This window comes from Scyliorhinus torazame, chromosome 12, assembly GCF_047496885.1.
Source record: "Scyliorhinus torazame isolate Kashiwa2021f chromosome 12, sScyTor2.1, whole genome shotgun sequence".
NCBI classification, from domain to species: domain Eukaryota; kingdom Metazoa; phylum Chordata; class Chondrichthyes; order Carcharhiniformes; family Scyliorhinidae; genus Scyliorhinus; species Scyliorhinus torazame.
Window position 1 is genome coordinate 64,960,864 of NC_092718.1, and position 228,576 is coordinate 65,189,439.

Sequence of the window (228,576 nt, forward strand, 5' to 3'; positions counted from 1 at the left end):
GGGCAGCACGGTAGCCTTGTGGATAGCACAATTGCTTCACAGCTCCAGGGTCCCAGGTTCGATTCTGGCTTGGGTCACTGTCTGTGCGGAGTCTGCACATCCTCCCAGTGTGTGCGTGGGTTTCCTCCGGGTGCTCCGGTTTCCTCCCACAGTCCAAAGATGTGCGGGTTAGGTGGATTGGCCATGATAAATTGCCCTTAGTGTCCAAAATTGCCCTTAGTGTTGGGTGGGGTTACTGGGTTATGGGGATAGGGTGGCGGTGTTGACCTTGGGTCGGGTGCTCTTTCCAAGAGCCGGTGCAGACTCGATGGGCTGAATGGCCTCCTTCGGCTCTGTAAATTCTATGATAATTCTATGATAGAGGCTCATACAATCGCAGCCTATGATCAGAAACATGGACATGAAGTGACAATGTGTGTTTTTCAGTACCTGGTACATTGAACTTTGAGGCTGCGATATCCATGATGATTGTTTAAGTTAACTTAAGGTTTCTTACAATGTTGTCACTACCACGACATCCATTAGCGTTGAGTACTGTGGATTAGATCCATGTGGTTTCAGTCAGAGTTAATGCTCACATATGGTCACCAATAGTCCTTTAATGAATCATGGCCATTCAGCCCATCATGTCTGTGCAAGCTCTTGAAAGAGCTATCCAATTCATTGGGCAGCTCGGTAGCACAGATGCTTCACAGCTCCAGGGTCCCAGGTTCGATTCCCTGCTTGGGTCACTGTCTGTGCGGAGTTTGCACGTTCTCAACGTTCCTGTGTGGGTTTCCTCCGGGTGCCCCGGTTTCCTCCCACAGTCCAAAGATGTGCAGGTTATGTGGATTGGCCATGCTAAATTGCCCTTAGTGTCCAAAAAAAAGGTTAGGTGGGCTTAGATAGGGTTCTCTTTCCAAGGGCCGGTGCAGACTCGATGGGCCGAATGGCCTCCTTCTGCATTGTAAATTCTATGATTCCTTCTCCTCTCTCTGCCAAGACTTTCAGATTCAAATAAGTGATCAACACTACTTAACTCTGCAGCACATAGCTGGAAATATACACATCAGCAACGGGACATGTTCAACACAATCAACTGCTTTTTCCAATTTAAAACAAGTCAAACAGCGAAATGCAACCATCATGCACCACACTGATTACGTGATCTTTCAGCAAATACCAACTTTATTTCACAAAATTTTCATTCTGTGGAACATGATAACTTGACATTACAAAAGTGTTTTACGAATATAAATGAACCCCTTTGAGTCATGGGGCCCCAGGTATCTTTTGGATTGTGTCTCCTAAAATATCTCCATGTTGAAGAAAGGACAATTAAGTCTCCAAAAATAATGCAGCATAAAAGCAATTTGCAGGCTCGATTAATGGTGAACAATGTATTTGTATGCCATTCCTCTGTTCTGTCCTTCTATTCAGGTAGGACCTAGTTTGGGTTTAGTGGCTGCCAGCATGACCCAGTTGCTGTTCACAACAGATGCACAGACCATACCCAGCCAGCCCCTGCATGTAAAACTTAATAAAGTATCTAGCATTAGATGTGATGCTGTGATTGGACATTTGTTAAATAACCCTCAGAATGCTGAGAATTACATTGACAACTAGTTTAATAATTTCTTGATTAATAAAGGGATCAGGGATTATGGCTAGAAGGCAGGAGAATGGGGATGAGAAAAATATCTGCCGTGATTGAATGGCAGAGCAGACTCAATAGGCCAAGTGGCCTTATTCTGCTCCTATGTCTTATGGTCTTGTGGTCTATGGTCAGTCGGTCTCCGTGTAGTGCATTTGTACATACTGGAAACTACCTACATTAATGCATAGGGCTCTGTTCTTTGTAGACAGGAAGACCATGTACACACATTGAGCTAAACAAAACGAGTGACAGCCATTGGCTGTATTATTCCTCAGGACAATGCCTTGACCAACCAAGGTCAAAATGCCTGGTTTAAATTTCAAACAATGCTTGACATTTAACCATCAGTCATCTGGTGCATTCTCCTTGGCAATGCCTCTACCAGAGTCTACTTGCCACCCAACCAGCGCTTTCTTCTCAAAATATAAATGATTGTTTCTCCTGGTATTTTGCAAAGTGTCCTGATGATTGCATAAAAGATTTTGAGGCTTCTTTTTTCAGCAATACTTAGCTATGAAATAACTAGAAAGAACTTTCATATTTTATGTTTTCGATGCACAGTATCTCTAAAAACCCATGCGCTTAAAAAGAGAAATTCTACTTAGATTTCAGCCCAGGACCTCAAACACATGTCTAAAGGGGAAGAGAGAAATCAAATCACAACAGCTGGAGTCAGTCGATATAGGGATCAGTCAACAAACACCTAGGAACTGGGTTAGGTCACTCAGTTGCTCGAACGTCAGATAGATTCTGACTGATCAGTACCTCAACTCCATCCATGGCACTGGGAAAAGATGGCTTCTCATTTTTGGACACCAATTTGCCATCATCAGGTGGTGAATCTGTAAACTGTTTCAAACATTCCAACGCAGAATCAAAGACAAGATTAAAAGCAAAACAGAGGATACTGGATTCTGAAGTAAAAAACAAATTGCTGGAAGAAGTGAGCAGGTCTGGGCTCATCCAGAGAGAGAAACAGAGTCAAAGTAGAGTTCAAAATGGAACTGGAAACTTGGGAAGCACACGACTGCTTGCTGTGCAAATGCAGCCAATTATATATTTTTTAAATGTTTTTTATTGGTGTGTCATTTTTTTCATACATAGCAAGGTCTGAGATAATAGGGGCGATTCTCCGATATGGCGTCCAAGTGTTCGCGCCATCGTGAACGCCGTCGCGTTTCACGATGGCGCGAAAAGGGCCCGGGCCCGACCTATTCTGGCCCCCATAGACTGACTGCCTTTTGACACCAAAGCTGTATTTGACCAAGCGCAGCATCAAGGAGCCCGAACAAAGTGAAATTGATGAAAATAAGGAAACTCTCCAGTGGTTGGAGTCACATCTCGTGCAAAGATGGCTTTGGGAGGCTAATCATCTACGCCTCACATCGTTGCTGCTGGAGTTCATGTCAGTGTCCCATGTCCAACCATCTTCAGCCGTTTCATCAATGACCTTCCCCAGAGCAACAAGGTCAGAAGTTGGGATGTTCGTTGATGTCTGGACAATATCCAGTACCATTCACAACTCTCAGATACTGAAGCAATGTGTCTCTATGCAACAAAACCTGGACAACATCCAGGACTGAGCTGACAAGTGGCAAGTAACATTCACGTCACACAAGTGCGAGGCAATAGCCATTTCCAACAAGAGAGAATCCAACCATCTCCCGTGACATTCAATGGCATTTCATTGCTGAATCCCCCACTGTCAACATCATTTGGGTTAACATTAAGCAGAATCTGAACTGTGGCGACAAGAGCAGGTCAAAGGCTGGGAATCCGGAGGCGAGTAACTTACCTCCTGACTCCCCAAAGCCTGTCCATCATATACAAGTCACAAAGGAGGACATGTATTTAAGGTAACTGATAAATGAACCAGAAGGAGAAGAGAATTTTTATTATGCAGTGAGTTGTTCTGATTTGGAAGGCACTGCCTGAAAAGGCAGTGGAAGCAGATTCAAAAGTCATGTTAAAAAGAAAATTATAAATATATGAAGGGGATAAATTTTTAGGACTATGGGTAAAGAGCAAGGGGTTATTGGAGCTAATTGTGTTGCTCCTTCAAAGAGCAGATTGGTACAAGAAGCTGAATAGCCATCAACACTCGAGAAGCTCAAAGCCATCCAGGACAAAAAGCTCACTTGATTTGCACCCCAACCACCAATCTAAACATTCACTCTTCTCCACCACCGCCACATTGTGGCAGCCATGGGTACCATCTACAAGATGCACTGTAGCAACTCATTGAGAAGATGAAGTACGAGTGCAAGCTAGCTAGTAATATAAAGGAAGATAGGAAGAGATTTTTTCAATATATAAAATGTAAGAGAGAGGCAAAAATAGACATTGGACCACTAGAAAATGTGGCTGGAGAAGTAATAATAGGAAACAAAGAAATAGCAGACAAACTGAATAGATACTTTGCATCAGTCTTCACGGTGGAAGACACCAGTGGGATGCCAGAGCTCCAGGAGACAGGGGTGAGTGCAGTGACCATTACTAAGGAGAAGGTTCTGGGGAAACTGAAAGGCCTGAAGGTGGATAAGTCACCTGGACCAGATGGACTACACCCCAGGGTCCTAAAAGAGATAGCTGAGGAAATTGTGGAGGCATTGGTGATGTTCTTTCAGGAATCACTGGAGGCACGAAGGGTTCCAGAGGACTGGAAGGTGGCTAATGTAACACCACTGTTTCAGAAGGGAGGGAGGCAGACGATGGGAAATTATAGGCTGGTTAGCCGGACTTCGGTCATTGGTAAGATTTTAGAGTCTGTTATTAAAGATGAGATCGCAAAGCACTTGGAAATGCATGGTAAAATAGGACTGAGTCAGCACCGCTTTGTCAAAGGGAAGTCGTGTCTGACAAATCTGTTAGAGTTCTTTGAGGAGGTAACAAGCAAGTTAGACAAAGGAGAATCAGTGGATGTGATTTATTTAGATTTCCAGAAGGCCTTTGACAAGGTGCCGCATAGGAGACTGTTAAATAAATTAAGGGTGTTAAGGGTAAGAGTGGGGATAAAGAAGTCTTTTTCAGGATGGCAGCCGGTGACTAGTGGTGTGCCTCAGGGGTCTGTGCTGGGACCACAACCTTTTACAATATACATTAATGATTTGGAAGAAGGTATTGAAGGCACTGTTGCTAAGTATGCAGGTGATACAAAGATCTGTAGAGGGACAGGTAGTATTGAGGAAGCAAGGGGGCTGCAGAAGGACTTGGACAAGTTAGGAGAGTGGGAAATGAAGTGGCAAATGAAATACAATGTGGAAACGTGTGAGGTTATGCACTTTGGATGGAGGAGTCGAGGCATAGACTATTTTCTAAATGGGAAAATGCTTCGGAAAGCAGAAGCACAAAGGGACTTGGGAGTCCTTGTTCATGATTCTCTTAAGGTTAACGTGCAGGTTCAGTCAGCAGTTAAGAAGGCAAATGCAATGTTCGCAAGAATGATACCTGGAATGAAGAACTTGTCATATGAGGAACGTTTGAGGACTCTGGGTCTGTACTCGTTGGAGTTTAGAAGGATGAGCGGGGATCTTATTGAAACGTACAAGATACTGCGAGGCCTGGATAGAGTGGACGTCGAGAGAATGTTTCCACTTGTAGGAAAAATTAGAACCAGAGGACACCATCTCAAATTAAAGGGACGATCCTTTAAAACAGAGATGAGGAGGATTTTTTTCAGCCAGAGGGTGATGAATCTGTGGACCTGTTTGCCGCAGAAGGCTGTGCAGGCCAATTCACTGAGCATCTTTAAGACAGTGATAGATAGGTTCTTGATTAATAAGGAAATCAGGGGTTATTGGAAGAAGGCAGGAGATTGGGGATGAGAAACTATCAGCCATAATTGAATGGCAGAGCAGACTCGATGGGCCAAGTGACCTAATTCTGCTCCTATATCTGGTCTTATGAAGCCTCCTTTGAGTGCACCTTCCAAATCCGCGACCTTTACCACTTGAAAGGACAAGAGCAGCAGATACATGGGAACACCACTGCCTGCAAATTCCCCTCTGACTTGGAAATATATTGCCATTCCTTCACTGCCGCGGAGTCAAATACCTGGAGCTCCCTCCTTAATGGCATTGCATGTTCCTACACCACATGGACTGCAGTGGTTCAAGAAGATGGCCCAGCATCACCTTCGCAAGAGCCATTAGGGATTGGCAATCAATACTGGCCTCGCCAGCGACACCCACATCCCTCAAATAATAAAAGAAACACACAGTATTAAACCCTTTAAATACCATGAAATATTATTCCTCAACCTTCCCTTTTCTATTCTAAACAAGAAGTCTTAACGCCAGGTTAAAGTCCAACAGGTTTGTTTTGAATCACTAGCTTTCAGAGCGCAGCTCTTTCCTCAGGTGAATGAAGAGGTGTGTTCCAGAAACACATATATAGACCTCATAAGCTGCAGAAAAGGATGTCCCGAGGCATGGTACATTGGCGAGACCATGCAGACGCTGCGACAACGAATGAACGGACATCGTGCAACAATCGCCAGGCAGGAATGTTCTCTTCCAGTCGTGGAACACTTCAGCAGCCAAGAGCATTCAGCATCTGATCTTCGGGTAAGCGTTCTCCAAGCCGGCCATCAGGACGCATGACAACGCAGAATCACCAAGCAGAAACTGATAGCCAAGTTCCGTACATATGAGTACGGCCTCAACCGCGACCTTGGATTCATGTCTCATTACATTCACCCCCTACCATCTGGCCTGCGCTTGCGAAATCCTACCAACTGTCCTGGCTTGAGACAATTCACACCTCTTTAGCCTGCGATTATCCTTCTCTCTGTCTGGACCTGTAATGACTTAATTACCTGCAAATACCCGCATTCAAAGTATCGTCCTGCATCATTGACTTTGTCTATATATATGTTTCTGTAACCCACCTCTTCATTCACCTGAGGAAGGAGCTGCGCTCTGAAAGCTAGTGATTCGAAACAAACCTGTTGGACTTTAACCTGTTGTAAGACTTCTTACTGTGCCCACCCTAGTCCAACGGCAGCATTTCCACATCATTTCTATTCTAAAGAAGCCTATTCGTCTTCCTCGAGTTGTAGAAGCTCAATTCAGTTATCATCCTTGCATGTCTTTTTCACATTTTCCCCAATGCCTCTATATCCATTTTATAATAATGGAGACCCAAACTGGGCACAGTCCTCCTAAATGTGATCCATGTAATTGTTCTACACAAGCTTAAATATGACTTCCCTGCTTTTCAATTGTATCATTCCAGAAATGAATTCTAGTGGTTTGCTTTCTTCGAAAAATAGCCTGATGGACCTGCCCTTGATATTTTCAGCCATTTGTGCACCTGAATCTCTTGATTCTTTGCTCATCGACTCCCATTTAAATTTATTAGCCAAGCGGCAAATGGCATTCTTTATTCTTCCTTCTAAAATGCACCTGCTCACACTGACATCCATTCGCAAATTACATCATCCATTTGCATTTTAACTCAAATTAGACTGATGAGCTGAAATTCCCCCTTAGTCCTTAAGTTCACAAACTTTGTTCATTCACCTTGCATTGATGGTCAACTGCCCCACGGCAGTCCCAATCGATTGGATATGTGAATCTAGTTATGTGGGAGTCAAGCAAGAAAGTGAGGTTGGTTGAAGATCAACAATGATCCTAATGAATAGTTGAAGGCTCAAGGGGCCAAATAGTCTCCACCTGATGATAAGTTCTTCTCACACATGCATCACTCGTGATATGTGAAGGGACAGGTCTCTGGTCGGGGGTTTTAATTTAGAGGCTGAGACTTAGCAGCATGTTGTTAAGATGAAGGGCGCGCTGAGGAACACCTGGATTGGGAATGGGACCCATCACTGGACACAAAAGTAGATAGAATGCACCACTTCACACAGCTACCACCCTTGGCTTCATGAAAGCAAAGACAGACAGGTACAGAAATTAAAAATAATGTGAACTCAGAAGAGTATCCACACTAAGTGAAGCCAATGAGCCATTGGAACACCAAATTCATACTTGGGTCAAGTTGGAACTCCAAAAACTTAACCTTGAATTATAATAATATTAATCTTTTATTGTCACAAGTAAGTTACATTCATATTGCAATGAAGTTACTGTGAAAAGCCCCTAGTCGCCACATTCCGGCGCCTGTTCAGGTACACAGCGGTAGGATTCAGAACGTCCAAATTACCTAACAGCACGTCTTTCGGGACTTGTGGGAGGAAACCGGAGCACCCGGAGGAAACGCACGCAGACACAGTGAGAACGTGCAGACTCCGCACAGACAGTGACCCAAGCTGGGAATTGAACCTGGGACCCTGGTGCTGTGAAGCAACAGTGCGAACCACTGTGCTACCACGTATGGGAATACGGTGTAGAAAGAACTGCAACAAACACTGCACTCCGTGAGTTAAGCATTTGTTTTATGTGAGGCACTAATGTTTTTTTCAAATGAAGGTCCAAACTATTTGAGTTTTTGGTCAAAACTTTTCATTTTCTGGCAAAAAAAAAAAAAAAGTGCCCACCTCAGTGAGTTTAGCATTTTTTTGTCCGTACTATTGCTTTTATTTTTAACGGTCCAACACTCGAACCTGGAAATCAGCAGATCTGATGTAAATTAGCACCCAATAAAGAATGGGAGACCAGAAAGAACATGCTGGAAAATCTCAATAGGTCTGGCAGCATCTGTAGGGAGAAAAGAGCTAACGTTTCGAGTCCAGGTGACACTTTATCAAAGCTAAAGATAGAGAAAGTGGAAAATATTGAAGAATGGGAGATAGTGAAGCAGCAGATTGGCCTTGAATTCCTGATGCACAAAGCCCCCATGTTAACATTCTGCCAATGGTACAACACACAAAGAACGTGCACCAACCGCAGATTGAACAATGTTAATCATCACTGTGGAAGATTTCATGCAGCAAACACCTCACCCTTCAGATGGACAAAAATGGCACATGGTGGGTAAATGCAAATAAACAACCTCCACTGGCTGTGAGCTATTAATAAGGAGGCACAAATTTGAGATACGACAAAAATTGTCACTGTAAAGGGTCGTCGCCAAGCTAACATGTTCAATGGCACGGCTTAAAAAACAATAGCAGTGTTACTAAGCTGAGGGAGCTCACAGCACTCTCCCGAAAAGCAGAGTGTGTAACCTTCCCTTACACCAGAATTCGGAGATTTAGAGTGCAGTTCCAGAAATGCAGAGACCTAACATGCGGTCACTTCCACAAGCAATTATGGTCTAAAATCAGTCATGGTATCGTGGCAGGATTACAGCACAGGAGGCCATCATTTGAACTCTGTGTGCTGGCTCTTTGCAAGAACCCATATAGTCCCCAATCTTTTCCCATCTCGTTCAGCTCTTTCCCACATTACTTGGGGTCACCCACAATGTTGATTGCTCACCCATCATATCAACTGCCTTTTTGGGGCAGATTTGACAGGTCGGTTTACAAGCCGATGCTTTCTCTGCTGCCAACCTTGCTATTTATCGAGGCTGGGGTCTGGCACTAACACATGCTGGCTTGCCTGAACCAGTTGCTGGGTTCTCACAGCACGGTGGCATAGTGGTTAGGACTGCTGCCTTACAGCGCCAGGGACCCGGCTTCAATTCCGGCCTTGGGTCACTGTCTGTGTGGAATTTATACATTCTCCCTGTGTCTGCGTGGGTTTCCTCCGGGTGCTCCGTTTTCCCAACACAGTCCAAAGATGTACGAGTTAGGTGGATTGGCCATGCTAAATTGCCCCTAGTGTCCAGAATTGCACAGGTTAGGTTATGGGGTTAGGGTGGTAGGGAGGGGTGAATGGGTGAGTGGATATGGGAAGAGTGCTCGTTCGAAGGGTCGGTGCAGACTTGATGGGCTGTGTGGCCTCCTTCTGTACTGTAGGGATGCTACGATTCTCCTGCGGAGAACAAGTCCTGAAGTGGAACACCAACCCCGGGTTTCCTAACTCAGAGGCGGGTGCTCCTGCCCGAGGTACTCTCAGACTTCCTTTTTACCATAGCCTGCAAATCCTCTCTTCAGCTGATTATCCAATTCACTTTTGAAAGTCACGACTGAATCTGCCTCTACCACATTCTAGATCTAAACAATTGCTGCAAAAAAGCTTCATCTTGTGTCTCCTACAGTCTTTTGCCAATCATCATATTTCAATGCCTTTAGGTTCTCAATCCTTCCGCCAACAGGAACAATTTCTTCCTTTCTATTCAGTCCGGACCCCTCATGATTTTGAGCACCTTTATCAAATCTCCTCTCATCCTTCTCTGAAGAGCAGCCCTAGTTCCTCCAATCTATCCACGAACTGAAGTCCCTCATGCCTGAAACCATTCTCAAACCTTTACTGAACCCTCTCCAATGTCTTGACATCCTTCCTAAATTGTAGTGTTACACAGTGCCCAGAATTTGACACAATACTCTTATGGAAGCCAAAACAGTGTTTATAAAATGTTCACCATAGCTTCCTTGCTTTTGTACTCTATGCCTCTACTTCCATAGTAAGAAGTCTTACAACACCAGGTTAAAGTCCAACAGGTTTGTTTGGAATCACTAGCTTTCGGAGCACAGCTCCTTCATCAGATAACTCACCTGATGAAGGAGCTGTGCTCCAAAAGCTAGTGATTCCAAACAAACCTGTTGGACTTTAACCTGGTGTTGTAAGACTTCTTACTGTGCCCACTCCAGTCCAACGCCAGCATCTCCACATCATGGCTACCGTCTATTTCTATAGCCCAGGAGCCTGAATGCCTCATTAACCATTTTCTCAACTGCCCTCACAACTTGTGCACCTACAACTCAGGTCCCCCTGCTCAAAACTGTATCATGTCACCCAACATAAACTTCCAGTAAGCGACTGTAAAGGCATTTCTCCATATCTCATGGCCTTGTGCTTTCCTCTTCACTGTTCATAGCAGCCTCCCATTTCCAATTTCAATGAACGACATGACTAGAGAAAAGAATACAAGAGGTAGTTTCGCTTTTCCTTCCTCATGTGTGCTTAGAAGAAACACAGGTCCTCTTCCCAAAGTATCCTCTGGCTGTAAACAGCCACTTTCCCTCGGGGTTCCATCTCTTCCACCATCACTACTGAACATTTGATGGCTTGCATTCCTGATCATGAGACTCAAAAGGTTAGGTTCAGCAACCGCTACGCCCCATCCCCAACCCAAAGGTAAAAAAATATCCTTTACAGCAAGCAGGAAATCTACATTTTGCCTCAATCATCCTAAACAGATCATAGGAACATAGGATCAGGAAATAATCTAGATATAGGAATCCATTTTGCTTCTATCACAAGCAAATAGAATATCAAACAGCGTTATTTGTATTCAAGAAAAACGATAAAAAAGCAGTAGAAAAATAAGGGCTTATTTCTTCCTTTTAGATAAAGTGGAATTTCCGCTACAGAATTCCCAGGGCTCGTGGCAAACAACATCAGAAAATTGCAATACTTCAGCCCACCAGTAAATGTGCATACCAGGGCTACTGATGTGGAAAATTCCAATCCATGTCTTCACCTCAACTCTGAAGAGTCATTCGTCCCCCACCGAGTATGTCCCAGGATTTTCTCATGTAAAGTGAATTGGTGCTAGTGTCATGTGAGAGTACCTTTAAGAGATGAGTGTTTAAGAAATGTACCTTTAGGAAATGGAGCTGCTCACGTTACTGGAGTGATGTCAGAGTGTGGGTGGAGCTGAGCTCTACTTCTGCTTTTTAGTTTCAGTTTGAGCTGCATCTGAAGTCTGCCATCCAAAGACTATCTATGGATCATTTGGTGAACCCAGAATTGTAAAAGTGTTGAATATAAACCCTGATGTGCTTCTGTTTAGAGGTTTGTTAAGTCTTTTGGATGTTAAAAGAACAACATACAGATTACTTAGTGTTGTATTCTTTGGGGGTGTATTTGAATTAATGGTTGCTAAGATATTCACTGTTTGTTTTAAAAAGGTTAACTTGAGTTCATAGAATAAACATTGTTTTGTTTTTAAAAATACTCCTCCATTTCTGCTGTACCACACCTGTAGAATGAGCCATGTGCTCCCCATACCACAATCTATTAAAAGTTGTGGGTCAGGTGAACTCCATGATACACTTTGGGATTCTCTAAACCCTGACCCATAACAGCTAGGAACACAGGAAAAGTAATCAGCACTCCTCACACCTGTTTCGTCGCCATTCAATGAGACTATGACTGAACTGTAACCTTCCTCCTTTCACCTAGCTTTGTCCCATATCCCTTAACACCTTGGATTACCACAAATCTATCAATCTCTGATTTAAAATGGACAATTAATCTAACATTGAGGACTCTGGGTCTGTACTCATTGGAGTTTAGAAGGATTTGGGTGTATCTTATTAAAACTTACAGGATACTGAGAGGCCTGGATAAAGTGGACGTGGAGAGGATGTTTCCACTTGTAGGAAAAACTAGAACCCGACACACAGCCTCAGACTGAAGGGACAATCCCTAAAAACTGAGATGAGGAGGAATTTCTTCAGCCAGATGGTGGTGAATCTGTGGAACTCTTTGTTGCACAAGGATGTGGAGGTCAAATCACTGAGTGTCTTTAAGACAGAGATAGATAGGTTCTTGATTAATAAGAGGATCAGGGCTTATAGGGAGAAGGCAGGAGAATGGTGTTGTGAAACATATCAGCCATGATTGAATGACAGAGCAGACTTGATGGGCCAAATGGTCTAATTCTGCTTCTACGTCTAACATCAATTTCTATCCAAGGAAGAGAGTTGCAAATCTTTACTATTTAATTGTGCCTAATTTCACTCTTGAAAAGCCTGTTCTAGTTTTTAAGACTATGACGCCTAGCACATACCTCCCAAACAGTACAAATAATTTCCCTGAATCAAATGTCCTTAAAATCATGAAAACTTTGATCAAATAAATGGCTGGGATTACAATCATTATTTGCGTAATCTCACCTCATGATTTAACCCTTTGGAGTCCAGGTATCATTCTGGTAAAGCTAAACTGCACTTCCTCCAAAGCCAATGTATTCTGCCTCAGAACTTCAGTGCTACAGGTATGGTTGCACCAGTTCTACTCTCTTGTATCCTCTAGATATAATGCCCAGCATTCCAGTACCCTTTGATTATTTGCTGTATCTTACTCTACATTCTAATGATCATATATATGGACCCTGACTCTCCCCCGTTAATTTGGACCTCTGCTGTTTCTGGCTTTCCGTCATTTAGAAAGTGTCCTGTTTTATACTTCTTTAGTTTCAAAGTGAACAACTTCACATTTGCCCTACATTGAAGTATTTTTTCCACATTTTATGCATTCACTTAATTGATCAGCATCTTTTTGTAATGCTGAGATTCAAACAACACTTATATTAAAAGTAAAAAATGGTTGCTGGAATCTGAAACAAAAACAGATTGCTGGAAAAACTCAGTGCGTCTGGCAGCATCTGTAGGGAGAGAAAACAGTTAACACTGAGTCCATTTGACTCTCCTTCAGAGCTGAAGAGTGGGAGAAATGTGTTGAATTATATACTGTATAAGATGGGGTGGAGCAGCTGGAACAGAGTAGGAGGTCAGTGATTAGTGACAGCTGGGAGAGATTGAAATAAAGATGTAGCAAAGCTTAAGAACAAATGACAGATGGGAGGGAGGTTTTGCATTGGGACAAAAAATGTTTGGGATGCACTACAATAAAAGGGGTCAAAATGGAGGAGAGCGGTCACAATGTAAAGTTGTTGAACTCAATGTTGAGTCCTGAGGGCTGTAATGTGCTTAACCGGAAGATGAGATGCTGCTCCTCCAGTTTGCGATGGGCTTCGCTGGAGCATTGAAGTGGGCCAAGGATGGGCATGTGGGCATGAGAGCAGGATGCGGAGTTAAAATAGGAAGCAACAGGAAGTTTGGGGTCATGCGTACGTCCTGAGTGAAGGTATTCCGCAAAGCGGTCACCCAGTCTGGGTTCAGTCTCCCCAATGTAGAGAAGACCTCAATACCACTTACAATGTTGCCCGTCACACAGATGCTCATAGGACATGATCACATCCTGCCAATTAATATACCCACCCATTATACCCAATCGGTTTCCTGTCGCCCAGCGTATTTCCTAGACAAACCAATAAGACACCATCAATTCCATGAGCTACAACTTCAGCTAACAATCTCTTCAGAAGGCACTAAGTCCATATAAATAACATCCAGCAGGGTGGCAAGGTGGTGCAGTGGTTAGCACTGCTGTCTCAGTGTCGAGGACCGGTGTTCGATTCTGCTCCGGGTCACTGTCTCTCTGGAGTTTGCACATTCTACCCATGACTGCGTGGGTCTCACCCCCACAACCCAAAGATGTGCAGGGTAGGTGAATTGACCACTCTAAATTACCCCTTAATTGGAAAGAAAGAATTGGGTACTCTAAATTTATTTTTAAAAATAAATAACATCCCTCGACATTTTCCTCACCTCTTCAGAACATTCAGATTAATCAGGTGTGACCTACCCTACAAATCCACGCTGACCACAGTTCCTCAAACTGCTCGCAATGTGGAAAATTTAGGTTCATGGTCCAGTTTTCCCACACACCCACCATCTTTTGACCCAAAGTAGATTACCTTTGATCACGTTGCTGAAGTCATGGGGGAAGTGTTTTGTCTCCGGTAAGAGGGACCGTTTGTGCCTGTAGATCTGGTGAACCTCTCCACTGAATGATGAATTCAATTTATTCACAGGTTCTATTGACAGCAGATCATCTCCAATCTGGATATAGCCAAACTGGAAAAAAAAATGAAAGCTGTTTTAATTTACTAGGTAAGGTGGCTTATATTTACCCATCTTATATTTTAACCAATCCTTTCCAATTATCAAGCCAATCCCACAGATATGAGCTAGAAGTTCAAAGCATAGATATAATGGAGTGGAGGATCTTGATATTGAGTGAAATGTATCCATGCACTATTTGGTGTAATCTTTTATCAAACATTTCCCCAATGAAGGATGTGCCACTATTTTAATAAGTGCCAGCTATACAAATTCCTCCTCTGACTAAAAGCACATGACATGGTACCACAGTGGTTAGCACTGCTGTCTCACTGCTCCAGGGACCCAGGTTCGATACCGGCCTCAGGTGACTGACTGAATGGAGTTTGTACATTCTCCCAGTGTCTGCTTGGGTTTCCTTGCACAGTCAAAAGATGTGCAGGTTAGGTGGATTTGCCATGGTAAAAATTGCCCCTTAGTGTCCAACGGGTAGGTTAGGTGGGCTTACAGGGATCAGGCCTAGGTAGGGTGCTCTTTCGGAGGATCGGCGCAGACTCAATGGGCTGAATAGCCTCCTTCTGCACTGTAGGGATTCTTATGATTCTATGACACAGAGGTGAGGCTGACTGAACCTCTGGGGTACATTGCAAATTGCAGTGCGTGATTGATGATGTGCAAAGACAAAATTTGACTCCTTGCTCCCATAAGGCTTTGACCTCGAGCATTTCTTTAGTGAGATCCAGTAAAATCAAACCCTAACTTTTTCATTAACTGATCACGTTCAGGGAGTCCTTTAAAGCCTCTTAAAGCACCCATGTATTTGGAAAGCACGGATGTGCTCAGTTTTCAGCTGCTGTGGCTCTGCACATGAAAAAAATATATATTTTTAATGTATTCTGGAGAAATCTCAACTGTACAGAATTTTTGTAAGTGTTGCAGAATTGTTAGCCATCAATAATAAATTGCAATCTCACCAAAGCGCATTTTTTTTCCTTGTAAAGTTAATGTCTCTTCTGACAAAGAGCGTTTGTCTTACTAAAACACTGGACATTTAACAGTTAAATTCTGCAGCAACACTGCCCAAATTCTAGGGACCCAAAGCAAACAATTCCTTGCCGTGCTTTTCGCTTAACCCATAAATTGAAGCCACAATCTGGAATGAAAGACTTCCAACGGGAGGAGGAGAGCTGTAACCTCAATTACCCTTCTCGGAAACAGCTGGTCCATCTGCACACAAAGCATCTGTTTATCAATTGGACTTAAGAAACAAAAGTAGATATTCCTATATGGTGTGGTCTGGTAATACTTGGAATTTAGTGAACCCATTTTCCTGACACCACTTTTATGTAACAAATTCTGGATCATTTTTTTTTTTTAAATAATATTTTATTGAAAATTTTTGGTCAACCAACACAGTACATTGTGCATCCTTTACACAACATTGTAACAATACAGATAATAATGACCCTTCTGGATCATTTTTTAATAGAAGATTGCACCTTTGACCATCGTCAAATTGTTTCACAGCCAATGAAGTGCATCTTTGAAGCATATTTATTGCTGCAATGTAGGAGACGTGACAGCCAATTTGTACACAGCAAGCTCCCATACACAATTGTGATGATGACATAATCTGATTCTGCTGATGGATAAATTGATTGTGGGGTAAATAATGGCCTGGACAGCAGGGATAACTTCCCTCTTATTCGAGATAATGCCATGGGACATTTTATACCTAAAGGTCAGATGACGGGGACATATCATCAGAACGACAGCACCATAGAATTCATAGTGTGGGAAGAGGCCATTTGGCCCATTGAGTCTGCATCGACCCTCTGAAAAAGCATCCGACCATGCCCACATTTTGGAACCTGTGTTTATAGCCAATTACCCCAGTAATCATTCCTACAAACTTCTCAAAATCCATTGTCCTCCTTCGATTAGAATTTTAAAAACTCAAAGTAGGAAAAACAAAATGTAACTTAGCAAACCGCATGCAATCGATCAATATTACAATATTTTATAACTTCCATTGTTAGACAGTTCGAATAAGAAAGCTGCTCCGGAACTTCGGTTAGAAGGAAATTAATTATGCAGCCCAAGTTAAATCAATTACAGAGTTAATGGGCACAGGGTTCAGTTCAAACTGACTGCCAGTAGCTATGCTTCTATAATAAACATCCAATTAATCCTTACTCTGGAGTCAATCGAAGTCACTTCTGGCTCTGATCTTATTTCCTTTGGATTTTCAACTATTTTTTTTTAATGATTGGATTTGAAGACTTCTCGGGAGGTCTTACGGGGAACTTCATGGCGTCACTCCCGTCATATTGCCCCTTGTTTAGCTTCTAAAGGAAAGAGGTGTCAGGGGAATACCGCTCACGTCCTGCTCATCTGGCTTGAATCCAACCTACTTACAGCGTTCCATCTCAACTGATATAGAGCCAAGCTCCCGCTGCCAATCCACAACTCAGTCTCTAGTCTACACCTGACCCAGCTACAGCAAGAGATCCAGTCCAACTCTCCTCCTCAGTCCAAGCCATCTGCCAGGGTTTCCTGCTTGTAAATTGTTACCAGCTCTCTAATTTGCTCCCAGTCACTTCTCCTTACTGCAGCAGAGTTGGTCTGGGTTTAGACACAGGAATATTAACTGCAAATTCAAACCATTAAGAAAAATGACAGTGATGAGAAGTGTCCTGCCGGTGTGGACATGACATTTGGATTCGCACCACTCCCACTTCTCCATGAAAAAAACACACAACTATTAATTCCTGAGCAGAGTGACAGCCCATTGCAGAGTTTAGCCCCCAGCTCAGATCCAAACTCTGACTTCTCTCCAGTAAATGTCACTGAATCTGCTTCTCATTCCCTCTCCCTCCGGCTCCACTCGGATTTAATGAAAGTTCAAACTAAGCAAAGGTTCATTTTGGTGCAAACTAATTTGAGATAGGGGCTTAAAGCCAAAGGTTTGCTGAAAGGCTTAACCTCTTGTTTACCTGAGGGTTCATTGGCCATTCAGCCCATAGAGCTAGAACAAGCGCTGATGGGCTGAGTGGCCTCCCTCCCCTGTGTTGTCTGATGTTTATGTAGTGGCTTATTGATGAATGATTCATTATTGATTACCAGTCCATTACAGGTACTGAGAGAGGCGGCTGAGCGCTGCTGTTTGAGGACGTGGCCGGTGTAGAAGCAGAGCCGCGGGGCTGGAAGCGGCCGGACGCTCCGTCCTCCATCGCCCCGCTCCTCGGCGGTGAATGCCGGCGACAGGAAGCCCCGCTCCCTCCTCAGGTGTAAGAGCAGCTCGGTCCCGAACGCCGGCAGCTGGATGTAGAGATGCTGCTCCCCGCCGGCAGCTCCATCCTCCCCCGGGAGGAGCCCGCGCCGGGCCCGGCCTCCCGCTCCTTCCCCGCTCAGGCGGATCCTCCTGGGGACAGTCAGCTCGGCGGCGGCTGGAGTGAGAGGAAAGCGGCAGGTTAGCGGGGGCCAGAAGAGACCGGACTCACGGGGGCTACCCCCCCCCCCCCAATCAGCCAACCATCCCCTCCTGACATCGGACCATTACTGTCCCCTCCCCTCCGGACCCCCACTGCCCCCCCCCCCTCCGGACCCCCGACCCCCGCTGCCCGCCCCTCCGGACACCCGACCCCCACCCACCCAACCTCGGGACAAGCGATCCCCACTGCCACTTCCCCCAGATCACACAACCACCCCCTCCGGACACCGGACCATTACTGTCCCCTCCAGACACCCGACCCCTACTGTCCCCCTCTCTCTGGACCCTCGACTGCCCCTCCTCTCCAGACACCCGACCCCCCCCCCCGTCCGTCCGGACACCCGACCCCCCACTGCCCCCCCCCCACTCCGGCCACCCGACCCCCACTGCCCCCCCCTCTCCGGACACTCGACCCCTACCGCCTCCCCCTCCGCTCCGGACACCCGACTCCTACTGCCCCCCTGCTCCGGACACCCGACCCCCACTGCCCCCCCCCCCCAGACACCCGACCCCCACTGCCCCCCCCCAGACACCCGACCCCCACTGCCCCCCCCCCCCGACACCCGACCCCCACAGCCCCCACCCAGACACCCGACCCCCACAGCCCCCACCCAGACACCCAACCCCCACAAAGACACCCAACCCCCACTGCCCCCACCCAGACACCCAACCCCCACTGCCCCTTCCCCCAGACATCCGACCCCTATTGCCCCCCCCCCTCTAAACAGCCGACCCACACCGCCCCCCTCCCAGACACCCGACCGCCACAGATTCCCATACCCCGACTGCCCCCCTCTCCAGACAGCCGACCCCCAGTGCCCCCCTCACCGGACAGCCGTTCCCCACTGCCCCCCCCTCTCCAGACACCCGAACCCCATTGCACCCCCTCTGGACACCCGACCCCGACTGCCCCTCCCAGGCACCCATCCCCCACTGCCCCCCCCAGACACCCAACCCCCACTGCCCCCCCAAAACACCCAACCCCACAGCCCCCCCCCCCAAACACCCAACCCCCACCCCCAAACACCCAACCCCCACTGCCCCCTTCCTCCAGACACCCGACCCCCACTGCCCCCCCCCTCTGGACAGCCGACCCTCACTGCCCCCGCCCCCCAGACACCCGACCGCCACAGATTCCATACCCCGACTGCTCTCCTCCCCAGACAGCCGACCCCCACTGCCCCCCTCTCCGGACAGCCGACCCCCACTGCCCCCCTCTCTGGACAGCCGTCCCCCACTGCCCCCCCTCTCTGGACAGCCGTCCCCCACTGCCCCCCCTCTCTGGACAGCCGTCCCCCACTGCCCCCCTCTCCGGACACCCGACCCCGCTGCCCCCCCCTGTCCAGACATAGTCTCTCCCCCACTCCTCCTAACACCCGACTCCCCCTCCGGACACTGGACCCCCGGGAGTGACACCTCCTCCGGATACGCGATCCCTCCCCCGACAACTCCCGGGTGCCGGTTCCAGCGGCTGGGCAGTGGGTACCTGGGTCAGAATTACAGTCGGACAGCAGGAGGAGGCAGGCGGCCAGCGCCAGGCAGGGCAGTGAGCGGCCACACATGGTCCGCACTCCGGGCGGGAGGAGCAGCTTCACCGGCTGCGCTGTGAGAGACACAGAGAGCCGGCGGCAGGGAGGAGGGGGGAGGTGCTGTCTAGCCCGACCCCGCCCACTGCCCCGCCCTCTGCCACCTGACCCCGCCCACTGCCCCGCCCTCTGCCACCTGACCCCGCCCACTGTCACCTGACCCCGCCCACTGCCCCGCCCTCCGCCACCTGACCCCCGCCGCCCATTGCCACGCCTCTAGATTCTGGCCCCACCCACCGCACACCGAGTGCCGGGATCCTCACCAGGTGCCGGGATCCTGCTACCTTGGGAAAGCAGAGAGCATATTCAAAGACCCCTCCCACCCAGGTTATTCTCCCTTCTAACTTCTTCCCCATTATCAGACTCCTATATGACTCTCTTATGGACTGAACTGATCTCTTCACACATATTCTCAACTGATGTCGGTCTACACTCTGTATGTTCACCCGATGCTGTGCCTATGTATTTACATTGTGTATTTACGTATATCCTATGTTTTTTCATGCATGGAATGATCAGTCTGGACGGTACGCAGAACAATACTTTTCCCTGTACCTCAGTAAATGTGATGATAAATCAAAATCAAACTCGCCCTGCCCCGCCCTCAGCAGTCAACGACAACCAACTCTCCAAAATGCAAAATGAACAATTATTGTAGAACCCATCACTCATCCTGTTTAGAGCAAATTTCACTTTCTCCAGGTCCAAAATCTCCAGCAGGTACCCCCGCCACACCGAGGTACAGGGTGGAGCAGCTGACCCCCACATCAACAAGGGCTGCCTGCTAACAATCACCGAGGCGAAGGCTAAGACATATGCAGGCAATTCCGGCCGGTCCGACACCCTGAATATGGCTTCCAGGGGACCGGCCTCACATCAACATGCAGAACCCCTGAAATAGTGCTGAAAACTGCGACCCCCCCAAAACCTTTCCAGCTTCGGGCAGGGCCAAACATATGCACATTGTTCGCAGGGTCCCTCCAACATCGCTCACAGACCTCCTGCACCCCCTTGAACAGCCGGCTCATCATAGACATTGTCAGGTGAGCCCTGAACACCACCTTCAGCTTGATCATCTCTAGCCTCGCACATGAAGTCGAGGCATTCACCCTCCACCGGATCTCACACTAATATCCCAACTCCAGCACTGCCCCCAGCTCTTCCTCCCACTTTACCTTAACCCCCTCCATGGACACCTTATCCTCCTCCAAACTCCTCCCGTAAAACGCTAGTTGTTCCCCATCTCCAACTCCCTCGCTGACAGCACCGTCTTCAACAATGAGGAGGCGGGCGCTATCAGGAAAGTTGGGAAGACCTTCCTCGCAAAGTCCCGCACCTGCATATGCCGGAAGCTTTCACCTTGCACCAACCCAAGCTTCTCATTCAGCTCCACCAAGCTCGCAAACCGCCCTCCCAGAAACAGATCCTTCATCTCCCTTATCCACTTCTCTTCCCATCCTTGCATCCATCTTCCCCGGCTCAAACCTGTAATTTCCCCTGATCGATAACAACCCCCCCACCCCACCCCCACCCCCATCCCGGACCCCACAACCAACCTAAAATGCTGCCGAAACTGCCTCCAAATCTTCAGTGTGGCCACCACCAGCAGACTCACCGAATACTTCCCCGGGCTGTTGGGAGTGGTGCTGTTGCCAGCTCCCGCAACCCTGACCCCGACATGAACTCGCCTCCATCCTCAGGCACAACCGCCCCCATTTCCCTATTCCATCCATGAACTTTATCTGCATTCGCTGCCCAATAATAATACATCAAATTTGGGAGGCCTAGCCCCCCCCCCCCCCCCCCCCCCCCGCCCGCTGTCCGCTCTGCAGTATTACCTTCCTTATCCCTGCCACCTTCCCCATCCAGACAAACGAGATCAGACTATCCACCCACCTGAAAAATGTCTTATTTAAATTTTCTGCACACTCAAAAATGTTGTTTCCACAGAGCGCCCAAGGCCGTTGCAACATTTCCACACAAGTCTTAAAGTCACACAAGTTGGGTTGTGGCACTGATAAAAATCCCTTCTACTTGGAGTCAGCTTCACTTTTATATGTCCCGATTGATTAGTAAAACCTGCATCAATGTGTGAAAACCTTCCGGTTCCCCTCCTCCCCCATTAACACATGCTTTGATCATTGTGTACAGGCGTGAACACGTTGCACCTTCTGCCCTGCAAAGCGCTGGGCCCCTTTAAACACTTACACACATGTTTCATAGGCTTTCTGTGAGCAGGCTTCAGAACAGGCCTGAAGACCCCTTCATTCTTCCATTTCAGCCTAAATTAACAATACAGTCCCCAAACATATAAAAGTTTGCTTTTGCAAAATCAATGGCATTACATCAGAACTGGAAAAATTTAAAACCCAATGCACACACTGAATTCACTCCCACATTGCCAATACAGATACAGATATGTACTCACTCCCACATCGCGAATACAGACACAGACTCACTCCCACATTCCCAGTAAAGATACATACTCACTCCCACATCACTGATACAGACACGGTCACGCTCCCACATCCGTAATAAAGACACAGATTCACTCCCACATCCCTAATAAAGACACAGATTCACTCCAACATTCCCAATACAGATACAGACTCACACCCACATTCCCAATACAGATACAGACTCACTCCCATATTCCCAATACAGATACTGACCCACTCCCACATTCCCAATACAGATACAGACTGACTCCCATATTCCCAATACAGATACAGACTCATCTCCCACATTCCCAATACAGACACAGACTCACACCCACATTCCCAATGCAGATGCAGACTCACTCCCACATGGGGGCATGCCCCGGGGCCAGATCCCCCCACGCCCCCTCGAGGACTCTGGAGGCCGCCTGCAGAGCCAGGTCCCGCCGGTAAGTAGCAGGTCTAATTTATGCCGACGGGACCGGCCTAAAACGGGCGGCTGTTCGGCCGATTGAGGGCCGGAGAATCGCCGCGGCGGGCGTGGGGGGGGCGGTGGGGGGGCACTGCCAGCGGCCGCCAACCTGCACGCCGTGATTCCCACCTTCGCCAAAACCCCGGCATCGGAGAATTTGGCAGCCGGCGAGGGCAGGATTCACACCGCCCCCAGCGATTCTCCGGCCCGGCGGGGGGATCGGAGAATCCCGTCCATAGACTCACTCCCACATTCCCAATATAGATACTGACTCCCTCCCACAATCCCAAAACAGACACAGACTCACTCCAACATTCCCAATACAGATACAGACTCACTCCCACATATCCAATACAGACACAGATTCACTCCCACATTCCCAATACAGACACAGACTCACTCCCACATTCCCAATGCAGATACAGACTCACTCCCACATTCCCAATACAGACACAGACTCATTCCCACATTCCCAATACAGACACAGACTCACTGCCAGATTCCCAATACGGACACAGACTCACTACCATATTCCCAATACAGACACAGATGAAGACTCACTCCCATATTCCCAATACAGATACAGACTCACTCCCACATTCCCAATACAGACACAGACTCACTCCCACATTCCCAATACAGACACAGACTCACTCCCACATTCCCAATACAGATGCAGACTCACTCCCATGTTCCCAATACGGATACAAACTCGCTCCCACATTCCCAATACAGATACAGACTACTCCCACATTCCCAATACAGATACAGACTCACTTCCGCATTCCCAATATAGATGGAGACTCATCCCACATTCCCAATACAGATGCAGACTCACTCCCACATTCCCAATGCGGATGCAGACTCACTCCCATATTCCCAATACAGATACAGACTTACTCCCACATTCCCAATACAGGTACAGACTCACTCCCACATTCCCAATACAGACACAGATGCAGACTCGCTCCCACATTCCCAATAAATATAAAGACTCATTCCCACATTCCCAATGCAGAAACAGACTCACTCCCACATTCACAATACAGACACAGACTCACTCCCACATTCCCAATACAGATACAGATTCACTCCCGCATTCCCAATACAGACACAGGCTCACTCCCACATTCCCAATACAGATACAAATACAAACTCATTCCCAATGCAGACACAGACTCACTCCCACATTCCCAATACAGACACAGGCTCACTCCCACATTCCCAAAACAGATACAGACTCATTCCCACATTCCCCATACAGATACAGACTCACTACCACATTCCCAATACAGACACAGATGCACTCTCACGTTCCTAATACAGACACAGACTCACTCCCACATTCCCAATACAGATACAAATACAAACTCACTCCCACATTCTCAATACAGATACACACTCACTCCCACATTCCCAATACAGATACAGACTCACTCCCACTTTCCCAATACAGATACAGACTCACTCCCACATTCCCAATACAGATACAGACTGACTCCCATATTCCCAATACAGATACAGACTCATCTCCCACATTCCCAATACAGACACAGACTCACACCCACATTCCCAATGCAGATACAGGCTCACTCCCACATTCCCAATGCAGACACAGACTCACTTCCACATTCCGAATACAGACAGAAACTCACTCCCACATTCCCAAGACAGATGCAGACTCACTCCAACATTCCCAATACAGACACAGATTCACTCCCACATTCCCAATACAGACAGAAACTCATTTCCACATTCCCAATACAGATACAGACTCACTCCCACATTCCCAATACAGACACAGGCTCACTCCCAAATTCCCAATCCAGATACAAATAAAAACTCATACCCACATTCCCAATGCAGATACAGACTCACTCCCACATTCCCAATACAGATACAGACTCACTCCCACGTTCCCAATACAGATACAGACTCACTCCCACATTCTCAATGCAGATACAGACACGCTCCCACATTCCCAATACAGATACAGACTCACTCCCACATTCCCAACACAGATACAGACTCACTCCCACATTCCCAACACAGATACAGACTCACTACCACATTCCCAATGCAGATACAGAATCATTCCCAATACAGTTACAGACTCACTCCCACATTCCCAATACAGACACAGGCTCACTCCCACATTCCCAATACAGATACAAATACAAACTCATTCCCAATGCAAACACAGACTCACTCCCACATTCCCAATACAGACACAAGCTCACTCCCACATTCCCAAAACAGATACAGACTCACTCCCACATTCCCAATACAGATACAGACTCACTACCACATTCCCAATACAGACACAGATGCACTCTCACGTTCCTAATACAGACACAGACTCACTCCCACATTCCCAATACAGATACAAATACAAACTCACTCCCACATTCTCAATACAGATACACACTCACTCCCACATTCCCAATACAGATACAGACTCACTCCCACTTTCCCAATACAGATACAGACTCACTCCCACATTCCCAATACAGATACAGACTGACTCCCATATTCCCAATACAGATACAGACTCATCTCCCACATTCCCAATACAGACACAGACTCACACCCACATTCCCAATGCAGATACAGGCTCACTCCCACATTCCCAATGCAGACACAGACTCACTTCCACATTCCGAATACAGACAGAAACTCATTCCCACATTCCCAAGACAGATGCCGACTCACTCCAACATTCCCAATACAGACACAGATTCACTCCCACATTCCCAATACAGACAGAAACTCATTTCCATATTCCCAATACAGATACAGACTCACTCCCACATTCCCAATACAGACACAGGCTCACTCCCAAATTCCCAATCCAGATACAAATAAAAACTCATACCCACATTCCCAATGCAGATACAGACTCACTCCCACATTCCCAATACAGATACAGACTCACTCCCACGTTCCCAATACAGATACAGACTCACTCCCACATTCTCAATGCAGATAAAGACACGCTCCCACATTCCCAATACAGATACAGACTCACTCCCACATTCCCAACACAGATACAGACTCACTCCCACATTCCCAACACAGATACAGACTCACTACCACATTCCCAATGCAGATACAGAATCATTCCCAATACAGTTACAGACTCACTCCCACATTCCCAATACAGACACAGGCTCACTCCCACATTCCCAATACAGATACAAATACAAACTCATTCCCAATGCAGACACAGACTCACTCCCACATTCCCAATACAGACACAAACTCACTCCCACATTCCCAAAACAGATACAGACTCACTCCCACATTCCCAATACAGATACAGACTCACTACCACATTCCCAATACAGACACAGATGCACTCTCACGTTCCTAATACAGACACAGACTCACTCCCACATTCCCAATACGGATACAAATACAAACTCACTCCCACATTCTCAATACAGATACACACTCACTCCCACATTCCCAATACAGATACAGACTCACTCCCACTTTCCCAATACAGATACAGACTCACTCCCACATTCCCAATACAGATACAGACTGACTCCCATATTCCCAATACAGATACAGACTCATCTCCCACATTCCCAATACAGACACAGACTCACACCCATATTCCCAATACAGATACAGACTTACTCCCACATTCCCAATACAGGTACAGACTCACTCCCACTTTCCCAATACAGATACAGACTCACTCCCACATTCCCAATACAGATGCAGACTCACTCCCACATTCCCAATACAGATAGACTCACTCCTACATTCCCAATACAGATATAGACTCACTCCCACATTCCCACGCCAGACACAGACTCACTCACATATTCCCAATACAGATTCAGACTCGCTCCCACATTCCCAATACAGACACATACAGACTCACTCCCACATTCCCAATACAGATACAGACTCACTCCCACATTCCCAATACAGATACAGACTCACTCCCACATTCCCAATACAGGCACAGACTCACTCCCACATTCCCAATACAGATACAGACTCACTCCTACATTCCCAATACAGACACAGACTCACTCCCACATTCCCAATACAGATACAGACTCACTCCCACATTCCCAATACAGACTCAGACTCACTCCCACATTCCCAATACAGGCACAGACTCACTCCCACATTCCCAATACAGTTACAGACTCACTCCCACATTCCCAATACAGATACAGACTCACTCCCACATTCCCAATACAGATACAGACTCACTCCCACATCACCAATACAGATTCAGATTCACTCCTCCATTCCCAGTACAGATGCAGATTCACTCCCACATTCCCAATACAGATAGAGACTCACTCCCACATTCCCAATACAGTCACAGACTCACTCACACATTCCCAATGCAGATACAGACACAGACTCACTCCAACATTCCCAATACAGAAACAGACTCACTCCCACATTCACAGTATAGACAGGGACTCACTCCCACATTCCCAATACGGATACAGACTCACTCCCACATTCCCAATACAGATACAGATAGACTCACTCCCACATTCCCAATACAGATACAGACTCACTCCCACATTCCCAGTACAGATAGAGACTCACTCACACATTCCCAATACAGGCACAGACTCACTCCCACATTCCCAATACAGATACAGACTCACTCCCACATTCCCACACCAGACACAGACTCACTCCCATATTCCCAATACAGATACAGACTCACTCCCACATTCCCAATGCAGACACAGATACAGACTCACTCCCACATTCCCAATACAGATACAGATTCACTCCCACATTCCCAATACAGACACAGGCTCACTCCCACATTCCCAATACAGATACAGACTCACTCCCACATTCCCAATACAGACACATACTCACTCCCACATTCCCAATAGAGATACATACTCACTCCACATTCCCAATACTGATACAGATACAGGCTCACTCCCACAGCACCAATACGGATACAGATACAGATTCGCTCCCACATTCCCAATACAGATACAGACTCACTCCCACATTCCCACACCAGACACAGACTCACTCCCATATTCCCAATACAGATACAGACTCACTCCCACATTCCCAATACAGACACAGACTCACTCCCACATTCCCAATACAGATCCAGACTCACTCCCACATTCCCAATGCAGACACAGATACAGACTCACTCCCACATTCCCAATACAGATACAGATTCACTCCCACATTCCCAACAGAGATACATACTCACTCCACATTCCCAATACTGATACAGATAAAGGCTCACTCCCACAGCACCAATACGGATACAGATACAGATTCGCTCCCACATCACCAATACAGATACAGATTCACCCCTCCATTCCCAGTACAGATGCAGATTCACTCCCACATTCCCAATACAGACACAGACTCACTCCCACATTCCCAATACAGATACAGACACAGACTCAATCCAACATTCCCAATACAGAAACAGACTCACTCCCACATTCACAATATAGACAGGGACTCACTCCCACGTTCCCAATACAGATACAGACTCACTCCCACATTCCCAATACAGACAGAGACTCACTCCCACATTCCCAATACAGAAACAGACTCACTCCCACATTCACAATACAGACAGAGACTCACTCCCACTTTCCCAATACAGATACAGACTCACTCCCACATTCCCAATACAGACAGAGACTCACTCCCACATTCCCAATACAGATACAGATGCAAAATCACTCCCATATTCCCAATACAGATGCAGATGCAGACACACTCCCACATTCCCAATACATACACCGACTCAATCCCACATTCCTAATACAGATACAGACTCATTCCCAATACAGACTCAGACTCACTCCCACATTCCCAATACAGACACAGACTCACTCCCACATTCCCAATACAGATACAGACTCCCTCTCACATTCCCAATACAGACACAGACTCACTCCCACATTCGCAATACAGACACTGACTCACTCTCACATTGCCAATACGTAGATAGATTCACTCCCACATTCCCGAATACAGAGATAGATTCACATTTGCCCTCGCACGGGCAAAATGCCTGCCTGGCACATTGACAGTTCCCTTGCGAGCCTCGCAGTGCACCTCGCCATCCTGGAAGTACGGTCTAGGTGGCACAGCCAGGGTGCCAATGCTAGAGTTTGAGGTTCGCAGTGTCAAGGTGGCTGGATGGTGCCGACAGTGCCTGGGTGCCACCCTACATAGAACATAGAACATACAGTGCAGAAGGAGGCCATTCAGCCCATCGTGTCTGCACCGACCAACTCAAGCCCTGACTTCCACCCTATCCCCGTAACCCAATAACCATCCTAACTTTTTTTGGACACTAAGGGCAATTTAGCATGTCCAATCCTCCTAACCTGCACGTTTTTGGACTGTGGGAGGAAACCCACGCAGACACGGGGAGAACATGCAGACTCCGCACAGTGAACCCTACCTGGAGGCCGAGTACCCAGGGGCCTCCAAGTGCCGTTCCACCGCATAAATGGGGACCAATGCTTAACATTGCCCTGCTCTCCTCGCAGGGCCGATGGATGCCAGGTGGCCAATAGATCCAGCGTCAGCACAGCTAAGTGAGTTTCTAATGGACAGGGCCCCAGATCGGCAAGGCTCGCGAGATCCGGTTAGCTCTGGCAAGATGTCAGGAATCCCAGGGAGAGGCCCCTCCCAGGATCTACAGGCGGCGGCCCGCTCTGATTCCAGCTATATGCGGCCTTTAGATCGCATCTAAATGTTTTTGACTAGCAGCGTGGCTATCAACCAAAAAGCCGCCGAGAAACACCTCCCCAAACTCAGCCAAAATAACACTTCAAAATGTTTTGGTTGAATTGTGTCCATAGTCTCCTAAACGGAGAATCCTGCCCAGAGACTCTACCCCCGAAACCCAATACAGACGCAGACCGTTTGCTATCTAACCAGCCCACTCCCACCTGTGAGGCCTTCAAGCCATCGAAATATTGTTGATACCCATATCAGGGGAAATTAGAGCTGTTGCCTGTCTGTCCTTTTTCGGCGGGAATTTAACTGTTGGAGTGGGCGGAGCTACAGAGTCGAGCGGTGAGTATTTAAACTAGCTGCTTCGCGGATTCAAGTCTTTTCGGCGGGAATTCAGCAGTTGGAGTGGGCGGAGCTACAGAGTCGAGCGGTGAGTATTTAAACTAGCTGCTTCGCGGATTCGAATCTTTTCGGCGGGAATTCAGCAGTTGGAGTGGGCGGAGCTACAGAGTCGAGCGGTGAGTATTTAAACGAGCTGCTTCGCGGATTCGAGTCTTTTCGGCGGGAATTCAGCAGTTGGAGTGGGCGGAGCTCCAGAGTCGAGCGGTGAGTATTTAAACTAGCTGCTTCGCGGATTCGAGTCTTTTCGGCGGGAATTCAGCAGTTGGAGTGGGCGGAGCTCCAGAGTCGAGCGGTGAGTATTTAAACTAGCTGCTTCGCGGATTCGAGTCTTTTCGGCGGGAATTCAGCAGTTGGAGTGGGCGGAGCTACAGAGTCGAGCGGTGAGTATTTAAACTAGCTGATTTGCGGATTCAAATCTTTTCGGCGGGAATTCAGCAGTTGGAGTGGGCGGAGCTACAGAGTCGAGCAGTGAGTATTTAAACTAGCTGCTTCGCGGATTTGAATCTTTTCGGCGGGAATTCAGCTGTTGGAGTGGGCGGAGCTACAGGGTCGAGCGGTGAGTATTTAAACTAGCTGCATTAGGATTGGTGAGGGAGACAGGGAATGGGTGACCAAAAGGCAGAGAAAGAGCAGGGAGGCAGTGCAGGTGTCCCCTGCGGTCATCTCCCTCCAAAACAGGTATACCATTTTGGATACTGTTGGGGCGATGACTCACCAGGGGAAGGCAGTAGTAGCCACATTCATGGCACCGTGGCTGACTCTGCTGCACAGAAGGGCGGGAAAAAGACTGGCAGGGCTATAGTCATAGGGGATTCAATCGTAGGGGGAGTAGACAGGCATTTCTGTGGTCGAAAACGAGACTCCTGAATGATATGTTGCCTCCCGGGTTCACGGGTCAGGGATGTCTCAGATCGGCTGCAGGACATACTGAAGGGGGAGGGTGAACAGCCAGTTGCCGTGGTGCATATAGGCACCAACAATATAGGTTAAAAAATGGGATGAGGTCCTACAATCAGAATTTAGGGAGTTAGGAGATAAGTTTAAAAGTAGGACCTCAAAGATAGTAATCTCAGGATTGCTACGAGTGCCACGAGACAGTCAGAGTAGAAATTCAAGAATAGTCAGAATGAATAGGTGGCTTGAGAGATGATGCAGGAGGGAGGGGTTCAGATTTTTGGGACATTGGAACCGGTTCTGGGGGCGGTGGGACCATTACAAATCAGATGGTCTACACCTGGGCTGGACTGGAACCAATGTCCTAGGGAGTGCTTTTGCTAACAATGTTGGGGAGGTTTTAAACTACTGTGGCAGGGGGATAGAAACCAGATTAGGAAGTTAGAGGTCAGTAAAGAGGCAGCAACTAAAGCCAGTAAGGTACTAGACAATAAACTCATTGCGACTAAGGGGAAGAGTAGACAGGGAAGAGATGATGAACGTAAAGGGATAGGTGGTCTGAGGTGCATTTGTTTTAATGCGAGTAGTGTAGCAGGTAAGGCAGAAGGACTTAGGGCTTGGGTTAGTACCTGGGAATATGATGTTATTGGTATTACTGAGACTTGGCTGAGGGAAGGGCAAGATTGGCAACTAAATATCCCAGGGTATAGATGCTTCAGGAGGGATAGAGAGGGAGGTAAAAGGGGTGGAGGAGTTTCATTACTGGTCAGAGATGATATCACAGCTGTGATTAAGGAGGGCACTATGGAGGATTCAAGCACTGAGGCAATATGTGTAGAGCTAAGAAATAGGAAGGGTGCAGTAACATTGTTGGTAATTTATTACAGGCCTCCCAAAAGCGAGTGTGAAGTAGAGGTACAAATATGTAGACAGATTATAGAAAAATGTAGGAGCAATAAGGTGGTCGTGATGGGAGATTTTAACTTCCCCAACATTGAGTGGGACTCATGTAGTGTTGGAGGCGTAGATGGAGCAGAATTTGTAAAGAGCGTCCAGGAGAGTTTTTTAGAGCAGTCTGTAAATAATCCAACTCGGGAAGGGGCCATACTGGACCTGGTATTGGGGAATGATCCCGGCCAGGTGGTTGAAGTTTCAGTGGGTGATTACTTTGGGAATAGCGATCACAATTCCGTAAGTTTTAGAATACTCATGGACAAAGACGAGAATGGTCCTAAAGGAAGAGTGCTAAATTGCGGAAAGGCCAAGTATAACAAAATTCGGCAGGAGCTAGGGAATGTGAATTGGGAGCAACTGTTTAAGGGTAAATCCACATTTGAAATGTGGGAGTCTTTTAAGGAAAGGTTGATTAGAGTGCAGGACAGACATGTCCCTGTGAAAATGAGGGATAGAAATGGCAAGATTAGGGAACCATGGATGACGTGTGGAATTGTGAGACTAGCTAAGATGAAAAAGGAAGCATACATAAGATCTAGGCGACTTAAAACTGATAAAGCTTTGGAGGAATATCGGGAAAGTAGGACAAATCTCAAATGCGCAATAAAGAGGGCTAAAAGGGATCATGAAATATCTTTGGCGAACAGGGTTAAGGAAAATCCCAAAGCCTTTTATTCATATATAAGGAGCAAGAGGGTAACTAGAGAAAGGATTGGCCCACTCAAAGACAAAAGAGGGAATTTATGCGTAGAGTCAGAGGAAATGGGTGAGATTCTTAGTGAGTACTTTGCATCGGTATTCACCAAGGAGAGGGACTTGATGGATGTTGAGATTAGGGATGGATGTTTAAATACTCTAGGTCAAGTCGGCATAAGGAAGGGGGAAGTTTTGGGTATTCTAAAAGGCATTAAGGTGGACAAGTCCCCAGGTCCGGATGGGATCTATCCCAGGCTACTGAGGGAAGCGAGGGACGAAATAGCTGGGGCCTTAACAGATATCTTTGCAGCATCCTTGAGCACGGGTGAGGTCCCCGGAGGACGGAAGAATTGCTAATGTTGTCCCTTTGTTTAAGAAGGGTAGCAAGGATAACCCAGGGAATTATAGACCTGTGAGCTTGACATCAGTGGTAGGCAAACTGTTGGAGAAGATACTGAGAGATAGGATCTATTCACATTTGGAAGAAAATAGACTTATCAGTGATAGGCAGCATGGTTTTGTGCAGGGAGGTTCCTGTCTTACAAACCTAATAGAATTCTTTGAGGAAGTGACAAAGATAATTGATGAGGGAAGGGCTGTAGATGTCATATACATGGACTTCAGTAAGGCATTTGATAAAGTTTCCCATGGCAGGTTGATGGAAAAAGTGAAGTCGCATGGGGTTCAGGGTGTACTAGCTAGATAGATAAAGAACTGGCTGGGCAACAGGAGATGGAGAGTAGTGCTGGAAGGGAGTGCCTCAAAATGGAGAACCGTGACTAGTGGTGTTCCACAGGGATCCGTCCTCGGACCACTGTTGTTTGTGATATACATAAATGATCTGGACGAAGGTATAGGTGGTCTGATTAGCAAGTTTGCAGATGATACTACGATTGGTGGAGTTGCAGATAGCGAGGGGTACTGTCAGAGAATACAGCAAAATGTACATAGATTGGAGATTTGGGCGGAGAAATGCAGATGAAGTTCAATCCAAGCAAATGCGAGATGATGCATTTTGGAAGATCCAATTCAAGAGCGGACTATATGGTCAATGGAAGAGTACTGGGGAAAATTGATGTACAGAGAGATCTGGGAGTTCAGGTCCATTGTACCCTGAAGGTGGCAACGCAGGTCGATAGAGTGGTCAAGAATGCTGATTCGGGGGAACCATAGATTTGTGCCGGGGAAGTGGGATGGAAATTTTGGGAGATGGGAGGAGAAAGGAATTAGGACACGAAAAGATTTGTTTCTTGGGGGTCGGTTTGCAGGATTGAAGGAGCTGGGAGCGAAGTATGGGCTGGAGCAGGGGGAGATATTTAGACACCTGCAGGTTCGAGACTTTGCCAGAAAGGAGATACAGAGCTTCCTGGTGGAGCCGGCTTCCACATTGCTGGAGGAGGTGCTGACGACAGGGGACTGGAGAAGGGGGTAGTATCGGCGGTTTACGGGGCTATTTTGGAAGAGAAGAAGGCACCGCTGGATGGGATCAAGGCAAAATGGGAGGAAGAGTTGGGAGAGGGTATGGAGGAGGGGTTCTGGTGTGAGGTGCTCCGGAGAGTGAATGCCTCCACCTCCTGCGAGAGGTTGGGGCTGACACAGCTGAAGGTGGTATATAGAGCGCACCTCACAAGGGCGAGGATGAGCCGGCTCTTTGAGGGGGTAGAAGCTGTGTGTGAATATTGCGGGGGGGGGGGCGCAAACCACGTTCATATGTTTTGGTCCTGTCCAAAGCTGGAGGATTACTGGAAGGAGGTTTTTAGGGTAATGCCTAAAGTGGTGCACGTGAAACTGGGATCCAGGCCCTCGGGAGGTCATATTCAGGGTGTCGGACTAGCCAGGGAAACGATGCGGAGGCAGATGTTGTAGCCTTCACCTCGTTGATCGCCCGAAGGCGGATCCTGTTGGGATGAAGATCAACCTCTCCATCCTGTGCCCTGGCGTGACGGGGGGACCTGCTGGAATTCCTGACTCTTGAGAAGGTTAAATTTGAACTAAGGGGAAGGATGGAGGGGTTCTACAATTCATGGGCGTTATTCATTATGCACCTTTGAGAATTGGATTACATTGAACATGGGGGGGGTGTTGGGAGAGGTGGGGGAGGGGGACTGTATGTGTTAATGGTGACTATGGGTGATTCCCGATTCCTTTTTGTCATTTGTTTATGTTAACGTGCGGGCTAATGTTTGGGGGTTTGGTGGGAGGATGGGATCGTTGTTATTGATATGGGGATTGACATTACATTCATTACTGGTTATTGTTCATTGTTGGGTGTAAATTTGGGAGAAAATGTGAAAAAGGAGAATAAAATATTTTAAAAAAAAAGAAATGTTTCCGTTAAATCGCACCCATAGACTCAATCCCAGAATCCCACTACAGATACAGACTCATTCCCAGGAACACAATACAGATACAGACTCACTTCCACATTCCCAATGCAGATTCACTCCCAGAATCCCAATATAGATCTGGACTCACTCCCAGGAACATAATACAGATACAGAGTCACTTCCACATTCCCAATGCAGATACTGACTCACACCCAGAAACTCAATACACATAGCCAATTTCAATGCTCCTGCACCTCATGGAGAGCATCAGATTACTTTGCAAGCATTTTCCTTCCCCTCCCCTGGAATGTTGGCCATTGCGGAAGACAGTTTTTGGCAACCGGGAGACATTACCCAATCCATAAAAGTTGATGTGGGCATTGCTCGCGAACATTTATCGCCTACGCCTAATTTCCCTTGAAGAAGTGGTGGTGAGCTGCCTTCTTGAACTGCTACAACCCTGTGTTGTCGGAACACCCACAGTGCTGTTAAAGAGTTCCAGGATTTTGAGCCAGCACAGCAAAGATGGTCACCCAAGGCCGGAATTGAACCCTGGTCCCTGGCACTGTGAGGCAGCAGTGCTGACCACTGTGCCACCGTAATAAATGCTGGCTCCAATAAAATGAATTGTTTTAAAGTTCCAAGTCAGAATGAGGTATGACTTGAAGGGGAACTTGCAGATGATATTTTACAGGGGTTTAGCCTGAATACTTTTGGACCTGGCTTCAGGAAGAGCATCAAGTATTTATCTGCCATTGAATCCAATGAATCAGCCAAACATTCCACCTCCTATATAGGTTCAAGGAGAGACTCTGGAATATGTTGAATATTTCCCACACCTTGGCAGTCACCTCTTTCGAAGGGCTGCCATTGACGAGAATATCCAACTTCAAATCAGCTGCGTCAACTCAGCCCTCTATAAACTATGACAGTGAATGTTTGACAACAAAGATCTCTGCAAGTCAGTGCAAGTCCTAGTGTACGGACCGGTTGTCATCACTTCATTCCTGTACAGCATTGAGACATGAACTGTGTACCAGCGACACATCAGAAATTCCATCCACAATGTGATTATGAGCACATTGTTGTTTGTGAACCTTGCTATGCCCATTGCCTGCAACATTTCCATACATTACAACAGTGACTAGTCTTCAAAGGTATTTTGCTACAGGGTCACCCTAAGACACTATGTTAACGCAAGTCTCTTTTTCTTTCTTGGATGTCCCTTTGGGGTTGGTCCAATGTTAAATAGCAATGGACCTTTCACTCACCAGCAGCTGTCAATTGTTTGCATATTATGTTAAACTATATATTCACATTCAAACCCCCTGTGGGACATCCTGCGCTGATTGAATTGCAGCTTATTCAATTTGTCTTGACTGGGCTGGCAGTGGATCCTGAAGCTTGGAGCATTGTCAACTGTGCGTGCTGTGTGCCAATCATGTCATCACGTCTGCGACACAGCAAACCTGACAAGTTGCCACTTCTGTTTTATTTCAGTGAAAAGTTTGTTTCTCTGAACACTTTACCAACTCACATGGTGGGCCATCAGTTTTCAATGTGGAGTCAAGGTGGCTGTAAGTTGTGAATGTATTGATTGTATTTGTGTTTCCGACATATGGGACAACAGCACACGGTTCTCAGAAATGGGATATTTTTCCCTTTAAACATGACAGCATCAAATGTACGTCCAGAAATGGATATAACCGGTTTCCTAAAATAACTTGCAGAAGAACATAAGAAAGTTTTGTAAAGAAACCTGTATGTGTGCCAAACTCTCAACTTTCTAGGTTAACTTTCAATACATACACCAAATGTTTTACCTTTGTGGCTCTCAGTGATGTGTACAATGGAACGACAACAGGCCATGTAAAATGGAACCAAGAAACAACTTGCATTTATATAGCGCCTTTCATTCTCTCAGGACTTCTCTTCACTCCCTCAGCCCAAAATACGTCACATCCATCATTACCATTGCTAATTCTTTGCCATCAACATCTGGAGGGGATGGCCTGAAACTGAATTGGACCAGCTATATAAATACTGTAGCTACAAGATCAGGTCAGGGGCTGGGAATCCTGCAGCGAGTAACTCAGCTTCTGACTCCCGAAAGTCTTTCCACCATCTACATGGTGAACGCTCTCCACTTGTCTGGATGAGCGCAGCTCCAACAACACTCAAGAAGCTCAACACCATCCAAGACAAAGCTACCTGCTTGATTGGCATCCCATCCACTCCATTAAGTATTCACTCCCTACTGTATCGGTACACAGTGACCAATTACAAGATACACTGCAGCAACTTACCAAGGCCCTTTCAACGGAACCCCCCAAACCCAGGACCTCTACCACCTAGAATAATAATAATAATCTTTATTATCACAAGTATTCTTACATTAACACTGCAATGAAGTTACTGTGAAAAGCACCGAGTTGCCACACTCCGGTGCCTGTTCGGGTACACTGAGGGAGAATTCAGAATGTCCAATTCACCTAACTGCACGTCTTTCGAGACTTGTGGGGGGAAACCGGAGCACCCGGAGGAAACCCACACAGACACGGGGAGAACGTGCAGACTCCGCACAGACAGTGACCCAAGCCAGTAATCAAACCTGGGACTCTGGTGCTGCAAAGCAACAGTGTGAACCATTGTGCTACCATGCTGCCCAGAATGACAAGGGCAGCCGATAAATGGGAACACCACAACTTAAAGGTTCTCCTCCATGGCACGGTAGCACAGTCATTAGCACTGTTGCTTCACAGTGCCAGGGACTTGGGTTCGTATTAACCGTCTCACCAGTGCGAAATCACACGGGCATCGTTTAGTACTCCTTTTAAAACGTGAAGCTGGCACAATGGCTGAGGAGGTGTGTAGCCATTTTCATTTTCGAGCATGTAGTTCAAGGGCACTGGAACTGCTGCCCCAGTGTTCGAGACAGCGAGAGGAGGGAGACCCCTCAGGGGGGTTGTACTTGATGGGGGGCTGAACCGTTCCAGATCAGGGGTCGCCCCTGGCCAGGGGGTTAGGGGTCAAGGAGCTTCTCGTCTGTGAGGCCATGAAGCCATCTTTACATAGTATAGATACCCATTACAGGGGAACTACAGCTGCTGTTTGTCTGTCCTACCAAAAACTTCCAGGATAGATCCCTGTTCTTGGTTATATGCTGACGGTCACTTTAACTCTCTTTGACTGTGAGCAGCCTCCAGCTTCACAGCTGAAGATTATTGCTCATAAGGAATTGGCCTTGTCTGTTGTAGGAGCAATTCACAGCTTTCAAGTGGATGCTGCAGTTTGTGTTTGCTGCTGGTGGCTGCTGATGCGTGGATGCTGTGTGTTTTTTTGCTGCTACTTCATCTTCTGTGGCCTGCAGTCAGGCAAGGGGAGGATTGGCTAGCCTACTACCAGTCTGGCGAAGTGGAAGAAGTGCTCCCTCACTCCTCTGCTATGCTCTGTGTTAGTGTGGATTTCAGGTAATGATTGTTCCTGCCTTGAGAGTCTGCTGCTGGGAGCTGCCAGAGGGGGAGAGAGAGGAGGAGTGACCTGACTGCTCTTGCTGTCACTTAGAAACATTCGGCTGAATCTACCGCCCGCATTGTGCCTGAAAAGCAGCACAGGGTGGCGCAACGTGACCAGTATATGCCGGGAGATCCCACTTCTGGAATATATCTGCCTCGCCATGCTACGCGAGATCTAACGTGATCTCACAACACATCGCAATGTGAATTCTGCCCATCGTGGGCGGGATCACTTTCTGGCAAATCTGCATATTAGAGTCTCACAGCGAGTCTCATTCTAATATGCATTCCTGATATCTAAGCAGGGTGTAGGATCTAACTCACTCGCCTTGGAGACCTCAGCACTAGTGGGTGACTCCCAGGGTTTCAGCACTCGTGGGTGGCTCCCAGGGTTTGAAGGCCCCCAAGTGCATGCCCTCTAGGTAGGGTGGCACCCTGGCAGTGCCATCTAGCAGGGGCTCTGCCAGGGTGCCAGGCTGGCACTGCCATGGTGCCAAGCTGGCATTTTATGTATGGTGCTAATTTGGCCGGGGTGTGCCCTGGAGGGGTGGGAGGGCCCCCAGGGACCTCCTTGGGTGGGAGGGCCCCCAGGGACCTCCTTATAGTGAGTTGGGGCTTGGGGAATGTTTGGGGGCTGTGTTGGGGGCTCGGGAGATTGGGATGCCATTTAAAAATGGCATCCCAATCTCTCCCTGCATTGAGGGGTTCTGGTGAGCAACGCTCCTCAGTGCAGAAAACAGGCTGGATAAGTGCGACTGCGTTGGGGAGACCCCGCTGAGGCCTGATCTACCCTGATGGGCTTTAGATAGTGCTGGGGAACACCCTGCGTGCTATGGGACTCTAGACCCCATTCAGGTAGATCACGCCCAGTGTGTCTGCTTGCTGCTGTTGCCTGGAGTGAGGAAGGAGAGAGAGTAAGATGCAACTACTGCTAGTGCTGACGAAGGGAAAGGGTGGTGGCTGATTCAGCTTGCTGGTGTTTTTGTTGCACTGTTGACTATGCAACGTTTCATGTCTAGAGGCCACGTGTTTGCTTGATATCACCTCTTTTACTTCTATGGCCAGCACCAGGGACTGGGTGGAGTTCATGACCAGAAGCAGGTACTGCAGGAGTGGAGGGATGACAGCCCGATTTGTCTGAGCCACTTGCTGAAGGTATGCTCTTGCATCTTGCTGGTGCATTTGTTGTACTGCTGACTGTTCAATGTTTCATGCTTGGAAGTTGTTTGTATTGCCTCCTTTTCTTCTGTGGGCTGGACTAAGGACTGTGTGGAATTGGTGACCAGATGCCGGTACCACAGGAGGGGAAGGATGGTGGTTCATGCCCGTACCAGCCTCCCCGAACAGGCGCTGGAATGTGGCGACTAGGGGCTTTTCACAGTAACTTTATTGAAGCCTACTTGTGACAATAAGCGATTTTCATTTTTCATTCATTTCATTTCATTGCAGGTGAGCAACTTGAAGGACATGAAGAAATGCCTTTGAAGTTTGCTGCTGCCTTTATTGTTCTGGTGACTGTTTAGTGTTTCAGCTTTGGAAGCCCTGAAGATTGCTAGTGTCTTTTCATACTATTTGTTTATGTTTAATGTTCAGAAGCTTTGTACTGTTGCTGTTTACTGTTTCATGCCTGGAGGCTTTGTGCTTGTTTCCTGCAGCCATGTTTGCTTCTGTAGCCTGGAGTCCGGATCAACTGCCAGTACTGGAGAGCGGATCAGGTGCTCCCTCGCTCTTCAGCCATGCTCAGTGTTGGTGGGACTTTTCTGGTGTACTGTTCTGCTCATCCCTGAGTGACTTTCCACTGATACAGGTCTACTGCTGGAACTGATGGGGGTGGGGGGGAAGATCTTGTACTTTTGACTGTTTGCTGTTTGATGTTAGGAGGCTGTGTGTTTGACTACTGCAGCTCCTTTTGCCTGAGGCCTGGAGTCCTGAAAGGGGTTCTCTCTTGCTCTTCCGCCATGCTCTGTATCAGTGTGACTTTCCACTGTATTGTTGCGTTATCCCCAGGCGACTTTGCACTGACGTGAGTCTGCTGCTGAGAGCTGCGGGAAGGTGAAAGAGCGGTGGGTTGACTCAGATATTGGTAACTTCCTTCTATTGTTGACTGTTTAATGTTTAACGTGTATTTGGTTGTCTTTGTATAAATCCACTGTTGTGGCTTTGTGTTTTTACCGATATTCAGTCATGAACAGGTGCTTGTGTGTATGGCACGGTGCCTCTTCCTTGTTGGTTAACGGGTAATTTGATATGTGCGTTAAGTAATGGGTTAAGAGACATTCCAATTAGTTGTCTCATTTATGTTAAGTATCCAATAATTGACACTGATTATGTAAAGAGGCTTCAGGTGGCCTTTGTGTCAGGTGATGCAAAGATATAGTTTTGTGCAGAGTCTGTTGAAGGGAAATAAAAGTATTTGTAAAAGGAGCAGTACCTTTGACTCTTTATACAACAGCAGCTAAACGTCTAACAAATGGTAGCAGAGGATGGTTGCTGTGCAAATGTGAAAGGTTAAAAGATACAACTTTTCCTGACCAGACCAAGGAGTGAGTGAGAAGAAAAAAAAAGAAGATATATGGCTGAACCTTGGATAAAGATGGCCGGATATGACTACCGCTCCTTATTTTCTGAAAGGGGATCATATGACCAATGGAGAAGTGCAGTAGTTATGTGGACTAAGGTAACTGCCTTGGGAAAGAGAAAACAAGGTATGGCATTGGCTCTTTCTCTACCTTATGACAGTAAAATCCAAAGCAAAGTGTTTTCTGAGCTGGAATTGGAAGAGTTAGACTCAGAAGAAGGTCTGGAGACTCTATTACGTTATATGGATAAGATTTATAAAAAGGATGACTTGTTAAGTGCATATGAAGCATGGTCGGATTTTGATAGATTCCGGAAAATAGAGGATTTCTCCATGGAAGACTATATAATGGAATTTGGCAGACTATATAAAAGGCTGCAGAAACACAACCTGGAATTTCCATAGTCTGTGTTGGCCTTTAAATTATTTGACTGTGCTAGAGTGAGCAACATGGATAGGCTCCTAGTTTTGACAGGAGTTCAGTTTGCGGATAAGGATACCTTATTCGATCAGATGACAGAAGCTTTAAAAAAGTTTCTGGGGAAACATTCGATTCCGATGGCTCTGATGACCCAAATAGGTCAGTCTGCAATAAAGCAGAATATGGAAGATACACTACTAACAGGATGGCGAAATCGCACGGCTACAAACAGGTTCCAAGACTATAGAAGGAGATCGGGACCCATAAATTATGAAGACAGAAACCCAGTTAGAACCTACAATAGGAAGATAAACCCCAGAAATGCCCGGGGTTTGATAAATCGTGTTTTTGATGTGACACTCAATACCATTATGCTTTCAATTGTCCAACACATTATAGTAGAGTGGTTAAAGCGACACATGACACAGAAGAGTCAGAAGAGGAAAAGGATGGGCAGCACGGTGGCACAGTGGTAGCACTGCAGCCTCACGGCACTGAGGTCCCCGGTTCGATCCCGGCTCTGGGTCACTGTCCGTGTGGAGTTTGCACATTCTCCCCATGTTTGCGTGGGTTTCGCCCCCACAATCCAAAGATGTGCAGGGTAGGTGGATTGGCCACACTAAATTGCCCCTTAATTGGAAAAATGAATTGGGTACTCTAAATGTTTTTTTTTTTTTTTAAATTTAAAAAGAAGAGGAAAGGATAGTGACCAGAAAGAAGGCATTGTCCTATTAACAAGCAGTTTTACGCCGGTAATGAGGGTGTTGGTTGCAGAATCCTTCAATTGTGCTCTATTGGACAATGGCTGCACATCTACTGTGTGTGGAATTGGTTGGTTAAAATGTTACCTGGACTCCTTGAATGCTGAAAATCGTAACAAGGTTAAGGAATTTGAAACTTCCACAAGTTTCAGGTTTGGGGATGATAATATTCTGAAGTCGCTGAAAAGAGTGGTGATCCCTTGCACTTTTGCTGGAGTGAATCATTTCATTAGTACGGATGTTGTATCAAGTGAGATACCTTTGCTTCTGAGCAGACCGTCGATGAAGAAAGCACACATGAAACTGGATATGGAACAGGATAAGGCAACAGTTTTTGGAAAGACAGTGGACGTACAATTTACACAGTCGGGACACTATTGTATTCCATTACTGACAAATAATATTTCAAGTAGAATTGTTAAGGATGTGTGAATGAATGAAAATCGCTTATTGTCACGAGTAGGCTTCAATGAAGTTACTGTGAAAAGCCCCTAGTCACCACATTCCGGCGCCTGTTCGGGGAGGCTGGTACGGGAATTGAACCATGCTGCTGGCCTGCCTTGTTCTGCTTTAAAAGCCAGCGATTTAGCCCAGTGTGCTAAACCAGCCCCTGGCAGTTGAAAATGGGACTTTAGCCAATAAAAAGTTTGTTGTATTAAAACTGCATAGGCAATTTGCGCATCCATCTCCTCGGAGGCTGAAAAATTATCAAAGGATGCAGGGGTAAGGGATGAAGACTATACTAAACTGATAGAACAGGTTAGTGATCGCTGTGAAGTTTGTAGGAAGTACAGAAGGATGACCGATAGTAACCCTACCTTTGGCCAGAGATTTTAACGACATTGTGGCCATGGACCTTAAGATCTGGGATAAAGCCAATAATATATTTATTTTGCATTTTCTAGATTTAGCAACCAGATTTAGTCAATCAACGATTGTACGAAGTAAAGAAAAGGGAGTAATTCTGGATCAAATCGTGGAAAAATGGATAGGGACAGGAATGGGGCCACCGGCAAAATTCCTCACGGACAATGGGGGAGAATTTGCTAATGATGAGTTTAGGGATGTGTGTGAAAACGTGAATATCACAGTTATGAATACGGCTGTGGAAAGCCCATTTAGTAATGGTGTGAAAGAAACCATGCGGTAATAGATGACATGCTCCGGAAAATTTTGGCAGATAAACCAAGCTGCAAGCTAAATTCAGCTTTAGCATGGGCGGTACATGCAAAGAATTCATTGCAGATGGTTGGGGGCTGTAGTCCCTATCAATTAGTGTTTCGTAGAATTCCTAAAATTCCGTCCATTTTAGATGAGCAGCCTCCAGCTTAAGAAGGGACTTTGCTGAGCATTTAAATGCATTGCACAGCAATAGAAAAGCTTTTTTTGGAAGCAGAAGTCTCTGAAAGAATTCGCAGAGCTTTAAGACATAATGTACAACCATCAAATACCGTTTTTCAGCAAGGAGACATAGTATACTATAAGAGAGACAATTTTAATGAATGGAAAGGCCCAGGGAAGATCATAGGCATAGATGGCAAAACAATTATTTTGCAACATGGCAATCAAACTGTTAGGGTACATTCAACAAGGATAATGGGTACAGATTACAAATTTTCAAATTTAGACAGAGTAAACAGACATGACGAGGAACCAGAATCATCTGGTATGCACGTGTTACAGAACTATGAGGACCAGTTAACTGATACAGACAGGGTTTCATTAGAACAGGCCATTTTTCCAAAAGGACAACTGCCAAAAGTTGGTACAAAAGTGACATACTTGCCTGAAGGGTCTAGTCAATGGAAGGATGCAACTGTTATTAGTAGAGCAGGAAAGGCCACTGGAAAGTATAAACATTGGTTGAATGTACAGCATTCAGGGGAAGGAGTCAAGACAATGGATTGGGAACACAAAGTTCAATAATGGAGGGGACAGAAACGCAGTGCCAGTTTAGATATTACATCGGAGAGTGAACAGGTCTGCAGGAAAAGGTCAAGAACTATTGAAAGGACATCCCACAGCAGAAGGGAAAGATCAAGCAGTCGCAGTACAGAACGAGATACCAGATGGGAGAGGGGATGTAGTTTATCAAGATCTCGGAACATGAGTAAGACTACAAATACTGATAGGAGTAGAAGCCCACATGCACGTGAGATTTTGGTGGCTTCCAATAAATTAGATGAGAAAGTTATCAAAGATGCCAAACAGCAAGAACTGCATAGTTGGAGTGAATTTGGGGTATACACGGAGGTACCGGATAGGGGACAAAGAGCTCTATCCCACAGATGGATTTACATGGAAAAAGTTCTTCCGGATGGAACTTAGAAGGCAAAGGCCAGGCTTGTGGCAAGGGGATTTGAAGAAAACTTAGCAAATAAGGATTTAAGGGTAGATTCACCTACGGCAGGAAAGATTATTTAATGATCTTCTTGGCTCTATTAGCCACAAAGGCATGGGAATGTAAATCTATAGATATAAAAGTTGCCTTTTTGCAGGGGCATCAGCTCTAGAGAGATATTTTACTCCGTCCTCCTAAAGAGGCAGCTAACACAGACGGGGTACTTTGGAAGTTGAACAAATGTGTATATGGATTGAACGATGCGTCTAGAGTCTGGTACTTTTCAGTAAGGTCAGTTTTGTTAAAGTTAGGCTGTTGCCAGTTGAAAGCAGATCCGGCAATGTTTTACTGGCACTATAAAGGAAATCTTTCTGGCATTTTATGATGCATGTCGATGATTTTCTGTGGGGTGGGACTAGTGATTTCGAAGCTATTTTAATCTCTGGTTTGAAGAAAGAATTCAGGGTTAGAAGTCAGGCTTCCGGGGCATTTAAATATATTGGACTGGAAATCGGACAGACTAAGTTAGGGGCAACTTTACGTCAGCAATCTTATTTGGAAAGCACCAGCCCAATAGCAACTAGTCGTGGCCAGGTTTCACAAAAAGACGCAAATTTCAAAGATGGAAAAAGAGCAACTGCAAAGTTTAATTGGGCAACTGAATTGGTTAGGTAGACAGACTAGACCGGACATGAGTTTTGATGTCTTAGAGTTGAGTACAAAAATGAGTGATCCCAAAGTGGAAGACATAATAAGAGCAAATAAAGCGTTAGTCAAACTAAAAATGCAGGAGTGTGTTTTGAGGTTCCCGGTTTTAGGTGACATTAGGCACTTGAAACTCATAGTTTATAGTGATGCGTCTTATTCAAATTTATGTGATGGGGTTTCAAGCTCAGGAGGTTTTATAATTTTCCTTTTGGGGAACAATGGTAAATGTTGCCCTCTTGTGTGGGAAACAAAGAAAATATGGAGAGTGGTCAAAAGTACTTTGGCTGCTGAGACGTTAAGCCTTGTAGAGGCGGTGGATATGGCCTTTTATATATCTCAGATATTGACAGAAATTTGGGGATTAGTGGATTTGGGTAATATACCTATTGAATGTCACATTGACAATAAATCCTTGTGGTAAAATGTGCACTCTCCAAAAAATGTCAATGGAAAAAGGTTAAAGACAGACATCGCAAGTTTGAAGCAGATGTTGGACAGAGGGGAAGTAGCAAAAATTAAATGGGTCAAGAGTAGCTATCAATTGTCAGACTGTTTTACAAAAAGAGGGCTAGCTCACAGAAACTTTTGGATATTGTTAATGAAGGACGCCTGTTTCTGTGACTGTGTTTCTTTTTCTTCCAAAAGAAAAAAAAAGGGAAATTGCGTGTGTGTTTTTGAGTTTCTTGTAATTGTGTTTTCACCTAATTATTTGTTTTTCTCCAAGGAAGGGAGACTGTTAAGTAATGGGTTGAGAGACATTCCAATTAGTTGTCTCATTTATGTTAAGTATCCAATAATTGACACTGATATGTAAAGAGGCTTCAGGTGGCCTTTGTGTCAGGTGATGCAAAGATATAGTTTTGTGCAGAGTCTGTTGAAGGGAAATAAAGGTGTTTATAAAAGGAGCAGTACCTTTGACTCTTCATACAACAGCAGCTAAATGTCTAACAATGTGGACTGTTAAGTAGTTTGTTTTTATCTTTTTGGTATAAAGATATTGTTGACTTAATAAACAAAATATTTTTAAGTCGATGCTGTAGGTTGTGTTTGCTGCTTGCTCGTGCTGGTGGCTGCTTATGCCTGGAGGCTGTGTATTTGTTTGCTCCTACGTTTTCAGCTTCTGTGGCCTGGAGTAAGGGGAGGAAGGATGTAGGATGACCTGCTAACAGTACTGGAAAGGGATAAGGGGTGCTCTTTCACTCCTCTATTATACTCTACATAGCTGTGACTTTCCAACATGATAAGTCCCACCTTTGATTGGATTGGATTTGTTTATTGTCACGTGTACCGAGGTACAGTGAAAAGTACTTTTCTGCGAGCAGCTCAAACACACCATTTAGTACATGAAAAGAAAAGAAAAGAAAAAGAAAATACATAATAGGGCAACACAAGGTCCACAATGTAAATACACAGACAACGGCATTGGGTGAAGCATACAGGAGTATAGTATTAATCAGGTCAGTCCATAAATGAGTCATTTAGGAGCCTGGTAATAGTGGGGAGAAGCTGTTTTTGATTACTGCTGCCTTGTTTGCTTCTGTGACCTGAGAGCGGGCAGGGGTGGCCTTTCTCTCTCCCAGCGTGTCTTGCATTGGTGTGACGTTCCAGTGTGATTATCCCCACCTTTGAGGGTCTACAGCTGGAGGGGAAGAGAGTGGTGGGCTACTCTGAATGTGCCAATTGGTAAGGGGGTTGATGAAATGTTTTTGCAGATTGCTGGTGATTTTATTGTACTGTTGACTGTTTAATGTTTCATGTCTAAAGGCTGTGCAGTTGTATGCTGCCATATCTTTTGCTTCCCAGGCCTGGGGCGAGATAGTTCCTTGTGTTGTTAACTGTTTGATGTTCCAAGCCTGTTTAGTTTTCCTTGTATAAATATACAAGCAGGTGTGGGAGGGTAGGCTGAGTGGAAGGGAGGAGTGAAAGCTGGACAGGGGAACCAGGTTTATAAGAAAACGAACTGCAGAACAGCAGTGTCCAGGGATGGGGGCAATATCAGGTGAATTGGGGGCAAGAAAATTCATGTGGTGGTGGTTAAATATTACCTAATTGCCACTTTAACTTGACCCCACCCTCTACACACATGCACAAGACACCCACAACCACAGAGGGATGGAAATCGGTAAAAATCATAAGTAAAAGGAAAAAAGAGTCTTTGTTTCAGACGTGGTTTCCAATACCGTGCTCCTCTTCAAACCTTACTTTTAGTTTGTGCTTTTATTGCAGGCTCATCCATGTCTCTGTAGTTTCAGAAATACAGCACCTGCAGCCTTTCTGGAGGGAGAGAGAGAGAGAAGGTTCTTGTCTGTAATTTGTAGCCTGTAATAGCTGTCCTGTGGATTCATTCACTCTGGTGCTCTACAGTTTCAGGAATATAGCATCCACAGCCTTTCTAGAGGGAGATCACGGAAGAGAGAGAGAAATAGCTCTTCTTCCTGTACTTTCTGGAAACAAACTGCAGCTCCTTGGGTCTCTGAAAGTCATTCTACTGGATAGGATCCAATCACCACTTGTTACCAGGAAGAGTACGTCCTTTTGTCCAATTCATTGTCCACAAGCTAATCAATCCATCCAAGTTCCACTCCATCTCACTCTCTCTGGTGCAGCTCCTGTTTAAACCAGCAGAGACCAGCCGAATGTTCCCTCCTGCAACTTTGAATTCTGGACGCATCAAAATACTAAGAGCAAAATAAAAGCAAGGGGAATAAGGGAATAAATGGAAAGGACCCTTACAATTGCCCCTTAGTATGTAGGGATGTGCAGGTTCGATGGGGTTACAGGGATAGGGCTGGGGAGTGGGCCTAATTGGGGTGCCCTTTTGGAGGGTTGGTGCAGACTCAATTGTTCAAATTGCCTCCTTCTGCACTGTCAGCGTCTATGGTTCTTATCTCTCTTCCACTATCATAGGTTTCCTTTTTAACTTGAGGCAAACCCGCCTTGATATCACCATCTAGACCTCTGCCTTGACTACCCGCGAATTTATCTTTTCCCCAGTTTCTATCCTTCACAGATTGAAATTGATATTGAAAACCCAAACTTAAATTATGAATACTCTGCCATTTCTGCTGCTAGTCTAGCAGTTTTAACCCTTCGCTCTTCCACAGGAGTTTTCAGTACTGCGGGAAGTGAATCTTTAAATTCTTCCAAAATCATAATTGCCCTAAGAGCGTCGTACATTTGGTCACGCAAGCACTTCACACTCTCTACCTGCTAACCTTGTTTGAACCAACAATGCCCACATGTTCTTTAGCCACTTCTATGTCTAAGCCACTTACTCAAATGTGATTAATATTACTGAAGCAGATATATATGATACAAACTAGAGACAAATTATCAAATTTCATCAGAAGCAGCTTGTCCCAGGCTCCCTGCTGGGTGACTGATGCCTCACTAAAACCTTCCCTCCACGTCATGCTGCTGCGATGTGCATGAGCCCTGGTGCATGGGCCAAGGGCCTGTTACGTGAATGTATCCAGCTCAGGAAAACTTTGAGTTTGAGGAAGGAGACAGGGAAGTGGAAAATTGACATTTCTTCAGCCTGAGGATTAGTTTTGAAATGTAACCAGTCTGATTAATACATCTGAGTTTCTGTAGTCATGTGACTATGCCATGAGGCTGCCTCTGGAGGCAGACATCTTAAAGAGTTCAATAAAGTATCTCACTGAGAAGCACTGATGAGCACTGTTGTCCTTACATGTGAAACATGGGGTGAAATGTTTGCTTATTTTTGCAGAATACGGCAGCAGGCGTAAAAATCAGGGTGGAGGCTGTTGGCCCCAACGGTAGCTTCTTTCACCATATTGTTAGGCACATAGAAAAATAAATGCCAAGCCTGGGTCCCAGGATGCCCCGCCAGCCTAAGAAACTGGGTGCACTTCATAAGGGTATCCCAAGAGCACCGCAATGCAAAATATTGAAGACCCTTCCCTTAACACCACCCTTGAACAACCCATGTACAACACCCCCCACTTACTCGACCCACACAACAGGTGCGCCATGCACTGGCCCCTGCAGTGGCCATGGGTAGTGCTGGGGGACATGCCAGGTGGTAGTGTCAGGAGGCCGTGCCCAAGAATTTCCGTCTTCCCAAGCCAAGCTCTTACCCGAACTCCGCTGGCGGGTTCTGCTTGCTAGATGCATGCCATGGGAGATCTGTCGTGCTCCTGGACGTGAATGGGCAATCTGACTGGGGGGGGGGGGGGGGGGGGGGCGGGGGGGGGGGTGCAATTAGGTATAAAGGTCTGATAATTACAAACTGATGTTATGCCCGTTATGTCATTGGCGACATATGGTGATAATCAGAACAGAAAATCCAGCAGACGCAAATTGTGTTTTGGGACTCCCCTGGGATTTCCCATTCCTGCTGATCCCAAACCCCGAAAATGGGAAGCTAAGAAAAATTGGTTTTTTTAAATCCTGAAAATGATGGAGAGAAGACACTGAGAACTCAGAAACACATGAAGGTTCAATCCTGCAGAAAAGCTGCTGCAAACGACATAGGAAAATAGGGAAGGGCTGCATGTAAATTGCTGCATCAGTAAAATGGCTACAGCAAGTTTTACACTCCCATTGCCAGCCGACAGGAAGTTCTGCATAGCAAGACTGGCAGTTGTTTGACTTACAATGAAAAAACTATGAGATTGCAACAAACTTAATAAACAAGCCTGAACTGATGAGAGTAGCCATACTTTTACACTGCTGGGGAGAACATAGAACATACAGTGCAGAAGGAGGCCATTCGGCCCATCGGGTTTGCACGGACCCACTTAAGCCCTCACTTCCACCCTATCCCCTTAACCCAAAGGGAGGGACTGCTACGAAGTGTATACCACCCTAAACCTAAGCAGATAAAACTGATAACAGAGATTTTGAATGCCTTGAACGCACCTTTTGTGCCCCAAATGAATGTTACATATGAATGTTATGGATGAACACTAGAATTCAGATTGCAAATGAGACCATTGATTGGTATGTGATAGCAGTAACTCAGCTGGCAGAATCATGTGAATTTGGACACTTAAAAGATGGTCTGATTAAAGATAGATTTATCTTCGACCCCTCAGTGAGCCGAAGTCTACTGAAAGATGAGAAATCTATGTTAAAGGAAGTGATAGATGTGTGTCAATGTGCAAAAGTTGTCAAACGCCAGTTGGAGCATATGTAGAACGGAGCAGACCAGGAGATACATTATACTGAGAGACAGTCGAAGCTGAAAGAGCGGAGCAATTGCAGACAAAGGGCAGAATACAAATACTGTAGAGGACTGTATGCACAAGAGAAGAATTGTCCAGCACGGGGACAGCAGTGTTTTAACTGCAAGAAACAGGATTATTCCCCACACAAGGGTGACACAGTGGTACAGTGGTTAGCACTGCTGCCTCACAGCGCCAGGGACCCGGATTTTATTCTGGTCTTGGGTAACTGTCTGCGTGGGTTTACTTTGCTGCCCTGGTTTTCTCCTCCAATCCAAAAATGTGCAGGTTAGGTGGATAGGTCATGCTAAATTTCCCCTTAGTGTCCAAAGATGTGCAGGTTAGGTAGGGTTACAGGGATAGGGTGGGGAGACGGCCTCGGTAGGTACTCTTTTAGAAAGTTGATGCAGACTTAATGAGCCGAATGACCTCCTTCTGCACTGTAAGAATTCTATGGTTCTATGGACTGTTCATGTGTTAAAAAGATAAATATAGGGCAGCACGGTGGCACAGTGGTTTGCACTGCTTCCTCATGGAACTGAGGTCCCAGGTTCCATCCCGACTCTATCCATTTGAAGTTTGCACATTCTCCCCGTGTTTGCGTGGATTTCGCCTCCACAAACCAAAGATGGGCAGGGTAGGTGGATTGGTCACGCAAAATTGCTCCTTAATTCGAAAAAGTGAATTGGGTACTCTAAATTTATTAATAGAGTATAAATATGTATCGGGGACGATTCTCCAATATTGAGGCCAAGTGTTCGCGCCGTCGTGAACGCCGTCGCATTTCACGACGGCTCAAACAGGACCCGGGCACGACCTATTCTGGCCCCCACAGGGGGCCAGCACGGCGCTGGAGCGGTTCACACTGCTCCAGCGTCCTTACGCGGCGCCAAATGGGCGCCGCGCCAACCCGCGCATGCGCAGTTGGGCCGCGCCATCCTGCACATGCATGGGGAACATCTTACGCATGCCTGTCCCTCACCAACATGGATCCGGTGTTCTGGGACCGTGCGCGGAAGGAGGTAGGCCTGGGGGGGGGGGGGGGGGGGGGAAAGAGGCCGGCCCGCCGATTGGTGGGCCCCAATCGCGGGCCAGACCCCATCGGAGGCCACCCAGTGAAGGAGCCCCCCTCCCCCCCCCCCTCACAGGCCGCTCCCCCAGCATTCCCGCAGAGTTCCCGCCAGCAGCGACCAGGGGTGGACGGCGCCGGCGGGAATCTTTTGTGTCGTAGCGGCCGCTCGGCCCATCCGGCCGGAGAATCGCTGCTCGCCGGTTCTCCGAGCGGCCTGGTGCGAATCGCGCGGCACTGGTTTCCGGGGGGTGGGAGAATCGCGTGCGGGGGTAGGGGCGGCGTGGCGCGATTCGCGCCGCGCCCTGGCAATTCTCCAACCCGGCCGGGGCGGGGGGGGGGGGGGGGGGTAGAATAACGCCCATCACTTTTTGTAAACAATAGATTTGGCTCAGTGACCTTGCTTGTTTGTTTTTTAACAAACAATTTTATTGAGGTATTTTTTGGCATTGTAAACAGTTACAGCTAACAGAAATGTGCAAACATAAATATAAAACCACTACTTCAATCAAACCATACTGCACATGCCCGCTCCTCTCCCCTAGACACCACCCGCCTATTTATCCCTCCTACTCTACTCTAATCTCCCCCCTCCCCTCCCTTCCTCCTCCCCCCCCCTCCCCCCGCCCTCCCTGCTGATGTTCACTCTCCCGCGAAGAAGTCGATGAATGGTTGCCACCTTCGGGCGAACCCCAGTACAGATCCCCTCGAGGCGAACTTAATTTTTTTCCATACCCAGAAAACTTGACATGTCCAAAAGCCATTGTTGGGTCTTCGGGGGTTTTGAGTCCCTCCATGCCAGCAGTATTTGCCGCCGGGCTATTAGGGAAGGAAAGGCCAGAACATCAGCCTCTTTCTCCCCCTAGACTCCCGGGTCTTCCGAAACCCCAAACATTGCCACCCCTGGACTCATCACCACCCTTGTTTTCAGCCTCCGGGACATGACTCCTGCAAATCCCTCCCAGTACCTCCTAAGCTTAGGACATGCCCAAAATATGTGAACATGGTTCGCTGGACCTCCCGTGCATCTAGCGCACTTGTCCTCTACCCCAAAGAACTTGCTCATCCGAGCTACTGTCATGTGGGCCCGGTGAACGGCCTTAAATTGAATCAGGCCGAGCCTGGCACATGTTGCGGTTGAATTTACCCTACTCAGAGCTTCGCCCACAGCCCGTCCTCCATCTCCCCGCTGAGCTCCTCCTCCCATTTGAGTTTCAGTTCCTCCGTCTGGGACTCTTCCCCCTTCATGAGCACCTTGTAGATATCCGAGACTCTACGCTCTCCTCCTTCTCCTCTAGAGACTATTCTGTCCTGGATCCCTATTGGCGGGGGCGTGGGAAGGATGGGACCTGTCTGCGTACAAAGTCCCGCATCTGTAAGTACCTGAAGTCATTTCCCCTTACCAGCCCAAATTTCTCCTCCAAGCCCCTCAAACTCGCAAAGCTCCCCCCCAGGAACATATCGCCCACCCTCCCCACCCCCGCCCGCCGCCATGTTCGAAACCCTCCATCCATGTTCCCGGGGGTGAATTGATGGTTATCACATTTTGGAACCCAGACAGACGCACCACCCCCCCCCCCGCCCCACATGCCTCCTTCACTGGCCCCATATCCGTAGATCCGCAGGGCCACCCCCACTACCGGGCTGGTGGAGTACCTGGCCGGCGACAGCGGTAGGGGAGCCGTGACCAGGGCTGCCAAACTGGTGCCCCTGCACGAAGCCGCCTCCACTCGCTCCCAGATAGACCCGTACCCACCATCCACTTCCTTATCATGGCTCTGTTAGGCACCCAGTAGTAGTTGATCAGACTCGGCAATGCCAGCCCCCCTCGCTGTGGCTCCTTTCAAGCATCGCCTTCTTCACCCGCGGGGATTTCCCCGCCCAGACAAAGCTCATGATGATTTTGCCAGTTCTTTTGAAGAAGGACCGTGGGATAAAGATCGGGAGGCACTGGAAGATGAACAGAAATCTAGGGAGGATTGTCATCTTTACAGTCTGCACCCTCCCCGCCAGTGACAGCAGGAGTGCATCCCATCTCCGAAACTCCCTCTTCATTTGTTCCACCACCCTAGTCAAATTTAACTTATGTAACCTGCCCCAGTCTCGTGCCACCTGTATCCCCAAGTACCGGAAACTTTCCTGCACCAGCCTAAATGGCAGCTCCTTCAGTCTATTCTCCAGGCCCCTTGCCTGCACCACAAACATCTCACTCTTGGCCATATTTAATTTGTACCCTGAAAATAGGCCGAACTTCCTCAATGTTTCCAGTATATTTTCCATCCCGGCCAGTGGGTCCGACACGTCCAGGAGCAGGTCGTCCGCATAGAGCGAGACCCTATGTTCCACACCCCCCTAATCATTCCCTTCCACCCCTTTGCAGCTCTCAACGCCATCGCCAACGGCTCTATGGCCAGCGCGAACAGCAACGGGGAGAGTGGGCACCTCTGTCTGGTCCTGCGGTGTAATCTGAAATAATCTGACATTATCCTATTCGTCCTAACACTGGCTTTTGGAGCCTGGTACAATAGTCTGACCCAATTAACCAGTCCCTCCCTGAACCCAAACCGTCCAAGCACCTCCCACAAATAGCCCCACTCCACCCGGTCGAAGGCCTTCTCAGCGTCCATTGCCACCACTACCTCCACCTCCTTGCCCATCGGGGGCATCATGATCACATTAAGCATTCTTCTCAAGTTAGCTGTCAGCTGCCTGCCTTTCACAAACCCTGTCTGATCGTCCCCAATCACCTCCGGTACGCAGTCCTCAATTCTAATCACCAGGACCTTGGCCAGGAGCTTGGCATCTACACTGATCAGGGAGATTGGCCTGTATGACCCGCAGGATTCCGGGTCCTTGTCCTGCCTCAGTATCAGCGAGATGGTGGCTTGCGACATCGTCGGTGGCAGGGTCCCTCTGTCCCTTGCCTCATTAAAAACCCTTGTCAGGACCGGTCCCACTATCTCCGAGCACTTCTTGTAAAACTCTACTGGGTATCCATCCGGTCCCGGGGCTTTCCCCGACTGCACGGCCTTTAGGCTCCCCAATATCTCCTCCGCTCTAATCGGGGCCCCCAGCCCGTCCACTAGTCCCCGGCCTACTTTTGGGAAGGTTAGTCCATCCAGGAACCTTTTCATCTCCTCCGGCTCTTCCGGGGGTTCTGAAGTGTACAGCTTACTATAGAAGTCCCGAGATACCTTATTCAGTCCTGCCGGGTCCTCCACTCTGCTCCCCTCCCCATTAACCACTCTACTTATTTCCCTGGCCGTCTCCCTCTTCCTGAGTTGCTGAGCTAGCAATCTACTGGCTTTCTCCCCATGCTCATACACCACTCCCCTCGCCTTCCTAAGTTGTTCCACGACCCTACTCGTGGATAGCACACCCAGTTCCGCCTGCAATCTCCGTCTCTCCCTGAGTAGGTCCTCCCCGGGGACCCCGCATGCTCCTCGTCTATCCGGTGAATTTCCCTCACCAATCTGTCCATTTCTGCTCTGTCCGCCCCGACCCTGTGAGCCCGAATTGAGATCAGCTCCCCCCCTCACTACAGCCTTCAGCGCCTTCCACAGGTTCGCTGCTGAAACCTCCCCCGTATCGTTCACCTGCAAGTAATTTTGCATACACTTCCGAAGTCTCTCATATATCCCCTCCTCCGACAACAGTCCTACGTCTAACCTCCATTGCGGGCGTTGGTAATTCGCCCCCCCCCCGACCTGCAGGTCCACCCAGTGCGGGGTATGGTCCGAGATAGTGATTGCCGAGTATACCGTATTCTTTACCTCCCCTACACGGTCCCTGCTCACGATAAAAAAATCCTCCCCTACACGGTCCCTGCTCGCGATAAAAAAATCAATCCTAGAATATACTTTATGAACATGCGAATAAAACGAGTAGCCCCTTCCCATCGGCTGACTGGCTCTCCATGGGTCCACAGCCCCCATTTGCTCCATGAACCCTTTCAACTCCCTTGCCATTGCTGGGAGTCTGCCCGTTCAGGGACATGACCGGTTCAGCCCCGGGTCAAGGACCGTATTAAAGTCCCCCCCGCATTATCAACTTACGTGCGTCTAGGTCCGGGATCTTCCCCGGCACTCTTTTGATAAAGTCAACGTCGTCCCAGTTCGGCGCACATATGTTCACCAGCACCACTCTTCTCCCCTCCAGCTTGCCCCTTACCATAAGGAATCTGCCCCCGCCGTCTGCGACTACGCCCTCCGCCTCAAATTGAACCCGCTTATTGATCTTGATCATAATTGCTACCCCCCTGGACTTCGAATCCAAGTCCGAGTGGAAGACCTGGCTGATCCAGCCCTTCCTTAGCCTAGTCTGGTCAGACACTTTCAGATGTGTCTCCTGCAACATAATTACGTCCGCCTTTAGAGCCCACAAATGCGCGAACACACGTGCCCTTTTAACTGGCCCATTTAGTCCCCTGACATTCCAGGTGATCAACCTGGTAGGGGGGCACAACCCCCCCCCCCCCCCCCCCCCCCTGCCGGTCAGCCATAACCTTTCTTGGGCCCGCCCCTGGCCCATGCACCGTGCCATTCCTGGCTCGCCTCTTGGCTGCCTCCACACCCAACCTCCTTTCCATTACTTACTTCAGATCCCCCCCACGTCAGCAAAATAACTCCCACCCCCCCTAGCAACATCCCCCAATAACCCCACCCCTGCCATTCACTGGCTGTATTCTTCTCCCCCCCCCCCCCCACCTGACTCCCTTGACTAGCCAATCTGCTAGCCCGGTGACTCATCGCTCCGGCGCCCCCTTGTCTCACTTCCATTGTTTCCCCAACCTCATCTCCCCACTCCCCAGCACACCAGCCCCCACTCCGATCCACTGGAGCAGTCTCACTAAGATGGGAAAAATCAAACAAGAAACATCAAACAGCAACGCGAGGCTGCTCCAGGTACAATACCGTTCCAGCTGTGTACACAGAAAAGCGTTAACCCACGTCCCTTTCTGAGCACCAAAAAATATATATATAACACCGCAATAACCCAGTACCCGTACATCCCCCATCCGAAACAAACATAAAAACCATAGACATAAATGAAATAAAAGCCCCCAACCAACACCTTTAATCCCCATCGCTGACCGGCCATCCTTTTGTTACAATACAGGCTCCAGCACACTCAGAGAGCCCAACAAAAGGTACCCACCACAACAGAAGAAAAAAAAAGGAGAGAATAAAAAACAACAGAAAAAAGGAAAAAGACCATTCGAAAGGGAGGGGGGGGGGGAATACCCTCCCCCCACAGGTAAAAACTGCCCACAAAAAATACACCACAAGGCACCTTTAAAGCAGAGACTGGACCTGCAGTCCAGGCACAGTAGGCGTCCCTTCAACCAGTAATTCGCAGACCCTAGCTTGCATCCGTGGGTCCTTTTTTCGAGACCAGCCCCTGATCCCTCACAAAGTCCATCGCTTCTTCGGGCTCGGAGAGTTAGTGGTGTTTGCCCTGATGCGTAACTCAAAGACGGGCCGGGAAGAGCAGACCAAACTTCCCGTGCTTTTTGAACAACACCTCCTTAACTTGTTTAAAGGCTGCTCGCCGCCTGGCCACCTCCTGGCTTAGGTCCTGGTAAATGCGAAGGTCACTGTTATTCCACGTGCTGCTCTTAGCACTCTTTGCCCACTGCAGCACCCACTCCTCCACAAACCTGTGGAACCTAATCACCATCGGATGGCCCCCCCCCCCGGATGCACCTGTCTCGCCTGTACTCTGTGTGCCCCCTCCAGCTCCGGCGGTCGCGGACAGGCTTCAGCCCCCATCAGCTGCATCAACAGGTCCGCCACGAGCGCTGTGGCATCAGCTCCCTCCGCCCCCTCTGGGAGGCCGATGATCCTCAGATTTTGTCTACGGGCTCTATTTTCCAGCTCCTCTACTCTGTCCAGCAGTCTTCTCTGTCTCTCCTTCAACCCGTCGACTTCTAGCGCAGCAATCGGCTGCGCGTCCGCCTGCTCCTCCACTGCCTCCCCAGCTCCTTAACTTTTTCGTCCTGGGCATCCAGTCTCTGGTTCAGCTGATCCACTGCCTTCTGAAGGTGGGTCCAAGTTATCCAGCTTCAACGACTCAAAACTGCTCTTTATCACCTGCAGCATGTTTTCCAGCGCCTGCTGGATCGCCGGGTCCGAGGTCCGCCATCTTTGCTCCCGGGTCAGCTTCCCCTGCACCTTGCCTTTGTCCCTTCCTCTCCCGTTTGTGCTGCTTTCTGCTCTCCCGCAGTTCCATGCAGCTCTGCTCGCTCCTTAGCCCCCCATGGCCGTCCTTTCAGCGCTCCACAGCCCCGCAAAACCGGGGAACCAGGTCCTCAAATCCCGCCCGAGTGAGAGCCCCCGAATGTGCGGCTCACTCACTCATTGCCGCCACCAGAAGTCCAGCCAGTGGCCTTGCTTGTTGAGCTAGCCCTGCACATGCCTGAATAAATGGTCGTAAACCTGCTCTAAGAGTCCTGTGAATCGTTTGTTTGTAGAAGGTAGCGATAACAGCGTCATGCAGCCTTGTCAACGCTGTTGTCAACTGTCGTCAAGCCAGTTCACACCCTTACAACCTACACTTGAAAATGGTTAGTCATTCAACATGGCAGATCTTAAGAGGTCATTGAGCCTTTTACAGCACTGCTGCCAGGTTCTCGGAGTGATCCCACAGCCATTGACCTCTTCTACGAATGCCAACCAGGCTGCTTCTGTCTGGCTGTGAGGAGGGTTTTCAGGGAGTCATTGTCAAACCACGGAACCATCCTGAGTCTGGACCTCTGGTCACTTGTTATCTCTGTTCTGTCCTCCATCTGTGGAGAGACGAGGAGAGTTAAAGTCCTGAAGTCTCCTCATAAACAGTTGCTATTGTTCATGGGAATTGGTCAGCTGTGTTCAAATGTCCTTTCCTGTCTGACAAGGCTCCTGAATGATTCACGACTAGCACAAAATTCATCAACATTTAAAACCAAGATCTTACCTGCTCCAATACTTCAAGCGATTTAAAAGACTTTGTGGGCAAAAGCTTCAGGTTACTGATTGTTGGTGCAGCTGCCACAATCCAAGGGGGCGGGGCAGAGGGGCGGGGGGGGGAATGACTGTGACTGAATTTGGTCCATGGCCTGTCCCTTCTTTCCCCATCCCCAATTGGGCAACCTGCCTACAATTCCACTGGGCTATTAGCCAGTGATCGATCTTTACTTGGTTAAGATATCTTATGTGTCGCCGCACATTATATCACTCGACAGAACATAAAACTGAGCTTCATGCGTGAAGTAAATTGTAGCTTTAATCAGTCAGTTTTAAATTGCCTCGTGATCAGGTCAGTTTGCTTGCAAATACAGAGTTTTTCTAAAGTTTGTTTTGTCCAAGCAAATACAGGTGACTGAGTTGAATTCAATACAAATTATAGTTCTTGATGATTTCTTCAAATCATAATATGCAATACAGAGAAGTTGAAAAAAATGGCTGCTTTCAAAGCAAAAGCATAGGAAATAGTTAAAGAAATGAAGTATGATGATTCCGGAATAAATTGTTCAAAACCGGCACTTAGCTTTAAGGTAATTGCTATCGTTAATGTTCTATCCCTTTCTGTTTGTGATTGGGTCATAATAATTATAGTTCATTTAATTCGATTGAAATGTCTGTCCATTAAATTTTGATATGGTGTGACTGAGATATTTCGTTCCCACCAAACTTTATCCGTTGTCATGAAAACTGGACTAGGAACGTTGCCCAGATTTGCATACTTACAAATGTGTCCTTGCTTCTGTCTGGCCTGTTTTAATCTGATCTATTCTCATGTTATTCAGCAGTTCTCACTGTCATGTTTGAACTGCGAGATCTTTTAATAAACCATTTTAATAAACCATTTTAATAAACCATTTTAATTCTGAACCATATCTTCCTTTAAACTTACTTTATATTAAAAGTTAGATTTCTATCAGCCAGCTTCCTGCAGAGTAATGGTTAATTGGATGAAAGATGCATCATCTGGTGTCTTTCAAAAGCGGGGGCAGGAATTGGTCTTCCGCCGCTTCAGGGTCAGATACGCATCCACCACCGAGCAACACAAAATTCACACACTGACCCCATACTGACCGGCGGGTGGGACCCTGTACTCAGATGCATTTTGGTTCTGTTAACCTGAGATAATACCTTAGGCTTATTTACTGATTAAGACACAAGGCAATAATCACTCATGAGGCATTGGGTAAACATGTTGTGAGTTCATTTATTAAGACGAGGCACATGACAATAGCTACACATTGGTATAAAGCTTGAAGACATCAGAGCTGTGTGCGTGCTCTGCTCAAAACAAAAATGGAACCAAGACTGAATCACATGACATGTCATACTGATATCCCTGAAAGGCATATTCCAACATTACAATATTCCTGAGCACCCGTGAACATTGCTAACAGTGAAGTTCCTTTTCATATCACCCATGTTTCTTTGGCGTCAACGTCCTATAAATGAATCACACTAGACCATTTCCTAAACTGTAACGGGCAACCATGGACTATTGTGTTTGAAACTTTAAAAAACCAGTAATGAGTAAATATTATTCCCCCAAATTATTCTAAATATGTATTACAAATAATATTTTCAGAAATATTGGGAAATATAAAATCGGGGTTAAGCAGGTACTGTAAACATAGCCAAACAATCCAAGACAGCTTTCCCTTTAAGAATTTAATTGCACATACTAAAATAGCCTTTGAGGGGGGAAATTGTATAATCTTGGCACAACAACAGGGAAATTAATTCAAAGCTTAATTTTGATATTTTTCTTTCCATTCGAGGTCTTTAATGAGCTTTCAGCACGAAGGAGTATGTTTCTATCTTTACTGATCACAATGCAGTCTCACACACCACAAGTGTGCGTTGCAGAAATTGCCAGTGAAATCCAACATTCTTGTTCCACATCTGGTAGGTTAGAATGTGCAATCATCAGCAAATAGCCCCATTTCTGACCTTATGCAAACGGAACACCTGTTCCTTCATTTCAGTGTCATTTTTCACTCTAATCTTCATGTCCAATCTCTTTAAAGGATCCATGTCAATGTTTAATAACTTAGAGAAGGTAATAAACTGGCTGTAACATTTCCGAGCCACATATTTGCGATGGACTGCAGAATGGGCAGCACAGTAGCACAGTGGTTAGCACTGTTTCTTCACCACGCCAGGGTCCCAGGTTCGATTCCTAGCTTGGTCACTGTCAGTGCGGAGCCTGCATATTTTCCCTATGTCTGCGTGGGTTTCCTCAGGGTGCTCCAGTTTCCTCCCAAAAGATCCGAAAGATGTGTTGTTAGGTGAATTGGACATTCTGAATTCACCCTCAGTGTACTAAAACAGGCACCGTAGTGTGGCAACTAGGGAATATTCACAGTAACTTCATTGCAGTGTTAAAGTGAACCTACTTGTGACAATAATAAAGATTGTTATTAAAACACACACCATCTTTCATATTTTTTCATGTAAGGGGTGCTTGACAGGGCCCTTAGGGTGGGCTGCTGGTCTTGTCTGTATTCAGGGGGGTAAGGGGCCATTGGGAAGGCTAAAGAGGGACGGGTGAGGATGGGGCAGACGGGTGTGCAAGGGAGAGCCTTCGGTCGGGAGCAGCCACGCGAGCAAGCAATGCTAGTGAACGGAAATGAGGTGGGGGAGGAGGTCGCAAGGGAGTGGCCAGATTAAGGGGGGGAGGGGAAGGGGGGAGTGGGTGGGGGAGGGAGGAAAGCAACGTTGCAAGGTGGGAGGTTGAGCGTGGTCGTGGGCGGAGGGGGGGGGGGGCATCTTGGATGGGCCCAGTTCAGGGCAGGATTAAGCGCAGCAGAACTGCAAGACGGCAGTGGGGACTGGAGGCGAAAACCTCCGGTAAGAGTCGTGACGTGGAACGTCCAGGGGCTAAATGGGCCAGTCAAAAGGTCCCGGGTTTTTGCGCACCTGAGGAATTTGCGAGCGGAGGTGATTTTTCTACAGGAGTCTCATCCGGGTGAAGGATTAGGTTAGGCTGAGGAAGGGATGGCTAGGGCCAGTATTTCACTCGGGGTTTGGTTCAGAGTCAAAGGGAGGGTGGTCAGTGTCATGATATACACCAGTATATCATGGTGCAGACACACACTGATAGACACACAGTGGGACCAATCAACACACACAACACCGCAGCCAATCACCAGTGAGAGCACACGCACTATAAAGACAGGGGGCATCAGAGTTCCCGCTCATTCAATTAGCAGCTAGCTAGGAGCAGAGAGCTCACAGCCTGCAACACAGACATTCACCATGTGCTGAGTACGTCAACTGGTTAGGACAAGGCAAGGGTATTTAGTTAAAGCTGGTAGCGTATTTACCCACAGTTCAAGTATGTTTAAATAGTTAACCTTTTAATAAAATAGTGTTGCACTACTTCAAGTGTTGGTGACCTGTATGTGATCCAGAACACCCAACACATCATGATACCAGGAGTGGTTGCATACTAGCACCTCTTAGACCTACCTGCAAGTGATCTGCCTTCCGCCAGCATTCCGTCATTCTGCAACATGGACAACATCAGCCCGCCGCCGCCGCTCCGCATCGCCGGCAACCTCGGGGCAAACTGGAAGATTTTCAAACAGCGCTTCCAGCTCTTCCTCGAAGCCACGGACAGCGAGGGCACCTCGGACACCAGAAAGATTGCTCTTCTCCTCTCCATGGCCGGGGACCATGCCATCCATATTTTCAACTCTCTCACCTTTGCAGATGACGAAGACAAGACGAAGTTCAAGACGGTTCTCCTCAAATTTGACACTCACTGCAGCTAAGTTTTGAACGCTACGTGTTCCAGCAGCGTTTGCAGGGTAAGGACGAACCTTTCCAATCCTTTTTAACGCATCTCTGCATCCTTGCGCAATCATGCAGCTACGGGCCCACCTCCGACTCCATGATACGCGACCAGACTGTTTACGATGTTCAGTCGGACCCCCTACTTCAGCAGCTCCTCAAAGTAAAGCAACTCATCCTAGCGACCGTCATCGAGACCTGTGTCCTACATGAAAGTGCCACCAGTCGGTACTCCCATATACAAGTGGCTGAAATGGCGCGGCAAAGTCCCCACGAGGCGGAACGGGTCCAACTGATTGAACACCTCCAGGGCCTCAGCCTGGATGAGGGCGGCCATTTTGCGTGCTTTTCACGGACTCCCACGCTTGTACGCACCAAACGAGGGGACGTGGAGGAACGTAATGCACAGGCGCGCAGCATGCAGGACCGCACCGCGCATGAGCTGTGGTGCAGCGAACGTGCTGACGTCACGACGTGCGGCAACTGTGGCTCCGCCCATTTAAGGCGGCAATGCCCTGCAAAATCTCGACAATGCCTACGATGTGGAAGACTTGGCCACTATGCTGCCTGCTGTCGAGCAGCTCAGACTTCCAATTCAAATCGCTTCAGCCAGCCTCGCAGGAATGTTCGGGCAATTCAACCCACGGTCATCGAGTCCGATTCCGACCTCCCACACAGCAGTGACACCGAGGACACGAAGGCGCCTTTTCGGGTCGGTGTCGTAACGAAAAACAGGCTGTCCCCGAAGCAAAGACACCAGCCGCTGTCGGTATACAGCATCGCTCCAGACGATGAGGGGTGTGCCACCCTGACGGTCAACCGGTCCCAAATACGATTCCGCCTGGACTCTGGTGCCTCCGCCAACCTCATTGCGCGGTCTGACTTCCAAAGCCTTTGTGTCAAACCAACCATTCTCCCATCGGCCTGCCAGCTATTGGACGACAATGGCAACATCATTCATGCTACCGGCTCATGCCAACTCAAAGTGACGCACAAGTCAGGAAAAGCCATCCTTCCTTTCGAGATCGTGGGCTCCTCGAAGGACTCTCTGCTTGGCGCACAGGCGTGCAAATTGCTAAACCTCGTTCAAAGAGTTCACTCTCTCTCTCCTGATGACACGTCTGCCTTCCAGGATGCTGACTTCAGGGCGCAACTCAATGCCATCATCGAACAGCATCGCAACATCTTCGAAGGCATGGGCACGCTCCCATATACTTACAAGATCATACTCAAACAGAACGCCACGCCTGTGGTGCATGCACCTCGCAGAGTCCCAGCACCCCTCAAGGACCGCCTCAAGCAGCAGCTGCAGGACCTCCAAGATCAAGGAGTGATCTCCAGAGTTACGGAACCAACCGACTGGGTCAGTTCCATGGTGTGCGTAAAGAAGCGTTCCGGTGAGCTCAGAATCTGCATTGATCCAAAGGATCTGAATCGCAACATAATGAGGGAGCATTACCCAATCCCCAAGCGCGAAGAGATCACATGCGAGATGGCTCGGGCCAAGCTCTTCACCAAACTTGACGCCTCAAAAGGATTCTGGCAAATTCAACTAGACAGATCCAGCAGGAAACTGTGGGCCTGTAACACCCCTTTTGGCAGATATTGTTACAACAGGATGCCGTTTGGGATCATATCGGCATTAGAAGTATTCCACAGGATCATGGAACAAATGATGGAAGGCATTGAAGGTGTTCGTGTCTATGTTGACGACATAATCATTTGGTCCACCACCCATATGCAGGAGCATATCAGTCGCCTCCAGCGCGTGTTCAAATGCATCCGGGAGCAGGGCCTACGCCTCAACAGAGCCAAATGCTCCTTCGGCCAGACGGAACTCAAGTTCCTAGGGGACCACATCTCCCAGTTGGGTGTGCGGCCGGATGCGGACAAGGTGGCTGCCATCACAGCCATGAAAAAGCCAGAGGACAAGAAGGCGGTCCTCCGATTTCTGGGCATGGTCAACTTCCTAGGGAAGTTCATCCCTAACCTCGCCTCTCATACCACAGCTCTCAGGAACCTGGTCAGGAAGACGCCAGACTTCCAATGGCTTCCTGCCCACGAGCGCAAATGGAGAGAACTTAAAACCAAACTTACCACGGCCCCGGTATTGGCCTTTTTTGATCCAGTGAAAGAGACAAAAATTTCAACCGATGCCAGCCAATCTGGCATTGGGGCAGTGCTCCTGCAACGCGATGAGGCCTCATCATGGGCCCCCATTGCATATGCGTCACGCGCCATGACCCCCACGGAACAGCGCTACGCGCAGATAGAAAAGGAGTGCCTGGGCCTGTTGACCGGTGTCGTCAAATTTCATGATTATGTGTACGGCCTTCCCCAATTCACCGCCGAGACTGACCATCACCCGCTGGTCAATATAATACAAAAAGACTTGGACGACATGACGCCTCACCTCCAGCGCATTCTGCTCAAACTCCGGCGATACGACTTTCAGCTCGTATACACCCCGGGCAAAGACCTGATCATAGCCGACGATCTGTCCAGGGCAGTCAACACCCCGTGTGACCCAGCGGAATTCGTCTGCCAGGTTGACGCCCATGTGGACTTCGTGGCCTCCAATCTACCGGCCACGGATGAACGCCTCGTCCAAATTTGCCGCGAGACTGCGGCTGACCCTCTGCTACAGCGTGTCATGCGCCACCTAACAGACGGGTGGCTCAAGGGCCAATGCCCACAGTTATACAATATCAGAGACGATCTGGCAGTAGTCGATGGTGTCCTCCTGAAGCTGGACCGCATTGTTATCCTGCACAGCATGCGCCAGCTCGTCTTGGAACAGCTACACGAGGGCCATCTTGGAGTGGAGAAGTGCCGATGGAGGGCCCGAGAGGCAGTGTACTGGCCCGGCATCAATGACGACATCGCCAACACAGTGCTCAACTGCCCCACCTGTCAGCGGTTCCAGCCGGCCCAACCACGTGAGACCCTACAGCCCCATGAGTTGGTCACGTCCCCTTGGTCCAAGGTCAGCATCGACCTGTTCCACGCGCTGGGTAGAGACTATGTCCTGATCGTGGACTACTTTTCGAATTACCCGGAGGTGATACCGGTGCACGACATCACATCGTCTGCAGTCATCCGTGCCTGTAAGGACACTTTGCTCGTCACGGTGTCCCACTCACTGTGATGTCGGACAATGGTCCCTGCTTCGCAAGCCAGGAATGGTCCAACTTTGCCAGGAGGTACACCGTTGTGCATGTGACATCGAGTCCCCTGTACCCCCAATCCAATGGCAAAGCGGAGAAGGACATCTACATAGTCAAACAGTTCCTCTGCAAGGCTGCCAATGCGGGATCCGACTTCACCTCGCCCTGCTGGCCTATCGCTTGGCCCCACTGTCCACTGGCCTGTCGCCAGCCCAGCTGCTCATGGGTCGCACCCTGAGGACGATGGTGCCGTCCATTCACGTCCCACACCTCGACCATGTTCCGGTCCTTCAACGAATGCAACTGTCTCGTGTACAGCACAAGGCGGCTCATGACGCCCATTCAGCTGATCTCCCTGCTCTGGCTCCAGATGACAATGGCCACATCCATCTTCCGGATGGTGGCTGGTCTGCAACTGCTGTGGTTCTTTGGCAGGTGGCTCCCCGCTCGTTCCTGGTTCGTCTACCGGATGGTTCCATTCTGCACCGTAATCGGCGTGCCCTTCGTCTTGTTCCGCGCTCGCTACGTGATCCTCCGCCAGTGCCACACCCTCCTGTTGTCCCTGACCTGGGCTATGCAGAGATTCCGGTTACTCTGCATCCTCCTCACTCTGACGCAGTCCAGCTCGCTCCTCAGCTGGTGGCTCCTGACCCACCCTTGAGGCGGTCAACCAGAATTTGTCACCTACCTCAGAGACTTAACTTGTGAACTTTGCACTAATGGACTCTCTGGTCTGTTCTGATCTTCCGTTTAATGGTTCAAGTGGTTTGTATATAGTGTTCATCTCGTTATTTGTGTGACACACTGTTTTTTTCTGCACCAGGCATCTTCCCATGTAAATCGCTTAGTTTTATGTACATAGTCCTGTAAATATTTCGCACACACGTAGTCAGGAACATTCACCACACACTATTTATTGTCACGGAGGCACATTTTCTTATCTAAAAGGGGGGATGTCATAATATACACCAGTATATCATGGTGCAGACACACACTGATGGACACACAGTGGGACCAATCAACACACACAACACTGCAGCCAATCACCAGTGAGAGCGCACACACTATAAAGACAGGGGACATCAGAGTTCCCGCTCATTCGAGTAGCAGCTAGCTAGGAGCACAGAGCTCACAGCCTGCAACACAGACATTCACCATGTGCTGAGTGCATCAACTGGTTAGGACAAGGCAAAGGTCTTTAGTTAAAGCTGGTATCGTATTTACCCACAGTTCAAGTATGTTTAAATAGTTAACCTTTTAATAAAATAGTGTTGCACTACTTCAAGTGTTGGTGACCTGTATGTGATCCAGAACACCCAACACATCAATCAGTTTGTTGAACAAGAGGATGGGGTTAGTGGAGACCAAAGAAGTGTGGGACCCTGGGGAAGCTGTTTGATAGTGAGTGGGTGTTGGAGGGGACACTGATGGTGCTAGTCAATGTACATGCGCCTAACTGGGACGATGCGGGGTTTTTGAAGGGATTACTGGGGGCGATCCCGGACCTGGATATGCCCATAACTGATGATGGGTGGGAATTTTAACTGTGTAATGGAACCAAAGATGGACAGGTCAAACCCAAGTAGGTGGGAAAGTCGAGGATGGCGAAGGAACTGGGAGGGTTTATTGGAGTGTATTGGGATGGTGGATTTGTAGAGGTTCAGGATTTGTAGAGGGAAGGGGGGTACATTATGAATACAGAGAGAAGGCGACTGACATGTTGGCCCACCAGTTGCGGCAGCAGGGGGCGTCTCGGGCTATTTTAAGGGTGCAGCTGGAGAATGGGGAGATGATGTTGGTGCGGGGGAGGATAAATGAGGTGTTCAGGGGATAGTACGAGAAGTTGTATAAGGCCGAGCCGGGCGGAAAACAGGGGGATATGGGATGATTCTTGGATGGGCTGGAGTTCCCAGAGTTGGAGGAAGAGAATAGGGAGGTGTCAGGAGAATGCAGTCGGGGAGGTCCCCGGGGCCAGACCGCTTTCCGGCAGATTTTTATAAGCTGTTTGCAACAGAGTTGCCCATCACCTGCTGGGGATATTTGGTGAAGCAGTGGAGAAGGGGGAGTTGCCAGAGACGCTGACACAGGTGACGATTCCACTGATTCCGAAGAAGGGGAAGGACCCGCTAGGGTGTGGGTCATACAGGCCATCTCGTTGTTGAATACGGACATGAAGTATTGGCTCAGGTGTAGGAGGGTAGGATGGAGGGGTGTGTGCCAGGGGTGGTCTCTGAGAATCAAACTGGTTTTGTGATGGTAGGCAGCTCGCAGTAACATCAGGAGGCTGTTAAATGTAGTTATGACTCCGTCAGAGGGCAGGCACCAGAGGTTGTTGCTTCTATGGATACGGAGAAGGCCTTTGACCAGGTGGAGTGGAGGTACTTGTTTGAAATTCTGGGAAGGTTTGGGTTTGGACTGTAATTCATGGCGTGGATGCATCTTTTGTATGCCAGTGGTAAGCATGCGTACGAAGAAGGTGAGTTCACTAGGCTTTGGGTTGCACAGGGGAACGAGGCAGGGGTGCCCGCTGTCGCCACTGTTATTCGCATTGGAGATGCCCCTTCGGGGGTTGGCTTGGTGGCGAAGGATTGTGAGGGGGGCAGGGAGCAACAGGTATCTTTGTATGCAGATAACCTGTTGTTGTTTGTGTCGGACCCACTGGAGAGTATGAACAGGCTCATGGGCCTGTTGGAGAGGTTTAGGACCTTCTCCAGGTATAAGCTGAATGTTGGGAAGAGCGGGGAGTTTCCGGTGAATGTGGCAGAACAGGAAGCCACTTTAGGGGCACTGACATTTAAAGTAGTTGGAGAGAATTTGAAGTATTTGGGGATTCAGGTGACCCGTGAGTGGGCCACACTGCACAGGTAGAATTTGACAGCCTCAGTAGAGGAGGTTAAGGGGATTTTAAAAGGTGGGAAACTTTGCACTTGACATTGGCAAGTGGTGAAGATAAATGTGCTGCCAGGCTGCTGATTATCTTTCAGACCCTTCCGATCTTTCTCGCTAAGGCCTTCTTCCGGAGGGTCGAGGCACTGATCTCAGAGTTTATCTGGGCGGGGAAGGTGCTGTTGCAGTGGCAGAGACAGAAAGGTGGGGGGGGGGGGGGTGCGGTCAGGTTGGAAGAGGATTCCTGCAGGGGATCCAGTCTGAGGGCCATGGTGACGGACCCGTTGCCGTTAGCTCTGGGGAAGTATATCTGCATTGGTGGTGTGACCGATGGTCAGGTTTAGGAATTGAGGAGGCATTTTAACTTGGAAATAATGTCGGTGCTAACACCATTGTGTGGGAACCACAGGTTCAAGCCGTGGCAGATGGATGGGAAATGGAGGGGGGCAGGGCTGGAGCAGGTTAGGGACATGTTCTTGGAGGGAAAGCTGTGGGACTGGACGAGCTGCGGGAGAGGTTTGAGTTACTGAGGGGCGGTGAGTTTAGGTAGATGCGGGGCGGGACTTTGCGTGAAAGGAGAGGAGGGCATTTCCCAAGTACTTGCGGTTGGAGCAATTGCTGCTCCCTGATGACCTGGGGGAGGGCAGGATTGGAGATATATCCAGTTTGTCAGGATCCAAGAGTAAATGGGAGGAGTTGGGGAGGGAAATAGGTTGAGGCAAGGCAGCAGGTGAACTCAAACTCTTCCTGTTTGAGGATGAGCTTGATTCAGTTCGCGGTGGTGCATAGGGTACACATGACCCGGGCGAGGACGAGTGGATGCTTCCAGGGGTGGCAGACGGGTGCGAGAAGTGTGGGCGCACCATGCACATATGTTCTGGGGTTGCGAGAAGCTGGAGCGATACTGGGAGGTGGTGTTTGGGATGCTTTCTAAGATTGTGGTGATTTGAGGGGTCTCGGAAGTGCCGGAAATCCTGGAGCTAAAAGGGACCGATGTTGTGGCCTTCTAATTGCCCAGCGATGGATCCTGTTAAATTGGAGGTTGGATACGCTGTTGGGGGTGGCGGCTTAGCTGGGGGACTTGTACGACTTTCTCCTTTTGGAGAATATTAAGTTTGAGTTGAGGGGGGTCAGAGGTGGGCTTTGAGGTGCGGGAGGGGCTGTTCACGATGCTATTTGAGGAGTTGTTCGTTGCGGGGGAGGGTGTAGAAGCCAGGTATTTCTAATACAACTAGTATAGGTAAAAGATAGCTGTTTAAGCATAAATATTAAGCCCCAGTTTTAAATACCCATTTAAAATGAGGATTTCAGCACCCATAACCTCAGGCCATGACAAAACACATAGCTTCAACAGAGGCACAAAAAGCCTGACACATGCATAAACTAATTGGAGATAAAAACAACATTTTCACTAAGATATTTTCAAAGACAGTTTGACATTAAGAAATGAGCTGTACCAGTAATCAGATCAAGGGCGAAGCAGGCACCATAACAACATGAAGGCACCATTGTTCACAATGCAGATGACAGCTAAGTCAGCAGAAGACCAGTTTTTGCTGGTAAAAGATTAAGCAGAATATCGCATTCCATAACATGCACAAGTATTCAGACATGAAACAATTAAAACTAATGTTGCACATTGAAGATGGACGGCTTGCCGTCAAATCAAATGTGTTTGAGTCTAACCCAAACCAATTAGGATTATATTGGGGTGTGATTAGATGACTTAAGACGGATATGAAAGGGTATAACTGAAGAAGTTTCCCCCATCATTTTTTAGTGTGTTTTTTGTGTGTTTTCTGTGTGTGTTGAGTGTGTGTGGAATCTGGGACTATGGCAACTTTACTTTCATTTTTCATGGAAATAAGAATTAAACATGCAATTAGGATGTACAGAGCAAGGAGCTTTGCAGCATCTCACAAATTGGAGAACATGTTTCGTTTTCACTGATAGCAGATGCCACACCAATGTCTCGATGATTGATGGAGATCGCTGGTCCAGGTAATGCTCTGCAGAGGGATAAGGTTCAGAGCTGAAAATAACAAAGACCGCATCAAAGGATGGCCACAGTGTGTTATGAGCTGTAGCCATTACTGCCATGAGCTGTTCCCTCCTTTCATAACTGAAATGGGAAGAGGATCACAAAAGGCGGTCAATTCACTCCCACTTGTTTTATGCAACTCACAAAGCCAGGGTCAATCCGCACGTACTTGAATTTCCATCGATTGACCAGGAACTGAAGGCGTTGTGTGTGAAAAACAAATGGTGAGACAGGCCCATGCGATTGTTGGCTCTGAATAAATGACCAACTCTGCACATTGAACAGTCATCTTCCACTAATGAAAAAAAAAACATTCCCTCAGCAGGAATGTTCCATTTCTGGAGATGAAAGCAGTTATGGCACTTAGCAAGCCGAAGAAATGAAAGGCTTTGCGAGTGAAAGAATGGTTAGCCACGGTGAAGGGAACAGATGAAAGGGGGACCATGGCCATCACTGCTGCATTATTTCCCAGAGTTTGCAGAATCAGAAAAATCGGAAAACCCTGCACCTTCTTCAGGTTGATAAACTTCTGGCAGGATTTCACATTCCCGTGAAATCATTTGCCGCCTTGAATTCACAATTTGTTCCCTTAAACACCCATTTAACGGAAAATAATTCACCATCTCGGGGAGCCACGCTTTGGGTGGGCAGCAGCACGGGAGAGCGATTAGAAATTTCCTAAAAGTGTTCCTCGCTGCAAGTTTCACAAACTTGTTTATGGTGCCATTCCGCACTGTCCCTGGAGTGACTCCCGCCCACGTTGGGGAATAATGAGAGTAACAGGTGTGAAGCTAGAGGTTTGTTCATTTCTATTGTGTGTTTTCGGACCAATTTCATGTAATTTCTCCAGCAGTTCAGCCCTCACTGGTGCTGGGGATCATTTGTGAAATCTGACATCCTGTTTTATGTGCCCAATTTCTAACTTCAGAGTTTGCTCAGCTCGATCTTTGGTGGGTAAAAGGAGGCGATTACAACCCAGAGTTAAATCATGTGATATAAAGTTGAATTTCAGAACTGTGACTCAGGTCCTAACCCTAGTATTCAAATGAGGCACTTTGCACCTCCCACAAGCTCAAAATGCTTCCTTTCACCATAGCTGTGGGGGCTTTTTTTATTTGTTCATGGGATGTGGACGTCGCAGGCTGTGCCAGCATTTATTGTCTATCCCTAATTTTCCTCGAGGGGGCATATAAGAGTCAACAACATGGCTGTAGGCCTGGAGTCACATGTAGGCCAGGCCAGGTAAGGACAGCAGATTTCCTGCCTGAAAGAACATTAGTGAACCAGATGGGTTTTTATCACAATAGTCAATAGTTTCATGGGGCGGGATTCTCCGACCCCCTGCCCGGTCGGAGAATCGCCGGGGGTCGGTTGGAATCCAGCCCTCGCCGACCTCCGAATTCTCCCGCCCCCCAAAAAGCACCCTGGCATGAATCGCACCGCCCGCCTCGGAGAATGGCGGGGACCAGCGCAACTTAATGGGCCTCTGGGCCGCCCGAATTCTCCGGCCAGCGATGGGCTGAATTCCCACCCGTTTTTTGCCAGTCCCGCCGGCGTAAATTGGAGTAGGTCCTTACCACCGGGACCTGGCGGCGCGGGTGGCCTCCGGGGTTCTTGGGGGAGCGCGGGGGGATCTGGCCTGACCCGCGATCCGGGCCCACCGATCCGCGGGCGGGCCTGTGCCGTGGAGGCATCTATTCTTCTGCACCGGCGGCTGTACCGGTCCGACATGGCCGGTGCAGAAATGAAGCCCTGTGCGCATGCGCGGGGATGACGCCAGCACACGCTGGCGCTCCCGCGCATGCACCAACTCGGGCAGGTCGGCGGAGGCCCTTCGGCGCCGGTTGGCGTGGCGCCAAGCCCCTTCCCCGCCAGCCGGCGGGGCGCAAACCACTCCAGGGCGGGCCTAGCCCCTGAAGGTGCGGAGGATTCCACTCCCCGGCACCGGGACCCTCCCGCCCCCGGCGCCGGGACCCTCCCGCCCCGCCGGGTAGGGGAGAATCCCACCCATGGTCTTCATTAGACTTTTAATTCATGATATTTTATTGAGTCTAAATTCCATCACCTGCCGTGGTGGGATTCAAACCCAGATCCCCAGATCATTATCCTGGGTCTCTGGGTTACTAATCCAGCAACAATACCACTATACCACCACTTCCCCATAGCAGCTGATTAGCTAACTGGTTGAGTTAATGTTGCCCCAGTTCAGTTTACCATAAATTCAGGTTCTTTAATGCAGCCAAGGCAAATCAGTGCAGCTAATGAAACTGAGTTTGGTGAGTGGGCACTTTGGGAAAGTGGGTGTTCATTTCCTTTTTCTAACTTTCTCACTCTTTAAGAAATTACAGTTACGAACAGGGAAAGAAGCTTAGCTGTTTGGTAAATAACTGGAAAGTGAGTAAGTCCTATTCTATCCGTCAAGTTTAAAATAATACCCACATTAGTGGTAAAGTTAATAAAATATACAAAAGAGCGACATAAATAAATAAATAACAGAATGAAGTCATTGTTTAAAACACATTAAGGATGGCAGGACAGGTAGAGTGTCAATGCTACAGCATGTGGGAGCTCCTGGATCAGATTGTGATCCAGCTCAAACACAGTGAGTGTTTGCGGGTTGAGGATCTTCAGCTCAGAGTCATTGAGCTGGAGGCTGAACTGCAGATACCGCGCCACATCAGGGAGGGGGAAAGTTACCTGGACATTTTGTACCAGGAAGCGGTCACACCCCTAAAGATAGGCAGCTGGATTCTCCGTTCCTGAGACTAAGTGTTGTCGCCGGGGCAGGATTCGTGAACTTCCCCGACAGCAAAACTGGTGCCGCACCTGGACATATTCAGTGACCGTTCATGGGCTAGCACCGACGCCACGTGGAACACAATCGATTCCGAAGTGAAACAGTGCTGGATTCACCGGGTTCGCGATCGAGACTCGGGAGGCTGACAAGCTGCACCCGCATTTACATAATTCATTCCCAACACACAGATCATCCCAGCCAACAAGATGGTAGCAAGACGCATGGCCCCATGCTTTACGGACCCCGAGCTTGAGAACCTCCTGGACGCTGTGGAGGAGAGACCCTGCACCGTGGCCCAGGAAGGAGGTTTCCAGCTGCTGCCGTTCGCTGTACCTGGGTGCAGGTGGCAGAGGCGATGAGCGCAATGGGCAACGCCATCCGGACCGGTCAGCAGTACCGGAAGAAACTCCTCGGGGCGGCCAGGACGAGTGGGGCAGCACGGTGACCCCGGCACCAACCCCTGTCCCACACACCCCTAACATCCCCCCGCACCCAACCGGGAGGGGGCGGCCAAACTCCCACACTGCACCACATGCCGGCACCCATTCAGGACGCCATGACCGGTGCCCAGGCCGCTGATGCCACCATTTAGCCACCCACCGGGCTGCCTAACATTGTCTAACATTGTGCATTTTCTGTTTCCACACCCCTCCTATCCCCCCGCAGGAGAAGGCTGCCCATAACCGCCGGGGGTGGGGAAAACACTGGAGGGACCACTGGATCTGTGGCTTCTCACCTCAGACCCTAGACACGGTTGGCAGGCCCGAGGAAAGGGAAGTTATATTATATCCCCCAAGCCACGCATCATCCTGACTTGGAAATATATCAGCCGTTCCTTCACTGTCGCAGGATCAAAATCCTGGTACTCCCTCCCTAACAGCACTGTGGGTGTACCTACACCTCATGGACTGCAGTGGATCCAGGAGGTGGTTCACCACAACTCCTTTTAAAAATATTTTTATTCAAGGCTTTTCAACAAAATATAAATATACAAAATACCCAAAGAACCAGAGCATCAAAAGACCTTCACATCAACCCAACTAGAAACCCCAACGCTCCAGCCCCTCTGACACTGACCCAGAATCACATCCCCTTCTTAACTCCCTTACCCCGCCCCCCCGAAATCCTCCCCTCGCTGACCCCTCAATCCTCCTTGAAGAAATCTATGAACGGTTTCCACCACCGAGCGAACCCCGCAGAGCAAACTTGATCTTCTCTACCCGCAGGAATTCGGCCAGGTCACTCACCCACACCCTGCCTCCGGCAGCTCCGAGTCCCGCCAACCTAGCAAAATCCGTCTCCGGGCGCTGAGGGAGACAAAGGTCAATACATCGGCCTCTCTGCCACCCCCACCCTCCCTCCCAGGTATTCCAACACACCAAATATCACCACCTCCGGACTCGGGGCCACCCCCACACCCAGAACATCGGATGTAACATCCGAGAATCCCTGCCAGAACTCCCTCAGTCTTGGACACACTCAGAACATGTTGTTGCTCTATTTATTTATCTCGGTGAACCACAAGCCTTTCCCTTATATCGATCAAATCTCCCCACATTCCGGCGCCTGTTCGGGGAGGCTGGAACGGGAATTGAACCATGCTGCTGGCCTGCCTTGGTCTGCTTTAAAAGCCAGCTATTTAGCCCAGTGTGCTAAACTTCCCGTACCAGCCTCCCCGAACAGGCGCCGAAATGTAGCGACTAGGGGCTTTTCACAGTAACTTCATTTGAAGCCTACTTGTGACAATAAGCAATTTTCATTCATTCACAACCAGTTAGTTAGTTCAAAAGATGGTTTATTTACATACACAAGAGTTACCTCGACATGCAAACACAATATCTACTACGAATTAAACTACACCTATCAGCTACAATAACCTATACTTAACTTCAGGGCGACCAGCACTGTGCAAATGGATAAAGGCCTTTATCTGGATTTCACTTGGCTGGTTCGAAGAAAGTGGTTCTGCCTCTGCTGGGCTCATCCGTCAGGTAGCGATCGTTGGTCTTGAACTTAATTGGCTATTCCTGCTACAATTGGGTGGCACAGGCCGGATCCAAGAGAGACAGAACACATGGATGCGCTCTCTTTTATCCCTCTGTGATTTCACGCTCTTTGGGGCGGTCCTTAACCTTGGACCCAATAGTTCGACAGGGCTCTGATCACTCTCTTCGATTTGGGGCAAAAAAGGGGCGGGTGCCTTGGTAGCTGGGCGGGTCCTTAGCGGTCATTGACCTTGGCAGTTGTGCTTTCTGAGCAAGGGAGTGGCGCCGATCAGTCTGTGGCTGTACCGGTTGCTTGATTGGAGTTCTATTGTCCTGGGAAAATGGGCCATTGAAATGTAAACGAGCGGGGGTTTCGGTCAGGTCTTGTTACCGGTGTTTTAGATACACATATGTATCTGTCTGAGTCCTGAGTTGGCCATAATTCCCATGGTTCTTTGCAGGTGGCCATCTTAAATGGCTACAATGCGGATGTGATTTGCGGCCCTCCCCCTCCCCCCCCCCACCACCCATGCACCACCCACACCTATCATCCACCCCCTCAAAAAATGTACTCATCCTCACCACCGTCATGTGGACCCTATGCAATTTAAACTGAATAAGACACATGACGAGAATGTATTCACCCTCCGCAAAGCCTCAGCCCCTACCGACTCTCCCAACACCTCCTCCCATTTACGTTTAACATCCTCCATCAGTGCGCCCTCCCACTCCATCCGTTCCTTGTAAATATCCAACACCTTCCTCTCTGCTATTTCGTCCTCCGACAGAAGCTTATCTTGCAATGCCGGAAGCGGCAACTCCAGGAAATACAGCACCTCTCTCCTCACAAAATCCCGAACCTGCCGGTAACTAAACTCTTTCCCCTTAGACAACTCAAACAATTGCTCCAACTCCTCCAGCCCCACAAATTTGCCCCCTATAAACAAATCCCTAAAGTACTCAATCCCTGCCTGTTGCCACTCCGGAACCTCGCATCCAGTCTCACCAGCACAGACCTATGGTTATCACAAATAGGCACCCACAACAACAAAGCCCTCAAACTCGTACCCCCACACAATGCCCCCTCTAACCATCCCCAGGCTGACCTCTCCTCCACGGCCCATTTCCTCACCATCGTAATGTTTGCTGCCCAATAATAATTCATCCAATTTAGTTACGTAAGCATCCCGCCCCTCTTGCCCCCACTCCAGAAAAGCCCGTCGCACCCGTAGGGCCTTCCCCACCCACACAAACCCCGCGATCAACCCATTAACTTTCCTGAAAAATGACTTTGGGACAAAGATACGAAGGTCCTGAAAAACAAACAGAAGCCTAGACAGCACCGTCATTTTTACGGGATGCACCCCTCCTGCCAACGCCAGTGACTCTATCGCCAAGGTGAAAAGAAATGTGTAGCGTGGGCATCCCTGTCTCATCCCATGGTGTACCCCAAATGCACTCGGTTCGTCTGCAAACTTGCCACCGGCGCCGAATACAGCAACCAGACCCAATCCACAAACGCCTCGAACAAATACGCCCACTCCACCCAATCAATAGCCTTCTCTGCATCCCTCACCACCACTACCTCAACCTTCTGCCCCCCCCCCCCCAAGGGCATCATAATCGCATTAAGTAACCTCTGGACATTTGCCAACAACTGCCCTCTTTTCACAAAACCCATATGATCGTTCCCAATCAACCCCGGCACACAATCCTCAATCCGCAATGCAAGCACCTTCGCCAATAGCTTGACATCGACATTCAACAACGATATCGGGCGGTATGACGCATACTGTTCCGGGTCCTTATCGTTTTTAAGAATCAGGGATATAGATGCCTGCGACAAAGTAGGGGGGGTCCCCCCTCTTCCTTGCCTCATTATACGTCCTCACCAGCAGCGGCCGCAGCTCCTGCTCCAAACTTCTTTAAAAACTCCACTGGGAATCCACCCAGACTTGGGGCCTTCCCCACCTGCATCGCCCCATGCCATCCATCATCTCCTGCAGCCCAATCGGAGCCTCCAAGCCCTGCACCCGCCTCTCCTCCACCTTGGGAAACTCCAACCAATCCAGAAAACGCCTCATCCCCTCTTCCCCCCTCGGGAGCTCCGATTCATAAAGCCTCCTATTGAAGGCCTCAAATACCCATTCACCCCCACTGGATCCATCACCACCTTACCCCCTTCATCCATCACTCTACCATCTCCCTAGCCACTGTTTGCTTTCTCAACTGATGAGCCAGCATCCTTCTTGCCTTCTCCCCATATTCATACACTGTCCCTCTGGCCCTCCGTAACTGCCCCACCGTCATCCCCGTCGATACTAACCCAAACTCCATCTGGAGCCTCTATCTCTCCTTCAACAACACCACCTGTGGCACCACCAAGTACCTCCTATCCACCCTCAAGATCTCATCAACCAACCTTGCGCTCTCCTCCTGCTCCACCATCTCCCTGTGCGTCGGAATTAAAATAAGCTCCCCTCTAAGTTTGCCTCCCACAAGGTGGCAGCTGTGACCTCCCCCATATCATTCACCTCACGTAACCCCGAATGGCAACCCACATCCGCTCACACACCCTCATCCGCCAACGGCCCGATATCCAGCCTCCACTGCCATTGTGCCTCCCTCCGAACCATCCACAAAGAGTTAATGGATGGGAGGCTGGTTTGCGTGATGGACTGGGCTACATACACGACCGTTTGTAGTTTCCTGCGGTCTTGGGCAGAGCAGGCTCCATACCAAGCTGTGATACAACCAGAAAGAATGCTTTCTATGGTGCATCTGTAGAAGTTGGTGAGGGTCGTAGCTGACATGCCAAATTTCCTTAGTCTTCTGAGAAAGTAGAGTCGTTGGTGGGCTTTCTTAACTAGTGTCGGCATGGGGGGACCAGGACAAGCTGTTGGTGATCTGTACACCTAAAAACTTGAAGCTCTTGAAACTTGAATGGAGATAAAAGATAGCAGTCAGGAGTTAGTGTTTCATTTTTTTGTTAGACACTGTTTAACTGGTAATTGAAAGATATATTCTGTACGACATTAAAGTGAGTACACTGTGCTAGTAATAACATTTGTTTTAATATACCATATCTCCATGTGTGGGTCGAGTTACTCCTGGAGTGAATTATCTTTTTGGAATCACTAGCTTTTGGAGCATAACTCCTTCATTAGGTGAAAGCTAGTAATTCCAAATAAAGCTGTTGTTGTAAGACTTCTTACTGTGCCCACCCCAGTCCAACGCCGGCACCTCCACATCATGGTTGCCTCTTGTAGAGAGAGAGATAGAGGAGAAAATCCGTAGGAAAATTACCGATGTACAAGATCTATAGAGTGGTTATATTAGGAATTTCTTAAATGTCAATTGGGATAATACTCTAAATCATTCATTCTCAAACCCTTGCACACATACACACTCACAAACATGCACTCACATCCACTGCCAAAATGTACACGCTCATATAAGCTGAATTGATTTGAAGAAAATCTGTCACTTCATCTGCCAGCCACAGGTATTGGAATGTCAGTGACACACTCTGAAACACAGAATGGACCAGGCTCCTGACCAGCCCGGAACAAGTAGAAATGTGAAGAGGAAAATGTTGCGAACACTCAGCAGATGGGGCTTCATTCTCCGACCCCCCGCCGGGTCGGAGAATGGCCGTTGGCCGCCATGAATCCCGCCCCCGCCGAAGTCTCCGGTACCGGAGATTGGGCGGGGGCGGGAATCGGGCCGCGCCGGTTGGCGGGACCCCCCCGCTGGATTCTCCGGCCCGGATTGGCCAAAGTCCCGCCCAGGAATTGCCTGTCCCGCCGACGTAAATCAAACCTGGTATTTACCGGCGGGACCAGGCGGCGTGGGCGGGCTCCGGGGTCCTGGGGGGGGGCACGGGGCGATCTGACCCCGGGGGGTGCCTCCACGGTGGCCTGGCCCGCGATCGGGGCCCACTGATCCGCGGGCGGGCCTGTGCCGTGGGGGCACTCTTTCCCTTCCGCCTCCGCTACGGCCTCCACCATGGCGGAGGCGGAAGAGACTCTCCCCACTGCGCATGCGCGGGAAACTGACAGCGGCCGCTGATGCTCCCACGCATGCGCCGCATTTCCGCGCCAGCTGGCGGGTCAACAAACGCCATTTCCGCCAGCTGCCAGGGCGTAAATCCCTCCGGCGTCGGCCTAGCCCCTCAATGTTGGGGCTAGGCCGCCAAAGATGCGGAGCATTCCGCACCTTTGGGCCGGCGCAATGCCCGTCTGATTGGCGCCGTCTTTGGCGGCAGTCGGCGGACATCCCGCCGTTGGGGGAGAATTTCGCCCCAGATGTTTGTGTGTGGAAACGTGGGTAGTTAACGTTTCAGAAACAATCCTTTGTAGGATCGGTTGAATCCTCAAATGACTCACTGCCACTATATTAAGTCTATGATAAATATCACAATAATAATCAGATAACAAATGTTTTATTGTAAACAAAATTGAAAATTACCATCATCTTAACATTCACATTTTCATAAGTAGAATACGCACTCAAATATTTCGAGTTCTTAGTTACCTAAATATAAACATGATGAGAATGTAAGCAGTAAAACCACACTTACTCAGTAAAATATAAAAATATTAGAGATTTCTGGTTCCATTACATTGTTACATTACTGGGTGATGCCAGGTAACAGAGGGGGCTCATTTCTGGATTCCTGCTGCTAATAAGAGGGCTTCACTCACTGAGGGGACATGTCACAGAATTGGGCAATGGGAGACGCGCAACCTACCGGTCAGAACTTCACCCCTCGTCCAGCCACTAGCTGTTAGCTGGTGATGGCCAAGGTTCAGATCACAACCAGTCCATGTGGCCATCGTTCAATGAATGAACTCATTGGCTCACAATGGCAACTATATCCTGACATAGCTCAGGCCCTCCATCCCGGTACTACTTCGGAGAAATGCAAAATTAGACCTTAGTGTGAATACAGAACTATGTGGGTTACCACTGCGCACAGTCAGTGATTGAAGGACACAACTTCAGGGTGACTCCTCCAATCAAATCAGAGCCCCTCAGTTATTATTTCTGAATACAATTGTAACACCCAAAATAAACTTCAAAATAAATATTATGATGCTCTGCTCTATTTGTGTTTGCTCTCACAGCTTCCCACACATTGACTGCCGTCGTTCATTTTTCAACATTACAGCTTCTAACTTGGTGGTCAGTATAGTGGTTGTAAACAGTCATTATGTTTTGAGATTACAGCACCAATCTCTCTTAACCCAGCTGAATCAGATACTGATCCTCATCATCAAGTTCTGTGGACACAGTATCTTCACACTCAGAGACCTCCCCGAATTAAAGCGATCCCTAGACAATCACAGAGCACGATTGTTCACTGGTCCAGCCAAACACAGTGTGGAGGAACGTTTGTGCAAAGGCTCACAGCAGCCAGATTGTAACGATTCCTGCATTACCCCTCATTAAATTGTTGCTGAGGATTTCCCTGGATTAACCGTCTAGGATTTGAATAACAACACAAGTACAGAACTTGTTGGTGTGAGGTTTTCTGGCTTTGGGCTGTGCTGGAACATTCCATGCCAGAGTGGGCGGAGGGTGGGGTTTACAGCGAGACAAGTGTGTCTGTTTACTCCACAAGTTTCATTTCCTGTTGGCGGATGAGCAGGGAGCTTCGGCCGGGAGCCATCCCACCTTCCAGGCTGAGTAAAAAGAATGATTGTGACAGGAGAACACGAAGGAATAAAATACGAGGGGATTATTCAAAATTAGTGTCCAGCATGAGAATCAAGGTGGTGCCTATGCAGCACTGTAATCCATCAGCATTCCCATCAAACCCACCAACACCGAAAAGGAAACTTGTCCAAAATAAAGCACAAGTGGTGACCATTGCCAGTTAAATACTGGGGATGGGAAGGAAAGAATCGGGAATGACAAGAGTATCGGTTGCCATACTACAATGTAATACAACATTGATGCGCCTAACAGTTGGGCAATAGTGAGGTTAATTTCAATGTCGCAGGCTAGATTTCTGTTATCGTAAAATTAAATAATACAAGGAAAGCTGGTGATAGTTTCCATGTTTGTGTGTTACCCTGTTACACATGGTCCACACTGTTCCTGCAAATGGATTCAGTTTAATACATTTGGGTCTGAACACTGAATCACAATATTTTTGTGTTCCCTTTTTGAGTAGGAGTTCAGGATGAATAACAAATCCACATAATATTGGCAGCACTTTGAATGTTTCACCAGGCCAAGTGAAAATCTTTCATCAACGTACTAACAAAACAGTTCACTGCAGTGGAAGAAGAACTCGTTTCATATTAAAGGAGAAAAGACCTGCATTTATACAGCACCTCTCATAACCTCACGTCATACCAAACTGCTTTACAGCCTATTGAGGCATTTTGAACTATAATCACGGTTGTAATGTGGGAAACACAGCAGCCAATGTGTGCACAGCAAGATCCCCCACACAGCAATATGATAAATGAACAGACCATTCATTTTGGTGGCTGTTGACTGAGGGATAAATATTTACCGCAAATGAATCATTGCTGGGAATTTAATGGAAAGTTGAACTTAAAGTTTTAAAAATACAAGAAATTGAATAATTGATCATTGAAAGAGCTGCACATTGGGTTAAATTTGGCTCAGTGTATTTTCAGTGCTCAGCCTGGTTTAACCGTGGCGCTTCTCACAGATAGCTCCCTCCAGATTGTCCAGGACCCCATGAACCATGCTCCTGTTGAGCGAGAGCCCAAAGTGGGAGTGCATCATTGCACTGTGCACTAAAAGTGAATTGAACTGGAGTCCCCGGTAAATATCGCAGGATAAGTATTTGATTCTTTTGAGTTAGTGAGGATGATTTTTCATCGAATCGTCATCACAAAGCAGAGAGTAGGGGCCAAGAAACAAGGAGACTGAACAAGGGCTCATCTCCCACCAATCCGGACACTGAGATTTCCTCTACCAATGTCGATTGCCCACAATATGTAAACATGTAAACACATGGAAATCAGGGGTGTCACCGTGGCACAGTGCTAGCATTGCTACCTCACAGCTCCAGGGACCCGGGTTCAATTCCAGCCTTGAGTGCCTGTCTGTGTGGAGTTTGCACTTTCTCCCCTTGTCTGTGTGCACCGGTTTCCTTCCACAGTCCAAAGATGTGCAGGTTATTGGCCATGCTAAATTGCCCTTACTGTCCAACGGTTAGGTAGGGTTACTGGGATAGGGGTGAGGCCTGGACTTAGGTAGGGTGCTCTTACCATCGGTATAGATTTGATGGACCATAGAGCCTCTTTCTGCACTGTAAATGCTATTATTCTAAGATGGGGGGTGGTGGGGTGCAGCTGAATTACTCCTCTTTCCATTGCAAGTGAAATTGGAAGACGATAAGGAGAGAGGCTGGGGACTGTCAGGATCAGGAAGGTGCAAGGTTCAGTTTGGTGATCTAGCTAATTCCCTCTCTACTGCCAACGCCTGCCCACTGTACCCCAGTACCCCTGACCCACCAAACTCTCCATTGCAAAGTTCGTTAGAACTGAGCTCACTCAGAACAGCCTAACAATTTGCCCCGGCACATTTGGAGTCCCCCCCCCTAGTTCCAGCTATTGCACTGATGTGTCCTTTTGTCTCGGACCTCAACACTCTGCCCTTCCATCCTTGCATCGGCAAACTCCAGCCTGAAGAAGACAGAGGCCTCTGTGAGTCTGTCTTGACGAATCCTGAGGCAGGAACATGGACCAGGATCATTGTGGGATTGGATGAACTGTTGGATGTGTTGCTCCAGCCCACTGACAAACCTCCTCTGGGAAAGCCTTCTTCCCGAGCCTCTCTGCCTGGTTCAAATATTTGCGGGTGAGAATTGGCTACTTGCAGAATACGGCAAATGGGCATCTGATCGCCGATTGACATCTGACAGACGATTAAAATGATGTATTCATTCACCTAATAACTCAAATCATGTTATTCCCTCGGAGTCAATTCACTTTAGTTGTTTAACAATTATCCACTCGAATTATGAATTTGATTACCCGACCGTTAATATATCACTGTTCATTGAAGTTTGCATTCTGTACATTCATGTCTGTATTTCCTACAGTACCACAGTTACTACAATTCAAAAGCAATTCATTTGGGATGTCTGGAGGGTGTGAAAGATGCAATATATATTGGAAGTTCTTACTTAAAACAGAAATGTTAGCTCATATCTTTAGGAATATTTATGTATTTTCATACTTGAGGCTGGATTTTCACCAGGGAAGCAGGAAACAGGCTTGTTTTTGGGTCACACACCCGCATCAGAGAGGACAACATTAAAATTCAGATTGTTACACAGCCTTTAATCGGTTTCCTCCCAGAAGTCCCTGACTTCCAGGTGTGCCACTGGGTGCCCATCACCAGACAACTGATCACACACATGCCCTATCGCACCAGGAAACTAGAGGTCAACTGGATAATCCCATCAACTCACTTTTAACAAGACTCACCTTTAATGAGCCTGCCTCGTGGGTGTGGGCAGCCTACTTGGGCCTCGAGTTCATCTCCCCTAAAATGGGAAGTGCCGGACATGGCTTCCGACAGCTAACCGCTGGGCACCAATGTTTCCAGGGTACATGTCCCCAGCCTCCGTTCTTGCCTTCAGGGGCCCTAAAAATTCAGCTCTTTGTGTTCCCTCTCTAACTGGAGAATTAGAATTTGGCACTGGGTCATTATGTTTGAAATGTCAGTCCGAATATTGCACAACAGAGACAATTCCAATGTTAAAGCGAATGGTCGGAAATTCACAGGCTGCAAGGTGCAAGATGCTTGGAGCATCACTCACTGAACAACCTGCACAATGGGAGCAGCTACGGGTATCAGCAAAATAAAAGTTTGAACAAGTTCACATTCAGGACAGTAAAAAAAAAGACCAGTGACGGTTTAAAAATTTTTTTCTACAAAGATTTACTGTGAATCGTGGGGTGGTTTCAAGAACATGAGGCCGTGGATTCGTAGTGACTCCATGCTCCGTGAGTGTGATGGGAACCAAAAGTGTTGGACAAGAATTAGACTGGAACACGGAGAGATGCCTGCTGAAGCAGACCAACGATGTCAGTCGGTCAATGGGAAACTGGCCTGGATATACTGTTACTGACACGCTGCCAGCAGTGTGAGTTGGTAATTGTTGGCCAGATAATGTTTAAACTTCAGCAGTCTGCACACCGAGATCAATGCTGAACACTTGGTGGGGGGGGGGGGGGGGGGGGGGGGGGTGTTCCCCGCACTATAAAGAGGGGGGAGTTCCACAAATATGGCTGATTGAAGTCAACGCTCGCTTTACTCTCGTGGGTGTGGGCAGCATACTCCCAATAACAGCACATTACTCATTTATTATCAACACTTGTTTCACAGGCATTGCCACACCCACTTTCTTTCTGTGTCACGGGAGCTATCGTGGCCTTGGTCTCAGTGACCGTGGTGACTGTTCATGGCCCGAATGTTTTTGGAGCCAGCACCATTCTTCATGCCCTCATCTTCTTCATCACTCCCATCGCACTCCTCCTGATCACTCCGATCGTCACCGTCCAGCTGAAAAACAGACAGCGTTGCTCTGATTTAAATGGACCAATATGTATTTAGAATACAATATGTCTTTACTTTTAGTTAAGATGAGAAGATGGATCCTGAAACTCTCCAAGGGCAGAATGTTGAAGCTCAGCTGAATATAGCCAAGAACTTGGTTAAATGCTATGGCGGAGATCCAATTCTTGCGTTACTGATGCAGCCCCAAGCCCAGTGTTATCATGATATTATTGACACATGGCATATTGTAAATTGCAGCAATAATCCTTCGACAGGCATCCCCAATAAAAAACGATCCAGTCTCCACCTCAATTTCTTCCACATGTTGTGCCAGCGGGTTCAAATAAAGTCCCGAAAGACATGCTGTTAGGTAATTTGGATATTCTGAATTCTCCCTCTGTGTACCTGAATAGGCACCGTAATGTGGCGACTAGGGGATTTTCACTGTAACTTCATTGCAGTGTTAAAGTAAGCCTACTTGTGACAATAAACATTATTATTACTAGACGCTGCCTGGGGACACATTCCTCAGACCCCCCCCTCAGTCCAGCATCAATCCGGCTCTTTTTTGCAATAATGGCGCTGAGAAAACAGCAATGGACCATTTGGCCATATCCCTGGGGTCAACATTGGGTCTCCAACCCTCCACGAATGGCCTGGAGATTCCAGTAATAGGAGATTAAGCTCCAGGATACGTTGGTGAGGAGTCCAGGATAAAACCCATTGGATGTTAAAATAAAGTTCCTCTTCATTCTTTGAACCCTTTTGTTGATTGGTTATAAATTGGTTTATCATAGAATTTACCACAGAATTTACAGTGCAGAAGGAGGCCATTCAGCCCATCGAGTCTGCACCGGCTCTTGGAAAGAGCACCCTACCCAAGGTCAGCACCTCCACCCTATCCCCAGAACCCAGTAACCCCACCCAACACTAAGGGCAATTTTGGACACTAAGGGCAATTTATCATGGCCAATCCACCAAACCTGCACATCTTTGGACTATAGGGAATTCTATAGGGAAAGAAAAGGAAAGTTGTTTGGCTAGGACTCCAGGGAGTGAGGAAATAAATTAAAAGGAGGGACCTGAAATCTCTGAAGCAAGGGGCGCACGGCGGGTACTCTACTCAAAATTTTTAAGACAAAAAAATGAAATCTCTGGAGTATCCTTGGTGCAGGTGGGAATGAACCACAGTACTGTGGGTCACAGGTAGGCCAGACCCGGTAAGAACAACAGATTTCCTTCACGAAAGGACATTAGTGAATCAGAAGGGTTTTTAACGACAATTCACAATGGTTTCATGGTCACCATTAGACTATTCACTCCAGATTTTTATGGTGGGATTCAAACCCAGGTCCCAATTAGCCAGGGTCTCTGGATTTCTCATCCAGTGACAATATCACTGTAACCCTGCCTCCCCAGAACGTGAGGGTTGATTTGGAGGAGAGAGGAGCAAAGCTAGACATGAAAGGCAGAAAGGGGAGGCAGTGGTGTAGTGGTATTGTCGCTGCAGTAATAATCCAGAGACCCAGAGTCATGTTCTCAGGATGTGGGTTCGAATCCTGCCATGGCAGATGGTCAAATTTGAATTCAATAAAAATCTGGAATTAGAACTCTAATGATGACCATGACACCATTTTTGATTGTCGTAAAAACCGAGCTCGTTCATTAATGTTCTTTAGGGAAAGAAATCGGTCGTCCTTACCCGGTCTGGTCTACATGTGACTCCAAACGCACAGCAATGTGGTTGACTCTTAATTGCCCTCAGGGATGGGCATTAAAAGCTGGCACAGCCAGTGGCGCCCACATCCCATGGACAAATACAAAATATTAGTGAGCAAGTATGGAAAGCAGAGAAAACACGGCCCATAAATAAACAACAACAGGGTTGCTGCATTCATTTCAATGCAATGAGCCTGGTGAATAAGGCAGACGGGCAAAGAGAGGCACTTGGTAATATATCACAGCTGTTACTGAAATGTGGGTAAAGGAAGCTCAGGAATAGCAGCTCAACATTCCTGGTTACAGGGTGTTCAGATAGGACAGAGAAAGGGAAAAAGAGGAAGGGATAGAGAGGGGGGAGTAGAGAGGGGGGATAGAGAGGGGGGATAGAGAGGGGGGAGTAGAGAGGGTATAGAGAGGGGGGATGAAAGGCACGAAGCATCAAGGGTGGAAAACGAGAGGAGGGAAGGAAGCGAACGGGAGCAGCGAATTGGGGCAGTGAGGGGGTGCGACAAAGGGATCCTGAGGGGGGCAGCAAGGGGATGAAGAAGAAGGTGTCACAATATTAAAGAAACAATAAACTTGGGACGATATACTTGAAGGAGCATCAAAAGAAACCAAATTGGTTGAACTAAGGAATAAAATGCAAATCTAGCACAACGATAGTCCGGCACGACGAGCGTCTAGCATTACAAGAGTCTAGCACTACGAGAGTCTAACACTACGAGTCTAGCACAATGAGATCCTAGCACAACAAGAGTCTAGCACTACGAGTCTCGCACAATGAGAGCCTAGCACAAGAGTCTAGCACAACGAGAGTCTAGCACGAGAGTCTAGCACAACCAGAGTCTAGCACAATGAGAGTCTAGCACTACCAGAGTCTAGCAGAACGAGAGTCTAGCACTACGAGAGTCTAGCACTACGATAGTCTAGCACAACCAGAGTCTAGCACAATGAGAGTCTAGCACAACCAGAGTCTAGCACAATGAGAGTCTAGCACTACGAGAGTCTAGCACTACACAGTCCAGCGCTGAGAGTGAAATTTGGAAGTGACATCAGGAATCTAAGAAAATGTGACATTATCACCACTCTGGCCTTCAAACACACACTAATTATAACAAATTCTCATTATATTATGCTTGGCAGATCATTGACTGCTGCCCAAAATCTATATTAGCTTATTGAAGCAGCTACAGTCTCCAACGCCATTAATCCCACTCTTGTGTGCAAGGCTAATGGTTCTCGGTGTCAAACTGTCTTCTCCATTTCAAACATAATTTCTACCAAAACCAACAGTTTATGATTGAAGAGTTTCTGTAACAATGGCCTTTCAATGTTGTTCTAGATTTATCATCCAAAGGACACAGGTAGATATAAACAGACTCAGATAAGCCAACATCCTGTGCCGACTCCAGCCTCGTGGCTTTGGTGGAGGGGGGGGGGGTGTAACAGTACGAGAATGAATGTTTGGATCAAACACCAGTCTTGGAGCTCCACCTTGTGGTTACATTCACCAGCTGCGTTTGGAAATACTGACCCGAAAAGCCCAAGTTTGATCCCCAGTCTGTGCTGACTGAACTGAACTGGTCCACAGTGGACAGCAGCTGTTACAATGTGTCACACTGCCTTTGGAGAAAATCTCCTGCTCCTAATAGGTGTGTTTATTTATCATTCTGGAAGGATCAGATGAACTGGGCTTTTGTCATCCGTAATTATTTTGCCAAGAGGGTAGAAACCGTGACTGAAGTTGTGTTTTATTTTGTTGCGTATAAAAGTTTACTGTGAGCAGGTTTTATGTGATGAAATTACCAGGACAAGGGAGCCTAATGGGCTCATAGAGTAACAGTAACTGTTTTACACTGCACAGAATTCTCAAGTGTCTTTCCATTGACATCAATCGTATCCTGCTAAGTGTTATAAACAACAAATGGGAGATTTTCCTGTCAAATTAATAATGTTGCACAACACTAATAGAATAGAAGTTGTACACTCTGGTTTGTTTACTAGTCACAGTGGGATGTCTAGGGCACACACAAACTAACAGTGCATTATATCGTTCGCGGTAGCAGTGTTTGCATAGTAGCTTCACAGCTCCAGGGTCCCAGGTTCAATTCCCGGCTTGGCTCACTGTCTGTGACTTTTCAAAGTAACGCAGGCCGTGCGCAAACCTCATCCGATCTGCTAATTACAATCGTGACGGGTTGCCCACTGTTGGGCAGCCTGCTGCATGGCTGCATTCCTCAGTGGGGGGCCTCCATGTTCATGCAAGCCGAGCACCACTTGACGCTAACCTGCGCCACTTAAAGATGAGCTGTGTTCTAGCTGCAAGAAGAACCAACAACAATGGTGGACTAGACCAGAGAACACCCCCCCCCCCCCCCCCCTCCTCAAGATTCTCAGATGTTGTACTGAAGGCCTGGAGGAGAGAGGTCCTCTTCCCTCAGGGTATAGGATAATCTTTGAGATGAACACCGAGAAGGGAGTGGGAACAGACAGCCATTGCATTTAATACCCGTAGTGCAGCCCCAATGACCAGGGTGTAGTGCATAAAGGAGTTCAAGACCCCACACTGAGTCATTGGGTCAGTGAATGCATCATCAAATGTCATATCATTCCCACAGCAGAACTAGCCTCTCACACTGCACCAGTCACAATCTCTCTCCCCTTCACTTGTCCACTCACAGTTTATATCAACCATGGCACATACCTCACATTTGTGATCTTACCTCCCCCTCACACACTTAGCACTGTTTCGAGACACACACTCAGGACTGTTGGGGGTGATGGAGGAGTGGACCAGGCTGTCACGGAGGGAGCAATCCCTGTGGAATGTTGACAGGGGCGTGACGGGAAGATGTGTTTGGTGGTAAGAAGTTTCCTCCGGGTACTCTGGTTTCCTCCCACAGTCCAAAGGTGTGCAGGTCAAGTGGATTGGTCATACTAAATTGCCCTTAGTGTCCAAAAAATGGTTGGGTGGGGTTACTGGGATAGGGTGGAGGTGTGGACCTGGGTGGGGTGCTCTTTCCAAGGGCTGGTGCAGACTCGATGGGCTGAATGGCCTCCTTCTGCGCTGTAAATTCCATGATTCTATGACACAGCTGGTATACATTGGCAGCTAGCCACTGTGCCAGGTGCATCTCCCTCTTATGCTGCAGTCTAAGTCTATCATAGCATAAATAAAAACAGAAATTGCTGTAAAAACGCAGCAGGTTTGGCAGCATCTGCGGGGAGAGAAACAGAGTCCATGTGGCTCTTCTTCAGAGTTGAAGAGAGAGAGGGTCAATGATAGGTGTGAGCAAGGAGAGATTGCACAAAGATGTGCAGGTCACGGGACAGAGGAAGTGTTAATGGCAGTGTGATGGGAAGGTGCTGATGGTGGCATTAAGGTAAGATAGCAGAATGAGCAGAATGTGTTAATCGGAGAACAAAGGTCAGTGCTCAGTGAAAATAAAACTAAAGAACAAGTGACTCGATGGGCTGAATGGCCCAATGGGGGAGGGGATTTGCATTGGGACAAAAACATTTAGATTAAAAAGGGGTCAAGGCGGAGGAGAAAGGTCACAGTCCAAAGTTGTTGAACTCAATGTTGAGTCCTGAGGTCTGTAACGTGCCTAAGCGGAAGATGAGATGCTACTCTTCCAGCTTGCGTTGGGCTTCACTGGAACATTGCAGCAGGCCAAGGACAGACATGAGAGCAAGATGCTGAGTGAAAAGGGCAAGTGATGGGAAGGTTGGGACTGAGCAAAGTGTCCCGCAAAACGGTCACCCAGTCTGAGTTTAGTCTCCCCAATGTTGAGGAGACTATTTTGGGAGCAGCGAATACAATAGACCAAATTGCTGAAGATGCAAATGAAATGCTGCTTCGTTTGAAAGGAGTGTTTGGGCTCTTGGAAAGTGAGGAGGGAGGTGGTAAAGGGCAGGTGTTACACCTTCTGCACTTGCATGAGAAGGTGTCACGGGAAGGAGTTGTGGAGTTGGGGGTGATGGAGGAGTGGACCAGGCTGTAACGGAGGCAGCAATTCCTGTGGAATGTTGACAGGGGAGTGAAGGGAAGATGTGTTTGGCGGTAAGAAGTCTGCCCTCACCCCTTCCAGTCCCTCCCAGAACATGGATAGGTCACTTTTCACCCCATTAGCCTCCGCATTCAAAGGATCGTCCTTCGCCATTTCTACCAATTCCAACATGATGTCACCACCAAATACGATGTGGAGATGCCGGCATTGGACTGGAGTGAGCACAGCAAAAGTCTTACAACACCAGGTTAAAGTCCAACAGGTTTATTTGGAATCACTAGCTTTTGGAGCGCAGTTCCTTCATCAGGTGAGTGAAGAGGTAGGTTACACAAACACCGTATATAAAGACAAAGCCAATGATGCAAGATGATTCAACGTGGGGAGTACGTGGGATGAGAACACGTAGGGTGCTCTGAAGGTCGGTATTAAAGGTCTTGATCAGTCTGTTGAGTTGGCGGGTGTGTTCTTTGGTCGAATCTGCGGGTAACTGTCTGTAGTGTTCCTGGTTGTTGAGTTGTCGGTACATTTCTTTGCAGTAGTCCGTTCTGTTCAGTATGACAGTGGCCCCTCCTTTGCTGCTTTGATGATAAGGTTGCGGTTGGTCTTGAGAGTGCGGATGGCGTTGCGTTGTGCCTGGGTGACGTTTGGGGCTATCTTGTGAATGCGACTGGTGAATCTGGCATTGATGCGACTCCTGACGGCTTGAGCATACATGTCGGGTCTAGGGCAACGGCCTTCCGGAGGGGCTCAATTCGACTCTTTCCTCTTTGGTTGCTGCAATGCAGATCTCTTGGTCTGCTGTTCCAGTTCATTGGTTGTCTCATTGGGTTCGCTGTAGGCCTCTTGGGGTCTGTGAAAGAACTCCCGGAGCCTCATTTGCCTGATGAATTCCTCTTGTCTGCCGCGAGACTGATGGGATCCATTTTGGTGGTGGTGCAGAAATTGAGTCCTCTGCAGAGGACTTCAATTTTGTCTGGTTGAAGGGTGTAGTCTGACAAGTTTACAATGGATTTCCCTGTATTGTTTTCTACTGTGGTACCAGGGGGAGCTTGGTTGCTGCTGGTGGTGATGCCAAGTTTCTCAAGCTTCCTGTTGTTGGTGTGCAGATAGGTGGCATAATACCATTGTCTCGTCTGCTTGGCGGTGTTCCTCAGCTGGTCTGCTGCGTCCTGAGCGCAAGTTGAGAGTGAACCTCTCTCCAGTCGCACCCTCTGGACTTGTAAAGACTTAATTACCTTCTAAGACTCGCATTCAAAGTATCATCCTGCATCATTGGATTTATCTTTACATGCTGTGTTTATGTAACCTACCTCTACACTCACTTGATGAAGGGCTGCGTTCCGAAAGCTAGTGATTCCAAATAAACCTGTTGGACTTTAACCTGGTGTTGTAAGACTTCTTACTGTGCTCACCCCAGTCCAACGCCGGTATCTCCACATTATGTTTGGTGGTGACATCATGCTGGAATTGGAGGAAATGGTGAAGTATGATCCTTTGAATGCGGAGGCTAATGGGGTGAAAAGTGAGGAAAAATGACCTCTCCTTGTTCTGGGAGGGAGTGGAAGGGGTGAGGGCAGAGGTGCGGGAGATGGGTCAGATAGGGTTGAGTGCCCGGTCAACCACAGTTGGGGGGGAAACCTCGGTTAAGGAAAAAGTCAGACATGTCAGATGCGCTTGTTTCAAAGGTGGCATCATCGGAACAGAAGCAACGGAAGTGGAGTAACTGGAGAACTGGATGGAGTCCTTACAGGAAGCGTGGATTGAGGAACGGTAGTCAAGGTAGCTGTGGGAATCGGTGGGTTTGTAATGAATATTGGTGGCCAGTTTATCACCAAAAATAGAGACAGAGAAGTCAAGGAAAGGAAGAGAAATGCCGGAGATGGACACTGTGAAAGTGAAAGAAGGAAGGAAACTGAAAGAAAAATTGATACATTTTTCCAGGCCCAGATGAGAGCCAGAAGCCGCATCAATACAGTGGTCGATGTAACGGAAAAAGTTACGGAAAAGAGCCTGAGTAGGACTGGAACAAATAACGTTCCACATAACCCACAAAAAAAGACAGGCATAACTGGGGTCCATGCCGGTACACATGGCCTCACCTTTTATTTGCAGGAAGTGAGACATGTTAAAGGAGAAATTACTTAGTGACTGAACAAGTTCAGGCAAGCGGAGGAGAGGGCAGCACGGTAGCATAGTGGTTAGCACCATTGCTTCACAGCTCCAGGATCCTAGGTTCAATTCCCGGTTGGGTCACTGTCTGAGCGGAGTCTGCACGTTCCCCCCGTGTCTGTGTGGGTTTCCTCCGGGTGCTCCGGTTTCCTCCCACAGTCCAAAGGTGTGCGGGTTAGGTGGATTGGCCATGATAAAATTGCCCTTAGTGTCCAAAAAGGTTAAGTGGGGATTACAGTTATAAGGTAGTTAGGGTAGATACGTGGGCTTGAGTAGGGTGCTCTCTTTAAGAGCCGGTGCAGACTCGATGGGTCGGGTGGCCTCCTTCCGCACTGCAAATTCTATGATTCTATAATTCTATGAGAATGGTGCTGGGGATTGGTCAGGCCTCTGCTCAAGGAAGAAGTGGAGAGCCCTCAGACTGTCCTGGTGGGGGAATTGGACATGCATAGTGAAGAGGAGGCGTGTTATAACCTGCCTACTTACGATTGGCTGGGGACTAATGACTATCCCACAATCCTGTGGGAGTATGAACTTCCCCAATGAGGGGGGGGCGGAGAAACTCCTAGTATAAATAAGCTGGCCAGTTCAGGAACCAGCAGGAAGGAGAAGGTAGCAAGGGAAGTTACTGCTACTGTTATGTATATATTGTTATAGTAAATAAATGTTATTACTTTGTATCCTTAAAACTCGTGCTGGATTCTTCGTGGCCCTTACAAAACTGGCGACGAAGGTAAAAGTGAATAGCTGTCTACACTGCTGAAGCCACCTCCCTGGATTTTTGTTGGATACAGGTTGGAAGTTGTTTTCTATTATACCATGCCTCTGTACGGACGTTTGGATATTTTTGATGCTGCGCTGGAAAGCTGGAACCAGTACACACAACGGATGCGTTACTATTTCCGGGCAAACAATATCACTGAAAACGAGCGCCAGGTGGTCATATTGCTCACCGCCTGCGGGCCGCATACGTTTGGGGTGATTAGGAGCCTTACGTACCCAGCTGCGCCGGACACCAAAACGTTTTACGAACTTGTGAATATAGTGGGGCAACACTTTAACCCAACCCCGTCCACGATAGTCCAGCGTTACCGGTTTAATACCACTGAGAGGACCCCTGGAGAATCCCTTGCCGATTTTTTTTTTTTTATCCAGGCTACGCGGGATTGCGGAATACTGTGACTATGGTGAGACCTTGTCAGAAATGTTACGCGACCGTTTGGTTTGCGGTATTAACAATGTAGCAACCCAGAGAAAGATGTTAGCGGAGCCAACATTGACTTTTCAACAGGCAATACAAATAGTCTTGTCCCGAGAGAGCGCAGAGCGAGGGGTACAGGAGCTACAGGGAATGGAAGTGCATGCCTTGGGGCGCAACCCTTTCCGCCCAAAAACGTCCCCCCGCACTCCTGCAGTACCGAGGGCGAGGCAACGTCCGGACCGACGCCAGTGGCCATCGGACATTCCTCCCCGAAGGGAGCCTTCTCCAGAGCCAATGGATGAGGAGCCATGTCCGTGTCAGACTTGTAGGCGCCGACCCCGTCGCGGACGGCGGTCCTGGGGATGCCAGAGGCACCGTCGTTCTGACCGAAACTGGGACCAGCCCAGGGGCCGTAACTGGGGCCAGCCCAGAGGCCGTACCTTCCATGTGGATGAACCTGCGGAGACCACTCCTGAGGACGTGGAGACGGAGGACGACTGCCTGCAGCTGCATTGTGTGGCAGCTCCCCGTGTGGCCCCCATTAAGGTGACAGTATGGGTCAATGGCCACCCGCTGGAGATGGCGTTGGATACTGGTGCAGCGGTCTCCGTGATCGCCCAGAGGACATTCGACCGCATCAAGCAGGGTATACAGACCCTTACCTTAACTGACTCACAGGCCAGGTTGGCCACCTACACGGGGGAACCACTGGACATTGCAGGAACTACAATGACCCCTGTTGTCTATGGACGCCAGGAGGGGCGTTTCCCACTTATCGTAGTGCGTGGCCATGGGCCCAGCCTGTTGGGTCGGGACTGGTTGCGCCATTTGCGGTTGCAATGGCAGCACATCCTCCCAACAGTTTCTGGAGGGTTGACTGAGGTGCTAGGACGATACCCAGAGGTATTCCAGCCTGGTTTGGGGAAAATAAAAGGGGCCGTAGCCCGTATCCAAGTTGAACCAGGAGCCACGCCGCGCTATTTCCGGGCGCGCCCAGTGCCTTACGCCTTGCTCGAGAAGGTAGAAGGGGAGCTCACTCGTTTGGAGAGTTTGGGTATTATCAGGCCTGTCCGTTTTGCTGACTGGGCAGCACCAATTGTACCAGTAATGAAGCCAGATGCCACAGTTCGCTTGTGTGGCGACTATAAACTTACAGTGAATACAGTTTTCCGACTCGACCGATATCCAATGCCTCGCATAGAGGATCTATACGCGAAACTTGCAGGTGGACTCTCATTCACAAAATTAGATATGAGTCACGCCTACCTGCAGTTGGAGCTGGACCCTGCCTCCCGAGCATATGTAACAATTAACACACACCGGGGCCTGTATGAATATACACGGTTGCCCTTTGGAGTATCCTCTGCCTGCGCAATTTTTCAACGTGTTATGGAGGGCATTTTGAGAGGTTTACCACATGTGGCTGTCTACCTAGATGACGTGTTGATTACAGGGACGTCGGAGCAAGAGCATTTGGAAAATCTGGAGGCTGTCCTTAGACGCCTTTCGGAGGCTGGAGTCCGTTTACGTCGCACAAAGTGCGTATTTCAGGCAAAAGAAGTAGTCTACCTAGGTTATCGGGTGGACCGCGAGGGTCTGCACCCCGTCGCAGAGAAGGTGCGTGCAATTCAACATGCCCCCACCCCGACTGACACTTCGCATCTTCGTTCTTTTCTCGGTCTCGTAAACTATTACGGGGAGTTCCTCCCCAATCTGGCAACTACGCTGGCCCCTTTGCACCTGCTGCGAAAGAAAAATCACACCTGGGTTTGGGGTCAGCCGCAAGAAACCACTTTCCGGCGGGTAAATCAACAATTGTCGTCGTCTGGGTTACTAACCCACTATGATCCGGGAAAGCCTTTGCTCGTCACATGTGATGCATCCCCGTATGGTATTGGGGCCGTCCTGTTCCACAAGATGGAGAACGGGGCCGAGCGACCGATAGCTTTCGCCTCCCGCACATTGACTGCGGCGGAGAAAAAATACGCGCAGATCGAGAAGGAGGGCCTGGCAGTGGTTTTCGCGGTGAAACGCTTCCACCAGTATGTGTACGGCCGCCATTTCACTATCGTGACTGATCATAAGCCCCTGCTGGGACTCTTCAGAGAGGATAAGCCAATACCGCCCATTGCTTCTGCACGGATCCAGCGCTGGGCTTTGTTGCTTGCTGCATATGAGTATTCTCTGGAGCACAAACCAGGCACGCAGATAGCAAATGCCGACGCACTGAGCCGATTGCCTTTATCGACCGGCCCCATGTCGACCCCCACGACCGGTGAGGTGGTTGCAACCCTAAATTTTATGGACACCTTGCCTGTCACGGCATCACAGATCTGTGAGTGGACCCAGACGGAGCCAGTCCTGTCAAAGGTTCGGCACATAGTCCTGTATGGTGGGCAGCATAGACAGCTCCCAGGCGAGTTGCGGGCATTTTCCTCCAAGCTGTCAGAGTTCAGCGTGGAAGACGGCATCCTCTTGTGGGGGACGCGTGTGATTGTCCCGGAAAAGGCCAGGAGCTGATATTATCAGACTTGCACAATGGGCATCCGGGCGTGACCAAGATGAAAATGTTGGCCCGGAGTTATGTCTGGTGGCCAGGCCTCGACACCGACATTGAGAAGGTGGCCCAAAACTGCTCCATTTGCCAGGAGCATCAGAAGCTTCCGCCGGCCGCGCCCCTACATCACTGGGAATGGCCAGGGCGGCCTTGGGCACGCTTGCATGCAGATTTCGCAGGCCCTTTTCAGGGATCCATGTTCCTTCTACTAATTGACGCCCAGTCCAAATGGCTGGAGGTGCATAAGATGCAGGGGACAACGTCCTGCGCAACAATTGAAAAGATGCGTTTATCATTTAGTACGCATGGCCTCCCCGAGGTGCTGGTCACGGATAATGGCACTCCATTCACGAGTGAGGAGTTTGCTAGGTTTACAAAGATGAACGGCATCCGCCATATCCGCACTGCCCCTTACCACCGGGCTTCAAATGGGTTGGCAGAGCGTGCAGTGCAGACATTCAAAAGAGGCGTAAAGAAGCAGTCTTCCGGATCAATGGACACGAGACTGGCTCGGTTTTTGTTTACGTACAGGACCACCCCCCATGCAGTGACTGGGGTAGCTCCCGCAGAACTCCTAATGGGCCGGAGACTCTGCACCCGCCTTAGTATGGTTTTCCCGGACATTGGCGCAAAAGTACGCCGCACACAAGAACGGCAGGGACAGGGATTGTCTCGGCATCGTCCGATGCGGCAGTTTGCACCCGGTGACCCAGTATTCGTGCGGAATTTTGCTGGTGGTGCCCAATGGGTTCCTGGTGTAATCTTTCGCCAAACGGGCCCTATATCTTACCAAGTGCAAGCCCAGGGTCGTCTCCAGCGAAAACATGTAGACCACGTCCGGTCCAGAAGATCATCCCCTCAAAAGTTTCCCCGCCCCCGGAGCTCATTTCAACAGCCGCAAAGACCAGAGACAAGGGAAGGTAGTCCTCAAAATCTTCCACTGGTGCCTCACTCGAAGCCTGCGCAGGTCGTTACGGGACCAAATGGAGGTAGAGACGCTGACATGTAGGAGGCAGCAGACTCTGACTCCGAGATGGAGACACAGGATGCATCAGAGGAGGAATCCTCGGGTCCACGGGCCGTGGATGTACAACCGCGTCATTCATCACGGAAGCGCGGTCTCCGTCTCGTTACACGCCGCCTGATCCAGCGCCGCGTGCAAATGGCGTCCGGCCTGCGGCCAAACGAGTCCGACGCCTTCCTTCGCCAGGGTCTTCGGTGGATTCCTTGGACTTTGGGGGGGGAGGGATGTTATAACCTGCCTACTTACGATTGGCTGGGGACTAATGACTATCCCACAATCCTGTGGGAGTATGAACTTCCCCAATGAGGGGGGCGGAGAAACTCCTAGTATAAATAAGCTGGCCAGTTCAGGAACCAGCAGGAAGGAGAAGGTAGCAAGGGAAGTTACCGCTACTGTTATGTATATATTGTTATAGTAAATAAATGTTATTACTTTGTATCCTTAAAACTCGTGCTGGATTCTTCGTGGCCCTTACAAAAAGGCGGTTGGAGGTTAGATTTGCCAAAGCGGAGGAGTTTGGGAAAGACCCAACCGGCAGTTGTTGAGGGAGATAAACGTGGCTCTGGAGGTGCTTGATTCCTTGCTGAGCCAGCGGGCCGAGAGGAGTTTAATGGTTGTGAAACAAAAATTGTATGAATTCAGGAACATGCTGAGTAAATATTTGGTTTTCTGGCCTAAGAAGAGGGCTGATTCCAGGGCTAATAGGCTAATTGAAACTATGGTCATTAATAAAGCAATTAGGGATTTTTATATGCAGTTATATAAGGCGGGCCATTCTGGGGATATTCTGACATGTACATAGAAGATAAGAGTGCAGAAGGAGGCCATTCGGCCCCTCGAGTCTGCACCAACCCACTTAAGCCCTCACTTCCACCCTATCCCCGTAACCCAATAACTCCTCCGAACCTTTTTGGACACTAAGGGCAATTTAGCATGGCCAATCCACCAAACCTGCACGTCTTTGGACTGTGGGAGGAAACCGGAGCACCCGGAGGAAATCCATGCAGACACGGGGAAAACGTGCAGACACCGCACAGACAGTGACCCAGCGGGGAATCGAACCTGGGACCCTGGCGCTGTGAAGCCACAGTGCTATCCACTTGTGCTACCGTGCTGCCCTGTATGGAGCACTTATTTCCTTCCATCGAGTATCCCATAGTATCGGAGGATCAACGGCTGGTCCTAAATGCTCCCATCTCTGAAAGGGAGGAGGCTGTGGCCATTAGGGAGTTCCAACCGTGTAAGGTCCCGGGGCAGAATGATTTTCGGTGCGAGTTTTCCAGGGAATTTGAGGACTTGCTGATATATTTGTTCATTGTCATTCGTTTGGGACAGGTCTGCTATCACCGACACTCTGAGGAGCAAATCTTTCCCTGATTTTGAAGGCAGGCAAGAACCCAGAGGAGTGTGCATCCTATCGACCAACTCACTTCTGAATGTTGATTTGAAATTGTTGGTTTAAAGTGTTGGTGTAGTGGGGGAATTCTCCCATTCATCGCCTGGGGTGATCAGACTGGGTTCATAAAGGGTCGGAATTCTTGCAATAACGTCAGAAGGTGACAATGTTATCCAAGTCTTTCCAAAGCGGGCGTCGGATGGGTTCCTGATTTCCCTGCACACGGAGAAAGATATTGACCTTGTGGAATGGGGTGACTTGGTTTATACGGTGCGTAGATTTGAGTTGGGAGAGGAATATTCTACGTGGATACATGCGCTGTATCAGAGGCCCTTGGCAACAGTGCTTACGAATGGTTATAGATCTGAGAATTTTGGCCTTCAGAGAGCGACTAGGCAGGGCTAACCCTTATACCCCTTGCTGTTTGCTTTGGCCATAGAGCCTCTGACAGAGGCTTTTAGACAGCAGCCTCTGGATTTTGGGTTGTGCAGCTGGGTGGGGGGGAAGCAGCATAAGATTATGCTTCATGCTGATGATGTGCTGCTGTTTATATCGAAACCAGACGTCTCGATACCTCTTATTATTGATGTGATAGTTACAAGATTAATTTTACCAAGTCTGAGACTATGCCAGTGGGAGGGCTGAGAGGTGGACAAGCCCCTTCGCTAACTTCCATTTCAGGTTCTCCCCTTCGGGATTTACTTACCAAGCTGTTGTAATTACCCCTTTCTTTAAGCAACTGTATGGGGGCACATTTTCCTCAGATAATTGCGTCCTTTAGGTGGGACCTGGCTCATTGGTCGCCCTGCCGGCTTTGTGGCTGGGTAGATTGCATTGATTAAGATTAATGTGTTGGCTAGATTGCTGTATCCTTTACAGATGTTGCCAATCTTATTGTCTGCTGAGGTCTTAAAGGCGATCAATGGAGTGATCCAGCTCATTCATATGGAATAAAAAGAAGCCTTGTTTGAAGTTGGCCAGGTTGCAGCTCCCAGGATCTAAGGGGGGGATTGGAGGGTACCAAACCAATTAGCCTCTCATCTTGGGTTCTTAAAGGGCTGGGTGTGAGAATCCTATAATTATTAATACTCATGGAGGATGGTTTATCAACTAGAAGAGAGATCTAAACTGACTTCCACTCTCTCTCCCATTCAGGGCAGCGCGGACTTCTGCAGAGGCTAAACAGTTAATTAGAAAGTTTCATGATACCTTGTATTTTAGATCCTGTGTGAGTATATTGGGTACCCTGCAGTCTTGGGAAAGAGACTTGGCAGTCAACATTGATGGGGAGACATGGGGTAGTATACAGGACTATGCCAATAAAATTTTCGGTATGTAATTGAATGAAGGAGACACGGTTCCAAAATACTGCACTGTTTGCTTTGGCATTGGAGTGGAGGCATAGTGGAAGTGAAGGTGCTTTGTTCATTGGAATCCTTGAGAGATCCTGAGGAGTGTTCATAGACCCTATCTTCCCCTCAGCCTTCTCGAGCAACATAGATGATATTATAATCCTGGACGTTACTCCCTTATAATGTTGTCGGTGATTTACTGGTGTCTTTTCTACTGAAAAGGCCATTCGAGGTATGAGCACCAGGACGAATGTCGTCTGTTTTCCTGTTCTAGCAAAAATGAAATTGAATCGATGTGAAATGTGGTCTTTGCAGTTTTACTCCTTTTTATCGTAATGTGTTATCATCCTTGTGGTTATGGGAGGGAGTGCTTTATCGACACCCCTTATCTCGTTTATAATGAAGATGAGTGGAGCCATGGCAGGGTGATGGGTGGATGGTCGGGGTGGAGCTGGATGATAGGGTTGGTTCAGCCCTCGCTAAAATTGAGGATAGTCCCCCAGTTAGAGGTAACCAGATCAGGTTTTTATTTTTGTTTGTTTTTTTCTGTTATTTTGAAGTTAAGAATCCCTGCCTTTCTCCTTTAATAGCCTGGGCAGACTACGTATCTAGAGACAACAGGGTTCCTTCTGACACTTCCTTGAGGTTGTAGTTTTTCCTTTGGGCCTCTCTTTTTTTCTCTTTGAGCTATTGGTATGAGAAAATTCGGGGATCACGTGATGTGAGCATGGGAGCGGCTGCATTTCCACAAGCTCTGCATCTGCTAATCTTTCAATCTTTATTGTTATCTTTGTGCACACCTCCTTTATGGCTCTTCCCAATTCACAGGGCTTTACCACGTACCGAGATTGGTTGGTCAATGTTTCAGCATCTTTCAGTCAAGGCAATATGCCTTAACCTTCATGGTGGTTGGAGGGAGTTGGGGTGGGGCCTAGTTTTTGGTAGCACAGCTGCCTTTGAGAGGTTTTCCACCCTGACGATGCGGTGCACACTGACATTTGCTTCCATCTGATAATCTTGGCTCTGAGGTGCAGGATGTTAAAGCCCAATTGTAAGAGTTGTGAGGTGTCCTTATGAAGGTGGTGGCAGCACCCAAGGAGGTTCTTGTGCAGGCCCGCTTCTGCATGGTTGAGTCCCTGTTGCATGGCCTTTTGCCAGCCTGGAAAGATCAGGTGAGGATCAAGGGGAGCCAGTGGGGAGCCTGGTCATGCCTGGAGTCTCCGGTGAGGTGGTGGAGGGGTTCCTAGCTGAGTTTGGGAACAGGCTGCCATGTTGTGTGGATTTTAATCTGCAGGTTGGAAAGCTCAAATTCGATGGAGCACATTTAATCCTATCTCCAAGGCCTGGGGCTGGGTTGGTCATCCAACCTCTTGGTCTGTATGATGCTGATTCTGTTGTCAGTCAAGATGGGTTGGGGTCACCCGTGCTGGCCGCATCATTCCCCCGTTCCCCCTCCCCCCTCAACTGGAGCATAGGTAGTTGACGGTATCTAGCTATGTCTAATGATTGTATCAAGCCAGTTATAATGTCCCGTTCCCCTCTGAATTCATGCATATGGAGCCATTTTTTCTTTGCCTATGGCGAAAAATAATTTTTGTAATTTTGTTGCATTGTTTGCCAAAAAAATAAAACATTAACAAACATACTTTTTAAAAAATGTCAGAAAATGTCCTGTCAGACTCTGTTGCCATGTTTTGTACTGTGATTTAAATCAACTTACAGCTCTTGCTTCTTTAAAAATAAACTTTTGAAAATCGAAAAGCTTTTTGCACCTACTCCGCTCCACTGATTAACATGCACTTCATGCTGTTCTGTCAGTTGCTATAGCCATTGTATATGCTTGGATGGGTTGCAAACGCTTATGGTGGCTTCTACTCAGCAGCTGGTCCCTTGATTGAAGAATGGTTGACAGTTTTAGCAGGCCATGTAACGGTATGTCTTTGATGCAAAACATGAACCATTCTATACCAATGTGGTGTGATTGTATCTCGGCCTGCTCACTTCACAAACCAAACGGGTCACACTTCCAGAAATGTCTCTATCTTTGGGGAGCTCAGCCTTGGATGAGGTTTCTTGTTTCTTTACAAACCTAATAGGCAATTAAAGGATAACAATTTATTTTACATTGGAGTAGGTTTTTTTCTTTCCATTAGCAATGATAGTGTTTGATTTGACGGTTTTATTAGATTGTTAGAGGTTTAAATGTTTCCAATTAGTTTGCAATAATTCCCATTGTTATTGCATGGTTCCGGAGGGCTGTACATACTGGATACGGAGTGAGTGGCTATGCAAGTGTGGCCATCTGGGATGGCCACTTCCCAATTACAAAATGGACACGTTGCAAAGATTGCAGGGAAAATGGACAATACTGAGAAAACAAGCAGGTTCAGGGTTTGTCTGTTGATTGGAGTCGCAGTTCCCAGGCAAGAACAAGACTGCAGGCCCATTAGTATACTAATGGCCCATGTCCGGGAACAAAAGAGTAACATTTGAGTCACCGATACTAAGGCAGACACCCCGGTGCCAGAGGAGACCGGAACAAAGCAGGCCAACGACCACCTAGGACATGCCCAGCCATCAGGGCACCCACCCCTTTATTGGACGAGATCAATATGAATGATCAAGAAACTGCCCAATTGATTGGGGCCAAGTTCAAGGCCCGCCCAAAAGAGCGTGAAGCCCCTTTGGGTATAAGAAGGAGCCCCCAAGAGAGAATCGTTCTCTTGGACCCGGCTCTAACCTGTCCACCAGCTGCACCAGAAGCAAGTAAGTCCAAGGTCAACGCACGATACCAGACAGACGACCTTAGCTGTTATCCCGTACCAGTTCCACCCCAGCAGCCTCAGAACAACGGCCATTGTTCCTCTGACTGAGTGGGCGCCCGAAGCTAAGTATAGGCTTTAGCAGTAGTGATAGTTTAGTCTGTAGTATTTGTGCATGAGTATATTTAACTGTGTGTGTAAATAAACAAGCATTTGACTTTGAACTAACTAACTGGTGTATCGAGTCTTCGATCAGTATTCAGTTTGAACCTTGTGACGGCATCGAAAGATACCTGGCGACTCTAGAGAAAACGTAATTAGAATGAAGGAAGGCGACCATATTGACCGCCATATTCAGAGCCAAATAAATATAGCAAAATTTAGCAACACAGGTTACATGAAGGACAGGGATGTTTGACGGGGTGGTATGGTTGTTCCAAGGGGGCATGCTTGATCTGATGGGTTAGGAGAGTAGATGGGGAGTGAATTTAGGATTAGCGGGTCTTTAAACAATTTTGGGAGCTGGGCTTCTCTGTTGGATACCGAGACGGGCCTTCTAACTAGTCCACCTCTACACCCACAATTTTCCCGTATTTCACTCTGGCTCAAAAAACGCACGTGAACCTCTGTGAAATGGCAAGAATCCCGAGCCAAAGTCACATCTGGGTCGGGTGTGCATTTCAGAAGGTGCAAATGTGAGGGTGTTGGTTTTCCTGAGCCCAAGCAAAACTCTGGGCCACAGGAACACATCAGTCCTGGTACGTTGAATAAAGATTTATTTGTGCTCCTCATTTGTGAACTTATGTCACAACATGTACGATAAATGCCCTCAAACGTTGTCAACATGATCCTTTAGTTAAACAAACCCCTGCGAGGATTTGTCCTGCAGACTACCACCACATCATGTTCATAACTTTATTGGCCCATTGTATACTTTCCACTTCACTGGGAGCTGTTTGTACGTGTTATCTTATATCTTAAAAGCTCACAGCTTAACATGGCTTTGAAAAGAACACAAGCACTCCTGAATAAATCAATGAAACATGAACCATTCTATACAATTGTGGTGTGATTATACCTCCACCTGCTCACTTCACAAACCAGATGGGTCACACTTCCAGAACCCTCTCTTCCTTTGGGTAGCTCAGCCTCTTCCATCGCTTCCACCTCACTTAAAATACTTGTCGCGCATAACCTCAATACCCAACACCAATTTGCTCAAAGTCTCAGCCATCCTCCCTTCCCTAGCTGAGCAACTGCATGTCCTCTTCAATCTAAACTCCGCAGATCTTTCTCCTCCCACCGTCTGCTTTTCTATTCCTGCTTTAATGTATAAACTCCACATCCAGAGCTGTATTCACAACCTCGCCATCTCCTCAAAACATTTCAGAAGTAATTGAATGCTGCATTGTGGGGACTTGACAGTTGTCCTAGACAGATGAGCTAAAACAGGCTGGAGTAGCCCTCCTCATCTGAAACTCTCCTCTGAACTCTCGTGTCCTGGATATTTTATGACCATCCGACTATTTCCTCATCTCCTTCTCCCTGCTCCCAGGCTAACTACCCTCACTGATTCCCTCCGTGGAAAACTGCCACACCACCTCTCCAACCACCCTCCACCACTACCAATTAATGCCCCCTTTAACTCCTGCTCCGTCCTTCCTGATGGAGTCTATATGGATTTTAGCAAAGCTTCTGAAGAATTCCCACGCATAATCTGACCGGGGCCATCGATGGAGATGGGCACGAATTCTTAAATTCAAAATAACAAAAAAATAAAAATAAAAACCCCATAGGGTAACCTCAAATCGGGGGTGGGGGGTGGGGGGGCAATACTCAATCAAAGTGAGGACTGAGCTAACCCTATAATCCAACTCTCCCCCACCATCCACCCTTCACCCCACCCTGACTACACTCATCTTCCTTATAAATGAGATAAGGAGTGGCAAAAAGCACTCCCCTTCCATCACTCAAGGATTTTAACATGACAAAAACGAGTAAAACTGCACACGCCAGATTTCACATAATCGACTCGATATGATTTTTGCTGGAACAGGACACCCGCCCTCGTGCTCACATCTCGCACGGTCTTGCAGGAGAAAAGACAACACTAAATAATCAACATCATAATCACAGGGGAGTAACGTCCAGGATTGCAGAAGAATGGCAGGGTAATTATGCCATTTATGTTGCTCGAGAAGACCAACGCAAAACATGATCTGTCCCTGTCCTCCTCAGGATCTTTCAAGGATTGCAATGAATGAAGCACCTTCACTTCCACCATGCCGCCGTCCAACCCGTTGTGGGGTGGCTCGATCCTCTCAGCCACCTCCAACCCGTTGTGATGAGCATCAAGGATACGATGATATATGGTCAGTGGTTGGGGGGCTAACGTTCGGATACGTTGTGCTCCTTTGACTCTAATGCACCCAGCCTCCAAATCAAGATTATTAAAGCATGGTAGCCAATCGGGAACTTGCCTCCCACCTCACGCCAGCAGCCAGGCTTGCCATTGCCCGGCCCCTACCTCCCGAGCCCGTCAGGATAAACGACGTGCCAAGCAGCAGAATCTCAATGTCGCGAAGGTGGTCCTTACCAGGGAAAGTGCTCTTCTGAGCACAAGGACTCTCTCATGCGCTTCCACCATTGTCCCAAGGATACCTCAAATCTTCAAAGTGAGTTCTAAGGACGTACACCACAAAGCCAAGATCTTCATCCAGAACAATATTCTTAATGGCGGCCATCATCCGGATGGACACAGCACTGCCGTGGCGAAGGCCTGCTCACCAGCAACAACGCCATCGCAAGCTGGGCCCCACCCCAGCCCACCCCATCGCCAGGGGATTCTCTGCAATTTATCTCAGCTCCTCTTTGTAAAAGACCAATCAGGATTCTCCAGGGACATAGCAGAAGATATATATCCCAAGAAAAGACAAATATGAAACATGCACCAGGATAAAATAAAGGATTACAAGATAAGCAGAGCCAGGGCTCGTGAAAAACACAGCCATTCCTGTGCTCACATGACGTGACCCCCCCCCCCCCAGATCTCAAGTCTGTTACCTAATTAGCGCCACCATTCCGCTTACAAAGCTTTTACTGATAATCCGCCTTTAAAAGACGTTTGAATTCCCTTTTCTGTCTGCCAATAATCTATTCCAGTATTGACTCTTTACATGCCTTTTCCCTTTCTCATTGCTCCTCTGTACAGATTATGGCGAGTCTGATCCTCCCTCGTCATATACCACCTTCTTTTGCTTTGGCCTACTTGGAACAATAATCATAGTGTTTACAGTGCAGAAGGAGGCCATTCAGCCCATCAAGTCTGCACCGGCCCTTGGAAAGAGCACCCCACTTAAGCCCACACCTCCACCCTATCCCCGTAACCCAGTAACCCCACCAAACCTTTTTGGGCAGAGGTGGATTGGCTCTGCTAAATTGCCCTTAGTGGCCAAAAAGGTTAGGTGGGGTTACTGGGTAACGGGGATAGGTTCGGCTTAAGTGGCCAGTGGTGACTCGATGGGCCGAATGGCCTTCTTCTGCACAGCAAATTCGATGATTCCATGATCATGGCCAATCCATGTAACCTGCACATCTTTGGACTGTGGGAGGAAACCGGAACATCCGGAGGAAACCCACGCAGACACGAGGAGAATGTGCAGACTCCGCACAGACAGTGACCCAAGCCGGGAATCAAACCTGGAACCCTGGAGCTGTGGAGCAACTGTGTTAACTGCTGTGCTACCGTGCTGCCTTTGACATCCAGGGAGCTCTGACTATGGTTTCTCTCCTTGCCCCCCATGTGGAAATTTAAGTAGACTGCACCTGAATCATCCACTCTGATTGAATGGAGAGGGGAGAGCTTTATTGTCCATGCTAAAGTGGAAATTTGTCTTTGGCTTCACCTCCAGTATAATTATAATCATACACTCATTAGTTAAAAACAGGGAATACTTCATGTATACCTACATTCATACATTTGTGCAAATGTTACACACATCCATACCATACAAACACATAACACTCTACCATGAAAGCACTTACTACAGTTAAAATAAATGAAAACAACAGGCTAAATTCACATTGTTATTTAGTCAGCTTATGGCACTGGGAATAAAATTCCTCTTGAACAGATTTTTCCTGGCAATAAAAGCCACTTTCTTATTTGCCACCTGCTCAAACTCCCCAAAAAACTTCAACAAAGCAAATAGTTCAACAATTTAATTGAAACCAAACAACCAACACACAGTGGTGAAGTGAAGCACAGGGTCAGCAGCACAGCCTCACCCCGAGAGTTATGTTTATCCTAGGTTTCCCCTGGTCCTTCACTGTAACGTATCTACTACTTGTGATACTACGATCACTATTACTGGAACACTCTCCCACTGTAGCTTATTCCATTCGACTCACATTGGAGTGGTTAATGTCTCCCATTATCACTTCCTCTATAACTCTGTCATTGTCGCTGGGTCAAAACCTGGAACTCACTGTACCTGCACCGCACGGGCCGCTGCAATTCGAGAAGGTGGCTCACCATCACCGTCTCAAGGGCAACTAGGGGTGGGCAACAAATGCTGACCTAGCCCCAGTGACACAAACTTCCCATCAAAGAATAAACTGCTCCTCTCAGTAATTTCCCTGAAAATGTCCCTCTTGCACCTTCCCATTATTTGGTGGCCTGGTGGACTTTAACCTGGTGTTGTAAGACTTCTTTCTGTAAACATCGAGTCGAGTAATAGCTGCCTAATTGTCTCTTAATGGGTTTCATATGCAGGACATTCACATGGAGCAATGAGGTGATAACCTGTTAAGACAAAGCACCAGCACTAGAGGGGAGCACTAATTCTATAATAAAAATCATTAATTATCATGTAGACAGCAGAAGGGGTGAATAAACAGTTTGCTCTCTAACTGAACACCAGTCAGAGTGCCTCTCTTTGCATGCTGCCAGTGGCTGTAATATTACAAAGTGTGGCTCAGGTGGTAGCAATCTCAGCTCGGAGTTTGAAGGTTATGGGTTCAAGGATCACGCCAGAGATTTGAGCACATAAACTAGGCTGACACTTGAGTGCAGTACTGAGAGAGTGCTGTACTGTCAGAGGGTCAGTATTGAGGGAGTGCGGCACTGTCAGAGGGTCAGTATTGAGGGAGTGCGGCACTGTCAGAGGGTCAGTACTGTGGGAGCGCTGCACTGTCACAGGGTTAATACTGAGGGAGTGCTGCACTGTCAGAGGGACAGGAATGAGGGAGTGCTGCACTGTCACAGGGTCAGTCCTGAGGGAGTGCGGCACTGTCACAGGGTCACTCCTGAGGGAGTGCTGCACTGTCAGAGGGTCATAGAATTTACAGTGCAGAAGGAGGCCATTCGGCCCATCGAGTCCGCACCGGCTCCCGGAAAGAGCACCCCATCCAAGGTCAACACCTCCACCCTATTCCCATAACCCAGTAACCCCACCCAACACTAAGGGCAATTTTGGACACTAAGGACAATTTTTCATGTCCAATCCACCTAGCCTGCACATCTTTGGACTGTGGGAGGAAACCGGAGCACCCGGAGGAAACCCACGGACACACGGGGAGGATATGCAGACACTGCACAGACAGTGACCCAAGCTGGAATCGAACCTGGGACCCTGGAGCTGTGAAGCAATTGTGCTAACCACAATGCTACCGTGCTGCCCTTGAAAGTGAACTGGTTGGTGGTGATTTAGCCCGAGAGTCACCACTCCTCAGGCGAGCGGCGAGGTTAAGAAGGTGGGGCCTTCATGAATAACCTCAGCCGGTATGGTCAGTACTGAGGGAGTGCTGCACTGTCAGAGGGTCAGTACTGAGGGAGTGCTGCACTGTCACAGGGTCAGTCCTGAGGGAGTGCTGCACTGTCACAGGGTCAGTCCTGAGGGAGTGCTACACTGTCACAGGGTCAGTCCTGAGGGAGTGCTGCACTGTCACAGGGTCAGTCCTGAGGGAGTGCTGCATTGTCACAGGGTCAGTACTGAGGGAGTGCTGTACTGTCAGAGGGTCAGTACTGAGGGAGTGCTGTACTGTCAGAGGGTCAGTACTGAGGGAGTGCTGAACTGCCTTATCTGTTCAGATTGAGATGAAAGATTACATAGCCGTATTGGAAGCTGTCCTGGTCAACATTTCTCTCTTAACTAATCCTTAACGTTAACTAAGGTTAACATGCAGGTTCAGTCAGCAGTTAGGAAGGCAAATGCAATGTTAACATTCATGTCAGAGGGCTAGAATACAAGGCCAGGCTGTACTTCTGAGGCTGCATAAGGCTCTGGTCAGACCCCATTTGGAGTATTGGGAGCAGTTTTGGGCCCCGTATCTAAGGAAGGATGGGCTGTCCTTGGAAAGGGTCCAGAGGAAGTTCACAAGAATGATCCCTGGAATGAAGAGCTTGTCGTATGAGGAACAGTTGAGGACTCTGGGTCTGTACTCGTTGGAGTTTAGAAGAATGAGGGGGGATCTTATTGAAACTTGCAGGATATTGTGAGGCCTGGATAGAGTGGACTTGGAGAGGATGTTTCCACTTGTAGGAAAAGCTAGAAGTAGAGGACACAATCTCAGACTAAAGGGACGATCCTTGAAAACAGAGAGGTGGAGGAATTTCTCCAGTCAAAGGGTGGTGAGTCTGTGGAACTCTTTGCTGCAGAAGGCTGTGGAGGCCAAATCACTGAGTGTCTTTAAGACAGAGATAGATAGGTTCTTGATCAATAAGGGAATCAGGGGTTATGGGGAGAAGGCAGAGAATGGGGATGAGAAAAATATCAGGCACGATTGAATGGCACAGCAGACGCGATGGGCCGAGTGACCTGATTCTTCTCCTATGTCTTATGGTCTTATAACCCCAAATACAAAATACTTTTATTTGCTGTTAGTTTTATACAATGCGTATAAATACATTTACTGTATTTTTTAACGTGATAGAATTATTTAAAAAGCTTATTGAAACTCCACTGGACACCAGTTAGTTCTCCCCTTCTCAGTGCACCGAGCCAGTGAAAGGAAGCGTCAATCTCAGAATTAGTGCCAACTCGGATACCAAAGTGATAGATTCCTACTCTGCTGAGGAGCAGAGTAAACCAGTGATGGAATTGAACAGGGAATAAACAAATGCTCCCCACAGTGAACAGGAGAAAATTGTTTAAACCATTCATATAAACCCAATCTCTATGCAGGGTAAATAGAATTACCCAGTGTCAGTGCCTGCCCCTGTGTGTGCTGCATGGTTTGGAGGCAATTCTACTACCCGTCACACTGGACATTTCTCCGCTGACAGGGAACAACTTACTTTACTGGAGAAGAATTTTGCGACCATTTGGAAGATGAGGTACGCCCAGAAAATATGGAGCAGCTGAAGGACAACGAGCATGGCATTGAAGAAATAATATCCAAAGAATGGAGGGTAGTGATGTATTGGATAGACCCAGGTACAGTGGATGATCCTGTCAACAAGAATATAGGTTACAACATTGAAGGCAGATGTACTCGGTGGCCATTGAAACAAATAATTATAATCACCACTTGACACTGAACTTTTGGGATATTCGAAAGACCATTTATGTTAAAAGTTGGAGGGAAAACTCCCCTAGAGAAGAGGCATATTTATAAGCAGCAGTGAAATGGCAAATATTCTGAGTTGTAGGAGTTTCCAGCAAATTATTGAAATGAGGCCCTGTCTGAAAGATCAGCAAGGCCTCCACGTGCTTGGACTAGGCCTATGCTCACCCTTTTCTCCTGGCCTCGGCCTATGCTCACCCTGCTCCCCTGGCCTCGTCTAGGCCTATGCTCACCATGCTCCCTGCTGCCCTGGCCTCAGCCTATGCTCACTCTGCTTCCCTGTTCTTGGGCGAGGCCTATACTCACCCTGCTCCCCTGGCCTCGGGCTATGCCTATACTCACCCTGCACCCATAGCCTCAAGCTAGGCTCATATTCACGCTGTTCCCCTGGCCTCGGGCTTGGCCTATGCTCACCCTGCTCCCCTGGCCTCGGCCTATGCTCACTTTGCTCCCCTGTTCTTGGGCAAGGCCTATACTCGCCCTGCTCCACTGGCCTCGGGTTAGGCCTATGCTCACTCTACTCCCCTGTCCTCGGGCTAGGCCTATGCTCACCCTACTCCCCTGTCCTCGGTCTAGGCCTATGTTCATCTTACTCCCCTGTCCTTGGGCTAGGCCTATGTTCATCCTGCGACCCTGGCCTCGGTTTAGGCCTATGTTCACCCTGCTCCCATATCCTTGGGATAGCCTACGTTCACCCTGCTCCCTATCCTCGGGCTAGGCCTATGTTCACCCTGCTCCCCTGGCCTCGGGCTAGGCCCATGTACACCCTGCTCCACTGGCCTCGGGCCAGGCCTATGTTCACCCTGCTCCCCTGGCCTCAGGCTAGGCCTATGTTCACACTGCTCCCCTGGCCTCAGGCGTGACCTATGTTCACCCTGCACCCCTGGCCTTGGAACTCGGCGTATGTTCACCCTGCTCCCCTGGCCTCGGGTTAGGCCTATGCTTACTCTACTCCCTTGTCCTCGGGCTAGGCCTATGCTAACCCTACTCCCCTGTTCTCGGTCTAGGCCTATGTTCATCCTGCTCCCCTGTCCTTGGGCGAGGCCTACGATCATCCTGCTCCCCTGGCCTTGGTTTAGGCCAATGTTCAGCCTGATCCCCTGTCCTTGGGCTGGGCCTATGTTCACCCTGCTCTCCTGGCCTCAGGCTAGGCCTATGTTGACACTGCGCCCCTGGCCTCAGGCTTGGCCTATGTTCACACTGCTCCCCTGGCCTTGGAACTCAGCCTATGTTCACCCTGCTCCCCTGTCCTCGGTGAGGCCTCTACTCACCCTCTTCTCCTGGCCTGGGTTAGGCCTATTCTCACTCTGCTCCCCTGTCCTCAAGCTAGGCCTATGCTGACCCTGCTCCCCTGTCCTCAGGCTAGGCCTATGCTCACCCTGCTCCCCTAGCCTCGGGTTGGGCCTATGCTCCCCCTGCTCCCGTATCCTTGGGCTAGGCCTATGTTCACCCTGCTCCTCTGACCTCAGGCTAGGCCTATGTTCATCCAGCTCCCCTGTCCTCGGTCTAGGCCTACGTTCACCCTGCTAACCTAGCGTCAGACTAGGCCTATGTTCACCCAGCTCCCCTGTCCTCGGGCTAGGCCTATGTTCACACTGCTCCCCTGGCCTCAGACTAGGCCTATGTTCACCCTGCTCCCCTATCCTCGGGATAGGCCAATATTCATCCTGCTCCCCTGGCCTCAGGTTAGGTCTCTGTTCACCCTGCTCTCCTGTCCTTGGGATAGGCCTATGTTTGCCTTGCTCCCTGTCCTTGGGCTAGGCCTATGTTCACCCTGTTCCCCTGGCCTAGGGCTAGGCCTATGATCACCCTGCTCCCCTGGCCTCGGGCTAGGCCTATGTTCAACCCGATTCCCTGTCCTCGGGCTGGGCCTACGTTCATCCTGCTCCCCTGGCCTCGGGCTAGGCCTATGTTCACCCTGCTCCCCTGTCCTCGGGATAGGCCTATGTTCACCCTGCTCTCCTGGCCTTGGACTCGGCCTATTTTCACCCTGCTCCCTTGTCCTCGGGCTAGGCCTATGGTCACCCTGCTTCCCTGACCTCTGTCTACAGGCGCACGTAAAGGTTTCTGTGGCCCTGAAATTTGGCTGAAATTGGGTAGGATGAGGTGGAGGTTAAGTCATGGCAGTCACTCAGGCCCTGCTCCCATTCTGCCTTTTCCACCGATTAGGCTGCTCAAACTGGGCCAGTTTTAAATACACACATCAAATCTGATATCATCAAACCTCAATCAGACACCCGAAAGGGGAGGTTCCAGGGGTGGTTTCTCCACCCGATCAGAACCATTACAAAGGCCCGCTTGGCAAAAACACCCAGTGGGTGAATTATAACAATCACTTTAATTCTCCTGACACCGTGAGGAGCAGTGCTGATAAGACAATCAGACGTAGGGGAAGAAGTAAGTCATTCTGCCCATCGAGTTTGCTCCGTCATTCAATGTGATCATGAGAGATCTGGAAGGATATTCCTCAACACCACTTTCCCACTTTATCCCCATAATCCTTGATTCTCTTACTGATTAATAATCTGTTTATCTCAGCCTTGAACATACTTAACGACCCAGCCTCCACAGCTCTCGACAGTCTCCGTCCCTTTAACTTGAAGCTGACTCGATTGGTTTCAAGTGAATTTCTGTTCAGCTGTGTCCAGTGACTTATTGGACAGAGAGCAGGGAGACAGCGCCACCCAGATACTCGAAACTAGCTCCTTACTGATGGTGCAAAGGAGGAAGGGTTTTGCAGTGATACTGACCAGAAAGGGAAGATGACGAGCCTGGTGATTATAAATACTGCAGCAAAGACGATGAACAGCGAGTTACAGATGGATTTCCACCCAGCGTAATTAAGCATCTTGGCAAACTGTCAGGGAACGAGAGGGTTGAGTGTAAATGACTTTACAGCCAAACAAAATGAAATGGCCAGAGTTTCATGCTTCATTCATCATGTCAGATAATTAAATCAATAATAGTCAACTCATAGTAAGAATTTATTCCAGTGTGCAAGTGCAACTTCACTGGCTAATCTGAGGGCGGCAGCAATCTTTTAACCTGCTCTTTAAACTGTACACAGTTTGAACCTTCACCCAGCCTGTAGAACCACTAACTGGCATGCTCAGAGGTCATGAAACTGAAACCTGACTTCCCATAGTTACAGGGTGGCAGGGGCTCCTACGAAGGGCATCGGTTTGGACTGTTGCTCTTCCCTCTTTCACTGCCAGTTATCCTACCCCTGGGAAAGCCCGTGTAACAGGATTTCACTTCAAATCAGGCTCTCAACTGCACTGACAGAGTCCAATTTAAGCAGGTAAAGAAACACCTTGCCACTCTATTGCAGGACAATCTGACATTCAGCGTTATTTTGATAACCATGGGCTTCTGCGCCGCCAGTTGCCTCCTCAACATGTCATTTTTTAAACTCCCCTCCCCCGATGCTCTCCATCAATCGCAGTGAGAGGTGGGATATTATATTGAGACCATTACCTGTCTCCCACCCACCGTGGCGTGTGTGTGGGGGAGGAGGTTACATTGAGGCCATTACTTCCACAGTTGCACTCGAACCTGCTCAATGATGGCAGCTTTCATTTGTGATTTCCGGTTCATTCTGCTGGTTGTTGTTATTCTAACTGCACTGCCTGCTTAACTGAGGAAATTACAGGCCTCAATCTTTCTATCTACTATAAATACAACCAGTAAAATTTCAGCCATAAGTCCTGCACATCTGATTCATATCAACACCATAAATATTCAGCCACAAAACAGAAAATTTCAATCTGACCTCAATGAGGATAAGTTAAAAATCCCCATAAAACACAAGAAGCAATTTTGCTAACCTGAAATTCTGGGGTCTTTTTGCACCCAATTTGAGGAAGTGCATGTGATTTGCGGGATTGGCTCTTGGCCTCAGGATTATAATGAACCAGGCTGGGTGCAGGGTCTGGCAGGCAGGCGTGGAAAGTTTGTGTTATAACCTGCCTGCTTACCATTGGCTGGGGACTAATGACTATCCCACAATCCTGTGGGAGTATGAGCTTCCCCAATGAGGGGGGCGGAGAAACCACTAGTAAACTCTTAGTATAAATAAAGCTGGCCAGTTCAGGAACCAGCAGGAAGGAGTTTGTAGCAAGGGAAGTTACTGCTACTGTTATGTATATACTGTTATAGTAAATAAATGTTATTACTTTGTATCCTTATAACTCGTGCTGGATTCTTCGTGGCCCTTACAAAAGTTTGAATACGGTATAGTTATGTGTGGAAGACATCTGGGGTCCCTGCATCCTTTACCTGGGTGTTTGCTATGGGCTCCAATTGTGTGTGTCTCTGGGCTCAAATAAATGGGAAATTCTACACCCAGCATTTCAATTGTAAATCCGCTATACCCCACATTCCGACAGTCCACAACCCTGTTAATGTCAACAATGTGACTGCTCCTGGCTAACGGCTACAACTTTCTTCAGTTCACTATCCCCAGTCAGCCATCTAACAGACGGTGGCCCCTCATCGAGTGAGGGCACAGGGTGGGCTGTAACTGGACACCAATTGAGGGCACAGGGAGTGTTAGTTCAAGGCTGCTGTTGAGTAAAGAGTCAAGAGATCTGCTTCTTCCCCAAACACCTTTATTTTTCATTGAACACAATCCATACAAAACTCTATCACCACACCAAGTGCCACCTGCAATCCCTTTACAGATCAGTGTCAATTATTGGATACTTAACATCAATTCGATATGTAATTGGAATGTCTCTTAACCCATTCCTAACGGGTGGGCTGTAACCAGACACCGATTGAGGGCAGAGGGTGGGCTGTAACCGGACACCGAGTGAGGGCACAGAGTGGGCTGTAACAGACAGGGAGTGAGGGCACGGGATTTGAGGAGGAATGTCCGTTGCAATCATTCCACTTCTCACAAATGCGCGACAAATGCAGTTCTCTGGGGTTGACTTCACCGAGATCTATTCGGTGCGTCCAATTACATGTAATTCATTTAAAACGCTCCTCCTGTAAGGTGCTCAATAGGCTGTGTGATGCCAACTAACAAAGCTCTGTGAATGTGGTTACAGAACTAACAGTGATATGGCGTGACAAACACCAATTTAAAAGTTTACAATGAACTAGACACAGAATAATATACAGCCCACAGGCATTCCTGATGTTAATGGTTCTGTGTGTACTGGTAGGAATCAAACAAGCACACTAACCCGAGCCATTATTCATTCCAAAATGAGTGCCGAAGAAGAATCATATTGGACCCAAAGTGTAAACTCTCTTTTTACACAGATACTGCCAGGCTTGTTGAGCTTTTCCAGTATTTTCTGTTTTCATTTCAGGTTTCCAGCATCTGCAGTATTTTGCTTTTCTTATTAATTTAGTCTTGGATGATGGTGAGCCTAGTTAATAAAAATCATCCGCAGGTGCAACTACAGAGGGAAGGCAGACAGGGGGTTTGGGTCTTCCAAACCTGATGTATTATTACTGGGCGGCGAATGTGGAGAAGGTATGGAGCTGGGTCAGAGGGGTTGACTCCCAATGGGTCAGAATGGAGGAGAGTATGGGTAGGGGGGTCGGGATTAAAGGCACTAGCAACAGCGCTGCTCCCGACGGCCCCGGAGAGATACTCCGGGAGTCCGGTAGTAATAGTTCGTTGAGAAATTGGAGGCAGTTTCGCCAGCACTTCGGGTTGGGGGCAGGGTCAAGGGAAATGCCGATTCGGGGGAACCATAGATTTGAGCCAGGGAAATGGGATGGAAATTTTCAGAGAAAGGAGGAGAAAGGAATTAGGGCACCAAAAGATTTGTTTCGTGGGGGTCGGTTTGCAGGAGCTGGGAGCGAAGTATGGGCTGGAGCAGGGGGAAATACTTAGATACATGCAGGTTCGAGACTTTGCCAGAAAGGAGATACAGAGCTTCCCAGTAGAGCCGGCTTCCACATTGCTGGAGGAGGTGCTGACGACAGGGGGACTGGAGAAGGGGGTAGTATCGGCGGTTTACTGGGCTATTTTGGAAGAGGAGAAGGCACCGCTGGAAGGGATCAAGGCAAAGTGGGAGGAAGAGTTGGGAGAGGGTGTGGAGGAGCGGTTCTGGTGTGAGGTGCTCCGGAGGGTGAACACCTCCACCTCGTATGTGATACAGCTGAAGGTGGTGTATAGAGCACATCTTACAAGGGCGAGGATGAGCCGGCTCTTTGAGCGGGTAGAAGATGCATGTGAATGTTGCGGGGGGCCCCCGCAAACCACTTTCATAAGTTTTAGTCCTATCCAAAGCTGGAGGATTACTGGAAGGAGGTGTTTAGGGTAATCTCTAAAGTGGTGCACGGGAAACAGGACCCGGGCCCTCGGGAGGCCATATTCGGGCTGTCGGACCAGCCGGGGTTGGAAACGGGTGCAGAAGCAGATGTTGTAGCCTTCACCTCATTGATCACCCGAATATGGAACCTGTTAGGGTGGAGATCAACCTCTCCAGCCTGTGCCCTGGAGTGGGGACCTGCTGGAATTCTTGACGCTTGAGAAGGTTAAATTTGAATTGAGGGGAAGGGTGGAGGGGTTCTACAATTCATGGGCATTATTCATTATGCACTTTCGAGAATTGGTTTACATCCAACATTAGGGAGGGGGGGGCTGGGAGGGTTGGGGGGAGGGGGGCTGTGTGTGTTAATGGTGACTATGGGTGAGTCCTGATTCCTTTTTGTCATTTGTTTATGTTAACATGCGGGCTGATGTTTGGGGGTTTGCTGGGAGGATGGGATCGTTGTTATTAATATGGGGATTGGCATTACATTCGTTATTGATTATTGTTCATTGTTGGGTGTAAATTTGGGAGAAAATGTGAAAAAGGAGGAGAATAAAAATATTTTTAAACAAATAAATAAACATCAGCAGCATTCCCCTCATCTGCGTTTCTCCAACCAGGAGTTTTTTCAGTATTCATTTACGGGATGTGGGCATTGCTGGCTAGGCCAGCATTTATTGCCCATCCCTAATTGCCCTTGAGATGGTGGTGGTGGTGAGCTGCCTTCCTGAACCGCTGCAGTCCATGTGGTGTAGAAACACCCACAGTGCTTTTGGGGAGGGAATTCCAGGATTTTAACCCAACAACAGTGAAGGACCGGTGACTTGGAGAGGAACTTGCAGGTGACAGTGTTCCCCATGTGTCTGCTGCCCTTGTCCTTCTAGGTAGTAGTGGTCACAGGGATTGTAGGTGCTGTTGCAGGAGTTTTGATGAGTTGCTATGGTGCATCTTGTAGATGGTACACACGGCTGCCACTGTGCATCAGTGTTGGAGGGAGTAGGTGTTTAACTTGATAGATGGGGTACCAATCAAGCGGGTTGCGTTGTCCTGGATGGCGTCAACCTTCTGGAGCTGTATTCATCCAGGCAAGGGCAGTAAGGAGGTGAATTACCCTCCACAGAATTCTCAACTCTGTCCTGCTCTTGTAGCCACAGTATTTATAGTTCAGTTCAGTTTCTACTCAATGATAACCCAGGGTGTTGATAGTGGGGGATTGAATGTCGAGGAGCAAAGGTTAGATTCTCCTTTGTTGGCGATGGTCATTGCCTGGCATTTCTGTAGCGCGAATGTTACTTACCATTCGTCAGTCCAAGCCTGGATATTTTGCCGGTCGTGCTGCATTTGGCCATGGACTGCTTCACAGAATCATAGAATCATAGAATTTACAGTGCAGAAGGAAGCCATTCAGCCCATCGAGTCCACACTGGCCCTTGGAAAGAGCACCCTATTAGCCCACACTTCCACCTGTAACCCGACCTAACCTTTTTGGACACTGAGGGCAATTTAGCATGGCCAATCCACCTAACCTGCACATCTTTGGACTGCGGGAGGAAACCGGAGCACCCAGAGGAAACCCACACAGACATGGGGAGAAAGTGCAAACTCCGCACAGACAGTCACCCGAGGCCGGAATTAAACCCGGGACCCTGGAGCTGTGAGGCAGCAGTGCTAAGCACTGTGCCACCGTGCCGCAATGTCTGAGGAGTCGTGAATGGTAATGAATATCAGTAAACATCACCCCTTCTGACCTTATATTGGAAGGAAGGTCATTGATGAAGGAGCTGAAGATGGTTGGGTCTAGGACACTACCCTGAGGAACTCCCGCAATGATTCACAGCGCCAGGGTCACAGGTTCGATTCCCGGCTTGCTGCACTGTCTGTGTGGAGTCTGCACATTCTCCCCCTGATTCCCATTGACTGTAGTTTTGCTTGGGCTCCATAATGCCATACTCTGTTAAATGCAGCTTTGATGTCAAGGTATATCAGTCTCACCTCATTCCTGGGGTTCAGCTCTTTTGTCCATGTCTGAACCAAGGCTGTAATGAGAGCAGGAGCTCGGTGGCCCTGACAGAGCCTAAACTGAGTGCAGTGAGTAGGATAGGGATCAGCAAGTGATGACCGTCAATGACAATTTTCATCGCTTTGATGGTGATCGAGAGTAGGTTCATAGATTTCATAGAATTTACAGTGCAGAAGGAGGCCATTCGGCCCATCGAGTCTGCACCGGCTCTTGGAAAGAGCACCCTACCCAAGGCCAACACCTCCACCCTATCCCCATAACCCAGTAACCCCACCCAACCCTAAGGGCAATTTTGGACACTAAGGGCAATTTATCAACCCCAATCCACCTAACCTGCACATCTTTGGACCGTGGGAGGAAACCGGAGCACCCGGAGGAAACCCACTGAGGGCAGATGAATGGCCTCTCCCCACTGTGAATTTGTTGGTGTCTCCGCAAGCTGGATGAATGTCTGAATCCCTTCCCACACAGAGCAGGTGACTGGCTTCTCTCCAGTGTGAATTCGCTGGTGTATCCGCAGTGTGGATAACTGAATAAATCCCATCCCACACTGAGAGCAAATGAATAGCTTCTCCCCAGTGTGAACTCGCTGATGTTTCCACAGGGTGGATGAATGTCCGAATTCGTTCCCACACTGAAAGCAGGTGAATGGCTTCTCCCCAGTGTGAACCCGCTGGTGTGTCTGTAGGTGGGATAACTGAGTGAATCCCTTCTCACACTGAGAGCAGGTGAACGGCCTCTCCCCAGCCTCTCCCCGGCCTCTCCCCAGTTCATGGGACACTAACTGTTCGGGTGGATTTGTCCTGCCCTTTGTGGACAGGATATAGCTGGACAATTTTCCACATGTTGGGTAGATGCCAGTGCTGTAGCTGAAGTGGACCTTGCGGGACCTAGCAGCTGATGGAGATGAAGATTGTTGCATGACAGTGTGGGGGGGGGGGGGGGGGGTTCTTTACAGCACTGCCTGTGGGCCAAGAGAAGTAGGGTTGTGTCCTTCCAGCCCACCAAGTGAACTTGTTAATCTCTCCGTCCCCACCCCGCCATCAGCGAGTCGTCCACCAAGCCTGCAATCTCCACCTGCCTCCCCTTCACTCCCCTTGTGATCTTTATCCCTCCCCCAGCTTTACCCTACTGTCAAAACCTGACTTCTCCAGCCACCATCCATTACCCCTCCTCTTCTTCCAACTCATTCCTATCCCCCAATCTCTTTTTCTCCTTCCAGTTCCTATCCACCGGACAACCATTCCCAATCTGGCTGTGGGTGGGAAAGAGGCAAAAACACCAATTAGTTCATGATGTTATTCCAGAATCCGAGGAAAACGCATTCTTCCAAATGAACCAAAATATAAAACTAACTCCCCCATCCACCCCCAACTCTTCCCTGTCCTGTTAATATGGGGGCCAAAGGGGATGAAATGAGTTTCGGGCAGAAGGACAGGATAGCTGAAATACAGTCAGTGGCCAATTTCCCACTGCCTGATATTCTTTGCCAATGTATTCAGTGACACGTCAAATCAAACTGTTTTAAACGATCAGGCAGCTTAGTTGTAGAATGACTCCAAGCACCCCTTGCATCAGAGGTGGACATGCAAGATACAGAACTGATATTTACATCTCCGAAAATTCACCTACTTCCAGCACAATGTCAGATGAGTCGTGTACAACCATCACCAGGGTCCCCACACGGATATAGTTTGCACACCAGGAGAAGCTCAGCAGGATGATGGTAGCTAAGTGATGGATTATTTGTTCTTTAAAATCCTAAACAATTAAAAGTAACAGTTAATTTATGCAAGTGTGCCATAAATATCTCACAATCAGCCCTGTCCTATTAGATATCACAGTATCTGAGGGTATGCAGCATTAACTGGAAATCTGAACAGTTCAATCCACATAGGGCAACAGTTCAATCCACATAGGGCAACAGTTCAATCCACATAGGGCTGAAAAGAGAGGCTCAGGTCTGGATTTTCACCAAGTTAAGCCAATGTGAAAGCCCATTAGAAATGGTGCGTGGGACCTTGTTCCAGGGTTCTTTCCCCCATTCCGGTTTCAGATGACACAAATAAACGTGCAGGGCCCCTTCTTCAAGTGTATAAGCATCTGGGAGGAGTCGTGAATCAGGGTGAACCCCAGTCTCAAGTAACTGAAAGAAAGCAGCCACCTCCTGGATTGACAGGACAATAGAAAAAAGACATCTGATCTTTCAGTTTCCATAGGCTCCACAGAGCTGAGCCCGCGATGAATGCTTGGCTGAGTTTCAAAAGCTAAAGAATCGCTTATCTCAACAAGGGGTTCTGTACAGGTTTTGACAGTTTTACAAGGTTATCAATGGATTAGCTGTCCTTGATGTGGTTACTTTTTTTTTATTTTTTATAAATTTAGAGTGCCCAATTCATTTTTTCCAATTAAGGGGCAATTTAGCGTGACCAATCTACCTAGCCTGCACATCTTTGGGTTGTGGGGGCGAGACCCACGCAAACACGGGGAGAATGTGCAAACTCCACACGGACAGTGACCCTTGATGTGATTACTTAATAGATGTTTGTTTATTTTTACAACTTAAAGACTACTTGGTGAATTTAAAGTTGTTTTATTGGGTCTAGAGGTTTTAAATATAGGATGAAGTGTGTTCGTGTGACAGCCTGATTAGATTGTTAAAAGTTTAATTATTTTTAGGTCTATTTCAAAGCCATCCCATTGCTACTACATGGCTTTTGAGGTCTGTCCATAATGGATACTGAGTGAGTCGCTAAGGACGATACCGGTGGGGATGGGGTTGGGGGTATGATTTGGCATGGCGTGTATAAGGAGCATAAGGGGCATGGGGTTTGTGAGTGTGAAGAGGGAGGATTTGAAAGCCTGATATTCATCATTATAACTGGGCCATTGTCCCAAGAAATGGCACGGACACAAAATATTTGTTCAGTCTTCATAGCAAAAGATACAAATTACATATCAGAAGTAGGACAATGAAGAGGTCAATAAAATGTAGAACTTTTAATAATTAAGGTGCCTTTTAAAGACACAATTAATTATTAAAAGTAACTAATATTACCAAAGCAAAATATCAGTGGGACTTGAGAGGAAAAGCTGACAAATCTCCAGGACCCAATGGCCTACATCCTCAGGTTCTAAAGCGAGAGCTGCAGAGTTAGTGGCTATGATTTTCCAAAATTCCCGAGATTATGGAATGACCCCAGTGGCTTGGAAGTCAATAGGTGTCACAGCACTATTGAAGAAAAGTGGGAACGGCAGGTCATACAGCCGTTGGGAAAGTGTTAGGATCTATTATTAAGGAAGTCTTAACACTGCACTTCAACAATCATAGTATGATTAGAGAGTCAATATGATAGGGGAATTGTGTTTCACAAATATAGGGTTTTTTGAGGATGTAATTGGTAGGGTAGATGAAAGTGAACCAGTAGTTGTAGTGTACTTAGATTTCTAAAAGACATTCAATAAGAGACACCTAAAAGGTTCATAAGCAAGATATGTTTTGGAGTTGGGGTAATATATTAGCATGGAAAGGGGATTGGCTAACAGGCAGGAAGCAGAGAGTAGGGACAAATGGGGCATTTTGAACTTGGCAAATTGTGACTAATGGAAGTGCTGTAAGGATCAGCCCCTAATTGAATCATAGAATTTACAGTGCGGAAGGAGGTTAACTCGGTCTTGGATGACTCTGACTTGGATGAAGAGACCGAGAATAATATATCTGAGCTTGATGGGAATGTAAACTATTTGAAAAGGTGCCTTTTAAAGACACAATATTTTAAAGCAGCTGGCGATTAGCTTGTTATATGAAATGAAAATGAAAATCGCTTATTGTCACAAGTAGGCTTCAAATGAAGTTACTGTGAAAAGCCCCTAGTCGCCACATTCCGGCGCCTGTTCGGGGAGGCTGTTACGGGAATCATTGCCACCGTGGCGCCAGTTATAGGATTAAGAGGAGGCCATTCAGCCCCTTCAGCCTGTCCCACCACCATTCTGCATCTTAACTCCACATGCACACCTGCTTCTTTAATCCTGAAAACCCTGAATATGAATCGATCTTAAGTTCTGAAACTTCCAATTCATCCCCAGCCTGAATACCTTTGTGTTGAAATACCAAAATTCTAACTATTGGCTTGACATCACAGCAAATTAATTGTAATGATTAAAAATCTTACCTTCCTTTTTACATCCGATGCAATACTGAATAATAACGACCAATAAAAACTCAACTCGAGGATATAATACCAATATTGGGATGGTAACAGTGTCTGCGAGGGGAATAAAGACACGCTTGTCAAGACAGGAACATTCTTTGGGCTAATTTACAAGGTGTCCAAATTACACACCCAACCACATTCTTGGATGGCCCAGTTCTTCAGCTCTCTATTAACCTGATAATTTTCTGCACTATTTTCAGGCAAACAATATAGAAACATAGAAAATAGGAGCAGGAGGAGGCCATTCGGCCCTTTTGAGTCTGCTCCGTCATTCATTATGATCATGGCTGATCATTAAACTCAATAGCCTGATTGCGCCTTTCTCCCATATCTTTTGACTCCCTTCATCCAAAGTGCTAGATCTAACTGTTTCTCGAAAATATATAATATTTTGGCCTCAATTGCTTCCTGTGGTAACGAATTCCACTCCCTGGGTGGCAAAATTTCTCCTCAACTCTGTCCGAAATGTTTACTCTCTATCCTCAGACTGTGACCCTTGGTTCTGGACACGCCCACCATCGGGAACATCCTTCCTGCGTCTATCCTGTCTAGTCCTGTTTGAATTTTATAGGTTTCTTTGAGGTTGAAAAGGAGGAGGTGAAAATCGCAACCAGGGGATGGCAGCAGCCGTGGAGTGGATTGTAGCTCCATGGTATTTTAATCAGTATTCAGCCGAATGTTCTTTCTTCCACATTGGAGCATCAGTGAATTGCCCCAGCGGTGGCATTCCTGGACGTCAGTCTTATACTCAGGTGATCAGCAAGAAGCACAGGCCTGTAAACCTGGCAATGTGATGAGCTGCCATTTCAGAAACTGCCCTGCATTGTGTTGACTGGTGTGCAGGGTGGACGACCTGTGCCGCCAGGTTCACACCAGAACACCAGCTTCCAAATCTCCCGCCAGCTCCACTTCAGTCAGTGACTCGGAGCACAGGGAATAAAACTGTTCTCAGAAACATCCTCACAACGCAAAGCTCAGTGACTGTCATCTCGCATCGGAATCGTCAGTCCAATAATAACCGACCCAACTGCTGAGGGGACAACGCTAGTTTTACACCGCACGCAATTTTACTCTCCACCCGAGTCAGTGATCAGAACGTAAAAGGGCAGTCCAGCCAATTCCATGGGATTCCTGCCTGGACAGTTTGCTTCAAATTACGTCACAGTTACCAACATTTTCACTATTGAGCAGCGAGATCTATTTTTTAAAATTTAGAGTACCCAATGTTGTGTTGGGTGTTCTGGATCCGTGGAACACATACTGGTCACCAACACTTGAAATAGTGCAACACTATTTTATTGAATCATTAACTACTTAACATACTCTGACTGTGGGTTAACACGATACTAGCTTTAACTAGAGACCTTTGCCTTGTCCTAACCAGTCGATGCACTCAGCACATGGTGAATGTCTGTGTTGCAGGCTGTGAGCTCTGTCCTCCTAGCTAGCTGCAGCTCGAATGAGCGGGAACTCTGATGCCACCTGTCTTTATAGTGCGTGTGCTCTAACTGGTGATTGACTGCGGTGTTGTGTGTGTTGATTGGTCCCACTGTGTGTCCATCAGTGTGTGTCTGCACCATGATATACTGGTGTATATTATGACACCCAATTCATTTTCTTTTTCCAATTAAGAGGCAATTTAGCGTGACCAATCCACCTAACCCGCCACCTTTTGGGTTGTGGGGGCGAAACCCACGCAAATACGGGGAGAATGTGCAAACTCCACATGGACAGTGACCCAGAGCTGGGATCGAACCTGGGACCTCTGTGTCGTGAGGCCACAGTGCGAACCCACTGCGCCACCTTGCTGCCCTGAGCAGCTAGATCATTGTAAATCTCCATGCACTTCGATTCCGTCAGGTAGAGAGGAAGTGGAAGGCATCTGTTGGCGGGAGCATGGTGGCCTTCGGCCTCCATCTGGCTATAAATTCACATCCTGCAGTGGGAATGCTGACTAGTCGTAGAAAACTAGAGAGAGAGAGGGGGGGGGGGGGGCGAGGCAGAAGGAGTGACATTATATAAATGTACAGCATGTGAAGAGGTAATGATATGTTAAAATTAGCCACTAGAGGGAGATAAGGGACAGTATTATAAATTGCACTAACTCTTGGATTTCTGGGAGAGTGAGCTGGAAAGGGTAGCAGACTGGAGTAGAGTGCATTGTATAGCTGGTAAGATAGAATATAATTGTAGTCAGAATATAGAGATAGTGTTAGTGAGTTCAGTTTAATAATACATTTGTTTACCATAGGAATAAGTGTTGAACTCTAAATCAAGTAGTGTAAATAAAATTAGATTAGTTCATGAAAAGAACTTCAAGTGTCTTTGTGATCACTGTGCTTTCCATCCTGAAGTCAATCTCACAAATATCACTACAGAGGGGACCAAGGGGGCGAGGGAGAGGGGACCAAGGGGGCAAGGGGGAGGGGACAAAGGGGACGAGGGGACTAAAGGAGGCAAGGGGCAGAGGACAGAGGGGGTGAGAGGGAGGGCACCGAGGGGGTGAGGGACCGAGGGACAGGGGACCGAGGGACAGGGGTCCGAGGGGGAGCGGACCGAGGGGGAGGGGACCGAGGGGGAGGGGACCGAGGGGGCGAGGGGGAGGGGGCCAAAGGGGGTGAGGGGGCCAAAGGGGGTGAGGGGACCAAAGGGGGTGAGGGAACCAAAGGGGGCAAGGGGGACGAGGGGGCCAAAGGGGGCGAGGGTGCCAAAGGAGGCGAGGGGGCCAAAGGGGTGGAGGGTGCCAAAGGGGGCCAAAAGGGGTGAGGAGGCCAAAGGAGGCGAGGGTGCCAAAGGGTGCCAAAAGGGGCGAGGGGGCCAAAAGGGGTAAGGGGGCCAAGGGGGCCAAAGGAGGCGAGGGGGCCAAAGGGCCGAGGTGGTCAAAGCAGGTGAGGGGGCCAAAGGGGCTGAGGGGGACAAAGGGGGCCAAAGGGGCGAGGGGGCCAAAGGGGGTGAGGGGGCCAAAGGGGGCCAAAGGGCCGAGGTGGTCAAAGTGGGCGAGGGGGCCAAAGGGGGCGAGGGGGCCAAAAGGGGCGAGGGGGACAAAGGGGGCCAAAGGGGCGAGGGGGCCAAAGGGGGCGCGGGGGCCAAAGGGGGCGCGGGGGCCAAAGGGGGCGCGGGGGCCAAAGGGGACGCGGGGGCCAAAGGGGACGAGGGGGCCAAAGGGGACGAGGGGGCCAAAGGGGACGAGGGGGCCAAAGGGGACGAGGGGGCCAAAGGGGACAAGGGGGCCAAAGGGGATGAGGGGGCCAAAGGGGACATGGGGCCAAAGTGCACGAGGGGCCAAAGGGGACGAGGGGGCCAAAGGGGACAAGGGGGCCAAAGGGGATGAGGGGGCCAAAGGGGACATGGGGCCAAAGTGCACGAGGGGCCAAAGGGGACGAGGGGGCCAAAGGGGGCGAGGGGGCAAGGGGCCAAAGGGGGCGAGGGGGCCAAAGGGGGCAAGGGGGCCAAAGGGGGTGAGGGGGCCAAAGGGGGCGAGGGGGCCAAAGGGGGCGAGGGGGCCAAAGGGGGCAAGGGGGCGAGGGGGCCAGAGGGGGCCAAAGGTGGCACGGGGACAAAGGGGGCGCGGGACAAAGGGGAAACGCGGGGACAAAGGGGGCGCGGGTCAAAGGGGGCGCGGGGACCAAGGAGGGGCGCGGGGACCAAGGGGGGGCGCGGGGACCAAGGAGGGGCGCGGGGACCAAGGGGGGGCGCGGGGACCAAGGGGGGGCGCGGGGACCAAGGGGGGGCGCGGGGACCAAGGGGGGGCGCGGGGACCAAGGGGGGGGCGCGGGGACCAAGGGGGGGCGCGGGGACCAAGGGGGGGCGCGGGGACCAAGGGGGGGCGCGGGGACCAAGGGGGGGCGCGGGGACCAAGGGGAGGCGCGGGGACCAAGGGGAGGCGCGGGGACCAAGGGGGGGCGCGGGGACCAAGGGGAGGCGCGGGGACCAAGGGGGGGCGCGGGGACCAAGGGGGGGCGCGGGGACCAAGGGGGGGCGCGGGGACCAAGGGGGGGCGCGGGGACCAAGGGGGGGCGCGGGGACCAAGGGGGGGCGCGGGGACCAAGGGGGGGCGCGGGGACCAAGGGGGGGCGCGGGGACCAAGGGGGGGCGCGGGGACCAAGGGGGGGCGCGGGGACCAAGGGGGGGCGTGGGGAGAAAGGGGGCGCGGGGAGAAAGGGGGCGCGAGGGGGACAAAGGGGGCCCGGGAATAAAAGGGGCAAGAGGACACGGGGGCACAGGAGGGAGAAGTGAGGGTGCGGGAGGGAAAAGTGAGGGTGGGGGTGCGGGAGGGAGAAGTGAGGGTGGGGGTGCGGGAGGGAGAAGTGGGGGTGTGGGAGGGAGAAGTGGGTGTGCGGGAGTGAGAAGTGGGGGTGCGGGAGGGAGAAGTGGGGGTGCGGGAGGGAGAAGTCGGGGTGCGGAATGGAGAAGGTGGGTGCGGGAGGGAGAAGAGGGATGTTTATTAAGGATTGAGACTAATCATAGAAAACATACCCAGTGATCATTATGAACCATTAAACATGTATTTTAGGACATAGCAGTAATAAGTATTCAAACTCTTGCTACAAGCAGTGGCCACAATGCTTGATGGGATTTAAGCTAGCTAACTTGCCCATGTTTTTCAGACAAACAGGGATATACTGAAGTAGTGTGGTCAGCAATAACACAGTCAGCTCAGTAAACTGTTCTTATCAGTGACCCCAATATCCTGTCTTAGACAATCCCAGGTCTAAAGAGGAAACCAACTTTGGCATCCTGCCCCTGGATGAACAATGAGGTGAACAGGAACTGACTGCGACATGTAGGATGGGAATGTCAGAAAAACAACTTTATAATGGACACAGGATTCTAGTAAAGAGGTGGCAGGATGGGGTTAAATCATGAGCTGATCACAGTACATCATTTTGCTTAAAGTAAATTTTACTGGACAATATAAAAGTGACAGCTTGAAGGATTGGCTCAAGTCCAACTGGGGTGGGCTATTGATTTTTGGGAAACTCTATAATTGGTTTGTTTGTACCAGTGTCAAGCAGATTGATTTTGGCAGCAATCGAGATCTCTCTCCCATGTACATGGGCCAAGCTTGGAATAATAAAGCCAGCTTAACCGGCTTGATGTGCATCTGCAGATCTGTGTGTTCAGCTGAGCTGTAACTAAAAGGGAGGAACCCCACGTAAATGCTAGCTCAATACTCAGGACTTGGAAAAGCTCTTAAAACAACCAAATGAGAGGGGCTGATGAGGTCGTAGTTAAACATTTTATCCAAAAGAAGGCACCTCTGACAGTGTCGCACTCCCTCAGCATTCAGCAATGCAAGGATATCTGAGGCAGTTAGGGGAATCATTTAATGATGATTTGCAAAACAGGCAGGAATCAAAGGATCTAATCATGAATAAAGGCTCAATTTTAGCTGTGTTATCAGGGAACAGGAAGAGATATTCAAACATATAAAAGATTTTGATGCAGTAAAGAGTGAGAGATTGTTTGGTGAGTTAGTAACCAGGGATACAGTCTGAGGATTACCAGAAGAAGAATGAACAAGGAAATTATACTGATTCACACAGATGTTCATTAGAAATTGAGAATAGTCCTCCCACACAATGACGTAAAAAACTGAGCAGTCCAAAACCGCAGTGTACAGTGAATGATTCCTACCAGAATGCCAAGGCCTGTGGCACTTGTGACACTGGGCCTTGGGCTCGAAGAAACCTTGAATGCTGTGGACACCTAATATGTGGCGCCAGGCAGCTCAGTGGCGAAGGAGCCAAGGCAATCGGGTCACTGTGACCCCAGTAACCCTCAGCTAAGTCCTTAATCAGCGAGAGGTGACCACTGGGGGAAGCAGGATCGATGGAGTTGGGAGAAAAGGTAGCAGTCAGCAGTGATCTGGAACGGTAGAGGCCATAATGAAGGAGGAGGTAATAGCTGTAAAGGGGTTGGGAGTGGGATAAAGGAGGGAACTTGGGTTATTTTGGGGAGCAGGTAGTGAGCAGATGCCCAAGTTGTTTTAATAATAATAATAATATTGTTTATTGTCACAAGTAGGCTTCAATGAAGTTACTGCGAAAAGCCCCTGGTCGCCACATTCCGGCGCCTGTTCGGGGAGGCTGGAATGGGAATTGAACCGTGCTGCTGGTGTTGTTCTGCATTACAAGCCGGCTGTCTCAGCCCACTGTGCAAAATCAGCCCCTAATATGGGGTTAGGAAGGGCATTCTCTTCTTTCCACTCAGCTCAGTATATCCAAAGCATTTATCTTGATGCTGGCACTCCCGTTGGCTTGAGACAAACTGGTATGGTGGGGAGACAGCTTCAAACAGATGTAAACGGGTTTAATATCATTTCAGGCACAAGTTCTGGGTTCCGTTCTTTCACCTCTATCAATATGGTGGGCATCCTCCTCAGTTTCTAAGGAGGGTTGAGAGATGGTTGAGTTTCTCGGCAGTGTCTGCAGGTCATAATATCGGCAAAACAGCCAGTGTTGCAGACCTCCTGGTAGCTATCTACGGCCTCAAGGCGGTCCAACAGCAGGATCCTCTCCCAAACCCATATCGAGGCACTAACCATTCTAATTCAGCTCCGCTAGGCAGGATATGTCATGTGTATATCAGATTCTCAAAGCAACTGCTCCACTCGGAGCTTGGTCACAGCAGGAGACTCCCATGAAGACGGGGTGAACACTTTCGGACGTCCTCGAAGCATCCATGAAGCGGTCAAACATCCGCCGCTGACTCATGGGAAACGCTGGCTTGTGACTGAACAAAATGTAGAGGGTTCATTCGGGAAGGCACCAAACACATTGAGAGACTTCTGGAGCATACAGAGGCGAAGTCGAAGCATGAGATGGAGCGCACAAGCTCCCACACAAACTATTTACCCCACACTTCAAGGACCACATGCCCCACACATGGCAGAGACTGTAGACTAGGCATTGGACTGATCAGCATTCTCAGAACCCATCAAACCAGAGTGGAAGCAAGTCTTCCTTGGTCCTGAGGGACTGCTGAGAGATGTATGACAAACACCTTTGATGCTAATTGCACTGAGAGCAGAGCTGAGATTAGGCTTGCTGAATCTTTGACAATTGCCAATACAAAGTGGGCAGGAAGCACACAGTTAAAAGTTAAGCACTTAAGAGTAAACTCACCTGTTTAGGATAGCCTACCCACACCTCCCATGTGTCGTGGAACCATGGCTTCTACAATAGAATAGGAAAACACAGCATGGGCATCATTAACCAAACACTTCAATAACCTTCATCAAGACAGAGTAAACAATATAATCAAATCCTTTCTTTACAATCAAAATAACAGAGAAATAAAGAACCAGTAATTCTGTAACACCTGCCACTTCCTCGGAATATCCCACATCTTTCCAGCCAGTTAATGAGTTGAAATCACAGCCATTGTTCTTTCTTGGCATAATGCAACAGCAAGTTTGGGGAGCTCGCGTCTATTTCTATATCGCCCGTAGCGACTGGGTGAAACCAGGTTTTACATTCTCACAGCAATGGAGACCAACTTGACCAAACTAATCTGGATTTAGCTAAATCAATGTATACAATAAAAACAGAACCTTACATCTCTATAACGCCTTTAACGTAGGAATGAAAGTCACCGCTGTTAAATGTGACAGAAATTGAATAAAGACCAAAGAATGAACTCAATTTCACAAAAGGGATTAAATGTAAATATTATGAGGTCTTTAAATGTTCCAGGCATGCACCTCAGAGGCTGACTGGGCAGCTCGATCAAACACGGTGACATGAGTGCACATTCGCCACCCACCATGTTGGATTCCTGGGCGTCCATTGTATGGGTGTAAAATGGTACAGCACGATCAGATTTCTAGACTGTGATGTGGAGTATAGGAAAACCTGATGATGTACCTGGTGTGCCAATTTATTATAGACTGTCTTTTCCTGCTTCTCTCAGCCAGTTCCATCTCAAGGACACGAGTATAGCAGAGATGCCTTGTATCCATCCACCCCATTCACCTCACTATTGACTAGCCAGCCTTGAACGATCTAAACCCCATGCTCCAGAACCCCACCCCAAGACCTTCCACCTACCTCTCCTTCTATAAATCTCATTTCATTGGCAAACTTATGATCATCCCTTTTAACATTTCCGTGGCTGAAGAAATGGTGTGAGAATGAAGGTTTTAGATTCTTGGGACATTGAGGCCAATTCTGGGGGAGGTGGGACCTGTACAAACTGGACGGTTTACACCCAGGCAAGATTGGGGCTCAGTCCTAGGGGGAGTATTTGCTAGAGTGCTTGGACAGGGTTTAAACTAAAATGGGAGGGGGATGGGAACCTATTCAAGGAATCAGGTGAGGGTGAAACGCGGACAAGAACTGAAGACAGAAATGGGAATGAGAAAAGTGATGACAGAGCTAGAGACAGAAAGGGGAATAAAAAAAGTGATGGGCAGAGAAATCAAGGGTCAGAATCAAACAGGGCCACAGTGAAAAATAATGGGAACAGGACAATGAATGTTAAAAACTCAAGCCTCAAGGCTCTGTGCCTATGGCGAATGCTGCGCGCATTAAAAGTGGATGAATTAATCATGCAAGTAGACGCAAATGGGTATGATATGGTCAGGATTCCAAAGGCATGGCTGCAAGGAGACCAGGGATGGGAACCGAGCATCCAAGGGTATTAAGTATTTACGAAGGACAGTCATAAAGGAAAAAGTGTTGGGTTTGTATTGGTGGTTAAAGAGGAAGCATATCAGCTCTGGCGATGTATGGGAGGAACTGAAAAACACTATGAGGCATAAAACGTTAGCGGGGGTTGTATATAAACCCCCAAACTGTAATTGTGATGCTGGGGATGGCATTAAAGAGGAAATTTGAGATGCATGCGATAAAACAACACCCGTAATTATGGGTGACTTTAATTGCATTGTATTTAATAGATAGGGCAAATCAAATTAGCAACAATGCCATAGCGGAGGAATTCCTGGAGTGCATACGGGATGGTTTGCTGGACCAATATTTTGAGGAACCAACCAGAGAACAGGCCATCTTCGACTTGGTATTGTGTAATGGGAAAGAAATAATTGGCAATCTAGTTGTGCGAGATCCCTTGGGGATAAGCGACCATAATACGATAAAATTCTTCATCAAGATGAAGAGTGACATAGTTGATTCTGAGACTAGGGTCTTGAATCTTAATAAAGGAAACTACAATGGTGTGAGTTGAGAGTTGACTAAGATGGATTGGGGAATGTTACTTGAAGAGCGCATGGGTGAACTGCAACAATTGTATATTCTTGTCTGGTGTAATAATAAAACAGGAAAGGTGGCCAAAACATGGCTTACAAGGGAAATTGGAGATAGTATGAGATCCAAGGAAGAGGCATACAAATTGGCCAGAAAAAACAGCAGACCTGAGGATTGGAATTCAGAAAAGGAGGAAAAGGGGTTGATTAAGAAGGGGAATGTAGAGTACAAGAGTAAGCTTAAATGGAAGCATAAAAACTGACTGTAAAAGCTTCTACAGGTATGTGAAGAGAAAAAGATAGGTGAAGATAAATGTAGGGCCCTTACAATCAGAAACAGTTGAACTTATAATGGGGAACAAAGAAATAGCTGAACAACTAAATACATACTTTGTTTCTGTCTTCATAGAGGAGGACACAAATAACATACCAGAAATGTTGGGAAACACAGGGTTTAGTGAGAGGGAGGAAATGAACGAAATCAGTTTTGGGGACCAGAACACTGAAGTGGCTCTAGAAATAATGGGTGCATTGGTGGTCATCTTCCAAGATTCTATAGACGCTGGAACAGTTCCTACAGATTGGACGTAGCTAATGAAACCCCACTATTTAAAAAGGGAGGTAGAGAGAAAACAGGGAATTATACACCAGTCAGCCTGACATTGGCAGTGGGGAAATGCTAGAGTCCTTCATAAAAGATTTAATAGCAGACTACTTGGAAAGCACTGGCAGGATTGGACAGAGTCAACATGGATGTATGAAAGGGAAATCATGCTTGACAAATCAATTAGAATTCTTCGAGGATCCAACTAGTAGAGTTGATATGGGGAAGCCAGTGGTTTATTTTGACTTTCAGAAAAGTTTAGCATGTAAAATTAAAGTGCATGAGATTGGGGTTAGTGTATTGAGATAGATAGAAAACTGGTTAGCAGACAGGAAACAAAGTAGGAATAAATGGGTCTTTTTCCAACTGGCTAGTGGGGTACCGCAGGGATCAATGCTATGACTCCAGCTATTCACAATATATATTAATGATTTAGATGAGGGAATTAAATGTAATATCTCCAAATATCCCCATGACACAAATCTGGGTGGGAGGGTGAACTTTGTGGAGGATGCAAAGATCCTTCAGTGTGATTTGGACAAGTTGAGTGAGTAGGCATAGCAGATGCAGTATAATTTGGATAAATATGAGGTTATCCACTTTGGTAGCAAAAACAAGGAGGCAGATTATTATCTGAATGACTGTAGATTGAGAGGAAAATGTGCAACGAGACCTGGATGTCCTCGTACATCAGTCATTGTAAGTAAGCATGCAGGTGCAGCAGGCAGTGAAGAAGGCAAATAGTACGTTGGCCTTAATAGCGAGAGGGTCAGGGATGGCATGCTGCAATTATACAGGGCCTTGGTGAGACTACACCTGGAATAGTGTGCATAGTTTTGGTCTCCTTATCTGAAGAAAGATGTTCAGTTTTTTAAAATTTAAATTTTTAAAATTAATTTAGAGTACCCAATTCATTTTTTCCAATTAAGGGGCAATTTAGCATGGCCAATCCACCTACTTTGCACATCTTTGGGTTGTGGGGGCGAAACCCACGTAAACACGGGGAGAATGTGTAAACTCCATACGGAAAGTGACCCAGAGCCGAGATCGAACCTGGGACCTCGGCGCCGTAAGGCAGCAGTGCTAACCACTGTGCCGCCGTGCTAACCGAAGAAGGATGTTCTTGCTCCAGAAGGAGTGCAGCGAAGATTTGCAAGACTTATTCCTGGGCTGGTGGGGCTGACACATGAGGAGAGAGTGAGTGGTTAATAATAATAATTATCTTTATTAGTGTCACAAGTAGGCTTGCATTAACACTGCAATGAAATTACTGTGAAAGTCCTCTAGTCGCCACACTCCTGCATCTGCTTGGATACACAGGAGCGAGAATGTCCAATTCACCCAACAAGCACGTCTTTCGGGACTTGTGGGAGGAAACTGGAGCACCCGGAGGAAACCCACGCAGATATGGGGAAAACGTGCAGACTCCGCACAGACAGTGACCTAAGCCGGGAATCGAACCCCGGTCCCTGGCGCTGTGAAGCAACAGTGCTAACCACTGTGCTACTGGGCCGCCCAGTTAGGATTATATTCTTTGGAGTTCAGAAGAATGAGGATGTTGGACGGCACGGTGTTGCAGTGGTTAGCACTGCAAGACCCAGGTTCGATCCCGGCCCCGGGCCACTGTCTGTGTGGAGTTTGCACATTCTCCCAATGTCTGCGTGGGTTTCACCCCCATAACCCAAAGATGTGCAGGGTAGGTGGATTGGCTATGCTAAATTGCCCCTTAATTGGAAAAACAATAATTGGGTACCCTAAATTTATTTTAAAAAAGAATGAGGAGGGATCTCATAGAAATATATACAATTCTAACAGGACTAGACAGGGTAGATGCAGGAACGATATTCCCAATGGTGGGGTGTCCAGAACCAAGGGTCACAGTCTGAAGATACGGGGTCGACCATTTAGGACGGGAATGAGAAAATATTTCTTCACCCAGAGTGGTTGGCCTGTGGAATTCGTTACCACAGGAAGTAGTTGAGGCCAAAATATTGCATGTTTTCAAGAGCAATTACTTAAGCTCGAGGCTAAAGGGATCAAAGGGTGCAAGGGGAAAGCAGGAACAGTTATTGAGTTGGATGATCAATATGATCATAGTGAATGGCGGAGCAGGTACGAAGGGCCGAACGGCCCCCTCCTGCTCCCATTTACTATGGTCAGTGCTGAGTTCAGTAATATGGCATTGTGTAACATAGAGCGGAGACTGCTTGCAAGACTGACTCTTGTAGCCCACAAAACGTAGGGGTTCTCTGGGCAGTAAGGTTACAATAAAAACTGGCTGCTATGCCAACCATAGTTTGTCAAAGGTTTGGTGTCCGTCCTATACATCGGGTACACGTCGGCTTGAGAAATGAAAATTTGTGAGTACCTTTATTGAAGGGAGTTCACAGAGCTTCATTAATGTGGAGAGAGTGGGCATTTCCCGATCAGAGTTCAGGTTGGAAAACCAGAATCTGTGCCAAAATTTCCAATTATTTTTGTACCTGGTGAGGGAGGTTGACTGCTAATGGAGCTGAATAACCTTCGGGCTGAGATTCCAGGGAGGCAGGAACACACTGGGAGAATCAACTCCAGTCCTGTCTAGTTGCTGCCTGGGACAAGGTTAAAATTGCTCTTATGTATCAAAGTTAAACGTGGCTAAAACTCAATAATATGAAGTTATTAACAAAGGATGCCGTGAAATTACTCACATCAATGAGGACAGCAACACCACCAGTAAACGCCAGGAGATAAAATGTACATCGCCAGCTAGAAAACAAACCACTTATATCGTCAAACAATTTCTCTCCCAAACCAGGCTGACAGCAATGAGAAAGCACACATCATTTACACTGCACAGGAGGAGGTCATTCGGTCCACTACTGGCTCTTTTACACTACTGTCCCAATGGCCCACCCCTACAGCCCTGTCTGTTATCCTTTGGGCAGTTATATCAGTGTGACATACCGAGATCATGCCCCTAATGGGGACCCAAGAACACAGAGCCCCAGGAGGAAGGTTTCTCTGCTCTGCCTGGCTGTGGATGCTGAAAATCAGCAACAGGAAAGGCTGCAGACACTTAGGGTATCAGGGAACATCACTGCAGTCAAAACGGTGTTTTTTTCCTCAGAAAGGCTGTGGTGCAGATACCATTGGGAGAGACAGGGGGAGGGGGGTGCATTGGGAAGGGTACAATTAACACCTGCCACACAGCAGAAACAGCAGCATTAAAGTTGAGGTGCTGGTTTCCCTCTCCCATCCCCCCCCTCCCCCCCCCCCATCAGACTCCCTCATGAGACCAATCAGTCCCCTCCCCACCCCCCCATCTGTCTTCCTTTCCCAATCTCCCAATCGACTTCCCTCCCTCCCTGATCCATCTCCCCCATCCGTCTCCCCCTCCCTCCCCCTGATCCGTCTCCCCTCCTTTCTGCAATCAGGTGACTTCCCTACTTTGAGCGCCCCCAATTTGATCCTATCAAATCTCCTCACTTCCTCCTTGGTTACTGCTACATTGGCAGCATTCGCTTCTCTAATGGAGATTCCAACTTTTACCTGGCTACAAATTTATTATTTATATGTTTATTTTATTAGTTTGAACAGAACATGGCTTCTGTTTGGATGGGACTGAGAATGTAATCTATAGAATATACGGAACATCAACCCAACTTGTGAATGCTGACGTTAATGTTTCACACAAATCTCTTCCCACTCTTCATCGCACTCCATCAACATATCCTCTATTTCTTCTCCCTCGTGTTTACCTTCAACACATTTTTTCTGTCCATCTCACTGTAATCAATAACTGCACAATCTAACTGTCGTGTTTTGGAGGTGTAATACTCGGAAGAATAGAAGTTTAAAACAAGGGATTTTTATTTGCAGTTTGCAATCTCTTATATGTCTGTTTCTTCTCGCTCTGTTTTCTGTGCCAGGACGTACGACATCACTTCTGGTGAATACATTAATACAACAGAGCTTCACTAGAGCTAATAAGAATTAATGCAAATTTCATTCCCCCTTAAATTGAACATCCCCAACAAGTTTAAATAAGTTCAACATGAACAACAGTCAATAAGTCAGACAGTCTGAACATCGTCCCTCTTGGAAAGGTTGAACTGGCATTGATGTAGGAACTAGAGGTTGTCCCTGTATCTGATCAGTGTCCGTTGATGTTCGGGTTGTGAAAAGAAGTCAAGTCATGACTTTGTAGGGTTCAACCTAGATTTTCTGCAGGCCCTGATTTCTTTCTTCCAGCCAGCAACTGGTCTACATGTCACCTCCAGATATTTCTGGTCTGGTTAAGAGACTGGTCCAGTCTGTGCAAGGATTGTGGCTGGAAGCTATTTCTCCCCCGTGGAGTAACTCTGAGCCAAAACCCCTTCTCCTTAATGGAAAATTCTATGTTTTACCTTGCTTTCCCGCCATTCCATTTGTACGTGCTTTGCTGTTGAATGATCTTTTCAGTTTTTGGAGGTTTCAACAAATTGAGTGGGAGAGTAATTGTCTTTTCATCATCAATAATGCAGGAAAGGTCTTGGTCGTGGAGTGTGCGGTTTTCCTATACACCAGTAGGAACTTGTCATGATGTTTGTTCAATGAACCTTGTTCTCTGGTTGCTCTCAAGGTATGTTTCATAGTTTGGATGAAACGTTCTGCTAGTCCATTAGTAGCTGGGTGGTACGGTGCAGACTTTACATGTTGAATGCCAGTCTCTTGTGAGAAACTTGCGAACGACACAAATTGAGGTGCGTTGTCGCTTACCAGTTGTTCAGGGAATGAGTAAACACTTCTCCTAGCTTCTCTATAGCCTTCTACAGTGAGGTAGATTTAATCACAGTGACATCGAGTCCCGTGGTGTGAGCATTGACCATTACCAAGAATTAATATCCTTCATAAGGTCCTGCAAAATCTCCATGCGCATTGCCAAGCCTTTTCAGGCCATTCCCATGGATGCAGTAGTGCAAAGGGTGGCAGGTTTCTTACCTTCACACAAAAACATCTTGTAGTGTTCTCTTCAATTTCTGTATCCAATCCAAAGCACCCGAAATAACTTCTCGCTATTTCCTTCATGTGTACAACTCCGCAATGGCCCTCATGTAGCTTCTGTAACATGCGTTTCCTCAATGATGGCGGTATAATCACTCCGAGCCCCCATGGAAGACATCCTGACTGCACCGACAGCTCAAATCTCCTGGAGTGATCGGGTTTCAGGTCAGGTGCTAGTTCCGAAGTCTTCCCTCGTAATACCATATCCAACACTTCTGAGAGTATCGGATTGTTCCGAGTGTGTTTCCGCACTTGTTTAGAAGTGCCTGGTGTGTTGTCTATTTGTTGAAAGAAGAAGATATTCTCATTTGAGCAGTCTGACAAACTACCTGACAGTGGTAATCGTGAAAATCCATCCACATTACCATGTAGACTTGTCTGTCGGTACTTAGTAGTATAAGTATGTGCAGCCAAAAGCAACTTCTGTCTTTGCATTCTACTTGTGGCAAGTGGTGGAATTCCCATGTGGTCCAAAAATGGTGGTTAATGGATGATGGTCCGTCAACAATGTGAACTCTCTCACATACAAAAACTGATGGAATTTCTTTACTCCGAAAATTGTCCCCAATGTTTCCCTTTCAATCTGGGCACAGATACTTTCAGCTTTGCTCCAGGTTCGAGAAGAAAAAGCAATGGAACTATCTTCACCTAATGGCATGATTTGAGAGACCATCACTCCTACACTTTAAGGAGATGCATCACAAGCTAAGGGTAACATGGATCAAAAAGTGGGTGAGGATGTCAGATATAAGTAAAGCTTCATTGGCTTGGACGAAAGCATTACTGCATTGATCCAGCCACTTGCACGTTTTCTTCTGGCAGAAGAGTTTATGTAATGGTTTCAAAATTATTGGTTTTGGGTCCCTTTGGCCCTCGTACACAATGGAATCTGTTGGATGAAGGTGAAGCCTTCCACTGTCGGAAAGTATGGAGTCTCCATCTGTCCAAAGTTCTGCATTTTTTTCCTTTTAAAATTTTAACAAAAAAAAACCCCCGAACTTGTAAAAAAAAATGAATAAAATAAATGAAAAAAATAAAAATAAAATGAATACAAGTTCGGGGGGGGGGTTTATTTGATTAAATTTTAAAAGGAAAAAAATGCAGAACTTTGGACAGATGGAGACTCCATACTTTCAGACACCGGAAGGCTTCACCTTCATCCAACAGATTCCATTGTGTACGAGGGCCAAAGGGACCCAAAACCATTTCCTCCATTTTTGTCAGCAGCAAACAAGGCAAGAGAAAATGGTGGGTCGCGCAGGTCGGCCGGCGTGGGTCGTGAAGGCCGGCCAGCATGGGTCGCGAAGGTTGGCCCGTTAGTAAAAATGGGTCCCCGGAATAAAAGTTTGAAGAATACTGCACTAAACGACAGAGGAAATTAAATATTTTTCCTCCTGTGATTAATGTAGAAATTGTTATATACCATATTTTATATCTGTTGCAGTAATGTTTTAAAAACCTGAGTTACGGTATATTGTTTAATAATGAATAGTGTTTAAAGTCGAAAAGGCTTTCGAAAATGAAACAATTTGTTTCTTTTGTTGGTTCAATTCTTTTAAGGGAGTGATGTGATGAAAGTAGAAATTATTATATTTTATATCTGTTGCAGTAAGGTTTTTAAAATCCTGGGTCAAGTTATTATATTAAACAACCTAGGTTAAGGTATTCTGACTGTGTGTCTGCTAAAGCTGTAATTAAGAAGTTGTAAAAGGTGAGATCATGATTCATTCTAACCATTTACTTGTCGAGGGCTAATGAAACATTGTTATGATTTCTGGAGATTTCCCGGAGAGTAGATATTTTATCAGGGGTTGTATTTAGTCCTAGCTATGCAGGTCATGTGACATCTTTGTGGGCTATAGATGATGTAATTAATAGGAGGAGCCAGGTCTGTCTGTAGTTTGCCATAGGATTTGAGTCTGACAAGGCAGATGGATTTTAAGTTGAACTGCAGTTTTGCCAAATGCTGCTGGGTTGAGCAGAAGTGTACTAAATCTGCTCTCGAAAGAAACTCTCTCACAACATCTACACAACTAAGTAATCTGTTTCTCCTTGTGTTTAAGAGCTTTTTAACTGATATTTGTAATGCTATTTTCTATTATGTTAATGTGGTTAATTCTTTGTTTAAATTAAAGTTTGTTTTAGCATAAAAGCCCCCTATTGGTCAGAGTCATCACCCCTGGGCTAAAGTATCCTTTCCTCACAGTTTTACAAATTTAAAAAAATTGTTTGGGGTTTATATTCTGGTTTCACAACAAAATTGGGGGCTCTTTACCAGGATTAAAAAGTATAATTCCTAATTTGATTTTGGATTATTGAATTTAAGGACAGCGAGTGTGATGAACTGGTGCTTTCTTTCAGGTGTTGATGCTTTTGTCAGTTTAAATAGGGAGTGACTGGCAAAATGGTTCTTTCAGAGAATTTCCTGGATGTGGAAGAGGCCACTCTGGTTGCTTTACAAAGGGTGGTTAAAGTTTTGGATATGGCAGAAAAGCTGCATTTGACTTTACCTAAAGGGCTGAGGAAGGTGGAGATATATGGGCTGTTTTAGCACATGGCTAAATAGCTGGCTTTTAAAGCAGACCATGGCAGGCCAGCAGCACGGGTTCAATTCCCTTACCAGCCTCCCCGAACAGGCGCCGGAATGTGGCGACGAGAGGCTTTTCACAGTAACTTCATTTGAAGCCTACTTGTGACAATAAGCGATTTTCATTTCATTTCAGCAACAAGGGCAGCGGTGGAAACAAGTGCTGCAGCAGCTGGGCACTGCTACAAGCACCAACGTTGCAGATCAGACTATTGACGTCAATATTAGCCAATGCCTTGGCAAACAGACTAGGCCAGAAAGGCTCAATGGTCATACCAGCTGTTTTAATCAGGGCATTGAGTTTGTCTTCGGCGACAGTGACCTCGTCGTGGTGCAGGATGAGCACGCTGTAGATACAGGTGAGTTCCGAGGGGGAGGCCATGGCGCTGGATCTCTGCGGATGGGTCCGATGGTGCTAGTCACTGGAGCGAGCAGCAGCTGGTTTTTAACTATGCCGGCTGCGACTCACCCGCGGGTCACGCCCCCGACTTTGAAGATCACTGACTTAAATTGATTAAGGGGAAATTGGTGAGTCAGTGTTCGGAAACTACATGGTTGGACGACTTGTCAGACTTTAGGGAGAGACTAAGTGGGGATGGTGAGTTGGCTAGAAAGCATTTAAAATTGTCATATAGCTTGTGATGAATAAATAAGCGGATAAGAAATCAAAGACTCGTACTTTTGTTAGTGGGGAGAAAGTATTAGTATTATAACCAGTGGTAGGTGAACCATTGAAAGCAAGGTTTAGGGGGCCTTATCAAATCAAAAGGAAACTGAATGAGGTGAATTATTTGATAAGGGGCGGGATCTACTGGCCGCGTAACGCACAAAGGGCAGCGCGGCGTGGCAGGTAGATACTGGGTGAAGTCTCCATTGGGTATCCCGGCAGCCACTATGCCCCGCGGGATCTATCCAAGTCCTGTGTGGTGTCAGGATCAGGAACCCGCCCACAATGGGACCAAGCTACAGACGTGTAAGTAGGCCTTAAACCTATTAAGGCCTACTTACCCACGATATACCAGCCCTCCAGCATGTGACAGCCTCTCCAGGGAGTCCCCAGCCAGGCATCATTCTGTACTGGTCCACACAAACGACCTGGTGAAACAGCACCCAGGGGGTCTCCCAGACCATTGGAGGCCTCTGGGTGGTACTCTAGCCCACTCCCTGGAATGTGAGCACCTTGGTGCCACTCGGCTGGCACCTTAACAATGCCAGGTGCCATTCTCAAGGGTCAGGGCCAGAGGGAGGCCATGCCCATGAAAGGAGGGTGGGGGGTTATGAAGGGTGGGGGTGGTGCAGGGCAGGTAAGGAAGGGCCTCAGAGGTTTGGGGGTGTGATGGGTGGGGCTCCAGGAATGGGGAGCCTGTAAAGGGAGGGGCCCTCAGGGACCCGGTAACAGGGTGTCCTCATTTGAGAGGGTGTCGGGTAATGTCCATTTGTGTAGGAGGTGACATTGCCCATGGGTGGGAGGGACTGGCGGCGCGATCTCTGGGTTCAACACCTCAAGTGATGAAAATAATTCTAAATATAGGCTAAACTGGTGAGAAACTCCCCAGGGCCCAAAAAAGTGACTACGTGTTGTTAGGTAGCAGTGGGGAACTCGCCGGCCGTTCCGGCGGGAAACTCCCAGCAAAACACACCACAAAAGAAACCTTTCCATTAGATCGCGCCAAGAACACCAGATAGAAGGAAAACCCAAAGTGTGTCATGTTAATATGTTCAAAAGGTATTTTGATAGCGAAGGAAAGGAGGATTTGTTGGTAGTTACAACCCAGGGAGAAGAGATATATCCAGATGATTCTGAATTTGGCATTCCTCGAAATAGATTGGATAATGAGGAAGTAATAAGAAATTTGGATAAATTACTGAGTTACCTTCCAGAGAAAAATCAGAGTGACCTGAAAACATTATTACAGTCACATAGAGCTGTATGTGGGAACAAACGAGGAAGTACAAAGGTGATTTTACATGATGTAGATGTAGGAAATTCTATTCCAATTAAGCAATATTCATATAGACTCATTCCACTAAAGTTGGTACAAAAGGAGATTGAAAGCATGCTTCAGAATAATATCATTGTGGAGTGAGTTGCAGTGATTGAAGCTCAACTATTGTGATGGTACCAAAACCAGATGGAACACAACAATTGTGTGTGTGGACTATAGGAAAGTCAGCGCAGTTACAAAATCAGATTCATATCCTATTCCTCGTTTGAAAGACTTTATTGAAAAGGTGGAACAAGCAAAGTTTATTACCAAAATTGATGTACTAAAAGGATACTGGCAAGTATCTTTATCAGAAAGATCAACGGAAGTTTTGGCTTTTGTAACACCAAATGGTCAGCATCAGTTTTACGTTACGCCATTTGGCGTGAAGAATATGCCAACAAGGTCATTTCTGCACTAATACATTATGCAATATTCATAGACGATTTGGTGGGGTTCAGTCAAAAGTGGAAGAAGAATTTAGAACATTTAAAGGAATTGTTTGACTGACTACAGGACCTGACTAAAAATGAGTTTGAGAAAGTCACATTCTTAGGCCATTCAGGTGGACATGGTCAGATGGCACCACAGAATGTTAAAACGAAAGCTATTGCGGAGGTCCCAATACCATCAACGAGAGATTCTGAGCTTTCTGGGCATGATGAGTTTCTACAGAAAATTTGTGCCAAATTTCAACAGTGCAGTTGCTTAAAAAAGATCAGGAAATTTCATTGGATGTTAGAATGTCAGGAGGAATTCGGCATTCTGAAAACTGGAAAGACAACCGTGCCAGTTTGGCAATGCCGAATTATGCCAAGCAATTTAAGGTCGCCATTGATACAAGTGATGTGGGTGTTGCTACTACATTGTTTTAAGAAGCCAATGAAGATATGGAAAGACCTGTTGGTTATTTTTCCAGAAAACTAAATACTCATCAAGAGAAATATTCGACCATCAAAAAGGAGACATGGAGCGCGATTCTCCACTCCCACGCCGGTTGGGAGAATCGCCTGGGCCACCAAAATTTCCAGGGACGCCAGTCCGATGCCCTCCCGCGATTCTCCCAAGCGGCGGGAACGGCCCGGTTGAGTTTCGCGGGCCGCAGGCCGATGAATCGCCGGAGACAACGAAAATGGCGATTCTCCGGCACCCCCGCTATTCTGAGGCCCGGATGGGCCGGGCGGCCAGGCCAAAACGGCGGTTCCCCCCCCGGCGCCGTCCACACCTGGTCGCTGCAGTCGTGGGCGGTGCGTGAACGCTGGGGCGGCGGCCTGTGGGGGGGCGAGGGGGGATCCTGCACCTCAAATGTGGGGTGGCCCGTGATCGGTGCCCACCGATCGTCGGGCCGTCCTCTCTGAAGGAGGAGCTCCTTCCTTCCGCGGCCCCGCAAGATCCGTCCGCCATCTTCTTGCGGGGCGGACTTAGAGAGGACGGCAACCACGCATGCGCGGGTTGGCGCCGGCTAACCTGCGCATGCGCGGATGACGTCCGTTATGCGGCGTCGGCCGCGTCATCTATGCAGCGCCGCTTTTACGCGGGCGACAAGGCCTGGCGCGGGTAGATGACGCGGGCCCGATACTGGCCCATTGTCAGAGCCTGAATCGGTCGGGACCGGGGCCGTTCTGCGCCGTCGTGAACCTCGACGGCGTTCACGACGGCGCAGCCACTTCGGCGTGGGAGTGGAGAATCCCGCCCATGGAGTTTGGTATTGGTATTGCAACATTTTGACATTTATGTTGCTAACAATTCATCAGAGACAATTGTTTATCCAGACTATAATCCATTAAAACATTTGGAGAAGTTTAAAGATCGAAATGCATGACTGTTCAGATGGACTTATTGCTACAACCATTTAACTTGAAAGTTGGACATGTAGCAGGAAGAGAATACATGATTGCAAATGATTTATCACGACATTGAGATATAAGAGTGAAATGTTCAAAGTTGGGAAAGGAAGACTGAAATGGCCTGTACTGATGTTTAAATTTGCATGCATCAACATGACGTGATTTGTATCATGTAATGATATAGCCACATTTAATAATGAATACTGTTTAAAGTTGAAAATGCTTTGGAAATTGAAGCAATCTTTTCATTTTGCAATTTTTTTTAAAGGAAGTGGTGTGATGAAATTGTAATATATTATATTTATATCCATTGCGTATTGTTTTTTGTTGCAGTAATATTATTAAAGAACTAGGTGAAGGTATCCAAACTGTTATAGAAGAAGAATAGCGTAGTCATAGAATTGACACAGAGCAGAAGGAGGCCATTTGGCCCATCAAATCTGCACCGACCCTCTGAAGGAGCACCCTACATGGGCCCACTGCCTAGCCTCATAACCCCACCTAACCTGCACATCTTTGGGCACTGAGGGGCAATTTATCATGGCTAATCCACCTAACCTGTTCATCTTTGGACTGTGGGAGGAAACCGGAACACCTGGTGGAAACCCACGTCGACACAGGGAGAAAGTGCAAACTCCACACAGGCAGTCACCCAAGGCCAGAATTGAACCCAGGTCCGTTGTGCTGTTAGGCAGCAATGCTAACCAATGTGCCACCATGCCGACCAGTCTGCCTGCTAAAGCTGTAATTAAGAAGTTGTAAAAGGTGAGGTCATGATTAATTCTAACCATCAACATGTTTACAAAAAGAGGGCTAAACAAACATTGTTATGATTGCTCGAGATTCCACAGAGAGTAGATCATTTATGAGGGGTTGTATTTAGTCCTAGCCAAGCAGGGCATGTGACATCTTAGTGGGATACAGATGATGTAAATAATGGGAGGAGGCAGATGTATTGAGAGTTTTGCAGTTTGCCACACAATTTTGGGTTTGACAAGACAAAAGGTTTTCAATTGCACAACAGTTTTTCCAAATGCTATGTTGAGTAGAAGTTTATTGGTTCTGCTTCTGAAAGGGTTACTCTCTCTCCAAAAGCCTCTGGACAACTAAGCAAGTGACCTGCTTGTTAACTTTATTTATAAGTGGCATTGAATTGTATTGGGTTTCTTAATTAGACAGTAAGTTTAGGTTTTACCTTGTGTTTAAGGACTGTTTAACTGATAATTGTAAAGCTATTCTCTTTGATGTTAATGTGGTTAATTCTGTGTTTAAATTAAAGTTTGTTTTAACATAAGAGATACCTATTGGTCAGAGTCATCACACCTAGAGTGAAGCATCCTTTTTTCTCAGTTCTACAAATTTTTTTTAAAAGTTTAGAGTTCGCGTCTGGCATCCGAACAAATGTTGGGGTCTGGTCCAGTATCCTAACATCCCCAATCATGCTCAGTAAACTGGGCACCATAATTCCTTCAGCTAATTTGTTTGCCTGCACAAAGTAGCCAAAATGTTCAGTATAGGAACTCCATCGCTCCACATTTTCATGAAAGGATCCCACAATTCCAAAAACTCCTGCCATTTTTCTACCCATCGAGGGTTCCCATATGTACAATTCATAACCGCGTTTTCAGCAGCTACAATATTGATTCCCTCACACACAAGGCAACAATCCGAGCTTCAGCCTCTTAGTTATCAGACTGCTGTGTAATCTGTTCTGCAGGCAGATTAGCATAACTCATGTCCTCCTAGCCCATTAGTTCGCTGTAGCATGTGTTGCGCCGGGTGAAAAGTTTTACTTTCTAACTTTTCATTTCTCCAACTTTTCTCGGTAAATTTCTTCTTCCCAGCTGGCTCGCCGGGGTACCTTCATGGTCCTCGTCGCCAGTGTTTATGGTGTGTTTTGAGAGGTGTGATACGAGGGAGCGTGGAGGTTCAAAACAACATAGCTTTATTTACAGTGTGTTATCTTTTACATGGCTGTTTCTTCTCTCACCGTTCCCTGGTTCCCTGTGCTCAGACTTGTGATGTCACAACACAAAAGAGTTTCTCGAGAGCTAAAAAGAATGAATGCAAGTACATAACACTAACAACTCTTTTTTGTTTTTGAAAGATATTTTTCCCGAATTGCTAATGGATTCATTGGTGACTCTCTTACATGTATTTATTTATTTTTTATAAATTTAGAATACCCAATTCATTTTTTCCAATTAAGGGGCAATTTAGCGTGGTCAATTCATCTACCCTGCACATCTTTGGGTTGTGGAGGTGAAACCCACGCAAACACGGGGAGAATGTGCAAACTCCACACGGACAGTGACCCAGAGCCGAGATCGAACCTGGGACCTCGGTGCCGTGAGGCAGCAGGGCTAACCCACTGCGCCACCATGCTGCCCATGCTCTCTTACATTTATGAACATGACAGAAAGTCTCTTCTCAACAACTATCCAACTGAACTCTTCAGAAATTGAACGGCCTCTATTCGGTCAGCCCTCACCCTCGCTTCCACCTGATCGATGGATAATAATGCATGAGTGCCAAATGGGGAATACATCAGAGGATTTACAGGACTGCTTCCTAGGTGGGCCTGTGCAACAAGGAAAGAAGCATTGCTTGATTTAATCCATGGAAAGGAATTGGAACAAATGTGAGAACAGGAGGACATTGGGAAATAGAAAACACAACATGGTTTTTAAAATAAATTTAGAATACCCAATTCATTTTTTCCAATTAAGGGGCAATTTAGCGTGGCCAATCCACCTAGCCTGCTCATCTTTGGGTTGTGGGGGTGAAACCCACACAAACACGGGGAGAATGTGCAAACTCCACACGGACAGTGACCCAGAGCCAGGATCGAACCTAGGACCTCGGCGCCGTGAGGCAGCAATGCTAACCACTGCGCCACCGTGCTGCCCGAAAACACAACATCATTAGGTTCAAACATGAACATAAATAAGATCATGAGAAGCCCAAGATAAAGGCACTGGACAACAAGTTCAGGGAGGTGATAGGGAATTCTGGCCAAATTAACTGGACAGGAAAGTTAGCAGCACTAGTCCACACATTAGCAGCACTAATCAACACATCAGCAAGTGGGAAATCATCAAATATGAAATGTACAGAGTGCAAAATAAATATTTCCCTAAAGGTGAAATGAGGGCACATCAAAATATAGAGTGAGAAACTATTCCTAATCACAACCATTGTCTGGGTTCAAGTTGAGAGAACTGAGCTGAAGGTGTGATCTCCCAGAGGCACAGTGGTTGCATAGCGGTAATAATTGGTTCAGTGTGTTGGGGTTGTTTGCTTAAAGCAGACATTAACCGGTAAATATACCAATCAGGAGCCTAGTGGAACACATATGGTATAACTGATGGACCTCAAAGGAGGTCACTATCAGAAAGCTACTATTTATTTTAGTTACTTTTATGTGGAATCCGGAGGAGCTCCTTCCGGCTCCACAACAACACTCATTTTAAATGAGGGGAGAGACTAGAAGAGATAAATTTACCCAAAGGGTTGTCGGAGCATGGAATACAGAGCGGCTGACATAGAGACCATTTTGTTTTTTTAAGGAAAATGTGATTATTTATTTGGGGCGGAGGATCATACAGGACACTGGGAGAGAATGGGTTAGTACCATTAGCTTTGGATTGCTCTTGCAAAAAACCAGCACAGATCTGATGGGTCAAATAGCCTCATACTTGTTAAGCAAACTTTTGTGGTTCTAAGATTCTTTTCTTCCCAGTTTACTCCTATACATCGTCTCTTTGGATCAGTGGGTAGGTAACCAACTCCCAGGCCCATGTAAAAGTTACTCTCAGGTAGCTATTTTGGTATCACCTTTGAACCCACTGCCTGTGGCATGCTCCCGAGCCTGCGCTGGGTAATCTCAAACACAATGCCCCCATTCTGAATGCCCGCAGCTGCTGGCACATGGAACAGGCAAGAGGTACAACGTGAACTTACACCGTTGCTGGTTCACTGGGTGTCACGGAGACTGTTCTCCCAGCACAGTCAGTGTTGACCGTCTGGAGCCCTGTGCAGGCATCAGGGTCTTTCCTGTGTCCTCAAGACATGGAGTGGAACAGTGGGTCAAGATCTTTGCTCCATTATCCAGTTATTGCTGGCATTGTGCGATGCGAATAGGACTACATTGGCTGTACCATCACCAGCAGTCAAACATTGCGTTGACACTCATTGTGAAGACTTGTACATAAAGGTAAGATAAAGGATGTTTGTTCCTGTGTGGCTGTGTCCAGTATGAGGGAGCAATGTTGGAGAAATACAAGGAAATAAATCTGTGCACTCAATTATTCAAACTACCAAGACAACCAATTATGGGAGATAGCTCCACACTAACTCTCCCATTTCGATCTCAATGAATTAGACCTTTAATTTTGAAACACAAAGGATCTAATATCCCTTTTGAACAGGTAGTCTGTGTGAGATTAATGTACAGCTTGCTGCAATGAAGAGGAAATTCATAGATTTGAGGTCAAATCAAATGTTCCTATTTGTCTTAATCTCCCTTTGAATAATAACATTGCACTCTTCCAATTGCCAATTTATGGTCACAGATTGTGCACTGATTGTCCAATTTTCTTCTGCATACTAACATCAACTTTTACTGCCTCTTTATTGTGTAGTCAGTGTGATACGAGCTATTAAGTTTCCTTCTGAGAAAACCACTTAATAGCTCCCTCCTTCACTGCCAAACCATGGAAATGTCCAGCATCACCAAGTGAATCCAGCAGGAATCACAAGAGTCTCCATATTGGGCGGGGAGGGTGAAAGTGGTCTTCACTGTGAGCACAACATACCCAGAGTGGGCAGCCTGCTGTACATCTTTTTTTTAAAAATAATATTTTATAAAGGTATTTGAAAATTTTTATAACAGTAACATAAACAATGACATCAACATGGTAAAATAAACATTCCCCCCCCCCCCCAGCCCAATCTTCAGGCACCTCAACCATGCAACAACTATCCGCCCACCCCCCCTTTTGGAATACTGCATCTGCTGACATTTTAATTTTCCCCGAGAAAGTTGACGAACGGCTGCCACCTCCGGGTGAACCCTAACATTGACCCTCTTAAGGCAAACTTTATTTTCTTGAGACTGAGAAACCCAGCCATGTCACTAACCCAGGTCTCTACACTCAGGGGCTTCGAATCCCTCCACATTAATAAGATCCGTCTCCGGGCTACCAGGGAGGCAAAGGCCAAGACGTCGGCCTCTTTCGCTCCCTGAACTCCCGGATCTTCCAACACTCCAAAGATCGTTATCTCCAGACTCGGCACCACACGTGTTGTTAGTACCGTGGACATTGCCTTAGCAAAACCCTCAGCTTCGGGCATGCCCAAAACATGTGGACATGATTTGCTGGGCGTCCCGCACACCTCGCACACCTATCCTCAACCCCGAAGAACTTACTCATCCTAGCCGCTGTCATGTGTGCCCGGTGGACTACCTTAAATTGTATCAGGCTAAGCCTGCGCATGATGAGGAGGTATTAACCCTGCTTAGGGCATCCGCCCATAGCCCCGCCTCTATCTCTCCTCCTAGCTCGTCCTCCCACTTGCCCTTAAGCTCCTCCACCGGAGTTTCCTCCGCCTCAGAAAGCTCCTGGTAAATATCCGATACCTTCCCCTCTCTGGAAACTACTCTATCCTGTTTTCTCAGGAAGTCTCGCACCTGCAAATACCTAAGCCCATTCCCTGCTGGCAATTTGAATTTATCCTCCAAAGCTTTCAAGCTGGGAAAGCTCCCGTCTATAAATAGATCCCCCATTCTTCCAATTCCTGCCCTCTGCCAACTCCGGAACCTGCCATCTAGCCTACCCGGTACAAACCTATGGTTATTATAAACCGGGGTCCAAATCAATGCTCCCTCCACTCTCTTATATTTCCTCCATTGCCCCCAGATCCTCAGAGCCGCCACTACCACTGGACTTGTGGAGTATCGGGCCAGCGAGGACGGCAGAGGTGCTGTTACCAGTGTTCCCAAACTGGTGTCTTTACATGACGCTGCCTTCATCCACTCCCATGCCGACCCCTCCTCCACTACGCACTTCCTAATCATGGCTATATTAGCCGCCCAGCAGTAATTGCAGAAGGTCGGCAGAGTCAACCCACCCTGCCTCCCACTGCGCTCCAGCAACACTTTCTTCACTCGCGGGGTTTTACTCGCCCCACAAAGCCCAAAATAATCTTATTCACCTGCTTGAAAAAGGCCTTAGGGGTGAAGATGGGGAGGCACTGAAAGACAAACAGAAATCTGGGTGTGGTGATCCACTGTAATAGGAGATGTAAGGTAGGACCTGCACTACAGGTTCGCCGGTAGCTCCTGCTGTCTGGCTCCACCCAGGGAGAACTGTAGAAATATGCATGACCTCCAGTGCCCTGCCATTTCGCCAGCTGCAGCAGGAGGCCATGCATCTGACTGTAATAAAGCCACAGTTGTCCCCAACTTTAGTCTTTGTGCAATTGATCGTGCATCAATTTATTACAGTCAGATTTTCCACAGAATGCATATCCGAATTAAGCCCGATCACCTGCAGCTGGATCCGCACTCGCCCGACGCCAGGAAAGACTTTACTCACTGGCTAGCATGTTTCGAGGCTTACATCAACGCGGCGGACCCCACGCCAACGGAGGCTCAGAAGATAAACGTCCTGTACTCCAGACTGAGCTCCAGCGTGTCCCCGTTGATCCAAGACGCCACGACTTACACAAAAGCGATGGAACTCCTCAAAGAACACTACACACAGGTGAACACGCTCTTCGCCAGGCATGTACTTACCACCCGCTCGCAACTACCTGGTGAGTCCATCGAAGACTTCTGGCGGGCCCTAATTCCACTTGTCCGGGACTGTGACTGTCAGGCCGTCACGGCCGCCGAACACGCGAATCTCCTCATGCGCGATGCCTTCGTGTCGGGGATTGCGTCGGACCGCATCCGAGAATGATTGCTGGAAGGGGCCATGCTCGAACTGGCGGAGACGAAAACCTTGGCGCTCTCCATGACGGTCGCATCCCGTAACGTACAATCGTACCTCTCCCGCCACTTCTACCCCTTCCTATCCCTCCTGGACCCCGCCGACGACCTCCTCAGCCGGGGCCCTGCCTTCGCCATATGCCTGCGCCGCACGCCGGTCCGCGCACCCCGGGGGTCCCCGCTGCTACTTCTGCGGTCAGCAGAAGCACCCCTGCCAACACTGCCCGGCCCGCACTGCAGTTTGTAAAGCCTGCAGTAAAAAGGGCCATTTCGCGGCAGTGTGCCAGGCCCGCGCAGTCGCTGCGATCGCGCCCGCTATCCCCCCCATCCCCCACGCCAGACGCACAATGGGAGCCGCCATCTTCTCCTCCCGGGTCCCTGTGCGACCAATGGGCGCCACCATCTTGTCCCGACCCCACAATGTGCGCACCATGGGCACCGCCATCTTGTCCCGACCCCGCAATGTGCACACCATGAGCGCCGCCATCTTGTTCCCCACAGGGTCCCCGGACATCTCGACATCGGAACCGCACCCGCTCGCCACCCGAAGCATCTGATGGCTACCCGCAGCTCGCTTCGATGACGCTGGACCAATCTTGCCCGCATAACCTGGCCACCGCGTCGACGACAGTTAAAATCAATGGCCACGCGACCTCGTGCCTGCTGGACTCCGGGAGCACCGAAAGCTTCGTTCACCCAGATACGGTAAGGCGCTGCTCCCTCGCGGTCCACCCTGCCAATCTAAGGATCTCCCTAGCCTCCGGATCCCACTCCATCCCGATCCGAGGCTTTTGTACAGTCACCCTCACGGTCCAGTGCGTAGAATTTAGTAACTTCCGCCTCTATGTCCTTCCCAATCTCTGTGCTGCACTCCTGTTGGGCCTGGACTTCCAGTGCAACCTCCAGAGCCTCACCCTCAAATTCAGCGGGCCCTTACCCCCCCTTACCGTTTGCAGCCTCGCGACCCTCAAGGTCAATCCCCCCCTCCCTTTTAGCAAACCCAACTGCGGATTGCAAGCCTGTTGCCATTAGGAGCAGACGGTACAGCACCCAGGACAAGACCTTCATCAGGTCCGAAGTCCAGCGGCTGCTTCAGGAGGGTATTATCGAGGCCAGCAACAGCCCCTGGAGAGCCCAAGTGGCAGTGGTTAAAACTGGGGAGAAACACAGGATGGTCGTGGACTACAGCCAGACCATCAATCGGTACACGCAGCTCGACGCGTACCCCCTCCCACGCACATCTTATATGGTCAATCAGATTGCGCAGTACCGGGTCTTCTCAACAATGGACATGAAATCCGCCTACCACCAGCTCCCCATCCGGAAGTCAGACCGGCCATACACGGCCTTCGAGGCGGACGGTCGCCTCTACCACTTCCTTAGGGTCCCTCTCGGTGTCACAAATGGGGTCTCGGTCTTCCAAAGAGAGATGGACCGAATGGTCGACCAGTACGATTTGCGGGCCACCTTTCCGTACTTAGATAATGTCACCATCTGCGGCCATGACCAGCAGGACCACGATGCCAACCTCGATAAATTCCTCCTCACTGCCACCCTTCTCAACCTGACCTACAACAAAGAGAAGTGTGTGTTCAGCACGACCTGGTTAGCCATTCTCAGCTATGTAGTCCAAAACGGACTTCTCGGGCCCGACTCTGAGCGCATGCGCCCCCTCATGGAACTTCCCCTCCCCCACTGCCCCAAGGCCCTCAAACGCTGCCTGGGGTTCTTTTCCTACTACGCTCAGTGGGTCCCAAACTATGCGGACAAGGCTCGCCCACTCATTCAGTCCACCCAATTCCCCCTTGCGGCCGAGGCACAACATGCTTTCGCGCGCATCAGAGCAGACATCGCCAAGGCTGGGATGCGCGCAGTGGACGAGTCACTGTCTTTCCAAGTAGAAAGCGACGCTTCAGACGTCGCCCTTGCCGCCACTCTAAACCAGGCAGGCAGACCCGTGGCATTCTTTTCTCGCACCCTTCATGCCTCTGAATTTCGACACTCATCTGTCGAGAAGGAGGCTCAAGCTATCGTTGAAGCTGTGCGGCATTGGAGGCATTACCTGGCCGGTAAGAGATTCACTCTCCTCACTGACCAACGGTCGGTAGCCTTCATGTTCAATAACACACAGCGGGGCAAGATCAAAAATGATAAAATCTTGCGGTGGAGAATCGAGCTCTCCACCTATAATTACGAGATCTTGTATCGCCCCGGTAAACTCAGCGAGCCCCTAGACACCCTCTCCCGAGGTACATGTGCCAGCGCACAAGTGTACCAACTCCGGGCCCTACGCGACAGCCTTTGTCACCGGGGGTCACTCGATTGTACCATCTGGTCAAAGCTCGCAATCTGCCCTACTTCGTCGAGGAAGTAAGGACAGTCACCAGGGACTGCCAGGTCTGTGCGGAGTGCAAACCGCACTTCTACCGGCCAGACCGTGCGTGCCTGGTGAAGGCTTCCTACCCCTTTGAACGCCTCAGCGTGGATTTCAAAGGGCCCCTCCCCTCCACCGACCGTAATACGTCTATTCTCAGGGTGGTCGATGAGTACTCCAGATTCCCCTTCGCCATCCCATGCCCCGATATGACATCTGCCACCATCATCAAGGCCCTCACCACCATCTTCGCTCTGTTCGGTTTCCCTGCCTACATTCACAGTGACAGGGGATCCTCATTCATGAGCGATGAGCTGCGTCAGTTCCTGCTCAGCAGGGGTATAGCCTCCAGCAGGACGACCAGCTACAACCCCCGGGAAAATGGGCAAGTAGAACGGGAGATTGGGACGGTTTGGAGGGCCGTCCAGCTGGCCCTACGGTCCAGGAACCTCCCAGCCTCTCGCTGGCAGGAGGTCCTCCCTGACGCTCTGCACTCCATCCGGTCACTATTGTGCACCGCCACTAATAACACACACCATGAACGTGTTTTTACCTTCCCCAGGAAGTCCACATCCGGTGTGTCGCTCCTGACTTGGCTCGCTGCTCCAGGACCGGTCCTTCTCCGTAGGCATGACCGACTCCACCAGGCGGACCCCTTGGTGGACAGTGTTCACCTGCTCCACGCCAACCCTCAATATGCCTATGTTGAGTTCCCCGATGGCCGCCAAGATACTGTCTCACTCAGGGACCTGGCACCGTCAGATTCCACCCCAACACACACCCCCACCAATGCGCCCCCCCCCCCCCATCTCCCACCACGCCGCCAATATTGACCCCACCAGACCACCCCCCCCCACCCTTTTTCCGCACAAGAGGACGAAGAGGACTTCTGCACGCTCCTGGAGTTCCCCAATGACTGGCCAGCATCAGAACCGCCACCACCGCCATCGGGGCCACCGCCGCCACCGACTTCGCCGCCACCATTACGCCGATCCCAACGAAGCACCAAAGCACCGGAACGGCTGAACCTTTGACGGACTCCGGACCGTAAACATGGACTTTTCTTTCCCTATCACTGTACATAATTCCACTAATTGTATATAGTTTCACGTCACCCCCGCCGGACTCATTTTTAACAGGGTGTGAATGTGGTGATCCACTGTAATTGGAGATGTAAGGTAGGACCTGCACTACAGGTTCGCCGGTAGCTCCTGTCGGCTGGCTCCGCCCAGGGAGAACTGTATAAATATGCATGACCTCCAGTGCCCTGCCATTTCGCCAGCTGCAGCAGGAGGCCTCGCATCTGACTGTAATAAAGCCACAGTTGTACCGAACTTTAGTCTTTGTGCAATTGATCGTGCATCACTCGGGAGGACCGTCATTTTCACGGTCTGTACACTCCCCTCCAGTGATAGTGGGAGCATGTCCCATCTCTTAAAGTTTCCTTCCATTTTTTCGACCAACCGGGATAGGTTTAACTTGTGTAGTACCTCCCATTTCCGGGCCATCTGGATTCCCAGATATCGAAAGCTCTTCCCTACCATTCTAAGCGGCAGTTCTCCCAGTCTCTTCTCCTGTCCTCTTGCCTGGATCGCAAACATCTTGCTTTTCCCCATGTTCAACTTATACCCCGAAAAATTGCTAAATTCCTCCAAGATTCGCATTACTTCCCCCATCCCCTCCAACGGGTCTGAAATGTACAAGAGCAGGTCATCTGTGTAGAGAGAGACCCGGTGTTCCACCGCCCCCCAAACCCAGCCCTTTCCAGTTCCTAGAGGCTCTTAACGCCATGGCCAATGGCTCTATGGCCAGAGCAAACAGTAACGGGGAGTGGGGGCACCCTTGCCTCGAACCTCTGTGTAGTTCAAAATACCCCGACCTCAGCCGGTTCGTACGCACACTTGCTACTGGTGCCTGATAAGAGCAACCGCACCCAGTCAATAAAGCCCTCACCAAATCCAAACCTTCCTCAGCCCCTCCCACAGGTAATTCCACTCCACCCGATCAAAAGCCTTCTCCGCATCCATCGCTACCACCACCTCCGCCTTCTCTCCTTCTGAGGGCATCATAATAACATTTAGAAGCCTTTGAACATTGGCCTCGAGTTGCCTGCCCTTAACAAATCCCGTCTGGTCTTCCCCCATCACCCCCGGGACACAGTCCTCTATCCTTGTGGCCAGTATCCTAGCCAGCAGTTTGACATCCACATTCAGTAGAGAAATCGGCCTGTATGACCCGCATTGCTCCGGATCCTTCTCCCGTTTCAGGATCAATGAAATCGAGGCCTGCGACATTGTTGGGGGGAGGACTCCCTTCTCTCTTGCTTCGTTAAATGTCCTCACCAGAAGTGGGCACAATATCTCTGAAAATGTCGTATAGAATTCCACCGGATAGCCGTCAGGCCCCGGGGCCTTGCCTGACTGCATACCCTCCATCCCCTTGATTATTTCCTCAATCTCAATTGGGGCACCCACCCCCTCCATCAGGTTCTCCTCCACCCTCGGGAACCTCAACTGATCCAGAAATTGCCTCATCCCCTCCACCCCAACCGGGGGTTCCGACTCATATAATTTACTGTAAAAGTCCTTAAACACCTCGTTCACCCCCGCTGGGTCCAGGACACTATCCCCATCTCTACTCTTTACTTTACCTATCTCCCTGGCCCCTTCTCTTTTCTTGAACTGGTGCGCCAACATTCTGCTTGCCTTTTCCCTGTACTCATAGATCGCACCCTTGCCTTCCTCAACTGTTCCACTGCTTTCCCTGTGGTCAACAGCCCAAACTCCACCTGTAGACTCCGCCGCTCCCTCAGTAGTCCCGCGTCCGGGGCCGCCGAATATCTCCTGTCCACCTGGAGTATCTCCTCCACTAATCTGTCTCTCTCAGCCCGTTCCACCTTTTCTCTGTAGGCCCGTATCGAGATTAATTCCCCTCTGACTACTGCCTTCAAAGCTTCCCAGACCGTCATTGCAGAGACCTCCTCCGTATCATTTGTTTCCAGGTAGTTCTGGATGGACTTGTTAACCCACCCACAGATCGCTTCGTCCGCTAGCAACCCCACATCCAGTCTCCACAGCGGGTGTTGCCCTCTCTCCACACTAACCCGTAGATCCAACCATTGCGGGGCATGATCCGACACTGCAATTGCTGAATACTCAGTATCCACCACCTCCGGTATTAACGCCCTGCTCAGAACAAAAAAGTCAATGCAAGAGTATACCTTGTGGACATGTGAAAAAAAGGAAAACTTCTTCGTCCTCAGCCGTGCAAACCTCCATGGGTCTACTCCCCCCACCTGTTCCATAAAACCATTCAATTCCTTTGCCGCAGCCGGCCTCCTCCCTGTCCTGGATTTTGACCGGTCCAATTCCGGATCATTGACTGTGTTGATGTCCCCTCCCATGATCAAGTTATGTGACTCTAAGTCTGGGATCTTACCTAACACCCGCCTCATAAATTCCACGTCGTCCCAATTCGGAGCATATATGTTCACAAGTATCACTCGCACCCCCTCCAGCTTCCCACTCACCATTATGTACCTAACCCCTTTGTCTGACACAATTCTCCCTGCCTCGAATGCTACTCGTTTGCTGATCAAGATCGCTACTCTCCTGGTCTTTGAGTCCAGTCCTGAGTGGAATACTTGGCTAACCCATCCCTTCCTCAATCTCGTCTGGTCTGTTACCTTTAGGTGCGTCTCTTGCAGCATTGCCACGTCCGCCTTCAGTTCCCTCAAATGCACGAACAGGCGAGAGCTCTTGACCGGCCCATTCAGTCCTCTCACATTCCATGTGATCAGCCTGGACTGGGGCTTCCAACCACCCTCCCCCCCCCCCACTTTGCCGACTAGCCATCACCCTTTTTAGGCCAGCCTTGAGCTCGCGCCCTCCGCTTCCTCGAGTCCCTACTCGGGCTGTTGCCATTCCCGACCTCCCATTTCTCCCCTAGTAACCGTTCCTCCCTTCCTGTTAGACGTTTTAGTTGCTGTGACATGAAGAGTCTAAAGTTCTGTCCCTTTTTCACAAACACACATTTATTTCATTCCAACAGCCTTTGCACAAAACTCTAACTATACATCACCTGACAGAGGCCACCTGAAGCCCTTTACATATCAGTGTCAATTAATGGATACTTAACATAAATGAGACAACTAATTGTAATGTCTCTTAACCCATTACTTAACAGTCTCCCCTTCCTTGGAGAAAAAATAAAATTAGGTGAAAACTAAATTTCAAGAAACTCAAAAACACACACATGATTTTCCCCCCCTTTTTTTTTTGTTTGGACAAGAAAGAAACAAAAAACAGTCACAGAAACAAGCGCCCTTCATTAACAATAGCCAAAGTTTCTGTGAACTCGCCCCTCTTTTCGTAAAACAGTCTGACAGTTGATAGCTTCTGTCAACCCATTTAATTTTTGTTATTTCCCCTCTGTCCAACATCTGCTTCAAACTTGCGATGTTTATCCGTAACCTCTTTTCATTGACACTTTTTGTAGAGTGCACATTTTCCCACAGGGATTTATTGTCAATGTGACAGTCAATAGGTATATTACCCAAATCCCCTAATCCCAACATTTCTGCCAATATCAGACTTATATAAAAGGCCATATCCACCGCCTCTACAAGACTTAACATCTCAGCAGCCAATGTGCTTTTTACCACTCTCCTTATTTTCTTTGTTTCCCACACAAGCGGGCAACATTTACCATTGTTCCCCAAAAGGAAAATTATAAAACCTCCTGCGATTGAAACCCCATCACATAAATTTGCGTAGGACGCATCACTATAAACTATGAGTTTCAAGTGCCTCAGGTCACCTAAAACCGGGAACTTCAAAACACACTCCTGCATTTTTAGTTTGGCCAACGCTTTATTTGCTCTTATTATGTCTTCCACTTTGGGATCGTTCATTTTTGTATTCAACTCTAAGACATCAAAACTCACATCCGGTCTAGTCTGTCTACCTAACTAGTTCAGTTCCCCAATTAAACTTCGCAGTTGCTCTTTTTCTATCTTTGAAACCATTGCGTCTTTTTGTGAAACTCGGCCACGACTAATTGCTATTGGGCTGATGCTTTCCAAATAAGATTGCTGATGTAAAGTTGCCCCTAACTTAGTTTGTCCAATTTCTAGTCCAATATATTTAAATGCACCGGAAGCCTGACTTCCAACCCTGAATTCTTTCCTCAAACCAGAGATTACAATAGCTTCAAAATCACTAGTCCCACCCCACAAAAAAATCATCGACATGCATCATAAAAATGCCAGAAAGATTTCCTTTATAGTGCCAGTAAAACATTGCAGGATCTGCTTTCAACTGGCAACAGCCTAACTATAACAAAAAACTGGCCTTACCGAAAAACACCAGACTCTAGATGCATCACTTAATCCATATACACATTTTGTTCAACTTCCAGAGTACCCCTTCTGTGTTAGCTGCTTCTTTCAGAGGACAGAGAAAAATGTCTCTCTGGAGCTGATGCCCCTTCAAAAAGGCAGCTTTTATATCTATAGGTTTGCATTCCCATGCCTTTGTGGCTAATAGAGCCAAGAAGATCTTTAAAATAACCTTTCCTGCTGTAGGTGAATCTACCCTTAAATCCTGATCTTCTAAGTTTTCTTCAAATTCCTTTGCCACAAGCCTGGCCTTTGCCTTATAAGTTCCATCCGGAAGAACCTTTTCCGTGCAAATCCATCTGTGGGATAGAGCTCTTTGTCCCCTATCCGGTACTTCCATGTATACCCCAAATTCACTCCAACAATGCAATTCTTGCTGTTTGGCTTCTTTGATAATTTTTTCATCTAATTTATTTGAAGCCACCAAAATCTCACATGCATGTGGGCTTCTACTCCTATTAGTATTCGTAGTCTTACTCATGTTCCGAGATCCTGATAAACTACGTCCCCTCTCCCGCCTGGTATCTCGTTCTGTACTGCTACTGCTTGATCTTTCCCTTCTGTTGTGGGATGTCCTTTCAATAGTTCTCGACCTTTTCCTGCGGACCTGTTCACTATCCGATGTACTATCTGAACTGGCACTGCGTTTTTGTGCCCTCCATTTTTGAACTTCGTTTTCCCAATCCATTGTCTTGACTCCTTCCCCTGAATGCTGTACATTCAACCAATGTTTATACTTTCCAATGGCCTTCCCTGCTCTACTAATAACAGTTGCATCCTTCCATTGACTAGACCCTTCAGGCAAGTATGTCACTTTTGTACCAACTTTTGGCAGTTGCCCTTTCGGAAAAATGGCCTGTTCTAATTCATCAGAAGTGTTGTGTTCCTCCATAGAAACCCTGTCTACATCAGTTAATTGGTCCTCATAGTTCTGTAACACATGCGTACCAGATGACTCTGGTTCCTCGTCATGTCTGTCTGCTCTGTCTAAATTTGAAAATTTGTAATCTGTACCCATTATCCTTGATGAATGTACCCGAACAGTTTGATTACCATGTTGCAAAATAATTGTTTTGCCATCTATGCCTATGATCTTCCCTGGGCCTTTCCATTCATTAGAATTGTCTCTCTTATAGTATATCATGCCTCCTTGCTGAAAAACGGCATCTGATCGCAGTATGTTATGTCGTAAAGCTCTGTGAATTCTTTCAAAGATTTCTGCTTCCAAAAAAGCTTTTCTACTGCTATGTAATGCATTTAAATGTTCAGCAAAACCAGAGCTAATTGTAGTCCCCTCCCAAGCTGGAGGCTGGTCATCCAAAATGGATGGAATTTTAGGATTTCTACCAAACACTAATTGATAAGGACTACAGGCCCCAACCATCTGCAATGAATTCTTTGCATGTACTGCCCATGCTAAAGCTGAATTTAGCCTGCAATTTTGTCGATCTGCCAAAATTTTCCGAAGCATGTCATCGATGACAGCATGATTTCTTTCAGACACCATTACTAAATGGACTTTCTGCAGCCGTATTCATAACTCTGATATTCATGTTTTCACACATATCATCATTAGCAAATTCTCCCCCATTGTCCGTGAGGAATTTTGCTAGTGGACCCATTCCTGTCCCTATCCAATTTCCACGATTTGATCCAGAATTACTCTTTTCTTTACTTCGTACAATCGTTGATTGACTAAATCTGGTTGCTAAATCTACAAAATGCAAAATAAATATATTATTAGCTTTATCCCAGATCTTAAGGTCCATGGCCACAATGTCGTTAAAATCCCTGGCCAAAGGTAGGGTTACTATCGGTCGTGCTGGTGTCCTTCTGTGCTTCCTACAAACTTCACAGCGGTCACGAACCTGTTTTATCAGTTTAGTATAGTCGTCATCCCTTACCCCTGCATCCTTTAATAAATTTTTCAGCCTCCGAGGAGACAGACGTGCAAATTGCCTATGCAGTTTTAATACCACAAGCTTTTTATCAGCTAAAGTCCCATTTTCAACTGCCATTAACACATCCTTAACCACTCTACTTAAAATATTATTTGTCAGTAATGGAATACAATAATGTCCCGACTGTGTAAATTGTAAGTCCACCGTCTTTCCAAAAACTGTTGCCTTATCCTGTTCCATATCCAGTTTCATGTGTGCTTTCTTCATCGACGGTCTGCTCAGAAGCAAAGGTATGTCACTTGATACAACATCCGTGCTAATGAAATGATTCACTCCGGCAATATTGCAAGGGATCACCACTCTTTTCAGCGACTTCAGAGTATTATCATCCCCAAACCTGAAACTTGTGGAACTTTCAAATTCCTTAACCTTGTTATGATTTTCAGCATTCAAAGAGTCGAGGTAACATTTTAACCAGTCAATTCCACACACAGATGTGCAGCCACTGTCCAATACAGCACAGTTGAAGGATTCTGCAACCAACACCCTCATTACTGGCGTAAAACTGCTTGTCAATAGGACAATGCCTTCTTTCTGGTCACTATCTTTTTCCTCTTCTGACTCTTCCATGTCATTGGTCGCTTCAAACACTATCATAACGAGTTGGACAGTTGAAAGCATAATGGTATTGAGAGTCATATCGAAAACATTGATTTATCATGCCCCGTGCATTTCTGGGGTTCATCTTCCTATTGTAGGTTCTAACTGGGTTTCTGTCTTCATAATTTCCTTGTCTCCGTCTCCTTCTATAGTCTTGAGCCCTGTTCGTAGCCATACGATTTCGCCATCCTGTTAGTAGTGTATCTTCCATATTCTGCCTTATTGCTGGCGGACCTATTTGGGTCATCAGAGCCATCGGAATCAAATGTTTCCCCAGAAACTTTTGTAAAACTTTTGTCATCTGTTCGAATAAGGTATCCTTATCAGTAAACTGAACTCCTGTCAAAACCAGGAGCCTATCCATGTTGCTCACTCTAGCACAGTCAAGTAATTTAAAGGCCAACACAGACTGTGGAAATTCCAGGTTGTATTTCTGCAGTCTTTTATATAGTCTGCCAAATTCCATTATATAGTCTTCCATGGAGATATCCTCCATTTTCCAGAACTTATCAAAATCCGACCATGCTTCATACACACTTAACAAGTCATCTTTCTTATAAATCTTATCCATATAATGTAATAAAGTCTCCAGACCTTCTTCTGAGTCTAACTCTTCCAATTCCAGCTCAGAAAGCCCTTTGTTTCGGATTTTACTGCCATATGGAAGAGAAAGAGCCAATGCCATACCTTGTTCTCTCTTTCCCAAAGCAGTTACCTTAGTCCACATAACTACTGCACTTCTCCATTGGTCGTATGATTTCATTTCAGATAAGGGAGGATAGTCATATCCAGCCATCTTTATCCTCGATTCAGCCATGTATCCCTTTTTTTTATTTTCTCACTCACTCCTTGGTTTGATCTGGAAAAGTTGTATCTTTCATCCCTTCACATTTACACAGCAACCATCCTCTGCTACCAATTGTTAGACGTTTTAGTTGCTGTGATATAAAGAGTCTAAAGTTCTGTCCCTTTTTCACAAACACACATTTATTTCATACCAACAGCCTTTGCACAAAACTCTAACTATACATCACCTGACTGAGGCCACCTGAAGCACCTTTACATATCAATATCAGTGTCAATTAATGGATACTTAACATAAATGAGACAACTAATTGCAATGTCTCTTAACCCATTACTTAACACTTCCCACCCTAACAACAGCACTAGAAACCCAATCCCCCAAGTCAAGCTCCAGTTTAACACCTGCTCACCCCCCACCGTGCTTCCGAGAGTCAGCTGACCCATTCTGACTCGATAGCTCCCGCCCCTGGCACCAAGTAGTCTGTCTCCCTATTGTACTCTCCTCGCCGCCCCCCCCCCCACATTAATAAACACTTTAAAAGCATCACATTCCCCAGTAAACAAACAACAGAAAAAACAGTGAAGAAACAGACACCTTAGAAAAATAGTCACCCAAAAAGCAGAACCAAATTCAAAGCCCACCCCCCCTCTAACAAGGTCCCTGCAAGACAAAGCAACCTTTAAACATCCACACAGCCCATTATTTCACATAGAGCTATTTAAATTTATACAATCCAGCACCACAAATCGCTGCCACAGCACTTCTCTGAGGCTTAAATGTCTTTTAATTCACCTCCAGCTTCATTTCTTTAATAAAAGGTCCATACTTCGTCTGGCGTTTCAAAAGTAGAAGTCCCGTTCCTCATGTGTGACCCACAGATGGGCTGGGTACAGCATCCCGAACTTCACCCCCTTCTGAAAGAGGGTCGTTTTTGCCCGATTGAACCCAGCTCGCCTCTTCGCCAAATCCGCTCCCAGGTCCTGATAGATGCACAACTCACAGTTTTCCCATTTGCTGCTCCGTTCTTTCTTGTCCCACCGCAAAACGTGTTCCTTGTCCATGAAACGTGAAAACATACCACCATGGCCCTCGGCGGCTCGTTCGCTCTGGGCTTCCTCGCGAGGGCTCTGTGCGCTCTGTCCAATTCCAGTGGCCGAGGGAACGCCCCAGCCCCCATCAACTTCTCCATCATGTCCGTCACATAGGCCCTCGCATCTGATCCCTCACTGCCTTCAGGGAGGCCAACAATTCTGAGATTCTGCCTCCTGGACTTATTCTCCAGGTCCTCCAGCTTCTCCTGCATTCTTTTCTGGTGGTCGTTCATCATCCCCACCTTGCCTTCCAGCACGGTTATATACTCATCGTGCTCGGACAACTTTTGTTCGACCTCCTGGATCGCTCTCCCGTGGGTTTCCTGATTCTGAACCACTTGATGAATCGAAGCCTTAATCGGGTCCAGCGTGTCCTTCTTCAGCTTGGCGAAGCAATCCTTGAAAAACTTCACCAGCTGCTCCGTCGGCCACTGTGTCGTCTCCCCGGCCCTTGCTCTCCGCCATGCTGTCCTGTGTTACCAGCTCTACCTGCGTCTTCCTTATAGGACTTTGTCTTCTCACACGGCCACTTCTGGTCCAATTCTCCATACACAGGAGGGGGATTTCTCCTTACTGTCTCACTCTTCACTGATTTATCCCATAAAATCCGAAACAAAACAGGGGAAAAGGTCCAAAAGTCTGTTACAGGCGGGAACTATCAAATGTGCGACCTACTCCTCCATGGACGCCACCGTAAGTCGCCTGCTTTACATCTTAACCTACAACATCACTCGAGAAAAAAACTGAACTTGCTGTAAAACATGCTGTCAATTTTCGTTTGCTTGTATGGTGATACTGGCTGAGACACTCCCCCACCTGTCCCTCCCCCCACCCGAATGTAGTGTAGGGTGGGCTAATGCACTGTGGGAAGGCTATGGTGTGAGCACTTCCCTGGTGGTCGACCTGGGATGAATCCCTTCTGTGGACAGTGTTAGCAACAACAATGTTTCATATTTATATTGTGCCTTCAATGTAATAAAACATCCTAGGATGCTTCTTCAGAGCTTTATTATGTCACATAGGGTAGCGAGCCACATTGTAGGTTGGGTGGCCAAAAGCTTCGTCAAGCAGGTCAGATTTAAGGAGTGTCCTAAAAAAAGAAAGTAGAGAGAGAGAGAGAGAGATGGGGAGGTACGAGGAGACTTGGGGCCTTGGCAATTTAATCACGGCCACTGATGGAGGAGTGAATCAGGAATGCACAAGAGGGTAAGATGGTAGCGGACTCTGGGGTTATGTGGAGATTAAAGGGATTGAGAGGGCCAGGGCCAAGGAGGGAGTTGAAAAAAGAGGATAAGAACTTTAAAATCAAGATGTTGGGGCAGCACAGTGGCTAGCACTACTTCCTGACCGTGTCAGGGACCCAGGTTCAATTTCAGCCTTGAGTGGCTGTCTGTGTGGAGTTTGCACATTTTCCCCATGTCAACATGGGTTTCCTCCCGGTGCTCCGGTTTCCTTCCACAGTCCAAAGATGTGCAGGTTAGGTGGGGTTACGGGGATGGGGTGCTCTTTCGGATAGTCGCTGGGGCATAGATGGGCCGAATGACCTCCTTCTGCTCTGTAGGAATTCTACGGTTCTATGATTGACTGGGAGCCAGTGTACATCAGCAAGCACCGAGGGTGATGGGAGAACGGAATTTGAAAGGGCTCAAGACACAGGCAGCAGTTTTGGATGACCCCACGTTTACAGAGGGGAGGTTGCGGGACACCAGTCAGGAAGTGCTTTGGAATAGTCAAGTGCTGAGATAACGAAGGCATGGATGAGGGTTAAGGCAGTAGATGAGTCGAGACAAGGCAAAATTGAGAGAAATTATTGGGAATAGGCGGCTTCAGTGATTGTACAAATAGGAGATCAGAAGCTGATCCCAAGATTAAAGGTGACGCCAAAGTTGTAAACTTAATCTGAGACTGCTGCCAGAGGGATGGAGTGCGAAGCGAGGACCCGACTGGAGGCTTCTCAATATTAAATTGAATGAAATTTCTGCTCCTCCAGTACTGGACGTCAAACAGCGTAAGTGTCAAGGGAGGGGGGGGGGGGGGGGGGGGGGGGAGGGGGGGGGGGGGTGAAGTAGAGGTGGGTGTCATTAGCACACGTGAAAACCAGCACTGTGGTATCAGGTGGTGTCGCCGTGGGACAGTATGTAGATAGGAGGTGGGGGGGCGGGGAACACGGACAGACCCTTGGGGATACCAGAGAGGATAGTGTGAGGGCAGGAAGAGAAACCATTGCAGATGATTCTCTGGTTAGGACTGGACAGATGAGAAGGGAACCAGGTCCCACCCAGCTGGACAACAGTGAAGAGCAGTTGGAGGAGGATGGCCTGGTCATACTGTGTCAAAGGCTGTGGACAGGTCAAGGAGGACGAGGAGGGAAAGTTTACCTTTTGCCACAGCCACAGAGGAGGTCATTTGTGATTTTGATAAGAGCTGTTTTGGTGCTGTGGCAGAGGAGAAACTTGATTGGAGGGATTCAAACATGGATTTTTGGGAAACGTGGGAATGGATTTGGAAGGTGGCAATACATTACCAGGACTTGAGAGGAAAGAGAGGTTGCAGATGGGACGGTAGTTTGCAGGAATGGTGGGTTCAAGGGTTGGTATTTCGAGCAGAGGGATGCTAGGTAGCGCCTGACGCAAGTTGAAGAGGAAGATTATCACTGTCAGCTAACATGGACACCCTGGGTGCAGAGACTTGTGAAAGATGTAGTCAGTTAAAGAGACACCATTTGTTTGTGTTCTGACAAAAGAACATTGACCTGAATGATTAACTCGTTTCTCTCTCTCTACAGCAGCTGCCCCAACCTTCGGAGGATTTTCTGTTTCATTTCAACTTCAACCCTCCTGGTTTTTGCTGATGTGTTCTGCCCATGAGCTCCATTTCTGATGTAGCATTGACAATCCCCAGCATGTGATGAGACTACATGGGACAAGAATGGAGGTCAATCTGACACTCGGGATACCCTGAACAATTTGCTTGACAGATAAAACAATATTACAACATTTACGTTGAATGTAATAAAGGATGATTCCTTTTCAGCCACTACAGTGAGAACGTTGTGGAGGAATATCCTCAGCCATCAGTACACAAGGGATACAGGGCAGTTCTCTGTCTTCCTGCTCGGCAGCCTGTGATTTTCTCTCAATCTGCTGAGACAGCACAGGGATATTGACAGAGTGTGCAGACATGCCAAGGACACTGCTGCACAGGCTAATCACCCACCCAGCCAACACAGTTAAAAAAAATAGAAAGAACTTTTCATGGCATTAGAATGTCCGAAAGCACTTTACAGACATTAAAGCACTGTTACCGCTGCACTGTAGGAATGGTAACAGTTAATCTCTGCACAGCAAGATTCCACAAACAGCAACATCACATCCATAGAATCCCTACAGTGCAGAAGGAGGCTATTCGGCCCATCACGACTGCACCGACCCTCCGAAAGAGCACTCCACCTAGGCTCACTCCCCCGCCCTATCCCCGTAACCCCGCACATTGAACATGGCCAGTTCACCTCACCTGAGCATCTTTGGACTGTGGGAGGAAACCAAAGCACCCGGAGGAAACAGACAGGGGGAGAATGTGCAAACTCCACACGTCACCCAAGACCGGAATCAAACCTGGATCCCTGGCGCTTTGAGGCAGCAGTGCTAGCCACTGTGCCGCAGTGTCCTTGTGACGATGCCGAGAGAGATAAGCAAAATTACATCATCAACAAAGCTAGAAGAAAATGATGTACTGAAGGTGCAAGAGGTAATTTACCAAATCACACTCAGAGCACAGTGCCTTGACCAAGGGTGTGGAGTTTAATGTTTGGGACCGAAATTGCAGAAAATAAATGTTGGTCAGTATCCTGACATACAGCGTCCTCCTTCTCCCTTTCCCAGGCAGGTAGGGAGTGAAGTTGAGAACTCTGTGCCTGAGGAAGGTAATTTAAAGCTGTGAAGCAGGTAATTATGAGGAACTGTGTGCATGGATTCCCTCTTTCCCAACAAGAAATCGGTCCTACCCCCGTGTCTCCAAAACAATACATTGGGAGTACTGTGGGGATGATGCAGAGGGGATAAGGAGGAGGGGAGGAAAATGACCCCATTGAAACTGACAAGCTGAGAAGTTGAGCTTTGATAAAGGATTCAAAACGTTAGCTCTTTTCTCTCTCTACAGATGCTGCCAGACCTGCTGAGATTTTCCAGCATTTTCTCTTAAGTTGAGGACTTACATGGAACAGACATGGTCAGCGAAGAGGTTGCTTTGCAAAGCATTCCTTCTGTCAAATAGCACTCCCACTGCAGAAGATTGTCACTTCGCCTCACCAATACCCCACCCATCTTTAGCTGCACTTTTGTGCTGCCAGCCTTCAAAGTGAGAATAGCACAGATCCCTGCTGATGGTCTTAAGGGGATGAGATCTGTCAATGCCACATCCTCCAGCTAGAGCAGCTGCTTTCTCCTCAACCACATGATACAAGCTCAAGTCTCATTCTAGAGTATCTTCTTTTTCATCTCTCTTCCCACACCGAGTGGTGGGTGAGGCAGACAAATCACATGCTTAGAAGTTGTTTCCTGCGCTAATCTTTCCAGGAACAGGTTGCTAACTTGTCGTCAGAGGCTATAGCTTGAGGGGTGCTACTCCGCATCAAGTGTGGCTGGCCAAGAGTCTCTCCCACTCTGACTGTGTGATCTTGGCATGTTTGGAAGGATTTACAGGCTGATAATCATACTGTTTGGTCACATTACGAATGTATCTTCATTGGTCATCAAGGCCTGGAGTGGAACTAAAACCTGGAGCTTCTGCCTTAGAGATGTGAACATTACTCACTGCAACACAAGACCTCGTATTCTTGAGAATAGATCACAAAATCTAGGCTGACACTCCCAAGTGCAGTACTGAGGGAATTTTAGATGAGGCACATTTAAGATAAGACTTTTATTTTTTCATGGGTTGTGGGTGTTGCCGGCAAGGCCAACATTTATTGCCCAAGTGACTTGCTGGATCATTTCAGAGGACAGTTACGATTGCTGTAGGTCCGGGGTCACATGTAGGCCAAACCAGGTAAGGACGGCAGATTATTTCCTTCCCTAAAGGACATGAATGAACCAGATGGGTTTTTCCAACAACCAAAGGCAGACGGTGCTGGATCAGGTCTGGCAGAGACCTGCACCACATGGACTGCAGCTTTGAAGAAGGGGGCTCACCACCACCTATTTGAGGGTAATTAGGGCTGGCACCCACATTGAACCATAGAAAAGTTGTACCACATCTTCTCCATTCCAGCCCGAGGACACCTACGTGCCCTTTTTCACCCTCCCTTCCTGCACCCGGTCCATAGCCCTGCAGCTTACAGCACTTAAGTTGCAGATCCAAAGAGTTCAGGGTCTCTGCCTCCACCACCAACTCGGTAGCGAATTCCAGACTCCCACTACCAACTGCAAAAAAAACTTCTTCCTCATGTCCCCTCCACACCTTCTGCCACTTATCTTGAATCTATGTCCCCTGGTTCTAGAATTCTCCACCAAGAGAAACAATTTTATCCTGCCCACTCTATCTCTTCCCCTCATAATTTTGTCATGTCACCCCTCCGCCTTCTTTGTTCCAAAGAAAAATAACCCCAACCTATCCAATCTCTCCTCGTAGCTACACCTTTCTGGTCCTGCCAACATTCTTATGAACCTTTGCACTCTCGCCAGAGCAATTACGTCCGTCCTGTAATGTGGTGACTAGAACTGCACATAATACTCCAGTTGTGGCATCACCAATATTTTATACCATTCCAACACCATATCCTTACCTCTGCCAATGAAGGAGAGCATTCCATATGCCTTCTTTACAACCTTTTCTACTCGAACTGCTGCCTTTAGGGACATGTGTACTTGTACACCAAGATCTCTAACTCCACCTGCCTCTCTTAGTATATTCCATTTATTGTGTACTCCCTATAACTGTTTGACCTTCCTAAATGCATGACCTCATACTTCTATGTGTTAAAATTCATTTGAGACTTTATTACCCACTCTACCAACCCATCTATATCATTTATAGCTATCCTCTACACTGTCCATCACTCGGCCAATCTTTGTCTCATCTGCAAATTTCCCAATCTGCCATGTACACGACATCTACTGCACTACCTTTATCAACCCTTCTTGTCACTTCCTCAAAGAATTCAATCAAATTTGTGCGGCAAGACCTTCCTTCAACAAATGCATGCTGACCATCCCTGCCTTTATATGTGATAATTAATCCTATCTCTCAAGATTGATTCTACTAAAGTGTCCACCACCGATGGCCAATAATATTTTAGCATTTCCTTTCATCCCTTTTTAAACAATGGAACAGCGTTTGCATTTCTCGAGTCCTTCGGTTCCTCCCCTGTGTTTAGCGAGGATTGGAAAATCATTCTCAGAGCATCTGCTATCTCCTCCCTGACCTACTTCAGTAGCCTTGGATACAATGCCATCTAGCTCAGGTGACTTATCAGCTTCCAAGGATTCCAGTCCTTCGTCTAGAGTACTTCCTCTTTCTTTATGATTATCCCATCCAATATTATCTCACAGTATTCCTCCTGGACTGCTTTATTGGCATCATCCCCTTCCTTTGTAGAAATGGAGACAAAATATTCATTTAAAGCCCTTCCCATAGTCTCTGCATCCACACACAAGTTCCCTTCTTCATCTCTGACAGGTCCCACTTTTTCTTGAGCTAAACTTTTACCATTAATATACTGGTAAAACATGGTTGGATTTTCTTTTTTTTAATTTAAAGTACCCAATTAATTTTTTTTCCAATTCAGGGGCAATTTAGCATGACCAATCCAGCTACCCTGCACATCTTTTGAGTTGTGGGGGTGAGATCCATGCAGACACGGGGAGAATGTGCAAATTCCACACGGACAGTGATTCGGGGCCGGGATCGAACCCGGGCCCTCAGCGTTGTAGGCAGCAGCGTTAACCACTGCGCCACCATGTCGCCCTGTTGGATTTTCTTTAACTCTACTTGCAAATCTTTTTTCATGCCCTCTCACGGGGAGAACAAACAATCTCCACACAATCAGTAACCTGAGACGGGAATCGAACCTGGGTCCCTGATGCTGTGAGGCAGTAGTGCTAACCACTGTGCCGCTGTGCACCATGCAATGATGCTTCACGAAAAAGAAACAAAGCAATTTGATATTCTTAACAAGGACCTGCAACATTTCAAACCTACCAAGCTTCTTGAAATCTTTTCATCAAACTTGGTCGATCTTGATTGCGCCTTCTTCTAAACCATCTCTCAATCATCCGTTCTGTCCAGCTACATTTCTTTGACAAGCCTTCTAACTGTGGCTGCAAATTCAAAGAAAAATACAGTTAAGTACTTCAAACAAAAAAAATGCAGTATTAATTCAATTCCCTGGTATAACCTTTTTGCTTAATGTACAGCTCAACATCATATTCATGTGAGTATGAGGGACATTCCAAAAATTGAGGCATTATCCTGGTCATTTCAATGTTTGGTCGGACAGAGATTCATAGCCAGCGTACCTCGGTCAGTGCTGGATGGGCAAGTTTGCTGACACTTTGTGAACAAAGATGTGCTTCCTGAACTTTGTGAACAAAGTCTGCATCAGCAATACTTTCTCTCAAGGCAAACATCATCATGGCGTGCACCCGAGGATTAACCAATGTCACCAACTTGACCTGATTATCAGAAGATCTTTCCAGTGTGTGATGTTCTCGGTTTCTGTCAGGAATTCTTGAATGCGTAGTGTTTAACAAAGAACATCAAGCGATGTTAATTAACAAGGCTGATTTATTTACACTACTTTAAACTAGATTTGAACATATTTCTACGGTAAAGGTTGCTAAGATAAACTAGACTACAACTGACGACACAACTCCCCAAAATACTCCGGGTCGGAGAATCGCCGGGGGCTGGCGTGAATCCCGCCCGCGCCGGTTGCCGAATTCTACGGCACCGGATATTCGGCAGGGGCGGGAATCGCGCCGCGCTGGTTGGCGCCCCCCCCCCCCCCCCCGCGATTCTCGAATGGGCCGAAGTCCCGCCGCTAAAATGCCTGTCCCGCCGGCGTAGATTAAACCACCTACCTTACCGGCGGGACAAGGCGGCGCGGCGGGGTCCGGGGTCCTGGGGGGGCGCGGGGCGATCTGGCCCCGGGGGGTGCCCCCACGGTGGCCTGGCCCGCGATCGGGGCCCACCGATCCGCGGGCGGGCCTGTGTCGTGGGGGCACTCTTTCCCTTCCGCCTTCGCCACGGTCTCCACCATGGCGGAGGCGGAAGAGACTCCCTCCACTGCGCATGCGCGGGAAAGCCGTCAGCGGCCGCTAACGCTCCCGCGCATGCGCCGCCCGGAGATTTCATTTCCGCGCCAGCTGGCGGGGCACCAAAGGCTTTTTCCGCCAGCTGGCGGGGCGGAAATTCGTCCGGCACGGGCCTAGCCCCTTAAGATTGGGGCTCGGCCCCCAAAGATGCGGAGCATTCCGCACCTTTGGGGCGGCGCGATGCCCGACTGATTTGCGCCGTTTTGGGCGCCAGTCGGCGGACATCGCGCCGATACCGGAGAATTTTACCCCTGATCTCTCTCACGACTGAACACCTTCTCCAAATCAAGGGATGTCACAAGATATATACATGTGACTGCTCTTGATCACCATCTGGTGATAAGATGAATGTACATGAAATTGTTAACTCTTTATCTCCCACACAACATATACATTGTTACACAGCGCTCTCCATACCCGCACCAACCACAGCACAGATTGAGACAGTCACGACTCTCCTGTCATCAGTAAAATGAAGGTGCAGCCCCAAAGGTTTCACAGCTCCAAATGTGATTGACTATCCCACATCCACATCCCTGACACAGAAACTGATACCAAATACCAACATCTCGCATTGAAGCTCGAGTGATTTCAAAACACCAAGGGTGCAATTCTCCCATCGGGAGTCCTAGAGGGCTGTGTAGCACAGGGCTAAATCGCTAGCTTTGAAAGCAGACCAAGGCAGGCCAGCAGCACGGTTCAATTCCTGTACCAGCCTCCCCGAACAGGCGCCGGAATGTGGCGACTAGGGGCTTTTCACAGTAACTTCATTTGAAGCCTACTTGTGACAATAAGCGATTATTGTTTCACTCCGGCGTCAGAGCCCGCTCCCAGCCCCCTATTCTCCCACCCGCGTAAAAGCAGCACCGCGTAAATGACGCGGACAGCGCCGCGTAACTGGCGTCACGCATGCATGGTTGCCATCCTCCCCGAGGCCACCCCACAAGAAGATGTCGGATGGATCTTGCGGGGCGGCGGAGTAAAGGAGGTCCTCCTTCAGAGAGGCCAGCCTGCCAATCGGTGGGCACCGATCGCAGGCCAGAACCCATTTGAGGGCCCCCCCAGTGCAGGAACCCTCTTCACCCCACCCCCCCCACAGGCCGCACCCCCAGCGTTCCCGCGCTTTTCCCGCCAGCAGCGACCAGGTGTGGACGGCGCCGGTGGGATCCCGTCGTATTGGGCAGGCTGCTCGGCCCATCCTGGCTGGAGAATCGGCGCTTGCCCGTTGCAAACGGCGAGCGGCGATTCTCCCAGCGGCCAGCCGTGATTCTCGCCGCGCCGGTTTGGGGGTGGGGGTGGGAGAATCGCGTGCGGGCGTCAGGGCGGCGTGGTGGGACTCGCACGGCGCCCCGGTGATTCTCCCACCCGGCGTGGGGGGGGGGGAGAATTCCGCCCCAAAGCTTTACCAGGGAATGCTGACGTTGATGTTAATGACACTTGGAAGTTGCCAAGATCAATAATTTGTGAAACATCAGCAGCAATATTTGGTAAAGGTGGAGCCTGCAACAAAGGCTAGTTTGAGACCCATTCAACCTAGAGGACATCCATTATTGAAGCAAAGTCTACATGATGCACAAAATAAACCCAACAGCTGAAACACTGCATTGCCTACAAGTGGTTAAAAGATAGGCTGACACTGTGGGTGCACGTACACCTCAGGGACTGCGGCTGTTCAAGAAGGCAGTTATCCACCCTCTTCTGAAGGGCAACTAGGGATGGGCAATACTTGCTGGCCTAACCAGCGACACCCACATCCCGTAACTGAATTTAAAAAAACAACGGCACCCAATAACCATTTCATTTGTGGCACTTGTACCAGAACCTGCCTCTCACATTCAGTCATCAGGAAAAGTTCACTAAATGAAATAGCCCCAACTGCAGCAGATTTGCTACACATCCATTATCTAACTCATGGAAGAATCTGATAATGACGCAGAATAATCAATAAACACAGAGCTCACTATTCTGTCTTTGTACAAGATCCTGGTCAGATCTCTGCTTGAATACCCATCTCCTCACATCCTGGGTGACACTGTAACTTTGTAGAAGGTTGAGAGGTGGCCTATTAGACTAGTTCCCAGTTTGAAATGTTTTACTCACCCAGCTGGCTCAAAGGTCTGGTCTCTTCACTTTACAGAAGTGGACACTTGGGGTGGCTTCCATCAACACTTTTGGGCCTGGATTGTGTGTTTGTGGAGACAAATTGTTTCAGCAGAACTAGGTTGGATTCTTGGAGGTGCTTCTTTCTCCAGAGATTAGTTAACTTCTGGGACAGGTTTGTGTAGTGGTCCCTGATCCACTGAATTCCTTCAAAAGAAAACTCAACATGGACCTAATGCACTCTTGGCTCTATCCGGACAAATGAAGCTCCCGGGGGTGGAAGTCCCACACTGCCTAGCTGTGCCTGCCCACAGCACCTTACGGGTATGGGGCAGGCTGACAGGAAAGGGTTGGCTCCACAGCTACCTGTTTCTGGGGGTGATGTTGTCTTCTCTCTCCTTCCCCGCCCCCCCTCCCCACACCCACTCGCCTGTAATATTCTGCTTTGTATCTGGTTTCTGGTCCTGAGACATTACATCGCTCTGAGTTAGGAGTGTTTGCATTGCAATGGTCAAGGTACCACAAGTGTAATGGGCAGGCAGATGAACAAGTGGACCTTGTCCTGGCTGGCATTCTTTAGTTAGCATAAAATGACCGATGATGCAACTACACCTGGTGAATTATCGAATTCTGCAATTGTTGGAAAGGAGTCTCAATAACAAAGCCTTTTTTTAATAGAATTCATGCACTGCAACTTGGTCAGTGTGTTCAACACACCTCACCTTTCAACGTCATACTTCCAATCCTCCCAACATGTCACTGTGCAACCGCTGACTCACGTGGAAATGTATTTGTATCGGAAATAATAAATACTAAACTAATACCTCACTATTAATGTGTCCAGGTGAAATCACAATAATTGCGAGAGAGAGATGAATTCATTTTTTGTCACAAAAAAAACATCTATTTTCTGCAGCAATTCAAACTTACCCTGGTCGGATGCTTTGAAATAGAGACAAAAAAGTTTTCTAACACCATGTTATACGTGACCTTCAATCGTACTTGGTCCTTAACCCCCATCATTTTGGCAAGAGGTGTAGCTATCAACCTGTGAATGTAAATACATCATCGTAAACCTGGGGCTACAATCAAAGTGAGTCATATTTCCTTCTGATTCTGTCTGTGCTGGCTTTGTGAAAAACCTAATCAATTACTCAGTTTCCCTAGTCTTTTGTCACACCCCTTGCAGTACATTTTGATTCAAATATTTATTCAATTCCATTTGGAAAGTTATCAAATTTACTTCCACTGCCTTTTCCGACATTGCAAAGACACGGTGTGAAAAATAATTCCTGCCCCCCACCCCGCCAAGTGTCCTCTAGGTAATAACCTTTCTGCAGTATAAACAGTTTTGTCTCATTTACTCTATCAAAACTGTAATAACTTCAAGAATTGGCTCCACCACTTACTTAACTTATAAAACACAACAATTTATTACAACTATAAACAACTATCTACAGAGTGCTTTAAAACATTCTCTCCATGTTCAACTTGAGGGTCCAGCTGCTGGGACAAGTCCCAACACACCCCAGTGAATTCCCAACTCTAGCCCTGATTGGACTAGCAGGTCACATGGATTAACATAGAATTTACAGTGCAGAAGGAGGCCATTCGGCCCATCGAGACTGCACCGGTTCTTGGAAAGAGCACCCTACCCAAGGTCAACACCGCCATCCGATCCCCATAACCCAGTAACCCCACCCAACACTAAGGGCAATTGTGGACACTAAGGGCAATTTATCATGGCCAATCCACCTAACCTGCACATCTTTGGACTGTGGGAGGAAACCGGAGCACCCGGAGGAAACCCACGCACACACGGGGAGGATGTGCAGACTCCGCACAGACAGTGACCCAAGCCGGAATCGAACCTGGGACCCTGGAGCTGTGAAGCAATTGTGCTATCCACAATGCTACCATGCTGCCTTAGCGAACATCCCTTAAAGGGGCTATTATAAAAAACGCTCATGATTTTGAACACCCCTACTAAATCTCCCCTTAACCTCCCTCAGCTGCAAGGAGAACAATCCTAGCTTTCCTTGTCTCTCTACAGAGCTATAGTGCCTCATCCCTGGTACTATTCTAGCCAATCTCCTCTGCACCCTCTCCTTGCTGAAGTGTCAGACCCTGAATTGGACACTGTAGAATCTGCCAAGGTAGCCCGCATGACCCAGCAGGTAGAAAATAATAACTAGGTTTATTCGATCTACAATAAGTCTCCACTTCCCGAAAGGTCTCCCTCCACAACTTGCACCCAGGTCAGGGTTTATATACAACTGAGGGTTCCCCTCGTAAAGATGAAGCCCCGCCCCCTTTACCAGGGAAGTTCATAATCCGTGGAGGTTATAGGGAATCGGATTGTCCTCATACTGTGACTTCCGTGGGGGTTATAACAGACACAACCCTTCAGCTGGGGCCCAACCGGTGATGTGTAAAGGCTTACCAGAACATTGTGGCATTTGTTACTCAATTATCCATGCGTAAGGATGCCTTTTGTTCTTTATTTAAACAACCTTATCAACTTGCCCTTTCACCTTTAAAGATTTGTGCACAGATTTCTGTTCATACGCCTACTTTCATATTGTCTCTTCTCAATCTTCCTGCAAAAATACACCACTTCACACTTCCTCGGAGTCTGTCTGATGATTTTATCAGAAGTATGGAAGAATTTGCGATTAGAATTGTTCCTTCTCATTTGAACCTTTTCTCAGAGTTGCTCCGATCCAAGGATTGTAAATTATTAATCAAGCGGCAGAAAAGATAAGACATTTACACATTTGAGGCCACTGTCACACTTGGGATTTTCTCCCCAATTCCATAGAATCCTTAGTATTCCTACAGAACCGAGGAGCTGAAGCAAAAGTGGGAAGAGGAGCTGGGGGAAGAGATAGAGGAGGGCCCCTGGGCGGACACGTTGGTTAGGGTCAACGCGACCGCAACATGTGCCAGGCTCAGCCTGATCCAATTTAAGGTCGTTCACCGGGCTCACATGACAGTGGCCCGGATGAGCAGATTCTTTGGGGTGAAGGACAGATGTGTGAAGTGTACGGGAGGACCAGCGAACCATGTCCACATGTTCTGGGCATGTCCAAAACTGAGTGGATTTTGGCAGGGGTTTGCCGACGCCATGTCCATGGTATTAAATACGAGGGTGGCAATGAATCCAGAAGTGGCGATTTTTGGGGTGTCGCAGGATCCGGGAATCCAGGAGGAGAAAGAGGCAGATGTTCTGGCCTTTGCTTCCTTGGTAGCCCGGAGGCGGATATTACTAGCATGGTGGGACTCAAAGCCCCCGAAATCGGAGACCTGGCTTTCGGACATGGATGGCTTCCTCTGCCTGGAGAAAATTAAGTTCGCCATGAGAGGGTCTCTATTAGGATTCGCCGAGAGGTGGCAACCATTTGTCGACTTCCTCGCAGAGAATTAATCATCAGCAGGGGGGGGGGAGCGGCGGTTAGGTAGCATAGGTTAGGGAGGTAAACAATGGTAGGACCTGTGGGGGTGGGAGGTGGTATTTGCACTATGTTAATATTTTCCTTGTTATGTACATTGTTGATTTTGTTGCTGTTACAATGCCAAAGAAATACCTCAATAAAATGTTTATTAAAAAAAAAAATTCCTACAGAACAGAAAGAGGCCATTCTGCCCATTGAATCCGTATTGACCATCCAAAAGAGCACCCTACCTAGGTCCACTCCCCTGCCCACCCCCATAACCCCACCTAAACTTTACATTCCGGGACACTAAGAGGCAATTTAACATGGTCAATCCACCTAACCTACACATCTTTGGACTGTGGGAGGAAACCAAAGCGCTTGGAGGAAACCCACGCAGACATGGGGAGAAAGTGCAAACTCCACACAGAGAGTAGCCCAAGGTCTGAATCAAACCCGGGTCACTGGCACAGTGAGACAGCAGTGCTAACCACTGTGCCACCTCACCACCCCACAGAAAGGATTTAGGAATCAGTCAAGTTTTAAGACTAAAGTGAGCTCACACTGGTTTAAAGTGTGATGTACTGTATCGTCTGAGACACACAGAGATCGGTTTGTGTGAACATTTACCACTGCCAATAAACATACCACTGCCAATAAACAATGTTATCTTCCTTCAAGCTACCAGTGACCCATTCACTCGATTGTGCAGGATTTCAAGCAGTAAGTTCATTGTCAGGGGAACGTTCCTGTTTGATTGACAGGCCTGTTGGAAAATCTCAGAATGGGGGGAGAAGTCGGAGCAACAATCCTTGCACTCCATGCCGTCACTGGGAGAAAAAGGACAAAGGAACACCCAAGGTCACTGTGATGTTCGGTTAAGAGAAAGACAGTTTATTGCAAGAGTCACATCAACCAAGTCAAAGTCTGCCTTGGTCATAGTCAGTGTTGAAATGTACTGAAAGGGAGTTTAATTTTTTTTAAAACAGAATACTGCGGATGCTGGAAATCGTGAAGAAAAACATGCTGGAAAAGCTCAGCAGCTCTGGCAGCATCTGTGGGAGAGAGAAAGAGAGTCAGCGTTTCGAATCCATGTCACTGTTCTTCAGAGCTGGAGCAGGCCACGTTGTGAGTAGTGTCACAGCAGACTGAAGTGCAAGTAAATCGTTGCTTCCCCTTTGGGGCCTTGAACAGTAAAGAGAGGGAGGAAAACGGGCAGGTGTTACAACTCCTGTATTTGCAAAGGAAGGTACAACTGAAAGAGAATGGAGTTTTGGAGGCAATTGAGGAGTGGACCGGAAGGAATTGTCTCTGTAGAATGTTTAAAGGGGAGGGGAAGATGTGTTTGGTGGTGGTGGCATCATGTTGGAGGTGCCAGGAATGGTGGAAAATGATCCGTTGAGTATGAAGGCATGTAGAGAAAAAGGGGAGGACAATGGGGAACTCTATTGTGGTTCTGGGAGGGAGGTGACGGAACAGAGGTGTGAGAAACGTGCCAGGCAACCTAGACAACCCTGCCGAATATGGTGGAGGCGAGCAGTTATGAATCCTTGGTTGAAGAAAAAAAGGCATTTCAGAAACGCTGGTGTGGAGGGTTGCATGATCGGGACAGATGCGATAGAGACGGAGGAACTGGAAGAGTAGAATCCATACAGGGTATAGGATGTGAGGAAATGTCGTCAATGTAGCAGTGAGAATCAGTGGGCTTATACTGAATCTCAGTTGTAGTCAATCATCAGATATAGAGACGAGAAGTCAACAAAGGGTAGGAAAGTGTCAATGACAGAACACGTGAAACTGAGAAGAGTGGAAATTGAAAGAAAAGGTGACAATATTTTCCAATTACGAGCAAGACAGGACATGTCACCAATACAGTCATTGTTGTATGTGGAAAAGTATTGAAGGAGGGGGCCCAAATAGAACAGGAACAAGGAATGTTCCAAATATTCCATATAATGATTGCCATAACTGGGCCATTATAGATACCCAAAGCAACACCGATACCCAGAACAGCACCTTTCATTTGGAGGGAGTGAGAAGAATTGAAGGAGAAATTGTTCAATAAGACACAAATTCAGCCAGATAGAGGTGGTGATCGATGGGAACTGGTTGGGCTTTCATTCAAAGAAGGAGTGGAGTCCTCAGACCATCCTGGGGGTAATGGGGGGGGAGTGAGATCGGGTGTCCATGGCGATGGTGAGGGCCAGGAAATTGGAAACTTTTAAAGTGGCAGGAATCATTAGGAGAGTCACAGATATAAGTGGGGTTGGACTGGACAATGAGGAAAACATTTTATCAAAGTAGGAAGAAATCACTTCAGTCGGGTAGGAACAGCCTGAAACAATAGGTCTTACCAGGGCAGTCCTGTTTGTGGATGTTTGGAAGGAGATAGAAGCGAACTGAACGAACTATGAGGTGGGAAGCCTTGGAGCAAAAGATCACTGGAAAAGATGGGAACAGTGACTGATTGATCTTTGGGGGTTTCTTTTCTTGTCCCATCTCCATTCCCTTTGGCCCTGACGACTATCTCTTCTGTCATTCAAACACTCCTGTCTTTCACCCTATCACAGACCTTCCTTTGTCTTTGTCTCAACCATCCCTTGCTCAAAACCTATTACATCGCCAGCCTTTCCCAGCCTGATGAAATGTTATCAACCTGAATCGTTAACTCTGTTTCTCTCTCCACAGATGTTGCCAGACCTGTTGAGTATTTCCAGCATTTGTTTTTATTTATGAAAGCAAATTGATTCAGCTGGTGTCCCTGTTCATGAGGAAATATTTGATGTTTAATGATTTTGATTGAAGTGTTTCTCAGTATGTTTACTGGCTCTCTGTAAACAGTGGAGCTCGGCAACCCACACCAGCCTCAGCTCACTGAAGTGTTATCAGTTAACACACAGGATGACTGACGTGGATGGTAACTGGTGTCTGAAGAAATCGGGCCACAACATTCAATTCCGATACAAACATTTCCTGAGTTTGTCCAGATCTATATTTGATAGATTTTTAAAAACTTGCTTGGTCACTCTTTTTGAAGGTATTTATTATTAGCTTGTTGGATTGGGGGAGTTTGGCTGAAAACTTTGAGGAAAGAGAATTAAACCTCTTCAGTTCAGTAAGAATATTATCAAGGCCATAGTTTAGTCTGGCCTTTGGACCGAATATCTGAGTGAGCTTTGCACCTTCTGTCTTCTGCTTCCGTTCTTGTATGGAACATGAAATTCAGACTCAGGAAGCACAGTTGGTCTGACTGAGTGTTCATTTATACTGACGGATTGGCCAGCTAACAGACTTAAGCAATCTTACAGACAAATGAAATGAAATGAATGAAAATCACTTATTGTCACGAGTAGGCTTCAATGAAGTTACTGTGAAAAGCCCCTAGTCGCCACATTCCGGCGCCTGTTCGGGGAGGCTGGTACGGGAATGTGCAACAACATTGAGCTTGGTTGTAATTTACCTTATCAGACTGACCATTTAAAATGTCACCATGTAATTTGCCCTCAGTGTACTCAATTAATGACTTAGTAATAGTTCTTTGACAAGCATTTATTGCCTATTCCTAATTGTCCTCGAGGACAATTTTTGAATCGCTACATTCTGTATGGTGGAAGTTCTCCCACATTGCTGTGAGAGAGAGGGAGTTCCGGGATTCCTGGAGTTCAGTGAGCATGAAGGGACAATGGTGTATGTCAAGGTTAGGATGGTGCGTGACTTTGAGAGGCTCTTGGGAGGTGGTGCTGTTCCCCTGCATCTTCTTCCCCTGTCCCTCTGGGTGTTAGGCATGTGGGTTTTGGATGTGCTGTTGAAAAATCTTGGCAGTTTGCTGTAATACAGCTTATGGATTGTTCATACTGCAGTCAGAGTTAAAAGAAGGGGTGGCACAGTGGTTAGCACTGCTGCCTATTGTGCTGACGACCCGGGTTCAATCCCGGCCCTGGGTCACTGTCTGGTAGAGTTTGCACATTCTCCCTGTGTCTGCGTGGGTTTCATCCCCATAATCCAAAGATGTGCAGGTTAGGTGGATTGGCCACGCTAAATTGCCCCTTAATTGGAAAAAAATAATTGGGTACTCTAAATTTATTTTTCAAATAGATTTCTTAATTTGATTTGTTTATTGTCACGTGTACAGAGGTACAGTGGAAAGTATTTTTCTGCGAGCAGCTCAACAGATCATTAAGTTCATGGGAAGAAAAGGAAATAAAAGAAAATACATAATAGGGCAACACAAGGTACACAATGTAACTACATAAGCACCGGCATTGGATGAAGCATACAGGGGTGTAGTGTTAATGAGGTCAGCCATAAGAAGGTCATTTAGGAGTCTGGTAACAGCGGGGAAGTTGTTGTTTTTGAGTCTGTTCGTAAAATAAATCAAAGTACAGAAATAGTGTCAAGAAACAAACAGAATATTTATTATTTATAAAAGATGAGCAGTAAATCCAATCTATAGCAAGAATCCTTTAGCGTACTGTGAATGGGACTGAATTGCTCTGTTTAGACTAGTTGGTTATTTATCTTATTATTTAAGGGATTATGCTGTGCCTACCATTAGCTATTAGTGTATCTTACATTACAACAGTAATTATGTCCAGACTTTTATTGGCCTCCACGAAGCAGGAAGGGAGGCTAGTGAAGGAGCACGCGGTGAATTGATGGGGAGCTGTGGCAGATCAGCACCCTGACCATGTCCCACCTACAGGGATCTTTCCTGATGCGGGAATTGAAGAGGCTGTCCACCTTCAATTTAAATATGTGAAGACCCAATGAAGGACTATTTTACCAGGCCATCGGTATTTGCCCCGCTGAATGGAAGCAGTCTCCCAGCGGCAGCTCGGGGTGATGAAGAGGGGGTGGGGGCGAATGTATTTGTGATGGGTGGGGGCTGGAAGGCAGCACCCACTGCCCCAGCAGATTTTTATTTAAGTGTTTCTCCTTACCTGTGCATCGCCACACCACACACCACAACCACCAACCCCCCTGGGTTATTTGCAGTGTTAGGTGGCCAGATTTAATATGTAATAGTCACCATAAAAGTGAACTAAATTTACAACCTGACTTTGTTTTGGACAATATTTGTCAGTGTTGGTGGACTTTGTGCTAAAGACCTACATCTGCTGAAATATTGACTTGTGTCTGCCTCAGTATGAGCTGGCAATAATGATCCTTTTTAAGATTGTAATGACTGTGAGGAACTGATGACCAACAAGGCAGGTAAACGAACAGGGGTTTATTTGGGGAAAAACAACTAATAAGAATAATAATAATCTTTATTCGTGTCACAAGTAGGCTTACATCGGCACTGCAATGAAGTTACAATGAAAAGCCCCTAGTCGCCACATTCCGGCGCCTGTTCGGGTACACAGAGGGAGAATTCAGAATGTCCTTTTTAATCAAACAAGCACGTCTTTCAGGGCTTGTTGGAGGAAACCGGAGCACCCAAAGGAAACCCACGCCAACAGGAGGAGACCTTGCAGACTCCGCACAATAAAATCAAGCCGGTAATCGAACCCGGGTCCCCGGTGCTGTGAAGCAACTATGTACAGGACAGTGATAAGAAGGCTTCTGAACTTACTGATTCAGCCCATGCTCCCGGTGCTTAATTCATGCACCTGCCTGCAATTAGCCAAAAGGGTCATGTGCCCCCCCCCCTCCCAATAAACCGCCACCCATCGTTCCCCCTTCAAGTTCTTAATTAATGTTTTACAATAACAAAACTATTTACAATATTGCACAGCAAGGGGGGGGGGGGAGGAGAACGGGGGACGACGACAACGACTACTTTAACACAGTCTCTCAATAAGTAAGTGTATCTGGAGATTTTCTAATTCATCTGAGCGTCACAGTTCTTCAACAGGTGTTTTGTCAGTTGATGTAGTTTTGTCTGAAACAACAACAGGAAAACTTCCAGTTTGCATAGGTTGTTCGATAACCTCTCCAAATCACACTGGAATGATACTTAGCCCTCCTCAGGGTTGTTAGATTCGATTCCACTTACAATTGCTGGGGTAACATTTAACAGGTGCAGCAGGGACAGACTGTTCAATTGGTACTGTGCGGGGTTCTCTTCTCCTCAGGAGATCCTCATTCTCTTCCCGTGTACATCAACTACGTATGACACTGGACCAGTCTTGGCCACAACCATCCCAAGGACCCAATTCAGCCACCTTCCCATGAGCAATTCAGCAGGGGCGACTCCCGTAGTGACATGAGACATTGCTAGTAACAAACAGGCCATTCCAGTTGACTCTTTTTTCGTAGCAGATTTAAAAGTCTCGATGCCATTTTCAGCTAACCCATTTGAGGCCAGGTGGTAGAGGGCTGTTCTTACATCCCTAATCCCATTGGTTTGCATGTAGTGCTAAAATTCTTCACTTGTGAATGCAGTCCCATTGTCAGAGATCTGCACTCCAGACAACCTGTCTCGGATCGTGTTTTCCGGGTCCTTAGGGGGGAGGGGGAGCAGCCCCAAGTCGTGGTCCACATTGGCACTAACGACATAGGTAGGAAAGGGGACAAGGATGTCAGGCAGGCTTTCAGGGAGCTAGGATGGAAGCTCAGAACTAGAACAAACAGAGTTGTTATCTCTGGGTTGTTGCCCGTGCCACGTGATAGTGAGATGAGGAATAGGGAGAGAGAGCATTTAAACACGTGGCTACAGGGATGGTGCAGGCGGGAGGGATTCAGATTTCTGGATAACTGGGGCTCTTTCTGGGGAAGGTGGGACCTCTACAGACAGGATAGTCTACATCTGAACCTGAGGGGCACAAATATCCTGGGGGGGAGATTTGTTAGTGCTCTTTGGGGGGGTTTAAACTAATGCAGCAGGGGCATGGGAACCTGGATTGTAGTTTTAGGGTAAGGGAGAATGAGAGTATAGAGGTCAGGAGCACAGATTTGACGTCGCAGGAGGGGGCCAGTGTTCAGGTAGGTGGTTTGAAGTGTGTCTACTTCAATGCCAGGAGTATACGAAACAAGGTAGGGGAACTGGCAGCATGGGTTGGTACCTGGGACTTCGATGTTGTGGCCATTTCGGAGACATGGATAGAGCAGGGACAGGAATGGATGTTGCAGGTTCCGGGTTTAGGTGTTTTAGTAAGCTCAGAGAAGGAGGCAAAAGAGGGGGAGGTGTGGCGCTGCTAGTCAAGAGCAGTATTACGGTGGCGGAGAGAATGCTAGATGGGGACTCTTCTTCCGAGGTAGTATGGGCTGAAGTTAGAAACAGGAAAGGAGAGGTCACCCTGTTGGGAGTTTTTTATAGGCCTCCTAATAGTTCTAGGGATGTAGAGGAAAGGATGGCGAAGATGATTCTGGATATGAGCGAAAGTAACAGGGTAGTTATTATGGGAGACTTTAACTTTCCAAATATTGACTGGAAAAGATATAGTTCGAGTACAATAGATGGGTCGTTTTTTGTACAGTGTGTGCAGGAGGGTTTCCTGAAACAATATGTTGACAGGCCAACAAGAGGCGAGGCCACGTTGGATTTGGTTTTGGGTAATGAACCAGGCCAGGTGTTGGATTTGGAGGTAGGAGAGCACTTTGGGGACAGTGACCACAATTCGGTGACGTTTACGTTAATGATGGAAAGGCATAAGTATACACCGCAGGGCAAGAGTTATAGCTGGGGGAAGGGCAATTATGATGCCATTAGACGTGACTTGGGGGGGATAAGGTGGAGAAGTAGGCTGCAAGTGTTGGACACACTGGATAAGTGGGGCTTGTTCAAGGATCAGCTACTGCGTGTTCTTGATAAGTATGTACCGGTCAGACAGGGAGGAAGGTGTCGAGCGAGGGAACCGTGGTTTACCAAGGAAGTGGAATCTCTTGTTAAGAGGAAGAAGGAGGCCTATGTGAAGATGAAGTGTGAAGTTTCGGTTGGGGCGATGGATAGTTACAAGGTAGTGAGGAAGGATCTAAAGAGAGAGCTAAGACGAGCAAGGAGGGGACATGAGAAGTATTTGGCAGGAAGGATCAAGGAAAACCCAAAAGCTTTCTATAGGTATGTCAGGAATAAGCGAATGACTAGGGAAAGAGTAGGACCAGTCAAGGACAGGGATGGGAAATTGTGTGTGGAGTCTGAAGAGATAGGCGAGATACTAAATGAATATTTTTCGTCAGTATTCACTCGGGAAAAAGATAATGTTGTGGAGGAGAATGCTGAGCCCCAGGCTAATAGAATAGATGGCATTGAGGTACATAGGGAAGAGGTGTTGGCAATTCTGGACAGGCTGAAAATAGATAAGTCCCCGGGACCTGATGGGATTTATCCTAGGATTCTCTGGGAGGCCAGGGAAGAGATTGCTGGACCTTTGGCTTTGATTTTTATGTCATCATTGGCTACAGGAATAGTGCCAGAGGACTGGAGGACAGCAAATGTGGTCCCTTTGTTCAAAAAGGGGAGCAGAGACAACCCCGGCAACTATAGACCGGTGAGCCTCACGTCTGTAGTGGGTAAAGTCTTGGAGGGGATTATAAGAGACAAGATTTATAATCATCTAGATAGGAATAATATGATCAGGGATAGTCAGCATGGCTTTGTGAAGGGTAGGTCATGCCTCACAAACCTTATTGAGTTCTTTGAGAAGGTGACTGAACAGGTAGACGAGGGTAGAGCAGTTGATGTGGTGTATATGGATTTCAGCAAAGCGTTTGATAAGGTTCCCCACGGTAGGCTATTGCAAAAAATACGGAGGCTGGGGATTGAGGGTGATTTAGAGATGTGGATCAGAAATTGGCTAGCTGAAAGAAGACAGAGGGTGGTGGTTGATGGGAAATGTTCAGAATGGAGTACAGTCACAAGTGGAGTACCACAAGGATCTGTTCTGGGGCCGTTGCTGTTTGTCATTTTTATCAATGACCTAGAGGAAGGCGCAGAAGGGTGGGTGAGTAAATTTGCAGACGATACTAAAGTCGGTGGTGTTGTCGATAGTGTGGAAGGAAGTAGCAGGTTACAGAGGGATATAGATAAGCTGCAGAGCTGGGCTGAGAGGTGGCAAATGGAGTTTAATGTAGAGAAGTGTGAGGTGATTCACTTTGGAAGGAATAACAGGAATGCAGAATATTTGGCTAATGGTGAAGTTCTTGAAAGTGTGGATGAGCAGAGGGATCTAGGTGTCCATGTACATAGATCCCTGAAAGTTGCCACCCAGGTTGATAGGGTTGTGAAGAAGGCCTATGGAGTGTTGGCCTTTATTGGTAGAGGGATTGAGTTCCGGAGTCGGGAGGTCATGTTGCAGCTGTACAGAACTCTGGTACGGCCGCATTTGGAGTATTGCGTACAGTTCTGGTCACCGCATTATAGGAAGGACGTGGAGGCTTTGGAGCGGGTGCAGAGGAGATTTACCAGGATGTTGCCTGGTATGGAGGGAAAATCTTATGAGGAAAGGCTGATGGACTTGAGGTTGTTTTCGTTGGAGAGAAGGTTAAGAGGAGACTTAATAGAGGCATACAAAATGATCAGGGGGTTGGATAGGGTGGACAGTGAGAGCCTTCTCCCGCGGATGGAAATGGCTGGCACGAGGGGACATAACTTTAAACTGAGGGGTAATAGATATAGGACAGAGGTCAGAGGTAGGTTCTTTACGCAAAGAGTAGTGAGGCCGTGGAATGCCCTACCTGCTACAGTAGTGAACTCGCCAACATTGAGGGCATTTAAAAGTTTATTGGATAAACATATGGATGATAATGGCATAGTGTAGGTTAGATGGCTTTTGTTTCGGTGCAACATCGTGGGCCGAAGGGCCTGTACTGCGCTGTATTGTTCTATGTTCTATGTAACCCATGTGTGGCAAATGTCTGCTGTAGTTTCTCAGTTGCGGCTGAAGAGTTTGTGGTCTTCATCTCATGAATTTCCATCCATTTTGAATGAGCGTCAATAATGAGGAGAAACTAGCTGCCCATGAGGGGCCTGCAAAATCAACATGGAATCACACCTACGGCCGACCGGCCAATCCCACCTGTCCAGAAAAGCAGAGGGTGGTTAACTTTGCTTTATTTGATGCTGGTCGCAGTGTCTACCAAGGTCTTCAATGTCTTTATCGATCCAGGGCCACCACACGTAACTCCAGGCAACCATTTTCATTTTCCTCATACCGGGATGTGCACAACGCAAATCCTGTAATAACATTGTCCGAGCAGGAGCGATCACCATGGTTCCCCTCAACCGTGCTCCATCTTCACAACTTAGCTCATCCTTTCGGACTTGGAATGGTCGGATTTGTTTGGATTTGTCATGATGCCAACCGTGAAGGACCATCCGTTTTGACTCTGGGCAAAATGGGGTCCCTTTGGGTCCAAAACTTGATGTGTTGTGCTGATTCAGGTAACATGTCCAGAAAATTAAGAGGGAGCACAATTCCTTGGGGCACTGATGGCGGTGGAATATTTTGTGGCAAAGGAAGGCAGCTTAAAACATCCACATTGGCAATGTGGGCAAGTATAGCCATGGGCCCCAACACCACCCTAGGGTTGGTAATTAGCTTAAAGTGCACTCCGTAAATGTACTGGTGAAACCTTTTCACCACATAAATAATAACCAAACCCTCCTTTTCGATCTGAGAATAGTCCCTCTCAGCATTCAATCGTGTTCAAGGACGTGAAAACAATAGGTCTCTCTACACCATCCTCAAATATTCTGTAGGGCAGGTCGTCACAGGTCAGCGCTATTTCTTTCACAGGATCAAAATGGACGAAGATGTTTGAAGACTGCATTGTCATTTTAACCCGCTCAAATGCTTCCTTTTGATGTTCATTCCAGTGCCACTTTTGGTACTTCCAGAGAAGTGTACGCAAGGTGCCAGCAACGTGGACAGGATGGGGATAAATCGTCCATAATAATTCACCATCCCCAAGAATGATTTTGGTTCTGATACCTTTCAGGGGCTGGTGCTCCTTGGGTTGTCTCAACCTTCTCTCCCATTGGATGCAGTCCTTGAGCGTCGACCCTAAATTCCGAATATGTTACTGCGGGGGCTTGGAATGTGCATTTTTCTCTCGAGCCTTACCCCCGCTTCTTTTAATCTTTTCAACACATCCTCCAATTTGCCAAGTGTTCTTCTTCAGAAGTTCCCGTAATTAATACATTATCAAAATTGATAACTAGAATAGAACAGAATCCCTACAGTGCAGGAGGCCATTTGGCCCATTCAGTCTGCACCGACCCTCTGAAAGAGTACTCCACCCAAGCCCACTCCCCGCCCTATTCCTATATTCCTTTCACCCAACCTACACATCCCTGGACACTAAAGGGGCAATTTAGCATAGCCAATCCACCCAACCTGCACATCTTTGGACTGTGGGAGGAAACCGGAGCACCAGAAGGAAACCCACACAGACACGGGGAGAAAGTACAAAATCCACACAGATTGTCACCCGAGGCTGGAATTGAACCCGGGTCCCTGGCGCTGAGGCAGCAGTGCTAACCACCGTGCCACTGTGTTTCCCACTAGCTTGGTCAGGCCCTGAAACAAGCTTTCCATAGTACACTGGAAAATGGCGCACATGGTGGATACTCCGAATGACAGCTGGGAATATTCATATAAGCCTGTGTGGTTGTTGACTGTTACGAATTCCCTAGATGTCTCATCTACCTCTATCTGCTGATAAGCATGACTCATGTTGAGTATCATGCAAGTCAATCCTCCAGCTAACTTGGCATACAGATCTTCGATTTTTAGTATAGGATACTGATGGTTAGTTTATAATCTCTGCATATTCTTACAGTCCGGTCAGGCTTAACAACAGGGGCGACGGGGGCAGCTCACACAGGCTTAATTATTCCCAAGTCCTCGAGCAACTTGAGCTCAGCTTCTACTTTTCGGTGCAAAGCATAGGGCACTGGAAGAGCTCTGTAGAACTTGGGGTGTTGCCTCAGGGTCAACGTAGACCTTTGCCTTGATACCTTGTATCTTGCCCAGTTCGTTCTAAAATACGTCTTGGTATTTCCTTAACATTCTGTGAAAATTACCTTCATTAATGCTGAAAATTTCCAACCAATTTAGTAGAATCTGATGGAGCCAATCTCGGCCCATAAGACCTGGCCCTTGACCACAATGATTGATGTCAGTAGGTTACTGGTGTTGCCGTCGTACTGAGTATTTTCAACGGCCAGTCTGGCCATTGTGCTTTTTAATTTAAGAGGCTGGACTCTACCTTGCAAATACCGATATGTCTGCTCTCCATCTTCAGTGGCCAATCATTCACCATTAACACAATTACAATTGGGGCTGACTGGTTTAGTTTAATATTGTTTAGTTTGTGAACTTCAGTTTCCTTTTCGGAGTACATTTTCTAAACAATACACCGCAGGAGTAGATTTTTTTGTTGGCCCTTGGGAGACTTTGTTTGGTTCTGCATTTAATCCTAATATGCCCCCTCCTGTCACAGGCAAAACGTGTTGCAAATTTAAATTTATACCTCTCCTTGGGGTGCTCTCCCCCACACTGATCGCATTCTTCTAAGTTATTGGTCTGCAGGCCGGACTTTCTGCACCTCTGTGCCCTGTGGTGCTCACTGCTCTTCAACTCATAGCTTTCAGAGCCCTCACCCCTGGCACCACGAGTCCCTGAGGTTTCCCGCCAAAGTTGGTTACCCTCGCCTATCTGCATGATAGCAAAGTGGTTAGCACAGTTGCTTCACAGCTCCAGGGTCCCAGGTGCGATTTCCAGCTTGGGTCAGTGTCTATACGCACAATCTGTCCTTTCTCCTCGCATATGCATGGGTTTACTCCGGGTGCTCCGGTTCCTCCCACAGTCCAAAGATGTGCAGGTGAGGTGGACTGTCCATGATAAATTGCCCTTAGTGTCCAAAAAGGTTAGATGGGATTACTGGATAACGGGGATAGGGTGGAGGCGTGGGCTTAAGTAGTGTGCTCTTTCCAAGGGCCAGTGCAGACTCAATGGGCTGAATGGCCTCCTTCTGCACTGTAAATTCTATGATTTGCAACTCTAATGCACCTTTTTAGTGCTTTCTGTATCCTGAGCAATATCTAACATTCTTTTCAAGATACATTCTGTCTCCACTAACAGTTCTGCTGTGCTAAGTTTCTTTTCTGTGTGGTGAGGTTATTCATACCACAAACAAACCTATCTCCTAACATCTCATTGAGTGTCGATCCAAATTTACATTGTTCAGCTAACTGCCTTAACCGTACCATGAATGCTGCCAACCTCTCCCCTGGGTTTCTCATTGCAGAATTAAATTTATATCGTTGCATTATCACCAATGATTTTGGGTTATAGTGCTCTTTGACCAGTTCAACCAGCTGCGCAAATGTTATTGTATCTGGGGCCTCTGGAGAAGTCACATCTTAGCCCCACAGTTGTTAGAAGGATTACCTGCTGCTTTACCTTCCCACCCACCCAGAGTTTATTGGCCCTAAAAAACAGTTCATTGGCCCTAAAAAAACAATCGGAGATGTTCCACATTTTGGTCCCAGAGCTCTGTTTAGGGAAGCACGGGAGCTAGTACTGTCACTTCAGTGCCGGGGTCCCAGGTTCGATTCCCGGCTTGGGTCACTGTCTGTGCATGTTCTCCCCGTGTCTCCGTGGGTTTCCTCCGGGTGCTCAGGTTTTCTCCCACAAGTCCCCAAAGATGTGCTGTTAGGTGAATTGGACATTCTGAATTCTCCCTCTGTCTATCCGAACAGGCGCTGGAATATGGCGATCAGGGGCTCTTCACAGTAACTTCATTGCAGTGTTAATGTAAGCCTACTTGTGACAATAAAGATTATTGTGACAATAAAGATTAAAGAAATCTGTTAGTTTATGGACTCAGATGTTCGATTACCCATTGCAATCATATTGTAATATTCATAAAATATTATAAATATTCAATTTTTAAATCTCATATGATAAATTGTTTACATTAATTTAGTAAACAATTGTATTATTGTGGAATTAACATATTCAAAATAAAGTCTGCCCTCTGGAGGATTAGGTTTGTTGGGTGTATGTGGGAAGATCCAGAGCTGAACTAAAAGCTAATCGCTGGCGACTGCACATAAGGCAAGACAGGCCAGCACCTGATTCTGTGATCTACCCCCCTCGCTTCACTTCAACAGCAGGAGCTTACTAAAATTTACCCCATTGCTTTGAGGTTTTATTTCTCTTGCCTCCCTGCTTTGATGATTGAGAGATGAGGCCACTGTAGGCCAACTAATCTACTCTCTCAGCATTTGTTCCATTTCCAGTTGACTGCTCCCACCCTGAACCCGAGCTCCACACTGTGTGCACCCATGGGAGATCTGCTAACCTGTGCCATTGTCATCGCTGAGAGCACTGTCAGGGGAGATATATTAATTTAAAGAAAGATGTTTAATTTCCAAAACAGCAAGTTTATGATCAATTTCACTTTGTTTTCTACATATAAATTATGTAGAAGACTGCACTCATTATAATTTCAAGGTTTAATTATCTGATATGTGCCGATGACAAAGGCAGATACAGAATTACCACCTTTAATGGTTTTCAGGTGATGTTTATTCAGTCCAAAGCAGTGTTAAATTTCAGACCCGATCGCGCTACAGAAAAAGCAACAAAAAAGATGCTATTAGCCGATTAGTAGAAGGGAACCAATCACTCCTTTAAGGAGGTGGCTACAATGCGGGCCGGGGACAAGCAGGAAAGGAACAGGTGATTGCCAGGCAGACTAAGAGAACCTGGCAGGTAGTGCTGGAGTCTCTGACCAGTTTTCCATTTTGGATACTGGTGGGGTCGATGGTTCCTCAGAGGAATGTAGCAAGAGTCACATCTGTGACACCATGGGTGGCTCAGCTGCTCAGGAGAGGAGAGAGACGAGTGGAAGAACAATAGTGATGGAGGATTCATTAATTGGGGGAACAGACAGGCATTTCAGCAGTCGTAGACATGACTCTGGGATGGTACTTGGCACCAGGGGCAAGGATGTTACAGAACGGCTGCAGGACTTCCTTCTTAGGGAGAGCAATTAACCAAAGGTACCAATGATAATGGTAGGAAGAGAGATGAAGTCCTGAAAGCAGATTTTAGGGAGAAATTAAAAACCTTGACCTCAAAAGCAGTATCATCAGGAATATGTTCCTATGTTTACTCCCAGTGCCACGTGCTAGTGAGTACAGGAATAGGACGATTGAGTGATTGAACACGTGGCTAGACAACTGGTGTAATAATAATAATAGATCTTTATTGTCACAAGTAGGCTTACATTAACACTGCAGTTACGTTACTGTGAAAGTCCCCTAGTCACCAGACTCTGGCACCTGTTCGGGTACACAGAGGGAAAATTCTGAATGTCCAAATTACCTAACAGCACGTCTTTCGGGACTTGTGGGAGGAAACCGAAGCACCCAGAGGAAACCCACGCAGACACAGGTAGAAGAATGTGCAGACTCCGCACAGACAGTGACCCAAGCCGGGAATCGAACCTGGGCCCCTGGAGCTATGATGCAACAGTGCTAACCACTGTGCTACCGTGCTGCCCAAAGAGAGAGGACATCAGAGGTCTGAGGCAATGGGGGCAGCTCTGGGGTAGGTGGGACCTGTAGCACGAACGACACTAACACCCTTGCAGGGAGATTCGCTAGTGCAGCTGTGGAGGGTTGAGGGATGGGAACCTGAAAGGGAGTTCAGAGTGGAGGGATGCAAAACTGGTAACAGGAAGTAGAAAAGTGAAATTAAAAAGGCAGGTGAAGCAAAGGCAAGCACCAAATAGGATGAGAATGAAGAACATTAAAACAGCATGTTAAGGGTAGTCTATATGAATGCATGCAGCATTCATAGCAAGGTAGACGACTTGAAGACACAAATAGAGGTAAATGGTTATGATCTAAATGCCATCACAGCAACATGCTTACAGGGTGACCAAGACTGGGAACTGACTATTCAAGGATACTCATCATTTAGAAAGGAAAAGCTAAAAAGAAAAGGTGGGGTAATGCCGTTAATATAGGGCGAGATCAGTACACGAGAGGATCTTAGATTAAAGGATCAAGATGTAGAATCAGTTTGGATGGAGCTAAGACACAGCAAAGGGCAGCAAACATTGGTGGGAGTTGTTCATAGGCAACCAAACGGTAGTGGTAATGTTGGGCACGGTATAAATCCAGAAATTATGGCTGCATTTAACATGGGAAATTCAGTAATAATGGGTGACTTCAATGTACTTAGACTGGGTAAACCTAATTAGCAGTATCACGGTGGAGGATGAATTCCTGGAGTATGTACATGATGGTTTGAGAACTTGGAATCCAACAAAGGAGGACCAAGCAATTGATAAAGGGAAGGGAGAATATGAATACAAACTGGTGAAAAATATAAAAGCAGACTGTAAAAGTTCCTTTTGGTGTGCAAGAAGATTAGCAAGGTTAAATGTGGGTCCATTACAGGCGGAGACTGGAGAATAAGGAACTGGCAGAGAACCTAAACAGTTATTTTGTAACGTCTTCACGGGAGAAAATACTGATAATCTCCCAGAAACACTCGGGAACCAAGGGATTTGCAAAAATGAGGAATGCAAAGATATTAGTATAAAGAGGTAATACTAAAAAATTATTTGGATTGAAGGTTAATAAATCGTCTGGACCAGATGAGCTGGATCCCTGAGTGTTGAAGAAGGTGGTTATAGAGATAGTGGATGCATTGGTGATTATCTTTCAAAATTCTATAAATTCTGGAAAGGAGCAAATATATCCCTGTTATTTAAGGAGGGAGAGAAAAACAGACACCTAAAAACCTTAGTTTAACATCGGAAGAAGGGAAAATGTTAGAATCTAAGGACGTGATAACTGGATACCTGCAAAATAATGATTATGATTGGGCAACATCACCATGGATTGAGAAAAGAGAAATCATGTCTGACAAACCTGTAGGAGTTTTTTTGAGGATATTACTTGTGGCGTAGATAAAGATGTAACCCGATGGGTATTCATAAAGACACCAGCAAAGCCTGATTGTTAAAAGAGCTAACATTGTATCAGGTGAAGGACTGTGGGAGCAGCAAGGCTGCGAGGGTCTGCGGTGAAGAACCGGCACAGGAGCTGATTGAACAGTGGCTGGCTGTTGCTATGTCTTGAGTAGACAGTGATTGGTCACAGACCCATGTCGTGCTCCTGGGAGAAATACAACACCCTAAGAGAGACACGATTCCCTGAGCATTCGTGACAGTGATTAATTAATGCCTGTCCTGTGAGCATGATCAGTGCCAGCAAGATCAGTATAAGGAGAGACAAAAGGAACTTCTGGTGTGACAACCTGCAGGAACAACCATTCATTAAAAGCAGCACCCTTGGTCTGGGACTCAGAGAGGATATCAGAATCTGCCAAGAGGGAGACTGATCATCTCGCCTCTTAATGGGTGGTATTTAGGTCCAAGCTTTGATTCCTTTTCTGGAACAGAGTTTTGATACCTTGTGTACAGAACGTCTGATACCCATTATAGTGGAGTTTTGATACTTGTGGTAACCTGGTGAGATTGTTGTACGATAATTTGAGAGTTTGAGTCTTTTGTCTGGAACGTTAGTTGACCCAAGTTTGAGGTGCAACAAAGGATAACCAGTGGATGTGGTGTTGTTGGATTGTCAGAAGGCCTTTGTTAAGGTCCGATACAGCACATGGGATTGGAGAGTATATACTGGCATGGATTGAGAATTAGTTAACAGACAGAAAACAGAGTAGGAACAAATGAGTCATTCTCAGGATGGCAGGTTGTGACTACTGGGGTACCGTATGAATCAGTGCTGGGGCCACAGATGTTCACAATCTATTCAAATTTGCTGATGACACAAACTAGGTAAGATGACACAAAACTAGGGAAGATTGTAAGTTGTGGGGAGGATGCAAGGTGGCTTAAAGTGGATTTGGACAGGTTAAGAGAATGGACAAGAATATCACAGATGGAATATAATGCAAGTAAGTATGAACCTATCCACTTTGCTAGAAAAAAACCCAGAAAGGCAGAGTATTTCTTAAATGGTGAGGTTGGGAAGAGTTGATGTTTACAGGGGCCTTGGTGTCATTGTTTATGAGTTACAAAAGGTTAGCATGCAGTTGCATCAAACAATAAGGAAGGAAAATGGGATGTTGATCTTCATCGCAAGGGGATTTGATGTCTTGCTGTAGTTGTATAGTCTTGGTGAGACAGTATGTGGAACAATATGTTCAACTTTACCTCCTTATCTATGCCATAGATGGGAATGCAATGGAGATTCTCCAGACTAACCCCTGGGATGGCTGGATTATTGTACGAGGACAGATTGAAGAAACTGTGATCTCTAGAGTTTCGAATTATGAGATGTCATTGCATTGAAACTTAAAATCTTTCCAGGGTGGATGTGGAAAAGATGTTTCCCCTGGCTGGTGAGCCTAGGACCAGAGGGAAAAGTCTCAGAATAAGGAGCAAGCCATTTAGGACAGAGATGAGGAAGGATTCCTTCATCCAGAGGGTGGTGAATATTTGCAATTCTCTACCCCAGAGGGCTGTGGAAGCTCAGTCTTGGGTAGAATGGGCATTTTCAAGACAGAAATTGATTGGATTGCTGGATACTAATGGCATCAAGGAATATGGGGATAGTGCAGTAAAGTCATGTTTAGGTAGGTGATCAGCCATGATCTAATTGAAATGTGGAGCAGGCCCGATGGGCTGAATGCCTACTCCTGATCTTATGCTCCCATGTACACAAAGGACTTTCCCAAACGTAGGTCCACCACGGCTGCAGTGTATGGAAATAGGCAGTCACTGGCTGCAATGCTACTTGGTGTAAAGTAAATAAAGTCTCCATAGTCCCAGATGACCATAGGCTGCTTTCCCCTTTGAGGGGGAGAGCTGACTGTTGGTGATTTAACCGGAGGATCACCACACCTCAGGCGAGGGGCAAGGTTGAGAAGGCTGGCCTTCTGAATAACCTTTGTGTGGGCCCTCATTCAATATTTTTTTTTTTGCTCCTCAATCCTGTCCTCCCCCAATCAACAGAAAGCAGCAATTGTTCTAATAACGCATACTCCGGTTGCTGGGGGAACATCGGCCACTCCTTTTGTGTGAAGTCCTGTAACTGCATATGCCTAAACTCACTTCCTCTCGGTAACTCAAACCTTTCCCGCAGCTCGTCCAGTACAGCAAGCATATATCTCTTTCTCAGGGCGGCACGATGGTGCAGTGGATAGCACTGCTGCCTCACTGCGCCGAGGTCCCAGGTTCGATCCCGGCTCTGGGTCACTGTCAGTGTGGAGTTTGCACATTCTCCCCATGTTTGTGTGGGTTTCGCCCCCACAACCCAAAGATGTGCAGGCTAGGTGGATTGGCCATGCTAAATTGCCCCTTAATTGGAAAAAATGAATTGGGTACTCTAAATTTAAAAATATATATATATATCTCACTCCAGCCCCACCTCGCTTCACTTCTCATACATCCCATACATCCACCCTTGCCTTAAACCTATGGATCCCACACAGGCATCAACGCTGACTTTTTATCCAACTTAAAATGCCTCCTCAATTGGTTTCATATCCTAATAGTCGACTTCATCACCGGACTCCCAGTAAACTTCCCCAAGGCTATCGGCAATGGGGCCATCACCATGGCAACTCCTCAAACCTAATCCCCCCCCCAAATCATTCAATATCTATTCATATCATCTACAGAGCGTCCATGTTCTCCTTCAGTGCTCTTGTCAGACACTGCAGGACGTAGCAAAGTAAAGGGCTTTACCTTTCAAAGAAGCGTCGAGCTATCAAAAGAAGAATAGCAATCAGGACTGTGACATATAAATGGGAGATCTTGGCATACACATAGCCCTCTCCATCCTCAAGGTCAGCCCAGGTTAGATTTCGGGGAAGCCAGAGGTGATCCCACCAAAACCAGTCACTCAGTGTCTGTAACATCCTGCTGGAAATAAAACAATTAATCAACTTTCCATTATCATACTGTATATTACACCATTAAATAAAACTTACACAATCTGCAAATTCTATTAAATGTTCCTAGCTGACCATGTTTGCTGTAATAAACACAGAGTCCAGGGAACAAAATGATCTGTCTCAGCTCAGTTTAGATACCCTGCTCCATACTCGGGGCACATGGGGAGGGAATTGTTAAAAACTGTCTCCAACCCTGTCACAACAGTTTTGTTTCCAACAACTTCAAAATACTGTCATTAGCATTTACATTTGTTTGTGCAAAGAATTGAGAATTTAGAACGGAGTAATTTTCTAATACTCTTTCTTTAAAATATTTAATTTTAAATGTAAAACAACCTTTTTATAAATATGCTGGGGCCTGTCAATCCATAAATGAGTTAATGAGCTGGCAGTGAAGGGAAATCTGTTTGCCTGAATTTTAGAAAGTATCTGTGGTCGTTGGATTTCAACCCTAGCTTGGTGATGCTATTTTAGACTAGCTGAATCAACAATAGATGGAGCAACACGGTGGTACAGTGATTAGCACTGCCACCTCGGTCTTAACATTATTAATTGACCCTGCTTCCACTGGGCAAGAGAGGTCCAAAGATTCATGAACTTCAGATAAATAAATTCTTCTCATCTCCATCTTAAATATTTTTAAACTGTATCCACTAGTTCTAGCAATACTCCAGATTTGGACAAACAAATGTTTGGTAAGCTGTAACTCTTGGTAATTTTGTTGCAATACCAAAGATTATTCCTCAGAAATCCAAGAACTCTGTTTGTTTTGGGTGTAATCAGTCGAATGTGGAACCTCCATTGAAGATGGACTGCAGGTATGGTTGTGTAGCTACTTGTTGGAGAATCTCATTAAAGTTATCTGTTGGTGAATCATTTTTGTTGGTGATGCGCATGACATCACATTTTTGGTACAAAACGTTTTTTTGCCATTTTTGCAATTCCAGAAGACCATCTCGTTGTGAATTGATATGATCTTGAGTTTCCCCTGCTGCATAAATCATGCAGTCATCAGCAAATAGTCACACTCTGGTTTCTAACTTGTGGGAAGGTTATTTGCCTACATCAGGAAGAGTAAAGGCCACACGGCGGATTGCTGAGGCACACGGGGATGACGGCCGGGATTCTCCCTTTTGGGGACTATGCCCCCACGCCCGCCGGAAAACGGGCGAGAATCACTCTGGACTTTACCTCGAAAGTCCGGGGTGCTCCTCCGTTTTCCAGGTGGCGAGCAGGACTCTGGCGTGTGTCCCACAGCTTTGGCTGCTGGCGGGACCCTGCTGTCCAGACTGAGCGGCCGCACATGCGCACGGCGGCCGCAAGCAGGTCCATGCATGCGCGCAGTGGCCCACTTCGCCGCGGGCGCCGCCAACTTGGCGGAGCCACACAGCGGGCCCGCGCGGAGTAAGGTAGGTCCTCCCAGATCGTGATGGCCCGCTGATCGGTGGCCCCCGATCGCGGGCCTGGCCATTGCTGAGGCCCCCCCCCCGGGAGTCAGATTCCCCCCACCCGGACCGCCAACCCGGGTCCAAGCTCCTGCCGGGTGGTACCAGATGTAAACGATGCTGGCGGGAGTTTGTGCGGTCGCCCGCAGAGAATCGCCGCGAGGGCCTATTTCAGCGGCTCCCCGACCGGCCCAATTTTACAGCCCATTCTCTGACAATCTTCATCACTATCCCCAACTCCTGCAATTTTCGTATCATCCGCAAACCTGCTAATCAAACCCGTTACTTTTTCTTCTAAGTCATTTATATATATTACAAAGAGCAGAGGTCCCAGTACTGATCCCTGCGGAACACCACTAGTTGCAGACCTCCATTCGTAAAAACACCCTTCCACTGCTACCCTCTGCCTTCTATGGCAAAGCCAGTTCTGGATCCATCCAACTAGTGCACTCCTGACCCAATGTGATCTAACCTTTTGCACCAGCCTGCCATGAGGGACCTTATCAAATGCTTCACTAAAGTCCATGTTGACAACATCCACAGCCCTTCCCTCGTTAATGAATGTTGTCACCTCCTCAAAAAATTCAATCAAATTAGTGAGACATGACCTCCCTCGTACAAAACCATGCTGCCTGTTGCTCATAAGACGATTCACTTCCAAATGTGCATAGATCCTATCTCGGAGAACCTTTTCCAACAATTTCACTATCACTGACGTCAAGCTCACTGGCCTATAATTACCCGGATTATCCTTGCAACCCTTCTTAAATAATGGTACAACATTGGCTATCCTCCAATCCTCTGGGATCTCATGGCTATCCTCCAGTTCTCTGGGATCTCACCTGTGGCCACTGAGGACACAAAGATTTCTGTCAGAGGCCCAGAAATGTAATCTCTTGTCTCCCTTAGTAATCTGGGATAGATGCCATCTGGTCCTGGGGACTTGTCTACCTTAATGCTTTTTAACATACCTAACACTTCCTCCCTCGTAATAATGACCTGTTCTAAAGTGTTTACACATCCCTCTGAGACCCCACGAATCAACATGTCCCTCTCCTTTGTGAATGCCATGCAAAACACTCATTAAAGACCTCACCTACTTCCTCTGGTTCTACACATTATTTCCCTCCTTTGTCCTCGAGTGGACTAACTCTTTCTCTCGCTACCCTTGTGTTCCTAATATACATATAAAATGCCTTGGGATTCTCCTTAATCCTGTCTGCCAAGGACATTTTGTTAACTTCCTGCTCTTACACTCTATGCCTCTGCTAATAAAGTAAAGCCTTTATTATTACCATATGCCTTCTTAACCACGGTATCCACCTGCTCGAGCTGATAACTACCAAGTAACATTCAAGCCACAAAACCTTCAGATAATACCCACCTACAACAAGAGGGAATCTAACCATAACCCCTTGAGGTTCAACAGCATTAGTATCACTGAATCCCCCACTATCAACATCCTGGGGGTTATTTTCGACCAAAGACATAAATGATGCAGTTACAAGAGTGGGTCAGACCTAGGAATTATGCAGTAAACAACCCTAACCCTCCTTACTAGGCAGAGCCTGTCCATCATCTACAAAGCACAAGTCAGGAGAATACTCTTTACTTACCTGGGTGAGCAACACTATCCAGGACAAAGCAACCCTTGATCAACATCCATCTACCATCTTAAACGTTCACTCCCTCCACCACTGATGCAATGACAGCAATGTGTACCATCAACAAGATCCACTACAGCAACTCACCAAGATTCCGTTGACAGCACTTTCCAAACCCACAACCACTAACCATCTAGATGGACGAGAGTAGCAGTCACTTGGGGAAGTCCACCACATGGAAGTTGCCCTCCAAGCCACACATCATCCTGACCTGCAGCAATATTACTGTTCCTTCATTGTCCCTGCACAGGTTCTTTGAACTTCCGGACTAATAGCACTGTGGGTGGACCTACACCAGGCGGTCTGCAGAGGCTCAAGAAGGCAGCTCACCACCATCGCCTCTCAAGGGCAATTAGAGATGGGCAATAAATGCTGAACAAATTCCAGTGGTGTTCACTCCCCACGAAAACACATACAGCAGTTGTGAGAAATATCAAAGTCACCAAACGCACTTGCATTTGAACTTTGATTTGTGGTTTAGATCTTAAAATAACCACAACTAAATCAATTATGAGTAAGACAAATAAATTCCAAATCCAATCGGAAAGCAAACAACAGGTACCATGCTGGGCAGAATCCAGTGGTCAGGTTAAACACAAGCCCAAAACCTCAAGGAGGATTGGGGCGTAGCCACACAGAAACTGTGTCTCGCTGGGCCACATTCTCACCATGGAGCTCATGACCAAATGTTGAACTTTTACGTTATTCCACCCAAGCTGCTTTTTGAGGGCCGCGGGTCTCCCTTAAATACGAAATGAGGTCAGAGTTTAAGTGAGGCACAATTACAGATCAATTCTAAACTGCTGCTCGAGGAGCTTCCATAGGATGTGGTAGGGGTGGTTGTGGGGGAGGGGCTACAGAAAAGGATGATGTTTTTGGAGGGTGGGGGCACCCGCAGTCAGGATTGTTGAGAAATCAGCCTAGGTGAAGAATTATGTGCCCACTCTCTTAGTCCTTGGCTCTCCACACACTCATAACTGGGTGTTTGAACCACACAGCCGTCTACTGGATTCTTTAGTCAAACACCTGCCCTGTACCAGCTGCTGGCTCGAGAAAACTGCACAGAATCTATCGTGGCCGCAGCCTGGATGAATCACCTGAAAATACACCCTTTGACTGGAGATTGTTGGAGAGCGCCTTGGAGATTCTGGGTAGAGAGAGAAGAGCAGGAAAAGGACTGAGCCTTCAGTGTCATCCCCCATTTTCATTCTTTGCTTACCGAGTTATGTGGAGAGGCTGGACATGGAGTTTAGCTAGAGTAAATAAGGAGAAACAGTTCCCACTGTGCCGAGAGGAATGGTAAACACGAAACACAAAGTTTCAATTACTGGCAAAGGAACCAGAGACGAGGTGAAGTGTTTTTTTTAAACTAGGTGAATAATGACATCCTGCGTGACTGTGACAAAGGTAAACTATCATTTCTCGATCTGTCTGCAGACTTTGACAGTTTTACCACACAATCCTCAAACTTCTCTCCACTGTTTCCAGCTGGGTGGGACTGCCCTCACCTGGGTCCACTCTTTTCTATCTGTAGCCAGAGAATCATCTGCAATGGCGTCTCTTACTGTTCCCTCACTTTCACCTCTGATATCCCCCCCCTCTGATATCGCCCCCTCCCTCCTATCATGCCCCTTGGTTGCCCCCAGAAAAGACAGTGTCCATATCTTTTTAAGCTTCCATGCCCATCCCTAATTACCCTTGAGTGTCTCACTTTCTGAGGGCATTTAACAGTCAACCACATTGCTGTGGGCCTGGAGTCACATGTCGGCCAGACCATGTAGTGAACCAGACGGTTTGTGGTCATCATTCGAGTTTTAATTCCAGATTTTTATTGAATTCAAAATACACCATCCGCCGTGGTGGGATTTGAACCCGGGTCCCGAGATCATTACCCTGAATTTTTCATCCAGTGAAAATACCATTACACCACTGCCTCCCCTAGTTCTCACATGTACGCTGACAACGTCTCATTCAACCTCCCCATCGCCCCTCGCCACTGTTAATCATCACTGATGTAAAATTGACCAGCTTGCAGTTACTAGGACAACTATTTATCAAATAAAGGTGCGACATTTGCCACACTCCAATCCTCTTGCACTGCCCCCTCTACACCCCCTCCCCCACATATATAGGGAATTTTGGGAAATTCTGACAAGCCCTTCCACCACCATCTCCATCCCCATGCAAGTCATCTGGACCAGGTGACTTATCCTCTCTAAGCATGGCCAGTCCCTCCAGTACAATCTGTCAATTTTCACTCACACCACAATCTCCATTTCTACCAATATTTTTTTAGCATCCCTTAGTAAATATAAATAGGAAGTACTCACAAAGTATTTTATCTTTGCCCTGCGACTCAAAGAAAATATTACTTTCCTTGTCCCTAATAGAACCCACCCTGCGTTTTACTGCTCACTTATTATTTTCACACTGGAAGAAGAGTTTGAGGTTCCTTTTTATGCTAACTGCCATTCTAACTCATAATTTATCTTTGCCCGTCTCATTTTGCCTCTCAATTTGTTGTATTCAGCCTGGTGCTTGCTTGAGGAATTCTCACATCAGGTGCAACATACACCCTCTTTTGTTTGTGGGGGGCGGGAGTGTTTAATCATATTCTCTATCTTCTTCATCATCCCCCTTGGAATGTACCTAGCAAGCCTTGCCTATTGTTTCTGTACAGTTTTTACCATCAATCTGTTCCCCCCATTTTACACTGGCTGAATCTCCTCTCATCCCCTCAAAGTTAACTCTTTTCCAATTTAGAGAGTCTATTTTAGATTGTTCATTATTACTAATCTAAATGTTTTGATACAATGATCACTCTTACCCAAATGTTCTCCCACCGCAATTGGGCCCACCTCAATCCCCAAGAACAAAGGACTTTGAAACAGCTTATCTGTGTGGTCTCAACTACACTTTCCTGTCTGCCCCCACCACCCCCACCCCATAACCCTCGACTCCCTTTGTCTAACAAAAATCTGTCTGACTCAGCTTTGAATAAATTCAGTGGCCCGACCTCCGCTGCTTTCTGGGGAAGAGAATTCCACAGACCAACACCCCTTGGAGAAAAAAAATTCTCAACTTAAAGGGAGACCTCTTATTTTTAAACAGGGTCCCCTAGTTCCAGTCTCTCCCCCAAGAGGAAACATCCCCTCAACATCCATGCTGTCAAAGTCCCCTCAGGATCTTGTCTATTTCAAGACGTTCACCACTCATTCTTCCAAACTCCGATGGATAGAGGCCCAACCTAACCAACCTTTTTTCATAAGCCAACCCCGTCATCCCAGGAATCAGTTAATTGAAAGGTTATCGGGGGTAGGCTAGGAGGTGGGGCTGGGATTCCAATCAGATCAACCATGGTCTTATTGAATGGCGGAGCAGGCTCGAGGGGCTAAGTGGCCCAGTATTCCAGATTCTAGGACTGAGAATATACTGATTAACGAAGCTCTCCAGCATCATTTTAGAAAATTTGTTATAGCTCTGAACAACATTCACTGCAGATTTTCTCCTCTCTCTCTTTATTTGATGGCCTCCAGAATACCTGCAGTTATGCAGGTATATCTTTTTTTTACTTCATAGCTCTAATCAAATGGACCTTGCCCCTTTTCAAGGACATGCTCCCTTTCCAACACTACATTGTCGTCCCAAATCAGTATTGCCACCTCACCTCCCTTTTATCCTTCTCTATCTTTTCTGAACACCCTGTCCCCATAAATATTAAGCATCCGGTCCTCACTATTTTAAGCCGTGTTTCTGTTATGCTACTACATTGTATTCTCACTGCTTTTTGTGCTTGTTGTTTACAAACATTATTCGCCACACGTTGTATGTTTATGTACATGCATTCTAAACCTGTCTTTGTATTCCTTCTCGTCTTTCTGAGCCTGTTCCTAATATGGAACTACTTCCTTCTCCAGAACTATGCACTTTATTTTTCAACTTCTGAATGCTGGCACCTATCCCTTGCCAACCCTCCCCAACATACACCATAGAACGTAGAGTCCCTACAGTGCAGAAGGAGGCCATTCGGCCCATTCAATCTGCACCGACCCCCCGAAAGAGTACCCTACTTAGGCCCTCTCCCCCACCCTGTCCCCATAACTCCACCTAACCTGCACATCTTTGGACTAAGGGAGAAAACCGGAGCACCCAGAGGAAACCCACACAAACACGGGGAGAAAGTGCAAACTCCACACAGTCACCCAAGATCGGAATTGAACCTGGGTCCCTGGCGCTGTGAAACTGCAGTGCTACCCACTGTGCCACCGCCCTGCCTTCCTTCAAGGTGTCATCACTGTGCCAAGACGCTGGATTCCAGTTTGCAGCTTGTGTTACTCTGGTTATAGATGAGAAAGGGATGACCTAATTAAGATATTTAAAATCATTAAAGAACTTGATCAGGTAAGTAGAGAGAAAGTATTCCTCTGGTACAAGAGTCCATAACGAGGGGCACAGCCTTAAAATGAGAACGATACATTCTGGGGGATGTTGTGAAGTATTCCTGCACAGTGTAGTGGAAATTTAGAACCCCCCCAGGAAAATGCTATAGAGGCTGGGGCATCGATCAGTTGAAAATCTCAAACCTGAAATGTATAGATTATTGTTAAGCTGGAGCATTTAGAGTTACAGGACCAAGGTGTGTGGATGGAGTTGTTACAGGTAAAGCTAACGGAGGAACAAGCCAGATGGGCTGAATGGCCTCCTCCTGTTCCTAAGGCACAGCTGAGAGGTGCCATGAGGCTGTACCCCTCGATGTCAGGGTCACACGCACAATGGGCCTCTTTCTGTGTTCTAAAGCTCTATGACAGGGTTCACATGAGTAAGAGGTAAACTCTGGGACTGATATCAGGAGCTGCTTCTTCAGAACAGCCAGGGGACAATGTGAGTGGAGAGTCCTCCTCCCTTCTATAAAGTCAGACGGGTTGGAGGGAGGGGGCTAAGGAAAAACCATTGCGATCTGGATGATCTTATCACGAAATGTTTACACTGATCCCAAAATACTGAGGATATACTGCTGGGATCACTTCAGAAACAACCTCAGAATGTTTGATCTCCAATCTACAGTGATCTGAAAATGAAAATCGCTTAGCAGCATGTTTAACATTCAGAGGCAGCACAGTGGTTAGCACCACTGCCTCACAACTCCAGGGTCCTGGGTTCAATTCCAGCCCCGGGTGACTGTGTGGAGTTTGCACTTTCTTCCCGTGTCTGTGTGGGTTTCCTCTCTCAGTCCAAAAATGTGCAGGTTAGGTGGATTGGCCACGCTAAATTGCCCCTTAGTGTTCAAAAGGTTAGGTCAGGTTGCTGGGTTTACTGGCATAGGGTGGAGGCATGGTCTTAGGTAGGGTGCTCTTTCAAAGGGCTGGTGCTGACTGGTTGAGCCGAATGGGCTCCTTCTGCACTGTAAATTCTATATTCCTAACTGTTCAGGATAATCAGGTCTAAATGATCAGAAATGAAGCTGAGTTTAAATGCATTAAAGTGCATCCAATTTCCGAGTCCAGCTGTTTACCTACTGCTGTAATATTGCCCACAATTATTATGAAACCCAGGCTGACTGCCACACATTCCGACAGAAGCTATCGATGCTAGGAATGTTCCGGCACGCACTCATAAACACGTTTCCCCATAGCCTGGAAACCGGTTCCCCTGGTTAAACGAGGAGATTAAGCTTAACCCGCCTCCTCATGAGGTTTATCCGACCTGTAGGTGAAACTACTCCAGGGGGAGGGGGACAGATCACCCTCAACAATGAATACACTGGGAGGGTGGCTACTGTCACTGGAAAATGTCCCAGGGTCCTGATCAGTTGCCCGGGTGGTCCAGCAGGTCCCCTCTGAACAGAATACGTGCTTGCCACAGGATCCCGCCACTAATGCCCAGAGCGGACGGTAGGTTCGGCGGCACTCCTCTGTCGCTAAAGTCTGTCCACAAGTCAAGCCAGTCCCCACCTGTGGGCTGCCTTACTTCCTATATAACCTGCTGGCTCCTCACACCTTCCTGCCACATCCACTCTTGTTCAATCATCGCCTCATTCCCTATAGTAATTTAAACCGTCCCCACACCCTGAAATTAAAGACACCTTTTGAGAATCTCTCACCTAGGCGGGGCAGAAGTGAATGTGAAGCAATTCTCTGCATTAACAAATTGAGTCTTGAATTCCAGTCACATTGCTGGGGGTAAACGTGCCATTCAATTGCTGGGCTCCACACAGTGACACCCAGCAAATTCACTATAAACTGATATGGATGTGCTTTTTAAGATTGGGAATACAAAACAAAAACGACACTTGCAGCTCACCTTTCAAACGTAGCGTTCAGAATGCTTTAACCCAGGGGTGGCAGCAGTGGTGTGTCTGAACACTGATTATCCGGACCCGGCTTCTCACATGGGTACAGCCCAGGGAGCTGGGTTGAAGGTCCCTGAGTTCAGGCCTTCACTCTGTTAATGCTCACTCACTAAACTGACGCGTTACCCTGAACAATAGCTTTAGGGCGTCCTGCCCCACAATGGACACAATGCGCTTTAAGGAAAGTGAGCTTGAAGAATCATGGGATTTTTACAATCAACCTGTAAGAGTTGCTGCCACAGGGGCGGGGCCTGCTGCCAATCAGACACAGTCACTGAAAGGATTGGGAAAGATGTGAGGTGCGTGCAGAATTCTGTGAAGTAAATGTAGGATTATCATTGCTAATGTGGCTGAGATAACACAGGATTCCTGGGACTGAGATCGAGACAAGATTCAGAATAATAATAATCTTTATTAGTGTCACCAGTAGGCTTACATTAACACTGCAATGAAGTTACTGTGAAAGTTCCTTAGTCGCCACACTGAGGGAGAATTTAGAATGTCCCATGGGAATGGCACTGGGAACACAAGATGGCTGCTACTAGGCACAGAGGCATCTGAGTCGTTTCGGTCTGAAGAAGTTATATTTGCCTCGAAACATTAACCCTGTTTCTCTCTCTTCACAGACCTATTGAGATTTTCCAGCACTTGGTTTTTAGTTTAGATTTCTGCCATCTGCAGGATTTTTGCTGTTACTCTTATGTTCGACTTTGTTGTCCTTGTCTGTTCTTACCTAACTCTGTTGTGGCTGATATTTCCCAATTGTTCTGCGACTTTCACAACAGTTATTGATCCAAACACTAAATGAAGCAATGTCTATTACCCAGTTGGAACCAGTCCTAATGAAAACTCATTGATTGCCTTTATTCCAGTCTATGGTGGGTTGATTGAAACCATCCAGTCTTAACGTCCTGTGGATCTTGCATTTCTCTCTGAAATGTCTGCAGATGTCCAAATTTGCACTGCTCCACTAATTGATGACCTGTAACGCATGACCTGCACCATTCATATTTGTTAACTCCATCCATTTAGATTCTGTCTGAATGCAATTCCTTCCCTCCATCCCGCAACATTGTATTTTGGAACTGCGGTAGAATCCTTCACTGGCCTTTGACCCAATAAGTTTTTAAAATCTCACTGAATACCCTTTCTCATCACCATTTCCGCCAATCCAATTTGATAGCTTCATTGTCGCCATCTAGTCTCAGACCTTTCCCACTGTGGTATGTTAATCCATTTACACTTTATGGATATTGAGCCATTAGGGTTCAGATGAAAATGGTACATCTGTTTCTTCAAGAACCCCCCATGTTCAAAGAATGCAAATACTTCTCTTTTTTTATTCCTTCATGAGACGTGGACTTCGCAGGCTGTGCCAGCCTATATTGCCCATCCCTAATTACCCTTGAGGGGGCAGTAAGAGTCAACCACATTGGTCTGGAGTCACATGTCGGCCAGACGAGGGAAGGACAGCAGAATTCCTTCCCTGAAGGACATTACTGAAGCAGATGGGTTTTCATGACAATCGACAATGGTTTCATGGTCATCATTAGACATTAATTCCAGATTTTTTGATGAAATTCAAATTTCACCATCTGCAGTGGTGGGATTTGCCTGGGTCCCCAGAGCATTACTCTGGGTCTCTGGTTTACTAGTTCATTGACAATACCACTATGCCACTGCCTCCACCCCCCCCCCCCCCCTCCACCACCACCACCACCCGCCCCCCCCAGCTCTGCATTGGTTTTCCTTCAGGTCCTGTTTTCCAATCTGGTGTCGAACACCATTGACTCCTTCTGCACCAACTCAAATGTACAACTATCTATGCCATTGCTCCTTGCACCGACCCAGTTTGCTCTCACACTGGTTCTACTACATGTTCAGCACTGGAGCAGCATTGTGGTTAGCACTGCTGCCTTACAGCGCCAGGGACCCGGGTTCAATTCCAGCCTTGGCTGACTGTGGGATTTGCACGTTCTCCCCATGTCTGTGGGTTTCCTCCAGGTGCTCTGATTTCCTCCCACTGTCCAAAGCTGTGCAGGTTAGGTGGACTGGCCGTGATAAATTGTCCCTTAGTGTCCAAAGATGTGGTTCGTTGGGGTTACAGAGATAGGGTGGGGGAATGGGCATAGGTAGGGTGCTCCTTCAGTGGGTTAGTGCAGACCCGATGGGCCAAATGGCCTCCTTTTTCACCGTAGAAACACCATGGTTAATAATATAGAAAAGATCACAAATAGGCCATGAATTAAACCATGTCACAAAATGGTTCAGTGCAATCAACAAGAAACTGGAGAATGACGACTGACATAGAACATAGAACAGTACAGCACAGTACTTCGGCCCACAATGTTGTGCCGACCACTTATCCTAATCTAAGAGCGAAAACAGCGCGGGAGCAGAGAGAGCCGGGACAGCGAAAACAGCGCCAGAGGAGAGAGCCGGGAGATTTTAAAAGCGCGGGAGGAGAGAGCCGGGACTGCGGAAACAGCGCGGGAGCAGAGAGAGCCGGGACAGCGAAAACAGCGCCGGAGGAGAGAGCCGGGAGATTTTAAAAGCGCGGGAAGAGAGAGCCTGGACAGCGAAAACAGCGTGAGCGGAGAGAGATCCGGGACAGCGAAAACAGCGCGGGAGGAGAGAGCCGGGAGATTTAAAAAGCGCGGGAGGAGAGAGGCCGGACAGTACTGGGAGAGGTGAGTGCACAAAAGGTGTGGCAGGAGTGCCTTTCGTCACGGAGTGCTGATTGGAAGAGAGTGCATCTGAGTTTAGGTGAGTGACTGAGTTCGGGTGAGTGGCGAGAGAGGGCTGTGTTTTTGTTGGTGTTCGGGTTTATCCTTCAGGTTCTATAAAGACATTTTTTTAAAAAAATATTTAAATTAATTAACTAGTTGAATATGGCTGGACAGGTGATGTGCTGTTGCTGTATAGAATTTACAGTGCAGAAGGAGGCCATTCAGCCCATCGAGTCTGCACCGGCTCTTGGAAAGAGCACCCTACCCAAGGTCAACACCGCACCCTATCCCCATAACCCAGTAACCCCACCCACCACTAAGGGCAATTTTGGACACTAAGGGCAATTTATCATGGCCAATCCACCTAACCTGCACATCTTTGGACTGTGGGAGGAAACCGGAGCACCCGGAGGAAACCCACGCACACACGGGGAGGATGTGCAGACTCCGCACAGACAGTGACCCAAGCCAGAATCGAACCTGGGACCCTGGCGCTGTGAAGCAATTGTGCTATCCACAAGGCTACCGTGCTGCCGATGATGGAACTGGTGGATCCCATTGAGACCGTCAGTGACCACATCTGCAGCAAGTGTTGGCTGCTCGAGGAATTTCGGCTCAGAATTGATGAGCTGGAGACCGAGCTGCACACACTGCGGCACATCAGGGAGGGGGAACATTACCTGGACACTTTGTTTCAGGAGGCAGTCACACCCGGTAGAATAAGTTCTGTTAATTCGGACAGTGGTCAGGGACAGAGTGGTGTGACTGAAGGGGAGGCAGGTAGGGGGATCCTGAGTTTAGGAGTTGAGGAGCCTCAGCCCTTGACCTTGCCCAACAGGTATGAGTTACTTGCTCCCTGTGTGGATGAGGAAGAGGGCTGTAGGGAGGATGCGTTGACTGACCACTGCACCGTGGTACAGGAAGCCATTCAAGAGGGGGAGCAAAAAGACAAGTGGTAGTTGTAGGGGATTCTATAATTAGGGGGATTGATGGCATCCTTTGTAAGCCAGATCGAGAGTCCCGCATGGTATGTTGCCTGCCCGGTGCCAGGGTGAGGGACATCTCTGATCAGCTTGAAAGGATTTTGGAGAGGGAGGGGGAGGATCCAGTTGTTGTGGTCCACGTTGGGACTAACAACATAGGTAAGACTAGGAAAGAGGACCTATTTGGGGATTATCAAACACTAGGGACTAAATTAAAGAGCAGGTCCTCCAGGGTTATAATCTCTGGATTACTACCCGAGCCACGTGCCAATTGGCATAGGGTTGAGAAAATTAGAGACGTTAACACGTGGCTAAAGGAGTGGTGCGGGAAAGAGCGATTCCATTTCATGGGGCATTGGCATCAGTACTGGGGCAGGAGGGACCTGTACCGTTGGGACGGTCTTCACCTGAACCATTCTGGGACCAGTGTTCTAGCGAATAGGATAAATAGGTTGGTCACAAGGACTTTAAACTAACAAGTTGGGGGGAAGGGAAGTGTAAAGTTATGGACAGGATAATGGTTAATGGAGATCAAGGCAGCAGGTTACGTGACAGGTTATTATGTAGAGATATGGGTTCAAAGACAAGGAAAATTAGGAGAAAGGGTAAAAGGAAAAATAAATTGCGAAAAGTTACTGATCAAGGTGTTAGGATTCATAACAAAGACATAAAAAACAGCATAAGTGTACTTTACCTGAATGCTTGTAGTATACGAAATAAGGTAAATGAGTTGATGGCGCAAATCATCATGAATGACTATGATTTAGTGGCCATTACTGAAACATGGTTAAAAGATGGTCACAACTGGGAGTTAAATATCCAAGGGTATCAGACTATACGAAAGGATAGAATGGACGGTAAGGGCGGTGGTGTAGCTTTGTTGTTTAAGGATGGCATCCGGGCAATAGTAAGGGATGATATTGGTGCTATGGAGGACAAGGTTGAATCAATTTGGGTGGAAATCAGGAATAGTAAGGCGAAAAGGTCACTGATAGGAGTAGTCTATAGGTCACCAAATAGTAACAGGATGGTAGGGCAGGCAATAAGCAAAGAAATAACGGATGCATGTAGAAATGGTACAGCGGTTATCATGGGAGATTTTAATCTGCATATCGATTGGTTTAACCAGGTTGGGAAAGGCAGCCTTGAGGAGGAGTTTATAGAATGTGCCCAGGATAATTTCCTGGAACAGTATGTAATGGAACCTACAAGGGAACAAGCGGTCCTAGATCTGGTCCTGTGTAATGAGGCAGGATTGATTAATGATCTCCTAGTTCGGGATCCTCTTGGAAGGAGCGACCACAATATGGTGGAATTTAAAATACAGTTGGAGGATGACAAGGTAAAATCAAACACTAGTGTTTTGTGCTTAAATAAAGGCGATTACAATGGGATGAGAGAAGAACTAGCTAAGGTAGACTGGGAGCAAAGACTTTATGGTTAAACAGTTGAGGAACAGTGGAAAACCTGCCAAGCGATTTTTCACAGAGCTCAGCAAAGGTTTATACCAACAAAAAGGAAGGATGGTAGAAAGAGGGAAATTCAAATTGAAGGAAAAAACATACAAAGTGGCAAAAATTAGTGGGAGACTAGAGGACTGGGAAGTCTTTAGGGGACAACAGAAAGCTACTAAAAAAGCTATAAAGAAGAGTAAGGTAGACTATGAAAGTAAACTGGCTCAGAACATAAAAGCAGATAGTAAAAGCTTCTACAAATATATAAGACAAAAAAGAGTGGCTAAGGTAAATATTGGTCCTTTGGAAGATGAGAAGGGAGATTTAATAATAGGAGACGGGGAAATGGCTGAGGAGCTGAACAGGTTTTCTGGGTCAGTCTTTACAGTGGAGGACACAAATAACATGCCAGTGACTGATGGAAATAAGGATATGATAGGTGAGGACCTTGAGATGATTGTAATCACTAAGGAGGCAGTATTGGGCAAGCTAATGGGGCTAAAGGTAGACAAGTCTCCTGGCCCTGATGCGATTCATCCCAGAGTGTTAAAAGAGATGGCTAGGGAAATTGTAAACGCACTAGTGATAATTTATCAAAATTCACTAGACTCTGGGGTGGTCCAGAGGATTGGAAAGTAGCAAACGTGACACCACTGTTTAAAAAAGGAGGGCGGCAGAAAGCGGGTAATTATAGGCCGGTAAGCTTAACTTCGGTTGTAGGGAAAATGCTGGAATCTATCATTAAGGAGGAAATAGCGGGGCACCTGGAGGGAAATTGTCCCATTGGGCAGACGCAGCATGGGTTCACAAAGGGTGGGTCGTGTCTGACTAATTTGGTAGAATTTTTTGAGGACGTTACCAGTGCAGTAGATAACGGGGAGCCAATGGATGTGGTATATCTGAATTTCCAGAAAGCTTTTGACAAGGTGCCACACAAAAGGTTGCTGCATAAACTAAAGATACATGGCATTGAGGGTAAAGTGGTAGCATGGTAGAGGATTGGTTAACTAACAGAAAGCAGAGAGTGGGGATAAATGGGTGTTTCTCTGGTTGGCAACCTGTAACTAGTGGGGTCCCTCAAGGATCAATGTTGGGCCCGCAGTTGTTCACAATTTACATAGACGATTTGAAGTTGGGGACCAAGTGCAATGTGTCAAAGTTTGCAGACGACATTAAGATGAGTGGTAAAGCAAAAAGGGCAGAGGATACCGGAGGTCTGCAGAAGGATTTGGATAGGTTAGGTGAATGGGCTAGGGTCTGGCAGATGGAATTCAATGTTGCCAAGTGTGAGGCTATCCATTTTGGGAGGAATAACAGCAGAATGGATTATTATTTAAACGGTAAGATGTTAAAACATGCTGCTGTGCAGAGGGACCTGGGTGTGCTGGTGCACGAGTCGCAAAAAGTTGGTGTGCAGGTGCAACAGGTGATTAAGAAGGCTAATCGAGTTTTGTCTTTCATTGCTAGAGGGATGAGTTCAAGACTAGTGAAGTTATGCTGCAATTGTATAGGTGTTGGTGAGGCCGCATCTGGAGTATTGTGTTCAGTTTTGGTCTCCTTACCTGAGAAAGGACATATTGGCACTGGAGGGAGTGCAGAGGAGATTCACTAGGTTGATCACAGAGTTGAGGGGATTAGATTATGACGAGAAGTTGAGTAGACTGGGACTGTACTGATTGGAGTTTAGAAGGATGCGGGGGGATCTTATTGAGACATATAAAATTATGAAGGGAATAGATAGGATAGATGCGGGCAGGTTGTTTCCACTGGTCGGGGAAAGCAGAACTAGGGGGCATAGCCTCAAAATAAGGGGAGGTAGATTTAGGACGGAGTGTAGGAGGAACTTCTTCACCAAAGGGTTGTGAATCTCTGGAATTCCTTGCCCAGTGAAGCAGTTGAGGCTCCTTCTTTAAACGTTTTTAAGAAAAAGATAGATGCCTTTCTAAAGAATAAAGGGATTCGGGGATATGGTGTACGAGCCGGAGAGTGGAGCTGAGTCCACAAAGATCAGCCATGATCTCATTAAATGGCGGAGCAGGCTGGAGGGGCCAGATGGCCTACTCCTGTTGCTAGTTCTTATTATCTTATGTTCTTATGTAAGATCAACCTAACTTACATCCCTTCAATTTACTGCTGTCCATGTGCCTGTCCAAGAGTCGCTTAAATGTCCCGAATGACTCTGACTCTACCACCTCCGCTGGCAGTTCATTCCACGAACCCACCACTCTGTGTAAAGACCCTGACATCTCCCCTATACCTTCCTTTAATCACCTTAAAATTATGTCCCTTTGTGACAGCCATCTCCGCCCTGGGGAAGAGTCTCTGGCTATCCACTTTATCCATGCCTCTCATCATCTTGCACACCTCTATCATGTCACCTCTCTTCCTTCTTTGCTCCAGTGAGAAAAGCCCTAGCTCCCTCAACCTTTCTTCATTAGACATGCCCTCCAGTCCAGGCAGCATCCTGTTAAATCTCCTCTGCACCCTCTCCAAAGCATCCACATCCTTCCTATAATGAGGCGACAGAACTGGATATTCCAGTGAACACAATATTCCAAGTGTGGTCTAACCAGGGTTTTATAAAGCTTCAACAAAACCTCACGGCTCTTAAACTCAATCCCCCTGTTAATGAAAGCCAACACACCATATGCCTTCTTAACAACCCGATCAACCAGGCTGGCAACTTTGAGAGATCTATGTACGTGGACCCCAAGATCCCTCTGTTCCTCCACACTTCCAAGAATCCTGCCTTTAACCCTGTGTTCAGCATCCAAATTCAACCTTCCAAAATGAATCACTTCACATTTATCTCGGTTGAACTCCATCTGCCACTTCTCAGCCCAGCTCTGCATCCTGTCAGTGTCCTGTTGTAACCTGCAACAGCCCTCAACACTATCTACAACTCCACCAACCTTTGTGTCATCGGTAAATGTACTAACTCACCCTTCCACTTCCTCATCCAAGTCATTTATAAAAACCACAAAGAGCAGAGGTCCCAGAACAGATCCCTGCGGGACACCACTGGTCACCGACCTTCAGGAGGAATATATTCCACCCACTACCACTCGCTGTCTTCTTTCGACCAGCCAATTCTGTATCCAGACAGCCAGATTTCCCTGAATCCTATGCCCCTTGACTTTCTGAATGAGCCTACCATGGGGAACCTTATCAAATGCCTTACTGAAATCCATATATACCACATCCACTTCCCGACCTTCATCAATGTGTCTCGTCACATCTTCAAAGAATTCAATGAGGCTGGTGAAGCATGACCTGCCCCTCACAAAGCCATGCTGACTATCTTTCATCAAACTATGTTTTTCTAAATAATCATAAACCCTATCTCTCAGAATCCTTTCCAGTATTTTGCTCACCACAGATGGAAGACTGACTGGTCTGTAATTCCCAGGGATTTCCCTATTCCCTTTCTTGAACAGGGGAACACCATTCACCTCCCTCCAATTATCCGGTACTACTCCAGTGGAGAGTGAGGACGCAAAGATCATTGCCAATGGCGCCGCAATCTAACCTTCGCTTCCCGTAGTAACCTTGGGTATATCCTGTTTGGTCCAGGGGACTTATCTATCCTGATGCTTTTCAAAATTTCCAGCATATCCTTCTTTTTTTAAAAAAATATTTTATTGAAAATTTTTGGTCAACCATCACAGTACATTGTGTATCCTTTACACAATAATATAACAGTATAAATAACAATGACCTGTTTTATAAACAAAGAATAAATAATATATAACAAAAACTAAAACTAAATGGCAACTGCCTTGTCTCAGATAAACACTCTCCAAAAATATGATTTAACAGTCCAATATACAATTATTTATAGCAACGACCAATACATATTATACATATATATTAACAACCCTGAGAGTCCTTCTGGTTCCACCCCCCCCTCCCCCCCCCCCGGGCTGCTGCTGCTGCCTTCTTCTTTTCCATTCCCTCTATCTTTCTGTGAGGTATTCGACGAACGGTTGCCACCGCCTGGTGAACCCTTGAGCCGATCCCCTTAGGACGAACTTAATCCGTTCCAGCTTTATAAACCCTGCCATGTCATTTATCCAGGTCTCCACCCCCGGGGGCTTGGCTTCCTTCCAAGTATCCTGCGCCGGGCTATTAGGGACGCAAAGGCCAAAACATCGGCCTCTCTCGCCTCCTGCACTCCCGGCTCTTGTGCAACCCCAAATATAGCCAACCCCCAGCTTGGTTCGACCTGGACTCCCACTACTTTCGAAAGCACCTTTGTCACCCCCACCCAGAACATGTGGGTGTGATTCGCTGGGCTTCTCGAGCATCTCGCACACCTATCCTCTACCCCAAAAAATTTACTGAGCCGTGCTCCAGTCATATGCGCCCTGTGTAACACCTTAAATTGAATCAGGCTTAGCCTGGCACACGAGGACGATGAGTTTACCCTACTTCGGGCATCCGCCCACAGCCCCTCCTCAATCTCCTCCCCCAGCTCTTCTTCCCATTTTCCTTTCAGCTCATCTACCATAATCTCCCCCTCGTCCCTCATTTCCCTATATATATCTGACACCTTACCGTCCCCCACCCATGTCTTTGAGATCACTCTGTCCTGCACCTCATGCGTCGGGAGCTGCGGGAATTCCCTCACCTGTTGCCTCGCAAAAGCCCTCAGTTGCATATACCGGAATGCATTCCCTTTGGGGCAACCCATATTTCTCGGTCAGCGCTCCCAGACTTGCGAACTTCCCATTCACAAACAGATCTTTCAGTTGCGTTACTCCTGCTCTTTGCCATATTCCAAATCCCCCGTCCATTCTCCCCGGGGCAAACCTATGGTTATTTCTTATCGGGGACCCCACCAAGGCTCCCGTCTTTCCCCTATGCCGTCTCCACTGTCCCCAAATTTTCAAAGTCGCCACCACCACCGGGCTTGTGGTGTATTTCTTCGGTGAGAACGGCAATGGGGCCGTCACCATAGCTTGTAGGCTAGTCCCCCTACAGGACGCCCTCTCCAATCTCTTCCACGCCGCTCCCTCCTCTTCTCCCATCCACTTACTCACCCATTGAGATATTGGCGGCCCAGTAGTACTCACTTAGGCTCGGTAGTGCCAGCCCCCCCCTATCCCTACTATGCTGTAAAAATCCCTTCCTCACTCTCGGGGTCTTCCCGGCCCACACAAAACTCATGATACTCTTTTCGATCCTTTGAAAAAAGCCTTCGTGATCACCACCGGGAGGCACTGAAACACAAAGAGGAATCTCGGGAGGACTACCATTTTAACCGCCTGCACCCTCCCTGCCAGTGACAGGGATACCATGTCCCATCTCTTGAAGTCCTCCTCCATTTGTTCCACCAATCGCGTTAAATTTAACCTATGCAATGTACCCCAATTCTTGGCTATCTGGATCCCCAAGTAACCAAAGTCCCTTGTTACCTTCCTCAGCGGAAAGTCCTCTATTTCTCTGCTCTGCTCCCCTGGATGCACCACAAACAACTCACTTTTCCCCATGTTCAGTTTATATCCTGAGAATTCTCCAAACTCCCGAAGTGTCCGCATTATCTCTGGCATCCCCCCAGCCGGTCCAGAAAGCCCATCATTCTCTCCCTCCCATCCGGGGGTTGAGCTTCGTATAATTTTTTATAAAATGCCTTGAACACTCCATTCACTCTCTCCGCTCCCCACTCCATCTCTCCTTCCTCATCCCTCACTCCCCCTATTTCCCTCGCTGCTCCCCTTTTCCTCAATTGGTGGGCCAGCAACCTGCTCGCCTTCTCCCCATATTCGTACTGTACACCCTGTGCCTTCCTCCACTGTGCCTCTGCAGTACCCGTTGTCAGCAAGTCAAATTCTACGTGTAGCCTTTGCCTTTCCCTGTACAGTCCCTCCTCCGGTGCCTCCGCATATTGCCTATCCACCCTCAGAAGTTCTTGCAGCAACCGCTCCCGTTCCCTACTCTCCTGCTTTCCTTTATGTGCCCTTATTGATATCAGCTCCCCTCTAACCACTGCCTTCAGCGCCTCCCAGACCACTCCCACCTGGACCTCCCCATTATCATTGAGTTCCAAGTACTTTTCAATGCACCCCCTCACCCTTAGACACACCCCCTCATCTGCCATTAGTCCCATGTCCATTCTCCAGGGTAGGCGCCCTTCTGTTTCCTCCCCTATCTCCAAGTCCACCCAATGTGGAGCGTGATCCGAAATGGCTATAGCCGTATACTCCGTTCCCCTCACCTTCGGGATCAACGCCCTTCCCAAAACAAAAAAGTCTGTGGACATAGGAGAAAAACGAAAACTCCTTACTCCTAGGTCTGCTAAATCTCCACGGGTCTACTCCTCCCATCTGCTCCATAAAATCTTTAAGCACTTTGGCTGCTGCCGGCCTCCTTCCAGTCCTGGACCTCGACCTGTCCAGCCCTGGTTCCAACACCGTATTGAAATCTCCCCTCATTACCAACTTTCCCACCTCTAGGTCCGGGATGCGAACTAGCATACGCCTCATAAAATTGGCATCATCCCAGTTCGGGGCATATACGTTTACCAAAACCACCGTCTCCCCCTGTAGTTTGCCACTCACCATCACGTATCTGCCCCCGCTATCCGCCACTATAGTCTTTGCCTCAAACATTACCCGCTTTCCCACCAATATAGCCACCCCCCTGTTTTTCGCATCTAGCCCCGAATGGAACACCTGCCCCACCCAACCTTTGCGTAGTCTCACCTGGTCTATCAGTTTCAAGTGCGTTTCCTGTAACATAACCACGTCTGCCTTAAGTTTCTTAAGGTGTGCGAGTACCCGTACCCTCTTTATCGGCCCGTTCAGCCCTCTCACGTTCCACGTGATCAGCCGGGTTGGGGGGCTTTTTACCCCCCCCCCCCTTGTCGATTAGCCATCCCCTTTTTCCAGCTCCTCACCCGGTTCCCACGCAGCTGTGTCCCCCCCAGGCGGTGCCCCCCCGCCCATCCCACCCCATGCCAGCTCCCCCCTCTCCCCAGCAGCAGCAGCCCAATAATTCCCCCCTCCCACCCCCCCCCGCTAGATCCCCCACTAGCGTAGTTACACCCCCCATGTTGCTCCCAGAAGTCAGCAAACTCTGGCCAACCTCGGCTTCCCCCCGTGACCTCGGCTCGCACCGTGCGACGCCCCCTCCTTCCTGCTTCCCTATTCCCGCCATGATTATCATAGCGCGGGAACCGAGCCCGCGCTTCCCCCTTGGCCCCGCCCTCAATGGCCAACGCCCCATCTCCTCCACCTCCTTTCCTCCCCCCACCACCTCCTGTGGAAAAGAGAAAAGTTACCACATCGCAGGATTAATAACATAAAACTCCTCTTTCCCCCCTTTTTACCCCCCTCTTCGCCCCCCATACTCGCCCCACCACTTTGTTTCCAACGTTCTTTTTTTAATAACCCGCTCATTCCAATTTTTCTTCCACGATAAAAGTCCACGCCTCATCCGCCGTCTCAAAGTAGTGGTGCCTCCCTTGATATGTGACCCACAGTCTTGCCGGTTGCAGCATTCCAAATTTTATCTTCTTTTTGTGAAGCACCGCCTTGGCCCGATTAAAGCTCGCCCTCCTTCTCGCCACCTCCGCACTCCAGTCTTGGTATACGCGGATCACCGCGTTCTCCCACTTACTGCTCTGAGTTTTCTTTGCCCATCTAAGGACCATCTCTCTATCCTTAAAACGGAGGAATCTCACCACTATGGCTCTAGGAATTTCTCCTGCTCTCGGTCCTCGCGCCATCACTCGATATGCTCCCTCCACCTCCAGCGGACCCGCCGGGGCCTCCGCTCCCATTAACGAGTGCAGCATCGTGCTCACATATGCCCCGACGTCCGCTCCCTCCGCACCTTCAGGAAGACCAAGAATCCTTAGGTTGTTCCTCCTCGCGTTGTTCTCCAGCGCCTCCAGCCTTTCCACACACCGTTTATGGTGTGCCTCGTGCATCTCCGTCTTCACCACCAGGCCCTGTATGTCGTCCTCATTCTCGGCAGCCTTTGCCTTCACAATCCGAAGCTCCCGCTCCTGGGTCTTTTGCTCCTCCTTTAGCCCTTCGATCGTCTGTAATATCGGGGCCAACAGCTCCTTCTTCATTTCCTTTTTGAGTTCTTCCACGCAGCGTTTCAAAAACTCGTGTTGTTCAGGGCCCCATATTAAACTGCCACCTTCCGACGCCATCTTGGTTTTTGCTTGCCTTCCTTGCCGCTGCTCTAAAGGATCCACCGCAATCCGGCCACCTTCCTCTCCTTTTTTCATCCGTATCCAGGGGGGATTCCCTTCTGGTTCACCGCACAGTACTTTTAGCCGTTAAAATTGCCGTTGGGGCTCTTATTAAGAGCCCAAAAGTCTGTTCCACCGGGAGCTGCCGAAACGTGCGACTCAGCTGGTCATCGCCGCACCCGGAAGTCCAGCATATCCTTCTTAATATCAACCTGTTCAAGTCTATTAACCTGGTTCACACTGTTCTCATAAGCAACAATATCCCTCTCTCTAGTGAATACGGAAGCAAAATATTCATTTAGGGCCTCCCCTACCTCCTCAGACTCTAGGCACAAGTTCCCTGATCGGCCCTACTCTCACTCTGATCATCCTCTTATTTCTCACATAAGTGTAGAAATGACATGTAGTGTAATTCTGTGATGTGGATTCTGTCGGTGACTTTTTGTGATTTGTTTTGTAACATGGGCTTGGAAGGATTCTCGTGGTGTATTTAGAATGTTTCTGGCCTTAGTATCATTAGAACTTTCTCTAATTTGTCTTTTATTGTCACTATCTATGTCATCCTGCAACCATATCACATGGCTGCACAATGGCCTAGATTGGGATGCGAATACTGAAGGGTGTGTGAACTTTTGGAACAATCGGAAGTTAGGAAAAGTGGAACGGTGGCCTTGTTAATTAAAGCCAACATTAACACAACAGAGAGCGATGAGCTAAGATCAGGAAAGCAGGATCTACAAGCAGTTTGGGTGGAGATGAGGATTGATAATGGCAAGAAATTGCTTGTGGAAGTGGTGTACAGACCCCTTAAAAAGTCACCAAAGGCACTGACTGGAAGCTACTCTGATCTAACATTACAGAATTTACAGTGCAGAAGGAGGCCATTCAGCCCATCGAGTCTGCACCGTCTCTTGGAAAGAGCACCCCACCCAAGGTCAACACCGTCACCCTATCCCCATAACCCCGTAACCCAGTAACCCCACCCAACACTAAGGGCAATTTTGGACACTAAGGGCAATTTATCATGGTCAATCCACCTAACCTGCACATCTTTGGACTGTGGGAGGAAACCGGAGCACCCGGAGGAAACCCACGCACACACGGGGAGGATGTGCAGACTCCGCACAGACCGTGACCCAAGCCAGAATCGAACCTGGGACCCTGGAGCTGTGAAGCAATTGTGCTATCCACAAGGCTACCGTGCTGCCCTTGGCAGGTGGGGGGAAGTCATCTCAGGCCAATTTAAAAGAGCAATTTGAAACTCACTCCCAATGAGTTCTCCCAGTAAGCCAGAGAAGGCACAGCGAGAGTGAGACACATTGAAGTTTGGGAATTTGAAGCTAGGTGGGAATTTGAAACTGGGTGGGGTGGAGGTGATTTTTATCCCTGGTAAGTGACTGGTAAGTAGATTTTCTTTTCATTTGTCCATGTATTTATTTATTTATTTTCTTTTGTTTTTCGGCATTGTAGTTGGATAAGTTAACCTCAGGTTTAAGGCATGGCAGGAGATCCCAGATCCATGTCATGCTCCTCGTGTGCAATGTGGGAGCTCAGGGACACATCCACTGACCCTGGCTCTTTCATGTGCAAGACATGTGTCCAGCTGCAGCTACTGTTGGACCACTTGATGGCTCTGGAACTGCGGGTGGACTCACTTTGGAGCATCTGCGATGCTGAGGACGTCGTGGACAGCATGTTTGCTGAATTGGTCACACCGCAGGTGAAAATTACTGAAGGAGATAGAAAATGGGTGACCAAAAGACAGTGCAAGAGTAGGAAGGCAGTGCAGGTGTCCCCTGTGGTCAATTCCCTGCAAAACAGATGTACCATTTTGGATATTGTTGAGGGAGATGGCTTATCAGAGGAAGGCAGCAGCAGCCAGGTTCATGGCACTGTGGCTGGCTCTGTTGTGCAGGAAGAAAAATGGCAGGGCTATAGTTATAGGGGACTCAATTATATGGGGAATAGACAGGCGGTTCTACGGACGCAATTGAGACTCCAGGATGGTATGTTGCCTCCCTGGTGCAAGGGTCAAGGATGTCTCGGAGCAGCTGCAGGACATTCTGGTGGGAGGGGGGGGGGGTGGGTTGAACACCCAATTGTCATGGTGCATATAGGCAACAATGATATAGGTAAAAAAATGGGATGAGGTCCTACAAGCTGAATTCAGGGAGTTACGAGTTAAACTAAAATGTAGGACCTCAAAGGTAGTAATCTCAGGTTTGCTACCAGTGCCACGAGCTAGTCTGAGTACGAATGTCAGGATAGGATGAATGCATGGCTCGAGAGATGGTGCAAGAGGGAGGGATTCAAATTCCTGGGGCAATGGAACCGGTTTTGGGGGTGGTGGGACCAGTATAAACCGGACACTCTGCATCTGGGCAGGGCTGGAACCAATGTCCTTGGGGGGGGGGGGGGTTTGCTAGTGCTGTTGGGTAAGATTTAAACTAATGTGGCAGGGGGATGGGAACCAATGCAGGAAGTCCGAGGGAAGTAAAACGTGGACAGAAACAAAAGGCAGTAAGGGGAAAGTGTAAGGCAGAGAAGCCACAGTCAAAAATCAGAAAGGGCCACAGTCCAGGGTATAGTGACTGAGGAGAGCTCAGTGAATTGGTCCAGTAATACTAAAAGGAATAAAACGGGAAGTAAAAACATAAATGGAAAGCGACGCAGGAAGTTGTTACATGAAGATATGGGTTCAATGATCAGGAAAATTAGGAGAAAAGTTAAAAGGAAAAATAACTTAGGAGAGGTTACTGTTAGAGGTGTTAAGATTCAAAACGAAGGGACTTCCGGGTGCGGCGATGACCAGCTGAATCACACATTTCGGCACCTCCCGTTGGAACGGACTTTTGGGCTCTTATTAGGAGCCCCAACGGCAATTTTTGACGGCTAAAACCATTGTGCGGTGAAATAGAAGGGAATCCCCCCCGGATATATATGGAGAAAGGAGAGAGTAGTGGCTGGATTGCAGAGGATCCTCAGGAGCAGCGGCAAGGAAGGGAAGCACGAAGCAAGATGGCGGCAGAAGGAGGCCGTTCGGTGTGGGGCCCGGAACAGCAAGAGTTCCTGCGGCGCTGTGTGGAGGTGCTGAAGAAGGAGGTGTTGGCCCCGATGCTACAGGCGATTGAAGGGCTAAAGGAGGCACAGAAGACCCAGGAGTTGGAGCTTCGTGATGTGAAGGCAAAGGCTGCCGAGAATGAGGATGAAATACAGGGCCTGGTGGTGAAGACAGAGACGCACGAGGCACTGCATAAAAGGTGTGTAGAGAGGCTGGAAGCCCTGGAGAATAACTCGAGGAGGAAGAACTCAAGAGTTTTGGGTCTTCCCGAAGGTGCAGAGGGGGCGGACGTCGGGGCATATGTGAGCACATTGCTTCACTCGTTAATGGGACCGGAGGCCCCGACGGGCCCCTTGGAAGTGGAGGGAGCATATCGAGTTCTTGCGCGAAGACCAAAGGCAGGAGAAATACCTCGAGCCATAGTGGTGAGGTTTCACCGCTATAAGGACAGGGAGATGGTCCTGAGATGGGCGAAAAAGACACGGAGCTGCAGGTGGGAGAATGCGGTGATCCGCGTGTACCAGGATTGGAGTGCGGAGGTGGCGAGAAGGAGGGCGAGTTTCAATCGGGCCAAGGCGGTGCTACATAGAAAGAAAGTTAAATTTGGAATGCTGCAGCCAGCGAGACTGTGGGTTACACACCAAGGGAAACATCACTACTTCGAGACGGCAGAAGAGGCGTGGACATTTATTGTAGAGGAGAAGTTGGACTAGACTGGAGAGAGAAAGAGTTTCTGTAATAAAGTAGTGGGGGGATTGTATGGGACGGGGAAGGGGGAAGGGTATTTTCTCTATTCCCCTCGTTGGGGGGGGGGGGGGTATGGTGAACTGTGGGCGCCGGTGGGGAAGGAGAGGGGGAAGGAGAGAGGGAGCTGCGCCATTAGGGGCGGGGCCGAGTGGGAAACACGGGCTTTGTTCCCGCGCTATGGTAATTGCGGCGGGAAAGGGAGCGCAGGAAGGAGGGGGCCTTACACAATGGGGGGCCAAGGATAAACGGGGGAAGCCGAGGTCAGCCAGAGTTTGCTGACTTCTGGGAGTAACATGGGGGGAGCAATTACGCTAGAAAGGGATCTAGCGGGGGGGGGGTTAACTGGGTTGCTGCTGCTAAGGGAAAGGGGGAGCTGTTATGGGGCGGGGTGGTCGGGACGGGAGGACACCGTCGGGGGGAAAAACGGGAGCGTGGGAACCGGGTGAGGAGCTGGTCTAAAAAAGGGGATGGCTAGTCGACATGGGGGGGGGGGGGTAAAGAGCCCCCCGACCCGGTTGATCACATGGAATGTGAGAGGGCTGAATGGGCCGATTAAGAGGGCAAGGGTACTCGCGCACCTAAAGAAATTAAAGGCCGATGTGGTCATGCTACAGGAGACGCATCTGAAACTGGCGGATCAGGTCAGATTACGTAAAGGATGGGTGGGACAGGTATTTCATTCGGGCTTGGATGCGAAAAATAGAGGGGTGGCTATATTAGTGGGGAAACGGGTAGTGTTTGAGGCGAGGACCATAGTAGCGGACAGTGGGGGTAGATACGTGATGGTGAGTGGCAGATTACAAGGGGAAGCGGTGGTTCTGGTGAACGTATATGCCCCGAACTGGGATGATGCAAACTTCATGAAGCGTATGCAGGGGCGTATCCCGGACCTGGAGGCGGGAAAGTTGGTAATGGGGGGAGATTTCAACACGGTGCAGGATCCAGGGCTGGACCGGTCCAGGTCTAGGACCGGGAGGAGGCCGGCAGCAGCCAAGGTGCTTAAGGACTTCATGGAACAGATGGGAGTAGACCCCTGGAGATTCACTAGGCCCAGGAGTAGGGAGTTTTCCTTCTTCTCCCATGTCCACAAGGTCTATTCTCGGATAGACTTCTTTGTCCTGGGAAGGGCACTGATCCCGAAGGTGACAGGGACGGAGTATTCGGCCATAGCCATCTCGGACCATGCCCCACATTGGGTAGATCTGGTAGTAGGAGAGGAAAAGGAACGGCACCCACTCTGGAGATTAGATATGGGACTGTTGGCGGATGAGGGTGTGTGTGAGGGGATGTATCGAAAGGTACCTGGAGATTAACGACGATGGAGAGGTTCAGGGGGGAGTGGTCTGGGAGGCACTGAAGGCGGTGGTCAGAGGGGAACTGATTTCCATAAAGGCCCATAAGGGGCAACAAGAGAGTAAAGAGAGGGAGCGATTGTTGAGAGAAATTTTGAGGGTGGATAGGCAATATGCAGAGGCTCCGGATGAGGGACTGTACAGGGAAAGACGAAGGTTGCATACGGAATTTGACTTGCTGACCACGGGCAGGGCAGAGGCACAATGGAGGAAGGCACAGGGAGTACAGTATGAGTACGGAGAGAAGGCGAGCCGGTTACTGGCCCAACAATTGAGGAAGAGAGGGGTGGCGAGGGAGATAGGTGGGGTGAGGGACGAGGAGGGTGAGATGGAACGGGGAGCAGAGAGGGTGAACGGGGTGTTTAAGGCATTTTATGAGAGGCTGTATAAGGCTCAACCCCCGGAAGGGAAGGAGGGAATGATGCACTTCCTGGATCAGCTGGAATTCCCGAAGGTGGAGGAGCAGGAGAGGACAGGATTGGGAGCACAGATTGAGGTGGAGGAGGTGGTAAAAGGGATTGGGAGCATGCAGGCAGGGAAGGCCCCGGGACCAGATGGGTTCCCAGTGGAATTTTATAGGAAATACATGGACCTACTAGCCCCGCTTCTGACGAGAACCTTTAATGAGGCCAGGGAAGGGGGGACGTTGCCCCCGACGATGTCGGAGGCGACGATATCGTTGCTCCTGAAGAGGGACAAAGACCCGCTGCAGTGCGGGTCTTACAGGCCAATCTCCCTTCTGAATGTAGATGCCAAGCTCTTGGCTAAGGTGATGGCGACAAGGATCGAGGATTATGTTCCAGGGGTGATTCACGAGGATCAAACTGGGTTTGTTAAGGGGAGACAGTTGAACACTAATATACGGAGGCTGCTAGGTGTGATGATGATGTCCCCGCCGGAGGGAGAGGCGGAGATAGTGGTGGCGATGGACGCTGAGAAAGCATTTGATAGAGTGGAGTGGGAGTACCTGTGGGAAGTGTTGAGGAGATTTGGATTTGGAGAGGGGTTTATCAGCTTTCATATAGGGTCCCGGTGGCAAGTGTGATCACAAACAGGCAGAGATCTGACTACTTCCATCTATATAGAGGGACAAGACAGGGGTGTCCCCTGTCCCCGATACTGTTTGCGTTGGCAATTGAGCCACTGGCCATAGCGCTGAGGGGCTCTAGGAAGTGGAGGGGAGTACTTAGGGGAGGAGAAGAGCACCGGGTGTCATTATACGCGGATGATTTGTTGTTGTATGTCGCGGACCCAGTGGAGGGGATGCCCGAGATAATGCAGACACTCAGGGAGTTTGGGGAATTTTCGGGATATAAACTGAATATGGGGAAGAGTGAGCTGTTTGTGATGCACCCTGGGGAACAGAGCAGGGGAATAGATGATTTGCCGCTGAGGAGAGTAACAAGGGATTTTCGGTACCTAGGGATCCAGATAGCCAGGAACTGGGGAAACTTGCATAGCTTAATTTAGGAAGATTGTTGGAGCAGATGGAAGAGGATTTTAGGAGATGGGACATGGTGCCCCTGTCACTGGCGGGCAGGGTGCAGGCGGTCAAAATGGTGGTCCTTCCGCGATTTCTTTTTGTGTTCCAGTGCCTCCCTGTGATGATTACCAAGGCTTTTTTCAAAAAAGTGGATAAGAGCGTTATGAGCTTTGTGTGGGCTGGGAAGACCCCAAGAGTGAAGAGGGGGTTTCTGCAGCGTAGCAGGGATAGGGGGGGACTATTATTGGGCCGCCAATATATCAATGGTATGCAAGTGGATGGGGGAAGGGGAGGGAGCGGCGTGGAAAAGACTAGAGATGGCGTCCTGTAGGGGAACCTGCCTGCAAGCATTAGCGACGGCGCCTTTACCGTTCTCCCCGAAAAAGTACACCACAAGTCCAGTGGTGGTGACAACACTGAAAATTTGGGGGCAGTGGAGACGACATAAGGGAGTGACGGGTTAGCAAACGTGACACCACTGTTTTAAAAAGGAGGTAGGCAGAAAGCGGTTAATTCTAGGCCAGTTAGCTTAACTTAGGTAGTAGGGAAGATGCTGGAATCTATCATCAAGGAAGAAATAGTGAGGCATCTGGATGGAAATTGTCCCATTGGGCAGACGCAGCCTGGATTTATAAAGGGCTGGTCATGCCTAACTAATTTAGTGGAATTTTTTGAGGACATTACCAGTGCGGTAGACAACGGAGAGCCAATGGATGTGGTATATCTGGATTTCCAGAAAGCTATTGACAAGGTGCCACACAAAAGGTTGCTGCATAAGATAAAGATGCATGGCATTAAGGGTAAAGTAGTAGCATGGATAAAGGGTTGGTTAATTAATAGAAAGCAAAGAGTGGGGATTAATGGGTGTTTCTGTGGTTGGCAATCAGTAGCTCGTGGTGTCCCTCAGGGATCAGTGTTGGGACCACAATTGTTCACAATTTACACAGATGATTTGGAGTTGGGGACCAAGTGCACTGTATCCAAGTTTGCAGACGACACTAAGATGAGTGGTAAAGCAAAGTGCAGAAGATACTGGAAGTCTGCAGAGGGATTTGGATAGTTCATGTGAGGGTCTGGCAGATGGAATACAATATTGACAAATGTGAGGTTATCCATTTTGGTAGGAATAACAGCAAAAGGGATTATTATTTAAATAATAAAATATTAAAACATGCTGCTGTGCAGAGGGACTGGGTGTCCTAGTGCATGAGTCGCAAAAAGTTGGCAAAAAGAAGGCAAATGGAGTTTTGTCCTTCATTGCTAGAGGGATGGAGTTTAAGACTAGGGAGGTTATGCTGTAACTGTATAAGGTGTTAGTGAGGCCACACCTGGAATATTGTGTTCAGTTTTGGTCTCCTTACCTGAGAAGGCACATACTGGCGCTGGAGGGTGTGCAGGGGAGATTCACTAGGTTAATCCCAGAGTTGAGGGGGTTGGATTACGAGGAGAGGTTGAGTAGAATAGGACTGTACTCGTTGAAAGGATGCGGGGGAATCTTATAGAAACATATAAAATTATGAAGGGAATAGATAGGATAGATGCGGGCAGGTTGTTTCCACTGGCGGGTGAAAGCAGAACTAGGGCAGCACGGTAGCATTGTGGATAGCACAATTGCTTCACAGCTCCAGGGTCCCAGGTTCGATTCCGTCTTGGGTCACTGTCTGTGTGGAGTCTGCACATCCTCCCCGTATGTGCGTGGGTTTCCTCCAGGTGCTCCGGTTTCCTCCCAGTCCAAAGATGTGCAGGTTAGGTGGACTGGCCATGATCAATTGCCCTTAGTGTCCAAAATTGCCCTTAGTGTTGGGTAGGGTTACTGGGTTATGGGGATAGGGTGGAGGTGTTGACCTTGGGTAGGGTGCTCTTTCCAAGAGCCAGTGCAGACTCGATGGGCCGAATGGCCTCCTTCTGCACTGTAAATTCTATGAAAATAAGGGGAAGGAGATTTAGGACTGAGTTTAGGAGGAACTTCTGCACCCAAAGGGTTGTGAATCTATCAAATTCCCTGCCCAGTGAAGCAGTTGAGGCTCCTTCATTAAATGTTTTCAAGATAAAGATAGATAGTTTTTTGAAGAATGAAGGGTTATGGTGTTTGGGCGGGAAAGTGGAGCTGAATCCACAAAAGATCAGCCATGATCTCATTGAATGGCAGAGCAGGCTCGAAGGGCCAGATGGCCTACTCCTGCTCCTAGTTCTTATGTTCTTAACAGTAATCACATGGTGGGATGGGATATCAAAGAAATAATGGGAGATTTTCATGGGGAATTTAAATCTACAAATAGACTGGAAAAGCAGATAGGCAAAGGTAGTGTGGATGACAAATTCATGGAATGTTTTCGGGATAATTTCTTAGATCAGCACCTTCTGGAGCCAATCAGGGAGAATGCTACACTAGACCTGGTATTGTGCAATAAGATAGGGCCTCATAGTAGTCCCTTGGTAACAGTGATCAGAATGTGACTGAAATTTACAATCAGCTTGA

At 47.8% G+C, this 228,576-nt stretch overlaps 2 protein-coding genes across 3 annotated transcripts in view; both read right to left on the minus strand.

Annotated features, from left to right (window-relative positions):
• Window positions 1–19,436, minus strand: part of adamts17 (ADAM metallopeptidase with thrombospondin type 1 motif, 17) — a 654,840-nt gene extending 635,404 nt beyond the window's left edge. Inside the window, exons 1-3 of the mRNA XM_072468796.1 lie at window positions 19,319–19,436; window positions 17,463–17,788; window positions 14,195–14,354 (exon numbers count right to left, since the gene is read on the minus strand). Coding sequence (XP_072324897.1) covers window positions 14,195–14,354; window positions 17,463–17,788; window positions 19,319–19,394 — 562 coding nt within the window. The 5' untranslated portion in view covers window positions 19,395–19,436. The remainder of the gene's footprint in view (window positions 1–14,194; window positions 14,355–17,462; window positions 17,789–19,318) is intronic.
• A 59,576-nt stretch (window positions 19,437–79,012) lies between these two features.
• Window positions 79,013–206,268, minus strand: cers3a (ceramide synthase 3a). Of its 2 annotated transcripts, none has more exons than XM_072468798.1 (11): window positions 206,034–206,268; window positions 196,416–196,589; window positions 174,232–174,349; window positions 170,087–170,205; window positions 134,913–134,970; window positions 129,538–129,588; window positions 122,369–122,461; window positions 119,829–119,957; window positions 112,649–112,755; window positions 109,630–109,783; window positions 79,013–84,145 (listed from the first exon to the last, which is right to left on the minus strand). In XM_072468798.1, the coding sequence occupies exons 2-11, from the start codon at window positions 196,586–196,588 to the stop codon at window positions 84,023–84,025; spliced, it is 1,125 nt and encodes a 374-aa protein (XP_072324899.1). In that variant the 5' UTR covers window position 196,589; window positions 206,034–206,268; the 3' UTR covers window positions 79,013–84,022. The 2 variants fall into 2 exon arrangements, with proteins under 2 accessions (XP_072324899.1, XP_072324898.1); XM_072468797.1 differs by having other exon boundaries at window positions 196,416–196,592; window positions 206,034–206,267.
• Window positions 206,269–228,576: the final 22,308 nt, after the last annotated feature.

Excerpts from the sequence above, each read along its gene's own strand:
- cers3a (XM_072468798.1), bottom strand. The coding sequence starts at position 196,588 with ATGTTACAGACACTGAGTGACTGGTTTTGGTGGGATCACCTCTGGCTT. Across the intron at positions 129,589-134,912 it reads GTGTTGCTGTCCTCATTGAT|AAGCCATGGTTCCACGACAC; the intron begins GTGAGTAATTTC and ends ATTCTATTGTAG. Across the intron at positions 109,784-112,648 it reads CTCGTCATCTTCCCTTTCTG|GATCATCCACTGTACCTGGG; the intron begins GTCAGTATCACT and ends TCTTGTTGACAG.